This window comes from Watersipora subatra, chromosome 11 (genome assembly GCF_963576615.1).
Source record: "Watersipora subatra chromosome 11, tzWatSuba1.1, whole genome shotgun sequence".
In the NCBI taxonomy this organism is placed as follows: Eukaryota; Metazoa; Bryozoa; class Gymnolaemata; order Cheilostomatida; family Watersiporidae; genus Watersipora; species Watersipora subatra.
The window spans coordinates 6,658,039-6,874,735 of record NC_088718.1 but is presented as its reverse complement, the minus strand read 5'-3'; the positions used below and the strand labels follow the sequence as shown (position 1 = coordinate 6,874,735).

The window sequence follows — 216,697 nt, the reverse complement described above, 5'->3', positions numbered from 1 at the left end:
CTTTTTTACCAACTTCCAAGCGTGGCTATGAGCAGAGAGACGCATCCCTTATTATGGTGAAGATAAACGGACAGACAGACAGTAATATCACACTGCCTACTCATATAATCCTGGAGTCATAACAAGCAAAAACCTCTTTGTCTTTTTGTCGAGAGCAATTGAGCCAAGTGTATGAGCTATCGCAAACAAAGTTTTCGATAGCTTTTTCGATAGCTCATACACTCAAAAACAACTGTCAAAAACATGGTTGAGCTGACCAGAAAGTCATTCACTTATGCCATCAGCTAGCCTCAATAATTCAACTCTGAAGTGTGAGAGGAAATAGTGACTAACCGAACACCAAAGATGGGAAAGATGTTTGAGAGTTTTTAAACTGAAGTCAAATGTTAGGAAGGGGGGTTCACAAATATGATCAGTCGCAATAGATTTAAGGCAATAATGAAATGTAATCACATGCATTCCACAAAATCAACAGTTTTTATAAAGACTATAAAAATACTCAGATTGCACCATTCACCATAAGTATTGCAATATTACACAAGCACCTGCCTACTTGATGAGCAAACCATGATAAGAACGAAACAAGATTGGAGTTCTTAAAATGTAGAATGAAAATAGTTTGATGTATGGAAATGATCCGACTAGATTATTGTTTCGTACACCAAAAGAAGAGAATATCAATATAAAAATACACATCTTACGCATAATAAACAAGCTATGAATAATTAGACCTTATGAGATATAATTATTGAAATATCTGAAACAGATACCCGTTTGAGCTGTTTGGCAAGAATGGTCGGTAGAAAAAAAGCTACTTGGTAAAAGCATATGATAACATGTGGATAACTTAACAATAACAAACAGTTGTTTAACCAGTTAAATATCGGTCAGCAACTTGTTGAATGTATGAAACACCAAACTGTAAAAGTTAAGTATTTTTATAAATTGAAATTGTTATATTCAGGATAGAGAACAGCCACATAGCTAAACAAATAGATAAACAGCCCCATAACTGATGTTCGTTTCATGCATGTTTAGATCTCTCAGGCTATGATATTGAACAAGAGACCCTTAAAATGAGGAGCCAACTGATTCGTGAAATCAATCGTCAGATTTGCGAAGATTTGTGAAATCAATGGTCATGTCGAGAGGGCTCTCTATCGTGTAGTGACGGAGAAACAACTTGGCAGCGCCAGCCATAATGGGTGATACCCATACAATATTACCACTGCTGTTCATAGAAATGGGAGCTCCTTCCTTGTTATCCTTATCTTTTGGAAGTATCGGATCCACTAAGTTCACCTACAATCAAGGTCGTAACTCGATGTACAAGGAGCTAATACTTGAGACAGAACAGGAGAGTATGCAGCAGTTCATGTGATGGCAAAAGTAGATAAAACATGAGCACTCTCCGGAGGAAAATGGTGACCATAAAAAAAACCTTTAAAATGACTTTAAAAGAATCATCGTGTACGTAAAAAAATGAATTCCTTCATTATTCAAGTGGTCAGAAAAAAATGCAATGAGACACCGTTAATATTTGATGGCACGAACCGAGGCTGAACCAGAGATAAAGTTAAAACGATAGTACAGTAAATCCTCCTACTTCTCGACTTAACCTTTGCAGTTTTAATACTTCGCAGTAAAAAATGTTCGAAAAAAACAAAAAATTAATCACTGTTACTCTTGAAACCCTAAAAAATAGAATATATAAATATCTCTCATACTCTAACCCAGTAAACTTCCTGTGTAAGCATTAATGTGAAGCGGTCGCTGCAGTTTGCTATTTTCATGCTGTGCTACATTTTTACAGCGAACCCAGTTAATCACAAGTACGAATAATCAGACCAGATGAAGTCCAAACTACTATGTACGATGCCTGTACTATGTAAGTGCGTTCTTTAGTTTAAAATTCTGAAGCTGAAGTTGAAATACAAACTAAAAGTTGATCAAGATAACTTCAATTCATCTACTTATTAAATAGGAAAATAAATATAATATGTTTAGAATGCAGCTTAGGTGTTCTGGTGTTTTTTGGCTCATACATTTATTTTCAAAAATTGGTTCCTATTTGACAGATTTTCGCTTGTTGTTAGGACGCCCATTCCCAATAACCTCGAAAAATGAGGGATTGCACTGAATGTAGAACACAGTCTAAATAAAAACAATATCGATTTTCATTACCACAACCATAAAGTCAATAATACATATGTTTGTACACGAAAATCTCTATCATTGAAGTTGAATTTTGTGCCCATTCAACTTGAGTGTGATGAGCTCTCCGAGCCTATTCAGTGTGATAAGCTCTCCGAGCCTATTCAGTGTGATAAGCTCTCCGAGCCTATTCAGTGTGATAAGCTCTCCGAGCCTATTCAGTGTTTAAGGTGCAAAAGATTATTAACATTAAATAAAGTAATTAAAAATACATCTGCTATAATTTGGAGAACGGATTGCGTACCTTGATCTTCTGATTTGTGCTGCGAGGAAGCTGTTCCTCCAAGTGTAATGTCACATCATGCTGGTGGGTGTTTTTCACTTCAATCACCTGCTTGTATTCGTTAATCCTAGACTTGCTCAGCATCCCTGATATCAGCAGATGCAATATCAGCAAGTGTAACATTAAAAAGAGACATTGCAAAAATTAAATTTTTATAAACTTGTACAGATGATGTAATTAAAAGGCTAGAGTTATTTGATTGAAATATTCATCAATAACTGGTACCCATTGTGTTTAGAACAACTATATTAAAATCAAAGCACAATCATGGGCAGACAACTCTGTTATTTTAGGCATATTATAATAATCCTTCAACCAGCTGCTTGTGTCTGTTAACCCTAAACTTGTTTGGCATCCCTGATGTTAGAGGAGGCAATATCGGCAGATGTAACCTCAAAAATGAGATATTAAATATATTATTAACTAGAAATTCCCTTGTCATACAGCCTTCGATCAAAGTGATAATGGAAAAAGAAAGGGTACTGCTGGTTGAGAAATGCAATATTAGCAGTCAAATGGCAGTGCAGTGCAATAGTAGAACTGCAATGGTGGTTGCAATGGTAGCTGTAATGTACTGGGTGTTATTATGTACAACAAACAGCAATAATGAAAGGAAAAGATGTGTTTATATCTCTCCCTGCAATAGGAATAGGAAAAATGCAATATTAAAAGTAAAATGGCAAGCTGCTGTGTAATATATAATTTGAAAGTTGATTGTTGGTTAAAATAAATATTAATTCAAGCTGTAGACCTAAACTACTGTACATAATTTAACTAACAACAGCAATAATGAAATATGTTTATTATATCACTGAAATGCAATATTAAAAGTAAAATGTATTGTAATATACAGTTTGAAAGTTAGTTGTGTTGAATGCAGAATGGTTTTGACAACCATATGTAACGATATATAACAACATATAATATACATGTATGTAACAAATATGTTTATTATAGGTATCTCTGAAATGCAATATTAAAAGTTAAACGGCAAGCTGATGTGTAATATACAGTTTGAAAGTTGGTTGTGTTGTGAATGTAGAATGGTTTTGACAGCCATATGTAACAGAAAGCAAGCGCTGGCATTTACACGTCTGGAAGTTTTATACAAACTGCAGTGAAATAGAGAAATATTCTTGTCATAAAAGGGCGTTGTAGTAACGCCCTGCCTTGTAGATAAGATGTAAAGAAATCTGGCTGATGTTCTAGATAATTTGAAAAACCTTCGGTAATTGGACAAAGCGTAGGCTGATAAACTGTGTACCACATTTTTGTACCTGTAAATCGGTCTACGTCTCAAACAGTCTTAAACAGTATACAGACCTTCTTGGCAATTAATCAATGCCATAGACTGGTGAAATGAGCACGTTTGTCTCATGCTGAATTGCACACTGCTAAATAGTTCTACTATCTGTCACACGGCTTTATTGGCGTTTCGTAGGTCGGTCAAAACTGGTAATAAACCAAGCTGTTCAAGCGTTTTGTGGCGATTTTTTGGCAGAATTAATCTGTCTATTTATGTATAATCCGATCAGATGGGTTAGTTTTAGCAATTTGCGATAACCTTTCAAAGGCTTGGTAACATATTTAAATAGGTTTATATGCGTTTTGTATCATTATTATACTTAAACGGCTTCACTGAAAAATGGTTAAATTTGTTGATAGGATTTCGTAACAAGGGTTTGGTGACGGCCGTTAACGGATAATTTTTTGGGAGTTGTGTGCACATGTGCATTTATCATAAATCTCCCAATCAATCGCTTCGCTTTTGTTTGGTCGTGGGAAAAGCCATCGGGTGTAAAGGATAACTATTGTGTTTATTTGTTTTCCTTAATATTTTATTATTGTGTGAACAAGTATGACCACTACCCAAAGATATGGAGGCAGACAACTTCTGTTGATAAATTTTACTATCGTGCACCAAATATGACCGCTATTCAAAACTACTAATCCCTGAACAACTTCCATTAATGTTTTATTATTGTGCGAAAAGGCCAATGACCGCTATCTGGAACTGCCAATCCATGAAGGCAGAAATATTTTAATTTTTTAAAAGTTAACAACTATTTCCTAAAGAGAAATAACCTGGCTGTATGCTTTTAAAAAAGTTTAATGGAAGTCCTGCCTTGAAACTGCGCTATAAAAATTGAGATGGTCGTGTTGGGTGAGAAAGAAATTATATTTTCTGGATAAAATAAAACTAATATGTACAACTGTTACAGTCCAAGTAATTTTATACTTTGACACAAAATTACATCATCAGACGAGTTTTTCCATCGCCACGACCGTCAGCAGACAAATAATCCTGCGACTCTTTTGACGTGCACGACTGATCCCGATATTTTTGAGGAGTTATCATCTTGGCATATTCAAGGGTGTCATCTCCAGTCACGTCACTAAAAGGTAGGAAAGGGGACCTGCTTAGATGCAGTAGAAAACAAGAGCTAGTCTAGTCAATGTTTAAACTAATCATAAGTGAAGAGATGCTGGTGAATGCTGAAACTAATAAAGAAGATCAGATGCACTATGAGTAATTGAACTAAAGTTCCACCATCAGATGTCTAGAGATGAATTATTGGTAGATTCTGAACAGTCAAGGTTGATTCCTTTAAACAAGTAGCAGGTTAACTGGTTAACTGGTTAACAATGTTAACTAGCCATTTGAGCAAGCAGTAGCACACGGTACTTACATTACATATTCACGAAGGTCTTTCAGAATCTCTGCAATGCAAAATGATCAGTTTGGGTTACAGTAGTTTTAGTAATACCGGTGTACATCGTTAGTTAAATCGGTGAATTGTTTCAACAATTCTTGCAAAATTTCTCCGAAACCTTGATCGGTTAATTATGAGAATTTCATGAGAAGGGAAGAACGAAACAGGTGATATGGAGTCAAAAAGAAGGGGAAAGGATACAAGGAGGTGAAAAGAAGGTGAGGAGTTTAATAGGGAGGAAGGGAGCTGAAGGTGAGAAGACAACTTCAAAATGAGAGGCAGATGACCGAAAAAATAAAAAGGAAAGAGGAGATCATGGTTGCATAATAAGTACGGCCGACTTTGTAATTTTGAGGACTTTTAATTATTATTATAAATATATGAGTTATAAAAACATTTCTGAACATATTGTAGATTACAATGTTTACAATTGTTACAGCCTACCTTCAGAGGTCATCGCAACAGCTTCATTCCGTTTTTGTTCTTGTGTTGGTGGAGGCATGTGCGGGCACGCTGATGAATGTTTTGTAGCTCCCGTGACCGTGCATTTAGAAAGAGCGTGATGCTTCTCAGCCCATTTTGCATTTTTCATGGCTGAAATTTATTATTATAAATATATGAGTAATAATAACTTTTCTGAACACAAATTACAATGTCTAGAACAGTTACAGTCTACCTTCAGAGGTCATCGCAACAGCTTCGTTAAGTTGTTGTTGTTGTACTGTTGGAGGCATGAACGCGTACATAGAAGATGGTTTTAAAACAGCTTTGTTCCTTTTCGGCTGCTGTTTTGGTGGAAGCATGTGTGGGCACATTGATGGTGGTTTTGAAGCTCCTGTAACCTGCATGGTTTCTTCAGCACCGCGAACTGGGCACTTTATGGCTACTTGGCTGGGCATGTCTTGACTTGTGGCTGGAACCTGAATGGATGCATCTTTTCTTGCAGTTTGTGTCGGAGATGTTCCGATCGAACGTCGGGAGGTAGTTGCTATAGGCTCCTGTGCCTTTGGAGGAGCAGACATCTGGCAGCCATCCACTGATGACCCAATGTCAGGCGAATTTTTTGTCTCCATATAAGATCTCCTGAAAATAATTAGTAACCTTACGTTTATGCGTTTATATTTCAGTGTTGATTTCCTGTCAGTGTCCATAAAAGTTGACTACGCATTTAGTTGTATAACAACCTGATAGTTATTATAGTTTATGGTACCTTTTGTAACAATACTATCAAAGAGTCTATTTCACACTCTAATGTAAGTAATAATATATGCATGGAGAGGTTACTGATCATTACTAGTATACTTACAAAAAATAACCAAGAACTGGTCTCAGGTTTTTGGTTTGGTGCAGGAACAGCATACCTGCACCTGCAAGTGTGAGACTAGTGAACACAAAAGACCTCACTTGATCCATATTTCTACAATAATAATCATACAGTAGATTACTGTAAATTAATAAGGTTTACCACTTTTATGTAAAACATATCAAATTTCTTCCTTTCTCAGTATATGACTCTAAACTTCTGGGCTGGTTCTGTTAGCTAGGTATTAAATATTGGAGAATGCAAACCACACTATTAAACGAACTTACAAACTGAGGATTAACTTGTTTTGTAAAACAATTTAATAATAATATAATATAATCAATAAATGCTTCGAGAAGCTCCATAAAAAGTTATTATCAAGTTCAAGTGACCTCGATTGTAAAACCTTTCATATAATTATGTAAAGTTGCAGGTATTCTACTTCCCATTTTATGAATGTAGTTATTCTATCAGTTCGACCAGTTTTAAAAACCTCAAATCTACCGCAATTGCAATAAATTAGACACGAAACTAACGTCGAGTGGAAAAAATGTGTTACAGTTTACAATCAATTCACACAATTATTCTAGTTGTCTTACCGAAGAGATCTATCACGGTTTACACAGAATGAATAGCGAATAGCGAATGGTGTCACAAAGTGAACTGTTACTTGCTGTGGTTACTGCAAGAGTGAGAAAGAAACCAACAATCACTCATGGCTTCATAAATCAAATACTTCGCATAAGTTAAAAATGCCTTAGCGTACTGGAATGGCTTCAGAAATTTAACAATGTATTTTGTGTGTTACTGTGTATTTGCATATCACATGGCAAAAAAACGTAATAAAAATTGCAACAAACTTTAAAGAATTCGTAAATTGATATGCTCAGTAATGCTTGGAACCTAAAACAGAATGTCAAGCACTGCGCGGTAATATCAGGGGCAACCACGAAAAAGCTCATAAGCACTGCATGGTATTATCAGATTCTACAGAGTGGACTACTTCAAGGACTGCATGGTAGCATTTGATGCTAAACAGTGGAGTACACTCAATACTCCATGGTAACAACACAGGCTACACAAAAGATGAACTCTCTCATGATGAAGTTATCATGGAAAGGATCTAAAGAATTTCCATCATCATCACGGTAAGCAGAGCTAGAGATCTAAGACAGCTTTCAAAATAATGAAACAAAAATAATAGCTATCGGCTAGTATGTGCTTCGCTTTTACCAACTACAATAAATATTTTGAAACAGGTTGTTTTTGAATAGTTTAAATATCACACTTTATTACGAAAAACGTTACGAGAAAATAAAGAAATTGTGGTTTCATCAAAAGTAAAAATATACTCGGACACAGATTATAACCATCTACAAGTACTGAAGTCTTACCTTTGTAGGTCATTGCTCTAATTTAAATTATCGTTAGCTTTCTTTTGTCACAGGTGCTTGTAAGTTCTTCAATTATGTTTAGTCATGTGGTGGAACTTTTGGGTTGAGTTTGCTTTCGAAGTTTGCTATGTTATATAAGTATATATTATATGTACATGTATTATGTAATCGTTATGTATGTTACAGGAAACCCTTTCAGTTGCCAATCAATGAAGATGAGTTTGGAGAAAGGATGCAGGAAGGTGGCAAATGAAAGGAAAGAGAAGAGATTACGAAGGAATAATAAATGCAGGAAATGTCGCAGTGTTTTAACGTTAAAGATTATATGCGCATAAAAATATGTGAATGATGAATTGCGAATTAACAGCACCGTGAACTGGACATTCTACGACAGTTTCGTTGGACTTCCCTTTGTAGCCTCAACATACACGTCTCTCGTTGCTGCTGTTCGGGTTAGCGATGTGCCAATAGTACGTTGGGCTGTAACTGCTGACGATTTTTTATAAGCTTTTTGAGAAGATATCAAAAGGAAACTATCAACTGATGAGCCGATGTCATGAGATTACCTTATTTCTAAACAAAACATCTGGAAATACTTAGTAGCCTTACTAGTAACTTCTGATGACCTCTTGTGAGTTTTTCGAGGAGCAGACATGGGACAACCATCAACCGATGAGCCAATGTCGGTTGAATGCTTCGCCTCCACATAAGATGACCTGGAAATACTTAGTAGCCTCAGTAGTATTTTCTGATGACCTCTTGTGAGGTTTTTGAGGAGCAGACATGGGACAACCATCAACCGATGAGCCAATGTTGGTTGAATGCTTCGCCTCCATATAAGATCTCCTGGAAATACTTAGTAGCCTTATGTTTATGTGTTTATATTTCAGTGTTGATTTTTTGTTGGTGTCTATACAGGTTGACTACACATATAGGCATATAACAACCTGATAGTTATTATAGTTTATAGTATCTTCTGTAACAATACTGTCAAAGAGTCTATTTCACACTGCAATGTAAGTAATAATATTTGCATGGAGAGAGTACTGATCATTACTAGTATACTTACACAAAATAACCAAGAACTGGTCTTAGGTTTTTGGTTTGATGCAGGAACAACATACCTGCATCTGCAAGTGTGAAACTAGTAAACACGATAGACCTCAATTGATCCATAGTTCTACAATAATAATCACACAGTAGAATACTGCCGTAGTTTGGGTTCTCTTTCCAAAACGGCTCAAATGTGATGTAGCTGTGAGAGATGGTTTCTGTTTACAATTTCATGCAACCTTATTCATCAAAAAATTTTCACATATATATTTCCCGCATTCAATAAAACCATGTCTATTGTTCTTACCATTTTACCAGTCTATTTTATCATCATTGTAATGCTGTCACTTTTAGCAGTGATATCTCATAACTTACCGTAAAAATTCGTTTAATTCTTCAGCTTTTGCTTGAAGGAGTACATATCATTGTCTGATAATCATGACAAGCCTGTTGGTCACTTGTGATAATCGAAAAGTCCTACAGAAATTATTTGCGAAGTATTGGGTCACATGATCAGATTACGACTTGCCGATTAGACCAAACCTAAACAAAACTGTAAAGTAGCGAGCATCTATATTTGATACGGGCCTTCGGTAAAACCCGAAGTGCTTGTCATAAACGATAGCTACAATAAAGCTTTATATTGAGCTTTTTATTGGCCTTTCAATTCACGTGAGAACATCACGTGACAAGACAATACATAAATTTCATGGCTACGTCAGAGAAATAAAGAGATTCCAATCTACCATGGCTTTTTAGTTTTTGAGCTTTAAAGAGCTTGTAATCACATTTCCACATATTTGGCACCTACAACGCAACAGAGTAAGACATGGTGAATCTTTTGATACCAAATAACTGTAATGTGAATTTTGTTGCAAGTCAAGCTTTAAGTATAGTTAATAGGTCCATGGGTACACGATTGACATCACACTTACTCTGTTGACTATACAAATATGAGTGGGAAAATCATAGGTATATAAACCTAGATTTTGCCAATAGGGAAAAAGCCTGTCAGACTTAAATAGCATGACATTACGTCCTTGTATTGTACCTAATGCTTGACTGCACTGTTGTTTACAATGGAGCTAATGAGGAGAAGGTGACAAAATCACATTTATGTTCACATAAAAACCTTCTTGGATACATAATCCAGTGAACCAAAGTGATTCTGTGATAATATCTGATAACTACCATAGATTAAAACTATAAAAGTTATGAAGTGTTGCACACAAATCATGAGCCATCATGCTTTATTTTCCACCCCCTCTCCTATCCCCTTTATCTCTTTTTTCCTTCCCCTAAAAAAAAGGAGTAACGGGAAAAGAAAGAAGGGGGAAAGGAGAGGGGTGGCAAATAGCCCACCCACCCAAAGAGCCAGAACCTGGCTAGGTAAAAGACTAATAACATGCTGAACTAAACATGACTAAATATGATGAGCCTATTAAGTTTTGATCTGATCTGGGAAGCTGAATCAGTGGCTTTCTTAGCTAGAGCTGGAATGAGACCAAGGAATGCAGGGTCGGGTATCATAAAGCCAGGAATTGTAAGTTAATAATGTTATATTGTATGAACTGTAATGAACTGTATGCATAGGATGTGTGTAAGCAACTGGCAAACATAGCTAGCCCAAACATAGCTAGCATAACTAATCTTATAATAATAGGATAAGCTGACTCGGCTACTGTAGGGCTGGTAGAGTCATTAGCATTCAGTGTGAGCACACACTGTGACATCTTCCTCTTTTAGTTGTTACAATTCAAACTGCTCTAAAATATCACAAGTAAGACACTTACAGAAAAATAACATATCTGCATAACGGATTTAAAATAATAGAAGTTGATTGCAAAACACAATTGTACAAAATCTGATTATTGGTAGAAATTGACTCTTAGTCCAAAACCACACCAAAAACAAAACATGATTTATTTTTAACTAAAAAGACACAAAAATCTGGTGGATGTAGCTTACAATAATTGTCCTAATCAAGAGAAACCTAAACGAGTGGGTGGTTTGGACACTCTTCCCGACCTAGTGACAACTGAGGAAAAGCTTGAACTCATTTGATTAGGATTGGTTGCACCTGTCGATGCAGGAGTGGCGGTGCCACTCTGGTCAACAGAATTGGGAACAACAGCTAACTGACTTTGCTGAGCAGGCTGGACCGGAACCAAAGTTTTATCAGAATTAGTACTTTCAACCAGTTTCTGTTGTTTATCAAGGTTATCATTAATCAAGGTTCTATCAGAATTAGTACTTTCAACGAGCCTCTGTTGTTTATCAATGTGATCATTAATCGAGGTTTTATTATAGGCATGAGAAGATCGGTTAGGTCTCAGAGATTTTATGTTGCGCCTGAAAACTTTGCCATCCGATAATTTGATGTAGTAACTTCGAGGCGTTTCCGCATGTTTAACAATAACACCTTCTGCCCACTTTCTATGGCCTAGTTTACACCAAACTTTCATTCCTACGCAATACTCAGTGGGAAGGGTAGCTGTGTTGTTCTGAAATATAGCTTGTGATTGTCTTTTAACAAAGCGACTGTATATTTCCCCTAGATGTAGTCCTTGGGGCTTGAGTTGGTGGGGTAGGCAATGTAATTGTCCTCTTAAATTTCGAGCCTGTAGCAAAACTGCTGGAGATGGGAGTTCGTCACCCAATGGAGTTGACCGTAATGTGGCCAAAACATCACACAATGTCTGACCAGATATCAACGCCTTTCTGAGGCTGTTTTTGATGGTTTGATTCATGCGTTCGGCCAACCCGTTAGAGCGTGAATGATAGGGAGAGGAAGTTATGTGTTTAACGTCATTATCCTCAATGAAGCATTTAAATTCATAAGATGTGAAATATGACGCATTGTCACTGACCAAGGTTTCAGGCCGACCAAAGTCGATGAACTGCCTTTTTAATAAATCTATGACTTCTAAAGACCGAGAAGTTTTTAATTGATAGCAGGCTGGCCACTTTGAGTATCGATCTACTGTTACCAAATAATCGTTGCCATCGAGGTGGAAAATGTCCATACTAACCGATTGCATAGGGTATTCTGGGATATCATATGGTTCAAGGCTATACTGACTGTTTGATCTCATGTATTCTTGACAAACAGAACACGATTCTATCAAATCTCTAATCTGACCTAAATAGCCTGGCCAATAAACTGCACCTTTGGCTCGCTCAGTACATTTACTAACTCCCATGTGACCAGCATGTATTTGGTCCAACACCGTTTTCCTCATTACTATAGGAATAACAATCTGGGCCCGGCACAGTAACAGGTCATTATGCATTGTGAGATCAGATTTTACCTTCCAGTAAGGTTTTAGTGGTTCAAGGCAAGCATGTTTAGTCATTGGCCAACCATGCTTTATGTATGACGCTAGTATCTGCATTGTGGGATCTAGTTTCGTTGCCTGACTCAACTTTTCCTTGAACAGAGGCTGTGTGATAATGCCTGTGGTTATTGAATCAATCTGATCATGATCTAGTGCTTCAAGTTGATTAGCCTCAGCACCGTAGCTAGGAAGAAATGCACGTGACAATGTATCAGCTAAAATTAGGTCTCTACCTGGTTTATGAATTAAAGTGTAATCGTATCCTTGATTGCGTAGTCTCATGCGCATCAATCTAGGGCTAAGCTCATTTAAACCCTTTTTCATTATTCCAATTAGTGGAAGATGGTCTGTTTCTATCATGACATGCTGCCCGTATATGTACTGATGAAACCGCCTCAGACCATATTGAATCGCGAGGTACTCCTTCTCAATTTGCGCATATTTTCTCTGTGTTTCCGTAAGGGAGCAACTGGCATATTCTGTTGGTTGGCCTGCATGCATTATTACTGCTCCTATGCCAAACTGACTGGCATCAACTGATAGGGTAACTGGCAATTCTGGATCAAACATTTTTAGCGTTGGGCTAGATGATACAAGGAATTTTAGTTTCTCAAACGCCTGCTCAGCTGCTTCGCTCCAGGACCATTCTACACCTTTTTTAGTTAGCTCGCGCAGTGGGGTGGTAACTTCCGGCAGATTCGGACAGAACTTAGCTAGATATGTGGCCATTCCTAAAAGCCTACTGACGTCATCTTTACACTCTGGTTTTGGCATTTTTGTAATTGCCTCCACCTTACGGACATCGGCCCTGATAGTACCATCGCCTGTAACGTGACCTAGATATTTCAACTCAGACTGCCTAAAATTGCATTTCGACTCTTTCAATTTCAGATTACAATCCCTGCATCTCTGCAATACCAACTCTAAGATTTTATCGTGCTCGGTTTCAGTCGCTGCATGAATCAACAAATCATCTACGTAGCATTCCACTCCTTCAATGTCTTCAAATAATTCCGACACAGTCCGACAAAATATCTCAGGACTAGAGGATATTCCATAAGGCAATCTAAGAAATCGATATCTACCGAATGGAGTGGCAAAAGTCGTCAACAAACTGCTAGCCTCATCTAATTCAATCTGCAAAAATCCTGAGGTTGCATCTAACGTAGTGAATACTCGAGACTTCGAAAGTTTAGCAAATATTTCACTAGCTGTTGGTAATGCGAAATGTTCGCGTTTTAGATTTTTATTTAACTGTGTAGGGTCTAGACAAATCCTGAGTGACCCGTCAGGTTTCAGTATGTTTACTATAGGGTGCACCCAGTCAGTTGCTTGTCTTACTTTAGCTATTGTGCCCTCACTTTCCATAGATTGTAACGTGAACTTTAGTTTATCCCTTAGTCTAAATGGGACCCTCCTAGCACTTTGTATAACAGGCTGCGCGTTTTCTTTGAGTTGCAAAGCATGCTTACATGGCAACCTGCCAAGACCATTAAACACATCAGTGAATTTTTTAGCTACCTTATCTGTGACGGAATCAGCCCTATCAACCGAACCAAGCTCAATGCAACTGGGCAGCCCCAATAAAGTTGCCATGTTTGTATCAGTTTTTACGACTATAAACTCCACTGTATGATACTTATTGCTAACATCCACCAGTAACATAACCTTGCCTAATACATCAAGTGCATGTTCACTAAAAGACACTAATGATCTAGCATGCTTGACAACTGTCACCTGACTATTTACGCTGGCTAGTACAGTCTGTGAAATTACATTACATGGTGCTCCCGTATCCACTTTTAATCGTAATGGCTTACCATTGCACTTAGCATTGATTGTCCATTCTCTTCCGTCATTGATGGCAAATGCAATGTCTCCGGTATTAACGTTGTCAGGTTCCGATACCTCATTGGCAGTGTTGTTGCTGTTATCTCGTGAAGATAAGCATGCAGTGGAAAAGTGATTTTTACGGGAACATTTCCTGCACACCTTTCCGTAAGCTGGGCACCTCCCTCGTTGATGTTCCATAGCACAGTATTTACAGTTCTTTATCGTTTGTAACGGTCCAGTTCTATATTTTCTATCCGATTGTAGGTTTGGGCTCTTGCTCTCTGACATGGATACTTTCTGTTGTGGGGGTACGACACTTCGTATGGCATTAACACCATCTGTCGTGTGGTTCATTTCTCTGAGGTATTGCGTGGTAGCCTCTTTACGTTGGCATACTGAGATAACCTCCTGTAATGTAGGATTGCCTGGCAAGTTAAATATATCCTCACGAACCAACTTGGGCGATATACCTGCTACAATTCGGTCCACTAGCGCTTTGTCTTTCTCATCAGCATGGAATTCACAAGTTGTGATGAGGTCTTGAAGTGCTGTCACAAAGCTTTCGAATGGCTCGCCTTGCTTCTGAACTCTGCTGTGAAATTTGAATCGCTCAAAGACTGTCTTTACCTAAGGGTTGAAGTGTTCAGTGAACGCTTTCTTTACTTCTGCAATGTCTTTTCGATCTGCTATGTTCAGTGTTCGAAATATTTCTTGGCCTTGTGCGCCAAGCAGTGTCAATAAAGTCGCTACTTGTATTTCTCCATCCTTTTTAGTCTTTTCTGTTGCTATCATGTAAAAATCATATTGCTCGAGCCATGCTTTCCAACTTCTACTAGTCTCGCTGGGATTGTCTGTAGAATTTACAAAACTTGCCGGCGGCTTGAGCCCTCCTTCTGCCATGTTTTCTTTTCGTTCTCCTCAAAAATCCCGTCCTGACACCATATCATAAAGCCAGGAATTGTAAGTTAATAATGTTATATTGTATGAACTGTAATGAACTGTATGCATAAGATGTGTGTAAGCAACTGGCAAACATAGCTAGCCCAAACATAGCTAGCATAACTAATCTTATAATAATAGGATAAGCTGACTCGGCTACTGTAGGGCTGGTAGAGTCATTAGCATTCAGTGTGAGCACACACTGTGACATCGGGTCAGACTCAGGGTCAGCAATGAGGGCCAAGATCGAGTCAGACGGGGTCCGCATGCGCAAATTTTTTATTCATTTAAGGTTAAGAGATAGTTCTATTACAGCCTAATGTTGTGACATCAATAACTTAAGATAAAAGAACCCATTATCACACCAATCATTATATTTTGTGGCTTGGTTTATAGATGCAATTTACAATTTATTGCTAGACATTGGTGAATCAATGCTATTCAATGGGTGATAGATTAATGGCATGATTTGGCTAGTGTTTTTATTACAGATTTGATTTTCAACTTCTTTTATAATCAACAAGAAGAGATTAGTTAAAAAATACTTTGAAAATATAGAAATTGATAACCCAGCATAGTGGAAAGCAAAAATCCATCACTTCCCTAAAACTTCTGGTATTTCTGAAAAGAAACTAAAAATAAAATAAATTTTCAGGATTGAAGGTTCTTAGACACACTTTTAAGTTCTTCAGGATGCCTTCGTTGTAAATTCCTCAATAGTATTGAGGTGGACCCTTCTTTATAACCTAACTTGCTTTCGCATTTTGTACAAATAACTTGGTATTTTCCTTTCTTGACCGGCTTCTTCATGAACTCCCAGACCACCGACATGTTGATTATTTCTTGCCGAAAAACCTATAGTTCAAAGACTATTTTCGCAGACGTAAAAATATAGTCTGAACGCACCTTGTTTTATTTCGCCTGGTCCTTTCGCGTTAGGACTATACGCGACTCTATTTCAATCGCACTTCAAAAACGATATACAATCGCTCTCATTTAGCCATAAACCTACCCGTGTCTTTGTATAAAACGACCCTAGTGTCGGGTGGCCTGACCAGGGCACCTCCGACCCGGTGGGTCAAGACCAGACGAGCTACCCGTGCCAGCTCTATTCTTAGCTTCATAATGTGCCCCAATCGAAATATATCTCTTTGCTAACTCACGAGCTAGGCTACTAGCATGAAGATTACACTTGAACAATAGCATGATGTTGAACCTCAGCAACCTCTCCATGGTGGCAATTAGTGCTAGCCTGGGAAAGTTTGTCACCAACCCAGCACTACTAAGGAACACTTTCATCGCTTTCTCACTGTGGTTGCAAACCTCAATCACCGCAGGCGAAGACAAAGTCAAGCCACCACGATTCTTAACCGTGATTAGGGAATTTGTTGCTTGGTTGACATCATAGTTGGTAACATCTAGTGATACAATCATTACACTTTAGCTTTAGTGATTGAGATACATAGCCAGTTGTAAAATAATCATTCTGTCTCCTTTTTGACTTAATACATAGCCTACTTGCATACTCATCATATTTAGTCATGTTTAGTTCAGCATGATATTAGTCTATTTACCTAGACAGGGTCTGGCTCTTCGGGTGGGTTGGCTATTTGCCCCGCCTCCCCTCTCTTTTCCCTCTTATCTCTTTTCCCCTTCCCACTTTTTCTTGGGAAAAGAGGGAAGGGGAAAAGAGAGAAGGGGGATATGAGAGCGGGGTAAATAAAGCCCTGATGGTTCATGATTTGTGTGCAACATTTCATAACTTTTATAGTTTTAATCTATGGTGGTTATCAGATATTATTACAGAATCGCTTTGGCTTACTGGATTATGTATCCAAGGTTTTTATGTGAAAATAAATGTGATTTTGTCACTTTCTCCTCATTAGTTCCATTGTAAACAAAAGTGCAGCCAAGCATTAGGTACAATAAAATGACGTAACGTCATGCTTTCTAAGTCTGACAAGGCAACCAATGGGAATAGCTATTATTGGCCAATCTAGGCTTACATGTATATATCTATGGGGAAAATCTAGTACAACCATTTTAGCAATCAATAAGCATGTTAGCATGTAAGCAATAAGCATGTCTATTATACAGAAAGTTCTCAGGTATCATAGTCGATAAACACCAGTTATTAGCAATGACTCAGGCCTACCGTTATTAATGAAGAAATGTGAAGCATGTTTACCTTTTGTGCCGATTCCGTTATGCTTACTATAGTGGACGTCTATCATTGCAAAAACTACTGGGAAGCACGATTGGCACTTGAAGAACAGCCGTGTAACCCCATCATGAAAGGAGTTGCATTTCATGTAAAAGTCACATAACGGGTGTCTGTCTTATTTGTCTTACATCGAAGGACGCTATGTAGGACAGGCCTTCGGAACTTGGGAAACTCGAAATTGTGAACTGTAGAGGACTGAACCACCCAGGTATACTGGTAGCCTGTGCTGTATACACTGAATAAAAAGTTTGGGCATTGTATCAGTCACCCTTCAAGCATTCATTATTCATAAATTTTGACAAAAATGATTAATGAAACAGTCAAATTGCTTGCGGCTTGAAGTTCTAGGATATTAACAAGCTTACCTTCAATAAATATTTAATAGGAAATAGTCTTGAATTTCTTCATCAAGATTTCTTCATGGTATGCTGTTCGGCTATCATCTTTGAAATTTCCTTGTGAAACGGCGGACAAGCAAAACAAGAGTGTACAACTCCTGCTGCATAAGTATACTACATGTAAAATTCTGGTAAAGTTGACTCGCATTTATTTTAATAGGCTTTACAATATAACTCTGTTTTACATTAAATGTGCTGTAGTTGCTGGGATGAGGTAACGTTGATTGTGAGAACGTAGCTCCATTTTGTTTAGAAACCTGTCTGCTTGCATCAAAAACAAAAAGCAATATAATTGGAGCAATGTGTATAAAAATAGCATTAGGCGCCTACAGCAATGCAATAGCATTAGGTGCCAATACGCGAATCCAAAACTTGATGTAAATAAAACTCGTACCAAAACTCACCCCTTTGATCCTTCAAAATGGAAAAAGTAAACTTTTTAATTTAATGACTACAATAGCTGTGATATTATTGGTTTGTATCGACTATTTTTCACTTTTTTTATCACTTTCATTTAGTTTAGAGTGTAGGGTCCATTATTACAGTAATTTTATGTTAAGTCCAAGGAGCACACCTTCAATGTCAATTTAAATCAAGTTTTCCACTTTTTGGACAGCATGGTCCATGCTGCAAAGAAAATAAAATGTATTTTATATTTCCAAAATAAAATAAAACAAAATACATCCTTAGTCTAATAAGAGTGGTATATGTCTGTCTATCCGTTGGAAGCCAGGGTCAAAGGTTAGGATAAAACATTGCTTTCAATGAAACTCAACTCTTGACATTCAGCTCGCACTTAAAAGTGCACTTTGTACTTTTACACGTTACAAGAGATATATATGTTTTTTTTTGTTTTTTTTTTGTTTTTATATTTTTAATGAATATATTTTTTCCATGAATTATAGAAGCCGCGAAAGCTGAACTGCAGAGCAGCAAAGGATTGCTGTACCGCCATTGTTATTTCTCTTTAGAAATACTGTAATGAAATATATTGAGGATTTTGAGTGAAGGGAGTTCATGCAGGTCGACCTTCTTATTTCATGTTCTTCAACACTGTGTTACAAATTGTTCACGAGTTATCAAAAACGCATTGATGGGTTTATAGGGAAAATGAGCAAACATCTTCAGATCAGGCATATATAAAATCTTATATAAATCACTGAACAAACACATGAATTTCCGTACATCTGTATCTGTACCTTTCGTGCAAGCAAATATGCGACACAAAAAAAATTGAACTTGCAAATGGACTAAGGATACTCTACACAGGTCTACATTTGCTGCCATATATAAATAGCTAAATTAAAATGCATAAACAAGGTGTACTCTCTCACCAAGATTGAACGTCTGATGCTGAGCGTACGGAAGAACTCTTTATTTATTTTAAAATCATCTGGATCGTCTTAACCTAGGGACTGTGTAAAACGCTTGGTCATCGTGATCTTCCTCATGTGTTTTCTGTTATAAACTGACCTCTGCGTAGAACGTTGAGGTGTTTCTCTAGTTGAGTTTGCTTTGAGGTCATCTGATTTATAACTGCGTATACAAAAAAGTACACACACATAAAAATACAGTAGACCAGTGTTGATCTAGCATTAAGATCTAATGACTTTGACTCTAGTGACCAATAATGTGGTTACTAGAGTCAAACCTAGAGTCAAACTTAGAGTCAAACGAGAGTTAATCTTGAACCACGGATGCCATCCGTGGTTCAAGATTAACTTGAACCACGGATGGCATCAGGTAAAAAGGTTTTGGAGCACACCTGGAATATGCTGGACATAAGACTTATACCTGAAGAAGAGTACTACTAAAAGCCCTTTCGGAGTGAGTGTAGAAAAATGGTGTGCTCCTTTGATCAGTAGTTGGAAAGGCAGTTTTGTTATTGACAATTTTGCCAATTTGTTTGTAATCACAAAAGACAAACTTCCGATAATATATATATAGTACTTTATTGGCAATAATTTCATTTCACAAATAGAAATGTTTTTCAAATTAGGCCATACAACAATAGTAAAACAAAAAAAAAGGGAAAAAAGCAACAGTTAGCCATTAAAATTGAATAAATAGTCTGACAAATAGTGTTTAAAATGCCTTTCTCTGCTAAGAGAACGGATATTTGGTGGAAGATTGTTAAAGCAGCTGGCAATGACATTTTCAAAATGGTTGTTAGTGATTGTATGCAATTTGTTCATATCACGTAAGTTGAAATGAGTTAAGAACCTGTAATTGTCATGTAAAAAAACGAGGACACAAACCATGAAAAATCTTGAAACATTGAATTGAAGTAAAATAAATATTTAGCATTAGTACAGTTGGTAGAGGGGGTCTGCGTGCACCCCCGGAAATCAATTTCTAATTGGTGTCTTCCTATAAGGAAAAATGTGTAGAAAACGGTTTGCTACGTTAAAAATTTGAAATATTGTCCCACGTGCCTTTTTTATGCAAATTAAGCCGCCATTACATGAAAATACTAAAATCGCTATAACTCCGCCAATACAACAGATAACTGCAAAAATAAGGTGTCTAGACCCAGGTTTTGAGGGTCTAGCATCAATATAAGACCAGTCTCATAGTGACCCCATGTGTTCCTGACATGTAAGATATGCAAATTAGTGCCGCCATTACTGAAAAACCTATTTTTACCATATCTTTGCAAATGTTATAGCAATCGTGAAGAACGTGTTGCTTGTACTCGTATTTTAAGGGTGAAAGAACATCATAAGACCAGTCGTTTTTTCATCACAAGTGTCATTTGCACATTAAGAAGAAAAAAAAATTAAGATATAGATGCTTCTGGAAATCATCTAAATGTTCCCTGTCATCACAAGCTTCAATCGTCATCGCTTTCATCGCTGTCGAAGTCAAATGAATCTGTTTCTTCGTCTTCGCAATTATCTTCTGCTTCCTCCTGATCATCAATAGTTTCAAGGAGATCAACTAGTGAGGTAGGTAGTACTGGACCACATGACCACAATGGTTCCAGCATGCCTTCTTCTGTCTTTATCCATCCCTGGCCCTCGTCGTAGGGGTTTGACTTTTCACAAATGGGTTCGTTAGCTTGTTTGTACAAACAAACCCGGTGGTTCACACGCTGGACATGGGGCTTCAATGCTGAAAGACATGGAGGGAGGCGAGCAAAGTCCACCTTAGATTTCAATGTTAATTTTTCATTTTCTCCTACCATCTTTCGAAGCATCTTAGATCGGACGGCATCCACAGACAAATCACGACTTTGGCTGTACATCAAGCAAGTGAATTGTTCTAACTGGTTCAACATTAGGCCATTTATGCTCCAGTCATTCCCAAGTTCTCTGAACACCTTGTGGAATCTCGGGTTCTTCTCAAGCTTTTTTAGTGGACCGACCTTCCCTTTTCCTTTGAAAGCACTGGTACAATCCTCCCCAGTGAAGACATAGAAGCCAAGAAGGGTAGCACAGTAGTCCTCCCCTAATGATTGTGCAAGCTCAGATACATTGATGAGCTGACGTTGCTTTCCTGATCCTGTATCAAGGTACACAGTCAGTTTGATAGCATGGGCATGGTAGAGTAGAATCACGAAGATATCCGTGTCAGGGGTTCTAACCACAGCATTCTTGTAACCAAGAGCAGCAGCATGATGTAGGTACAACACCACTCTCGTATCTGTCTCTTCCTGGTTACTGTATATAGCGGGCATCTCAAGCACCTCGACCTGAAACAAAAAAGGTCATTGAGCATATTTTGGATTAACATGTAAATGAATGTAGTCATCCTAAAAATAAAGGTGCAATTTCACATACCTTGCCTTCTTTGGAAACGAACTGATGAGCTCTCCCCTCGACAATCAGTACTGCCATCTCGGTTCTCTCCAGTCTAGATGCCGCCTGTTGGCCACTCCATACCTGCAGCATGAGTTGACAGAGCTGCTTCTTGTTGTCGTCATTTGCAAAGAACACCTTGAAGTCGTATGGCTTTCTTGTTGCTGGTCCGGCAAGAATGATCCTCTCTGAGCTGCCATGTCGAAGTCTTTCCTGAGCTTTGATGGATCCCGGAAAATAGCTGTCAGTTGAGAACAAGAAATGTTTTTTGGCAATCATCTGGTCAAGTATCTGAAGGCAGATCTCCCCACAGGTCGGGGGCAAGTTAGAAAGGACATGGAGAAGTGCCATTCCATCCTGGATGAATAGGGCATCCTTTGAATAAGGCAGCTCATCTTGGTTGAACTCTTCCATCAGGTAGTGCAGAATGGTGGCTTTGTTGGTCTTCGCAAAAAATCCATCTGATGTTCCAATACTTGGAGGCACTGGCATCAGGCTGTACTTCATGAGTTCATCCAAGTCAATTGGTTCATCTAGGCACTGTGACTTCACAAGGAGAAGGAATGCAACATTGCTTTGCTCCTGATACTGTATGACCTGAAATAACAATATATATTATAATTTTATATTGTAATACAGATTGTACAAAAGTCCCTTAACAATACATAACTTGCTCAATGAAATATAAACTTACCTTTCCTTGCGATGATGTGAGCTTGATCTTCTTGTTGCATGCCTCCATGGTCTTGAGTTTCTTCCTTTTGATTGGGTCGAAGAAGCTTCCTTGGTGGCCGCTCTGCAAATGTGTAATAAAGTCAGCCTTTGCAGCTTTTCCTACAGCGTCAGCTTCCAGCACATCCCTCTCAACATTCTTGGATGTAGGAGAACCAGAGGCTAAGGAGTAGAGCCTGTCCTTATCTGGGATTGTGAATGGATTCGTGAAGTTTCTGACAGCAGTGATGACTCTTTGAACAGCTTTCTCACTCTTCTTTATCTCTGCCTTCTCAAGCTCGCGATGCCTCCCAGCCCTTGGGCAGTCAGGATCGTCAAGAAGGCCAGCCATTTCAAGGGTCTCTTCATGAAACTGGGCCCGCAGGGAAGTTGTGCGACACCACCTCTGGTATGCCCCAAATTGACTGTACAGTCCAGCAAAGCCACCTGAAAAGTATAAAACCAAGTTTTTATCTGTGTACATGTATCAATATGATAATTGTCTATGCCATTCAATGAACCAGGTACTATACCTGATGATTTGGCGAACCGCATGAATGTTTCCTCCATAGTTTTGTCAACTGCACTGAGTGCCCCAGGTATCATCGATCTTGCCACCGCGAGTCCACCCTTGGTTAGTAGGTCTTTTGCCCCTGGGTGTATCTTCTCCATGTTTGTTAGATAGACTTCCAACCAAACAAGGTACCTGTAAAATAGGGAGACAGAGACTTGTGGGAACATGTTTGTGTTTGTGTTTATGCTGACACTGTATTTGGTTGTATAAGTCAACTTGTATACTTCGGCATTCTATAGTTATCAAAGAAACAAGGAGATGAAATACATGTTCAACAAACCTTGAATAGTTCTGCCCATCAAATGCAAAGAAGAGTGGTGCCATCTCTCCATTACAGAAGTGGAACAGCTGAAGGTTGTTGGTTTTAACGGAGTAAAGCAGCATGAAGACGAGATGACATTGATCAACAAAGGACATCCAGAAAGTAGCAGTCTTTCCCAAGTGGCCCTGGCGTACTTTGTCCTCGTAGGCTTGATACTTTCTGATAAGGTTCATGGTGGAGTCATCTTTTGAGTGCGTCCTCAAGGTTCTCCTGGTTGCATGACTCGATAATCTCCAGTAGTGTGGAAGGATTGTCAATCATCAATGTGTTCTCTTCCTCAGCAAACTGTTCAATCAACAGCCTTTCCATTGCTTCGCAAACAGTTTTAATGCAAAACAGGGACTTGGCATATGCTTTTCCACTAAGAACACCTTTTATGGATCCACTTGTCACAAGCTGTGCCTCTAAGAGAATCTCAGTGTATCCTGAACCCTTCATTTTGTGGCCTGTGAGCATGCCGATGAAGTTCATGGATGGGTGAAAGGGGCCAATCATTACAACATGTTTGGCAAACTCTTCTGGCCAACGCCAAATAATGGGGAGTGCCTTCATACAAACGCCAAGGTCAAATGTATTGAGGACCCATTTCTGACCCACCTTGGCTGTGGCTGCCTCAGACCGCTTCAGTAGCTCACGAACGACTGTGTTGTCAGTTATTGGTTGATGAATAGGTGTAAAGTAGTCAACAGTTGATTTCCTTGGTGGCGGAGTTCCAGTTGCACAGATGAACCCCCCTAGTCCAGGCACAAGCTGTTCACCACTGCTTCCAATATACCTGCTGAAGAGCCAGACGTAGTACTCTTCTTTCTTGGTAGTATAAACTGTTTCATTTTTAACAGGTGGTGTGAATGAAGAGCCATCTGGAAACACTGGTCCAATACGAGTGAAGTGCAGGGGTGGGAGGGTTTCTGGTGTATCAACTTTCAAGCTACGCTGTTTGGATTTATCCATCATTGGAAGCATTCGGACATTTGAATTTTGGATCCCGGGCTTGACCTCCTGTACCATGATTCCCCCAGCACTGTTGACAATATTGCTGCCATGAACATTTGTTGTAGTTTTGTTGAGGCTGTCCCACTCACAATGAAATACCATGTTGCCCTCTCCTGTCACAATCTGGGGTGTGAGATAGGTTGATACCTCATCCAGGACCTTGGCCAGTGCAGTTTCCATCTCTAAACCAAAATCATATGTCTCGGAGTGACCAAGTCGGTGCAATATCTTGGTGAGCTGCTTGCTACGAAACAAGTGTCGAACAGTCACACACAGTAGCATGTGCTTTGGTAATTTCCATTTTCCATCTGACACTGCACGGCAAATGTCTTGCCCAATGGAGAATACCAGTCGCTTCATCTTTTCACTTGTATCTATGTCTTCTTTTCCTGACATCACCATGCTTAGAAAACGAATGAGATCAGATGGTAGTAGATCATCACAGCTGAGGTCCATATCATCTAATGTTGGCGGCCATGGGAGGACTTTGGAGTCTTTGTAAGACTGTAGAATATTACTGCGAAGAAGCAGAGCAGCGTTTTGGTATTTGTCTTTGCTACCAAGCGTGTAAGCTTGTGCTAAAGCATCGTTAACCGAAATATTGGAATTGTACACAAGCCAAAATGAAATTGCATCAAGTTTGTCATGATCAACCTTCAGAAAGGACACATGCTCCTTGATTGAATCATTTTGTAGACGTTTCAGGAGTTTCTCTGAGCAGTAGTTTTCATTCTCCTGCCCATTGCGTTTCAGTTCTTCAATATAGAGCAAGCGCAATGATGTTAGACGCAGGACTTCATTCCGTTGAATGACATGAGTTCGAATGTGCTCCCGTACAAAATTCAGTGCCTTCTCATAAGCGGCCGAAATCTTCGCGTGTTCAGTACGCTTTGGGTCATTTGCTCTGTTAACCCCGCGTTCAAAGTTAGCAAATGTGGTGTGGAATGATCTCAAACATGATGGGTGATGTTTTGCTTCTACAGCAAAGAGGTCTACATTTTTCACACGTCTATGAAGCCGAAACATGCCCATTTTTTCAGCTCTCGATTCAATTTGTTCCCATGCATTTTCCTTGTTTCTCCAAGATGAAAAATGGACAGGTCGTACAGTTTTTCGATCAGCACCTTTGATCTCTACTTTCTCACAAAAAATGCACTCCTCTGAAAAGACAGGTCCAGTTGAATGTCTACGAGGTGAATGCAATAGCAAGGTGGATGCCTGTGGTTCCTCAGTTGTCTTATTTTCTATAAGATGCAGATTGCCAGAGAACCGCTGATAACACTGACGGTGATACCCATTATTTTCAAGGTCCTCGGGGACAGTCTCAGGAATCTGGTCGCATACAGACTGCATACGATAGGGAGATGCATGTGGCTGACAGAGCCGCAGGTCCCGGATTTCATGAAGGTGCTTTAGTTTATCAAATGCGGTTCCTTTGATTCTACTGAGTGGGGTAAAAGGCCCATGATCAGAGATGGATAACACATGAAGCATGCATACAGGTGCAGGTGAAGCAGGCTTTCTGCTCAGGCTGGTGCGTTCAGTGCTGGCAGATTCAGCATTCCTTCGCTTTGGCATGATGGCGAACTTATACCAAAACTATTACTCTGAAATGAGAAGTATAGGCCTATAACCAACATGATGAAGTGTTTTGAAATATTACTACCAATGACACTAAGTCATGCAAGTAATTGCATTAATTGTCTTATCAAATAGAGCTTGAGAGATTATATAAACACCTTTTACCTATCTGACTATAAGCAGAATAAATTATGATAAGCCTAGAAAAGATAAACCTAGAATGATTCATAAATTGCTGAAAAACACACTGCTTCATCCAATATAAATGACACGGATTCAATGAATCACATCCTCTCCTATTCAGTAAAGTGTTGCCACCTATGATGAAATGATAAAAAATATTTCACTGCTTAATAAACACTAATTGGTAAGTACCCTCAGAATCTCTCATTACCTGACTATATCTCATTATAATAAAACAAATAAGCAAAAGGCACATTCAAATATAGTCTAATAATGAACATCAACCCATAAAACAAGGGTACAGACAACACGTTCTTCACGATTGCTATAACATTTGCAAAGATATGGTAAAAATAGGTTTTTCAGTAATGGCGGCACTAATTTGCATATCTTACATGTCAGGAACACATGTGGTCACTATGAGACTGGTCTTATATTGATGCTAGACCCTCAAAACCTGGGTCTAGACACCTTATTTTTGCAGTTATCTGTTGCATTGGTGGAGTTATAGCGATTTTAGTATTTTCATGTAATGGCGGCTTAATTTGCATAAAATAGGCACGTGGGACAATATTTCAAATTTTTAACATAGCAAACTGTTTTCTACACATTTTTCCCCATAGGAAGACATCAATTAGAAATTGATTTCCGGGCGTGCACACAGACCCCCTCTACCAACTAGACTACATAGGCAGAGTAAGAAGACGCAGAGATTTGGAAAGATCATTTGTTGGAATAATATATGCAGGCATATGATGTAAATTTGCAATGAGTCGAAATGCTCTTTTTTGCAACAAAAATAAATCCTCAGTGACATATCTTGGAGCTAGATTATAATAAATATGGATACCATAAATAATATGGCAAAATATAAACTGATAATAAAATGCAATAGCAGATTTTGAGTTCATGTATGGCCTGCAAAACTGGAGCAGAGTCAATGACTTCGTGACCTTACTACAAACAGTGTCGACATGATTATTCCAAGAGAGTCGATCTGTCAAAACAAATCCTAACAATTTTGTTTCATGTCTACAAGTTATGGATTGCCTATTAAACTTAAGAGTAAAGCTGTTTCGAAGGTTTTCATCAGTATTATAAAGAAGAAAGTGTGATTTTTGTAAATTGATTGTCATATGATTTGCTGTACACCAGTTGCTGATAATTTTTATGATGAGATTGCAGTTCATCTCAAGAAGTTGCACATCTTTGTGATAACTAACAAAAACAGTATCATCGGCGTAGGCAAAGCCTTTTGGAATAAGTCTAAGAAGATCATTTATATATATTAAAAATAATACTGGCGCAATAAGTGACCCCTGTGGAACACCAACATTTATATCTAGTGTCAATGATTCCTTGTCATTCATGACGACCTTTTGGCGCCTTTTGTGAAAATAGGATTGAAGTATTTGCAACGATTTATTTTTAAAACCAGCAAGTTCTAGTTTATGATATAATATTTTGTGATTGACACAGTCAAAAGCTTTGCTGAAATCCAAAAACATCAAGCAAATCTTCTCACCTCTGGTTTTCAAATCCAAACAATCTGAGATTAGTTTATGAACAGCATCAGTGCATGAATGACTTTTTCTGAAACCACACTGATAAGGATGTAAAATATTATTTTTGGACAAATGAGAGTAGATGTGAATATTTAAGTGCTTTTCAAAAACTTTAGATAAAATAGGGAGTACTGAAATAGGGCGGAAATTTGATGGGTTGCTATTATCTCCTCCTTTAAACAATGGAGTAACTCGTGCATGTTTCCATGCTGAAGGAAAATAGCCATCAATCAAAATTCTGTTAAACATATCAGTGATAATAGGTACAATGAATGAAAGAGTTGCTTTTATCATTTTTACAGAAATATTGTCTATGCCTGAGGCTTTGGAATTAGGAATGTTGCTGATGTATTTTACAATATCATGAGGAGTAAATTTGAGAAACTCATTAAATGTGGTCTTCAACTCGGTGTTTTGACAAGACAAATAAGGATTGGATGACGGTAAAATTGAATTTGAAAGTTTACTTGCAATAGACACAAAATGTGAGTTAAGTTCTGAAGCTGACAAACAAGTGTCACAGCTTTGAGGTTTCTTATTTTTCACGTTCAAAGCTTGCCAAAGCTTACGCGTATCACCAATCTTTGACTGTTTAACAAGTTCGTCAATACATTTTGTTTTTTTTCTTTTAATGAGATTTGTGACAAAATTGCGCTGCTTTTTGTAAGCAGTCCAATCTTTGGAGTTTTTCAGTTTTTCTCTCAACTTTATATTTTGCTGTACCTCTTTGTCAAGCCAGATAGGTAAAAATTCTGACTTGACTTTTCTAGTTTTAAGAGGGGCCAACTCATTGACAGCCGTAGAAAACTTTTGATTAAATAAGTTAATCGTGTCATTAGTGTTCTGTTTAATCAAAATATCATTCCAACTGATGAAGGAAAACTTATTTGAAATATTATTAGGAACAAATCTGGAGTAATCTCTATAAGTGATTTTTCGAGGAAAAGATTTATGTGCAACACCAATTTTTCTCACAATAAACACTAAATTATGATCACTCATAGACAATTTAAGTACTCCAGAAAACTTGGCGTGATGAGAGAAATTTGTATACACATGATCAATTAATGTCGAGGAGTTTACAGTTACTCTTGTGGGTTCGCCAATCAGCTGTTTTAAAGACAGCGGATTACATATTTTCCTTTTCCAATTGGAACTTTCTTTTGTGTTCAACAAATTGATATTGAAATCACCTAGTATCAAAATTTCTTCAGTGTTGCTGTAACACTCGTTCACAAAGTCTGAAAATTTTGTTATCCAATCTACTGTAGAATTTGGAGGTCTATAAACAAAAGACACTATGTAAGGTCTCGAAATAACTGGAATGATTTTAATGGAAAGACTATCAGCAGCAATTTTGTTAATAGCAAAATCCAAACTTGAAATTAATGGAGTTGTGAATATAGCATAATAAGCCACCGCCCTGGTTATAGTTCCTATCATTTCTTATCATATTATAATCAGAAATTTTAAAGTAATCATCACCATGTTTAGCTCCAAGAAATGTCTCAGAAAAACAAATAACTTTAAATTTATACTTAAAAATCAAATACTTAACTTCATCCATTTTGGAAGATAAACCTCTTATATTTAAATGAGCAATGGAAAATCCTTTAGAGAGATCCATCATTTAAGAGGTTCAGCGTGACATAAACAATGAGTTGATGGTATACTTATTCCATGTGAGATGGCATTTTGGTAGAATAGGGAAGAGGAGAATTTAATCTTCAAGGACCTCAATCTTTTACCATCTTTGAACAATCTTTCTATGAAGGCATCAGGGTCAGTATCTTTGATATCTTGATGTATTTTATTGTCATCTGCATCGAGTGGGACACCTTTAACAATAACTACATTCTCTTTAAGAGAATCTGGATCAATGGACAGTCTGCAGGATGATCCACCAAACAGATCAGATTTCCAGCTATCTGTAACTCTTTTAGCGATGTCCCGGGATCGGAGTTGAATCATAATTCTAGGATTGTTTGATTTGAAGTTGTAGCGAGTAACGAGTTCAATGATGGTTGGCCCGTACTGACTGTTTATAGCTTTCCGTACCGTGTCTTGATTAAATGATTTATGGAGAGAAGAGTTTGGTCGAATTGAAACTACAATGTTGTTGTTTCCAACAAAAGCAGTCTTCTGTTGTTTAGATTGAGCTGGTTGCTTGACAGCTGTTGCTGGAATACGCTGATCAACATCCATTAGGGTAAGATTAGAAGTTGACGGCGTATTTTGTTTGTTGCACGATTTACTTTTTGGGTTTGTACACACTGTTGCATTAGCTGAATGTTTCCTTAGTGGTTGATCTTGAAGATAAAGATTTCGCTTTGTTGTCTCGGCATAAGAACTTTGTTGTTCCTTGAGCTCATCAAATAATGATTTTTGCATAGTTAAAAGTTTGTTATCAAACTGATTTGATGACCATGATGAATACCTGATGAATTCACCCTTAAGATTTTCTGAAGAAATAGATGTTGATAGTAACCTGTCAATTTTTGTTTCCAAATCCGCAACTCTGGTGATTAAGAATTCTACTGTAGTACTCAATTTTGAGCAGTTTTTACATGTTACTGTAGCTTTTTCGGAAGTAGTGTATGAAGCACTTGTTGAGGCTTCATGATTGATTGTAGACAGACACAAAGGTACTGATTGAATATATGATGGAGAATTAGATGAAGACAGCGCTGAAAGCTCATCAATGCACTTGCTTTTTATTTGCACATTAAGAGCCTTCTCTTGATCTTCTGTGAAGCTGGTTAATATCTGTTCATAGTGGGAAAAGAAGATGTCAAGATTTGTAAGCTTGTTCACAAGTATTCTACTCGTAGTGTTGTAAAAATTTACAGTATACAAGGCTGAAACACTCGAGTGCACTACTAGACCAGAATGGTCTATATTCTCCTTGATCGACTCCACTTTATAGTTAGATGAAAGGTGAACCACGAAACTACGTTTGAAAACCTCATAACCGGCAGCAGTACAATTTATTACTATCTGTGGGTTTTCAGGCTTACCCAGAATGTCGTAGGTAGTTTTAGTCCTTTCGGCATGATCTATTTTCTTGTGAAGAGATTTAGATAAGTAAGATAAATAAGAAATAGATAAGTTTAGATAAGAAAGAAATAGTAAACATAAGGAGGCTACATAATATAATTATGATTGAAAACCAACTAAAAATGCTCAACTTACTGTAAGAATAGCTGTCATTCATGCAATTTTTTCAAATATGAATAGAAGATGTCCATTCTTATGACACGGATATGCCTGATGCCAGAACAGTTGTTCTTAGAGAGTATAAATCTAGAGCTCATTTGCTAACTTATTTAGAGCTTCTACAGATACCCCAGGGTATATCTCTGGATATCTCAGAGTAGATCTACGCAGCAGTAAATATAGCCACTGGCTCAAGTGGCATTGTTTGTAAGTTGAGTTTACAAGTGTGGCATTGCTATCACTGGTTATCAGCTGATTTTTAATACCCGTGCAATGCCGGGATTCCGCTGGTCTATCCATAAATATAAAACCAAGTGGCTGTCTGTCCTCTTTGTATGTTCACTTATAGCAATAAATTTATAGGAATGAAAACCCGCTATGTACTAAAATTGAACTCAAAAACACCCATGTTGCAAACAGGCGGGCTAACCACTACACCACGCATACACACAGCCATATTATGGAATAATTGCTTAGTTGCTACTAATACACTTGAAGATCATAAGTGGGTGAGAGATCATGGTGCAAGAACAATTATAAGTACAATAATTCAAAAATGTGAGAGCCTAGCTGCATAGCTTAGGGGTAGCATGCTTAGCTTTACATCCCTGCACCTGCCAGGTGTACAGGTTTGACTCCTGTGAGGTGCAACCTCTTTTCGTACAGCTCAAACCAGACACGTACAGCTCTTATTATAGTAAACATTTAAACTAGCTGATGTTACACAAAATTATTGGGCAAAGAAACTTAGCCCTGGGCAACTGCATTACCTGCTACGGTTTACAAGCTCTTTTAAATTTAAACAAACGTGTAGCATAAGAAGGAAGAATTGTTTTTCAACAATCCGTTTTAGCCAAGCCTCGAATACACACAGAAATAAACAAACACCTTCATTTGATAGTTAGAATGGTAAATTATGCATATGTTAAATAACTAGAAATTCCCCTGCCATACAGCCCACGACCAAAGTGATATTAGAAAAAAGAAAAAATACGGATGGTTGAGAAATGCAATATTAGCAGTCAAATGGCACTGCAGTGCAATAGGAGAACTGCAATGGTAGCTGCAATGGTAGCTGTAATGTACTGGGTGTTACTATGTACAACAAACAGCAATAATAAAAGGAAAAGATTATATGTTTATATCTCTCCCCTGCAATAGGAAAAATGCAATATTAGAAGTAAAATGCACTGATATTATTAGAATAACCAATATTAATACTATAGTAATACAGTAATAATAAAAAAACAATGCACACTTTTGTTTACATTTCAAAATGTCATAGCTAACAATATCAAGAAGTTGTGATATTCATATAGATTTTTAGAAAATCTATTTAACAAAACAATTTAGAAAAAATAATAGCAGTAACATACTGCCCAACATCGGTCACCATATACTTCGATCTTGTAAATTCGAATGCTTATTCTTAGAATTAAATCTTATAAAATCGAATAATTATTTATATAATTAAATCTTATAAAATCGAAATATTGTAATAATCTCATAAGAAACGTTAAAAAAAATATCGTCATTTCCTTTACTTTCACTGCTTTGGACATCAGTTAGAATACCAAAGTACTCATAAGTGTCTAAAATGTTAGTTACTTTGAAATCCGCAAAAAAGAAACGATTACGTTTCAGTACTTCTACGTTAATTACAGAAACCTTCGGCAATTGGACAATGCTATAAACTGGTGAAATGTGCACGTTTTTTGTGTGAAATGCACACGACTTGATGGTTCTATTCCCTGTCGCTCGGCCTTTCGTTTGCCGGTCTTAATTTTGATAAAAATAAGGCTTGTCAACTCTTAGTAACGATATTAGGCCAAATTAATCTGTCTATTTATGTATAATCCGATCAGATGGGTAAGGTTTAGGAGATTTTCTACAAATGATAAAGATTTGGTAACATATTTAAATAGGTTTATATGTGTTTTGTATCGTTATTATACTTAAACGACTCCATTGAAAAAAGACTAAATGTGTTGATGAGATTTTGGTACAAGGGTTTGCGACAGCCATTGATGAATAATTTCCTGAGTTGCGTGCACATATGCATTTATCATAAATCTCCCAAACAATCACTTCGCTCGTGTTTGGTCATGGGAAAATAAATTTTCTGTTTAGAGACTTTTTTATTACACAAGCATTCATCTAGTCTATATATAAATCTAAGGTTTAGTTGGTATGTCTGCCGTTCTAATTAATCTAGAATGTGACCAGCTGAAGCAAATTCTGCTCGACAAGGATAGACAACTCCCAACTCAAGAGCGAGTTCACGGAAACTCGATGAGTTGATAAACAGACTCGTGGGCGAGCTGATAAACAGACTCGGGGGCGAGCCGATAAACAGACTCGTGGGTGAGCCGATAAACAGACTCGATGGTGAGCCGATAACCAGGCTCGATGGTGTGCCGATAAACAGACTTGTGGATGAGCCGATAAACCGACTCATGGGTGAGCCGATAAACGGACTCGGGAGTGAGCTGATAAACAGACTCGATGGTGAGCCGATAAACAGACTCGATGGTGAGCCGATAAATAGACTTGATGGTGAGCCAATAAACAGACTCGATGGTGAGCCGATAACCAGACTCGATGGTGTGCCGATAAATAGACTTGTGGATGAGCCGATAAACCAACTCATGGGTGAGCCGATAAACGGACTCGCGGGCGAGCCGATAAAAAGACTCGAGAGTGAGTCGATACACAGACTTGAGAGTGAGCCGATAAACAGACTCGATGGTGAGCCGATAAACAGACTCGTGGGTGAGCCGATAAACAGACTCGGGAGTGAGCTGATAAACAGACTCGATGGTGAGCCGATAAACAGACTCGATGGTGAGCCGATAAACAGACTCGATGGTGAGCCGATAAACAGACTCGATGGTGAGCCGATAACCAGACTCGATGGTGAGCCGATAAACAGACTCGATGGTGACTTTTCTCCTCTATTACACCCTAGCAAGCGAAGCGCAATAATTTTTGACGTTCGGTCAATAGCACTTATAGTGAAAGCAGCTATGATACGCTGGCTAATATCATAATGCTAAAGTCAGAAATGGTGGCAAGAATTTTATACCCTATTTGCTTTTGAAAATCAAGCAGAGCTTATTGTAAAGAACGCAGTATCTTTATTGGTGTTACATCTCTCAGTACCAAGCAGTAACACACCAGCAATGATAAAACTGATAGGTTATATAGCAATCCCAGAAAAAAATCTACAATTGATTGGCTGCACAGTAATTAGGTCAACCAATTCCACAATAACCTATTTCGAATACAAAAACGATAACATTTGTCAGTAACTAATCACGCAATTTAAGTATTAATAATTTTTAGTAGAGCTGCACCACGATTATTTATTTGAAGATTAATTTGCTCAACTCAGTTAATCGTTTATTTGTATTGACCACGTTAATCGTTTAATTAACGCGATCATTGTGCAGCTCTAATTTTTAGTGTTTTTATAATAACATACAAATCTTAGAACAATATGGTAATAAATGAATAACATAAAAAAATTGCTAGTATAACCCATACATATGACTACATTGGACAAGTGTTTAAGCGTGCGCCTTATAAATGACTATTCAATTTTGTCTGAATTGCGACGAACGTAATATAGAACCATTGAGTCAGCAATTTGAAGCTGCTGAATTATAGGCTTAGAAAAGACGTCATCAACTCTCTTATGCATGCTGACTGTCTATAAGTACGGGTACATACTGATTCACAGTTCATTCGCTTTCACAAGCATGAAGCACTCGTGTACTTTTTGCGATTTTTCTTGCAACAAGGAGCATGACCTACAGAGGCACACTCGTGTACACAGACACCGCTGCTCCTCCTGTGATGAGGTGCTCACCACTCAGCCTCTCTTGCATGCATACATCTCTGCTGAGCACCGAAAAACACAGTCTACCCAGACTGAACCCCAGAGACCGAGGGCGTGTTCACCCCGTCGCCAACACCATCACCGAGGGCAACGCTACACAATGCCACGGCAGGACCGACGGCCGTACTGAAAGCCAGCCCGTGATGCTTGCCCTACTCCACGGCATGAAGTGGAGTCCAAGATCGTTCGCCCGTCGATAGACTCCATCAAGGACGATAGTGACCCTCTCGGGCTACTGGACTCACCAGTCAAAATCGATTTCTGAGTGCCAGTAGTCCCACCAACCACCTCGGCCCTTCTCAGGGTCACCACTTCCATTTTAAGGGTTTTGTTCTGCGACAACAATGGCGGAAACTCAGTGTCGTACTTATCATCCACTTTTTTTATTACACTGTCCCCTCCTAAGACAGAGTTCTGTCCCAGAATTGGTCTATTTGGTGGCGAAACACGCTTCATCCTATTTAGCCAATAATCAGAGAGATGTGCAGGCTGTTTGACATTCCGGCCAGAACGACATGCGGCCTAAGTTGCCCTCTCTTCTACCGTTACTGGAGGATTATTCTCCTCTGGGAGAGGATCCTGGTTGTCTTGCACTGATCCAGACACTGGCTCATTCAAGTTTCCTCGATAAAGCTTAATCCTGCCCTCATGTTGAACTGTCAGTTTGCATCTTTGCTCCATCTGGTAGGACTGGAATGGGAGTACCTTAGGTATGGAATATGGCTCGACATATTTAGGCTGTAACTTAGCTCCTCAACCCTTTCCTTTAAAGTATGACTTGAGCCAGACTCTATCGCCAATCACAAACAGACTCTTCCTCACTGTCATCAGTTTTAGGGGCACAGAATTGTTGCTGTCGTAGTCTCTCATGCACTGTCTGTAGATCATTCTGCAGACGAACTGCGTACTCATTTTCAGAGCAGTCTACACCAGTCTAATAGTTGAGGAGTAGATCATGGGGCAGGCATGTCTCTCTACCAAGCATGAGGTAGTTTCGAGTCTCACCAGTACTCGAATGGGGGGTGGCGCGTACTGCACCCATAACCTGGGGAACCAGTTGATCCCATTCCAAGTGTTCTGATTCAGCAAGCATAGCTCTCAGAGAGTTTCCCATTGTTCGGATCAACCTCTCGACCACAGAGTTTCCTTGAGAGTGATATGGAGCTGACTGCGTTTTGTCACAATTCTACAGCTTACAACATTCAGCAAGCAACTCCGATTAAAATTGTGACCCCTGGTCTGTGTGGATGATTTCTGGTATGCCGAAATAGCTAAAGATCCGCTCATCCAACACACGAGTCACTGTGCTGGCCTGGCCATCGGGAATGGGGATGGCATCATACCATCTCGTAAAGTGATCAGCCAGCACCAAAATTTCTGTATTCCCTCGTGTAGTCTCCGGTAATGGACCACACAGGTCTACACCGATAATCTGCCAGGGTCTTCCTGCCCAGAGTTTGTTCCTGGTATTGTGGCTCTTATTAGAGGCAGGCTTGGATTTCTGACATGCTAGGCAGGCTTGGATCCACTGCCTCACTTGACTTGTCATGCCTGGCCAATATCACCTTTGACGCACTACCGCCAATGTTTTGTTGTAACCTAGATGAGCTTCTGCATCTATAACTTCAGCCCTCATGCTCATAGGGCAGACTGTCCTTCACGTCCGCGTGCTCCTCTGATGCAGATTTACCTGTAGCACACTCTCTTCAGTTAACCTCAAATGTTCCTAAAGTCTGAGCAGCTTTTGTGCATGCCAACCAAGCGGAAATGGTAGCCTGTTCCAGCACAGCCTGATAAACCTCTTTGATTTGCTCATCTATCTTCTGCGCCTGAGCATTATCAACAGCATCAATCCTCCCCTGAGTAGCACACGCAGCTGTGGAACAATCCAAAGGTTGTCTGTCAACCTTTAGTTGTTCCATCATTGGTTTCTGATCAGGGAACATTCTTTGGCACTGCTGGCAATCATGGTAGACCTGCCGGCTGAGTCCATTGGCATTGCAGTGTTTCAAACCTTTACGGTGCAGCAGTTGGAAGTTATGCTTCATCAATATCTCTAGCTACCGTGCTAACTGACCTGCAGGCTTGGGCATACGAAGAAGCCTGGGCAGTGAGGCATGGCCGGTACGAATGATGAATTTCCTTCCAAACAAAAGAGGACGGAAATGCTTCACAGCATTAACGATGGCCAGAAGCTCCTGATGAGTGACACAGTAGTTCCTTTGCTCTTTAGTATACAGTTTAGAAAAGTAGGCAATGACTCGCTTGTGGTCATCCTGAATTTGCGACAGTACTGCTCCGGTGCCAACCCCACTGGCATCTGTGTCCAAGAGGAAGGGCAGTGAATGGTTCGGGTAGGCAAGGATGGGTGCGGAGGTGAGTCTCTCCTTAAGCTCTTGGAACGCCAGCTTACATTTCTCTGTCCATTCAAACCTTGCATGCTTTGAACTGAGCTTGCTCAATGGTTGGCTGATGTCAGAGTAATTGTGGATAAACCTCCGATAGTATCCGCAAGTGCCCAAAAAGGCCCTCACATCTTTTTTGTGACGAGGTACTGGCCATTCCTTTACAGCAGTAACCTTGCTCTCTTCAGTCTCCACCCCGCTAGCACTTACTACATGCCCTAGGTAGTGGACTCTATCAGCAAACAATCTGCACTTTGCTGGCTTTAGCTTCAGCTCAGCTTCTTGTAGCCTTACAAACACCTCTTTTAGATGCTCCAAATGGCTATCTAAATCCTTGGAGAACACAATAATGTCATCAAGGTAGATTAATAGTGTCTTCCAATGCAATCCTCTTAACACAATCTCCATCGGCCTTTCAAAGGTAGACGGAGCTGAGGTCAAACCCAACGGGAGGACTTGCCACTCCCATAATCCTGATCATGTGGCGAAGGCAGCCTTTTCCTTTGCATCTTCCATTTCGATTTGCCAGTAGCCGCTAGTGAGGTCCAGGGTGCTGAAAAGACAGTTGCCCCCAAAGCATCAAGGGTGTCATCTATTCGGGGTAGCGGGTAGGCATCCTTGTGAGTGACCTCATTAAGCTTACGGTAGTCAACGCAAAATTGCCAGCTACCGTCCTTTTTTTGCACTAACACCACTGGGGAGCTCCAGGCACCATGTCCTTCTCGGATCAGGCCCTGCCCTTGCAATTCCTTGACTTGCTTTTCTATCTCGGCTTCCTGAGCCGTCCCATGTTGATAAAGTCGCTGTTTTAAGGGTTTTGCTCCTGGAACTAGCGGAATACCATGTTTAATCACATTAGTCTTGCCTAAGTCATATTGGGAGCTACTGAACGCACTCTGATGCTCTGTTATCAGCGCCTGAACTTTCTGCTTCTCCTCGGGGCTAAATCCTTGACAATTCTCTTTTGCTAGCGTCGTGAGGTGTTCAGGCAGCTGGCCACGGCTAGCTGATTCCGTAGGGGCCGGTCTAGTTAGATTAGACGCCATACACGTAGCAGCTATTTTCCACGCTGGAATTCGTATTTCTCGATCTTTGTAGTTCATCAGTCTCAGGTGAACTTGTTGCTTATCAGGATCTTGAACAGTGGTGGCGACAAGCACCCCTGGCACCCTATCAGCTGATTCAATGCAAGCAGTCTCTTGAACCCACTTAGTGCTAAGCCATGCCATGCTAAACTTCTCTGTGCGGGGAGGCAACACTGTGTCCTGGCGGACCTGAACATTCACTTTCAATAGGTTTCCCTGGCTGTCACAGCACCTGACCGCTGAATCTTTGATCTTCAACTGAGCATTATGAAAATCTAAAAGGCACTGATGGTTTTTGAAGAAGTCCAATCCAAGCAGAATAGCATTGTCAATATCCGCTATGACAAACTGGTGACTTATCTTTTTAGTTCCCAACTGAAACTGTATATAGCTTAAGCCCTGCAGTTGAATCTCGGTACCATCTGCCAAAATACCTTGCCCGAGTACTGGCTGGAGTTTGGTGCAGCTCTGAGCCAAAAGTTTCTGGAACTCTTCAAGTGAAAAGGCGGACTGGGTGCACCCACTGTCCAACAGCATAACGTTCTTTCCCTGATCTATAGTGACAGGCACATAATAAGCAGTTGTCATATGGTCTCCATGTAATTGGCATTTGCCCAGGTTTAAAGGTATCTGTCCAGAGGGCCCTGGGCCTATGACCCCTGAACCTTGAAACTTCCCTCCATTGAAGCCTTGTTGGAGCCTTTAGTAGGACAATTTCGAGCAATATGACCAATCTGCTGCCAAGTGTAGCACTTCCTATTATCAGGCTCTGAACGGTTATTAGGGGCCCACGCCGCTACCTTTGTTGTACCAACATTTCCAGCATCTGCTTTTGCCCTTCAGCAATTTGCTTCAGTCTTTCTGCAAGTTGCTGCACTAGGCTTTGCATGCTGGCTTGTGTGCCCTGCATCATGGCCATCATTTTGTCAGAAAGGTTTGACGATGACTCAGTCGCATCCAGTTGATTCATCGTTCGCTCAACGCTTGGATTAGCTTCATGAATCCTACGGACAGCCTCTTCCAAACTATGAGGTGGTTTTGCTTTAAACAGCCAAGCTGCTTGAGAGCTTGGAGATAGCATAGCAATTAACTTCCTCATGGCATGTCGGCCCACCGACTCACGTTCCATTTCAGGGAATGCCTTACTTACGAGTTTACAAAGTTTTAAAAGTTTAAAAGCCACCTTCTACTTGATTGCCACCTCCATTTGGCCATCTTTGTTCTTTATGGACCCATAATATCCAGTGATCAGCAGAAAAGTTTTCACAAAATCGTATTAATGATTAATCATTTACATTAATAACAACAAATTCTTCCATTGTCCAACTCCAAAGCTTTTCGCTATTATTTCATTAAAACTTTGAAAACAACACCATAGAAACAATCAATAATGGTCTCAGATTAATAGTAGTTCCTTGTTTAACACGGTCTTAATACTTCAACGAACATGCGTATAAAAACGGTTTACGAATTTTGGGCCAAAGGTTACATTTAGCGAGCAAACTTTTATGAGTTATATTTGTGCCAAATACAGCGCGTGAAAGTGTTGCTTTACCAAAAAATAGGTTGAACGCTAATATTGACAAGTTCAGCAGTGCAAAAGAAAAGTTGAGACCGAAAGATATTGTGGAAGGTATTGGACAACTAGAAGATGTTTGTTCCATTGAAAGCAACAATCAAAACGCAGCTATCCGAGCAAACGATAGAAATATTTTTGTTTTAAAAACGTTAATTACTGTTTCTGCATGTAATATAAGTACGGTTCATTTCTGTCACGTGTTCATGAATATATATTTGTATTACTAAATAGATTAAATAAGTCACCGATAACTAACTGATAGATTATATAACTTATATAAATATGCAGATTTATAGCATGTTATTTAATAGCATCCATGCGGCTATCTCAACACGGTTCACAATGAATCGAGGCTCATAACTCACTCCACTTCTATTGCACATAAACGGCTAGTTGTTGTTGCAAACTTTAGCAAACATATCAATGATAACAATGAGTTCTTAATTAATGAGTGGGATGAGTTTTTATGCAACATTGCTAAATATAAATATAAAATAAAAATATGTCTTCCAATTTAGAATGATATGAAAATTTAAAATGCCAACAAATTGCAAAGACGGAAAAAGGGTATAATATCATTGCAGGTCATTTGCTAGCAATATATATTAACTGGTAAGGATATTTCTCGGTTTGGCAGTGCTTATTTATTGAGAGATCTTTGCAAAGTCGGAGGTAATTTAGCAGATTTATTGCATCCAAAAGGTTTAATATCGTTCCAAGGGAAAAAGACAGCAAAATAAGGGCGGCATTCGCTTTGCCAGTAATAAGGCTAAATTTATTTTCTGAAGATTCTGACGAGCGATTTGAAGCAATCACCGAGCATGCACAAATTCTGATGAGCATACACTGCTAGCCTCTATTTAAACGCCGTCTCTAATTGACCGCCACTATAGAGGAATAGTTGAAAAATAGAGCACCATGGCATTCAATTAGAGGTTTTACAGTAAATATGATGGAAAACAAACCAAAAATGCTTAAGTTATTGTAAGTATAGCCGTCACTCATGTGACTTTTTCAAAAATGAATAGAATATGTTCGAATTAGCAGCCAAGCAAGAGATATGCTAATTGGTGTGACCCTGAACACTTCTTATGACACAGATATGCCCGATGCTAGAACAGTTGTTCCTAAAGAGTATAAACCTACAGCTCAATTGCTGATTTATTTAGACCTTCTACTGATACCCCAGAGTATATCTCTGAGTATCTCTGGATATCTCAGAGTAGATCTATGCAGCAGTAAATATAGCCACTGGTTCAACAATAGATTAAACTCTGCCAAAATGCAAAATAAACACGAATGAACAACTTACCTTTTTCTTGCTGATTACTCATTTCAGTTTGTTGCTCCAGTTTCTTATTTATTACGCGCAGCTCTACAAACAATTTAAGAAACGTTAGCAGTAAACAAAGTCTTGCAGGTTTATTGAGTGTTTTATTAATATGTATACCAAAGCTTTAAAGGGATGATAAGCTGGTTAACAAACTAGCTGTTTATACTCCTAATATTTTACAAATGTCTTTAACATTAACTATTAAGGTGATTACAGCAAAAGACCAACTACTTCTTTATACTATAAGCTGACTAAAGAAACAGATAGCAACTATGGTAGCTATATACAAAAGATTTATGTTATCAAAGTCATTCATTCAAACAAAAAACATACATTTGTAAAGGATAATGCCATGTTTCTTTAATTGCTCCACATGAATCAAAAGCTTTGAGTGCAAGGCAAAAAGATAAATATATATTTCACCTATTTATAAACCCATTGTTTTTCTTTTTGTCTCATTATTAAACCTATGTTAATAGCTGAGCTATGTTGACAGATTTGTTAGAAAATAGAGTAGTGTTTGCAGCGCGTTATTGGGAGAGTACTTGCTCGATGTAAGATACAGAAGCAAATGGTTCCTACTCACTAAGCTACCAAGATTGCGACACCTTTTCAGCCTCTGTACCCCGACACAAGGGTTGCTCAAGATTGGCTGCCATTGTCAATAACCACGCTTACTTTCCATACCAGCATGCTTGCCAAGTGATCCGAGCAGGCTGAGGGTTGTGCGGAATGGTCCTAGGCTATGGACTCACGGGCCAGACCGGCTCTCTACTCAAGGGTTGAACTTGCTCTCCTCAACATCACATTCTTTGTTCTTTTACCTGCTCTAGAGTTCCTTTAACCGGGTAGTTTCAGCCCTGTGTTTTGCCAGTTCCAACTCAACCCTGAACTTGACTTAAATTTCCTCCTTTCAGGACCTAGGCCCGCTTCATATTTGGGCTTCGACAAGGTTCAATGATGGCTGGCACTTTTCTTAGTTCCTCCAGGTAGGCAGGTTTCTACTTTGAACATAAGATGGTCCTTGACACTCTATAACCTAAGTGTGGTTTGGCCAGGCTTTAATGACCTGGTACCAACAAACAAATTTTGCCGAAAGCTTTGGGTTGTCTCTTCGCTTTGCCTTTCATTCAAGAGCCAAACCAAGTCTCCTGAGGCGTGGAGTGGGGCTTCTCTCAGTCTTCCTGGCAGATGGCCACTGCTCTTCCCTGAGGGTTGCATGCACCTCCCCCTGCCTTTTTAGCGCCTCTGCTACGTACTCCAGTATGGCTTGGGTCTCCATGGGTGGTGAACTGAATTCCAGCTGGTCTGGCAAGCATAATTCTCAGCCAAGCATCAACTGATTGGCGATTTCCCTAGTCGCCATGTCAGGTGTGCCCCGGTACTCTCTCGTCAGCTGAGGGAAAAACCTGTCCCACTCTTTCTGACTTCGGATCAGTGTCGTGGTACATGGTGGCCACCAGATCTCTGCTAGCAGCTTGCATTCAGACCAGCTTCTTGCGGATGTCACTTCGAATCATCACGTGAGCCGTGTCACAAAGTCCTAGGATGGCCTCAGTCAGTCTTGAGCTAGCCTCCTCCCTCCCCTCCTCTTCCGGCTGCCGTGTTGGCAGCAGACAGGCTCATATGACTAATCATCTCGCACGCGATCTTGGGAACCACTGACAAAGCTGTTGGGCTTCCCTCAAGTCTTCCCAACAAGCTAGTATTGTATATTATTATATTCATAGCGATGATAAGATGTTCCTGTGTAGAAGCTACAAGCATTTTGCATAAAAATGGTTGATTTGATCATTTTGGTGGGTTAATCAGAAGTTTTTGGCATCCCCTTGAAGTTGCCTTTTCTTAGGTGAGTTCTTTTGTGCAAAAAACAATGGAAATCAATAATTTCGAATACCACTGCTGTAGTTTATGAAATAAAGTATTTTCTTTGACTCTGTCATCATGAGTACAGCGAGTTAACTCCATAAACTAGAGAAGTCTTGTCACATTGGCAGCTTTGATCCAAGTGCAGTAATGCTGACAGACATAACGAGAGCCTTTTCTTAGCTTCTGTATGCTCCATTCTCTGGTTGCTGGAATGATTTGCTGCCTTATAACTTCATATAAATTTGGAGGAAAAATAAAGCAAACTGTAGGAATTTACACGTACATGAATGGGATTAACTTTCCTGCTTGAAAAGCTCCCGTCAGGGACTAATCATATTTTGGGCCACTAGTAAAACTTTGCCTAGAAATACGAAAAGCACATCAGTCATGTTAGGAATATTCTTACTTTGCCTACATTCTTATTCTATTTAATCTCAGCATTTTTCTTGCAGTTGTTTTCAGCTAAAGAAATTCAAACTTTTCATTAACTAAAGCCGCAGGAACCACAGGCTACAGGTCGACCAAAATTACTTATAGGTTAATTCTCCTCAGCCTTTGTATTTTCAGTTCACTTGAATTTAGCCTCAGTTTCACTATAGCCAAGCTAAATATTTCCTGTAACTTGATTTAACATTTGCTGCAGCCATAGCAACCTTACACTTTACTTAAATTCAAGTTAATATAGTTTGAAGACCACTCTTGGGTAGAAATGAAAGCTATCAGTAATCAGCTATTTCAGCTAATCAGCTATCAGTAATCTATTTCAAAATACACTTATAAGTGTATAAATGTATCACTACTTTTGATAAATCACAAGTAGTTTTGTCTAGTTGAAGTAATATTCATAAACTTTTAGTTGATAATCATATTTCGAAATGCGCATATTACGAGTAGTCTTTAGTACAAAACTGCTAAAATAATAGTTACGGTTTGTGGAGACAGCTATCGGCTGACCATAATGACTCGATTGTGGCTGACTCGAATGCTCATCATTAAAATATATTTGATAAAATCGTTTAATTCAATAAAAAGCATAGTCATACTCTCGATGTCTGCTGTAACCATATCAACATTATAACTAACCACAGCCTCAACTATATTTCCATTTGCTGTAACCACAGCAACATCAAAACTAACTGCAGCCAAACTTGGTTTCAGTCATACTCACTTTTGGAAGTGGCTGTAACCATAGCAATAACAACAAACTGCAGCCAAACTCGGCTTTAGTCGTACTCACATATAGTGTTTGGTGTAACCATAGCAACAACACAACAAACCGCAGCCAAACTCGGCTTCAGTCGTATTCACATTTGGTGTTTGGTGTAACCATAGAACATCACAAACCATCAGCAACATTGGCAGCCTTGCTTACCTTATAAGCCCAACCGAACAAAACCAATTTTCACTACAATAAGAGCTGTTCCAGCCATGTTTTGAGGATGGAAAGAGTACTACATCATACAGGATTTGAACTTATGACTGTTGCCTTACCAGCCTGATAATCTTACACTCAGTCTAACTGTTAACCTTCCATTCCGTCAGAATAGATGTGAGTCATCTTATTCTATGTGCAACATCAGCACACCTGACCTCTCACGTCACGTGAAACTGCCAGGGTACTAGCTTTCATATAACTTAAAATAACTATTTTTTTAAGTACGAAGAACTAGATACTTCTTATAAAATATATTGATTTTGGATCAAACCCACTCAAAGTATGTTACATCCGGTACACACAATCAGTAAGAAATAATTAATGAAAATGTTTAAAAACATATGTTTGTACACAGAAGATCATTTCTACAGCAATTGAGAAAAGGTTTGCATATACTTCAGTTAGCATATTCTGGTGCATAAGTTTACAATGCATATACTTTAGCAGCTTTACAAAATGGCGGAAAAAACCTAGAAAATAATTTGAACAACAAATTGAGCAAGAAACCTAACAAGTCATCTACAAGAATGTGAGCCAACTCTTTGCGGTGTATCTCCATCCTATGACCTCCATGACTCCAGCCGCCCTACTCAAACCCATTAACCATTGAAAAGGCATGTTTCCAATTCCGCCTGTTGTCTGATTTCAGCCAATCACAAAGTATTAAGTCTTCTTTTTAGGAGGAGCTTTGGAACCACTTCTCGGAGGGGTCTTTGGGCTTGATTTGGGCGACTGCTTGCGAGATGATCCAGCTGATTTCTTTCCTTTTTTGGGTTCGGGTGTTGGTTCGGGCTCTGGTGGGGCTCTCGGATCTCTCTTCACGGTCTGCTGACCTGAAAGACCAATGAATCTAATAGTCCATATGTAAACAGTTCATAGACCAACAGTTTATTGATCAATAGTTTATAGGTCAATAGTTCATAGGCCAATAGTTCGTAGGTCAATAGTTTATAGGTCAATAGTTTATAGGTCAATAGTTCATAGGCATTTTGACTATCATAGAGTGTTTCTAGTGACAAGCAGAGGTTTGAGTAGTAATAGCGAGTCACTTACTACTACTTATGGGAGATCTCACCGTGCCATAGTTTAGATGAAATAGTGTTCCCACACCCGGTAACAATTATTCGATCTCAAATTTTGTATAACCAATGTTTACTATAATATGAGTAATATACTATTTTTCATGTTCGTCTGTCTGTCTGTCTGAAGCCAAGCTAAGAGTGTTAAGAAAAAGATTGCCAATCAAACTTGGGGCCTCAGATTCAAAGTCAAGCATATTATCACTACAACACTCGGCTATCATACCACTTCAATTGATAATCGTACTGTTTACTCATGACAATCTCTCACAGTGCACGAGACTGGCAAGCGCACGAGTACACATAAACTGGTCAACTGCCATGCTAGATTGTTTCAAGTCTTTGCTTTGGGTTTTAAATTAAAATATGCTTTTTGTAAAAGAACAAAATAGATTTATTTTATTCATTTGTGTATACAGTCCAACGGTGCCATACAAAGTTAGTCTGCTTTGAAATGTTATTTGGCAAGTCAAAACCATTGTATGTTGGAGCACATCTCATAACTTAACTGTAAATACAACATTATAGCAAGTGTTTTATATGAAATTATTGATAAGCAAAACAACAATCAATAAAAAGACTTGTTAATTGATAACTTATTGAAGTCTAAACTAACTTGGCTGGTATATTGTTATTATTGTTATTGTTGTTATACTTTTCAAAGGTTTAATTTTATATATTACAAAACTGTAGAAATAGATGTCTCAGATAGCTACTCAAATTCTATGCCTTAATTTTAGCCTGACAGGGAAGTTTTTGCATTTGCAATAAGATAGCCTGTAGGTGGGTGTTTAAGGGGCTGGTTCTCAGGAACCAGAAGGCTTTTGAAACCAAATATTTTCAGCAACCTGGTGAAGACACGAAGCACATGCGAGTGAATTTTGGATGAAATCAGCAAAAATATGTGGAAACAGTGTTTAGAAGACTAACAGACAGACACAATGTCAAAGTAGGATTTATTAATAAGGTACATGTCAAAAAATCGATATGTCAAGGAGATCATAAGCCAAGGTTTTCTGTGCAAGTATTATGCGACTCCTAACATGATACTTGTAACATTTAGAGAATTCGTAATTTGATGAATAAAACAAAGATAATTAAAATACATTGATTGCAAGTCGGATGCTGAAGTGACCAAAATGAACAACAGCTGAGCCTCAATTACCTTGAGTCTTCTAGCAGCTTCTGATTATACAAAGAGACGGAACCATAGACATAGGCAGAACAAAATAGATATAGACAAAACCATATACAGAACCATAGACATAGACAGAACCATAGACAGAACTATAGGAATAGAAAGAACTATAGACATAACCAGAACCATATACCGTATGTATAGATAGAACCATTGACAGAAACACTAAACCATAGACTAAATGATAAACATAGAAGTAATTATAGACATAGACGGAACCATCAGCATCGACAGAACCATAAACAAAACCACACACAGAACCATAGACATCTACAAAATCATAGACACAGACAGAACCATAGACATACACAAAACCCTAGACAGAACCATAAACCTTACCATCTGTATTCACTGATGCTTTCTTCTGAAGTTTGTCAAGCTTTTTGGGCCATGAAAATATCTTGTTATCTGATGCATTTACATCTTCAATAGCAGGCAGCTTGAAAATCTGCTCTGGCAAGCCTAAAATTATACATACAGCGCCTATATGTATATGCAGAATGGCGCAGAATTATATAAAGACAAACACATTAATACATTAAACACAACTTTTAGTAGAGATGTGCCAATTTTGAATACAAAAGCAGATCTGATCTTTACAAAAAAACTGACCCAAACCAGACACTGATGCAAATTTTTTTGTGTTTTATGACTTGTTTCTTTTATCAAAAAAAATATAAACTGATTGTTACCTATTTTTACATCGGTATTTACAAAAAATAAATACATGAATTCAATTCAATGCACAGGTTTACTAAATATGAGTAGTACACCTCACTACTAGTTAGTGATTGATTGCAATGATTTACATTATTTTATGGCAATTACAGCGTGTATTATTCAAATCTTGACTAAAACAACAAAAATTGCAAAATTTATTAGTCAAATTGCTCAAATATGCACTAAAGTTATTTGCCAGCATCGCAGTTTTGATGACAAAAATTTGCAATTTATTCCACTTGTTAGTGTGATAGGCTAAAATGCCGTTACCAATAACAGACCTGTACAAGTACCTGAAATTTGGGATTCATTAAAGATCAAATCGAATCCAAACACTTAATCCCTTCCTTGGTGTCTATACTGATAGAATATTTTTAATTTGTGTCTCAAAGCATGTATGATTTTTCTTGGCATAACCATAGACATAGACAGAACCATAGACAGACTGATAGACATAGAAGTAACCATAGACATAGATGGAACCATCGGCATCGAAAGAACCATAGACAAAACCATACACAGAACCATAGACAAAACCATAGACACATACGGAATCATAGATTTACTATTGGCAACAGCTGCAAACCTTGCACTACTCTAACACCGGATATTTTTTCTAACATAAAAATTAGTGGTTGATCTTTCAGAATTTCCAAATCGTTAGTATGGATGCACGACAAAAAATTAAAGACAACGCTTATTGTGAACACCTGTTCATACCTGTCATCAGATTGTCGCTGACGTCTATTTTGTGAAGGCCAGACATCTTCCATATGTCCTTCGGAAGTTCAACAAGATCATTGCCCTTAGCATCTAAATTTTCAATTCTGTAAGAAGGTGGAAATATGTTATAAATGGAGTAGCACTTTGGCTGTCCTAAAAAACTTGTGTAATCATAAACTCACCTTTCAAGATCCGACTAACATTCGTTATATTTCTTATAATAATTTTTTTTCAAATCTTACATTAAAGATGAACTTGTACAAAATATTTAGTCAAGTTTAACAAAAAGTATCATTATTTTTCTATCATTTGCGATGAGGTGATCTTACTGCTACTTTTCAAGATTAAAATCGAGAGACAAAGATTAAAATTAAGACCCTCAGATGAACAATACGTGTGAAATGGCGTCAATAGTTGTTATCATTGCTATAGTTGAAATCGGATATTGTTTTGAAGTTGCAGTGTTACACATCGCTATTCTCTTTGCAACTATAAATATCATAATCACACTTTTGCTTGAGCTGAGGGTTTTAATCGATATCAAATTTAGTCGATTTTAATCTTGAAACATCCTGGCAATCAGATCTCCTCAAAACATAAAAAACGATCACAAATGATCAACACAGGACTCATTAATTTAGAATGCAAAACTTTAGCCTCAGTACTAGTCAATATAATTAAATACGGGCCGTCGGCAGAAAGAAAGCATTAGTCCTTAGTATTATCTGTGTTCATTTATAAATTGTTCTAAACATCAGCAAAGAGAATGAAAAGAGGATAACACTCAAAAGTAGGATGTAATTTCTCACTAACCTAGCACAGTTGAACTAAGGGTGATTATAACAAATAGAGCCAGTAGAATTCACGATAAGCTGAGAGTAATAATATTGCATAACTACATCTATATACATGTATATATTTCTCAAAGTATGTGGATCTGTGTGTCATTCTGGCTATAGCTATTAAAATCTTGGAATAAAGAAACCGCACCAAAGAAGATTTGATCTCTGACCCTACCATTCACCAGTCCAACACCCTATTGGATAGGGTGTTGGACCCTATTGGATAGGGTCCAACACCCTATCCAATAGGGTGTTGGACCTTATTGGATAGGGTGCAACACCCTATCCAATAGGTCACAGAGAATGAGTTGTTAGCATGCCGATATAAGTTCCTATATGAGAGCACATACCTGCGACTTTGCATACCATGGACAGTGATTGCATAAGTAAGTGATTATCATTGGTTAGCTTACTAAAATTTTCCATTGGCATTCTGCCTGGCGAATAGCAAGTGGCAAGCAACTCTCATTAATTCTCATTGTTTATAAGCTGATTTTTAATACTCAGGCAACGCAGGGTAGCACGGCTATCTATATATAAATGTCAAAGTCCATCATTCAGTCTGTCCAGCTACAGCTATTAAAATTTAGGAATGAAAGATCTGCTTTGAGCTGGATTTGATCTCAAAACCTTTTTATCACCAGGTGATAACCTAACCAATTAAGCTACGCAAGTTACGATGGATTCATTAGGTGATACGAGTCATTGTCTCAGTTAAAATACACATAGCGCTCTGCGTTACGCAACGTCACTAAATTTTGCTATCATGGCTCTGATGAGTAAGTTTAGCAGACGGATAGTAGCTTACTCAAATGATTCATTGACAATGTGCCGGGCTAATGACAAGTGGCAGGCAACTACAGTACCTGCAACTGTTTATAAGCTGTTTTTAATACCCGTGCAATGCCGGGCATTTGGCTAGCAGAATATAAAAGTGAAATTTGTAGAAAGTAATTGAAGAGTACATGTAAGTAAACTAATTCTCAAAAACACCTAGCGTAGATCTACTCACAAAGCAAGGAACGTTCAGTACAAATGTTCACCTGTAAAGAACTGTTATGTCATCAGGCAGCTTCATCATGACATTGTCAGCGATGTACAGGTTTCTGACAGAGGCAAGTGTGTCTATTTGGTCATTTGGCAAAGCAGTGATGTTATTGCTCATGACGTCGAGTGTAACAAGTTTGTTGCACCTTCCAAAGTTAGCTGGGAGACCTTGTAACTGGTTGTTGGAGATGAGCAACTCCTCGAGGTCTTTGCATGTGAACAGACTCTGCAGACATGAGAAGATAAATCTCAAATATTGAATTTACCTATCTCTATATAAGTGGCACCGGAGTAACCCAGGATAAAGCTTGTGTATATGTATTCAATAGAATAGCAGTTAGGGTAATAGCTCAGTTTTTCATCATTCGCAAACAGCAAGCTTCCGCATGGCGGCTTTGGTATAAACAACGTGTGAGATATTGATAGTGACTGGGTAAGATTGATTTTCCTTACAGAATTTTAATAAAGATGAACTTGCACAAAATTGTAGAAGATTTTATCAGAAAGTATTGGTATTTTTCTATCATTTGTGATCGTTTTTGAGGTTTGAGGTGATCTGACTGCCAGGAAGTCAACAAAACTTGATCATGGTTAAAACGCTCCGATCAAGCGAAAATTCGATTATGATGTCTACAGTTGCAAAGTGACCAACAGAATAGCGACCAATAACTCTGCAACTTGAATGCAATAATTGATTATCAACTATCAACTATTATCAAGATATAAACTATAGCAATGATAGCGACTAGTAACATCATTTCACACGTATGTTTCCTCTGAGCATCTTTAACCTAGTTGCTATCGTTGTTAACATTAACATCGATTATTGTGTTAACATTAATGACTTGCTTAATGACGGCTCGCAGTTACGATGACGTGTTAAAAATTGTGAAAATTGTCAAGAATATGCATAAGGCAGTTAATTAAAAAACATGCAGTAGACGCTCCTATATCAGCATATCTCCTATAACTTAAATTCTAAATAACATGAAGTTTTTGCTTTGTACTACGTAAAGAATTCTATATAACGTAAAGTGTTCGAGTCAGTCTCAAATTCGATTTGATTAAGGAGAATCTCTTAGTTAGCCTGAAAAAATATCACTTTCTCTTGTTACACTTTGAAGAGAAAAAATGTCATATAAGGCTCTCTATCGTATATACAAGCACCCTTGCAATATAGTTCATCGCTAGAGAATATCAGGTGTGTCGACAAAGCACAGAAAAAAAGTAGCTGCGCAATAGTTATAAAATACTTCCACAGATCAATCTATTGGTGCAGACGTTGGAGTATCGATATACCAAACTCATTGTCACATGTTCTAGTGTAGCTGAAGGTACTTTTGTATCCTTGAACCCTGGCACTGGATAGACTGCCAGTCAGACAGGCAGCGCTCCTAATACGTATCGTAAAGTTACGGTATATTTTTGTTTTGCTTTATTTTGGACATATAAAATATTTTGCGAAATCTTTTTTTGCAGAATAAAATTACTGTCTAAAAAAAATAAAAGGAACTGATGTTGATTGAATGTGTATTCTCCCCTCAACTTATTATAAAAACACTGTATTCGTGAACCATAAGCCGAGTTAAATTAATAAAAAGTAAAAAGAAACCTGTCGATACAAACCATTAATACTGCAGTTACTGTACAGTCCTCCAATTAAAATAAGGGGACCAAGTTTTTCCTTTTTTGTGGCTAAAGGAGTAAGTTTGAGAAGATCTTAGATTGGATTAGGCGATTTACATGTATTTTATTGTTCGTATAACGTAAAGTTACTTTAATGTAAACGTTCTCGGATTGTATTATTTACGCTGTATGAGCGTCTTACTGCATGTTTAAACTATCGTAGGTAAAAATTTGATTTTAGCTTTTCTCTCTAGTAAAGAGAAAAGCAGCATTCACCTCTGGCAGCACAAGCAGACTGTTGTGAGAGACGTTGAGATACTGAAGATTCCGGAAGTCTCCAATGTCATCTGGTAGTTCACTCAGTTGATTCTCTGAAACATTCAGCCTCCTCATGGCACGTAGCTTCGTCAAGCCGGGAGGAAGTGATGTCAGTTGGTTGCGAGAAAGATCTAGGTCGTGTAGCAACTTTAGTTTGAGCATGGTTCCAGGCAGCTGTAATGATATGCATTCAGAAATTTGTAAGTTAAATCGTCAAAATTACTATCAGAGTTAATACAATAAATAAAGTTTAGTAAAAGATACTCAAATTTTAGATTTGATAAGCACATTTTACATAAATAAGAAAAAATGAGTTGAAATAAAAAAATATTTGTTAAAAATATTATTGAGTTGAAGCTATTTCAAAAACCTTATTTAAATAACACAAGAACACAATCTAAAATGTATAGCTTTAAAATGCCTGAAATAAACTACGGTAAAGAGAATTATTTTCTCACATATAGAAGACAACTCCAAGATAATTAATGGTATCTCACCTCAGTCAGTTGCATAGCTGACATGTTTAGCACCTCCATCCTGAATAGATCTTCTGTTATCACTTTATGTAGCTTGTAGAACTGATTGCCTGCCACATCAAGTTCCCGTACTTGTTTTGGCACTGTGAGGTCACTGACTGGGTTTCCAGATAATCGAAAGATCTGCATAAGGACATTTAGAAATCATCTCACCAAATAAGACGCGTGGGCTGCACTCCGTGACCAAAAAATTAATTTTTTTTATAAATATGCGTTGGTTTGAAAATATTTGTTAACTAAACAAACCAGTTTGTGTCAGTAGAAGAGTTGGACACAGAAACAGCCTCATATATGTGAATAATAGATAAACTCCCAAGTATATGAATAAATGCCCTATTATTCATCTTTAAAATATGTTTGTAATATAAAACTATTATTTAATGTTATTAGGTTGTAATGGTTGCTAACATTGCTTTTGGTGTTTTTTGTTACGCAGTGTAAATATATGCTAGTTTGTTAGCTTATAAAATCTCTAGAACACTCATAAATAGATTAAGCACAGTGAGACAACTCCTGCGTGAGTGGTTGGTGCATTTACTAGAAAGATTGACATAAAATAAATCTGAAGGAACACAATTGATAAAAATACTTTTGCATGTGACAGTTACTGCACCTCCTCTGAGTATTGAATGTGACAGTTACTGCAATTAATTTAGATGTTGGAATCTTGTGCATCCACACCATTCAATGTTGGTATAAAACTCATGTTTGTTTTCTAAAAGTATCAGTTTTTATAAAAGCACAATGTCAATAAGCTTTCTGAAAGGAATCTGTTTTATAGATGTAGCAAAAATTTTTACGCATTTTTGTATGTAAAAATTACAGCATAAGAAATTGTGAACTTTTCAAGGCTATCTATGTAGGCATAAAAGCATGATCACTTATAATGACACAGTAGTAAAACTTCACGCAATGTTTGTCTACCTATCAGCATTCAGCTCAGCAAGCTAGAACCCCTATCAAACTGTGTCACTCATTAGGAGTTGTGTTACCATGATGACACATTCATGTACAGCTTTGTCAGCAATTGTGTCAAGTAGCACGCCCACAAGCAGTTCAAGCAATCTCAAATAAAGTTGCACATGTCAGCATCTGAAGATGTGTCAGCACTCTAGCAATCTAAAGCTAGCTAGTTAGCATAACTACCACACCACCATACAAACTTGTAGGCACGTCAGCAGACCTACCTGCAGTTGTGTCAATACGGTAGCGAAGACTTTGGCTATCATTCCTATCTGATTGTGAGAAATGTCAATGTGCTCAACTGTCCTGAATTTGCGCAGATCAGTTGGTAACTCCGTGAGCTTGTTGTGGCCAATGATGAAGTGAGTGAGGAGTTGTCCTATTCCGATGTTATCTGGTATTGTGACTAGTTGGTTGTGAGAGAGGTCTATATGCTTCAGTGTAGCCAGCTCACCTGTCATGTTAGACATGAATGCTTATGAATAACATTGAACTGATGCATTCTGTAAGATCTCCATTTTATGTAAAAGTTAAAATTAGTTCACATAAATTTTTATTATTTATAATTAATTGTTTATAATTAATAAGTAATTATATTATTGTTTATTATTATTATTATTATTATTGTTATAAGCAATCTCAGTGAAACTGCACGGATACACGTGCTTCATGAAGTTCCATCAATTAAGTACTAGAACTCTGTCATTTCGATGCACTGTGAGAGATCATCAGGTGTAATAACTAACTGCACAAGTATTCTGGAATGTGGCCAGGCTGTCAATTGGCACAGGTGGTAGAGAGCTGGTCTACCAAGCCAAAAGTTGTGAGTTTGTACCCAGTTAAAAACAATCTTTTTTTATCCTCTAAGCATGGTTTCAGACAAATGGAACACGGCTCTGATTATAGTAAATATTTTGTAATCGTCTACTAATTCTTTCGTAATATTGCAAATGAAATTTTATTTAGTAAAATTTAGATTAGGCTTTGCAAATTAAAATGCTTCAACAAGGGAGCTGAATGTCTAAATGAAACCTGTATCTGATGTGAAACCAACCAAAGACACAGACTAAATTTTAATTTTCAAAGTGACTCGTCCTGTCTAGATGCATATGATTAAGTAAATGTTAAAATACAAAAAAATATTATGGTTATTTCTTTTCATGTTTTTTTTTTTTAAATTAATATTACGTTTTTTTTTCATTTTGATGTATTATCTCATTATAACGCCGTCAACTCGCACGCACAACTCACACGCTCACTTGCATGCACACACGCCTACACAGATTATGTAGCAAAATAGTAATTCATAATTTTTATTTAGCATTATATGAGTAACTGGTCTTATAGTAGGAATGTATTATGTGAACACAACTAGTATAGTACTCTTTATTACTAATATATCATACCTAACAACACAACTAGTGTAGTACACCATATTATTGATATATCATACCTAACAACACAACTAGTGTAGTACACCATATTATTGATATATCATACCTAACAACACAACTAGTGTAGTACCCCATATTATTGATATATCATACCTAACAACACAACTAGTGTAGTACACCATATTATTGATATATCATACCTAACAACACAACTAGTGTAGTACACCATATTATTGATATATCATACCTAACAACACAACTAGTGTAGTACCCCATATTATTCATATATCATACCAAACAACACAACTAGTGTAGTACACCATATTATTGATATATCATACCTAACAACACAACTAGTGTAGTACCCCATATTATTGATATATCATACCTAACAACACAACTAGTGTAGTACTCTATATAATTAATATATCATACCAAACAACACAACTAGTGTAGTACACCATATTATTGATATATCATACCTAACAACACAACTAGTGTAGTACCCCATATTATTGATATATCATACCTAACAACACAACTAGTGTAGTACTCTATATTATTAATATATCATACCAAACAACACAACTAGTGTAGTACACCATATTATTCATATATCATACCTAACAAGGGTGGGATGAGCTCAATCTCATTGTTGCCAGCTTTTAGCGTCCTAAGAGAGACCATTCTGTGAATATCATCAGGTAGAACTGTTAGATGATTGGATGAAATATCTAGGTACTCGCACCTTTTCAATGACTCTACGCCTGAAAAATTATAACTGCACATAAACTCTTAAATCTGACACATTAGAGCACCAACTTCATTTCAATATACGTATTAAAATGTTAAGCTGCTTTCGTTGGCAAAAACAACAGATATTTTTGAAAAACACTGAAATTTTATGACAACTACAAGAAAAAATCAGAAACTAGAAAGATTGTAGGTAGTTTCGAGCTCAAATGTACAAATAGACTAACTTGAATCATTACTATTAGCTGAGCTTCAGATAAAAAACAGGCTGACAGAAACTATCTTTTATTACTATTATCGTAAATCTTATTAACCTTGTATAGAGGTCAGCTGATTGCTGCCTAGCTTAAGAGTTTCTAAAGACTTCATGTCATTGAAGTTTGGAGGAAGGGAACACAGTCTATTTTCAGACAAGTTTAGGATCTTCAACAGTCGGAGAGTAGAAAACTTCTCTGGCAATTCTTCTACATTGTTCTGCTCAGCGTGAAATTCCACGAGACACCTACCTAGAATAGAGAACAGGATTTATTTGCAACATACATTAAACTTTACATCGATGTGAAAGAGAATTCACAACATAGAAAGAGATGAGGAAAAAGGCTATGTTAAACAAAAAGTACTGTAAAATGATTACAATAAGAAATGGAAATATAGATGAGCTGGAACAAATTAAAAACAAAATATGCAAAATGGCTATGATATAAGAACAATGGTGAAAATGCCTAACGTTATGATGTAAGGAGCTTTTTATTTAAGCCAATTTATTATGTATAATAACACAGCTATTATATTTCAAGCAACTACTAATCTTCTGATTTAGTAGAATCAGTTGATCTGATCTGGGAAATTCAAGAGCTGATTATCACGTATTCAATTCAAAAAGTAAAAAGTTACTTTGAAGGTCAAATCGAAGCTTTACAAATACAGTGGAACCTTGGTTTTTGAACGACTCGCAGTTAGAACAAATCGGAGTCCAAACAAAAAATTCGAGAAATTCTTGCTTCGTAGTTCGAACAAAAATCGGAGTTCGAACGCCGGTACGACGCGTGAGTGCGTACGTGAGGGTGGGATGCTGAGCGGCGTACGGGTGTAGATCGCTCTCTCCGTGACCAACTGTTGTAGCATTGTCCGAGATTAAACAAATGTGTAGCAAATGGGCCGAGTTACAGAATTTCCTCAAACTCCACCACCCCGATAAAGCTGCAGCCACCAGAGTCATCAATGACTTTAACGACACTATCATGAACCACTTCCGAAAAGTGCTAAAAAGAAGGCAGAAGCAAGTGTCATTGGATAGATATTTTAAGAGAAAAGAACATCCTGTAGCCGAGTAAAAAATCCTATTCATAATTCTTTTCTTTATCCTTTTTTTATTTTTACACGTTCATGTTAGCGTAATCTTTCGTATGGAAGATTACGACAACGCGAATGTACGATTAGCCTGGGTTACATTTATGTTATTTGTGTCTTTGCCATTTTGCTTAACATTTTCTGAGATATACATTGCTTTTTATGTGTTGGTCAGCATTGTAATGTGCAATTTCATGCATAAAATAATGTATAAAATACTAAAAAGGTAAACATTCAGGGTGTTGGAACGGATTAAAACGTATATTTATTAATTCTAATGGGAAAACCTGTTTCGGATCTCAAACAACTCGGTTTTCGACCAACCTTCTGGAACGGATTGTGTTCGAGAACCGAGGTTCCACTGTAGCTCATAATATTCCTACAGTAAGACAAAACCATTTGTGTAACAAAGCTATGAAAATAATCTGTAAGTTATCTATATACCATAAAGTAGCTGTCAAAGATTGTTATCTGAAATCAAGAAAAAATCAAGCTAGATGGTGAAACAGCTGCAGTTCATGATAAAAAATAACAGATTTTCCATATTGGCTGCATCAACTTATTTTAATGAAAACAAGACAAAAAAAGCAGCATTTTATGAAAAATAAATACAAACCACTTGCTAAATTGACAAAATTCTCATCTAACAAATGATTTAAAACTGCATGCTAAGTTAATCCTATCTTTTCCTTCAGTAGGCAGACTGCACATTTTCTCTTGATAATTGGCTACAATATTAGCCATAATGTATTTTATCCCATTTTCTGACATGTTCTGCCAGACTTTTTTAGATGGTTAACATTAGACTCTGTTGAACAAGAGCCAAGTAAGGGCTCTAACCCTGACTAAATAACAAACAGGAAGAACGACTCACTCAGTTTACAAAAGTCCTCAGGGATTATTCCAATGTCGTTATGTGATATGTTGACGTACTCGAGAAAGTTCAGATCGCCTATTGATACAGGCAATTCTTGAAACTGATTGTGTGCAATGTCAAGGTGAGTTAAACACTGAAGATTCCCAAATCCTTCCGGAAGTGTCTGCAGCTGATTTCTAGCCAGCCAAAGTTTGTTCAAATGCACCTCCTTGACCTGTAAACATGCAAACATCAGGCATAACGATGTAGCTTGGTGAAATAAGCTATGGCTTATTTTAACAAACATCAAAATAATAGTTTTAAATTTTTTGTATCAGCATGTGTATATTTCATTTTTTCAAGGTATAAATTTTTGTTTAAAATGAAATTTCACAAAATTTTATTAGATTTTATCACAAAAATATCGGTATATATTTATCATTTGCAATTATTTAGCAATCAATAGCTTTTAATGTTTGAATCTTTTAATATCTCCCTCTTGGAGAAGAGATTGAAAAATGCTGGGATGTAAGAACAACTGTAATCCCAGTAGTCATTGGAGCACTGGGCACAATAACACCGGCGCATAAAATGTGGCTTGCTCAAATACCAACAGCAATCAACTCAGGTGAGTTGCAGAAAAGTGCGCTACTGGGAACAGCTAAGATCTTGAGGCGAGTGCTCAAACTCCCAGGTCTCTGGTAGGAGACCCGAGTTAGAGCAGAAACTACCACTCATGCGGGTTAACCGGGGTGAGGAAACAATTTTATATATACATATATATATATGTATACAATTGTATATATATAGTACTTTGCAGATGTATATATCTGACTGCTAAAATGTTTCAAGATTAAAATCGACAAAACGTGATCATGGGTAAAATGCTCAGATCAAGAAAAAATGCGATTATGACACCTGTAGTTGCGAAGAAGCCGACCGAATCAAGAACGTGCTCTTGATTCGGTATTACGATTCAAGAATTCTCGAGTCAAGATACATTCAATTCTCGAACGTATTCTCAACTTTCGACTACAATCAATAGCCTTACGCTAATTATTGCATAATGCTGAAACTCAACGTGATAATTAGCTGTAAGTGCAACAGGAAATCGATATTAGTCCTCAGTAATAAAAAAGTGCTGAGTCATTAATTACCTGGAGTCAACCTTCAGTACCTGACGGTTGATTCCGGGTGAGATTCAGTTACTGACAGATTTTATCATAAGAAAGCATTTCTTTTACCTGCATAATCATAGACTAGAGCCCCAAATACTGCTACAATACAAGAGATGATTACTTCTAATCTGGCTCTTCACAACATTCAGCTAAACAGAGAAACTCATTAGCAAAATCGCAGAAAAATACAGGGATATACTATCTAGAAATGAAGTTTTGAGTTGAAAGCAGGTTTTGACAACTCTAAAAACTTGAAACTGCATGCGAATTAATAATTAAAATGCTGACATCTATGCATTCACTCCTGTTTATTAATACTAGAGCAATATTGACTTGCATTCAAGTTGTTATTGCAGAAGGTAAACACCCAAAGTTCGGAATTATTACTTATATGGGTTGTATTAAATAAAACAAGAGTTAATAACTAACCTTTTTGGTGAGAGCCACCTTTGGCAGCTCTTTGATGGCATTATCACTTGCATCTACTTCAACAGGTATTTTATAAATAGTCTTTGGGAGTGTCTTAAGCAAGTTATTCTGCACATAGACATATCGGAGTGTCTTTGACTCTCCGATCTTGGGTGGCAACTTGCGAACTTTATTCCCAGATGCTTTGAAAGTTTTAAGGGCTGCAGCCTTGTGTACAGTTTTTGGTAAAGCCTGTTGGTGTGAGAAAAAAATGTTCATGGCAGCAAATCGACCAATAGAATTAAAATGTAGTTTTTCTCTGTTGGCTAAGGCTTATAAGGAGTTGTCTCATCATACAAATTATTATAACAAGACCAGACAACTCTTTGTAAAGTTACCAATGTGAGTTGCACTAAATGCAGCACATCATGTAGCCATGGTTACTGCTAGCTGAACTAATAGAAAAAAGCAAAATACAAATGCTACGCATGGTGAAAGCAACTCCTAGCAAAACATGGAAATAGCCTTTGTTACTATATACGTATATGTCATTAGATATGGTGCAAATGACTAGTTCAAAGTAATAAGTAGGCCAAGCACCTATAGTCACTGGTTCTCAATCTATTGTCACATAATCAGACTTATTTCTTCAGTAGGCTGATAAATAAATTGAAAATAAGCTTTTGATAATCTGAAGGCCAAATTTGCAATATTTTTTAGTCAGCTACAAACTGCAAACCTATGCTATGCCTATTTCATGCAAAAAGTCAAAAAGCATAGTTAACCGTAGTAACTAAGACAGACTTACTAGTGCGGGTCCGAATAGTTGGTTGAAATGATAAGAGAAGACTAAAGAGCAGATAACTCCAAAGACATCATTCCACATGTGTTTGAATCCCACCAACTACAGGCTTAGGTTAACATTTTACCAACTTATATATTCATACAACAGAAAACGCCGCAAAGACCGTCTATAATTAAGAAGACTAACATCGATCAATCGCTGCCAGCAGCAATATTAAGTCTCATACAGCAAGACACGACCAGCAGGTGCCCTCTATTGTATATATTGATCAGAGTCTGCAATCAGCAGGTTTAGCGGACTAAGTGACTAGCGCAATAACAAAAGACACCGACAGATTATGAATTGGTGCATTGACCAGACTAAATAAATATAAACTCACTCGCATTAAATATTATGATTAGAGAGACTGAAGAATATCCCGTGTGGTTTACTGAGAGACGCAATACTACGGCTGAAATTAATTTTATTTTACTTCTCTCTAAACTCTGTGCAGTGCTTAGCTTGCAGACATAGATAATTTTTCTCATTTAATAATAGAAACTGCATGGATGAAAAAGACGATCAAGGCATTCAAAAATTTTATACTTTCTTTGATAAAAGTTAATCAAAAGTACAATATTTTATATCAAAAACTATATTTCAAAGAATTTAGGATCAGTCTCACTCTTAAAGAAGTGGTGACCATTAGATTAGTTTCACTACCAGATAGCCTGTCAACTAGTTTTTGCGCAGCAAAATATCAACAACTTAGAAAAAAGATAACCACGCAGAGCTTTTGATGCTATTGGAGTGTCTTATTTCAATCCATCAAATAAGGGTTCATCAGTAAATTAGGTAGAAGGTACGAGGTGTTGCTAACGTGTGGTCAGGTTGCAGCACAAATCAAAAACATTGGCCAAATGACTTACTATTTAGTATAGAGAATATACATAAAGGTAAGTCAGACACTTGACTTACACCTACATTGACCTTATTTAAATGAATTTTCCATTTTGTAAAAGTTTACCTACTTGCATTAACTATTCTGAATTTTAAGTTTTAATAAAAAGTTGACAGTTGAAACTCAATTAAAATCACTTATACCTTCAATAAAGCTACTTTAATGGGCTTTCATTTATTTAGGAATAATTTTATGGCAACTAATATGTTAATTTCTATTGATTTAGAAATATTTCTGTACCCTTAGTTTATGGAAATACTGATGAACACCAGCCAAGTTTTGGTTCAATTAGTGCAGACTACAAAAGGAATTTAAGCTTGTTTGCAAAACCGAATAGTGCTTGTAGTACAATTCATATACTAGCTGTCTTAATCACCGCATGTGCAGATGAAACTAAAAATCTATCATATATATATCACTACTAGCCGAATGCCGTATTTGCATGAGTATCAAAAAACAGCTTATAAAAGTGGCGGGTAATGCGGTTGCCATTGGCAAGCTAGTTTGAGTAAGCTAGTATCGGTGTTGCTAAATTTACTAATAAGAGCGGTGAGAGCAAGCTTTAGTGACATTGCGCGTAATGCAGAGCCGTTATGCGTATTTTAGCCTAGATAGTGACTCATACTGCCCAAGAATTTGTTGCATCCCATGTAACCGAATGGGTTAGCTTCTTGACTTGTGAATGAGAGGTTCCAAGATTAAATCTTGTGTGATACAGTTTTTTTGCTAGAAATCAATCGCTATAGCTGGACAGACAACAACAAACTTTGGGATATATATATAGATTGAGGTATTCCAAGTGCCAGTTACCAACTTTTCAAATTTAAAAGCAGAGCATATCTTGAGTTCAGATACAAGTATATGTTACCAAAAGAACTTCTTTTGCCGCCTGTATCTGTATTGTTCATGTTTAGTTTAGCTGATTAATAACTGACATATAAACAATAACTTCTCTAGTTTAAGACTATACTACAGTCGACCCCCTGCTTCTTTGGTTTCACTTCTCCAGATGTTCAATTATACGGATGATTGTCTGATGCGGCGTGTCAGTCCTGCCAGCTTCCCGCCAGAGTATTGTACCGCAATTTTCGTTTGTTATCAAAACTGTTATTAATAATATACTGTACCCTATTGTAGGTATAACCATATTTTACTCCCTCATGTATACTGTATATGTATATTGTACCATATTTCATGTGTTATTATTACTGTTATTAATATTATACTGTGTCCTATTGTAGGTATAACCATATTTTACTCTCTCATGTATACTGTATATGTATATTGTACCATATTTCATTTGTTATTATTACTGTTATTAATATTATATTGTACCCTATTGCAGATATAAACATATTTCACTCTCTAATATATACTGTATCTTTAATCTACTGTGCAGTACTCAATTCTCAAGATCAAACATTTTCAATATCCAGAAATAGTGTAGCCTGTCTTAATCTGAACAAGCAAGGATTGTCTATAGCATATTTTTATTGTATCTTACTTTAATGTATTTCCCATAATTCCTTTACTCTGGGTACCGAGCGCATACTAACTGTACAGCTGTCCTATTCCGCAGTGCTACGAAAGTCTCGCCAATCTCATTTTTAGAAACAAACCTTCGCTTTCTAGTTCTTCCTCTTACCGATAGCTTTTTTACTTAAAAACACTTTGCCAGTCCATCTGTAAGGCACATACCTTGAGCTGGTTCTCCGATATGTCAAGGTCCTCTAAGAACTTCAGCTTGCAGACGCCAGGTGGTACTTTCTTGAGAAGGTTTCCACTCACATTTATTCTGACCATTTGTTCACACCCAGATATTTCTGGTGGAATCTTCTTGATGAAATTGTTGTCGCAGATCAGCTCTACAATTTTGTCTCTCAATTCCTCATTCTTCACAACATGCTCTGGAATAACCTAAAATATAACAGGAATAATTTGAGGGCAACTGTGGTTCAGAGGTTACTGCACTGGTATACAACTAGCAGGTCAGTAGTTCAAGTCACAGAAGGACCATTGGTGGTGTTAGGAAGGCCATCCAGCCACAATTGCTCCTGTGCCAACTCTCATTAACAAATAGTCACAATATATTCTGTATCACAGTATACCATTTTCAGTTGCAACCCCTAAATGACCTCCAAAGGGTAAAAGCTGAAAGAAGAAGATAATTTATGCCGCAAGTTAACCTAATTTCAGTTTTTCTGTTCAACACCTAGTATATGTATACAATATTTTTTATTTTCATCATCGACCTTGCTGTCCAAAAAAAGTGAAAAAAAATCGACGTAAATTGACATTGAAGGTGTGCGCTACCCTTAACATAACATAAAAGTACCCTTACCGTACACCATAAACCACGTATAAGTAACAGAAACAAAAGGAGATAAGCTGTCGATACAAACAGATAATACTACAGTTAGTGTAAAATCTTTAAATTGAGCAGTTAAGTTTAGTTTTTCCTATTTGAAGGGCCAAAGGGGTGAGTTTTTGATGATCTTGGAACGGATGAGGCAATTTACGTTTATTTTACGTTTCGTATAACATAAACCCTGTAGATAACGTAAACATACTCGTAACAGACTATTGACAATGTAGGAGCTTCTACAGTACCTAACAGCAGGTAGAACAAAATTTTAAAAATTAAAATATTACATATTTAAGTTTAGTGGTGAATTTAGAAAATATGTCATACTATCAATTTATTATACCTGAAACTATATAACTTAGACGCTACTGTCATGTAAAGTTGCAAACTATCCTAAACATGAGAGCTTCTTCACGCTATTTGATGATATACAGAATTTAAAAGCATTTGCTACAGTAATTTCTCCAATAGCAGAAATATGAACAATTACAAAATGAATAACTTGCAGTTGATCATTTGAATCAAACTCGTCTAGGAACTCGACTACTTGTCCTTTTAGTGACTGTTTTCTTTAGATTAGGTTGATGAATAGAACCAGTCACGCCACACACTTTAATTAAAAATACAAGGTTTCTAGACTTCATTTACAACTTCATTGCAATTTGATATTTTGTTTAAAAGACGTGACCCAGCACTGAGGACGCTAAATAGATTTGCCCTGTATACTGAAAGAGCACGCAACAAAGAACAGAACACTCTCAGCAGCTCTAATACTACAGAAAGACCATATAATACTGTCTTTTACTATATAGAGCAGCACAAGGCAAACAGCTTTCACTACAACAATCTGATGCCATAGGTAACAGATGTAAAATCACCCGTTTATTGAGCCTGCGAGTTTGTTTATGTTAATGAAATTGGTGAGTAACTTTGAAATTTCAACTCGCCTATTATGAATATTGTGTGCAAACACAATGAATATTGTGAAGTAGTGAAGTAATTGGTTGAATTATTTTAATTCGTTTGAAGTAATTTATGGCTACTCTTCAGTGACAACACAGTTTTAATTTATTATTTATTTTAATTTATTACTGTACCTCTATTTCCTTAGGCTAATAAATGAAGTCAAATTCAAAGAAAGTCAAACGTTCATTATTGCTACAAGTAGCCTAGTTGTTTAGTGTGGTTTGTGAAATTGTAAGGAAAGCAGGTAAATCAAAGAGCCAAGTGGTGTCAATTGGCCAATTGGTGAAGGTGTTAAAGGGTCAGATTAGTAAGCCAAATGTCATGAAATCGTATCCTACACAAAGCAACCCTTAGACCAATCTGTGACTTTTGACAAACTTTACTATAATAAGGGTCATTTGTTGGTCATTTTATAATAAGGGTCTTTTATTGGCAACTATTAATGGTAAACAAATCATAGGTTATAAATTAATGGATTGCCCATAAACTCCGAAGGCATTTCTCTCAAGAGGTTTAATATCACAAAGCACATGGTAATAGCACCTAATGTAAATTCACAGTAACTAGGTTGAAAAAAATCTCTGGGAAAAACAATTTAGAAAGCTGTGTAAACTTGCTTTCTCTTCATGGTTTATTCTCACTTTAGCAAAAGAGGTTTTTAGCGAGTTGGTAGTAAAAAAATTAACACTAAATTGCCTATAAGTGTCAGTAATCTATTCACGCTTTTAAGCCAAGTTGAAGCTAGTATTAGTACAGTCAACCTAAGTGTTGAAAATATATGAAATTAGTCCTGAAGTTGTAACTCACATCTCACGAAACGTGATAAAAATTTGTACTTCCCAGAGTTTCATAGATTTTTATTAGAAAACCGCAAGAATTTGCCTTGCATTATGGGTAACAGTGTGTTTGCAGTAACGATAGAAGACCCGCTGTCTATTTCCAGCTCTGCCACCACCTGTTGAGTCATGCCAACATGGTATACAAAAATGCCAAAGATATCAATACAATTGGGGCACACACTCAAACTGTATGTAAATTTCATGAGTTATTGAAGGAAAGTAAAAACAACATTAGGTGTCCTGACCAGCTGTTTGCTTTGACATTTTGATACTAATAGAAGATTTAAAACCGTGCAGACTCTGACCTTGAATGAGGCAGTGGTGAAATTGAAAACCAACTTTTTTCCTTCAATTTTTTTCAATTCAGGATCAAGTCGAACTCCATTGAAGAAAACAAACTTCTTCATGAACTTAGGAAGAGAGACCAGACGACTGCCGGGGCCCATAGGAGGAGGCGGGTCCTCCTTCTTGCCTCTTGCAGACGGCATACTGGTTGTGCTTTTTCTTCCTTTTTCTACAGGCAAAAATGTGACGTCTAACTTTTTGGAGTTATACTACCACAATATTATCTTAGGATTTTAAGTATTCTTGGTAGATTGACCAAGGATTTATAATGAGTTGATTGAAGACGTTTAACACAAACTAAGGGGAGACGAACCCGTGTTACTGCAATGGAGCACTAACTATCTAAAGGACACACTAATTTCACATGAATGATGACACAACCTACTACAACCTAATCAAATAGCTTGACAAATCAAGCCACACTAACTACCACTTACCAGCCTATTAGCAGCTACTTTCTAAAAAAACTGCATGACCACAGGCTATCACAGAAGAGCTTATGCTTGAAAGTTACTTTAAACTTAATACCTTCAAAATAGGCTTCGTTGATATAACAAACTCCAGAGCATACAAACTTACTATAACTAGAAATAGCATATATACTCACCAGCCGAGTCTGTCACAGCTGATGCGCTACCCACAGAGGGCGCTCTTGAAACTGTCATGGTGATGCACCTCAAAAGGAACTAAATGCACTCGACACCAATTTCTTACAGAACAAGTTCTAAGTCAAGCCAATAACTACCACTACACCGCAAATCCACTTCGCTGGGTATATTGCCACCTCCGTTTACCTACCCAAGCCAAGTGAATGGCCCATGACCTGGACGATTCAGAATGTTTGTTGGTGCACATGGCAACCACTTTTTAGTACAACCTTCTATTATCTACTTAAGGGGAGACACATTCAATGGCAGCCACTATCAAATATTGATGAGCTCATTATATGGAACGCCAATCGAATAAACAACGACTGATTGAGAGGAGCACGTTTGTTGCTAGGCTTGCCTATTGACAGTTTCAGCGTGTCATTGTTGCCTCTACCAGGTATTGTAATAACACTTCATTTCTTTACAGCTTAATATTGACATCTGTAAAAACAATGTTATTCCATCCTAGTTAGGATCTTGTAAGAATACCTAAACATATCGCTCTTACCTCTGACACTACCTACATAGTATTAGCAACCTTTAAAAGACTGTCAGTTGAGCCTAACATTTTCACAAAGGGATAGCTGTTTGAAGTATAATAGAAGTAACTTACGGTGATATGCGGTCTGCAAACTACATTGATGCAATGAAAATTAACTGCACTTCATTTACACTCCACCAAACTGCACATTACTAAATACTGACCATCGGCATAAGGTTAGTTTGAGTGTTGCTAGGCAACAAGCCATGTGCTTGCTGTTTGCTCACAAAGTAAACAAAGGGCCTCTATATTGCGAGCGGCTATCTTTTCATTACGTCCACAAGCTTTACTTTAAGCATTACGAATGCTTCCAAGCGCACATTTTAGAAGCTATTCACTATCGATTACGATTTTCTATAAGATGGCAAAACAGATCTTAGCTTACATAGTAGGGACCTAGACTTTGGTCTTTCACCATTTTATGTACCTATAATTTGAGGCTAATTACCTGTTTTAACTTTATTTTAGTTCGACTTTTACCTGTTTTAGTAATAGGCCTATTTGAGTGTTGCATAAAAGTAGCGCAACATCTTGCGTATTGAAGCCTGTATGTAAACAAAATAAAATGTAAATTTTTTCAATCATTTCTTTGAAAACATTGAAGACTGCAAAAATATCGCATGCAAATTGGCAATATTTGTTGGCTGCACTGAGACAGCATAGGAGCTGCGTTAAGGGGGCAGCATAGACAGGCAGCATAGGAGCTGCGTTAAGGGGTCAACATAGACAGGCAGCATAGGAGACAGCATAAAAGCTGCATTAAGGAGGCATCTATAAAGAACTGCACATTTGATCCCATAATCTGATCAATAGGAATAGACAAATAAAGATGACAAATTCTTTGCATAGAATGTTGCAGTTGCTGATAATTGTGTTCTGCTTGATTCATACTGCTACCAGGCATATGTTTAACAGCTGCTGTTAAAGATTTCAATAATTATATTTTACCATAAGATTTCTTTCAAGCTCCTTCTGTCTATGGATTGCAAACTAACAAGACGAGCAAATCGTCTGCGAGGCCGAAGCCATACACATAACATACACACTCATTAGAATGTGCAGTACCAATAGGTACGTCTTTCAAAACCCAGCTGGTATTAGTATAACACTATCATAACATACCACAGCAGTCAGCCAATGTCTGACAGTGTTATTGTATTTTATGTATTGTGAAAATGTTATTTTATAACTACACTTCTACAGCACCATGAAGTATTTCACATTCTCACATTGTGCAGGCTTTTGCAATTTCTATGAACACATTGTAAGCAAGGAACTGACAGCTATTATATAACAATTAGGCAACCAGCTGTGACACAAAAAAGAAAGTATTGTAGCTATTTAAATAGCTTTCCTTGTGCGTATATCTAGCGGGGAAGAAATGAGGGTTGATAACAATGTGTACACAACTCCATATCATGTTGACTTCCTGAAATTGCTTTTTTATCCTTCTAATCCTATATAACTTGTAAAACCCTACCAATGCTTTGTAACAGCTTATGCAAGGGTTAACAATTTTCATTATACCTGTAAGGGGTGGATAGCTTTATGTGAAATCTGACAGCATTTATTCTATCAACGCTCCTAAAGGTGAGAAGAACAAGATGGCTGAAGATAAGACATCTGAAGATGAGTTTGCTAATTAATAAATGTTCATGTTAACATAAGTGGGGGAGAGCTGATAGCATCCAATAACCAACCTGACAGCAGAAGCTCTGAACTGATGCATAGAAATATTCGATCGAGATTGCAACATGATTTTCACCAAACCATTCTTTATTTTAGTTTAAAATGCTAGATAGCTAAAAATCACTTAACAGAAAAAGGTAAATCTACACAAACTGGACCAACCTCTTTAAAACAAAAACAGTTTTCCATTCATCAGAGCTTCAAACTAATCGTTTGCGTCTTTCAAATCATTTTTCTCTCATATACGCAGTAAATCTAGACAGTTGTGGCGCTAAACTTCATCAAATTAGACCTACTAAAATATGACATAGTGTACCTACAGCAGGCATTGAAAGCGTATTGGTAAGCTGTAGAATTAGAGCTTCATAATCCAGTGCCAGATGGCAGCCGAAGAAAAGCTTTCGATGTCAGAAGTGTGGTTCATACGGGCACTACCAAAAATCGCGTCTGATTGAACAACTTATTAGCCAATGCAATAGTTATTTGTTTTTTCACAAACAATTGGGTCATGGCGATTAAAGACACAACAAATGGAATCATTTGATAAAAAATCACCGTCATTTCAGCTGTTTTCTATGTTCGGTAATGTTCGGTATGTTTATAACGACAGAAGCACACAGTTGACCCTTGACTTAGATTTGCGATGTAGGGAAGTTGATGCCCGCTCTGACCCAGGGACTCAATTGACTTAGTTATTGCAAAGCTCATTTATGAATATCAATGACACTGGCACTATAGACGGTATCATTGATACCCATAAATCAGCTTTAGAAAAACTAGACAACACCACGACTAGCCAAAAAAGGCTTATAAAGCCTTAGATAATCCTGTTAGACATTCTAAAATATATAGAAATATCTATATAAATCCTTCTTATATATACCTATATTTGATTATTTGTTAATAGAGCATATCAGATTATATGTTTAGAGTATATTCATTTGGCCGTTGGCACTAATGCAGTTCGGCTAAAGCCTTTCAACACAAAATCGTATAAACGCCACTTAGCAAATAGCAGCGTATAGCAAAATATGGAGCCTCGATTGAAGAGCCTATCAGAGCTACATCCCATAATCATAGCCTGAGCACCAATTAAGTTAAAGAAGGTGTCATAGCTACAATTCTGAGCATTTTGCGAAACTCATTGAGTTGTCTTCTCATTAGTGTGAAGACAACTTTGTTTTAATGAGTAATTTTTTCACAGGGCAGCTTATAATGCAGTAACAGCGAAGGTCAAAAACAAAGGCGGAATGTTGTCGGTATAATTACATAGCCAACTATCTGTTTATCATGAAAACTGACTCTACTACAAAAATTCGTATCTTTGTTATCAAACCTAAATTTTTGTATCGTATTGCTAAGGAATTGAGGTCCATTGTCTGTAGCAGTCTATCGACATCAGCAATATTATATTCTCAGTGCGACAGCTTGAATGTCAGCAATATTACTCGAACAAATGCTTCTTATTAAACTTGTTTAAATATTACAACAACAGTTCAAGCAAAAGTTTTGATTTATAGCTGCTCCGAAATATTGGAAAAATCCATTTTTTAATAGTTTGTGTTAATAGCTATATGTGACTATGAACGTATTGTATAGGCAGCAGCGAAAATGGTTAGTTGGCAGCATTTGAACACACTATAGTTCAAAGGGCAAACTGAAGGAAGCAAATCCAAGTGGTTTTAACAAATCCAAAGATGAAAAATTTATTACTGGATATTTGTAAAAATCTCATACCAAACCTTTTTTAAAACCAAAGAAATAGAGCTTACGTTAAAATACATATTTCCTGTAGCTGATCAAAATATTGTCTATGCTACTTAAACAAACATTGGCAATTATAATGGAAAACTCTTCTTGGTGTTGTACCAGGAGGCAGCGCTTTCTGCCACTAACTAAAAATTTCATTCCAAGACTACCTCGAATCAAGCCCCATAGCACCTTTACACCTACACAAATCTATGAGATTGTTAAGCAGTTTTTTGCACTTTTGTGACTACCAATTCAACCAAGACTCTTAACAATGGCATAATTATGACATTGTTAGGTGACGATTGACAGATTTTCATTACAGCTTGAGGTACGCCAACCAAAATATCACGACGAATTAATATTTATAAATCCTCTAAAAAATAGTAAGGGCAAATTTGTATATTACCATTGCAACTATACAACTATTAATATTTGTGTATGTACATGTAATAAGTACATAAAAATGTATGTGATGTCATCATATCTGTACAGATTGTTATCCTCAACCATTACAAAAAGGAAATGTTCAGGATTTAGCTTACATAATCATTGAAAAACCTAATTTTACATCCGTTTGGTTTATGTATGTGAAATCAGGGTAAAATGAGGATTAATTTAATATATAGTTTATGACTATTGACTAAATTCACAATGAGTAACAATATTGTCATCCACTAGAGGGGTTCAGTTTATTCTGCACACTACTGCAACAGAGACAGATGTCATAGTTAAATCTGTAAACTAAGGAACCTTTGACCGAGAGAAGGCAATAATAGATGGCAAGAGATATCGCACAAAGTCAATAGTTTGTACATAATCGTTATATCCCTTCTATATATAGATGTGATTTGTTGGTCCATACTTGCTAGCTCAGCCTCCTGTAACAGAAACAAAATCAGTAAAAGGGATGATGATATGGCGCTGAGGTTTGGCATGAAGCAAAACCAGCCACTTACATACAAAACTTATCATTACGATGATAATATCGCAGATTGAAAAGTTTTTTTATTACAGGCCACCAAAAATTTAGTTTTCAGTTTTTTAAGCTGTCAAAAGTTTTATTTTAGACACCAAAGGTGAACGGAATGGAGTCACACAGAACTTGCTATCTATTATCAATGTCGCTGTTGAAAGGTTATAATAGTTGTTAACATGAATAACATATCTGCTAGCATTTTGCTGTAATAATTATGTAATGGTGAATTTAACATAAAACTGTTAGTATAATAAAGAGAAGATAATCCTGAATAAAGCCAGCATGCCAATATTCATGAGCAGATAACTCTCTATTACCGCAAATTACAAAACATCAATATCTTTCTGGGTGAAAAATGTGCAAAATTCACCAGCAAAATGATCATGTGGGAAAACTGGTTATTAATAGCCTTCTTCAAACGTTCAATATCTGTATTACTTTATGACTCAGTGTTATTTGCACAGCTAATGGTCCTTATTTATCTAATTTTATTCTATTGGAAAGAGAATTGTCTATAAAATTGTCTAAACCACTGAAGAGTTAATCACTACACAGTTATACTGATGATCTAAAGTCTAAACAATATGTCTAATTTCCTAAAGTCGATCATACCATGGTAAAGTACTCGCAATACAGTGGAAATGACAATTCACTGATATTTGAGGAACCTGTCACTTGGATAGACCAGACAACCAGACCATATCCTATGCATCCATAAAATTCTTCTCAATCAAAAACAAAGCAAAACGGCATGTTATAAAATATAAGTAACGAACAAAACAAAATGACCCATGCAATCCATGGCATGTTAGCATGTTCAAAAGCTAATGACTAAACATTTTGTCAGTTGTCTGCACAATGTTTATATAAGCAAATACAGTGAGCAAATGTGTGGTAGTAAATAATCCAGTCTGAGAATGTTTATGCTATACTAATGGGGTTTTAAGTTATACAAGCAGTAAAAGACATGTAAATTGCCTAATCCGCTCTAAGAACTTTCAAAAGTCACCTCTTTGCCCTTTAAAAATGGAAAAAATTGACTCAGTTCTTTAATTTAATGATGGTACAGTAACTGTAATATCTGATTTGTATTAACTACATTTTTCTGTTTTTATCACTTCTACATAACTTAGAGCTCATGATTACGCTTTCAATGAGACTCCAACATATATAAGTTGTAGGAGCGCAGTAAAAATGAAAAAAAAAATCTAAATGGTTTTATTAATTTTAGGCAAAATAAAATGAAACATTTGTCTATGTTTACCGCATTTAAGTAGATTTGACAAAAATAACTGAGTGGTAGTAAAATTTGATAAAAGACAAAATAGTCAATTATGAGAGACATGCTGTTGAGGATAGACTAGCATCCTTAAGGATGCTTATCAAATTTAGGGTTGATAATAACTCACTGACAATTCTATCAGTAGTAGTACGTTTCTTGATCACCATTTAACTATTTTAGACAAATTTCTACAAATATCTCAGATACAAACAAGTGTGGGCGAATAATACATAGTCCACCTAAAAGCTGCCTCTGTCGTTCAATGAAATCATCTACAGCTCGCTTGCTGAGCTTGTCTTTTGTCAACCGTTCAAGCTCCTGGATGGTGAAGGTAGACGTAGCCCCAGTTAAACTACAACAATGGGTAGTTGTGATTTACCTGCATGAAGGAGGATGAATAGCGCAAACAACAGACCAATATGCACTGTTTCCCTATAGTTAGTACATGTTACAGTAAAGTAGTCTGTGTATGATAGCCAAACTTTCACGATAAACTGTAAAGGGATGTTTATGTATCGAGATGTGATTGCGAGATCACTAGTTATAATTTCCACTGTGTCATTGTGTGTGGTGTGCAGTGAGCGTGTGGTGTCTTCGTTAGTTTACATGGACACTAAGTGTTTCCACATTTTTTGGCTGATTTCATCAAAACTTTACACGCATACGTTTTGTGCCTTCCGCCAGGTCGCTAAAATATTGGGTTTCATAACCGTGTCTAATTTGTGAGAACCAGCCTCTTAAACACTTACCTGATTAGACACTCAAGAATGCATTAAGAACAACTACCCTCATTTAATGGGCTCATGGTTTGTTGCGGTGAAAGAAGTGTAGGAATTTGCGCTAGTAATCTACACACGTGCTGTGGACTATCTGATAAGAAAATTAAAAAAATCTTGGGTAATGCCAGCTTAATGATTTGCGTGTATAAAAGCTTTGGTGAAAGTTCAAGGCTTCATAGCCCAGAGTCAAATCCAGAGCTAGAAAAGGTTCACAATTATCATATACTCGACCTTATACTTGCAAGACGGCTTTTAACAAGCAAAACTACAAAAATTTTTTAGTGCAGCTGCAAATGCATAAAATTATTTTCGATCTAGTATGGTAAAAATGAAATCCGTTTCACTTCAAAATCTGTTTATCCATCTGTGCACATAGTGCAGATGTACCATTATTTCCAGACTATAGGCGCTACGGGGTACAAATCACACCAGCCATAGTAATGAATAATATAGTAATGAAAAAAAACAAGTCATAATAGAGTAAGTTTTTTTTGCAAATTTATTTGATAAAATCCGACACCAAAAACAGATACGTTATTTAAAATTTGAATGACGAACAATTTAGAAATATAATAAAAGCAACAACAAGCTGAGAGATATGCTTAAGCTACATGACACAACTAAGAACGTAACATTTTATGTTAACATAACATTTTATGTTAGCATGTTATGTTAGCATGTTATGTTAACATAACATGTTAAGAATTATTCAGAAAAATATAGCATAAATAACACGCTAAGAAATTCACCAAAACCATCTGCGTCAGTGCAAATACGCGGTAGCTAAAATCCACTGAAAACTTCATCCACGCTGTTACTTTTCAATTGCACTAACACAGGAGTTGAAAGAATCAGCCATCTAGCCTTTAGCACGCGATTGACGTTTTTGTTTTCTATATTTCAATGAGAGTAGCCTACAACTAAATACCATTGCAAAGGGCAATGGTTAGAATACAGTAAGAGTCAGGAGAAGGGCTCAGTATCCCTCTGATATGGTAGCATTCCGGATCTTTTTAAGTTTTGGAACTAAGTTGCCAAAATTTTATAAGGTTTGGAGTTATTATCTCAAAAATCTTTATCTCTGTTTAAAAATTGATATATTCTTTGTATCTTATATATTTTATATTGATTGTTTGTGTTGTTAAAAATGTCTCAACTTTTTAAACAACGCAAACAAAAACTTTAGCAAAGAGGAGAAGACAATTACCAGATGCTCAGCACCAGAGCATAGAGACTCCACTGTAGGGGTTTTGCTGATATGTTGTCTCTTGTTAACCTGAAGACAAACCACAATCACTTAAGGTTCTAGTACTAGGTGCTAGCATGCAGGTTTGTATGAGATCAAATGGATATAAAATTGCGAGCAGATTAACAAGCCACAGAAACTCATGACACCAATACGTTGATCGAAACACTTGTCAAACATTATTTTTATTGTCAACAATATTTTTATTGATTACACATGACTAGGGACAGACTACAAGCAAGAGCATGCATTGCAGGTAGCTGTAAACTTACAAGCTTTTGCTTCTAACTGACAGATTACAAGCAAAAGCTTGTAATCTGTCAGTTAGAATAACCTAGTAGTTTATAAACCTACAGGTTATGAAATAGAAAGGGAACAGAAAGAGTGCAGTACACCTGAACACCGACCTGAAGGTTTTGACGAGTTCCCCCAGTCTATCCCTGACATCATTCTGCTCAGGCACAGCGGCAGTCAGTCTCTCAAAGCTGCAATAGACAATACAGGAAATGATAAATAAAACTGTGATAGATAATATATAATCTAACAGGTTAGTCAGAAATAGATAACATATTTCAAAAGATAATATTGCCATAGATAATAGACAATCTAATCGATAATTTACAGGATGAAGTTTCCCAGAAACATTTATTTATTCAAGTGCCAGTCTGCAAACATTCGGGTTGGAGGGAAAACATAAATATTTTACGAAAAAACTTCATGACAATGTACCATGGATAACTTCAGCGTGATTAGGTATTAGATAGAGGAAGCAACTCCCGTCAGGTACTCAGTGTTTATATAATTCAAGTGTGGCAACATTGCACCGACCTCTTCAATAATCTTTGATATACTATAGACCTCTGGCGACTCTGCACAGATTCTACATTCGGTTGAGTCACCTCTACTTCCCCACTTGTCTTGGCATCAGCACTCCCTTGCTACAATGAAATGCTACAGAATAGAGACAACAAAGCAAAACAGATAAAACCAGTTTCCAAAAGTATGGATGCTTCTTCAATGATGTTTTATATTTTAACTAGTTGAACGCTTGGCATTGCATGGCCAATTAAAAAGTTTTTGATAGATAGTTTATTCTTAATTGGCTAAGTTTTTTTACCTAATGAATTTGAGTAAATTGAGCTAGTCTAAACCTTTACTATATAGGAGCCGTTATTTTAACTTGAGCCAGCGTTAGGAAAAAGATGGCATCATGATCTCTCATGCAATCATGATCTTCAAGCATGCCAGCTAAAGCATACATTAAAGATTGGCAGTTGTAGTAAGTACTTGAACAATTAAACTATACTATGGCAAGGATAGCTTAGCGCATTGGATAGAACGCCTGTCTGCAGAACGGTTGTTTCCAACTTCCTATGTAAAGCAGGTTTTTCGTTCCTAGAATTTGATCATTTAACTAAATGCCCGAATAAAAACAAACACTGAGATTTATATATAGATGAGACAACTTTACACTAAGAAAAATATACAATTTTTAAAAACCATAAAAAAAGCTCTTTCCAGAATGGCCATTTATAACCAACTAGTACCATGGCAGTCTAGTGTGCTGTGAGAATAACTATCGGAACATTTACTCTACAATGGCAGGAGGTTGATTGGTGGAAGAGTTAGAGTGTCGGTCTACCAAGCTGAATGTCAAGAGTTCGAATCCTGCTATTAGCAATCTTTTATCTCGACATCTAACCGTGGCTTTAGACAGACAAACACGCGAAGCAACCATTTTTGATAATAACACGTTTTGACAGCACTAACAGTACATTATTGGTTGGTCATACATGTGATAGCTCGTTTGTCTACACTAATCACACAACTTTACATGCAATAAAAGAATAGCTAGTACAGTTGAAAAACATTTACCGTTATCAATGAAAATAGAACAACAATAATCGTTATCAAATCTCTTTTGCAACCGTGCAGAAGTGGTGCGTATAGTTCTTACTGTAGTGAAGATTTTGCAACAAAAGAAGTTACAAAATGAACAGCTCATTTCTCCAAATAACTCTGCATCTAACTTGGAAATTGCTCGTGTTAAGAACTGCGTGAAATCTGATCTGATGTAATTTCTGTAGGTGTGTTTCAGTCAACACATGCATCAAATAATGAGCGCGAACGAATGTATGTTTCTTCAATAGAACAAAAAACAAGCTCACAGATGATTGATACAAATAGAAGTGAGACTAAAAATGACGAGCTTCAATCGCGCTACAGCGTAAAATCTCATAGCAACAACTTTATGATTATAGAAGGTATAAGCGGATAAACCATAGCAGACGAGACTTGATAAACAACTGATGCCACTGTTCATGAAACCAACTATTTTATCACTAACAACATGATAAAAATGTGACAGCTGAGTGGGTCTAGGAATGATATTTATGACTTCCAGCTGCTGGTTAACATGTACAAAAAGCCTAAGATGACGGGGCCATGTGCAAAAGATGGATTATGAGCGACTACCAAGACAATTATTCACAACTCTATGAAGAAAAGAGGAATCAGGGCAGACCCAGACTGAGATACAAATCTGTAGCTAAGTGTAACATGAAGTTGTGGGAACTAGACGCAAGCAGAAGGTGGAAAACAGAGGATGGAGGTCAGTAATATAAGTAATATAAAACTGCATGGAGGTCAGTAATAAAGTCTAAACCGTAAATGATCCGAGAAAGAGAGGGGAGGGAGGGGAGAGAGAGAGGGGGAGGGAGAGGGGGGGGGGAAGAGAGGGGAGGGAAGAGTGTGAGAGAGGGAGAAAGAGAGGGAAAGAGAGAGAGACATACGCTGGTGTTAGACTGGCGCTAGAGGCTAGGAGCAAAACTCTTGCTTACAGCAATTTATATTTTAAACCATTATCATAAAACTATCAAAATTAACACGGTAAAAGGATTGTTAATAACTTGTCTGGAAGAACAAAATCCGTGAAGGTTACATGAGTACCTTAGATGTGGAGGCAGCTGAAGATGATTCTGAAAGAATACCTCTGGTGAAAAGAATTTGTCGCGTCTCATCACTAAACCACTCCGTCAGCCTTTCCAAACACACCTAGGTATACATGAGATCAAATATAAAAATGATGAACAAGTATTTGATGATTGAAATATGGTATCACTCACAAAAGGAGAAGCCATGAAAAACCCAGTGCACACAAGTGTTAAGGAAATATGGAGCTACTCACAAGCACTTTGTATATAGGGGTATATTTCAATAAGTCCAGAATATAAATAACTAGCTGTACAACCCGGAGTTGTTCGGGTAATAAAAAAGTCTTTGCACAGAAAGTTTTTTGTATTTAACATATAACAACGTTTGCCATTCTAACTTTCAAACTACATATCATGAGAAAAGTGTTTTGTGTAATTGAAATAAATTAGGAGAGAAAATAAAAGCAACTGTAAAGGTTTCCAAACTTTGTCAAAGAACTTTTAAACTTTATATCATGAGGAAAATGTTTCGTGCAGGTCAAATAAATTAAAAAAAATAAAACGACTATAAAAAGGTTTAGAGGTAAATGTGAAATATTTAGCAAATAATAGCTAAATTACGCCGGTTTTGCTACGATTACAATAAAAGATGATTCGGCATTGATACAATTAATACAAACTGAGAAAACAAAATAAAAATCCTGAATATGTTGAATTAATAATAACAATTCTTGCATAGAAGTGTGCGGGTATAAAAAAGGTTACTGTTCCACCAGAAGCTATCCATCAAAACATTGAATATGATGATACTGGTACCTCTCGATATCAGTAAAAATGAGATATCGTACTGTTTTTGTCTGACCGAACGGAAAGATAATGTCGAGACTTTTCCTACGGAGACAATATAATTGTCGGCGTAAGAAGAATTGGCCTTGACCCCAGATACAGTAATAGGACCTTACGAAAAATATTTCTTAACAGGGGCGTCGTAACACGTGGCCGCATTGATAAAATAATCAGCGTGCGCTATAGCCGGAGAGACACACGTACACACCAACTTTGAGAAATATATATATAGATTGTAATGATCATTTGTTTTTATAGAAGGAAAGAAAAAAAATCACGTTCTATGATGATAAAACATTTTCATTGTTTTAAAAACAATATTGCAGTTTCAAACCAAAATCTTCAAAAAATAGTTGCCATTTTTAAAGACATTTATCATTGAGTAACTTTCAGAAACCAAAAACACACAAATTAAACTTTTTCAGCTACCTTTACTAAAGTGGGACCTTGACAATCATTTTCTTACAAAAAAGAAACCATTCAGTGTGTAAGTTATCAATAAAAGTATTTTGCAATGCAAAACAAATAATTAAATGCGGTGTAGCAGCTTTAAACAAATAGAGAAACATACCAGGAGATCAGCTGGAGTTTTAGCCTCTTCACGAAATGTTGTTTCCATCTTTGGTGCGGGCATTGTGCAGTCTAAGAGAACAGTCCGTGGTGCAGAGGTTTTAGCTGAGCGAGCAGTCCCAGTTCTATGTACTACATCAGAGGAGACCTTTCTTTGGACAGACGTGCCAGACACAGGTTTACCAGTAGCTGACGTATGATCTAAGTTCATTTCACTGGACGATTTACTACCAGACACTGTCAAGCCATCACCAGTCTTGCTGCTATGGGATACAGTTTTGTTTAGAAGTTTATTTGAATCGCTACTGCTGTCTTCAAGTTGATCGTGATTCACTCTATTTAGCATTGAACCTTGCCATCGTTCATCAACATCTCCCAAGGCAGATGTTGGATTGGAGAGATCGGTATGTAGCCTCTGATCTTTGCGTCTGGTCAGAAGTGATTGAATAGATTCATTAACATCTTCATCCGATGAACCTCCATCACTAGGTTTCTCATCAGCAGACTCTAAACAAATGAAAACTGTTTGAAAAATGACATGTTAGTTAGAAAAAAAATTATTGAAATGTAATATTAGAAGATTGAACAGCCTATGAGAGTAGAGTTTAACGAAGGGAGTTGCCTTCACCATAAACTATGAATGGTAATACCAACTGACTAGCAGCCTCAAGGACTAGCTTGTGGATTACTCTGACCATGTGACAACCTTTCTGAATCGGCCTAACATTAGGCCCGACAAGTGCCATGGGTGTGTAGGACAGCTGAAGCTAGAGCATATTTTTAAACAGCATGTACTCACATAGACGTGGAGTGCAAAATATATAATGGTTTTGGTGAGAAATGATATACTAGTTGGCTACAGGTAGTTCTATTAATTCGGGTGCAAACAAGTATTTCAAATCTCTCAAAATAGAATTTAATCAACGCTCATAATGAAGTACATGTAGGTATCTCCTCAAACCATTGACTCACAACAGATACAGGATGATCATTCTTATAAGACAGTTACCACCAAAGCCCTAGCGCTTTCCACACAATTGTTAAATTTCAAGCCAATGAAGTCCAGTAAGTAAAAAATTCAAGTTTTCTGAAGGAAATCATCCAACCTATCCACCCAGGAAATTTGTCTGAGTTTATAGCATGTGATCTAACCTTTTTCTAATTCTTCTTCCTCTAGACTAAGTTTCTGTAGAAGTTCACTTGCTAATATCTCTGTTGGATCGCTGGTCTCTACAAACATAAATAGCCATGTAAAAATTAAAGGTAACAGAGTTTCCTTTGTTAATGCTAGAGTCTTACAGTTTTAATGATTCCCCTGCTATGAACTCACAACAATACTACACCCTTCCTTTACTTGTTAGCTTAGTAACCTCATCGAAATTGTGCATTGAGGCATCACGCCAAATCACAGTAAAACAGTTTTTATTCGGAAAGGCTATGCATGTTTTGTTGAGAGTGATGTTGCATCATACATTGGTTTGACTGGATATGATAACCTCGATGACTGGAGACACACCCAGTTGCAGGGAGCCATTTAAGGTTGGATGTCATTCCTGTCACCACCGGCAGCCCTTTTGGAAATTGGACCCCAACCTGCTGTTTACACTACCATTGTTGTTAGACTACTGGGCCATGAGTGCTGCTTTATTCTGCGAGCCCTTAGTGTATGTCAAACCATGAATTAGAAGGGGTATTAAGGGTGGTGTTAAATCAAGCAGAATTGCCCAACCAATAAATTTACATAACCTTGTAGCTGCAAAACAAAAAGTTCTCCCAGAATATTCAAATATGTACTGTAATACTTGACTGTTGTTTCTCTAACAGATCTATGTTTGCCTATAATTCTCCAATAGAGCCATGATAGCCTATCTAACTCATAAAAGTGAGCTATGGATGCCTAATAATGCTGCAGTAAGAATGCATTGCCCATAGCTTTAAGATACTTTTTAATGACTAGTCTACAGTCAGCTGTACAACTACTATGGTAGTAACTCAAGTTTCTCATCAACCTATGTTACCACTCATATACGAGCATGACAAACGATTATATATTGTTCCATGGGAAGATAACCTCTTAATAAAATATACATGTGCCTTATAATGGGTTTCACAAAATATTTTCTTTCGTTAAGTTAACCTATGGTTTTATATTTAATATATTTAAGTTAGCATACAACTCAAAACTTATGTACAACTCCAACTTATGTACAACTACAACTTATGTACAACTCCAACTTATGTACAACTCCAAACTTATGTACAACTCCAGCTTATGTACAACTCCAACTTATGTACAACTCCAAACTTATGCACAACTCCAGCTTATGTACAACTCCAGCTTATGTACAACTCCAACTTATGTACAACTCCAACTTATGTAAAACTCCAACTTATGTACAACTCCAGCTTATGTACAACTCCAGCTTATGTACAACTCCAACTTATGTACAACTCCAAACTTATGTACAACTCCAGCTTATGTACAACTCCAGCTTATGTACAACTCCATCTTATGTATAACTCCAACTTATGTACAACTCCAAACTTATGTACAACTCCAGCTTATGTACAACTCCAACTTAGGTACAACTCCAGCTTATGTACAACTCCAACTTATGTACAACTCCAAACTTATGTACAACTCCATCTTATGTACAACTCCAACTTATGTACAACTCCAACTTATGTACAACTCCAACTTATGTACAACTCCAACTTATGTACAACTCCAGCTTATGTACAGCTCCAGCTTATGTACAACTCCAAACTTATGTACAACTCCAACTTATGTACAATTCCATCTTATGTACAACTCCAGCTTATGTACAACTCCATCTTATGTACAATTCCATCTTATGTACAACTCCAACTTATGTACAACTCCAACTTATGTACAACTCCATCTTATGTACAACTCCATCTTATGTACAACTCCATCTTATGTACAACTCCAACTTATGTACAACTCCAACTTATGTACAACTCCATCTTATGTACAACTCCATCTTATGTACAACTCCAACTTATGTACAACTCCAACTTATGTACAATTCCATCTTATGTACAACTCCATCTTATGTACAACTCCATCTTATGTACAATTCCATCTTATGTACAACTCCAACTTATGTACAACTCCAACTTATGTACAACTCCATCTTATGTACAACTCCAACTTATGTACAACTCCAGCTTATGTACAACTCCAGCTTATGTACAACTCCAACTTATGTACAACTCCAGCTTATGTACAACTTCAAACTTATGTACAACTCCAACTTATGTACAACTCCAAACTTATGTACAACTCCATCTTATGTACAACTCCATCTTATGTAACACTCCAGCTTATGTACAACTCCAGCTTATGTACAACTCAACTTATGTACAACTCCATCTTATGTACAACTCCAGCTTATGTACAATTCCAATCTATGTAAAACTCACACATTCAACTAGAAGAAACAGAAAGAAGAGTTTACATACCTGTAAAAGATGTAGTTTTGTCTATTATAACAGACTCGTCACTAACTGCTACCGCATGCTGCTTCTTGCTTTCTGTTAGCAGCTCAATTTTGATAGTTGAATCAAATCTACGTCCCCACAACGGTTCATCACTTACTTGTGACTGCAGATATTTGGAGGCCTGGAGCATGAAACAGAAGAGATATGAGGAAAGAGACCAAAGCTGACAGCAGCCAGCTATAATAATTAAACTGCATACATAACTGTGGATGCAGCCTTGTTATGCACAGCGAGATATCTTGTTTATTAAAAATGACAACAAAATGTGTGACTGGACTCAAACACAAATCAGAGCAAGAGTTCAAAGTATGCAGGCTTTATGGCATTTCAGATCACTTCTCATGATGATATAATGCTTTCTGTCATATCATACCACTAACAGCATGCAGCTTAAAAATAGGATAGTTATAGTGAAGGTGAGGTACGTAAATGAAGTCAATTTATGAAAGGAAATCTATGATATTTAATTTTGTTATCAAATTTAAATTCATTAAAATTTATTCCCTCTCTGCTGCATGTCTGGCACTTTAGTCCGAACCACATTTATCCTGAAACAAAATAAACTGCGACCACCTACTCAAGGGATTTGGTACAGCAGCAATTGTAGTTGGATGTACTTCCTAACACCGCTGAGGGTCCTTCCGTGATTCGAACCACTGACCTACTGATTCTATTCCAGTGCAGTAACCGCTGAGCCATTGCTGCCAATACCCTGTTGCTTTCCATGATGTAACTTTAAAGCTGGTAGTCTTCCATAAATTACAAACACTGAAGCGGATATAGAAGTTTTCAGCAGTTTTTAAAGCTATATCAAGATCTCCAAAAGCTTACCTTATAGCAAGATGCGGAACAGAAATATCTTCTCTCAGAAACATCAAACACCTTGTTCGTTCGAGCTGAGATGTGGTATTTTTGCTTGTGGTTCAACTGTCATAAAAGTATTAAATTTTTTTTAAGAACAGACAACTCCCTCGATTGACACAAAACTCCCTAAATGTCCATGTATGACACCCCAACTACATTTGAAGATTATTTAGTTATCACTATTGATTTCTTCGATTCACTGGATCTCAAACTAAAAGCAAATGATGCCAGCAACCAATAGCTAAATAGAAAGATTATTATTTATGAGTCTTTGAACATACTGTAAGACCCCTATTTGAACGCCACCTCTATTTGAACGCCACCTCTATTTGAACGCCACCTCTATTTGAACGCCACCTCTATTTGAACGCCACCTCTATTTGAATGCCACCTCTAGTTGAACGCCACCTCTATTTGAATACCGCCTCTACTAGAATGCCATTATAAGAGAAGGGTTGCGTAATACAGCGCCATTCTTTAATTGAACACCACCTCAATTTGACCACCACTTTGACATTCTTTGATCTTTACAAACCCATAATATAAAATGATCAGAAAAGTGTCCATAAAATGGTACTAATAACGATTTGGTTATATCAATAATAATTAATTCTTTCGTAGTCAGTGGTAGCCATGGTTTTAGTGATGGTGTACCTGAGAAGATCAATCATTACAATCATCTGGACTACACTCTGATTCAAAGTCACCAAGCTCTTAATCCAATTCATCCATAATGTGGTTCACAATCTGAACCAAAGATTTTAAAGGTTGATTTGCAACAAAATTTACATGACAGTTATTTGGTATCAAAAGGTTCACCATGTCTTACTCTGCTGTGTTGTAGGTTCAAAATATGGGAAACGTGTTTAAAAGCTTTTGAAAGCTCAAAAACGAACAGTTAATTGAAGCTATCACAAAAATCCCTCTCAAAACAGCCCAAATGTGACGTAATTGAACACGATGTGCTTGTTTACACTTTCATGTAACCTCAATCGTCGAAATATTTTCACAAATATGCTTCAAGCATTCAATAAAACTATGTCTATTGTCCTTACATGTCTATTTCATCATAATTGTAAAGCTGTCATTTGAGCAATGATATCTCAAAACTTACCGTAAAAATTCGTCTAATTTTTTAACCTTAGCTCGAAGAAGTGCATATCATCCTCTGATGAACATGAGGAGCCTGTTAGTCACCTGCGATAGCTGAAAAATGATGCAGAAACTGTTCGCGCGATGTAGCAGAAAGTATGGGTCACATGATCAGATTACGACTATATGATTAGACCAGGCTGAAACGATACTGTGAAGTAGCGAGCATCTATATTTGATACGGGCTTTCCGGTAGAACCCGGAGTATTTGTCATAAAACTAGCGCTATGAGAAGTGTTATATTGAGCATTTTACTTCACGTGATAACATCTCGTGTCAAAACAATAACCACAATGTTTGAGTACGTCATCAAGATAAAGGGATTCCAACCTACGGCCGCTTTCTATAACTGTTCGTTTTTGAGCTTTTAAGAGCTTGAAATCACATTTCCACATATTTTGCATCTACAACACAGCAGAGTAAGAAATGGTGAACCTTTCGATACCAAATAACTGTAGCGTAAATTTTGTTGCAAGTCAACCTTTCATGGGTTTTGATGACTGATGAGAATACTTTTCAGGGACGCTGTATGAGGTAAAAGCAGCCATTGTTATGGCGTATCGAAGTCCATTTTTTAATGCAAAAGCTTTACAGTTTTTCCTTGAAAACTTTGAAATGCCGACGGCATTAATGTCGCTCCATCCGAAGGAGAGTGCAAAATATACTAGGTGAAACTAGCACCGATTCGCCCGTAAACAGGTTAAATTTATCTTCCCGAAATTCTGATGAGCTAGTAGGAAAATACAGCGCCACCCTTTATTTGAATGTCACTTCTAATAAAACGTCACTATTGGGGAAGCATTGAAAAAGTAGAAGTTGAAAAATAGAGCGCCATGACGTTCAAATAGAGGTTTTATGGTATCTCCTACTTTTACTCAAAAACATGAAGAGATAGTTAACGTAGGGAAAAAAACAACTTACAGACGTTAGCTTGTTGGAACAGATAGGATAGCCACAGAGCATAGCAAGTCCTCTTTCTTCAGTGACATCACCATAGAGAGCCGGAGTCAGCCTGCTTGCCTATAAAACGTAAAAAAGCTTATACAAGGAGACAGTCAGTATAATTAAAAAAGCAAAAGAAATATCACACTGGCGTCAGCAACATCGCATGAATACATCCATACATGCCGATACAATATACAAGCATATTCTAACAATTAAAGGAGAAACTAGTAAATAAAAATAACACTACAGGGTATAAAGAATCACCAAGGCATGTCGTAATTAGCCAATCGGTTAAAAAGTTAATCTTCTAAATAACCACCCTACCCTTCTGGATTAGCAAATCGTGAAAAGAAAAGCTCTGTCCACCACCATAGTCTTGTGTATGTGTGTACTCAACAATATGTTATGAGAAATGAACTATGACACTTACTTATTTATAAAAGTATGTACTAATAATAAACTCAACGATGCTTGAGATTCCTCTATTTTCAATCAGACAGCTAGCTAGCAGTTGGGTGTTTGATTGGATAATTTTCAGGGACTAGATGGAGTTTGAAACTGAATATTTTTAGCGGCCTTATGAGAAGCATGGGGCAAATGTGTGTGAAGTTTGGATAAAATTGACCAAAAAATCTGGAAACGCATAGTGTTTACACAGACTAACAGACAGACACAATGACAAACAGGGATTTATTGCTATAGATGACTTGAAATCTTAAAGAGCTGACTTTACTTTCAAGTTCTTCGTATCGTTGATCCCATAGAATGTGATCCATCATTGCCATTCCATAAACCACAGCTAAGCCTTGAGAAAACGCAACAGCTGAAAGCAAAAAGAGTGAATGCCTTTCACAAACCGCTTCGATAAGTTGTTCCTCACTGACGTCAGCCTCGAGCAAAGATATAACTACAGAAAGAGCGTCCTTCCCAACGGACTGCCTGTGCAAAAGATCTGATTTGAGTTTCTCCCGAACTTGCTCATAACTGTAACATAGCAATAGATAGTATCAGTCTCGCTGGATTGAAACAGGATATCCAGCAAGCCATAAACTACTTGACAGGCAAAGGGCAAATCAGGCGCCAGATGAAATCTATTTTAAACCAAGGACAAACTATATTTTGGGAGTACACCCCAGTTTTACCTTCAATGTCCTTTTTCGGTACATCTGACGATCTCTCACAGAACGCTAGAGTGCCGAGGTACTAGTATCTATATATATATATTTCTTAAAGTATGTGTGTGTGTATGTGTGTCCCTTCAGTAGTAGCTATTATTACAATAGCTGTAGCTGGGTAACGCTGACGCAATGTCATGGCGGACCGTCATTAGAAGCCTAGCGCTTTTTAACTAGCTTTCTGGAATTTTCCATTGGCAATGTGCCAGGCTAATAGCAAGTGGTAGGCAACTCTCATCACTTCTCATTGTTTATAAGCTGATTTTTAATACCATTTTCCATTGGCAATGTGCCAGCCTAATAGCAAGTGGTAGGCAACTCTCATCACTTCTCATTGTTTATAAGCTGATTTTTAATACGGGGCAACGTTGGGAGGCACAGCTAGTCCATGTATTTAATAAAGATATCCCTATGCATCATCTTCTCTCGCAAGTGGGCAAAAGAAAAAATGATATTTGTAAGGCTAACTATTGGACTCTCGCTATTCAAATCGAATTTGAGAATTTGCACTGACTTGGCAGTTTACCTAACATGGAATTTCTAACATCAAAAACTTTGTGAATTATTGACGTTAAGTAGAATTTAGATCATAAGAAGTTTACATTATGGAGTAACGTCTATTGTATCGACATGTAAATGCTGTTATATATATACACAAATTTTGAACAAAATAAAAGGCTAAATATTACAAATTTGGAGATTAATAGCAGTGAATGAGTAATGTAAAAATATGAAAGGTTGTGGACGAAGTGAAGCAACCAAACAAGCTTGACTAAAATATACCTTCAGTTATCCATAGAAATGTTGATTTGGGCTAACGTAATACTAACTTGCTAGATGCTGACATTTTTCACGAGAGTCCACCTTCAAGGATGATGACTAGCGCCCCTCTACAACAAAATTACATAGAAATAATTTCTAGCAAAAAAGGGTCAGCATGCTCCCACAGATAGTCAAGTAATACATTAATAACAAAGTCTGACATCACAAATCCCATTTATTAAACTTTCATGGATAATTCTACATTCATCAACTGTTAAAATATTTTCCGTCTTTTTATTCTAATAGGATTTGTTGTCTCACAGATAAAAATCTAGTAATGCAAAGGAGATAACTCTAATGTAGGCTGCTTGGAAATGCGTCTCACACTTGTAAACATTTATAATTTAATATATCAAAGCATCAAGAAGAAATGTTGATATATAGAATATATCAAGATATGTAGTCGCACAATGTGATGTCTTTGATTTCAAATCAATTTTTCCTTCCATTAGTCAAAGGATCAAACATTAGCTGTTTTTTGAAACCTCTGTATGTTCTATAGCTTTCCCTTGTTTCAACTTTGCAATTAGGAATAGATTTTTATTTGCTTTTGGTGATTACATTAAAATTTAATGTAATGATTCGACAGATTTCAATCAATTACAATAAAATGAACATATACAGAATGCGAATTTATAGATATCCTCTGAAGTTCAATAGCTATGTTTAATATAACAGTCAATAAAAATGCTGATATATTGTTTTGGGCCACACCATTTAATTATTAAATTCCATATACCTTCTACCATTACTAATTTATTTCTTCAACGGCAAAATATTTTATGTTAATGGTAAAAGAGAGGTAATGTTTATTTTCTAGATGCTGACAGCTATTGGCACTCTGGCCTGCCTATTATTTCTAGTATCATGGTGAGTTACTAAAATCCCTACATGTTATCTGATATGAAATAGACTAACATGAGATGGTATGCTTGTGTGTGCTCAAGACTAATTCAGAGATAAATAAATCTATAATTACATGTAAACTAACAATGTATTAACCATAGAGCAAAGAAACATGTAAACAAGTGTCTTTAATAAATAACATGCCTAATAGCGATGGCATGTTTTAACCACCGAGCTGATTCAGATAACAGGTCAACATAAATGGATGGAAAGAGATGTATTGGGGAAACAGTACTATTTTGGCTAAAGCGATATTACAAATAGACCAAAAGTTCGAACTACTTTGCAGGTATAATATTATGTACATATATACACTACGAATCTAACATACGTCAACCAAACCAACACTTCAAACGTCTAATATTTCTGGCAAACCGAATGAAGTTTGCAACGGGAATCCACACTAGTCTAAAAATTAACTTTGTTCTTGGCATTTTTAGCCCTGAGGTTAAGTTTTGAATCATGATTTAATCGACTGTATTTGGAAGCATGAATAAAATATTGCAGGCATAAATAATAAGTTGACCAATCAAATGGAAGTTTTGGTTGCACCTGGCCAAACACAATTATACAATGAAGAAGCTATCAAGCTTCAGTTATCTAACCCATTTGTCCTAATTAGACCTTCCACATTGGAAACTTTATTTTGATTGCCATGTGACCACCCTTCACACGGCCTCTACGTTTTTCACTAAATAATCTTAATCCAAAAATAGCATTCTCATACAAATCTCCAATGCAATCTCCAATGTAATAATGGATAAAAACTGTGCCATCGAAAAGCTATTCTCCACAGTTCCACTGAAATACTTGAACTCTAGAGCCAAAAAATTAACTCCATGAACAAGCTAATGACAAGCGATAGCCAAACTAGTGGTATGAGAATTTATTACTTAATTTAAATTTATTTAATGACATTATATTGGTTTATGAGAAAGTATCTACATGTAGTCTTGGAATTGTTGGATTCAGGATGTACTTATGCAACAGCGTAGTAATGTTAGGCGAACATCTCTATCACAATAGTTTGAGGCAGAAAAGTATGCTTGCTTCAAAGGCGTTAAGCTTGTCATCAGAAGCTACTGTAAACCTCATGAGACCTCACTATTCGTGTTCTTCTGTGTTTTCCTATCACATACTTAGTTCAGCAAGAGCAGATTCACGACTCTCATCTTGGAAAACGTTAGAAAAAATTTAAAATGGCAACCGAAATAAGCTTATCTCCAAAATGTCACAAGCTATTGTGATGTTGTCCTGTGATCTTTTGAGGGTTTCAATGCAGCTTATAGCCATATTTTAGATTATCTCCATTGTGCATCATACTCTTTATTTGATGATTTTATATCACACTAGCATATGTTAACTGTTTTCATTTTGCAGACTCATGTAAAAAACAGCGTGGCTTTTTGAGGCATTCAATAAATGAGATACTCTATGCAACCAAATATTCTGCTAAACCAGACAAATCTTTGACAGTAGTCTTCTGTTAGTTTTGTCATTTAGTTGAAATATTCAAATTGAACTGTCTAATTATAGGCTCAGCTTAGCTTCTATCAATCTTCTGTGAAGCTATGACAAACATTTTCATTTAAAATACTTCTAGAACTTATTTATAAATTTAACTACTAACTAAGCTGATTGTGATCAGTCAAATTCAGCAATTATTACTAGCTATAGTAGGGTCTATAAAACATAGCCAAGGTCAATCTCTACTTGTGTGATAGTTGTAGTATGCATTTGAGCAAAACCCAATCCAAAATCACCGTGAATCGTCATATTATACATGTTCATAAAAAACGGTGTATGGAGATATAAGCAAAACTAAATATCAAAAGAGAGTAACACTTCAACCACAAGAAATATATGTGGAGTTGACAAAACACCTAATACACCAAATGATCATTAATGTTTGTGGCAAACAATAATGAGAAAAGCATCAACAAGAAGATTAGAAACTTCCAAGTGAAAGAGATCTATCAAAAAAGATGTGTCAACCAACAGGCCTAAAAACCGCCTAAGAAACACGATCAACATATACCGGTAGTCATTATTTCCAATCGGTACATTCCCATAATATACTCAAGACAAAACCCGAGCAACTAATCATTCTCTGAAAGGTGAACAGAAACATCTCTAAAATAAAAAGTAGCATTATTGTAATGTTATAGTGTTGAAATAGTATAGTTTACCATTTACTCGTTTTGTGTGTACTGTGGTTCATGGCACAACGAGTTCTCTTCCGTTTTGTAACATGGCTTAATAAACATTACAGTTCAATTCATCTGCTCATTTAAATACGTACACATCTTGTAAAGAATACATCACTATAATAATCCTACATGGTGGCAGCAAAGTAAAAAAACCATAATAATGGGGGATGAGGAGGAAGAAGCAGCAGACGCTTCCCAACAGTTAATACAGCGATTCTCTGCACCCAGACTGAATCCTCCAGACCGGTTTGATTTCTCTGATCCTGGCCAGTGGTCTAGATAGAAATCAAGATGGTCAAGGTACAGGGAAGCCAGTAAGAAACCAGCCTGAGAGAGAACAGTTAAACACACTGATCTAAACATTGGGGAAGCAGGCTGAGGACATTATCCTTTCCAGAAGTATTACAGAGGACACACATGACAATGTCTTACAACCCTTTGATGAATACTTTGGAATACGCACTAACACTATAATAGAAATAGCTAAGTTTAATAAACTGTTTCAAAAGTCGGACAATGTAGATGTACATGTATTTATCAACCGATTATACCGCAAGGCTGAATACTGCACCTACAGAGCATTGCGAAAAGAGCTAATTCGAGACAGGTTGGTTGCAGGAGTAACTGTCAATGGGCTATCTGAAAAAATGCAATCCGAAGCAAACCTCACACTAGACGAAGCAGTAGGCGTATGAAGAAGTGCCGCCGCCACACAACAAGCACAAAACATTGCAAGAGCAACGACTGTTAGTCCGGTAGATATGGTAAAAAAAAGGAATAATCAACATAATTCCAGAAGCGATAAAAACCAGACACAAACCAAAATTGACTTCAAGTCAAATAACGACAAATTTTCAAAGTGTCATTGGTGTGGTTGTGACAAACACAAAGCAAGACTGTCCAGCCCTAAAATCCAAATGTGATCACTGTTCCAAGATTAGCTACTGGAAAACGTATGTAGATCTGCCCCAACCGTATCAGAAGTTTCACAAGCGGATAAACAATCTGACAAACAGGCATTTCTCAGTGAAGTAACAGGGGCCAAACAAACCAAACTATGAACTGCCCTAATCAACGTAACATATAGTGGTAATAATGAACAGCCATGCAAGTTTAAACTAGACCCCGGCACTGACGTCACTATATGTGGTAACAATAACAATGTGTTTAATAAACGGTGTGACAAAACCCTCATAGGATCAGCAGAAACTCCATTACCAGTAATAGGATTTGCATATATGCTAAACTAAGGGTTGATACTGACAGTATTTTTGAACAAATTTACATTGTTCGTAACTACGATTGTACTTAAATTAGTAAACGAGCTTGTGTGGCTTAAAGCATAAGTATTGTACATAAGTACTTATGTATGTAAGTACATAAGTTCTGTTTCAGCTTATTCAGGTTTTTCAAAATCTTGGCTTTTAAATGAGCCATTTTTTGACATGATGAGACAGACATTGGTTGGTGTTTATAGGATTCCCCAGAGCTTTATCGCAGAAATGTTCAATGGTACTGTATAAGCGTGGATGTGGATGATCGGTGTTGTGTGTTCTTACCGCTCATTTTTATCTCTTACCGCTTATATTTATCAACTACGATAATGACGCTAGTGGCAGGCGAAGGTAGGACAACTCCAGAGAACCAATGAAGATGACAAAGGAATCAGTGTCATTAGCTCTCTATGTGCAAATTATTTTCATGATAAATAACTTAGATTCCAAGCACCATACTATATTTTCCCGATATTATGCACTAGCCCTCTCTTTTTATTGTGATGTTGAGGGGCACGACTGAGGCTAATTAATTTCAAGCATTGCTTGATCTCGCAAGTGTACAATCTGCGTATAGTCCTAGGGCCACGCCACAGCAGGTCACAATTTAATCGATGTAATTTCATTACCTTTTCCATCATGGGTGGTTAACAACCAGGTATGTTGTTAGTAGTCAATTCTGTTTTTGTTTAATTTTGTTGTAGAAGTCAATTGAATTAAATCAATCGTTGGGGTTGACTTACTGCACTTCGGGATTGCTCAAAATAGAGAAACCTACTGTAAATAACTTAATCTGCCTATAAGCTAGTAACATACACAAAGTGATTAATTTAACTGTCCAATACACCTGTTTTCTATTTTCCATATAATTCATTCGAATATAATATAAATATTTTAATTTTTTAGTTAATTAGTTAGTAAACTAATTAGTTCTTAATCAAATTATTAATCATTTCTGTATGGGACAGACAATGCCATCATATAAAATGATGTGATGATAATTACTATGAATGTTTAAAATGAACGAAAGGATGAAAAAAGCAAACTCTAACAATCACCCGAAATCTATTAACCAAGAACATGTGTTTGCATTGGTTGGGCGTTAGCACGATTCCCAAGCATTGTTGATTATCTAGAATGTTAGTTTATTATTAGCGCTCTCTGGGTTTAAGAGCACCGATTGTAACAAGAAAGCGCAGCCTCAATGGCAGCAAAAGGGATCGACGGCCTAAGGCTAAATGATAATTATGACATCAAATTGTGGGAACCACAACCAAGTGTTTTTTATTGCAGGACATACTTTTGACACCAGGTTTTTCATAGTTCTATTATTCTTTGTGTATTGAATATGGACTTATTCGAAGCCAAGACTCTGATGTACTGAAATATATGATAAAAGTACTTATGTAATTGATGTGCTTTAAGGTCTAATCACATGTAATACCAAATACGTAGATAATGTTTCTGTCTGCATTTCTGATTCTGACAATTCTGTTTGTAGCACACCCAACTGTAACTTCAAACTTGAATATCCTAGTGTTTTTCAAGGGCTTGGTAGACTATCCGAATCTTACAATATAAATCTAAATCACGAGGTACGCTCGGTTGCTTTACACCTCCCCTACGAAGTATCTCAACCACGTCTCAAAGTAATAAAACTTCAGCTAGACGACATGGAATCGAAAGGTGTCATATCCAAACTAACTATAGCCACTCATTGGTGGTCAGGGATGGTGCAAATTTCAAAAGAGGATCCCAACTAAATTGGCATATGCGCTGACTTGACAAATCGAAATCGTGCCGTTAGAAGATACACTCACCCCAGTGCGTCCATAAATGCAACACTCGCCAAGATTGCAAGAGCTAAAGTTATGACTAAATTTGACGCTGACTCTGGATATTATCAAATACTGTTCTCACAAGAATCTAAACTGTTAACATTTATCACTCCATTCAGACGTTATTGTTACAACAGAGTACCCTTTGGCCTAGTGAGCGCAAGAGATATATTCCAACGCTACATGCGAGACATCTTGGAAAGACTAGACGGAGTTGTTTGCCATATGGACGATCTGCTTATTTATAGTACCGCCAGCAAAGAGAAGCACACCACCCACGTTCACAATGTACTAGACAGGATCAAATCGGCAAGTATGACTCTGAACCATGTCAAATATAAATTCTCAGTACAATCCGTCATTATCCTCGGACATCACATCAGCAGCAAAGGCATATCACTTGATCCTGATAGAGATATTCAGGAGTTGTCTGATCCTGGAGATAAAACTCAACTACAAAGTTTGCTAGGTTCAGTCAACCAACTAGGCAAGTTTTCACCTACAATTACCGAACTAGCCCTACCACTACATGAGCTGTTAAAGAAAAACACCCCTTGCTTGTGGAATATTACGCAGAAACAAGCCCTTCTGAACCTGAAACAAGAACTCTGTAAGGCACCGTGCCTAGCTTGGTACAACATAGAACTACCGATCATAATCATGTGCGACGAACCAAATGCCGGACTCGGAGCAACACTATTTCAAATTCAAAAGGATGGCAATAGACGCTTAATAGCATCCTAATCTAGGTCTCTAACTGATACAGGGCAACCCTGACCGCCTATGGAAAAAGCTTTTGGTACCACCTGGGCTTGTAGCAAATTCGAAATGTACATTTTGGGCCATCATGACGTTACAATCGAAACAGACCATAAACCCCTGGTTCCGATATTACACTACAAAGCCGTCAATGATCTGACCATCTGTATACAACATCAACGCCTACGTACTATGAAATACGCGTTCACCACTGTCCACATCCCTGAGAAAACGGATTACGTAGCAGACTTATTATCTCGACAACCAGTAGGAGTACCAACCGATGAAGATGTTAAAGGTTGACTTGCAACAAAATTCACATTACAGTTATTTGGTATCAAAATATTCACCATGTCTTACTCTGTTGTGCTGTAGGTGCCAAATACGTGGAAATGTGATTACAAGCTCTTAAAAGGTCAAAAACGAAAGCCGCCGTAGATTGGAATCTGTTTATTTCTCTGACGTAGTCATTACAGTTTGGTTATCATCTTGTCACGTGATGTTCTCATGTGAAGTGAAAGGCCAATAAAAAGCTCAATATAAACTTCTCGTAGCACTAGTTTATGACAAACACTTCAGGTTTCACCGAAGACCCCGTATCAAATATAAATGCTCGCTACTCTACAGTTTTGTTTCGGCATTATTCAATCGCCAAGGCGTAATCTGATCACGTGACCCAATACTTCGCAAATAATTTTTGCAGCACTTTTCGATTATCACAGGTTACCAACAGGCTTGTCATGATTATCAGACAATGATATGTACTCCTTCGAGCCAAGGTTAAAAAGTTTAACGATTTTTTACGGTAAGTTATAAGATATCAGTGCTAAAAGTGACAGCATTACAATGACGATAAAACAGACACGTAAGAACAATAGACATGTTTTTATTGAATGCGTGAAGTATATTTGTGAAAATATTTCGACGAATGAAGTTGCATGAAAGTGTAAACAGAAACCATCCTGCAACAACTACGTCCCATTTGAGCCGTTTTGGAAAGCGAATCCAAACTACGGCGGTCTCGTGTGGCTGCGATTAACTGTTTGTTTTTTTAGCTTTTAAGAGCTTGTAATCACATTCCCACATATTTTGCACTTACAACACAACAGACTAAGACATGGTGAATCTTATGATACCAAATAACCGTAATGTGAATTTTGTTGCAAGTCAACCTTTAAGTTGTCACAAGGGATCAAAGCCGCATGATAACTGACATTACTCAACTACCTATCACAGAAAATCACTTACAACTAAAAATCCAACAATCGAACGACACCCTCTGTCGCCAGGTCATCGATTTTCTCAGGAATAAATGGTCGACGTATTTATCAGATAATGATACCGCCCTTGAACCCTACTGGAATGCTCAAAGTGACCTATATCTCGCTGACGGTTTAGTATTTAGAGATAACCGACTCTTAATACCCATTTTTGAACAGGACATGATGAGACGACTCCACAATGGTGACCTCGGTATTGAGAAATGTCGAGAAAAAGCACGACCATCAGTTTGGTAGCCAGGACTGTCTATAGAAATAGCTGAAATGATCAAATCATGTAACATTTGCCAAAAACACCTACCTAAAACAACAGAGCCACTATCACCAACCGCCTACCCTGATTGAATCTAGCAGCGAGTAGAGATCGTCAAACTCGACAGATTCGCGAATGACTATAACTCATTTGAAGTTCATCTTCACTCACTAAGGATACCCAAAATTCTTGTACATGTATCTGACAATGGCCCACAATACAGTAGCCAGACATTCAACGAATTCCCCTAACTCTATGACTTTATATATGTAAAAAGCTGTCCACATCATCCCCAAGTGAACGGCAAGGCCGAGAGCCTTTCAGACTATTGAAAACATTCTGAAAAAAGCTTAAGATCCGTATCTAGGTTTATTGGCATACCGTAACACCCCAATAAGAAATGGGAAATCCCCAGCGGAACTGCTCATGAGTGAGCAATTACGAACAGACTTACCTGTTCACCCCTCGACACTACAATCGAAGCTCGATGATCATGCTGACATAGCTTTCCACGGACTCATTTATAAGGCAAATATGAAGTGGAATCATGAAGCTTATCACAACGCCAGAACGAAACCCAGTCTTAATGTCGACGAACCAGTCTACATACCAGACCTCGACCGAACCAAAACCGTTACCCTACGATTACCTGGATGCTCATACCACATTAAATCTGAAAACAAAATAGTACGTCGCAATTACAGTGACCTCACCCCGGTTACCACCGGCCACCTCAAAGACTTGATTTGTAACGTGAGTTAGGAAAGTTTTGCCCGCTTGTGACAATCATAAATAGTCTGTTGTTCATTCATGTTAAAATATTTGCCTACCCGAATGTAAAGGGAGATTATCGTAGCATTATCGCAATCCCACGACCAAACACGAGCAAAGCGATTGTTTGGGAGCTTTATAATAAATGCATATGTGCACACAACTCACGAAAATTATTCATCAACACCGTCGCAAACCCTTGTACCGAAATCTCATCAACAAATTTAACCATTTTTCAATAGAGTCGCTTAAGTATAATAACGATACAAAACACATATAAACCTATTTAAATATGTTACCAAGTCTTTGAAATTTGTAGACAGTATCCTAAACTTTACCCATCTGATAGGATTATACATAAATAGACAGATTAATTTGACCTAAAATCGCAATAAAAACTTGACGAGCCTTTTTTAATCAAAATTAAGACCAGCCAACGAAACGCCTAAAAGGCCGTGCGACAGAGAGTAAAACCATTCAGTCATGCGCATTTCACGAGAAAAACGTGACTATTTCACCAGTCTATGGCATTGTTCGATTGTCGAAGGTTTCTGTAATTAACGTAGAAGTACTGAAAAGTAATCGTTTCTTTTTTACCGATTTTAAAGTAGTTAACTGATATTTTGGACACTTATAATGAGTACTTTGGTATTCCAACTGACGTCCAGGACAGTGAAAGTAAAGAAAATGACGATGATATTTTTCTAACGATTTTTATAAGATTATTACAATATTAAATTATAAGAATAATTATTCGATTTTATAAGATTATTATAAGATTTAATTATAAGAACAATCATTCGAATTTACAAGATCGAAGTATATAGTGACCGATGTTGGGTAATATGTTACTGTTATTATTTTTCTAAAGATTTTGTTGGAGATATGTACTACGACTGTGCCCAATATCGCGGTACATGCACTGCCAAGCCGTTTTTAATATCTGCAAAATTAAGTTATATGCCTACACTTTCTTATAGATATACAGCTATTTCTATGACAACCAACTAAAATCTGTTTAGATTTTTAAATTCAGCATAATTTTTTAGATATAAATACAAAAATGTAGATAAATATCACAACTTCTTGATATTGGTTGCTATGACGTTTTGAGATGTAAACAAAATTGTGCATTGGTTTTCGTTTCTCAAACTTTAACACCAGTTTTCTCAAAACTATGTTTTCGCACTAATGGTAATCATGCATTCAGTTTATTGACCATAAAATCTGCTGTAATTAAGCTAGAATCAAATTTTCTTTTGCAAAATAACTGAGAATTTTCTCCTTCTGCTAGTGTAGATAACTCTAAATCTCACACACCCGACTTAACCATGGTTTCAGTGATCATGATCCATTTTTTCACTTTGATTACAGATCACTGTCTAAACCATTCTGCATTCAAAACAACCAACTTTCAGACTGTATATTACACAGCAGCTTGCCATTTTACTTTTAATATATTGCATTTTTCCTATTGCAGGGGAGAGATATAAAGATATAATCTTTTCCTTTCATTCTTGCTGTTTGTTTTACATAATAACACCCAGTACATTACAGCTACCATTGCAGTTAACCTATTGCACTGCAGTGCCATTTGACTGCTAATATTGCATTTCTCAACCAGCAGTACCCTTTCTTTATTCCAATATCACTTTGGTCGTGGGCTGTATGACAGAGAAATTTCTAGTGTTATAATGCTAGAGTAGTGTAGTTGACTATTTGCTCGTTTTGTGTGTACTGTGGTTCATGTTACAACGAGCTCTCTTCCGTTTTGTAACATGGCTTAATAAACATTACAGTTCAATTCATCTGCTAATTTAAATCCGTATACATCTTGTAAAGAACACTTCACTATAATAATCTTACAGAAAACAGCTATAATGGCTCTGCTTCTTTGTTCTTCGTCAGCTGAGCGTCTATTTCTTTTGTCAGCTGAGGCTCTTGCAGTTGCTAAGGCTTTTTTCCTTTTCAACTGTTGAGCCTCTCTATCTTGGGATTGTGGTAGCTAATTAATTGTGCCTAACAGACTCTCTTCCAAACTACGCATATCATTTCTGGTGAAAATGCCGAATACCTAAATTTTCACACAAGAATCTTCGCAATTGCATGTCATTAATATCGGGACAACACTTTTAAATTAACTATATTTATGTATCAAGACAACAGTTTCCTACTCATAATACTTTAAGCAAATACATGTAGTGAAAACATAGAGCAAAATGAAACTTATTAACATCCTTAAACGTTATGGACGGATAAGGGACATACCTGGCCATAAGTTTTTATAAAGATTTTCATAAGCATACATATTTTGGAATATACATTGTTAGACAGCTATTCACGTAGTTATGTGATATTTAATAAGCCCATACGTCGATATTGCATTGGTAATAATGTCACTAAGGGGAAGGTCTTTTTGCGCAAGAAAACACATACTTTACCTAATAACTAGGGCGATGCTACTTATCGCTGTTCCAGAACTGCGCTGCAACAGCCAGAAGGATTTTAGCGCGAGAGTATAGAAAACGTCATTATTCATTACTAGAATTTATACACAATCGCATTATTGATACAATCCAAAGTAAATCTATGCATATTCGAATAACTGTTAATAACACTAAGGCTAAAGTATACGTATTTCTATTATGTCAAGTTCGTTTTTGTCACGCCGCTTAAAAGTACAAAGGAGTTGTTGTGTGCAAGCAAATCAACAAACACTGAATTTATTTTGTTAATGAGGTAGCTACGCATTATTTCAACTGAGTGCAATAAAATAAATGGTTTTATGCAATTTTTTGTAAATGTTTCTCCGGAAGTTCTTTGTGTAAAATTCAACTGAGTACACCAGTAAACAGAACGACGCCTGCATCTCAAACGAGGTAGAACTTCTGAGCAACTTCTTTCCAAGTTTTAAAAAATATTTTAATAAGTTAGAGTTGTTTTATTAGAAATAGTGCATGTTTCATAACCCATTCCTGTTTTAGAGTTTTTTCATGTAGGCCTACTGACAGACCTGCCAACCCAGGTGTGGGGGAAAGGAGTCAGAGTCTATTTTGGGGGCAATGAAAACGCGAGGATTTGATGAGTGGGGTAAATTTTCATAGCGTATAAAACACCACAGCGAAAGATAATACCGATAACTCCATATGGAAACCACATGTCGTGGAGGTTATTGATAGTTGAGAATGCCACAAATAGGTTTATACACATAGTTGTTTATCAGTAGTAAATATATGATTACTACTTGAAGATTGGGGCAAAAAAGGTTTGCTTGGGTAAAAGGGGCAATTGCGTGACACAGACGTGAGATGCGTGAGGCATGGGGCAATTGCGTGAGTCTCACGCCCAATGCATGAGAGTTGGCAGGTATGCCTACTGATTCGCGTTCTTCACATATTACGGCTTGTACGGTGCAGGAAGCTTTGGTGACAGATATCGTTGTGAGGTAAATGTAGGTTTAATCGAAAATATACTGGTCAAAACCGTTGTTGCCGACAGGCTATTAGTCGAATTCGTAGACTATTAGTCTAAAGAGAAGACTATTGAAAAAACTTGTATTGCAACACTATCATTTTGCTACAATTCTTAAAAAGTACGCATAGCCATTACATCAAAATTATGCCATCTCAAAAGATTTCACTTATATAGCCTGTAAACCGAATGAACATGCATGTCTGTAAGGTTGTGGTAAGTTTCAAAAAAACCAAATTTTGCATAGCAACTTAGATCTTGAATAAAAGAAACACACAATATGCTACAGGTTCATGTAAATATATTATTAAAACCATATGTTGCAGAATTTTATATAAAAAAAACAACTCGCATGCATAAAATAAAATTGTATGTGAAGTATTTAAATTATGGTACAGCAATTATAACATAGCATATGTTTAGCTGTTAAAGCTAGTACAAAATTATAAAGCTAAGCCTACATTAGGTGAAATATAAATTTGGCTAACAGGTAAAAACTTGCTATTAATACTATAATCAATGTTTTTGTACACTAGAAATTTCCCTGTCATACAGCCCACAACCAAAGTGGTAATAGAAAAAAAAAGGGTACTGCCGGTTGAGAAATGCAATATTAGCAGTCAAATGGCACTGCAGTGCAATAGGAGAACTGCAATGGTAGCTGCAATGGTAGCTGTAATGTACTGGGTGTTATTATATACAACAAACAGCAATAATGATAGGAAAAGATTCTATGTTTGTATCACGCCCCTGCAATAGGAGAAATGCAATATTAGAAGTAAAATGGCAAGCTGCTCTGTAATATACACAGGCTGGGGGGCTGTATATCATTGGTCATAGCAACCAATATCAACAAGTTGAGATATTTATCTAGATTTCTGTATTTATATCTAAAAAAAATTATGCTAAGTTTAAAAATCTAAACAGACTTTAGCTGGTTGTCATAGAAATAAATGTAAATCTACAAGAAAATGCAGGCCTATTGCATAATTTTGCAGATATTAAAAACGGCTTGGCAGTACCGCGATATTGGGCACAGCCGCAGTATCATCAACAAAATTTTTATACAAATAATTACAATAACATATTGCACACCATCGGTCACTATATACTTCGATCTTGTAAATTCGAATGATTATTCTAATAACTAAATCTCATAATAATCTTATAAAATTGAATCATTATTCTTACAATTAAATATTGTAATAATCTTATAAGAATCGTTAGAAAAATATCATCGTCATTTCCTTTACTTTCACTGCTTTGGACATCAGTTGGAATACCAAAGTACTCATTATTAGAGTGTGCAAAATGTCAGAGTCTATGGTGCCGTACAGTGCCTCGCGTTCCGTGTTCTCAACTCGAGTTGTGTAACTCGAGTTGTATTTATAAACTTGAGTTTGTAAAAGTAAGGTGCAATATATTGGTATTACGGTAGCATAACCGTAGATCTGGTTATATTAACAATGGTACATCAATAGGCACCCGTTAGCTAATAGAAATTAAACTATGTATGTACTGTAAAACTAGAGCTAATGGCGAGTTAGAGTGTCCCGAGTTTGCAACTCGAGTTGTACAACTCGAGTTACATGTATATTTACAAACTCGAGTTTGTAAATATAACTCAAGTTGTACAACGAGTTCAACAACTCGGCTTGAGAACATGGAACGCGAAGAACTGTAAGGCGCCATACTAAACAACTCATCAGTTCGTTTTCTCTAGCTATATTTTTATATGGAATTTTTTTGGTGCATCATTAAACGTCGTTGACATAATTTCTATGTTTGTTCATTTTCGGTGTTCATTCAGTTTCTTGTCAGGTTCTAGAAAGATAACTCTTTTTTCATTTGAAAAAGAAGTGGCCCGGTCCCCACATAGATTGTTTTTTAGTTTGCTTTTTACATTCTACAATTGTTTTTGTTTCTTTATATTTATATAAATAAATGTGCGCAAATATCGTCAATATATATAGTTTAGATATGTATATACAGTGGAACCTCGGTTCTCGAACACAATCCATTCCAGAAGGTTGGTCAAAAACCGAGTTGTTTGAGATCCGAAACAGGTTTCCCCATTAGAATTAATATATATAAGTTTTAATCCGTTCCAACACCCTGAATGTTTACCTTTTTAGTATTTTATACATTATTTTATGCATGAAATTGCACATTAAAATGCTGACCAACACATAAAAAGCAATGTATATCTCAGAGAATGTTAAGCAAAAGGGCAAAGACACAAATAACATAAACATAAATGTAACCCAGGCTAATCGTACGTTCGCGTTATCGTAATCTTCCATACGAAAGATTACGCTAACATGAAAGTGTAAAAATAAAATAAAAGGATAAAGAAAAGAATTATGAATAGAATTTTTTAGGATACAGGATGTTCTTTTCTCTTAAAATATCTATCCAATGACACTTGTTTCTGCCTTCTTTTTAGCCTTTTTCGGATGTGGTTCATGATAGTGTCGTTAAAGTCATTGATGACTCTGGTGGCTGCAGCTTTATCGGGGTGGTGGAGTTCGAGGAAATTCTGTAACTCGGCCCATTTGCTACACATTTGTTTAATCTCGGACAATGCGACAACAGTTGGTCACGGAGAGAGCGATCTACACCCGTACGCCGCTCAGCATCCCACCCTCACGTACGCACGCACGCGTCGTACCGGCGTTCGAATTCCGATTTTTGTTCGAACTACGAAGCAAGAATTTCTCGAATTTTTTGTTCGGACTCCGATTTGTTCGAACTGCGAGTCGTTCGAAAACTGAGGTTCCACTGTATATATATTTCAATTATTATTATTAATCAATTATTAAATTGTATATAATATGCACAAATGCAGTTCTGTAAATGAGACATCCCAATTACTCACTTTGCTTTTTTTTACAAACGCCGGTTAGTTTTGCGTAACACAACTCAAGTTCGTCAAAAGCCCAGGCCGAGTTCTTTGAACAGCAACTCGAGTTCAACAACTCGAGTTGAGAACACAGAATGCGAGGCACTGTAAGGCGCCATACAGAGTCCGGTAGAATCGGCAAAAAAGAAACGATTACTTTCCAGTACTTCTACGTTAATTACAGAAACCTTCGGCAATTAGACAATGCCATAGACTGGTGAAATGTGCACGTTTTTTTCGTGAAATGCGCACGACTTAATGGTTCTACTCTCTGTCGCACGGCCTTATCGGCGTTTCGTTGGCCGGTGTTAATTTTGATTAAAAAAAGCTTGTCAAGTTCTTATTGCGATTTTAGGCCAAATTAGTCTGTCTATTTATGTATAATCCGATCAGATGGGTTAGTTTTAGGATATTGCGTCAACTTTTCAAAGACTTGGTAACATATTTAAATATGTTTATATGTGTTTTGTATCATTATTATACTTAAACGACTCTACACGAAAATGGTTAAATCTTTTGATGGGATTTCGGTACAAGGGTTTGGTCACGGCCGTTGACGGATAATTTTTCGGGATTTGTGTGCACATATGCATTTATCATAAAGCTGCCAAACAATTGCTTCGCTCGTGTTTGGTCGTGAGAATATTTTTATTTTCGATTAAATAGTAGGCCTATGAGTCTGACTAATGGCTGAAATATTGGACCAAAACTACACTTTTCAATGAAAGACTTCAATCGCGACAAATGGCTTTTTGGCAAATGTTTTTTTGGCATATAGAATTTCGGAAGATTCACTATAAACCATTTGTGGTCAGAGCACATTTCAACATATCTGATTTTATTTTCGTAAATTAAAAGAGTAGTGACTGCTAGTTCAATCGATGCTTAACTAAAACATAAAAACATAAAAAAGTAACTAATAAGTACTAGTTTGTGACAAGAAAAAAATCATCAATATGAATAAAAAGTTAGAAAACCAACGTTGTAAACATGCTAGCATCATTTCTTAAATTGCTTAGTAAGCTGAAAAACTACAAATGAACAGACCATCATCAGTTGTACGAGCTGCTGACCAAATTTGTCCATGACAACAAATGTTTGTATTTTTACATTTTTGCACATCTTGTTTGTGATTTATTGGGGAACATTTCTATTTCTACAATAATAATTATATTGGGGCAATTGGCAGTTTCTTTTAAAAACATTCCTGATTTTTTTACGTAATTTTAGTTTTAATAAGGGTCAATTTTTGATACAAATCTGCGGAGTTTTAGTAAAACATTTAAGTAAAACATTTTAGTAAAACATATGAGCATTTCCACCGACCTAAGACCATTATTACATTGTCTTTAAAATAGTCACATATATGAAGCTGAATTGATCACTGGTATGTTCACCCATTAATACAGTCTCAGCCCAAGATAAATTCACACACTATGGTTCTTTCTATCTAGCTTAATAATCCACTCAAAATTGTACCCACAGCAAGTATTTTCTAACAGCAAACAGAAACCATCTTGTAACAACTATGTCACATTTGAGCCGTTTTGGAAAGAGATTCTAATCTACGGCGGTCTCGAGTGGCTGCGATTAACTGTTCGTTTTTGAGCTTTTAAGAGCTTGTAATCAAATTTCTACATATTTGGCACCTACAGCACAACAGAGTAAGACATGGTGAATCTTTTGATACCAAATAACCGTAATGTGAATTTTGTTGCAAGTCCAGCTTTAACCAATTCTCTATATATAGTTCTGTTTATTACCGGTTTTCCCCAATTTTTCCCGCTTATTCTAAGGCTTTCCCTCTGTCACTGAAAAAGTGTTTTTCCCATCCACAATGCCAACCCTGGTTTTTGACACATTAAGCCTGCTGTACTTTCCTTAGTTTTATAACTTTAGGCTTTGTAATAAGAAATAGATAATTTTTTCCTGGTGATTACACAAAAATTTACTGGAATGATTCATATGTTGGCGGCCAGTTGGTAAGAAACAAATGCCAACGCAGAATGCAAACATCCTTTGCCATTCAACGGCCATTTGGACTATAATCTATATATACATAAATCTCAAAGTCTGATCTTCGTTTGTTAGGATGTCTGTCTGTCCGTCCAGCTATAGCTATGAAAATCTTGTAACTAAAATCTCGCATCCTGCTGGATTTGAACTCACGAAGAATGCGACCGCTGGTTGCATTCTTCGGAAGTTTTGTATTGTATTCTTCAGGCCTTAGTATTGTAAACTGTGCAGGCCTTAGTATTTGAACTTAGTTATCATATGCTGTATACCATATGCACACACATACGGTGCAAAAGTGCACAGCAAATGTGCATTTTTGATTAATAAGTAATACTACCTTTTGCATTTGTTATTTTTTTAAATTGTTTAAAAACTTATTCTTTTGCTACTATCACCTATTTTTTTATTTGTAATTTTTCAATGCGCCATTTCAATTTAAAATGTGTGTTACACTTCTATTTTCGGTTTTTCGTAAAGTCCAATAGCTAAATCAATGACTGCTAATACTTTTCATGCGAACAATTGTATTATCTCGAGTAGGAATAACCTCTACATTTTCTCTCCGTTCGATCAGACCCAGTACCAGACAAAGACTGTCCGATATCCCATTTTCACATTTGTACCAGTATCGGGAGGTACCAGTATCGTCGTATTCAAAGTTTTGATGGATAACTTCTGTTGGGACAGGAGCCGTTTTTATACTCACACACTTCTATGCAAGAATTATTATTAATAATTCAACATATTCAGGATTTTAATTTTGTTTTCTCAGTTCATATTTTTGTGTCATTGCCGAATCATCTTTTATTGTAATCGTAGCAAAACACCTTTGATTTAGCTATTACTTGCTAATGATTCCACATTTAAACACTTTTATAGTTGTTTTATTTTGTTTCTTAATTTATTTGACCTGCACAAAACATTTTTCTCGTGATATACAGTTTGAGATTTACAGTTGTTTGACAAAGTTTGAAAACTTTTACAGTTGTTTTATTTTTACTCCTAATTTAGTTAAACTGTACAAAACACTTTACTCATGATAGGAAGTTTGAAAGTATAAATGTTGTTATATGTGAAATAAAACTAAATTTTTTGTGCAAAGACTTTGATTATACGGGCAACACGGGGCATTCAGTAGTTGTCAATAAAGATTACCCTTATATTTTTTTTGGTTGTCTAGTTAATTCTTAAATTCCAAATATTGTTCACCATTATTAGTATATTGGTCCAATAAATCCTATTACATTAGTGATCGGAAATTATATATTATTTATCTTCTAGACCCTGGCAGTTCTTGGCACTTTGGCCTGACTATAATATCTAGTATCATGGTGAGTTCTTAAAATTTCTACCTGTTATCTGACTAGTAGTGCATCCTTCTCAACATAACAAGCAAAGATAGGAAGGTTAGAGAGTGTCAGCAAATCATTTCCTTATTCGTTCTTATTAAAGCAAAGTTATAGATGAACTTTTTTTTAGTTTTAGCAAAATTTTAGTTAATTTTATTAGAAAGTATCAATATTTTTCTATCATTTGATATTTTTTTGATGTTTGAGGTGATCTGATTGCCAGAATGAATCAAGATTAAAATTGATAAAACTTGATCGCAGTTCAAACGCTCATTCAAGCGAAAGTGTAATTATGACATCTATAGTTGCTGTGTAATGCTGCCACTTGAATGCAACAGCCAATATCAACTATGGCAATGATAACAGCTAGCGGTGTCATATCGCACGTATTTTTCTTCTGAGCGTAATAATCAAAATAGCGTTATGTCAATTTTAATCTTGAAACATCTTGGCCATCAGATCATCTCAAACATCAAAACAACCTCAACTGATAAAAAATATCGATACTTTCTGATAAAATTTACAATTTTGTAAGTTCATATTTAATGATTTTTGTCATCACTGTTAATAAAACATTAGTGCAATGGTTGAAATTAGTTTTAAATTAAAATTGAAAACTGATCAAATCCTGCGAGCAGTACATCCAAATAAACTAGTGACTGAAAACAGTTCTTCCTGTCATTGTCCATCTGGGTTTTTGGAATTATTTTGCTATCAATTGGTTTTATTATGAAAGATTTGAGTAGTCTAACAAGTAGAATCTTCAAAGTTACAATTGTTATTATCACTATACGTCTCTCAAGAGCTTTGAGTTGACTAACAAACCTATTGCAGTTTTAGATAAACCTATTCCTTTCCGTCATTGAAGGAGTACAAAAGCTAGCAAGACTAGTTAGTGAAATAACAACCTTATGTTGTGTCATCGTTGATTTAGCCGATGCTGGAGTCAAATCAGATTGCTGCGCTGTTAGAATCAGTAAAAAGAAAGCCACCACTTTACAATTTTGACCCACTCAGACGTGCTCGAGAAAGTCATCTCCGAGTGCAGTTATGGGAGGAAGTTGGCCATGAGTTGAACGCCTCAGGTAAACCACCATTATTGCTTATAATAATCGCAGACAGATAGGTAGACAGACAGATAGGTAGACAGACCGATAGGTAGACAGACAGATAAGTAAATACACAGATAGGTAGACAGACAGATAAGTGAACAGACAGATAGGTAGACCGACAGATAGGTAGACAGACAGATAAGTAAGTAGACCGACAGATAGGTAGACAGACAGATAAGTAAACGTACAGATATGTATACAGACAGATAGGTAGACAGACAAATAAGTGAACAGACAGACAGTTAGGTAGACAGACAGATAAGTAAACAGACAGACAGATATGTAGACAGACAGATATGTAGACAGACAGATAGGTAGACAGATAGGTAGGTAGACAGACAGATAAGTAAACAGACAGACAGATATGTAGACAGACAGATAGGTAGACAGACAGATAGGTAGACAGACAGATAAGTGATCAGACAGATAAGTGATCAGACAGACAGATATGTAGACAGACAGATAAGTAAACAGACACCGATATGTAGACAGACAAGTAAACAGACTGCCAGATAGTTAGACAGGTAAGCATCATGTTATAGTGGAGCTATAGTTATTTGCATCCAGCTCTAGAGGACTGCTCAAAAAAGTTTGATTTGAAACAGTAGACGCTCTTATAACTTGTACCTCCAGTAATGTAAATTACAGATAACGTAAAAAGTTATTTGAAGTTTTTGCGTCGTACTACGTAAAAAAATTTCATAGAGCGTAAAGTGCCAAGTCGGGTGAATGCTCAAATTCGATTTGAATAGTCACCTGTCTCGCCGCACTTGCGAAAAAAAAGATGGCGTGCATATAGCGTTATACCTATTATATATACATCTTTTGCAACAATCTAGTTTGATATAATAGATCGGCAGATGTGTAGACAAAACAGAGAATCAGTATCTGCGCATTCATAGTTCATAAATACTTAAAGGCGATTGATTGGTGCAGGTTTTACAGCGTTGGTCCACCAATCAGAACGTCACAAGTTGGAGTATCGTCGAAAGTTCTCTTTTATCCTAACCTTGACTCCTGGATACTAATCGACGATGAACAGATAGTACCGTTTTTTGTAAAATACTTTGTTGTTCTGTTTTGTTGTAAACATATAAAATTTTTGTTATTAGTTTTACTTTGCATAGTATCACTTGCTGTTTAAAAAATTGGCAGGGCATTGTAAATGAACGTCGAAGATGTGTGCTCCCCATCAAGTTATTGTAGAATTACCGCAGTAATGGTCTATAAAACCAGTGAGATCGATCAAACAAAGGAGATGAGGTGTCGATGCAAACTGATAATACTGCAGTTATGGTACAACCCACAAATTTGAAAAGTAAAGTCAAGTTTTTTCCTTTTGTATAGCCAAAGGAGTGAGTTTGGAAAGATCTTGGAAAGGATTTGGCAATATAGCTTACTGTAAAACCTATTTGAACGCCGCCTCCAATTGACCGCCACTATAGAGGAGAGGTTGAAAAATAGAGCACCATGGCGTTCAATTAGAGGTTTTACGGTACACATATTTTAGTGTTTGTATAATGTAAAATCTTTATAATAGCGTAAACATTCCCGGAAAGGAGATTGTTTACATTGTAGAAGCATCTACCATATAATAAAAGATACACCATGAAAAGTTTCTTTAGTGTAGTATTAGCAGACAGTTCTGAATGTTATGTTCCCAGGTAACTGGCCATGTTGCTGTGGTTTCAAGTATACTCTCATTATTAGTAAGTTGACTGCCTTTTTGTGTCTAGCGGAGCTCTGCAAGGAAACATGGCAAACACTGCGAACCAAATTTCGCCTGCAGATGGCAAGGAAGGAGCAGGTAGGCGCGTCGTCATGGAGATGGTTTGAAGATATGGAGTTCTTTGTTCCACACCTGGCTTCTTTCCCCTCTACTAAGCACAAGTAAGTCTTCTCACAAATGCTGCCTCGTGTCTATTTTGTCTGATGCCTATATATATATATATATATATTTCTCAAAGTTTGTTCGTATGTTTGAATATCTGTCTGTCTGTCCAGCAATAGCTATTAAAATCGTTGATATTATAATGTCGCATTCTAATAGACTCGAACTTACGAAGATTGCATCCATGGGTAAGCACTCCAAACCTCTATCCACGAGACCACAGAGCTTCTTAAGATTCATAGCTCTTACTATATAGTTTATACACCCTTTTATCTCTTGCTGCGCTAAATGACGTAATAATTGTAACTCTATGAAACACGATATAATTTCATAGAGTTATTAATTTAAACTCTGTTTTAATGGATATTTTCTGCTAGAACAGTAATCTTTTTCATATACACAGTTCTGTGCAACGAATTGTTATTATTAATTCTACATATTCAGGATTTTTATTTTGTTCTCTCAGTTTGTATTAATTGTATCATTACCAAATCATCTTTTACCGTAATCGTAACAAAACAGACATAATTTAGCTACTACTTGCTAATTATTTCATATTTACATTTAAACACTTGTATAGTTGTTTTATTTTGTTTCTTAATTTATTTGACCTGCACAAAACATTTTCTTCATTATAGGAAGTTTGAAAATTACAGTTGTTTGATAAAGTTTGAAAACCATTACAGTTGTTTTATTTTTCTCTTGATTTATTTAAACTGCACAAAACACTTTTCTCATTATATGTAGCTTGAAAGTTAGAATGGTAACTTCTGTTATATGTTAAATACAAATAAGTGTTCTGTGCAAAGACTTTTATTATCCGGGCAACGTTAGGCATTCACCTAGTAATGTCATATGATTACATGCTCCTTCAATCTCTTGCGTCTTGGAGTGAATTCTTCTCATCTTCTGTTTTTGTCCAGCGAATGTTATCGCTAAGTAGAATCTCAGGATATTGCATTAATCTGGTTCATGGTTCAAATCGTAAGGTGAAGTCACCACATGGTTGGGCCTTTTAACATCTATGCTTTTTGACGATTCTATTTTGGAGAAATACTTATGTCAAAAAGCCTGTTTCTGACTACTGCTCAAAATATTTCTGAAAGGACCTATTCACTGTTCATAAGATGACTCTTGCAAAATTTTTTTGGTTATTTTTGTTCAACAAATCTGGCACGGTTGTGAAACCAACCGATAGCCTTCCTTATTTCTGCTGATGACGTTCGTTGGCTCTCCTTTAAACTGCTTTATTATTTCCATCTTCATTCCCACAGTAATAATCTTTGCTTCTCCCCATCACTAGGAACTATCGCTAGGAACTTTGGGACCCATGGCTAATGAATCAAAGTTTCATGTAAGCACTAAAGGTGCAATGTAAATATGATATCGTAACCCGTCACATGAGCTAAACACGATGCAACCTTCCACTGATTCTTCACATAGCCGGAAACAACGGATAGTGTCTCAGATCTCTGTCAGGCATCGTCGGAAAATTTCGGCCAATAGCATATTGTTATCTAAGTAATTTTTTTAGGCCACCGTATTCCGTGGTTCTACTATATATTATAAATTGAAGGCGATTGGCTGCGGCCATTATACATTACATACAGACTAAGAGTGAACTGCTGTTGTCAGTGTGCAATAAATATGGCTCAGAGGTGACCTACTGTCATTTCATATCAAATATAGGTCAAAGATTAAGCATTACATATAGGTCAAAGGTGAAACACTGTAAATTGTTACTTCATATTATATATACTGTAAGTCAAAGGTGAAATATTGTAGATAACCACTTCATATTACATATAGGTCAAAGATGAAATACTGTTAATTGTTACTTCATATTATATTGCTGTTGGTCAAAGGTGAAATATTGTAGATTATTACTTCATAGTGCTTATAAGTCAATATTTACTACTAATTTCGTTATTCCTTTAAATATAAGTCACTCGGTTTGCTTCTGTCTTTCTATCTTCTGTCATTATGTCAAAGGTCAATTATATAGGTCAAAGGTTATCTGCTGTCGCCGGTACATTTGTTACATAGACAGAGTATTGTCCTAGTTGTTCTATCTGTCACAAGTATGCAATCGTTTGCTGAAAATCACGCATCTTTTTATAACTCACATCTCAGTTCTACTATTGTAGGATGAAGAAGACCCCAGGAGTTGCCAAGAAACACTGGAGACACTCTCTTACAGAAGGCTTAAAGAAATACAAACAAAACTCCATCTCTAAGCCACTAGGTGCGACCCCTGACCTTATATTCATTACGTGTTTGTTAGTATGCTTTATTCAATGCTAAGAGTTGAACACATTGCCAACAAACAGACTTGTTTGAAAAAAACAGCTGAAATAACCTAAGTGTAAAGACTAGAACTGAAGATCTAAACAATTCCTCTAAGACCGAGTAGGATGTCTGCGAGTGCAAGCAGTGGCTGTGCTGCAGGTGTGTTTTAAAGCGCCGTGTTGCACAAGCAATGTCTCTATGATCTTGGCTAGACATGTTCGAGTCCAGTATCAAGGGAAGCTCAAGGACTGGAGGCATACCCAGTTGCAGAGAACAATATAAGGTTGGATGTCATTCCTGTCACCAACAGCACCCCTTTTTTGGGACTTGAACCCTAACCTGTTGTTTACAGGTCAAGCATTTTACACCACTAATCCCTGACTGCTCTCAAACTCAAAAAAATAAATACAGAAAATGTTTGTGTTAAAAATGTCCCATAGTTTGTAACAACAGGCTAACTCTGCAAGTACCCGCTTTACTCTGCAAGTACCTACTTAAATCTGCAAGTACCTGTGAGAGCTGTCTCTGTAATATCCCTGCTTGAGGTGTCTAACCAAACCAACTATCATATATGTAGTAGTTTTTGGGTTGAATATTTGAAACTTCTCTCCAGTCAGCTCTAGCCATTGGAGTTGGTCATTGTAGTCAAGTTGGACTCGATTGATCATATTAGCATGTATGATCTGCTGTTTGCAGAGAAAAGACGTTCTATGCCAGCATATGCTGCCAAGAGCACCTCACAAGTACCGAGCTGGGTGACATCACCACCCGTGCTGCCCAACCCCAAGAGCTCTCCTGGTCTTATAGAAAAGCACAGCAGCTATAGTCCTCCCGTCTTCGCATTTAGGTTTGTTGCGCAGCAGCAGTGTTGACCTTTTGTTTACCTGCGGTCTGTTTAGAGCTTACATGACCTAATTTACATTAAGGCTTAAACGGAACATCAAAAAGCCTTGTTATAAAGTGGATAGTTTGATGTCAGTTTTTTGCATGCTGTTTTGAGGGAACAGGATTTGAGAGACAAAAATACGTCAGGGGAAGCCCTTAATCCCGCAAACATGAAAAATTTTATCTGAATTGCAATACTGTATCTCCTTGCTGGCATATTACCAAAAATTTAATGAAAACTATGCTGCATAATAAAGAATTTTACAAAATATAATTTCTACATTTTGTTGAACTTTAATAATGATTATAGTTAACAAGATACACAAGATATTGTAATGAGCTTAAACCGAATTAGCCAATACACCCTTTATGTGCATCTAAAATGAGAGAAAAATGGTTTGTGTATCATAATATACCTGATCTGCTACCTAATAACCTCACAAGGTAAACACCTGCTACAGATAGTAGATATTTATAGCTATTTTTAACAGTACCGATTTAAACAGACACAATGATCTTTGCTATTATTTCAACTGAGGTTAAAGAGACTAATACTAGTGACTTTCTTTAAATGAGTAAAATGACTCGCTTTTTTGGATGTTTTTACTAGAAAAATCTTGTTTACTTGTTTACTGTCTTGATACTGCCTTTACACATGACCTGGTGACCTTTACTCGTGACCTGGTGACTTTTACTCATAAACTGGTGATAACAGATTGAAAACATATTAAGGGAGCAGTATCTGTAGTGAGTAAAGGTTTGTGAGAATGTGTCACAGATTGAACTTAATTATGACATGCTAATGCTCGGCAGGAAAACTATGATCCACAGTGATACAATTATACAATACAAATACAATTAACATTAATTAAAATTAATTAACATTTTCACAAAGTATTCTTGGTAATGCACTTTAGAGCTGATTCATTTATGATGTTTTCATAGCCTTGCGTATTCTTTTAAAATGCAACTTCCATAGACTTTCTCTCGAGTTGCACTCTTGGAGCAAAAAGTTTCAAAGAGAAAACATAAAAATATTCCTTCCCATGCAGCGTAGTTTTATTTTTTTGGGGTTTAACACACTTATCAAGCATCGATAAACAATAAAACCAGAGAACAGCCAAACTATCATTTGATGAATATTAGTATATCTGATTATATCAGCATATATCTGATTATATCAGCATATATCTGATTATATCAGCATATATCTGACTACATCAGCATATATCTGACTATATCAGCATATATCTGACTACATCAGCATATATCTGACTATATCAGCGTATATCTGACTATATCAGCGTATATCTGACTATATCAGCATATATCTGACTATATCAGCATATATCTGACTATATCAGCATATATCTGACTATATCAGCATATATGTGACTATATCAGCATATATCTGACTATATCAGCATATATCTGACTATATCAGCATATATCTGACTATATCAGCATATATTTGACTATATCAGCATATATCTGACTACATCAGCATATATCTGACTATATCAGCATATATCTGACTATATCAGGCAATCGCTTGACAGTAAAAATGAGTTGTATTATTTCTACAACAATTGTTGATCCTTATGTAATGATAGATTACTATTTATTTTAAAAATTAGTCATTTTTATTTCTAGTAATAAATTATTTTTTCTTTATATGTGTTTATGACATTCTTTTATTATTATGGTTTGAGGAAAATCAACAAATAACTGAGCTTCATATTTTGATTCCTCAGCTACTCGGTTGACATGAGATGCAAAGAGGGAGTCGTTTGCTCGTTGTAACTCCTGGTCTTTGTCCAATTGTTTTATTAAATTTGATGTACAGTGAAACTCGGATAAATCGCCCTCGGATATATCAAACACATGGTTAACTTGAATGGATTTGCTTGGTCCGTTCCCACGCAATGATAAATGGCTTTAGATAACTCGACCGAAACTCCGTTAAGTCGAACAGTTTTTTGTCAAATGACTACCGAGACAGTTGTTACTATCGCTTTAGAATATCACTTTATTCCAAGCCATAGAGATGAACATCGACTTTTAGTAGTTCTTAGGCCTCGTTATTACCAACATCGGCAAATATTTTCATTAACGACTTTTCTAAAGGTTTGCAAAAATCAAATTTTACCAAACATCCGCTTAGCGATAAGCCCTCCGAATGCAAGAAAAGCGAGGTAAAATTTGGATAACTTTAAAGTAATATCGGCAAAATTGATAATGGGTTTTTAATAGTAAAGCAGTTTTGTAATAACTGACTTACTGCAAAATTGATCTTGGTTAAAACGCTCGGTAAAAAAATACGTTTGTATTTTTTCTGAGCGTTTTAATCGCGATCAAATTTTGCCAATTTTAATCTGAGAACGTCCTGGCAGTCACATCACCTAAAGCAACAAACAAATCTCAAGTGATAAAAAAATATCTATACTTTCTGATTAAAAATATTTAAAACTTCACACGAGAGACCCTTTAACTTGCAACAAGCAATCTATGCTTTTGATTGATATATAGTTTGTATATGTACCTGTATCTACTGATAAATACGTGCACTTATGACTGTCCTGATAACTTGAACGCTCTAATAACTCGAACACTTTTGCTCGGTCCCTTGAAGTTTGAGTTATCCGTGTTTCACTGTATTTTATACGACGTTGTTTTGTAGCAGTTTGTGTTAATTGTCGCAGATTATCTTGGTAATCAGGTTGATCTTTTGTCAGGACTCCGGCGCAGCAGAACGACAGCTCACAGTTTAAAGAACCTCTTGCCTTAACTTCGCTGGATGAGGATAACTCGATCAGTGTCAAATCTTCAGAGAAAAAGACTTTGGAAGACTACAAAGAGTATCATTTTGTCTGCTGCGTCATGGAAATGCTCGAAGAAGTTCCACTTGTCAAAAGGAATATGGTAAAAGCCAAGATTATGGCTGAGATCGCATCGGCTTATCAGTAGGAAAACTGATTTGTCTTCTCATTATCCTAAAAAGCACTCACATTGTTTAGGATATTTTCATATATAACCATATATGGTCGGGAAGGTCACGCGTGAGTACCATGACGACACAGGGTTATTGTGTTTGGACATGCATATTTTTATCTAGTTGAAGATGTTTTGCTGGTTAAACTTGTTAGTTAGACTTAGAGTGGCCTTGACCTTAAGTCGACCTTTGGCAAGTTGATAAAAAGTTTTCAAGTCATCAGATGTGTGCTGGGCTGCTATAACTATTTCTTTAAGCTTATCAAAATAATGCAATTTTATTGATATATTATGGATATCCTCGTGAGATGAATTTTAAAGTAGGCATAGAATTGCGTTTGGAACAAGTATTAGCAGATCTCTTTTATCCACAAATCAATGTCCCTCTGGTGGCAGCTTTTTTTCACTCAGTAACAAACTCCGAACAATCTGCGCTTCAAACCGGTTGGAAATGGAGCTTTATTTTATTTTAAATCTGAAGTCAAGTGTCATTTGGCAAAGTTGCTTAGCTTGTCTCTTATATGAGTAACCCTGCATGCTTATTGTATTCATTTTATTTCATTAAAAATAAATTTGAATGTTGCTGGCCTCTTCTGGTGGAAACAGCTGACTCACGAATCAAGTATAAAATATGCTGATTGCTTTTGTTATTCCAGATTACTAATATTATTTTATAAGTACAGTCATGCCTCGACCTATGAGCCTAATGCGCTCTGGGACTGAGCTTATATGTTAATTATCTTGTATCTCAAAGCACTATTTCCTATATAAAATAATTGAATACAAACTAATCCGTGAACGGTAATACTATAAAAAAACACATAAAACAGAATATTGCGGTGGAAACACATGTTTTTAATTGTTGTAATTTAGTACCTACTAAAGCGAAGTAACAAATACCTATTTAGTTGTTAAAATATGCAATAAAATGTAAGACTTTTATTTACACTACTGTAAGTTTTTACCTTTGAGACAGACGTAGTGGCTAATGGCGGCTTGAGAGAGACTTGACAGCAACGTATTCGGTACACTAAACCTTTTTAACACTATGTAATAAAAACTTTGAATTTAATAAATGAATTTAGCTGACTAAACACGCACTTAACTCCAAGTTTTAATCTTTTACTAAACTTACTTTTATTTTGTCATCTTAATTTTTTATTATTTTCTGGTTTGGCACTCTGTACCTCACATTTACTATAACTTGCAGCCAACCTTTTAAAAACTTTTTTGCAACTGATTCGAGGAAAAGGTTCGAGCAATGCTGTTCTCACGAGCAGCCTATCGCATACCTGGCCATATGATGGCCATCAAGAACCGGCTCATATGCTTGTACCTAAAGGGTTACTCGTATCTGAAGCAAAGCAAATTGCTTGAATCTCAATTTTCTCGTATGTTGGAGCACTCGTATGTCGTGAGAAAACCACTCATTGATTCATTCAGCTCAATTTTATGTCATAACTCATACAGCTGACTAACAGTAAGCCTAGTGATGCCGAGACATTGTTTATATTCAATTAGATGGCCTGCAGGTGGGTGTTTTAAGGCTGGTTCACACTATAATACTGTTTGTCAGCGTTTTTCTTTCGGTGTTCATGGTCAATTATCTGAAGCATCAATCGATGGCATCGACGAAGCAACGCGAACATGTCGGGGAAGTTTGCAGCCATCAAACTTTCCAGATATTTCGCCGAGCATCGACGATCACCTTTCAAATGTGAACCATTTCGGCAATGGTAATTCGGGGTTGCAGACAGCATGATTTATTCATATCCCTTATTTATATCCTTTATGCTAGTCGCTGCGGGACTAGTATTTAATTCCAGCAATTCGAAAACAAAGAGGTTTCTTCGCGAAAATTTAAAAAGAAAAATGGGAAAACTACGTGACGGAGTGCTTCCTGATGCAAACGGGATAGGTTTGTGATAGTGTGAACATCGTTATCAACATCGACGATCATTGAAGTATTGTGGCATCAACACCAAGATACGGCGATATAGTGTGAACCAGCCATAAGAAGCAGGTTTTGCGGGAACCAGATTGAGTTTTGTAGCCCAATATTTTTGGCAACCTGCCAGAAGCCGTGGATCATATCATAGAGTTATCTCCCCCTAGAGTGATAACTACCCTAGCGTTTCCGGTGCCATCAAGGAGCGTTTAGGCCACGCCCCTTTTTTGTGCTAGTCACTCGTAGTGATTGACAGAACAATAACATCAGCCATGAGAATGATCATTAATTAGCACAGTTAAGATAGTAATTATTGCTCATATTAACGAGATGATGATTATAGCTTATTACTCTAATATATGCTTATTATTTAAAGCAATTCAATACTTACATGACTTGCAAAGACACTGAATAGACAGTGTTAAGTAAGTGAGTTAATGCAATCAGTTACTCATAGATAAGATAGATGGTCATACTGGGGTTGTATTACATTAGTGTGATGGAAAGCTAATTGACTGCTATCAACCATGAGCTGTACTACCCGGCGTTGCCCGAGTAATAAAGAAGTCTTTGGACAGAAAATTTTATTTTTACATATTATAACATACTGTATACAACATTTACCATTCTAACTATTAAACTGTATTCCCTGGTTGCAAAGTGGAACTGTAAATGTTAGCCAACTCGTTATGAACACCTGGGGGGTGGCAGCCCCCAACGGGGTTCGGGGCAGCACCCGAAGCTCTAGACCTTTTAAGCATCAACAATCCTCAAAGTATGCATAAAAGCAATCAATTGTAAGCATCAAAATCTATATAAATATATTGTTTATGGTTCATAGTAGGCAAAACGTTTTCTTTATTCAACGACCAATATAAAACTCATGACACTACAGATTTCTGTAAGGGACATTGACAGAACAAGAGCTATTACTTATTTATTGCAATAGCTCTAGTTCTGTCAATGTGTCGATGACACAAATATTTCATAACTGATTCTGTATCTCTTTCAACATCTTTATATATGTGAAATATTAGAAGATTATTTAGCCGAGCCTGCTCCATGGTGCTCCTCGTCGATGTTTTGATTCACTTCAATGCAGAAAAGGATCTCTCACTCACTACATTACTGGCAGTCAAAACCAATACTAGATTAGTGAGCCTGGAAATTAGTGAAAATGCAAGTTTGGGGTCTTCACACCCCTTCTCCCAATTAAAAGCAATAAAGTTTAGTTTATAAGTCTTAACAAAGTCTTACAAGATCACTCATTTGGCGAAATCACCACAGAGACATTAGTAGTAGAATGCTAGTAGCTAATAGATTAGTTATTGGAATTTCCAACCGGTCTTGGAATTTCCAACTTGGAAATTCCTTCACAGCCAGTAACAACCATTCTGCAGCGGTGTGAGCAGGTCATTCTCACATTCCTGGACCCTATGTTTTTGACTCAAAAGTGTGTAGTCGCTAAGCTAGAAGCATTGGTGTTCAAAAGCCTGATGGAGGATCAACCAGCCAGGCTTTTTACACACCAATGTGAGCTGGTTGAGATGGAGTTGGAACATAGGCTCCAGCTTGTGAGAATGGTAGCCAGCAAATATCTTGACATCAGGATAAAGCACTACATCACAAAGCACAACAGGCTGATTGTAGAGGGAGGGAAGGGGAAGGAAAGATCAGTTCTCTCACGACTGATAATTTATAAACACCAGTAATATATATATATATATATGTATTGGGATGCAGTATCTGAGTATCTACCTACTGATTGCATTAACTCACTTACTTAATACTGTCTATTCAGTGTCTTTGCAAGTCATGTAAGTATTGAATTGCTTTAAATAATAAGCATGTATTAGAGTAATAAACTATAATCATCATCTTTTTAGTATGAGCAATAATTACTATCTTAACTGTGCAAATTCATGATCATTCTCATGGCTGATGTTATTGTTCTGTCAATCACTACGAGTGACCAGCACAAAAAAGGGGCGTGGCCTAAACGCTCCTTGTTGGCACCGGAAACGCTCGTGTTGTGGAATGCAGTTATCACTCTAGGGGGAGATAACTCTATGGATCATATGCATATAAAGTTTGGATGAAATCAGTCAGAAAAATTTGGATATGCACAGTGTTTATGCACTCATCCAGTCTAACGGACGCAGACACGATGCCAACACAGGCTTTATTAACATAGGTTAGTTATAAGGTTATATTAACATAGGTTAGTTATTAGGTTATATTAACATAGGTTAGTTATAAGGTTATACTAACATAGGTTAGTTATAAGGTTATATTAATATAGGTTAGTTATAAGGTTATATTAACATAGCTTAGTTATAAGGTTATATTAACATACGTTAGTTATAAAGTTATATTAACATACGTTAGTTATAAGGCATTTTAATTAGTTTTAGCATTGATTCTTCATCGGCAAGTTGATTCATTGTATTATATTATTTAATAATAAAATAGTAGTAATAAGCTAATAACGAAGGCAAAACACATTAATAAAATATTAACTCGTTTTGCTTTTGGGAAAAATATGACAAGCTTTTTCAAGCTGATTCATCTCCTTTGATAAAACTAAATTCGACTAAGACAAGACAACTCCAAAATATAGTTTCATCGTAATTTTATTAAGTTGTTTTTATCATGACACTTTACCTGTCAAGTACATCTATGGAGATGCAAAATTTTCATGTAGCTCTCCCAAATCATCAAGGACAATTTGTAGTTATGATATCTGATTATGATCATTAGTTTTTTTTTTTTTTGTTGGCAGGACAATCATGATCAATTGCTGACGCTTATTTTTATTTTCCTCTGTTATTATTATTTTCTAGTACGCTTGCCAGTCTCGAGCACTGTGAGAGATCATCATGAGTAATCAGTATATCGAGAATTATCCAGCAAGTGGTTAGTTCCTGTGGTGGTGTAGTGGTATTGTGTCTCCGTTTGAATCGGAGGCCTCTAGTTCAATTCCTGTGCGAGGCAATCTTTTTTAACACTCTTCTCTAATTCGATAAAACTTACTACTTTTCAGTGGCGCGTATAAATCGTCATAATTCGGGTCTGGATTAATTGGTCATATTTTTTAAACCACACAGTATATCAAACCTGTTTTAATACCAAATTAATCATAAAATTTTACATTAGCTGATGCCATGAAAACTACCACAAATGCGTTGTAGAATGAGAACGATCACATTTTCGGCTATTTTTGAAAAGACTGTGAGCATGTCCGATTCAAACTATTTATCAATATTATTACAGTGTACATTATTATATTATTATTACATTGTACAACATTATTGTAACTGATAAAATATGAATACTAACTTTCAGTAGTACTATGGTTTAATAAAAATCACCTAAAGTCCACAGATCTAAAATTAGTAAAAATTCGTAGCTGTAATGCGTCTAGCACGACTGGTTATTGCTAACAATAAGCAAAACGAAACTACGCTCAGGATGGGTTGTTAACATATTTTTTATTGGCTCAAAGCCAGCTATTGGTTTCCTTTCGTTTAGCTACAGATATGATGGATTAGTTAACTGGTGTAGTGGTTGGAGTGTTAGTCTTTAAATCGGAGTACCTGAGTTCAATTCTCATGTGGAGCAATTTTATTTCTAACATTCTTAGCTGGCTCTTGGCAGAGGGACACTGCTCTTATAACAGTAGTATAGATTATATGTTATAATTATTATTATAACACAATATAATAATTATAATAGTATCATAATTATTAATGCTCTGTTGTTGTATGTTTATTTATAGTAAATATATTTTACATATGCTTATTATAAATAAAGGTACATTTATGTATATCACATATCTTTATTTATAAGCTGCTTACCGCTATAAAAACTTGAATAAAAACTTGAAAGTCCAAATTCCCTGTGAGAAAGTCATCTCGTGGCTTTTTTGAGCTGTCTGTACAAACTTTGGGCTGATTTAGAGCAGAAACAATCGTGGTTGGATGCACTTCCAAACACCACAAATGAGTGTTGAGTGACTCAAACCACTGACCTATTGATCATTATTAGGTGCCCTAACTACTGGTCCAAGAAGGCTCTCACAAAACACGTTGTATATTGCTTTTGAGCTGTCTAATCATAGATATATATACCTATCATATCATAGGTATCATATCATAGGTATATATATCTATGTGTCTAATGCAATGATAATGTCTGCAAAAAGGTTCACTAAAACTAATATATTTTAAAACAACTGCTACTTTTAAAAAAATTTCAAAATTGAAGTCGCTTAATTTGTGGAACTCACAATTGACAAAAAGTACATAGATTAAAAAAAATTTCCTCTCAATTTAGTATGCGGAAGGTAATGTCAAAGGTAATGAAATGGGTGCTAGTTACATATGTTCTTGGACTACTGGTCCTTGACTTGGTTAGCTAATTGTACAATGGATTCTCCCCTTAAGGTTCTTATAGTTGATGAGCATCATGAGGGTGAAGCTGATATTCTTATTGCCTTGATTTATTTCAGGCATTTTGGTTCATCTATCTAATATCGTTTATATTTTAGCGTTCATTATGTAAGGGTGATTAAGTACTGCTCAGACAGTTAGCCAATCACTGTAGGCGAATCCGTACATTAGATATTCTATATGTTTTTTGTATCTCACCTTTAGCGCTAAAATAATACAGCGTTTGCTCAAAATGTTTTTCTTTTTAGCATTTTTATTAGTATTTTTTCAACTGGTTGAGTTACTTTAAAAATATAAAATTGTTAGATCATCGATGTAGAATTAAATATGAATGGAAAAATTTGGCTTTGAATCATGTTTATCGTTTTAGAAAGCTCGATCCAAAGCAGCGATTTTATTTTCACCAGAACCTTTCTTCTCGGTAATTTATGTCGCATTTTTTGCACAGACAGCTAGAGCTTTGTCTTGTGTTTCCATTAAATTAACATTTATGGATATTATTATCAGACAAGGCCTTTTAGTTGAAAGTGAAATTAAAGTAATGACTTAGCAATGAACTTAAAACATTTATTAAATTTTAGTGGCAAGTATTGGTAAATTTTTTCATTTGCTAATTGCTATTGTTTGAGATATTTTAGATGATCTGACTACCAGGATGTTTAAGATTAAAGTTGATAAAACTTGATCGCGGTTAAAACGCACAGGTCAAGTGGAAGTGCGTAGTTGCAAAGAGACTGACAAAATAGAGACGCTCAACGCTTTAACTTCAACGCAATAGCCGATATCAACAAAAGCAACTAGTGATATTTTTCTTTTGAGCATTTTAACTGCCAGTAAGTTTTGTCTATTTTAATCTTAAAATTACCTTTTCCTGATGGTCAAATCACGGCAAATTATCACAATTGCAAATGATAGTAAAATACTGACACTTTTTGATAAAATTTACTAAAATCTTGTGTAAGTTCATCTTCAAAAACTGGCCAATCAGCTGCGAAGAAACTCCTTCCCAATTCATCGGCGAAGTGCATTAAGTTTGAATAAGGTTACGTTTTCCTCTCGCTGGTCTTCAGCCCTATTCGCACTGGAGCGCAAATTTCTCTATATTCTCGGCTAGGCCTGGTCAAAAGTTCACCAGGCAGCTATTGATGGTATCGAGGACTTGTCAAGGCTGTCATAAAGCATTTTCACACCGTTGGCATGTAACATTGAATAACCGAGTCATATTCGTGCATAATAGAGAAGCTGTGCCAGTGCCCTGCGCTGGATTCTACTGAAATCAATCAATACACGAAGAGCAAGCACTCACCGCTAATATATTCCATATCGTTATAATAAGCCCTGCAACGTATGCCGACCGCTTGCTTTTCTTAGTCTCTACTGTTCCCGTCTGCGTAGTCACTAGCTCCGCCTCGGTAGTTTGTCACTCGAAAATTTATGCTTTCTCAACAAATTTTGCTTGCTGCGTATTGAGTAGATTTGCATGCCATTGTCAACAACTGAACATCCATGAAAACTATTCTTACATGCTGTCACATGTCGCTCCTTATTGGATAGTCTGCTCTATCACTTCTGTTGCTGAGGAACTGGAGCAGGTGCTATGCTAGGTAAGGTTTCGAGTTTGACTTACTGAAATAGTTGATAAATTTTCTGCGCATTGCTTGAAGAACCTTGAACTTTCATATATTAATCATTTCAGTGTTGTTCTAATGAAAAGAGATTTAGTGGATGTCAGTCATCAGGCGGGCAGGAAATTAAGTAATTTTCGTTTGATATTTCAATTGCTTTCAAATTGTGTCTATCGTAGGGAACCGAACTTTGTCCCCCAGTCTTGATTAGTTAGTTTAGTTTATTTGTTTTATCGGGTTTCAGCTCAATTGTAAATAATGGTGTAACAAATGTTTGTAAAAAATAGTGAAAAAAATATTTGGAGTAACCGAGTGTCCTATAAGCCCGGTAGATAACTTACAGGGTAGAAAAAGCAGAGACAGAACAGCTAAGTGCGGTCAATATGTACCAAGAGCAAGATTGAGAGACAAAGTTCGGTTTACTATACGTTAGGTACCTTCAGAAAGAGGTTGAGATATCAAATAAAAATTACTGAATTTCCCGCCTGATGACAACATCTACAAAATTTCCTTTCGATAGGAAAATTGATCATTTTGACCTTTGGTGTGCATTAAGCAATGGCGTTTGCTGTTGAGTTATCTTTCTCTACTCCTTTGATTCCTGCACATATTTAACACTTGCGAGGTTCCAATATAGCTATAGCTGCATTTAAATTTCAGTTTTAAAGGGTCTTTCTCTTCGCGAAGTTCTGACGAGTCTCATTACGTTGTGCTGATCAGCTGCTGAAGTGCTGGATTGATTCTATCTCTTGATGTTCATTGAAAACACACTGAAAGGTTAACACTTGTGGAAAAATGCTCAAATTTTAAACCTATTAGAGCAAGTAATAGTTATCGGCATAAATTCTTCCCTGCCTCATCGTCAGTTACTGCTGGAAAGCTCGGATTAATTGTATCACTTGATATTCATCAATGTTGGAAGGGCAGAAACAGCACTTCATACCGAAAAGGTTCATGAATTGGGAAAAATTATCATATATACAATTTGTTGGAGCCAGGAATAGTTAGTAAAACAAATACGGTAGACACACCTGTGACGTATACCTCTTATAACGTAGATTTTAATTATTAAAATTATTTACGTAGTAGTAGCGTCTACTGTACTTCACTACCTTATCGTCCAGCCCACATTCTATAGATTTTTGTATGAACAGGTATTACCGGTAGGCATTTAACTTGTTCATATCATCTCAACTAAAAACTATTTGCAGACTTAAATGTTTCTTTTTGCTGTATACAACTTCCATACTCAGCAGACTTTTCATTCGTTACGATTGGCCTGCCTACTGCCCTTAACTTCATAGCTAATTTGGAAAAAGCATTTTCAGTAATGAACCCCTAATAGCGTTTCGATAGGATTCACACCTTGGATTTTGTTGCAAAAGAATATCACTAAAAAATTCAATGAGTGATTAACTGATGAGTTATTTTCTATGCGTTAATGATTGGTTGATCAAAAACCCTTTTGATGCATGGAAACGTGCAACATTTTGGAAACATTACCATTCTATGGAGACTTCATACAATGTTTATTCGTGAAAAAGTCGATCTAGCTTAGGTTCCTTCTATGAATAGGAGCTAAGATTTCTATTGTTATGAGCTTCAGTTTGCTATAATACGGATTAATTTCAGGTAATTTTTTAATTTAAATTTAAAAAATGGTTACTGATATATTTTTATGAATCAATATCCTTAAAAAATATGTTAACACGTAAAATTCTTTCAGCAGTATATTAGTTTGTGGTAGTAGTTAATCTTTGTACTAAATTCAACTAGAATTCATTAATTTTTGTTACATGTGTTCTTCTCTTGCTATATGGACAGCCAGCTGCAATTACGTTTTTGAAGAAGCAATGTTTTTATGAAATATACATTTGAAGTACAACTGAGGTTACAAGATGGATTCATACCTCTTCCTACTGTTTTATAGTTGGCTTATGAGTATAAACCTTTTGAATACTCAACAGATTCTGAAGGTCAAACAGCCTGTGCCACAGCTACTGTTAAAGTCAGAAGTTTCTTTTTCTTTTGCATCTTGGTAGTTTATTAGTACTTCCTGAACTGCCACACAATTTCTTTTACTTCTGATGGAATTAGATAACTTCATGCAAATACTTGAGAGGAGAGACTAGGTGGGAGGGTAAAAAATATACACTTAGTAATAATTCGTGTTGCTGTGCTAATAATCTCATCCTCTCATCTCTTCAATGCGGCTTCAGCATCTTTGAACGTCAGGTGTTTACAGCCGGCTTCAATCACGAAACTTTGATTAAAATAATTTTTAATGTAAATAAGGCTTCTCCGATTTGTGTGTCTATCTCCCTTGGCAACCAACATGGCTCTTATACACTCGCTCACGATAAAAAGCAGCTGTCTTCGCGTATGAACAGGTAATTGACTTCCACTTATACATTGTCCGCTCTATTATGTTCTCCTCCTTTTGTTCTAAGCACTCAAAGGTTCATTGTAGAGTTGATACACTTGTATGGCTGGCTAGTCTCGCTGGAGTAAATTTACCACCATGACTCCATTGACCGCTACACTCTTCCTCCTCTTCCTGCAGCTTTTCTCAACAGGTAATATTAAGTTCTCATTTTGTTTTGGAAATCTGCTAGTGAATTAAGAACTATATGAAACATTACATACTGCTAAAAATGATAATACAAAAATCTTATACCGTGTAGGCCTATGGCCATACTTGTCAAGTCTCCCGGTTTGGCCGGGACCCTCCAGTTTTTTAAGTCAGTCTGCCTTTTGCACAAAATCTCCCGTTTGCCTCCAGCTTTTTTAATAAAAGTAGTGGTTTAATTTTTTTACTTGTCGTTTTTCCTTTGTTTACTAGTTGTGAGCCCTCATCATCATACAAAGTTAGCAACAATGAAACAGATCGCTATTAAACCGTATGTTTGCAATAAAACCTGGGCTATTTATATTTAGCAACATTGATGTCTAACAATTTGCTCTACAGTTTTTCATCAATAAACAAAGACTATACATGGAGCTGTGACATATCGTTGGCAAACGACCATGACCTCACATTAATAGTAGAGTACCTGAACATTGAATAAAATTGCGGAAGGGCCTCTTATGTAGGTACCAATGAAAAAAAAAACTTTCCAAAGAAATCTAGGCTTCAGATTCAAATACTACATTTACGGTCAATCTCACGCTTTTTTTCTCAACTACTTGGCAAGTATGCCTATGGCTTTAAATTTAGGCAGAAGTATATTTTGCATTTATCTCCCCTAATGTGGCTTTTTAAAGAATGTCCTGTTTTTTTCAATATTTGCGTTACAAAGCGCTTCTTCACCCTGATGACAAACAGAATCGAAAACTATTTAACAGTTATCAATCAAGTTCTAATAAGACAGCTATATGAAAATCAGAAGTGGCTACCAATAACAGTTTTTCGAAAGTTGTTTGTTTGCTGTTGTCATACCATCTTGCTATGTTCAGCATAACAGCCGGGCAGCAGTTTGTTTATAGACACGAGCAAAGCAAGCAGGCGGCTAATCAATCAAGGTTGCATGTAGGCTTCATACATAATCAGCTTTTGTCATTTCTTATCGACCACTTGTGGGAGGTCCCTGTCCCTTGGTTTTGTGAGTTCCTGGGTGCTTTCATGGTGTTCGCTGAGATAGATGGGCAGAGAGAGATAGTAGAGCGATAGGAAAATGAAGAATGGTAGTCAATACCACAGAGAGAAATATCGGATACACTTTGACATGTTGTTGGATGGTAGACTGTATGAGGTCATCTATAGGTGAACAGGTGGTAGATACAGTATGTTAATTAGGAGTTACTTTCTCACAAAAAGTTTATTTCATCATTTTGGTTAAGCTAGATTGTTAAAAGCGGACCAGTCATAAGCCGGTTTGAGACGCCAAATTTATTCAATTTTAAAAGATGATTGTTCAGCTAGTATTTAGCAATTATAAAAAACTGATTTTCATGGAAACATAGATGCAAATTAAAGTCAATGTTTGATTGGTGACATAAATGCTGACTGATTTATGTCCTTTAATTATGAATTGTGGCAGCAGAATTTCAAGAATTTATAGTTGGTTTTAGAAGTGATTATTTGCTGCTGTCATGCCTCCTGTACTAGGTAAATGCTTGGTAATAAAATAATTACTCAATGAATTTGTGTATCTTAAGCTAGTAACTTATGCTTGTCTAAATCGTTATTATAATAAGAATCGTGTTCGAACCAGCTTTATGATCATTACGTTACACGTAATGGTCTCTCGCTGCAATCATGATCGTGCATGCTAGTATTTTCCCAAGCGCTTCAAGCCTATTTTAACCGATGTAATGAGTATCCATTGTATAGCAACGTAGCCGCTTGGCCTACTGCGTTAGCTCGCTTGTCTGCAGACCTGGAGATTCCGAGTTGAAATCCAGTGCGAACCTACTTTTTCATTCCTAAAGCGTTATCGCTACCACTGGACACATGAATGACAGACAAACACTGAGATTTATATCATTTACTTGCAAAATTGTATTTTAAGTAATTTGTATATTTATTTTGTACTTTTTTTACTTACTTTCAACTATGCAGTCACTGAATACTAGTGATGTTGTTAGGAAAACATGACATAAAAACAGTGACTCTGTAAGTCTATTGGGAAAAGTTGCTTTTGTAGATGTAACTAACTGTAAGGGAAGAATATTGATTAAACTTCATAGAAAAGCTTTTCCTCAAGCAGAAGGAAGAGTTTCGGTGTTAAGGCACTCCATTTTACTTAGCCTATTTGAAATCCTCTTCGTGCTTTGATCAAAAAATTGTAAAGAGCTTTTACAGCTTGTGATTCTAAGCCGATTTTCTGTAAACAATCTTGTATAATTTGAGTTGTTCATTTGTACGAATATGGCAGATAAATGTAGATCATTAAGGCATTAAAATTAGTGCATTACATCAACTCAAAGTTTGGTGTAAGTTGTTACCAATGATACCTGTTAAGTGTGATATATATTTATTAAATAGAAAGCATTAACATATCTTTATTATATACATGTACTAGCTGCATTACCCGCCTACAGTAACAGATTCACGTGCAGCATAAGGTTTATTGAGAGTTGGCTTTCATACTGTAAAACAACTCCAAATATGCAGTTACATCTCCCTCTCTCCATCTCTCCCTCTTTCCCCTCTCTCCGTCTCTCTCCCCTCTCTCTCTCCCTCCCTCTTCTCCCTCTTTCTCTCTCTCCCTCTCTCCCCCCTCTCCTCCTCGCTCTCTCTCTCCCTCTTTCCCCTCTCTCCGTCTCTCCCCTCTCTCTCCCTCCCTCTTCCCCCTCTCTCTCTCTCCCTCTCTCTCTCCCCCCCCCCCCCTCTCCTCGCTCTCTCTCTTCTCTCCCTCCCTCTTCCCCCTCTCTCTCCCTCTCTCTCTCCCTCTTTCTCTCCCTCTCTTTCTCCCCCCCCCTCTCCTCCTCGCTCTCCCTCTCTCTCCCCTTCTCTCTCTCCCTCTCTCCCCCGCTCCTCCTCGCTCTCCCTCTCTCTCCCTTTCTCTCTCTCTCCCTTAGTTCAACGCAACACTTGCGGATAGACAACATTTTTGGTTTTTCTGTCGGGCGTATGAAGAAACAGTTTTCGGCGTGTGCCTACTTTTGAGCAGGCGACGTATAGCTGGTCATGGCTGGTAACTCGGCTGCTGAAGGAAATGAACATGACCCACTATCGCGAACAGCGGCAAATCCAATGTTATTAAGTAGTGGAGATGTGGCAATTCATAGACAATACAACATCGTATAAGAAACACTTACCTTTTTGATGTGGAAATTTAGTAGGTGAGAAATGCGTTTTTCCAGTGGCTCCAAGAAACAAACGTTTACATGACCTTCTCGGTACACGTTGGCAGTAAATATTAATTGCATGTAAATAACTACTCGTTAATTTATTTTATTTAATGAATAGTACATTTGTATAGCTGTATAGACACCTTTGTATAGGCCGCAGAACTCAGGAAAGGTGCTATTTAACACGGCAGAACATTTGCCGTTTAAAAAGCGTGCTAACCGGGGATTTCGGTTAATGCGCCCGAGCTGTGAAAGAAAAACAACAGAATCGCCACACCTTTATATAAACCGTTTGGCTCAAATCGTCAGAGAAAAGTAGCGGCTAATAGTCCATATTACGAAATTACGATATTACGAAATTACGATAATTAGTACTCATATTAATTCGGTTGGCTTCGTTCGACCGAATGGAAAAAGAAAGACCGCTCTATAATTTATTTACCGTTACTACACATATTAATTCAGTTCGCTTCGTACGACCGAAATTCGTACGACGATAAAAGGAAAGACTGCTCTATAAGGCGGACAATCAATCAGACAGACAACGATTGCTATTTATATAGTAGATTTGTGGTTAATAGGGACCGACGACTCCCACGAAAAGTGAAAGTCTATGAAATAGAAATTTATGAACTTATGTAATAAAGTCACTTTTTCATTGATCGTAAGATTTCTCCTCTTTTTATTTAGTTCATTAGACAGTTTGGCGGGTCAAGGTCATTTAGGAGGTATGGTGAAGGGCGCCAGAGATTCTTTGCACTTTTACGTTTCGCAAAACATAATAAGAAAACAGCAAATCACGATGACTGCTACCACAATGATGCTCACAGAGTAATCTCATTGGGGCAGAATATGAGACATGCTTATATATTTTGGTTTCACTTTTGTCATGTTCATTCATTTTCTTTAATTTTTAATGAATATTATTGTACCACGGGCAGTACTGCAGGCGTGAAAGTTGAACCCGGAAGTACCGAGGGGATACTGTAATATCTTATAGTATCTTATCTATAGGATTTGATGAGAGGTTTATGCTCACAGTGTCCTCTTATTGGTTGTTTATAGGTGTATGTACATACTTCAGAGCTACAGTAAAAGATAGGTTGTGTACCCATTTAGTTAATTTCTCTATGAAAATATTACTTTTTGTAAATTGTTCTTTTTGAATAACAAATAAATCTAGTCTTTTAGATGAGGCCCCCTTTCTCTAGTACTTGTCTGCATGGTTTTTTCTCTAAACATTTTATGGTAGCAACAAATATGACAGCAGTTCAAATACAGTAGACTCCCCTTTGTAAATGTAAACCTCCTTTAACATACGTGTAGATTCTACTGAATGTAAAGAATTCACGTTTTTTTGTATAATGTAAGAAATTCCATATAATTTATAGCGTCGTCAATGCAAGTTCTCAACTTCAATTTGAATAATGAGAGTCTCAGTTATCGTAAAAAATATTGTTTTCTCTCTTGCTACGTTTGGGGTCTATCTATTATCTATTTGGTATCTATTATATTTATTTTACTTTATTGCTGGCATACACAATATTTTTTTATTTCTTTCCACCATAGACTTTGCTGTGGAGAAAAAAGTGAAAAAACGATTTAAGTTGACATCGAAGGTATGTGGTCCCTTAACATGAAATTAATGTAATCATGGACCCTAAACCAAGTGTAAGTGATACGGAAAAATGGAAAAAGGTGTCGATGCAAACCAATACTAACACAATTACTGTACAGTCATTACATTAAAAAGTGAAGTTTAGGTTTTTTTCATTTTGAAAGTCTAAAGGGGTGAGTTTGGGAAAATCTTGGAACGGATCAGGCAGTTTACATGTATTCTATTGTTTTTATAACGTAAAATCCCTATAAAGTAAACATTTCTGAAATGGATTATTTATATTTTAGGAGCACCTATTGTATAAGTTTATGGTCAATTTAGTAACATTTAACAGAGTCAAACCAGAGTATGATTATCAGGTCAGACCAAGGGATGCTTCTGTTATGTTAGGTACAGATCTACAAAATTGGCTATTATGGATAAATGTTTTACGCCTTGTATAAAGTAAAACCCTTACATATAACGTAAACATTCTCGAAATAGATTATTTACATTGCAGGGGCATCTACTGTACTAAAAACAGGTGTGCGTCGTTCGTGTATGTCAGGGGTGTCTACTGTTTACGGTTTTTCTCACTCATAGGCTGGTGTGTGTAAAAAGGTTGAGGAACTGAGCAACTTGTCACTGTTGTTAAAGTAGCCATCGCTAAGGTTAATTAATGATTTTTACATGGCACAAGTTTTCATCTATTGATTTATGTAGTAAGTAATATTTCATATGGTGACTGGATGCTGACTACGAGTGCTAGTATAGCCTAAGTAATGGTTCATATGGTGAGAACTCAGGCTATAGTCATGTTTCTATGACAATCCATCTGATGATTACTATTAGGGGTTCATATACTTACTAGCAGGAAGCCGAACTGGGATTCATTTTCTTTTCAATCAGATAGCCTGTAAGTGGGAGTTTGAGTGGCTGGTTCTCAGAAACCAGGTGGAGTTTTAAAACCAAATATTTAGTGACCTGGTGAAAGGCACAGAGGGAATGTTTGTGAAGTTTGGACTAAATTGGGCGAAAATGTGGAAGCTCAGTGTTCACATGGACTAACAGACAGACACACAATGACAACATGGGGTTTATTAATATAGATTATTTAGTAAATATCCACACAGTTGTATAAAGGCCCGCGTGCTGATTTAGTCATTTTATTTATTAGATTACAGTACTTCAAATAACTCGCTAACTCAAATTCATTTTTGGCAAATTCCTTTATGACTATGCTTTTTTCTCACTTTGGCATGTACCGTAGAACCTTTATTTGAGTGGCATCTTCATTTGAACTCTATTCCTTATAGAATGCCACTATTAATAGGGGAAGGGTTATGAAATACAGTGCCACCCTTTAATTGAACACCACCTCTATTTGACCACCACCTCTATTTGACCACCACTTTGTCATTCTTTGATCTTTACAAACTCATAATAGAAAATGATCGGTAGAATAGTGTCTACAAATGGTAATAATAATGATTCAGTTATATCAATAACAATTAATTCTTTCATTGTTGTCACTTGTAGTGGCTGCCATGGTTTTAGTGACGGTGTACCTGAGAAGATCGTCGCAATCATCAGAACTCTTTGATTCTAAGTCAGTAAGGTCTAATTCCGATCCACTGTCTATACGTAGATTCGTCCATAAGGTGGTTTACAATCTGACCTGAAGACTTCAAAGTGTTTTGACGAACGATAAGAACACTCATCAGGAACACCGTACGACGTAATAAGCAGCCATTGTGATGGCGTATTAAAGTCTGTTTTCTAACTCCAAAGCTTCGCGACCTTTTCATTAAAACTTTGAATGCAACACAACACCATCGAAATGAGTAATAACCGTATCCATCTAATATTTTTTACTCAAAGAAGTTCCTTATTTGACTTATTTAACTCAGTCTGATACTTCAATAAATGTGAAAAATTGTTTAGCACAATGCCAAAGCCAGCAGCATTAATGTCACTCCGCCCGAAGAGGGAGAGGGCAAAATATAGGTGACATTAGCATCGCTTCACCCGTGAAAAGGTTAAATTTATTTTCCCAAAATTCCGACTATGTAGTCACTAAAATAAAGTGCCATCCTCTATTTGACCATCACCTCGAATAAAACGCCACTATAAGGGAAGGGTTGAAAAATACAGCGCCATGGCATTCAAATAGAACTGTTGCGGTACTTGCTGTCTGCTTTAGTTACTAGGTACTAACCACCTAACTATGATGCCTAGCGCTCCGTTAAGGGGAGTTGAATGAACTTGTTAATAACCGTTTGTATTCTTATTGCGTTTTACTCTTCTCAAAGGCTGTGAGAAAAAGAAGCTGCTGATTGGTGGGATGTTTCCGATGTCTGGTGGTTGGGCCGGTGGAATTGGCTGTCTGCCAGCTACACAGCTTGCCCTGCATGATGTAAACAAGAACGAGTCTCTTCTGCAAGACTATGAACTAGAACTGGTTCAGGTGGATAGTAAGGTATGTCAAATGACCTTGACCTTTGACTTTAAATTTGTGATGTTTGCGGCGCATCTTTTTTCCAAAAGTTGCAGCGATATATTCTCTGTTCTGAGTAACTGTCTATCAATGTAATTTGACATTGCAGTGATCATAGAATTGTGCCGCAGTATCGCAACTCCAAAACTTACCAAGAATCAGACCCCAGTCATCTCTACAGCTCAGTGCAGCATTATGAAACATTTATTTTCTATTCTTCACGGGTCCCTAGATTTGATAGCTTTGGTTTTTATTTGGAATTATTGAACAAAAGGGAAGTGAACATTAGAAACAATTTCAGTGCAGTTATGTTAGAATTTCCTGCCGTAACTCCCACTAGTGCAGGCGTAACTTATAACAAGCACACAAGTACCAAAGTACGTAATTGGCATGCTAAGTCTTTCCAGTAATCTCCAATCAGACTCTTTCAGACACTCTCATTGATTATATGGCTGATCATGATGTGTCAAACCTATTCATCACACGCAATGCATTTGTTGATGACTGTCTGGGTTGTTCAGCTCCCAGGACGGGCTCCCACACATAATAGAGATTTGAAGTGCTGAGTGTCAAGCACTCGTTCCGAGGCCCAGTATATATATTCATGGCAAATTAGCAAAATAGTGTTCATTGAGTTTTGATGTGTTTCCGGCAGCATGTGTTTTTATTGATGCCCTTATCCTCTGCTTTGAGTCGTCCAGTTCCACCTACACTCATTTCCTCACGTTCCTCACGTCCCTATGCCAGATATTTAAGTTTTGTAATGCTAATAAATTCCTATCACCAATCTGATGTCAGCCTGCGGAACGCAACAAAAAGTATAGCGCATTGCAATTATATGTAGTACATATCCGTAGAGCATATATGCTGAATACATCGCAAAAATACAAATAAATTGTACATGAAGTTTTTTCATTTTGAGCAGTATTGAGGGCGCTTATGAATGTTAGAGTTATCTTATCTTAGCACTTAAGTATTCTAAGCTTTATGACCGTGCTAAAATTGATTTTGGTATGTAATTCGTAGAGCTTATCCGGAATCCTTTGCTTGAGTTGGAGTTATCATCTACTCACCTGCGTAGAATCAGTTCTTTCTTTATAATGGTGATACGGAGAATGTTACTTTTCACCGTCGATGGTTGTAAACATTAACTAACAAAGTTTTTCGAGTTTTTTAGTGACCTTCGACCAGAGGACATAAGTCGGCAGCTGAGTTTTATATGATGCATTGCTGCTGATTTCATTGCTGCTGATTTATTCATGCTATTTTTTTCTTTTCATTATTTTTTCTTTCAGCCTTTTATGAATTTGTCTCAGTGTTGCTCGCATCATAAAAGCTATTAATTTAAAATACTCTGTAAGACACACAATTTAGTAATTCTAATAATTTAGAATGACTAATTTGGGAATTGTCTGACTCAATCACATTTAGTCACACAATTCTGTCTTTTAGTAAAATAGTCACATCTGCTTAAGGGCAGACAAATCCAATTTTTAGTTAGGCTACCATATCTTCAACCTATTTGTACAAACTGTTTCATATTTCAGTGTATGCCTGGCCTTAGTCTGAAAAAGATGTATGATTTGCTGTATGACAACGAGACAAAACTTATCTTGCTGACTGGCTGCAGCAGCGTGTCGACCTTTGTCGCTCAAGCTGCCCACATGTGGAATCTCACAGTGGTTAGTATCTAACCTCCTCTCAGCTCTTAGTGTTGAAATGATTCTGGCTTGGTGCTTCATGGATATAGAAAAAGTGATTAGATAGAATTGAACATAGACATGGACATAGACAGAGTGATCAGATAGAATTGAAGGCCTGAGGCTCATTGGTTGGGAATGGCTGAACATTGAGCATTTGAATTGGTAGACGACCTGTTTAAGAGCACTTTCAGATTTTCTGCGAGTAGGCTAAATATTGTGTAAGTATAAATATATAACTGTATATTTATATTTACATGTATATATTTATAAATATATTATATATAAATATTATATATAATATATATTATATAAATATAATATATGGTATATAATAATTATATATATTATATGAATATAATATATGTAATATATTTTATATAATATATATATTATATTTATGTATTTTATAAATATAATAAATATACACAATTATAAATTTATATAAATGTATAATTGTGTGAATGTAAATAAAATATTGTATCTGTTATTTAGGAATTGCTAATAAACGCATAGCTCTTATAAAAAGTGTCTTGTTTTGTTATTTAGATTCTGAATACACAAGACTTAATGCTGCCCAGTTGCATGTGTCATGTTCCAATGATCAATAAAATTGAATCCAATGAATTCCAATGAATCAATAAAAACATTTGCAATGCTGTTTAATAGAGACTACCCACCTCCAATTCCTGAGTGAGTTTTCTGTATATGTATATATTATTGTTTTCTTGTCGTGGACATTGCTGACTTGTTTGATATTTCAGCTTTCTTATGGTTCGAGTTCGCCAGCTCTTTCAGATAGACAAAGATTTCCTACGTTCTTCCGAACACACCCTTCCGCTACCCTCAACAATCCAACTCGTCTCATGCTCTTCAAGAAATACGGATGGCAAAGAATCGCGACATTGCAACAGACGGAGGAAGTGTTCACTTCAGTGAGCTCATAAAATATTATTTATAGCAAATAATGGAATACGAAAGGCTCTATAGCAATGCTCAATAGTTAAAACTTGTTTGCCATCATGATGGTGCTGCCAGCTCTCCGTATTCGAGCAAACCCCAATCGGGTACAGCGTATGGCTTACAGCAGTCGTACTCACAAGGTAGCTCTCGATCTGCTAAACGATGCTGGTTGTATCGCTTTTGTTAATGTTTGTGGTCTAACTATTCTTCTAGGATTACTTGAAATTTTATGATATATGGAATTTTTTACGTAGTACGAAGCAAAAACTTCACATAAATTCTTTACGTTATCTGGAATTTATAGGAGATATACATAGTAGGAGCGTCTACTGTATTATTATTACTAGCTCTATTAATAGATGTATGTTATGTATACTGCTGCTAGCTGTGTATTATTTCAGTATTTTTTTCTCTATTTTCATGACATGATACTACAGGTAGTGTTTGCTTCATCTTTTGTGTTTATGTTATGGTAGGTTTTGGGTATGTTTACGTAGCAAAAGTATACAAGTTATTTCGTTATACTAAAACAACTTCTGAGTACTTCTATTGAATGTTCTCTGTTTAGCTTCCTGTTTTTATTTATAGAAATTAGTTTAATACAGACCAAGGCATCTTTTGCACCGTGATACCCATGATGATTCAAAATGGCTATAGATATTTAACAGCAGAAGACAGCCCAAAATTTCATCTATTTAGACCTCAGATTAAAACGAAAAACTCTCTTCAAATTGTCCATGGCTGATGTGTAGCCTGTGTTACACAGACAATAAAGAACTTGGAAGAGGTGATCAAGGCTGGCTCAAGTGTAGATGCTCCCATAGAGATTACTGTGAGGCAGAGTTTCCAAACGGATCCGAGCAATGCCGTGAAGAGTCTAAAGATGCAGGATGCCAGGATCATAGTAGGAGTATTTTATGAGGACATGGCGCGCAAGGTCTTCTGCGAGGTTGGTCATGTATGTTCACTTCTCTCAGGTTAGTCATGTATGTTGACTTCTATGAGGTTAGTCATGTATGTTCTCTTCTGTGAGGTTAGTCATGTATGTTCACTTCTCTCAGGTTAGTCATGTATGTTCACTTCTATAATGTTAGTCATGTATGTTCTCTTCTAGGAGGTTAGTCATGTATGTTCACTACTTCGAGGTTAGTCATGTATATTCTCTTCTACGAGGTGGGCCGTGGAAACTATGTTGTCTTCTGCAAGGTTGGTCGTGTAAACTTGTTGCCTTCTCCGAGGTGGGTCGTATAAACTATGTTGTCCTCTACGAGGTGGGTCGTGGAAACTATATTGTCTTCTGTAAGGTTGGTTGTGTAAACTATGTTGCCTTCTGCGAGAGGGATCGTGTAAACTACATGTATGTTGTCCTCTGTAAGGTTGGTTGTGTAAACTATGTTGCCTTCTGCGAGGCGGATCGTGTAAACTATGTTGTCCTCTGCGAGGTGGGTCGTGGAAACTATGTTGCCTTCTGCGAGGTGGGTCGTATAAACTATGTTGTCCTCTGTGAGGTGGGTCGTGGAAACTATGTTGTTTTCTGCGAGGGGGTCGTATAAACTATGTTGTCCTCTACGAGGTGGGTCGTGGAAACTAAGTTGTCTTATGTAAGGTTGGTTGTGTAAACTATGTTGCCTTCTGCGAGGTAGATCATGTAAATTATGTTGTCCTCTGCGGGATGGGTCGTGGAAACTATGTTGCCTTCTGCGAGGTGGATCGTGTAAACTATGTTGTCCTCAGCGAGGTGAATCGTGTAAACTATGTTGTCTTCAGCGAGGTGGGTCGTGGAAACTATGTTGTCTTTTGCGAGGTGGGTCGTGTAAACTATGTTGTCTTCTGCGTGTAAACTTTGTTCGTAAAAGTAAAAGTCAATCACCACTGATGCTTTTTGGCGCTCCCTCTTCTGCATGTAGAGCTTTATGTTTTTCAGTGTACAAATTATTTTAATTTAGTGCATCAGTTACGAGTCTCTGTTTCCACCAAAGTACAAGAATTGCTTTCAAATCTCCCATTTGTGTTTGCCAAGAAAAATGTGTAATTGGTTTTCTAGGCCTATCGTGAGAAGCTGTACGGTAAGAAATATGTCTGGCTCATTATTGGTTGGTATCCTGATCTCTGGTACATGAAGCCTGACCCTGATGTAGACTGTACTCCTGAACAACTCAAGATCGCTTTGGAGGGGCACCTTACTACCGAGGTCGTACAGTATAACCTTAATGGAGCTAAGGTGACTGACACTGGCATCGTGAGTATATAACTACTATTATATGAGTGTTGACCATTGTTTGGTTTATTTTAGGATTTACTTGTGCTTGTTTATGCCTATTACCACCTGACGGGTAGAGAGAGGGGGTGATAGAGGGAGAGGGTGGGAAGAAGGAGAGAGGGAGAGAGAGAGAGAGAGAAAGATAGAGAGAGAGGGAGGAAGAGAGAAAGAGAGGGAGGGAAATTGAGTAAGAGTGGGAGATAGAGTGAGAGGGTGGGAAGAAGGAGAGAGGGAGGGAGAGAGAGAAAGATAGAGAGAGAGGGAGGGAGAGAGAGAGGGAGGGAGGGAGAGAGAAAGAGAGGGAGGGAAATCGAGTAAGAGTGGGAGATAGAGTGAGAGGGTGGGAAGAAGGAGAGAGGGAGGGAGAGAGAGAGAGAAAGATAGAGAGAGAGGGAGGGAGAGAGAGAGAGAGAGAGAGAGAGAGAGAGAGAGGGAGGGAAATCGAGTAAGAGTGGGAGATAGAGTGAGAGGGTGGGAAGAAGGAGAGAGGGAGAGAGAGAGAGAGAGAGAGAGAGAGAGAAAGATAGAGAGAGAGGGAGGAAGAGAGAAAGAGAGGGAGGGAAATTGAGTAAGAGTGGGAGATAGAGTGAGAGGGTGGGAAGAAGGAGAGAGGGAGGGAGAGAGAAAAAGAGAGAGAGAGGGAGGGAGGGAGATCGAGTAAGAGTGGGAGATAGAGTGAGAGGGTGGGAAGAAGGAAGGAGAGAGGGAGAGGGAGAGGGAGAGGGAGAGGGAGAGGGAGAGGGAGAGGGAGAGGGAGAGGGAGAGGGAGAGGGAGAGAGAGAGAGGAGGGAGGGAAATCGAGTAAAAGTGGGAGATAGAGTGAGAGGGTGGGAAGAAGGAAGGAGGGAGGGAGAGAAAATGAGAGAAAGAAAGAGAAGGAACCTTTATTTACTATTGTTACATGGCCCACTCAGCATGAACTGAACCGCTGGGCATATAATGGCAAGAAAGTTATTTTGAAATACTCTTGGATCGCACCAGCATCTGGCTCCAAAAAGTGGGGTTCACTGCTGCTCTCTAGTTTGTACAGTTTTTTATGGCCACAGGCTATTTTCATTCAGAAGCTTAAGCAGCTAAAAGAAAGAGTGATGCTATATCAATAAATCTCAATGTTTGTCAGTCCAGTTATATCGATAAAGTTTCAGCTTTGAAAAATTGCCTTAGTTCTTAGTTGTGGATTCGGACTCGAGACATTCAAATCGCAAGTCTACTAACAAGTGCACGTGACCACAAGGCTACGCCGTTTCTATCACATCCATCGCTCTTACTAGTTACTATACTGTATATCATTTTCGCGATTACACTAGTATTATTGTTAATTATTATTATTAATTACATCATTATTATTAATAATGTTATTAGTAATGTAACCTTTTGCAATTATTATTTTTTTAAAGCTACTTTTTTACCCTTGCCTATTTTCTATTTTGTAATTTTTAAATCAGCCGTTTTAATTTCAAATGTGCTGTTTTACTCATATTTCCGGTTTCAGCAAATCTGTAAAAGCTAAATGCATGTCATGTGGACAATTGTACTATCTGGAGTAGGAATCGCTTCTACATTCTCTCTCCATTCGGTCAGACAAAGTATTAGACAAAAAAGTCTTATATCTCATTTGTAGGTTTGTACTAGTAGCGAGAAGGACCAGTATTGTCCATCAAAACTCTGAATACAAGCTGCTGGAACAGTAACCTTTTTATATACACACTTTTATGTATTCATTGTTTATTTGCTCTTTAATTTATTTAAACTGCACAAAAACACTTTTTAATGATATAAAGTTTAAAAGTTAGAATTGTAACTGCTTATACGTTAAATAAAAATAAATTTTCTGTGAAAAGACTTTTTTATTATGTGAGCCTCGCCGGTCATTCATCATTTATAATAGAGAATAGGCTTAAAATTTACTAGCGGCTCCTGTTCTGTGTGTTGTTACCCGTTTGTGTCTTGGCCAGGAATCTTCTAGTTTTGGCAACCCAGAGGTTGCCTTGTAACAAAGACAATAGTAGCCCACTTTCTGTCATGTCATTTGGTCCTACGCATTCTTTCAAAACATAGAGCTTGTATAGTGCAGGTATTTTTTGTAGCTGTTGAGTGATATAATAACACGATGATAATATTTTGTTAAAGATTAACTTCCACTAAATTTTAGTAGATTTTATCAGAAACTATCGATATTTTTCTATCATTTGTGATTGTTTTTGATGTTTGAAGTGATCTGACTTCCAGGATGTTTCAATATGAAACTAGACAAAACTTGGTCGCGGTTAAACACTGAGACGAAAAACTACGTGCAAAATGGCGTCACTAGTTGCTATCGTTGCTATAGTTGATATCGGCTATTATGTTCAAGTTGCAACGTTATGCGTTCCTATACTGCCAGTTTCTTAACAACTATAACCGTCATAATCGCGCTTTCGCTTGATTTGAGCGTTTTAATTGCGATCAAGTTTTGTCGATTTTAATCGTGAAACATCCAGGCAGTCAGCTCACCTCAAACATCGGTAAACCATCGATACTTTCTGATAAAATCTTCTAAAATGTTGTGTAAGGCCATCATTAAATACAAACCATTTGCTTTTCTATTGCATGTGTGATCACAGAAAGTTGGCAGTACACGAGAGAGTAACTTGTATAGTATATACATGCCATAACGTATAAGGTTTCCATTGTAATTGAGACAGTAGTTGGGTTTATTACAATTAAAAGATTGTCTTTATTCCAAATTATTTTTTAGACAACAAATTCATTTCTAGAGCGACTAGAGACAGTTCTGCAAAAGCTTAATGGCTCTGATGATTCAGCTAGTTTGTCCAGTGTAAGTATGGCTACTTGTGAGCTCAATGCTGGGTCTGGTTGCGTCTATAAAATGTTCTGTCTATATACTTTCATTATGATATATATATATATACATGTACAGTAGACGATCCTACAATATAAATATATATATATATCTTACCTCACTTGTGAGAGAGAAAAAAATGATGTACGTATAGCGTTACAAGTATATATATTACACACTTATGTATACAACTACCGTGACACTTTAGTTTGTCTTGATAGATAATCAGATATGTCGACAAAACAGAGAATAGGTTACTGCGCAATTGTTATTAAATACTTGGTGAAGGCGATCAGTTGGTGCAGGTGTTACAGCATCAGATTACCAATCTGAATGTCACGAGTTGGGAGTATTGCCGCAAGTTATTTTTGATCGTAACCTTGACCCCTGGATATAGATAGATGACAAACCGGTAGACAGTAGACGGTAGACAAACCGGTAGAGTCCGGTAGACCGGACTCTTTTTACAGTAAAAATATTTTTGTTTTGCTTTATTGTAGACGCATAAAATATTTGTTATTAGATTTACTTCGCAGAATAGACTTTGCTGTCTAAAAAAATAAATAAGTCGTCGTAAATGAACGTCAAATATGTGTGTTCCCATCAACTTATTGTAGAATTACCACAATCATAGTCTATAAAACCAGTGAGATTAATCAGAGAAAGGAGAAAAGTTGTCGATGCAAACTAATAATATTACAGTTACGATACAAATTAAAAATTCAAGCCTAGTTTTTTCCTTTTTGCATGCCCAAAGGGGTGATTCTGGAAAGAATTTGGAATGATTTAGGTAATTTACCGTACTTTTCGGACTGTAAACCGCACCCCTATATGAGCCGCATCTGCTTTATTTTCCTGAAAACGATAATAAAATAATACATAGACCGCATCTTTGTATAGGCCTCAGAACTCAAGACGCCGCTTTTTAACACGGCAGCAACTTTGCTGTTTAAAACGGAACAGTGCCTAACGGCACTGTTTCGTATTAACCGACGCTTTTTAACCTAGTTCCTAACGGAACAGTATTGTTAGGCATTGTTTCGTTGCTTTTTTCACCGCTAGAGGCGCACTAACTGGAGATTCTGGTTAAGGCGCCCTAGCGGGAAAAAAAAAGCCACAGATTAGCAGCACCCTTATATAAGCCGCATGGCTCAAATTATCAGAAAAAAGTAGTGGCTAATAGTCCGAAAAGTACGGTACATGTATTTTACTTTTCGTATAAATCCGTTCGTATTAATCCGTTCGTGAATCCTTACAACGTATACATTCCTGGAACGGATTATTTACGTTGTAGGAGCACCTACTGTATACATATATATGATATACATGTTTATACATGTATATGTATGATATACATTTATATATATACTTGTATTTACATATTCATGTAATTGACATATTTTACAAAAGTTATATATTTACATAGTTTAATCTAGAAAATTTGAAAATTCATGAAGGCTGCTGCACATTTTATTTCTTAGATTTACCTAGATGCATATGTGGTTTTTTATCTTTGGTTTGCAACAATGTATGCCCTCTGTACTGTAAAACCATGTTTTCTCCATGGTTGGTTTCGCGTCTCCTGTGTTACCTGCATTTTTGGTACCTCTAAATAGATGTTACTTTTATATTTTGCAACTGCATTTTTCTTCTATGATTTACACTGACGAATTCTATCAGATTTATTAGGTTCAGATTTTCGTGTTACCCATTATGTCTATTTGCTTATAGTGTATGTTTTGGTGCTTTTGCATCAGTTTACATTTATCATTTATACACATTTATTTTATGCGACTGTCACTGTAACATCTGTTTTGCAATTGTCACAGTACACATCTATGTTCTGCCTCTGGTATACAGTTTAATTCAGGTGAATTTTTAGGCCCTTCCCTCGTTGCCACTTTTTGCTGTTAAGGACCTATAAAAAATATTTATGTCTTTAGTTGGCAGGTTTTGTGGAGGCACCCCTGGCATATGATGCAATCTGGGCATTGAGTTTTGCCCTTAATAAGACCATAGGAGATTTGAAAATTAAAGGCCTGTCTTTGGAGGATTTCACCTACCAAGACTCTGTTACCAAGGACACCATCCTGGACAACCTTAACAAAACTGACTTTGAAGGTGTCTCGGTAAGTATGCAGGACCACCAGCTATTTACTTGAGACATTTGTAGCTAGTTGGTCCGTTGTCATTACAGTGGACCCCCGGATTGTGGCGTCCCTGTTTTACGGTTTTTTCGCCTTACGATGTGTAACACAGTTTTTCCAGCCCCTTGTTACAGCATTTTCCTCGCCATGCGATGTCAACAAAAATATCTCTTGAAATTCAAATTTGGCGGCCATTCCGCTGCATACGTCGGAGTCAACAAGATGCCGATATGCTATTTGTCAAAATCCCTCCCACAACGCCTGGAAGAGATACGATGTTTTCTCTCTCAGCTCAGCGTTCTTCATGTTTCGTGTATTTAATTCATTTTAATGTTTACTATAATATTTATTATAAACTTTGGGTTACTAAGGCTAATATATTTTGTTACTAATTTTTAATGTGTGCAGTACATATATAAAATTTGGATGTTTTGTTACCGGGGTGTTTGCATTACATAGTTACTATGGGTTCCTATGACCCTCTATACGACATTTTCGCCTTGCAATCTCAACACCAGAACAAACTATGGCGGGGGTCCACTGTATATGATTGGTCGCATTTATCCCACGACCAAACACGGGCGAAGTGATTGTTAGGGAGATTTATGATAAATGCATATGTGCACACAACTCACAAAGTTATTCATCAACACCGTCGCAAACCCTTGTACCGAAATCTCATCAACAAATTTAACCATTTTTGAATGGAGTCGTTTAAGTATAATAATGATACAAAATACATATAAACCTTTTTTAAATATGTTACCAAGTCGTTATTATTTGTAGACAATATCCTAAACTTTACCCATCTGATCGGATTATACACAAGTAGACAGATTAATTCGGCCTAAAACAATAAAAAACTTGACAAGCTTTTTTAATCAAATTTAAGACGGTCTTAATTTTGCCGAGTTTTCTTGAAGTTTATGCGAAAGTTACCTCACTTTTCCTTGCTTCCGAAGGGCCATCGCTAAGCGGATGTTTGGTAAAAATCAAATTTCACTAAACCTTTAGAAAAGTCGTTGACAAAAATATTTTGCCGATGATGGTAATAACGACACCTATGAACTACTAAAAGTTGAGGTTTATGTTTATGGCTTGGAATAAAGTGATTTTCTAAAGAGATAACAACCGTTTCAGTAGCCGTTGGGCAAAAAACTGTTCGAGTTAACAAAGTTAAGGTCGATTTATCTAAAGCAATTTATCATTACGTTATCAATTACATTATCAATCTCTCGCATACTCTGACCCAGTCAGATCCCTCCATGAGCACTGCAATAGCTTCCCTTCATTGCAATAGCAGTCGTCACGTCTCTCCGTACGCTGTTTTACTGTTACGTTTTGTGAAGTGTACAAGTACAAAGTGCTTGTAACACTCTTCATCTTGTCTCCTTAATGTCTTTGACCCTCAAAATCGTCTAATGAAACTAAGAAAAAAAGGAAATTGATTACGATTAATAAAAGAGTGATTTTATTAGATATGATAAAGACAGGCAATCCATCGTATTTTTTGACGTCATCAAGTCGTTTGCACATGCGCTCATTCACGAAAAAGCCGCCATATTTGTAGAAAACGATTGGTTTTCTTTTATTTACTAGTACTTTTAAGTGTTGTTTTGATACCATAATTAAAAAATTGCAAACAAAAACATCGCTTTCAAATTATCACTGCAAAAGCTTCGTGTTTTTAACGATAACTTTGTCTATAAAGATGGCTGACCACGATAAAATGACGTCACGAAAATACGAAGGATAGCTTTGTGTCTGTGACAAGAAAATATGGGCTAAATGAATCTACCCTGTCGTTCGCTACATGAAGAAGGATGAGGCGAATGTCAGTAAAACTGCTTCGATATACTGCTAAATGGATTGTGACCTCATGGAATAAAGCAACAGAATTTGGCGGATGTTCACTTATCACGGGATGGTTCTGGTCACACTTAACCGCTATAAACTAAGGAATGCTGTCTTGCTGTTATTATTGCTGGCTATTATTTTTACAAAATACAATCGATGATATGTTCATCTTATCGTATATGTTATTCCTGTCACTCTCCTAGTGGAGGTACTGTCTGCAAATTGTCGATCTGTATACAGAAGGGTATGGCCCTATTTTTAGTTTTATGCGTTTTCTGATCAACAATTTGACGAGCAGTTAGTTGTCTCCAAGGTGTCACTTACCTTTCCTGTTTTGCCAAAAGGTTCTGTCAGTTTTTCGTATAAGGAGTGCTGTTCTAGCGTATGTCAGGCTATATGTTAGATAAGAGAAGGTATGTTAATTAAGAATTATAGGAGTTGTGTTATCATTTTAGTGAGAAGACAACTGTCATTCTTGTTTTTTAGTTGAAAGTCAACACGTGCAGCTTCACTTGAAAGGTGCTATCTAGATGCCTGATTGCCTATTTGTAGGCATTTACCAGCAAAATTATGATGAATTTTAAAGTTGAGTTTAAAATCAAGTTTTTTATTATATTTTTAATTAAATCTAACGATCTGCAAAGATTTAAGTTGTTTGTATTGATACCAGTCATAATTTTAATGAAAAAGAAAAGAATTCAACATTTTGCCATGGTGTTATTATACAGGGTCGGGTATCCTTCACTTCCACCGGCGACAGGATAGCTAAAATTCAGATCGAGCAGATGCAGAATGGGATCTACAGGAAGATAGGGGTGTACGACTATATGAGTGATGATCTCACTTGGCAAGATAACGACGATTGGGAAGGTGAGTCGAAACCTGCAGCTCACAAGTACTATGAAGGTGTCAGCAATCTCAAGTGCTGGAGTGATTAGCAGAAGGAAATACTTTCAAGTCTTGAAACCTGGACTAGACTCGCATCTGTGGTGCTTGCTGATGCTTCACATATTTTTGACTAGCTAGCACCCACTTTTCGCATAATACTACAATAATTTGGAAGTCATATGCCAAAGTATAGGACCGCCTACAATAGCCTAGTATTTCGGAAACATACATAACCAGTTGTAACTACAGTGCGACCTCGGGTTACGATGACCCTAATATACGATTTTTTTCGCCCTACGATGTAGAACACCATGATTTTTTGCTTCTCCGTACGAAATATTTTTCGCCATACGATATCAGCAAAAACATTTCTCGAAATTCAAATTTGGCAGTTGTTGTGCTAATTACGTCGGAATAACAATTATGCCGTTATACTATTCGCTGAAATCCCTCTAACAACAAATGAAAGAGATACGATGGTTGATCTCGCTCAGTTTGGCGTTATTAGTTATTGTGAAAACGAAACTTGAGCTTCGCCATACAATTCTAATTTGTTCCAGTCTTGGCATCGTAAGGCGAAAATGGCGTATAGAGGGATATAGAAACCCATAGTAATTATCTAAAGCAAACACCCCCTGCTAAAAAATCATCAAAATTTTACATAAGTACTCACACATATTAAAAATTAGTATACAAAATAATATGTTAACCTTAGTAACTATAGTTACCTACAGTAACTTTAACGTAGTTAGTGGTTGTGATCTGCAATAAAATGTAACATTACAATGTAGGCTATTATGTGCAGTACGTACCGTTGGGAGTTCTTACCTTGAAGACAGGCGTATAACATGAACGCTGAATCTAACTAAAATAAATTTAGCTTACTAAACACACACATACAGCTAAGTTTTAGTATGTATTTTGCTAAACTAATTTTCAACTTTGTCATTGGCTAAAATTTTATCACCTATCTGTTTCCAGTTTCGTTTTCGCTATAACCTACCATAAATAACGCTGAACTGAGAGAGCAAGCATCTTGTCTCTATCAGGCGTTTTGAGAGGGATTTCGGGTAATAACATATCAGCATCTTCGTTATTTCGATGTATTCAGTACGCTAACAGCCAAATTTTAATTTCGAGAGAAATCTCTGTTGATATCGCATGGCGAAAAAAATTTCGTATTGCGAGGACGAAAAAACATCGTGTGACAACGTAAGACAAAAAAATCATATAACAGGGTCATCGTAACTCAAGGGCACACTGTACTTGTAAGCTACTTGGTGGCCTGTTCAGTATTTTCATAATCACATACAAGCTGTAAGTACTTTAAATTGTCTCACTTTTTGTGTCTTCATTGTCATAGCGACAATATAACGATATAAATGAAGGCGTATTGCCAGGTTCTGGCTCTACCAACTCTGTCTCAGCAGTCATGAGCATTTCTCTCTCATTCTCTTTTTTTCTTGCAGATGATCACCCTCCTGCTGATAGAACCCTCATCATTGACAAACTCCGTAAAATATCTAAGCTGTTGCTTTACATTATGGTTGTTCTCTCATCTGTTGGAGTTATCTTCTCTGTTTCTGCTATCTTATTTAATATTTGCTCCCTCCGCTACAGGTGGGTGAACAGAACAAACACAGCTCAATTTATTATTTGTGTTACAAGTTATGCCTGACTTGTAAACGGTTTCAGGTGATGAGTTGTTTTTTCAACTTGCATCTTGTAGTGACTACTGAAGTTAGTTAAAAAATTTACCAATACCCTAGGACACTTATATTTCGCTAGTATTTAGTTTTGTGAGTAGCATACAGAGTAAAATTTTGTTGCAACTTAATTTCGCAGCTCTGATGAGTGCGAAAATATAATGATGTGAAAATAAATGCAGTGGAACAAACATAATTAGATTCCTCAGGTTCAGTTCTCCGATAAGAAAAAAATTTCAATTTGGGACTAGTTTGTAATTGAGAATCACAAGTAGAATGGTGTGGGTGAGATCGATAATGCTATTTGAATGCTTGCTGCCATTTCTTTCCTGGACTATCAATGAGCAGAGCTATTTAATTTCGCATTTTCGCTCGTTCGTTATTATAGTTTAGTTTCGCACAGGAAATTTTCGCGAGAGGATGACTCCGCGAAAACGCGAAAGTTAGATGACACGAATACATAAGTGTCCTAGGGTAGTTTCAAGCTTGTTTCTTTACTTAAACTTTATCGTATCTTAAACTATTTAAAACCCGAAATCTGAAAATTCTTTTAAATTAACTGAAATGAACTGAGTGTAAGTCTAAGCTAGCCTTAGGTCTAATGTTTAGTGAATGATCCACTTGAAGCCATATAAAAGCTAGTAGCTCTACATATATACCTGCCCAAAATGTATACTGTAAAACCTCTAATTGAATGCCACCTTTATTTGAGCTCCACCATATGAGAAGGGTTGAAAAATGGAGCGCCATGGCGGTCAACTAGAGTAGTCTGAGAACTGCTGCTTACGGTATATCCCTGCCAATAATGGTTAGCTCAGGCACTGCACTATAAGGAGTAGCCATATGTAGCCTCAAAGATTAGATGTAAACGGTTAATGTACAATATCTGATTGTTTTTCAGTACAAACTTTGGATAAGCTGTAGCATTTTAATATCTTATCATGCACTATTTAAAGCTACCATACATCCAGTTTGATAGGTGGGCCATTCATATCAAAGCTGTGACAGTGATAATCTTCTAAAGGTTTTCGCTACTAAGTGTACCATGATATGCATTTGCAAATCTTTTAGCATTGTGCGGAATTCTCTGCCATGTATGAACACCTTGATAGCCTGTGGCTGCATCATATGCTTAGCCTGTGTACCACTATTTGGTATAGATGGCGAGTGGGCCAGCGTTGAAAAGTACCCCACCTTTTGTCAGGTAAATCAATATATGCTGACATAAAATTTATTGAATGTACAAATTTTTTTTTAATTTTATTTCCGATGTTTAAAGCGTCATGGTGCTAAAGAAATCTTAAGGTAAGGAATAATTAGCCATACGATGTTAAATAAGAATTTAAATTTTAAGAAGTAACCCAATTGCGATGTGAAGTTCCAGAATGCCATTCCTTTTTTAACATTGTAAGATAAACGCTCATTTAGTATGATTCATTGTTCATAGCCAAAAGATTGCTTTAGCAGCATGGAACTTCAGGTAGCAAAGATAAAATGTTTTGAAAAATTTGTTCGTACATTGAATTTTAGTATAGCTCGACTGCGTGTATAGAGCACTTCTTTTAGCAGTAAGCGTTCTATATACAATCTAAATAAATCTCAAACACTGTCATTCAGTCTGTCCAGCTATAGCTATTAAAGTCTAGGAATGAAAGATCCGCTTTGTGCTGGATTTGATCTCAAAACCTTTCGTTGACCAGGCGATAACCTAACCAATTAAGCTACGCAATATGCAATGAATTTATTAGGCAATATGAGTCACTATGTCGGTTAAAATACGCATAGCACTTTGCAACATTACTGAAGCTTGCTCTTGAGACGGCTCCCAAGTTTAGCCATACAGATGGTAGCTTACTCAAATTAGCCATCGACAATGTGCCAGGATAATGGCAAGTTGCAGGCAACTATATTACCTACCACTGTTTATAAGCTGTTTTTAATACTCGTGCAGCGCCGGGAATTCTGCTATTATAACTATATATTTATCCTATATCTATATTTTAAATTTTTATATCAGCATTCTACGGTGATATAAAACTTTTTAGTAGCTTGTTGAATAAAGTTTTATTCTGTTTGTAAAAAAAATGTTGTTTGTTTCCTACCATTTTTTATGCATAATAAACATCTCTAATGTACCGCCTCTGTTGCTTCGTACAACAGCTATCATCTAGTTAAGTTATATTTTATAATCTTTTCTCTAATGGCATTGTACTAGTACCCTGGCAGTCCGGTATGCTGTAAGAGATCGTCATGTGTGCCGATAAAGCAGAGAATAGCTATCCGCACAATTATTCATCAACATTAGAAGGCATTCGAATGGCACGGGTGTTGCATGTCAGTCTACTAAGCTGGGTGTTGTGAGTTCGAATCCCGTATGAAGCAATCTTTTTTGCCCAATCTCTAACCGTAGCTTCAGATAGATGGACACGGCTTTTATTATAGTAAAGATAATTATGCAACTACTAGAGGTACTTTATATAATTCACACAAGTGCTTCTGAGTTTTACCTCCTTATTAAACAGGTGCGAACTTGGATGATAATGATAGGATTTACTCTCTCCTACGGTACCATGTTTGTGAAAGTCGTCTACAGCTGGCAAATATCAAAGATATCTAAAGAATCAAAAGCTTTCAAGAACGCTGCCGTGCAGCCTGACAGCGTAGAGCTGGTAAGTTAACTAATTACTAGGTTATTAGTATTAGTGTGGTTACGCATCACTAAGGTATGCAGGTCATGGTAATGACCTTTCAATGTGTATACTAGATGCTTCATCACAGCAGACTTCAGCGCGCACAAAGGCATATAGCCTGCCTGCCTAGTCTCATTTTCATATGCTACGATATATTGCCTAATTTTTACAAGCCGAGGAAACCATCTACTGTATTTTCAGGACTGTGAGTCACAACCACCATAAAATGCTTAGTAATGGAAAAGAAATCTTATGTAAGTCGCACTGGAGTATAAGTTACATATTTTGAAAATTTATTTTAAAATTCTAACACCAAGAACAGACAGTCATTTAAATTTTAAATGATAAACAATTTAAAAATATAATAGAAGCAACAACAGGCTGAATGGCTGCTTACGCTATCTAAAGCGGTTTAGTTTTACCACGACAATAACATGTAAAATGGTAGTAATGTGCCAATAATTTCAAAAATATTTTGCTTCAGATGTTAAGGCACACCTTCAGTCAAACTATAAAAAAACTGATTTATAGTATGGAAAATACAGTAATGAAATATATTTAATGGATCTCACCATGCCTTAAAGGTTGACTTGCAACAAAATTCACATTACAGTTATTTGGTATCAAAAGATTCACCATGTCTTACTCTGTTGTGTTGTAGGTGCCAAATATGTGGAAATGTGATTACAAGCTCTTAAAAACTCAAAAACGAAAAGCCGCCATAGATTGGAATCAGTTTATTTCTCTGACGTTGTCATTACATTTTGTTATTGTTTTGTCATGTGATGTTCTCACATGAATTGAAAGGCCAATAAAAGGCTCAATATAAAACTTCTCGTAGCACTAGTTTATGACCAACACTTCGGGTTATACCGAAGACCCCATATCAAATATAGATGTTCACTACTTTACAGCTTTGTTTCGGCTTGGTCTAATCGTCTAGTCGTAATCTGATCATGTGACCTATACTTCGCAAATAATTTCTGCAGCATTTTTTGATTATCACAGCTTCACAGGTAACCAACAGGCTCGTCATGTTTATCAGACAATGATATGTACTCCTTCGAGCTAAGGTTGAAAATTTAAACGATATTTTACGGTAGGTTATAGGATATCAGTGCTGAAAATGACAGCATTACAATGACAATAAAATAGACGCGTAAGAACAATAGACATGGATTTATTGAATGCGTGAAGTATATTTGTGAAAATATTTCGACGAATGAGGTTGCGTGAAAATGTAAACAGAAGCCATCTTGTACAACTATGACCCATTTGAGCCGTTTTGGCTGCGGTTAACTGTTCGTTTTTGAGCTTTTAAGAGCTTGTCTAATTTCTACATATTTTGCACCTATAACACAACAGAGTAAGACATGTTGAATCTTTTGATACCAAATAACTGTAATGTGAATTTTGTTGCAAGTAAACCTTTAACATTACTTTCATAGTGATGCTATTAAGACATTTCCTGGTCAAATTCAGTAACTTGCTTTATATTATATTTGCAGTTGATCCCTAAATGGAAGCCATACAGTTTGCTAGCTTCTCTCTTAGCCCTGGATCTTATAATACTAATTGTCTGGCAGAAGCTCGATCCACTCAAGCGCATAGTTGACAGCTTCCCTACAGAGTTGCCAGACGCATCTGTGCAAAGCGATATAAAATTTCAGCCTCTATTAGAGCGGTGTTCCTCTAAACACATGACAGCCTGGATTGGTAGGTCATTTACCTACTTTGCATCGATTGGCAGACTTTTATGGACAAGGTTTAAAAGCAAAATTAGATTGTAGCTGTTCAAAAGCAAAATTAGATTGTAGCTGTTCAAAAGCAAAATTAGATTGTAGCTGTTCAAAAGCAAAATTAGATTGTAGCTGTTCAAAAGCAAAATTAGATTGTAGCTGTTCAAAAGCAAAATTAGATTGTAGCTGATCAAAGGCAAAACTCACATCGTTGCAGTCTAGTTTTGGCTCGCCCTCTTGCCCTATGCATCTCTTGATAGCTTAGACTTATTACCTAATAAGTTCATTCCTGGCTATACACAAACCTATCTTGTAGGCCCTACATAATGATGATATTAATACAAATAAATTCATATAGGTAACTTGATAAACTGCAGTTTTCATTACTTATTTTCCCTAAATACAGCCAACAGCAAGGTTTTTTATGTACAACAGGTATGCAAATTGTTATTGATGACATCACATCGTTTTCAGTGATTAAACACATCTTTTGGTTTGTCCACTTTTTCCATACATTTTTTCAGATTGTAGAATAAAGCTAGATGAGGTCAAAGGTGATGGTCATGGTACATTGTAAAAATCTAGTAATTCATTTAACTTGAGGAGAAAGAATTAACTAGTAAAAGATTTTTGCTAGTCGATGATATGGAACCATCTCTCCCCTTCTTATTGCATGCATCTGATAATGTCTCCCGTTGCAGGCATAACATATGGCTATAAGGGCTTTCTTCTCATCGTCGGTCTTTTCTTAGCCTATGAGACACGAAATGTTAAGATTCGGGCTATCAATGACCTCAGGCTGTTAGCCATGGCAGTCTACAACATTGTGGTGAGTATCTCCTTTACAAAACTAAATATCAAGGACGATGAGTAAACACCAAACTTCACCTGAAAGTGCTCTTAGTGAATGTTGATGTAAAAACAGCTGATTGTTTACACTCTTGGAAGATTTTGATTCTTTAAATATCTTCGATATTTGCCAGCTGTAGACGACTTTTACAAAACATGGTGCCGTAGGAGAGAGTGAATCCGATCATTATTATCCCAGTTCGCAACAATTCAATAATAAAGTGACACTCAGACAGAAGAACTTACATGAATACGTTAACACTTTCAGCAAACTAAACTCAAAAATAGTTTGGATTACAATTCAAATGTTTCATATGTCGGCTTTGATAATAGAGATGCCTTAATTTTTGCCCAAAATTTGATGTCAATGTGATTTTTTGCAATCCATTTTTTATGTTTCTTACTACATGTAAAGATTTTATAGATTTTTATGCTAAATATTGTGAAATTCTTAAAAACTTCAGTTAAAAGTACATATGAACTGACTTTTGGATTTAAAAATTTATTTGGGTTGTTTGTAACTTGTTATTGAAAGTATAGCAGTCACTGAATATACACCTCAGTTGTAAAACTGATGCATTATGGGGGGTTAGTCTTTGGGAACAAGTGGAAGCGTTTTCCTTATCATCACACAGCATTCCTTGTTTAATTGACTCAGTGAGTCACAATTAGTGCTTTAGGCGTTCCTCGTATGCAGATCAGCATATGCAGTAGATCAGTATGTAGGTTGTATAAACATGAACACGCTGTTGTGAAATGTTTACTAAAAAACTAGAGAAGAGTAGAAAAGATACAGATGAACAAAGCTGAACAATATTTATCGTGGAAACATTTTGCAGTGCCCTCATTGTCTCAGTGCCCTCCTTGTCTCAGCGCCCTCCTTGTCTCAGTGATGTTTGTCTGCTTGTTTCCTAGCAACTGTAGAGTCAGTTTGGTATCTTCTGGTGGCTGGAAAATTGTAAACTGATGCCAATTTACAGTGAATCAGTCAAAAGCTTATGATGGCAAACGGAGTTGAGCTGATAATTAAAAGCATTAAGTAGATAGATATTAACATTATGTTAATTGGTTAATAAACCTGTTTAGAGCAAATTAGACCGTGAGACAAAAACATAGTTAAGTAAATTGTAAAGTAAAGTGTATTGAAAGACAAAGCTATTTTTGCATAACTCTGTTTTATAATGTAAATTGGCAAGGTGTTGGTTTCTGGTATAAGGTGTAGTGGATTTTTTATGGAAATAGAAATGTAACGGATGGTTAGGCAGATTGGAGAATCTTCTGTAGGTATCTTCCGGAAGGTACCATAAGTAGGAATCTTCTGGAAGGTATCATAAGTAAGAATCTTCCGGAAGGTACCATTAGTAGGAATCTTCTGGAAGGTATCATAAGTAAGAATCTTTCGGAAGGTATCATAAGTAAGAATCTTCCGGAAGGTACCATAAGTAGGAATCTTCCAGAAGGTACCATAAGTAGGAATCTTCCGGAAGGTATCATAAGTAGGAATCTTTCGGAAGGTACGATATGTAGGATACTTTCAGAAGGTACGATAAGTAGGAATCTTCCATAAAGTACCATACGTAGGAATCTTTTGGAAGGTACGATATGTAGGAATCTTCCAGAAGGTACCATAAGTAAGAATCTTCCGGAAGGTACCATAAGTAGAAATCTTTCAGATGGTACGATATGTAGGATTCTTCAGGAATGTACGATTGTTTCCTTTTGCTGCTTCAGGTACTGTGTTTGATAGCCGTTCCAGTTACACTCATCATTCCTAACCAGCACAACGCCAGGTTCGCTTTTGTCAGTGTGGCAACCATCATTAGTTGTGTTCTCACAGTTGCACTCTTATTCATTCCAAAGGTTAGTAAAAGATCTCCACAACTTCTTGTTTTGTCTTTCTGCTTAGAAAATTATCTATTCTTGCCCATTTTTTAAAGGTTAAAGATGGAGGTTTCATTTTTGATTTCCAAGCATCGTTATATGGCTGTTCATTGTAGCTACAGTCAGACATCTCTGTACGGTGATTCTAATATTTTCATAATATATACTGTTATTTGTTTTATTGGTTTTTTCATCAGAAATATATTTATATTACTTTCTGGATCACAGGCAAATCGTCACATATGAAATTAATATTCTGATATTTATTTTGTGTATTGAAATCATCTTATGTTGGAGCAAATATTCTTATGAAAACACAGGGTATCCTGTTCAATTTGTTACAGAGCCCCCAAAAAAAATACTGCAAGTATGTTGCATATAGCATTAAAAGTAATTTATATCAAACTATCTAAAAACCTGTATTGTGTGTAAAAAACCTGGAGTAAAAAGATTGTATACTTGTTAGTTCGTTTCAAAGACCTTCAGGGTCGGCTTGGTGATGAGTTGGTGCAGAGGTAGATAGGCATGAGTTTTGATTTCACAGGTCAACGCCGCTCAAAGCAAATTAGACGAAATAACGAATAGTAAAATTATGATTAGTGGAGATACACATAATGATAATAATAATGCGAAACTTCAATTTTATAAACTAACTTAGCATATATAATTCTATTATCTAACATTTTTTTGCATTAAAATTTTCACTAGTCTCATAAAGCTGTCAATGGTGTCGCAACTTTTAAAGCTAATTCAATGATTAGGGATGAGCTTACATAAGATTTTTAGTAGATTTTATCAGAAAGTATCAGTATTTTTCTATCATTAGCAACTGTTTTTGATGTTTAAAAAGATTTGATCACCAGATGTTTCTAGAATAAATGGAACAAACTCTATCACGATTAAAACACTTGAAAGAAAAATACATGCCAAATGATGTCATTAGTTGTTATCGTTGCTATAGTTGATATTGCGTACAAGTTGAAGCGTTACACGTCTCCATTCTCTCGGTCTCTTAATTCTTCGTTGTTTTGTGACGTCATTTTATCGTTGTCGGCCATCTTTATAGACAATTTTATCTTTAAAAACATAGCTTTTGCAATAAATGTTTGAAGATGATGCTTTTGTTTGCAATTTTTTTATAATAGTATCAAAGCAACACCAAAAAGTACTATTAAATGAAAGAAAAACGATCGTTTTCTACAAATATGGTGGCTTTTTCGTGAACGAGTGCATGTGCAAACATCAATAAAATGATGTTGTTAATTACATGCCAAAACAACAAAAAAGAAAACACTGATATTATTGAGCGAGTTGAACAAAGCATTTTAAAAGTTGGTAATCTAATAGTATTGCGGAGGTGTCAGGATAGTGAATTGAAGGTTGTACTAACAGAAAGTTCATAAAGCTCTGTAGCCTGAGAGTCACGAATTCTAGTTTAAATATTCTGACTCTGTTGTTATAAGTACTATACCAAGTACAGTGAAACTCGGATAAATCGCCCTCGGATATATCGAACACATGGTTAACTCAAATGGATTTGCTTGGTCCGTTCCCACGCAATGATAAATGGCTTTAGATAACTCGACCGAAACTCCATTAACTCGAACAGTTTTTTGCCAAACGGCTACCGAGACGGTTGTTACTATCGCTTTAGAATATCACTTTATTCCAAGCCATAGAGATAAACATCGACTTTTAGTAGTTCTTATGCCTCGTTATTACCAACATCAGCAAATATTTTCATTAACGACTTTTCTAAAGGTTTGCAAAAATCAAATTTTACCAAACATCCGCTCAGCGATAAGCCCTCCGAAAGCAAGAAAAGCGAGGTAAAATTTGGATAACTTTAAAGTAATATCGGCAAAATTGATAATGGGTTTTTAATAGTAGAGCAGTTTTGTAATAACTGACTTACTGCAAAATTGATCTTGGTTAAAACGCTCGGTAGAAAAATACGTATGTATTTTTTTTTAGTGTTTTAACCGCGATCAAGTTTTGCCAATTTTAATTTGAGAACGTTTTGGCAGTCACATCACCTAAAGCAACAAACAAATCTCAAGTGATAGAAAAATATCTATACTTTCTGATTAAAAATATTTAAAACTTCACACGAGAGACCCTTTAACTTGCAACAAGCAATCTATGCTTTTGATTTATATATAGTTTGTATATGTACATGTATCTACTGATAAATACGTGCACTTATGACTGTCCTGATACTTGAACGCTCTAATAACTCAAACACTTTTGCTCGGTCCCTTGAAGTTTGAGTTATCCGTGTTTCACTGTATATAGTATAATAATAATGATTCCAACACTAAATGGAAACATGAAATGTTTCCATTTAGTGTTGCAACGAAATGTTATGAAATGGAACATCATTTCATAACATTCCATTTCAAAATTTCTATCAACATCAATAGAAACGTAAAATTTTTCCACGATGTTGAAGTTTTCGTCATCTAGATCTGGTACCATCTCCAAGAATCGCATAAAAGCTTAAAAAGATTAATTGGTAATCAATTGTTTTCAAACAGTTTTTTAGTATTAATGTTTTAACGTTTTTTATGACTTGTCAAATAGAAAAAGGTTTTTATTGTCTAAGAATAAAGTAAGCCAATGTTTTTGAAACATGGGTTGTCTTCATAACAGATCGTGGGGCGATATGCCCATGCTCCAAGTTTTAACTTTACAGGCCCACCTCAAAATACACCAGCTCGTGTTCTGAGTCATCATAGCCACTATCTGTTGCCTGCTGGGCAGTTAGCCAACCCTCTTGTGTTGTTGATCACCATTGGATCACCAATAAGTAGAGCACCAATCACTAAGCGCCTATCATTTGTCTAGATGCTTCCTATACTCAGCAATCGGCTTGATATGGACGAAGAGGAAACGCAGAAAAGCCTTTTAAATCATGAGAATGAAAAGAGATATGATGAGTTGAAAAAGAAGAACGAACGGATAAAACAAGAAATTTCACAGGTATGCAAGAGATTCTAGAAGTCATCTGTTCTATGCCAGTTGCTTTTTCTAGTTGGCCGATGATGGTGCAAATCTACTGCTTGCCCGCCGAGGTTCCAATTATAATTTTTACTATAATAAGAGCCATGTCCGTCGTCATGCTAAGAGCGTTAGGAAATAAGATTGCCTCAACCAGAAATTGAATTCAGATATTCCATTTTGCATCCAAGCACACTTCCAACGGCATCACTTAACCCAACCACCTTGCAGCATCAAGGAATAATTGTGCGGACACTTATTACACCTGATGATCTCTCACGACGCGTGGGACTGCCAGCGTACTAGTTGTAATAAAAGTTCTATCAGTTTAATATTTTTAATGTTTGCCACTTGAACACAGACATTTTTAATTATAAATAGAGTTTATGCATCGCGATAGAAATCTTTTGGTTTCACGTTATTGGTTGAAAAATACAATACATGACTCTACATTGTATTTTATTTGAGGTCTAGTATTTCTAAGGGAAAGCGTTCTTTTAGCTTCTCAACTTTTATTGCTTGCTCTGTTTGAATCTTGACTGCAAATTTTTATCCGGCATGAAAAAGATTCACACCGCTTTTGTGAATATTGTGATAGTAGTCTGTAGTTTTCCGCAGTTACCTCCTCTTGAAATAGCTGTGCGAAAACAAAGTTACTAATAAAGTCATGGTGATTTCAGAATACCTAGTTATCATATACCATAGATGAAAGCTTTTATATCCCTTGATGGTAAATATTGTTGCAGTGGTATTAGGTGGCCATCAAGTACCACAGTGCAAATACATACAGGGAAAGGTTTACACCCATCAAATGGATTTAATATTGCTTAAATAAATGTCTCTTTGCTGGTGAATTTACAAACAGCAATTCTGGCCGTTTGATTAGTTTTACTATAAATTCATCAGTTTTATGAGGGTTTGTGGCAAGTAGGCCTATATTTTTCTCTGATATAGATGACTGATTTTACAGAAAGAGAACCAGATTCAGAAGCTGCACGCGGCTCTTCAAAGGAAGTACACAACTCAGTTAAGCAGTGAGGATCAGGGTACTTCTGACAGCGCTTTTTGTGAGGTACTAACTACATATCTGCTGACCAATCAGCTAATTGTCATGGCACCATCCCCAGGGAATGTCTTTACAATAGCAAATTCTCTTGTTAGCATCTTGAGCTTAGTCTGCTTTGATGCTGTTAGACTCCCTATGGAGTCTCGGTGCTAATCACATTGCTTGAGAGAACTAGAGAGGGGAGTGTAGTATCCTTTGTTATTAACAAATCAATATCATGGGCCTTGCGTGGTACACTAGCCATATGCTGCTTGTTCTCAATTCACTTTAGCAATCTGCAATTAGAAACGTCAATTCCTGTCAGGATTTATTTTGCTCTTTGCAAATGTTCAAGTGTTAAATAGCTTCTTGATGGTGTAGGGCAAGTATCTTCCAGTCGCCACATGTGTTATTCTGCGTCCTATGTACATTGCAGGACAACTCTAAGGAGCAGGAACCTTTGTAGCATGATGTCGTTTAAAAACACAGAACTGTTCCTGCAACTGTGAGATAGTTGGAGGGCGCAACTCATACAATTACCGAAAATTGTAACATTACCAACATTCCTGCTGTAATAAAGTTGGTTATGAATTCCACTGAATTCATTCAAGAATTCTGATTATCCAATTCGGAGATACTCTATTGTATGACACAAATTGCAAGCTTCTTTTATCATATTATTCCTTAGTCAATTGAATGGTTTTGCATTTTTATCTGTAGCTTAAAGTCATTTGTGTGGTATCATTTACGTATGTATTTTTATGGCAAAACTGTTTGTTGCATATTGTAAATAATTTTTTAGCCACATTTCAGTTTTCTGCACAACTATTCAAGGAATATCCTAGTATTACTGTGAGAGACAAGTTCCAATTCGTGCCATGATTGCTGCAACAGACACCCTAGAGCTATTCGGTGTACCAGCAGCCTTCATTTAGACATGCTTTGTTTGTGAGAAAAATAGGTATTGATTTGTATAATAGTCACTTTGTTTATTTAGTCGGTTGCAAAATATAATATCAACTGATGACATTACTGAAAATATAATACACAAGCAATATCAACAATCACAATTATGATTGAAACCAACTAAATTTCAGTTACTTAACTTCTAAACTTCAGACTAAAACAATCCAGGTGGAATCAATCTATGCAATATTTGAGCATTATAGGGTGTGACGGTGGTATGGTCTTCAAGCAGACAGAGCTTAGGCCTCCTCTTCTCCCTCTTCCTCCTCAAACTCTCCCTCCTCTTCAGCTGTGGCATCCTGGTACTGCTGGTACTCAGATACCAAGTCATTCATGTTGGACTCAGCCTCTGTGAACTCCATCTCATCCATACCCTCACCAGTGTACCAGTGGAGGAAGGCCTTTCGCCTGAACATGGCAGTGAACTGCTCACTAACACGCTTGAACAGCTCCTGGATGGCGGTGGAGTTACCAATGAAGGTGGCGCTCATCTTGAGACCTCTTGGTGGGATGTCACAGACGGCGGTCTTCACGTTGTTGGGGATCCACTCAACAAAGTAGCTGCTGTTCTTGTTCTGCACGTTCAACATCTGCTCATCAACCTCCTTCATGGACATGCGTCCTCGGAACATGGCAGCGACGGTCAGATATCGGCCGTGTCGTGGATCACAGGCAGCCATCATGTTCTTGGCATCGAACATTTGCTGGGTGAGCTCTGGAACAGTGAGGGCACGGTACTGCTGGCTACCTCTGCTGGTGAGTGGGGCGAAACCAGGCATGAAGAAGTGGAGTCGAGGGAATGGAACCATGTTGACAGCAAGTTTCCTCAAGTCAGCATTGAGCTGACCAGGGAACCGCAGACATGTGGTCACACCGGACATGGTAGCAGAGACAAGATGGTTGAGATCACCATAGGTTGGAGTGGTGAGTTTGAGGGTTCTGAAGCAGATGTCATATAGAGCTTCATTGTCAATACAGTAGGTCTCATCTGTGTTCTCAACAAGTTGATGGACGGAGAGGGTTGCGTTGTATGGTTCAACTACTGTGTCAGATACCTGAAATCAGTAGAGATATGTTTAATGATGGGAGGCAAGAGTAAGCATGAGTCATTTTTAGTTGCCAAGAAATCACTAGACTGATATTGAATATCGGAATTTAATCATCATTCAGAACTAGGAGGCCGTACAAAGTCCTTTCATAAAATGCTATGTCAACAACAAAGACGCCATTGTGCGTCATTTCAATAGCCAGCTTGGCAACCGCCAATGCGTTAACAAAACAATGTTACCTAGAGACAGCGAATCCAATAACTGGCAACCTTTAAAATGACAAGCAGATTGTTTTGAAACTACAGAGAACCACTAGTATAAAGTTCTTGTTACATAGATCTTACTTTTGGGGAAGGTACAACGGAGAATGTGTTCATGATTCTGTCTGGGTACTCCTCTCTGATCTTGGAGATGAGGAGTGTGCCCATACCGGAACCAGTACCTCCACCAAGGGAGTGTGTCAGTTGGAATCCTTGCAGACAATCACATGATTCAGCTTCTTTTCGGACAACATCTAGGACGGAATCTACCAACTCAGCACCCTCTGTGTAGTGGCCCTAAAATGTTAAGTCATTAGTTATATTATGAACAGCAACAATTAGGGGTAAAGGTACAAAACATGCAATGAATAGATAAAGCAAACTGAAACTAAATAATTACCTTGGCCCAGTTGTTTCCAGCACCGCTCTGTCCAAAGACGAAGTTGTCTGGTCTGAAGATCTGCCCAAATGGACCTGATCGGACAGAGTCCATAGTTCCAGGCTCCAAGTCGACAAGGACAGCACGGGGGACATACTTGCCACCTATGAATGGGTAAACAATCTATATAGTTTGATGCAGAGCTTACTTAGCAATGAACAATCCAAAAAATAATGGCACCAAGGGCGAGTACACGGTAGCACATTTTGTCATTTACAGATATGCTTACCAGTGGCTTCATTGTAGTAGACATTGATTCTCTCCAATTGGAGGTCGCTGTCGCCATGGTATGTACCAGTTGGGTCGATACCGTGCTCATCAGAGATAACTTCCCAGAACTGTACACGAGAAAAAGATAATTTATTTAAATCACACAAACAAAAGTGTTTGTTTAACGAATAATCTACCAATTATCTCGAACTTAACAGCTATTTAAAAAAGCTGATCCGAAATAAAATCATATATTGATAATAAGCAACAATATCGTCAAAACAGACGTTCATATGAAATGATTCATTTAGATAACATACCTTGGCACCAATTTGGTTACCGCACTGACCGGCTTGCAAATGAACGATTTCCCTCATTTTGATGTGTAAAAAGTTTTGCTACAAGTTTGATTTCGAATTACTCTTCTCTGCGTACCCACAACTCAATGACTCAAGCTGAGATAAAGCGCGGTTTATAACCTCCTTTTTTCCTGTTACCGCGCAACCGTCGGCATTGGAAACTTTCAAATCCCGCCTTAATACCCATATACGGTAACTTGCAGTGCCATATTTGAGCATCTCATGAATATTCAAATGATTGCAATAGCTGATTGGCTTAATTATCGGCCGTTGCCAACGAGGGTATCAACTGAATTCTCGACGCAAATATCTACAAAGTAAAACAACTCCAAAGCTATTTATCTGTTTTCTTTTTCAGTTGATATGTGGGTGTAATAACTTATGCTGAATGCTGACAGCCCGCGTTTAGGAACCATTTAAGCTTTTGACAGTTTCTCTTCCAATGCATTAGCTGTTTTAGTTGAACTTTAAAAATTAAAATGCCTCGTATAAAAAAAACCTGTGAAACTAGGTAGGTCCACAGCCTTAATGAGCAAGCAAGTGTGTAATGCAGTTGCCAAAATTAACTAGGCTAATGGCTAGCGGCATATGGGAAAATAATTTACTACCAAGAAGTGGTCTATTTCACTCTTTTCATTTCACTGCATGCTTGTAGGACAATGGCATGCACCTGAACTTTCATTTTCATGCTCACTCCCTTTAGCTATCTTCTTGGTATACACGCTGCACCATAAATCAATATGTTTAAAACTTTGCTTATATTGGTTATCAGTTTTTATCCAAGCAATGCAATAGATCAGATGTTTAGACATCAAGATTACTAATAAACATAGGAAAACAAAGTTAATTCTCACTGGGGGAATGAAATACCAATGGTATCAATACAATTAGTCAGGTGCGCAGAATAAGCTCGGTAAAAGCCAACCGAAGAGTCTAAATTGTGTTCAATCAATTTGCTGCGCTCCTGTGTTTTTGTTGCCAGATTTAAGACAGTATAACCTGTCTTGGGCTACATACTTTAGTGCAAAGGAATAAAACCAGACAAGCCCTCAGTAGCATAGCCACAGCACACATAAGGGTTTAAACCACAGTCTATTTTAGTAACAGAAGTTGTATTCTGTATTTCTTACTTTGCTGTCTGGCCTGATCACGCTAGCCATGATGCGTTCATTTTGAATTTGAAGTGCTAATCTATGCTTACTGAACTTGACGGGACTTTGATTTCACCAATTGTTTGGGGTTAAACGTAAGCCTATGTAGCTTAGCAACGCGTAAACAGTATGACATGTACGCATTTTAACTAAACAAAGCCTTTGAATGCAAACATAAACGAATGACGCTGACAGCGTTTGCTTAAAATTGTTCCGGCGATGTATTTCTAAGGTTACTAAACACATTCAAAATGGTTGGCTTTGACTTATGCAAAGTGAATTGCTAATTGCTTAGGTGGCTCGCTCTCGCTGGGCGGTCTTTATACAGTTTGCTGAATGAAGTCTGTACTCTAATATAGTAACACTAGCTGTGCTGTCCAGTGTTGCCTTAGTATTAAAAATCAGCTTATAAACAATGAGAGGTAATGAGAGTTGCCTGCCACTTGCTATTAGCCTGGCACATTGCCAATGGATAATTTGTGTAGGCTTACTAATAAGAGCTGCTTCTAATGACGTTTACGCATCTGCTCTTATTTGCTCCCATATTAATAGCGACATATATCGCATTATGAATACATCAAGCTCGTGTAGCTTAGTTGCTAAGACAATCGGACTAACCAAACGGAAAGTCTGAGATCAAATCTTCTGCGATACGGACTCTTATTCCAAGACTTTAATAGCTATAGCTGGACAAACACAAAATCACATACTTTAATAAATTTATATATAGATTATACTGTGTATTGGTATTTATAAATAGTTTACAGCCAAGTCTTTGGAAAGGCATTTGAAGAGGAGATAAGGGACATCATATCCCAGCCATACTGGCCTCTTCTATAAGATCGATGGAGATGTGCTGTTGCAAACATTTTAGCTGCCAACAAACTAATTGATGGAAGGGTGAAAATTGAGGATGCAATATTAACTACACATTTGAAAACATCACATAATACACAATTTGGTACTAAAAAGGGACATGTAACAGATGTTAATTAAAATGAACCCTCTCCTTTATTGCACCCCAAGCAACATTAGGTAATCTTGGCCAATGTGTTCTCTTTTTACGATATATTTTCATTGGTAAAGCTTGGTAGAATTCTTGCACATCACTATAACCCATCTTAGATGGAATTGTGATCATGATTATTTAGCATAGATAAGGAGGCAGCAAATGGAATAACTACTAACCACTGTCCATGCTCTAAGTTACCCAAGATTGGGAATGCTGAAGGCTTGTTGCAATTTGTGGGCTTTATGAAGGCCCAGGTGATGCTGGTATTTCATATGGTAGACTTTTTTATACCTGTCACACATTGCCCTAGCTATTTTTGAGAAATCTATTTATAGATTTCTCAAAGTTTGTGCGTAGTTCTAGCTATAGCTATTATAATCTTAGAATAAAGAATCCGTATCGCAGATTTGATCTCAGACCCTCCAGTCCAACACTACCAATTCTGTCACAACAGCTTGATTTCATTGGGCGATATGTCATCTTACAGGAGCAAATACTCCAATGCTCTCCACAAATCAGCCCTTAATACTAAGATTACTATAATTATCCAATGGCAGGCTAATAGTAAATGGCCAGCAGCTCTCATTGTTTACAATTGGATTTTGAAACCCTGGCAGCACAGCTGGAACCTAAATGTGCCACAGGCACGCTGAAAGCATAGAGCAGACAAATCCCATGCTCCCCCAAAATTTTTCATTTATGCACTTCAGATTGAAGATTCAGTCATGAAGAAGTTATGCTCACTTGTAGTATTACAACAAATTTCATGAGGCAGGGTATGACTACTCCTTGGAAATATTAAATAAATTCATGCATCCGATGTGTCACCGATAAAAATCTGCTGGATGGTGAGCGGAATCTGACCGCCTAATCGGCAGGGAACCAAGGTTGTATCTTGTCAATAGTTGAATGAACTTTGCATACATGCAAAGATAACTTGGATCTGCCTTAGTACACCTGGCAACGTTTTAATTCAATAACCCAACTTGGGATTGCCCACAGGGTAATTCTTAGAGATCCACTATGAATCATTAGAATTAGACAATTTACAACTGTGTACTGGGATTGTCATAATTGAGCCTAGTGACATTATTTTTCACCTTAGCACTACACCATTCTAATGTACTGAGTGTGCATTCCTTGAACAGTAACAGAGTGAGACCAATACCAAAATATATTGGCCACCTATGTAACCAGTTATATTAGAATCTGTCAAGTAACAGAATTGGAATACATACTAGACCACAATAATATATTTACATTAGTGTTTTTTTTTTAGAAAATACAAGCGTAATCAAGAGACAACATCCAGCTACGTTAGATTGCATCAAACATTTGTCAACTGCTGCCACATGAACTTGCACCATACACCTAATACGAACTAAAACACCACTAACACAACTTGAAGAGTATCCAGAAGTTCTGAATGAATTGCCAGGTACATTTATTATCAAGATCTCAACAGAATGTACATACAACAACATGAAGTCATTCTGGCCTCCACAGCATTTGTCATCGCCTACAACAATACAAAGCAGCTACAAAGAATCCATTTATCAAAATCAAAAAAGAAAACAAGCATAGATGCAAAGATCAGAACGAAGTATTTTCGACAGCTATGGCTCCCTACTGTATGATTAGAACCTTCCAACGCTGATAATAGGTAATCACTTCTTTGGCACAGATGACACCCATGAATCACTGTTAACTCACCCAGACTGGACTTCAGTCATCACCCTCTTCCTCCTCGTCATCATCGTGGATCTGGAAGTAGCGCAGCTCATATGTTTCCTTTGTGGTAGCAACAACTCTAAGATAATCTCTCAAATTGTTTTTCTTGAGGTATTTCTTGGTAAGATACTTGAGATACCTACAATGAATGCGAACAATGGTCATGCGAACAGAATAATATTCACATAAAATGATATAATTACAAGTACATTGTGTACTACAAGACTACACTAACCATGAACCATGTTTAATCTGACCGCAAAAAAACTGATAAGCGCTGTACATAAAATTGAATGAAACACGATTTCTTTGGGAAAAGGACACAAAATAAACTTTCTAAAAATCTGACTGTTCACAAATAACTATCATGTAAAAACTCTTTAAATATGAATTAACGAGCGCGATGGAAAAAATGCCTACAGAAGAACATTTAAAGTTGTGACTACGCATTCAAATCAAAACAGGATTAATGCAACTCGAACGCCTTGTTACTTTGTTTAATAAATGACATCAAGCAATTGCAACCAGATCAAGCGGTTACATAAAACAGTTAATGATCAAGAGTTAGTTAAAACCAGCAAGATAGTATTCAGATTTTACAAGACTACCGGCATTAATTGAACACTTGATTGGAAACGCTGCCAAAACATTTTAGTACATATTCGCGCCTTCAATACTACTTTTGTATAAAAACTGCTATTGGCCCTACTCATATTAACCCACCATGTAGTTTGTACTTGATAATTTCACAACTTGAGAAAATGGCATTTGAATAGCAAGGGGGATACTCGAGACCATATTGTTTAAATTTTATGAAAAAGGGCACTTTTGCAACTTGATGAATTATGTATGAACTTACCTTTTGGAAAAAGGGATTTCTGAGTTCACTGTTAACTTGCTTTTGGATCGCGTTATAGTTACTTTCTTCTCCATATTGTTAGTTTTGCCTTCTACTTTGATCCTTGCATTAAGGAACTTTTCCTGAAATTATGACAAACGCCACGGTCTCAGGGAAGGGTACCCTGACACCAGACTAGGGAAGATAGCCCTAATCAATTGGCTTTTAAAACCAATTCTACAGTTGAAACATGAAATCAATTAGCAGAGCGAAATAATGCAACCGACGTATTTTAATACTCACGAAATCGGCTACATCAAGAATATTGTCTTCGACAGGATGGGTGCAGTCAATAACAAACTTGAGACCCAATTTTTTCTTGCCACTTTGTCTACCCTTCTTAGGTGCAGTTTTACCCTTTGTGACCTACAATTCATCAACGTATTAACACGTACAACAGCTAACTGCATAAGACGATATACTAATTGCAGCATCATTTACAACGTTGTGAACATCAAACAAAATCTTTACCATCTATACGTAGTGCTCGGTACGCAAAGTCCAAAGGCATAATTTGTTATTAGATATATTTGTTAACCGTAAATTTTATACTTACTCCCGGCATGGTGGCTGTTTCAGAAAGGAAGTTGGCAACGAGATAGCTTTATTTATATGATATCAACTGTCACGAGAAACGCGAGAGCAGTAGTAATCTGTATTTCTTTTTATATTTTTTAAAACTTTGTTTCACAAGTAATATAACAAAAATGTAAAATATTAAAAAATTTTAAATAAAAAAAAAATTGTTACAAATTTCACTAAAAACTGTGCTTATTGTCTTAGGAAGTGTCTGCATACGAACGTCAAACTTCATTTCCTGTTCTGGGAGGTTTTGCCGATTTTCTTTCAAGTCTAATTTATGTGTTGGTAATATATAAATGTAGATGTAGGATGCGATCTTTAGTGATTGCGTATGACTGATTTTAAGCATGCTACGTTTTGTTTGCAACAGCATTGCTACAGAGAATTAACAAGAAATACTTTTTTGTAAATAAGTTTTGATTAGTAGCTGGTGCAAGAGGCTGAGCTTGTGTCGCGTAAATCACGAATAAGCTATGTAGGGTTCTCACAATATCCAAACTTTCAATGTTTTTGTCATGCTTTTAATTGATTCTAAAAGTTTTTATAGTTGATACTAGTTTGATTTTCAATTCCACCAAAATCCGGCTTTTTGACGCTGATACTCTTCCAGGTAACAAAGTGGAAGGCTATAAAACAACACAACGACTTTCTGGTTTGGAGAACATGATTTAGGCGATCAAACCATTTTTTCATTAGAAAATATTAAATAATTGGTTTAATAATACTTGTAAGGGTTGGGGTATCGGACCAGAAAGTGATAAAAACTGGCGTATTATCATCCTTGCAGTTAACTGAACTTAACATGTCATTGAACGTTTTAAAATTTTGAACAGTCGATATAAGAGTGAGCATGCTTTGTTTTGTGCTTCTTGAAAAATGAATGAACCGTCTATCTACCTATTGGTCAACATATCTGGCTTATCTGAGGCAAACCTGTATTTTGTACTTATCTGTCAGAATATATATATTAGTAGTATCTATTTGCAGCCTAAAATAAAAGAGATGGATTAAATAGTGAAAGAAAAGCAAAAACACTACCGAATGATATTTTGTGAAGCACATTTGTTAAATACAGTAGGCCTATTTAAACTACTTAACAGTCCAAAAATTTTGTTCATCACATCAGCATGACACCTGGTTTGTTTATTCGGCATTCCGTTTAAACATTTTAAACGGCATTCCGTTTAAACATTTGCAGTGACCAAAATTGGGCACTGTAAAACTTTCAACCCATTGTTTATAAGTAGTAGTAGAAATCGTAATGAGTATTCACTATGTACATAATTAATCCATGTTGTGGCAAGTTGGCCGAGTGGTGTAGTGGTTAGTGCGCCGGTCTGTAAATCGGAGTATCTTAGTTTGGTTCCGTTGTCAAACAATCTTTTTTCTAATGCTCTCAGTGTGGCTAGGGGTGGACATTGCTTTGATTATAGTAAAGATTATATCACTCATTTTGAATCAGTTTGCAGTAGTTAACATTTGCAACCTAAAAACCTTGCTGTATTGCTATTTAAGTTTAATAATAATTTTATTATCGTTAGGTTATGTTCAAACTACTTGTTATTTAACTTTGAGTTTTAGAACACTGAAACTTATTAAACTTTTTGTTTTGTGAAACTTATGTTATCGATGAGCTGAAAAGTAATAGGAAATAGCTGGTGATGTTACAGATAAAATGTTCAATAAGACTAGGCTTATTGATTATTAGGCTTGTCTGATTATTAATTCCCCTTCAAAACAATGTGTCAACACAGTTTCTCATATATTTAGGGTTGGACAATACTTAGGAGGCAAAACTATCTTGTTGTGTTGACTAGGATATGCTGTTACCTTTGAAGGCATGCGCAACATTTAGCACTTGGAAGAAGAGAGGGTGAGAAAAGATGATTGGTGGGTTATTTATATATAACCACAAAGGAGAGGTGTTAATATCAAGAGTTTATCGAGATGACATCGGGTAAGTGGCTTTGTAAATATATCCTTAGCGAAATTGATAAACTTTAGCATTAAGAGTTGGTTTAGAAATATACATGTTTGTAGCAGTATGGCACACACAGAGCTCTATTACAGAATAGCCCTTGTTAAGTAGTCAGTTTGTGCAAGTAAGGGTTTTGGCGTCACTCCTTGACCTCAGTAATAATAGGGAAGATATTCAGCTATAGTTTTACCTGTGCTCATATATGGAATATATGATTGCCATTCACAATATCACAGTTGCCTTACCTGCCATCATCTGTAAAGCTACAAATAAACTATAAATGAGCTCCCGGAGCTGTATTCAATTTTTGTAGTGCTGCAATTATTCAGTTTATTGTTTAATAAGACACAAATTGATGCATTCATGTGGTTTATGAATCGTCGCGTAATAAAGCTAGGAAGGATGTCATTTCTGGGTGTTCATTTTATATATTGAATTTTCTGTTTCTCACTTTTTATGTCACCATAAGCTGTATCTGAGAAATTGAGTAAACACACTGTAGAATGACATCTTTTGTCAGCTTATTGGGATAAATTACGATTAAATAATATACTGGTGATCTACTATAATGTTAAATTGATGACTACTATTTACATGAAGACGAAATGCTGTGGACGCATTTCGAGTTAAAATCATCCACTCTCGACAACCAATCCGATCGCCTGTTACTAACATGGCACGCACCAGCTTCTTTCATATAAAGAGGAATAATGTTTGGTTGGCTGCAGTCTCTAAGCAGAATGTTAATGCAGGTAAGTAGTTCTGCTGTTCTCTTTTTCATTGTACTATCTGTAATTATGCTTTGTAACAGAAAGGTCATTTATAATGCGAACATCTTAGGTGTAGGGGTGAAGTTGCACGTGAAAACATATTTGCTTCCCACTGTTGAAATCGAAGTTGAATTATAAAATTTATATGTGTCATTAGATTTTAGATAGTACGAAGGTTCAGAGTAGGATTAGTGATATCATATCAAGGTTTTCATCAGAGGTTAGATTGGATTTTCTTTGTAGTTGCATTGTTTCCTTAGCAGTCATGTCTTCTCCTTTTCAGCCATGGTGTTTGAATTCCTCAACAAGATGGTTCTTGTTATGAACTCCTACTTTGGTAAGATCACTGAGGAGAACATCAAGAACAATTTTGTTCTTATCTATGAGCTGCTTGATGGTGAGTTTTTAATTGTTTACTTTAAAGTAAGGCTCACATCATTCTTGTATACTTCATCTAAAGGTGTTTGGTTGAGAGTGTGGTCGTTGTTTGATCTGTAGTCTAGTTTGCATACAGTATATTATTTAGCTAGTCACAAAAATACTGATGCTTCAAGTGACCTGAAATTTGGCGATTCGATATAGTAGAATCAACTTCACAACATGGGGTTGACAGGTAGTTTTATATGAATGTAGCCGAACAAGACCTTTAAGATATATAATACTTATTATAAATTATATATACCGTAAAACCTCTATTTGAATGTCACCTCTAATTGAGCGCCACAAGACAACAAGGGTTGTAAAATACAACGTCACCCTTTAATTAAACGCCACCTCTATTTAACCACCACTTTGATCTTTATGCACCCATTATAGAACGCGGTCAGTAGGAAAGTGTCCACAAAATAATGATACTAATGACTCGGTTACTCAATAACAATCAATTTTTTCACTGTTTTGGTTGCCATGTTTTTAGTGATGGTGAGAAAATTGATCGTCACAGTCATCAGAACTTGATTCGAAATCATTAAGGTCTAAATCATATCCATGGTTTTCAGATACGTTCATAATGTGGTTAAAGCATTTTTATCAACGATAAGAATACTCTTCAGAAACGCCGTATGGCGTAATAGCAGCCATTGTTATGGTGTATTTCAACAATAAAAATTAAAAATGTAATGTCTGTTTTTTAATTACAAAGTTTTATGGCTTTTCCTATAAAACTTTCAAAATGACACTATCAAACTTATAACAGCACCACACTAGTATTTTATAATCAAACTACAAAATATTTAATAATCAAACTAGTTACTTGTTTGACTCGGTCTTATACTTCGACGTATATGAAAGACAGGTTAGCAAAAAATCTGGTACCAATTGCATTAATGTCGATCCACCCGAAGGAGACTCTAATATAAGCGACATTGGCATCGCTTCACTCGGAAAAAGTGTAAATTTATCTTCCTGAAATTCTGACGATCTAGTTGAAAAATACAGCGCCACCCTTTATTTGAACGCCACATCTAATTAAACGCTACTGTTGGGGAAAGGTTGAAAAATAAAATGCCATGGCACTCAAATAGATCTCGAATAGCTGTAAAACCAGAGTAATAAATTTACAAGTAGCATCACCTATTGTCTATGAATTTCCACAAATGTTTCGCAACTGTTAAAGCAGGTTTATTTCCCAGTCATTGACAAGTTTTCAGCAGTTGTTTACTGGACTTGCAAGATCCCTCTTTTTACATACCATTAAATGAATGTTTGAGACCATAGTTGTTTTTTAAGCCGTAGTCAAATGTCTATGTATATCTTAGCCAGTTGCAAGCCAATTTCCTTAAATTTGGTGATCTTTACTGGAAGAGTCGTGTCTGTCTGTCTGTCTGTCTGAAGCCATGGCTGGAGGTTGACAAAAAATATTACATCATACGGGATTTGAACTCAGGACTTTCAGCATAATAGACCAACTGTCTAGCAACTGCACCAATTGACCTTGTTCCTCCTGCATTTCAGAATAATTGTACAGATATATATTCTCCGCCTTTTATAGGCACGTCTGATGATCTCTCACGGCGTGTTAGACTACCAGGGTACTAGTTTACTTTAGAAAACTATGTGGTATTAACAGATTGTTTAGCCAAGACCTTGAAGAGTTTCGTGTAGATAACTGATCGAACAGGCTAGACTGGTGCATGCATCTTACATGCAGTCCATAGCGTGGTATAAACCGCCTCTCTTTGGATTGTTCATCAATGTGTTTGTGTTGCAGAGCTGCTTGACTTTGGCTACCCTCAAAACACTGACACAGGCATAATGAAGACTTACATAACACAGGCTAGCGTGAAGAGTCAGAGTAAGGAGGAGACTGCGCAGATCACTAGTCAGGTTTGTGTGTATTTAGTGAGTCCGTGTGCTCAACACATACTCAACATGCTTAGTAGTTTAGTAGCTAGTGACGGTCAGGGGTTCCCGACCCTTTTCATTCAATTCCCCCTTTTGTCTTTTCATAAATTTGATTCCCTCGCACTTTTAACTCACATGCTTTAAAACAACCAATACAAATTGTACTCCTATTTTATTGTACATATTTAAACATATAACAGCATATTATTAATTTTTATACAACACGCATACAATTCACAACAAAACATGACCTTTGGCATGGCGGTGAATTGGTTTATGACTAGCTTAATTTACTATCCAATCAAAATCTGGATTGATGTGTTCACATATATCTGGGTTCTGACTAGTAGCTCGTTATTAGCAACTAATGTTATAGTTAAAAACCAAAATGTTAAATGATGAAACTCACACAGCACTGCAAGGCATAAATTAAAAATTTGTCAAATCAGACACCTCCCTGTTCCCCCTTGTACATGTATATTCAAAATTCCTCCCTAGGGGGGAATTTTGAATATAATATCCTTCCTGGTTGGGAACCTCTGAGCTAGTTGAACACTTGGTAACATTTATGTTCTGAAAGTGTTCAACTGTTGGTACTACTAGGGAGACATACAACCTACAGCAGATGTTTCAAAACACTTTTGAGGTCGCCATTTATGATACATTTTATACATTCTTCATTAGATTGTCAAATTGTTTTCTCGTGAAAAAGTTTTCAGGGTTTTAATGTCTTGTCAGTTTGGCAGTATTAATTGTCAGAATGTTGCTAAAGTATTTTGAAGGGAATTTTTTGATTTGATGAATAGGCGGATAGCTGTGAGTAGATTTGCTTTCTATTTAAATGTTATATCGGTAAACATATTAGACTCACAATAGTTTTTCAAGGTAAGTTTTTAGCAAAGTGTATGCTATTGTAAATAGCGTGAAACAATTATTATTTATTGTTCAATGTAATAGTTCATTGAAAAGAGAATATTTTGGCTGAACTTTAATAGAAACTCGCACAAAATGGTGTTTGGTATAAGGCTAAAGTTGTGAAAAATAACCGGTTTGGCTGGTTTTTAATAAGGTCAACCATCAGTAGCATGGGAATGACTAAGTTGTGAAAGAATGAAAGCGCTAAAAGAAAATTCACTCATCAACTGTCTCGACCGTGCATGTATATGTTGGAAGCCTGTGACACGTTTGACCTAATTTCAAATATTAACAAAAAGCGGACCCTTCAGCCATTACTAGCTAAATGCCATTATGTGAAGAAGTACAGCGAAATACTCCTTATGATCGGAAGACTTCTTATGATTGGTTGTCACATGTAGGTCACAGGGCAGATAGGCTGGAGGAGGGAAGGGATCAAATACCGTAGGAATGAACTTTTCCTTGATGTCCTTGAGAATGTCAATCTTCTCATGTCCCCTCAGGGTATGCTTTACGTATTATCTTTCTTCTCGTCATACACTCGGTTTTGTCCGTCTTTTTCCACTACTACAGTATTCTAGTGAATTTCATCCATAACTTGCCTTTTTAAGATCTGGTCATAATTACCTCTCTATTTTATTCCCACACATCATTATTTTTCAATATATCCAGGTCAGTCTCTAACATTATATGGAATACTGCTGATCTCTTGACTTCATCCCTCTCTTTACAACCGATATGACATACCACTGTAAAGCGAATTCAAGCTATTTGTGTTATTGTTGACTGTCATGTTATCGTTAATAACATGTATTGATCTGGTCAGCCAAGTTTTTGTAAGTAGCTTCTTATCTTGATGACGTACAATTTGCTAAACCAAATTTATATTTCCACCCAGCTTTTACAGTCTCAGTAGTTTCAGACTAATCCCGAGTAGCCTACCATAAGATCACAGTCTGCCCCTAGCTATAGCGGATGTCTTATCGTCACAAATCAATAATGTGTAAATGCTCATTATTAGATTCCTTTGCAAGTCATGACACACAGCATCTTGGAATGGCCCTTGCAGTGGAGCATTTGGCTTACGTTGTTCTTTGCTATTGCTCGCTATTTTTATACTTGCTGATTCTGTGTACAAGTCCTGCGTCTGCAGGTTCTTCTGCAGGTTTTAGACAGCACAGATTGTATGGCTTGAGAAATGAGCTCTGAAGGATTGAGAAATGCATTTTTTATAGCTGTTGATATGAGCTACCTCGTTTGTGCAAGTGGTCATCAATTCGATTGAGCTAGCAAATCGCTCAAAGTTTTTCAAGGATTTAATTCACATGGATGCGGTCAACGCGGCTCTGACAATATTTCTCCCTAAACTAGTTTTCGCCGTATTAGCTTCCCGATTATTTGTGTTCCCATTTGTGGTCCACAGTCTTTTAGAGCTGTGTACATCTAATCAGCTTTTTCTATAATGAGTTGAAGATTCTGCGATTGTGTGCTTAGTTATAATTCAGTTGGACTGGTCTTTCAAACATGGGTGAATCCATCTATACATTTACTTATGTAGGTCAAGTGCTGTCAGCGCACGTAGCAGGCAGGATTGTGATGAAGTCCTACCTAAGTGGCATGCCTGAGTGTAAGTTTGGGATAAATGATAAAGTCATCATGGACTCCCGGGGCAAGACAGGAATCGACGAAACTCCTAAACCGTAAGCTTACTGTTAATCAATGGGATGCGAGGGCACATAACTCCTTTTTGTTAATTTTTGAGATACTAAAGCCTGGTTTCCATGTGACAGCGCCATGATCGTGCGCGGCCCAGTGATCGTCTGCAATGCATTTCTTGGGCCGCGATGCAGTGTTTCCATATCGCACGTAGGCGCCATGCTTGCATTGAACAGGATGGATAATTTCCTTACTTTTTCGTAGGAGAGACATATTTCTTCGGAAAAACAGCCCTCCGTTGCGAAATTGCGCTGTCATATGAAAACCAGTCTTACTCTTTTGTACGGGAGACCAATTTTTTCAGAACACAGCCCTCCGTTCGAATTGTGAGATAGGTTGAAAAGGTCTAGCGGTGTATTGTGGGATACATCATCGCCCGCACCCATCGCAAGGATCCATTCTGTTGTATCCTTGCGATCATCGTACGCACGTCGCGCGATCGTCGTGCGTTGACGTTTCCATATCACAGCTGGCCTACGCACGACGTCGTGTGCCTTGTTGTGCGCCTTGCGCTGTCATATGGAAACCAGGCTTTAATGACCTGCTGCTGTGGCATAGTTTACACATAGAAAGAAAATGTTATAGGGTGGACGACTTGTTTTAATGAAGAGTAATTTTCATGTGAAATATTGAGCAGTCATTTGGCCTGCTTGTGTACCAGCACTGCGCTGGTCAATGATAAATACGAATCGTTGTCACTGGCATGCTGGCAGTCCTGTGTGCTGTGAGAGATTATCGTGTGTAATAACTATGTGCACAATTATTCCAAGGAATGGGAAGGTGGCCAAGTGGTGCAGTTAGCACACTAGTCCACTAAGACAAAGATTCGAGTTCCATTCTTGTGTGATGCATTTTTTTCCTAACGCTTCAAGTGTGGCTTCAGACGAACACGGCTTGTCTTGTAGTAAAGATTTCAGTCATACAACCAGTTTATCAACTGGACTAAAAACATTTGTAGTCAAGTTTAAGGCGTTGTCAACATTGTGTAAGATGTCCTAATATTGGTCACGAAAAGGAATCCTGCCACCAATATAATTCTTTGTGTATTGTTATCACATCTAATGTTTTGGGTGAGCCGTTTATCATTTTGAGCAATGTCGTATCCCTATTGCAATAATTTTAAAAATCGATAAAGTGTATTGCTGCCTACGTTTTAGTTTAGTTGTTAATCAAGTTTTTCAAATATTACAAAATTGCAGAACTCTTCTCAGTTTTAGCTTTTCTGGAAATATAAACACTGTTTTTTCAACTTGTCTGAAGTATGGCGTTAACAACAGTAAAAACCCTGTAGTCAACAGAACTCGAGCTCATCTTTAAGCAAATGACAGACAGAGGGAGGCAAATCCACATTTATTTTTGGCATAAATTAGAACACAAAAAAGTTGTTACTGTGGAAAGTTTTCAAAATTCTCATTTCACATCTGCTTTAAGGGGAGAAAGAGAGATGTTCATACGTGTCACAATGCTAGCTATATCTTTGTCATTAGCTTATAGAAGTATGTGTAGGTATGGTGTAGGTATGGTGTAGGTATGGTGTAGGCATCAGTGGGTTGTGGTAAGTCAGCACAGCCCTTACTGGTCCTTAATGCTTGTCTGTTATATTCATTCACCATCTGTTTCAACATGAAACATCAAGCATGATGGGCATTTTCTGACACTTGATTGACAAAGAATGATAAAGATTGTCTCTTTTACATTCATAATAAAATGCTTCCTGTTTATTACTGTTTTTGTCATTCGCTGCATTCAGTGAGAGCCAGCAACTTCGCACATTGAACGGTTGTAGTTATATTTTATTACATATAGATTAACCTCACTAACGTGATAACAGTAATAACGTGATAACAGTAATAATGTGATAACAGTAATAACGTGATAACAGTAATAATGTGATAACAGTAATAACGTAATAACGTGATAACAGTAATAACGTGATAGCAGTAATAACGTGATAACAGTAATAACGTGATAACAGTAATAACATGATAACAGTAATAACATGATAACTGTAATAACATGATAACTGTAATAACATGATAACTGTAATAACATGATAACAGTAATAACATGATAACAGTAATAAAATGATAACAGTAATAACTTGATAACTGTAATAACTTGATAACAGTAATAACATGATAACAGTAATAACTCAGCTGCTCATCATTATATGTGTGATCATCTAAAGAGCAATTACTTTAATATCTGTTATTCTATGGTTACGATATGCGCTCATACGCTGTGTGCAGCCATAGAATGTGATCATGGACATAAAGGTTTCTTGTTGTTGCAGGGCGGCTGGAGGTAAGATGTCTATTGCTATAGATGACTGCCAGTTCCATCAGTGCGTTAAGTTAAACAAGTTTGAGACGGAACATTCCATTAGCTTTATTCCTCCTGATGGAGAATATGAACTGATGAAGTGAGTGCATTATATATCTTTCTCTTTAACACGCTGCAAGGAGATCAGACATGTTGCTGGCTGTTCATGAGTGACAGCAGTGATTATAATAAAAGCTTGGGTTAACAATTGCTTAAGTTAACTTTGTTTATGGAATGGTTCTCTATTCCTGTTGTCTGTTCTGTCATGCAGTGAACCCTATTTGTGACTAGGTATCGAACAACCAAGGATATAAGTCTGCCATTCCGAGTAATTCCTTTGGTGCGGGAGGTAGGAAAGAGCAAGATGGAAGTTAAAGTCGTTGTGAAGAGTAGTTTCAAATCAAATCTTCTTGCTCAGAAAGTGGAGGTATGAAAGTAGTGTTGTGGATTTATCAGCTTTTAACTTTAAGCATGACCTACCGGAAGAATCATAAACATTCCTTCCAGTAGGTCATCTGCATTGCTAAGCAGATCTCTTTCTGGTCAGCTTAGTTTAAAGGTGAACTTGCACAAGTTTGTAATAGTTTTCATCAGAAAGTATCGTTATGTTTCTATCATTTGTGATTGATTTTCATGTTTGCAGTAATCTAACTGGCAGGATATTTTAGGATTAACATCGAAAAAACTTGTGGTTAAACTGCTCAGATCAAGCAAAAGCGCGACTATGACATCTATAGTTGTAAAGAGTCCAACAGAATAGAGACACATAATGCTGCAACTTGTACACAATAGCAAATATCGAGCATCGATAGCAACTAGTGACATTATGTCGGCACATATCGTTCTTGTGAGCGTTTTAATCGTGATCAGGTTTTGTAAATTTTAATTTTAAAACATTTTGGCAGTCTGATCACCGCAAACAAAAAACAATCGCAAATGATAGAAAAATGCTGATACTTTCTGATAAAATCTAGAGTTTTATGTAAGTTCATTAAAGACATATTTGTGTTATTAGTTTTCTGTGTACCACAGTTAACAGTAGTACTAGCAATGAAAATTGTTTTGAAAGAGTAAATTTTACTATTGAAGCGGGCTTACAATGATAGTGATACAGCCGAAGTCATCTCCCAATTGTGTTTTGTTTACCGGTTGTACTGAAATTTACACAGGAAATTCTTATTATTTGGTTGTATTGAAATTCTGAAGTCTCCAACCTCTCGATTTTATCGTGACTGTAAAGACTTGCATTACTTGACATCATTAAACATTTGCTATAGCCACTTATATTCAGATGATATTGTCAAATCCTGTGTTTATTTTGTGCATACCTTTCGCAATCTTATCGGTTGCTGTCTGTCTTTTAATCCTCTCATTGCAAGTTTCTTCTCTACTAAAATAGAGCTATGCCAATACCTCAATGCAGGTTATTTTACTAATTGATTTTCATTTACCGTCTCCATTTTTGACATACTCCTTGCAAAGGCAGTAAACGAAATATTGCAAATGGCGGAGCAAACCACTCAAGATGGTCAGAATTGTAATATATAATTGATGGGAAAAGGCTGTCTTTGGAGGGTGGCGGAGGCTGAAGCAAAAAGTCTTTCAGCAAAACTTGGCGCTTGCATTGAACTGGATCGTAGGCTAACGATAGATCGGTGTAAACCTGCCTTGACACAGCATTCTGGGATATAAAAGATGGATGTGTAGTTGTCGTTGAGTTTTATTAGTGAGGATTGTCCTTTCAGAATGTGTTAGTTTCTTTGGGTAACTGCAATTGATATTATATCCACTCATTGTGAAGGACATGAGCCCAAGTTTTTGCTTTTATTCACAAATTGGATTAGGAAAATCTCTGTTTAGGTAATAATAAAGTTTGTAGTGTCTTCATGCAAATTGCAGGTGAGGGTGCCCACCCCTTTGAACACAAGCGGTGTACAGGTACTCTGCATGAAAGGTAAAGCAAAGTATAAATCCAGCGAGAATGCTATTGTATGGAAGTAAGTTATGCTTTTTCTATCTCCATTCAATCTGTATATTGAAATTGTCAGATCGCATCGTGGGTCATTTATATATCCCCTGCATTGTTTGACCTCCTACCATAGCATCTGTCTTGTTTATTCTTGTCTCTGGCGTGAATGCAACTCTAGCTGCATCGTGTTAGTTTTGAATTAAATAAAATGGACCAGATAAAAAGTTACTAAAGGGTTGCTCTATGTTACATCGTCTCATGTATAAACAACTCCGCTTGTTAGAATGTTCGTAGCCATTACTACTGCAATATTTCGACCTGCTTTAACTTGTCCTTGAGTATGTACGCACCTGTTTTTATCTCAGAATAAAGAGAATGGGAGGACTCAAGGAATGTCAACTGAGCGCTGAGATTGAGCTGCTAAATACCTCAGATAGAAAAAAATGGACAAGGCCACCAATTTCCATGAACTTTGAGGTAATTCTTATAGCTTTTAAGATAAATTTACATAAATTGTAATTGATTTGATCAGAAAGTATTGGTATTTTTCTATCATTTGCCATTATTTTTGATATTTGAGGTGATCTGACTGCCAGGATGTTTCAAGATTTCAATGCACCAAACTTGGTCGCAGTTGAAAAGCTCATATCAAATGAAAGTGCAATTATGATGTCTATAGTTGCAAATAGTCTGACAGAATAGAGACAGTGAATAGAGAACGAATGAACAGAGAATGAACAGAGAATAGAGAATAGCGTAGTCATAGAGTTTACCAATGCAAGCAATGAGCGTAGTCATAGAGTTTACCAATGCAAGCAATGAGCGTAGTCATAGAGTTTACCAATGCAAGCAATGAGCGTAGTCATAGAGTTTACCAATGCAAGCAATGAGCGTAGTCATAGAGTTTACCAATGCTGATGAGCGTAGTCATAGAGTTTACCAATGCTGATGAGCCGAGTCATAGAGTTTACCAAGGCTGATGAGCCTAGTCATAGAGTTTTACCCATGCTGATGAGCCTAGTCATAGAGTTTACCAATGCTGATGTGCCTAGTCATAGAGTTTACCAATGCTGATGAGCTTCTCAATAAATTAGATGAGTATCCAAGTGACTTTGTGGTGTTAGGGCATACAACGTTTATATTCATTCATCTGGTAGGGTTGGCTTGTGATCTTATGGTCCATCGCTTGTAGTTTAACTAACTCTCTTCTAATTAGTTATTTCACTACGGAATTTTTGCTCAAGTGTTTTCCATTTATGTAGACTCAGTAATTTTGCCGTAAAAGCTAGAGTTTTGCCCAAGAGTTTTAATCTAAAGCTCTTTGAAATCAGCAAAAGATTTGCACAAGAATCAATACATGAAGTGCAAAGACCATGATAAATATTTGTCTAGCTTAGTAAAACTGGTTGCAAAAGAAAAATGGTATCATTTTTGAAGTTTGACCAAAAGGCAGACCCCAATCTCTAATACAGAAATATAGTTATCAAAATTATCTGTTGAAGAACTTTACAAGCGTGTACTACGGAAATATGTTTGGGTCGGTGTTCACAATTTTTTTCTCATCCATCTTAAACCAAAAATTAAAAAATTTGTAGACTGCAATATTACGCTGTAAATTTTAAGTAAAAAGTAAACTAACTGTTTTGCATTATTTTGGCAAAATGATACATCTTACATTTATTGTGACAAAATTTCGAGTGGATCTGTCTATTATATTGTTTGCTATGTTTGTTAGTTTATTTTTATCATAAAAACAGATGCACACAGAGATAAACTAAATAAATATCCATATATGAATGAGCAATCACGACACAATAGGGAGTGATGAAGGCCCACGTGCACAGTAGCAGGGCTAATCAAGATGCAGGGCCCGAGTTGACAATTTTCTTAATGTAAAAATGTTCACATATTAAGACCCAGAGCCATCCCGATGAGTCAAGCAGATGCCTCTTTAAAGCAATCCTAAAACTATTTGAATTTTCAATGTACCTGATCAATATTGGTAAGTCATTCCAAATACTGGACAACTGGTAAGTTACCTGTCGATGTCCAGCTGTAGATGTAGACTTAGGGTAAGGTAATGCATAAGAAGAATAACGAGTAGCATTAAGAGTGTTGTGGAACATGAGTCTGTGATATGAGTTATATGATCTCTGATAAATTTTTATGTATAGATACTATGGTGAACCATTATTACAACTTTCCGTCAGAATGAAGAATATAGGCGAGTCATTTGAACAACTTTCCGTAGTATAAGGATTAATACCCTAGGACGCTTATGTATTCACCTCATCTAACTTTCGCGTTTTCATGGAATCATCCTCTCGCGAAAATTTCATGGGCGAAACTAAACTGTCATAACGGACGAGCGAAAACGCTGAATTAAATATCTTTGTTTATTGATAGTCCAAGAAACAAATGGCAGCAAGCGATCAAATTGCATTATCGATCTCGGCTACACAATTCTACCTGCGGTTTACAATTACAAACTAGTCCCAAATTGAAAAAAAAAATTTACCGGTGAACCGAACCTGAGGAATCTAATTATGTTTGTTCCACTGCATTCATTTTCACATCACTATATTTTCGCACTCATCAGAGCTGCGAAATTAAGTTGCAGCAAAAGTTTACTCGGTATGCTACTCACGAAACTAGATACTAGCGAAATATAAGTGTCCTAGGGTAGTTGACTCCTGTACATAAATCTGTCATATGATTGTGTGGCGCAGAAATTTTGGGGACTGTGTTTTTACCAGGTTTTTCTATGTAATTGTCATTAAGTCTCAACTCTAACTATTAGATAATTTTTAAAAAATTTGGAATTTGCTTGACTGTCCAGCGATAAAATACAACTGTGTTATACATAGAGTTGTCTGTTGCTCACCCATCACTGAACTTCAGGAGGAAACAATTCTCAATTCTGTTGTGAGTATATGCTTGCGATATACTTGCAACCCAGCTACTGATTTGTTGAACAGGTTTTTGGTGAATAGTTTACAAATTTTCTTAATGTCGTTTTCACCTAACTAGATGGCATAAAGGAAGTTAGTTGCAAAGGTTATCACTTCAAACTGAGAGTTTAGTCCAAACAAACTTTTGTTTAGGGATGCATCCTGATATAGTAGGTGATATCTTTTTAATAAAATAGCTAGAGGCTGTCTTTAACACTGAATACAGTTAAAAGGTGAAGACTTTAAAGATGAATTTGCACGTTTTGGTAGATTTTATCAGAAAGTATTAGTATTTTTGTATCAATTGCGATTGCTTTTTATGTTTGAGGTGATCCGACTGCCAAGATGTTTCATGATTAATATCGACAAAACTGGATCACAGTTAAAACGCTCAGTTTAAGTGAAAACGCGATTATGACGTCTATAGTTGCAAAGAGGCCAACAGAATAGACAGCAGTAACACTGCAACTTGTATGCTATAGCTGATATCAACTATATCAAAGATAGCAACTAGGAACGTCATTTCGCATATTTTCTTGTGTGCGTTTTTAATCTTGAAACATCCTGTCAGTCAGGTCACCTCAAACATAAAAACAATCACAAATGATAGAAAAATACTGATACTTTTTGATAAAATCTACTAAATATTTTGTTTAAGTTCATTTTTAATATTTACAAGGTTAAGAGTCTTACCAACATCCTGGTCATGCTGGTTTCTCTTCCAATAAAGTTTGTAACTACAATCTAGTTTAGTTTTACCAGTGGCAATGTATTTGATGGCCAGTTTACTGTGCACAGGATATATTCCGCTGCTATCTTTTGCCTGTGCCTGTACCATAAAACTCCTTGTTCTCTTCTCAGGTTCCCTTTGCACCTTCTGGCTTCAAAGTTCGCTACTTAAAAGTTTTCGAGTCTAAGCTTAACTACTCCGATCACGATGTTATCAAGTGGGTGCGCTACATCGGAAGGAGTGGTCTGTATGAGACAAGGTGCTGAGGCTATACTGATTCACAAACTATACAAGACCTGTAAATGCCAACAGGAATATTTCAGTGGCTGCTAAGCTCGGTGTTACGTTGAATCGGATTTGTTAGAAGGAGACAATTCTTTGTTTAATTGTACTCGTAGGTTGGATAGGAAAAGTGAATTTATATTGTTTCTATGATTTATGCATTGATGTTGTATTATGATGATATTGGAGATTAGTTTACGTCTCAAGATGTTTTACATCTATGGAATCTTAAGTGGATAGTAAGTAGATGAATATATATATATTGTATCATGATAAACAAACCGTCAGTTGTGGAACAGCATTTGTAATCGATGCTTTTTGTCTTCAGTTAGGTGGCTGAGTGCTGCCAATGAAATTTACACACCAACAAAAAACAGCCTGCCTTCCTTGCCAAGTGACAATAGCAAACCACCTGCTTAGCTATGTTTGATCTTGCCTCGCAAGTCTAAAATTCTATAATTTAATTATTTTTTATTGCTAGAAATAATTATTTGTTTAAAAAAAGTTGTTTGTCCAAGCTTGTATGAGAATGCATTGCGTTGATATCAAAAAAGTGTCGAATACCGCTAGCTGACTACTGTTGCTAACCCGAATGTGTCATGAATAAAATAACATATTCAACTTCTCAAGTTCCTAAACCAGAGACCTGTATAGGAAAGTGGTAAGCATACCATGATAGTATAAGTCATGTTTTGTCTGACAAAGCAACTCAAAATGCTAACTAGGTTAATAGTGACCCCATTCCTGGTGTGACCTACATGTGTGGAAAAGTCGAAGCAAGTTCCCTACATCCATAGCCTTTCATTTAACATTTAAATATTCTCTTGCGGAAAAGTTAACTCAAAAAGCTGCATTTTGTTCATTTTTATCGATTGCTTGACAATCCACGCCCAAGTATGTGTGACTAAAATATGTTAGCAAAACTTTTATAGCACTATAAAAGTTCTTTCTATACTCCAAAATCTATAGGAGTATGTCGATCAGGAGGATGTGGTCATTCCTCCCTTTAGGTGACCAGGCTACTCCGCCAAGGTCACCTATTAAACTGTTCTGGTACAGAACTAGTCTGAAAGTATACATTCTTATCTGCTAAATAAACAAATATGAAGAAAGTTGTTTTAAACCGTAATAAATATTAGATGGAAAAAAATGGAACCAACTCATATAATAATAAAACAAACCAGCACAGGTTATACCAAAATAAAAATGGGCATTGTAGCACCAATGCAATGCTTGACAACCATGAATGAAAGCGAATTAATTGCCCATTCTGGCAATTCTGCTATGAATATGGTGATGAGGCATATATTATTCTAATAGATTTTAATAAAGTTGAACAGGGTGTTTGTAGTAAAAGAGCCATTCAGAGATGTGATGGCGAGATGCATTTTGATCACTTGTTCCTGACCAACAAAAACTCTACGCTATATTAGTTTATTTTCACTTTTGGACAAGTGCTCCGTGATGTCTTCATTTGAACAATTTAAAGGAGCCCGTTTCAATATACATGTATGTTGTATATATATTCTCCTTTTATATATATATATAAGGGGATTATATATACAATGTATAATCTCCGTATATACACATATATATAATATGCATATATAAGGAGATTATACACGCGTATATTTATATAATCTTTTTATATAGATATATATATGAGGAGATTATATCTCCTCATATATACAGTAGTTATGAGGAGATAGGATGACACTTTCTTAATTGCTTCTAGAAGTAAATTTCAGAAAAACAACTTACATAACACAACATCAATCTGGGGTTCTGGAAGGGTACAAACTAAACCTTAGCTAAGAGCCACACACAGAGAACATGCCCTTAATTTTAGCTGGGGGAATGTAACCCCATGTGGCATTTTGCTCCCAATCAATCCCCCAAGGAGATAAATCAATACAAAGCATTTGTTCTTCCATTGCGCCTGGGCAGATAAGCGTCGCTCAAAGTTAATACCTTATCACATGGATTATTAGTTAGGCCATGCAAGTGCAGTTGATGGCATCTCCAATCTTCAGTTTATTACACTTTGGTAGAGCAAGCGTCGTTCTCTTTACTGTGTCATTATTTCCACTGCACTCTATTGATTTAGATAAGAGAAAGTCCTTACTTTTTTATCATCACTATTAACATTATCATTTGTCTTACATCTACTCAACAATTTTAATATTTTCAAACAAACAATTCATCACATCATAACATTTTGTTTTAGCTGGTTTTTACTTTTTTCTCTCAAGATTTGCAATTCGTGGCAATAACACTACAAGCCGCTTGCATTGCTTAGGGTCAGATAACTCCTAGTGATCATTATTGCCTTTTAACAAGACCATGATAGTAGAGTAAAAAAGGAACTGGATGACCTTCTGCGATCGATACAAATTGAACAGGTGGATGGATAACCCGCTTACGATTTTTCTTGCTAAATCGGGCAGTTGAAGACGCTACTTCCAGCTGATTTACAGAATATCAGTCCTTCTTCAACAAGTTCTAAAGAGCACTTTAAAAAAGTATTGACTAATTTAACAGAGTATCTATGACTCACATCAAGTAAAAATGTTTAGAGCTTACTTCCCATAGTTCTTTAGTAGAACCTCAATTAAAAAATTAGCGCATACATAACTTATCATGGATATGAAGCCCAGGATCACAGACTACAATAGTTCAGCCATATTTAATGCCAGTGTGACATCATCGCTAAGGCATACCATTCAATGCTCTATTTTCCTATCAAAAATTAACCGTGAACATTACTAAAAACAAGCACTTGTTTGAGCCTGACAGAGTGAGTAATCGTTACGCTGAATAGCAGTTTAGTTTAATTAAATCAACGACATTATTCCTTTGAAAATAATCGTGTGTTTGCTAATAGGAATATGCTTGGGCTAACCTGACTCCTGTTTACACGAGGGCATTCTGTATTATTGCTACCATTCCGTTCTCCATTGAAAGAGCAGATTGTGAAGTCCGCACGTGTTGTATCATACTCGTGCATAGGTCTCTTGTGACTGGACACTCTGTCAGCACAACTGTCGGTGAAGAGATGCCTGTCTGGCAAATATAGGTCATATGTGAACGAGACATTGGACTGCACACTTTCTAGAGTAAGTTGGTATGTGTATTATATATCTTGACCGATGTATACTTTCTTTGTTGCGTCAGTTTTTAAATTTTAAAGCTTTGAAGGGTTTTGTGTTTTTTTGTGTGTTTTTTTGTGGACTGGATAACAGGTCTTCAGTGGAACGATGCTAAATTAGGTCTTTATTGATGAAGATTGTTTTGGCAACTTCATGATAATTATAACATCCAATGGTCAGAGTTGAGTTTAATTTCAGACAACATCATAGCCTTCTGCTTTTCTAGTTCAGATAATTAACATTTAGTTTTATAAAACTTAAAGGTGATGAAAAAGTTTTGTCAAATTATTTCATCAAAATAATTTTCTTAACTCATGGCAATAGCGTGCAGATCTACAAATAGATTCAAGACTCGCAGCTACAATCTTGTATGTTTAATTTTAGCTGAGGCTGGTCCATTCGCAGAGGTGAACTTTACTAACACTACCATAAGCAATATTCCTAAGATCTATTAAATAACATAGAGTTCATCATTGCATAACTTCTATTATCTGTCTATTCTGTCATTGTCAGAATAATGTTTAATGTCTTTATGATTCTTACAGACTTGTTAACATAACAGAGATTTGACAACTCCAGCTTTCAGAATGTTCGGAACAAAGAGAGCCCAACCAGTTCATAAGGCAGGGGCGTTGAGTTTGCCCGCATCCAAAGGCGATGATATGCGCAGATTCCAAGCAGTGCACGATAGCAAGTAAAATATATAGTTATTTTTTCGCTTTTACTATTTCGGAAGATGAAACTGTCACTTCTATAATATCTAAGCTTTTGGTGATTTTTGATGCCTGTTTCTTTGGAGAAAACATTTTATGGAAAATAAAAAAAAGGAATTTCTATGTTAGCTTACTGTTTCCAGACAAATCTGCAATTAGGGTGGCAGTTGTTTTTTGAAACAGTATATGGTCAAACCATACTTTTTGAAGTTGCTGGTTGATGACATTGGTGGAGTATATAGCAACAAAGAGTAAATATACTATACAGTTACTTGACCTCCTGGTGACAGGGTTAACAAGAGTTTCCTGCCCTCTATCAACAAACTCAACAACTCTACAATGTAATTTAACTTTGTGTAGATTATGATAAACAAACTTCATTTCTATAAGAATGTATCAGATGATCAATTTACTTAGCATGCATTTCAAGACAATGAGTAACCTGGTTCCGAGGCTCTGTTTTCATTCGAAGTAGATTCCAGGTGTCGTTGTACTGCATCACTCGTAATTTTGATTATTTGTTCTTCTCACGATTTGTTGAGCAATCGCTGCTCAATACTTGGAGTTCATTATCAATCACTCAATAGGAAATAACATGTTATTGTTTGATCAATGATAAGAACTTGTGAGTGTAACGAGATCGTACCAGTTCATACAGCGACGTGATCGAAAGACAACGCAAGAAAATGTCGACTTCTGTAGATGGCAAATCGTTAGCGGTGTTAAAATTCACTTGCAGGTCTGAGTTTAGCAAGAACATCAAATCCTACAACACAGCGATCAACGCGTCTATGAATAGACATTTAGCGCAAGCCTTGAGAGATGCTCATGCCACTATAGAGACGCTGAATCGTTCACAGCAGAGCACTTACAAGACAATGTGTAAGGTAAGGACATGAAAGTCTTGTTACTGTCTGGTTTTATTTCTGAGAATTAGATTTAATTAAACTTTATTTATTTGTCTCTCGCTTGAGGATAATTCCTGCAACCAATTTAGGCCTGAGGAAATAAAACGTTATTGGGAGATGTGGTGAGTTGACATTAAGCAATTCGAATTACGATGTACTTAAAGTGGGATTTAAATTTGATGGTTCGATTGAAAAACCAATGCTTCATGGAGTTTGTAGTAATGGTATTTAATATTAGACCCTCTTGTGTTGTATGATATATTGGAGATTAGAAATTATTATAGTCAACTTTGAGTTCCTCAGAAAAGACCTTGTTTAGGATAGAGATGTCCTTATGGTCTCTTTTCTGTCTGTCAATAAATTTATTGCCAGAGGTTTATACTTCAACCTGAGAACAATTTGTGGGCCGTAGAGTTAACATGCTCAAAACAGAACTGAAAACACTGAGCTAACAAAACTGGGCTAAATAAAACAAAACAAAAATAAAACTGACTTAAAAACAGCTCAGTTTGCTACATTTGACGATAAAAAAGTCTTAATCATGTATTTATCATTTGGCTCATTGTCGTTCATGTACAGTATTAGTAGCATTCCTTCATTGGAGCCTCTGTACCATGAATTTGTCAATATATTACGGGGTCCTGTAATTTACTGACCGCTCGCCAACAGGGAAAGCAGAAGTTGTGCTCTTTTAGACATGATTCTTTCATAAGTGTTGTTATAGTAGCAAGAATGTGCATGAAAATAGAGTGCATAGATACGGTAAGTTTATATAGTCTCAGAAAGAGGATTGCTGCTTTTCATAGTCTGAGAAAGTAAAATCGTTCACTGAGAGATCTGCCAGCAGAACAGCAAAAATAATCTAATCTGTGTCTTATTGTTATTACTATTACTATTATTGCAGTTTATATTTTTTCAGAAAAACTGGTGTTATTCAAGAGTCTGCAACATTTTTGAGGTCTTACGATCACCAGAACATTTTTGTCTTTTAACATATTCATTATCTGAAACTTTTCTAATATCTGCACACCTCCAATCTGACCTCTGGGTTACATCAAATGAACGATCTGCTTTCAGTAGAGCAAAAAAGCATCATCGTGTTAATGATAGTTTCAAGGTCACTGATAAAAATTGCCGCTACTGATTTCATTAAGTTTTTCAATAATGGAACTTCTCTGGTCTTGATATTTCTCCATCTTTCATTTTTTTACTTTAGTTATAGGCATTGGTTAGAACAACTATATCAACAAGAATGCATTCTCTTTTTTACCTTTTTACCAAGATGATATAGGTATCTCATATCTATGATTTCGCCTACATAGATATTAAATCCTTCAGAGTTTTAGCACACTTCACAACTCTTGTCTGATGTCTATGCTAGGTGCTGGAATGAGAGATCCAATCGTTTTATGAGGCTCCATTCTAGTTGCAGTAACACAGTCGTGCTTGTTCTTATACTTTTTTCTGAACTAACTGGATGCACTCACTGGTTATATATTAAACCGAAATGTATTTCATTATTATTGTTGTTATTCTGATGTGATATAGCTGACTAAGGCCTTTATTCATAATGCACCATTAAAATTTGATGACATTTTCTAATTTTTTTAGAGCGCTATCGCAATGTTTGATAGCGCTCATCACTATATTCCGACTCACTGCTAGCACAATTATCTGCGTCTCTCCATGTCATCTGCACTAACTTCTCATCAGCATCAAGTACCATCTTATTTGTTTCTTTACCGTGAATGCTCCTCCACCGATGCTTCCTATAACCACTCACATGATATCTACTCTCTAGCCTTCATTTACAAATTGTATAAGCCAGTTGGGTTGAAATTTTTCCCGCTTCACCTTGATCTTGTCATTAGAGTGAGCCGTGTCTGCATCTAGTCTGCGATGTCGCTTCCTTTCTCATCAGATCCAGTCACAACACGATTTTACATCTTCATTTTTCAACACTGCTTTTTTAATTTTATCTTATACCAACATCAACCTTGACTCGAAAGAATTTACCCTTCGGTGCAGACAGTCACACACGCATTCTCTGCAAGTAGCTGACAATTCCTCACTCCTAAAAATTTTCTACCAGTCTACACAGTTTTGATTCGATTTGAAAACCTCTGTTCTTTTTTCATGCTCGGGCCTCAAGCATCTGCCCCTGCATGTTGGCTATACAGTTGAAATTATTACTATTGTTACTACTATCTTTATTGCTATAGTTCATACTCTCAGCAATGGTGATGGTTGCCTGAGATGTAAACTTCTGTGAGGTTCAAGATTTTTAAAACGTTTTTTCTATTATTCCTAATTTTTTTCTGTTACTATCACTACTGCTGATACTGTTACTACTGCTGATACTGTTACTACTGCTGATGCTGTTACCGCCTGTATATTTAGATTGTTCAGATACAGCGACAGAAGGTGAAAGACACTTACCAGCTCTATCAACAGAATCTAAGGGATAACACGACAGCATCACATCATAGCCTTAAGGTACCTGCGGCTTAAGGGTCTTTATATTTTTACGATAGCAGGATATATAGCCCTGAGATAGATCCAACTTTAACTTAGGTATTGTAATTTTCAGGTAAGTGTAACCTGTAGGTAGGTGCAACCTTGCGAGAAGTGAAACCTTAACATAGGTGTGACCCTATAGAAAGTGTAACTTTAATGCAAATGTGTAAATTTAAGTTAACTATATTTTAAAGATGCAATTTTAAAGTAGGTCCCACATTAAGGCAAGTATAACTTCAAGCTGAGTATAGTATCAAGGCAGGTTCGATCTTGCGATAGGTGTCAACCTCAGGTAGGTGCTACCCTCAGGTAGGTGAAACCCTCGGATAGGTGCTATCTCAAGACTATTTGGTCAGACTTATTTAATTAAATGCATGATATATTAATCTAATCAAATTTTTCAATTGTTACAAAGCAAACACACCGCTGACAGCCAATTGTAAAGCAAACAGTCAGCACTTTTCAAACAAAAAGAAATGTCATATCTCTCCAAGTTAATGGAATATTTATCAGGACTGGTAGAGTTCACAGCTTGAAGATCAATACATTGGTTATTAAAGTTGTCTGTAGGAGAGGATCAGAAACTTATTACACTGCGATTATTTCCTTTTTACTAATAGATTATGTTGAAAAACAGGATTTGATGTCATGAAGTTGAATGAAAAGAAAAATATTAAGAATAGAAAAAGAGAATAGATCGGTGAGAAAGATGTGAAGTAGAGAGCGGCGATTGGAAGGATAAATATTAGCTATCAATTACAATAGAAACGCAAATAATTAAATCCCTTAAACCGCTCTTAATAGAAAACTGGACCTATTTTTGGCTATTATACAATACAAGGGGAGCAGTCAAGAGTTTCCAAGAACCTGCAAGCACTTGCTAATTACTCAAATATCGAAATGTCAATAAATATCAGCCGTCGATAAAGTCTCCGTATAAATTCCCAGGCAGTTAAACTGTAAAATAGCTAACATTGATACGCATTGTCAGCACTTGAATATGATTGCACAGCAATCTAATCCTATATGATATTTAAAACACACAATGAACATCTATTGTTTATGATTATTGATTATAAATGCCTTCAAGTAAAACAGGTCTTAATGACTATTAGAAAGTCTATAGAGTTGAGAAAGTTGGAAACCATCATGAGTGGAAGACTGTTAAGTAAAAAGGTTTGCGTGAAATTGTTTCTCCGCAGGAAATTAAAGGTTTTATGGTAATACCTTTCCATCAATCATTAGACTTGCATAGGTTATACTAGTTGCACACCAGCTGCACCATAAACCCTTTTATATCAATTTTATAAAAATTAGAGTCAGAAACTTGGACTGCTGTCACCATGATGACTACCTAAAAACCAGCTATTTAAAGTTTGTTAAAGCTTGTTAAAACCAGCTTGTTAAAGTCTTTCAGCTTAAACACAAATAGCCAAACATACAAACTATATTGCCTGACAATTCAGATACTTGCAATACCTTTGTTTTGTCTGAAAACCTTTACCATACAGCATTGAGCATGTTTTCAATGTTTAACAACTTTTGTTCTGCAGCAGCTTGTGATCTGTATGGCAATTGCATATGTTAAAGCTGTTCTTTGTGACTGAAAGATACATAAATACAACTATGACCAATATTGAATACAGTTTGACACACAAATATGTGTGTTTTTCTTTTGGTCACCATTCATGCCGATGTAGCATAATTATAAATGAAAATTTTACTTCCTTTCAATCTTAAGCCTAGATTTAGCTGTTCTGCATTAGCAGTAGGTTTAAGAAAGAAATAAGTTTTTAGGAGGATATTAATATTTATGTTTGTTATTATTTATATATTAATATTTATTTACGTTCTTCATCAACATCTGTTGGTGAAGAAAAAGACTGACCAGAAGTAGCATTTTATAAACATTACTTATTGCATTGCGTTATCACATTACATCCACCCTTATGTGTTTCAGTTTATAAACTTTCTGTTACTGACACCTACAATTCACTATCCTGACTCTCCCGCAATACTATTAGATTATCAACTTTTAAAATATGTCTGTTCAACTCTCTCAGTAATTCCTGATTTCTGCCTTTTCATTTCTTTTTTCTTTGTCATGGTATGTAATGAAAAACATCATATTTTTCTTTTTGAGAATTATCATTGCTAATGAAATTATACACGCATTGCATACTCAACAGTATATGATTACAGATAAAACGACGAGATATTCAAGGTACAAAACTCTCTCCAATAGAAAAGATTCAAGTTGCAAATTCACCACCGGAAGATAGAAAAGCATTAGAGACTAGTACAGTTACTGAGGAAGCTATGCATGAGACAGGGACAAAAGAGCCATCTGCTTCAACAATGGATGGAGAGTCTGCAATGTCTGTGTCTAATTCAGGTGCTGATACTTTGACACCGGCAGCAGCTCAGACAGAATCCCAGTTTTCATCCACTTCAGCACATCAGCAGTTAGATGATGGACAGAATAATACTTCTATCCCTGATACAGACACTTTTGCTAAGGTTGAGGGCGACGCTCCAATTCCGTCGACGAGACCATTCGGAGATTTTCCTAGTCGAACTACTACACAAAAAGCGTTTTTTACAGCTAGTCTACGACCAACTCTTCCCCCGATTAATGAGTCTGCTGCCAATGGGTCAAACCAAGTATCAAATACTATGAAGTCTAGAGAAAGTCTAACAGGAAAAGATGACGAGTTTCCTGTCACGTCGTTCAAAACAACAAAATCCACTTATGCAGGTATGAGAGTTTCTAAGTCAGGATCCCTAATAAAGTTCAGTCATATGAAGTAGTTTTGTGGTAGCTCTTGTATCAAAATGTATCTTTATTGAATTGTCCATCGGATTGTCGAATACCAATTTCTCGGAGAGTTGGTCCAAAGATGATTGGTCCAAAGTTAATTCATCTAATTCATTTTTTGTGAGCAAAATCTTTCCTGAATATACATTTGATCCAATAAACTTTCTGCCATTTTAACTTACGTACTAAATACAACACTCTAATTTAAGTTTTCGTATTTCCATCCTTGTTTTTCCGTCAATTTTGGACAAATTATTGTTAGACTAAATGGTATTTTGGTGCCAGACTAAATGTTTTTGAACAAATTGGTCTATTAGACCAATTGGGTTTGAACCATCAGTATTATATCAACCGTACCATATCCATGTTTATGGTATTCTTCATAAGTCATTCATGAGTGTTACACGCTCTAGTTATACATGCATGCTTGTTTTCTCTGAGTGACAAGTGATTTCTTCTCAAGACATTTGGCGGGCTACTTTTGGTTATCAATATTGCAACATTAATAATATCCCCTGATCATGAGATACCCTATTCAGCTTTTGCTACTTTCTATGCTTAATGTGAAAGTATTCATGCATTAATTGTGTAAGACTTCTCTATGCAAACATCTGTTCAAGTATAGATTTTTATAGCAAACTTCATTTACTGCACGTGTTTCTCTTGCACGGTTTATAGAAGAAAATAGGAAACAACAGATGTGGCCTAGTGGTCTAGAACTCTTGACCTGCAACCAACAGTTTGGGGTTTAATTCCCGAAACAACTACTGTTGATGACAGGAATGATATCTAATGTTAAATTGCTCTCTGCTACTAGGCATGTCCCAAGTTGTCAAGGCTCCCTTGCCACTGGAAGCAGACATGCTCAGCCAAGATCACAGAACCATTGTTTGTTAAAATGCTCTCAAAAACATACACTGCCTCTGCTTGTAGTAAGCTCAGCAGACATCATAATCAATCTTCGAGGAATACGCTCACACATATAAGAGAAAAACGTATACTATGCAGCTATGAATAGATTAGCGTTGACAGAACCATATCTACAGAACCATATCATATAGCAAGCACTCAATGTTATTATCTATCATGAGTGGCTTGTTTTTTTCCTCATAAATACTTCAATTTTTGTAACAATATGATGTAAATGTGTTTGTAAACACACAAATATTGAGCTTCACAAGTTGTCAACTGGCTTCACAGCTAATTGTAAATTATAATTACAATCTTTACAATTACATTCGGCAACTACTTTACAAAACTTTACAAAGGTTGACAACATTTACTACTGCTGTCTAATACTGCTTACTACCGCTGTCAAAGTTACTAATTGTTGATGTGATAATCAAAATGTGTCTGTTTCTTTTTATTACCCTAGGTTCCAGCAAAGGAGGATATAGCAGTATGGGGAGGAGAAGCAACAGCCCAGATAGTCACACCGTTGAGTCAGCACAAAAAGCCATGTCACTCAGGTCTCGCATAGTTGAGATTGAAAAGCAGCATATGAAAGACTTTCTCAAGAAACAAAATCTGACGAGAGAGCTCAAACCGTATGAGATCAAAGATTTTGGTGAGTATTCAAGAACAGAGAGAAGTAGTCACATAGTTGAGCTAAAGGTTTACACACCGAAATCGTCGACGAAACGCCTTTAATCGGCTAAATAAATTATCATTGAGCACGATTTTAGCGGCTTTCGCAATTGGTATGGTCCAAGACACGTATTACAACACACAATAAAAGTACTAATGCAATTGAACATGGTACATGCGATGCAACTGCTTAGATTGCGCTATTATTGGTTTTTTCTCGTTCGGACACTATGGCTACCAATCGTTACCATGGCTACCAATCGTTTCTTTTTTAATAATAACAATTTTTATTTAGCAGCAAAAGTTCCGTTGTAGAAAAAGTTGTCATCTTTAGCTCAACCAAGTCAATTGCATCGTATTTACTTTGGCATTTTTTTTGCGTGTCGCGTTATGTGCCTCGGACTATATAAATTGCACAAGCTGCTAGAATCGTGCTCGCTAATAATTTGTTTTGCCAAGTAAAAGCGTTTCGTTGACGATTTCGGTGTGCATGCACAGCTCTGACAATTCTGTGAATTTCAGCCGAATAATTCAGTATTTTTCGTGTTTTCGGTCAAAACCAACGAAAAAAATTGGCTCGAGTGGCCGTACCTTAAGCTTGTCTATGATTGTGGCTTGTGTTTGATAGCAGATCACAATCAGCTTGATCACAAGCACCCGTCTGCCACGGGTTTGTATAGATCTGCCTCCATTTCAAGTTTCTCTTAGCTTCATTTTTATCATGCAATCTATGCCTTTTTTCATTTCGTTTACATGGTTGCGAGGATAATAATTGATTTGAGAGCGGTCTCGGTTTCATTATGTGTAATAAGACGTGCATGTAATAAATGTGATGGATCACTTCATTAACATGTCAGTAACACGCACAACCATAACTTCGCATTTGAAATTGTTAAAAAATGACGTTGGCGAAGTGCCAAAAGTACGCAACTGCTTCTTTTGCTGGAGGAATTGTGAGTTTAAGCTATCTTCATCCCGCGTCACATTATAATAGCCATTATGTGAATGTTTGTTGTGAAAAGGTTACTGAGCGAACAACGCACTCGGATAAACATCACTCTGAATCCTCCTTTCATCGCAATCATCCTATTAAATACTTCAGCCTATTCCATCACGAAGGAAATAGCTCTCGCGTATCAACCTTTAATTAATCGAGTTACGGTAACTAGTACTTTGGACTATAATTCAACAATGAATTATAGTTCAAGGATGTATTCGGTTGAATAAAAGGAGATTATAGAAATCTGGCAGTTCTTCGGATATTATGCAGGAAATGAAGAGTTAGAGCCGCAAGAACAAGCACCAGAAAAATCAAAAGTGAACAAGTCGATTGCGGCGGAAAGGAGAAAGTTAGCCAAGTTGAGAGACGAACATCGCAAAGCTGTGCTCAATTCAGAGAACTGCTATCACTATACGCAGCTGAGCAACGGAGCCTTCTTACAAGGTTAGCAACAGTAAACACAGTTCATAATGCTATTAAAAATTTGAAACTTTTTTTATCGTTTCTAAACTTAAAAGCCTTTTTACCTATTCATCAATCTACATTTTTTCATTAGTTATATTAACTCATACTACCAACGTTGATGTTTTAAAAACGTAAAAGCACACTGTCGTAGCATAGAGCGACTAAATTCAACTTCAACTGACGTGAAATATACATTCAAATGTTTAAGCAAAAAGTATACCCCATAAGAGTTATCTGCTTATGAAATTGCTACTAATCGATCAGTTTGTTATTCAGGCTGCACTTTAAGCCATCAATATGTTCTTGCAGAGTCGTCTACTTTCAGCGAGGAATCCTTGTTTTTGAGGCTGTGGTAAAACAACTTCCTATAAGGTTTGCACAAATAATCTAGATGGGTTGGCTTGTGATTCTCGATTGTAGGAGCTACTGCTTACAGGAGAAAGCATTTCTTGCCTCCTTCTAACCGAGCCAAGCAAGAGAGAGATAAGATATTAAAATTGGAAGCATCACGAGTTGAACAAAATGATGAAAAAATTGGGGAGTTCTTTACTAAAATTGACTTACCAGCTCCTTCCGAAATTACAAAGGTAAAACTAAACTAAGAGTTGTTTCACCTTTTTGTATAGAAAAAAAGGTGAGACAACTTCAAGAAAACCACAGAAAAGTCAATTACTGTAAACGTTCATATGTTATGTGCTGTACATTACAGAGAAAGAAGCAGATAAAATAACTGCTGACAACAAAAAGGTATAGCAAGTAGTCTGTGGCAAACATATAGCTAGGTTCAGAGAAAGGCTGGAAATATTAATATGTTTTACAAATCATGAATCAGTGATGTGGTGGTACATACGTACAGCATGGCCAAGCATCTGCTTATACTGGCTACAACAAATATAATTTGGCACTTATGCATGAATAGGTTCACTCACTGTTGGATTTCTATTCAGAATTATTCAACAAGTACTGATTTTTGTCTAACTTTTGTGACCCAGAAATGAATTGAATATTGATTATAGTGTATAATTATGCTCTGGGCTACCTTGACATTTCACCAAATGTACCACGGTGTCACTGATGTAGAGAAATGTTTTTGCTCACTGCCAAGGTGAAATCTGCATAGCGTGTTTACTGAGAGAGTTCCAACATCAACATCGGTGCTTCTGTAATACGCTAATAAGTATGTTTCCAAGACGCGGTTGGTTCTCAAGATGGAAAAGACAAAATTTCCCAAGTCAAACGAGTTTTGTTACTTCCAATTTTTTACAAAATGTGTCATGCTTGCGAAAAGTGAAAACGGCATTTGCTGATGATGCGTAAGTAAATGCCACTTAAACTATTCCATTTTAACTATTTTCCACACTTCATTCGTTCTTATTTTGAATTGAGCCGCTCTGAATGTGACACTACTGCTTCTGGCGTAAAATTCTATGTTTTTTGCAAAACACCTGCGTTAATCTGCAACATTCATATGTTCATTGAGACGCTTATTGGACGGTTACTCAGTGTGTGCACAATTCCAAATTTGCATCATGGAAACATAGTGAATAAGGGTGTGTGTAGTGTTTAATGCTAGATTTACCTTGGTATAAGCTCTTCATAGTTTAGACTGGTCCTACCCCTAATACAGGCTGATAAAAAACTCTCAGCCAGCATTTGTAATTTGGAACACACTGCAAGAAACATGAATGTCTTAGGCATGTGCTCCAGGTGTCACAACCTGCCAGAGGGTGTCACCAACCCTAATTGCTAGCCGACTATACACAATCAGCTTACATCAAGTGTACTTTAAATATTATATTACAACTGTTTATGTTTGACTATGGCTATGAGACAAACTTATATAAAACGAATTAGAACAAGGTGTTGAAGGCCAGTGACAATTCTACCTTGGCAGTGGCGTAGGCCCAGTTTAGTCACAGTTTGAAGTGTGGATGCTAGGAATGCATAGACGGCTACAACTAAATTATACTGCTTGTTGTGTTCTGCTAGCTGATTTGCTGCCATAGAACTCTGTGGGTTATTTAAGACAATTTTTTTATCGTGTTTACAAAACTCAAACTTTACCGAGATTATAGTTGGCCTTGACCCTTGGTTATGTCATAGACTGTACATGAGCAACAATCTGCTAGGTGTGTCTATGTGAAGTCAATCACGCTCTTTCCATTCACGCTCATTCATGCTCTATGCCAGTGTAGAGTATTTCTACAACTATTTAACTAATTAATACATTATCTTTACACATAACTTTAGCATTGCACAGTGCCAGCCAGAAAAATCAAACGTTTATTTACTATTGCCTTAACATCATTGTTTTTAACATATAAATTAAAAGCATCACAGCTTAATAAGAGAATGGAAGAAAATTTTTGTGAAAATTAAAAATAACATGTGAGAAATATGAAAATAATAAAAATCTAAGATTATTTTTGCTATAGTAAATTTTCTCCTCCTGTATTTCTCTCTGATCCCATTGAGCCTACGCATTGGTAAGCTATGTTTATAAAGTGCATAACACTTTTTATTAACTATTACTTTATTAAATTAGCTTTATATCAACTTAAAACTTTTGTTAATTAGTTTTATATAATGTAGACCTATTTTTTGTAATTACCCTTGATATTTATTAGGGAATTATCCCAGGTTTTTGGGCTTGCGAACAAATTGAACCAATCAAAGAGTTTTCTGTCAAGAATGTCTGCTTCTTCACACAATGGTTTTAACTTACAAAGTGCATCTCGTGAAGGATTAAATTTGTATAAAAATGACTGCCCTTCATTGCTATGGCCATATTGAACCAAACTACATTTTAGGGAAGCTTTACCAAAGCATAGATAATATTAGAAAACATCAATTACTTCAATCATTTGCATATTAAAAACTGAAAATTTTAAAAACCAAAATGCGATTTATTTAAAAACTTACTCTTTAGGGATTTGTAGTTCTAAAATTTATATGGAACAATTTAAATTGCACACATTATCATTAACTTTTATTTTGGTGTTGTAGAAAGTTTTACAAAAGAGTGAGAGCAAGAATGTTCTAGAACTATCTGATATCCAACCAATAGTTATAGTTGAGCCTATCGAAAGGGAGAAGTCAATGCAGCCACTGACTGAAGTAGCAAAGGACATTAACTATATTCGACAATATATTCGACCCGTAGACAGGACTGATGGGGGCATAAAAAATTCTAGCTGGGATCAGAAATACTGAATCAATTTGGTCCCTGATCTAAATTTTAGCTATCCGTTCATTGGCTGTTGTAACTTGTTACTTTGTTGTCTATCACAGAAATATAATAGCTGTAGCTACCATTATGGTCTAAACATTTGGCTAAGTTTGCTTTAGAAAGGTATGTAAATTTAGAAAGGTGTTGTAACGCAGGTATCGTTACTCCAAATGTTGACCTGCTGCTCCAAGCTTTAGTCTGAGAAACTAAAGAAATAGCTCAGTACATACATGTTATGTCACAGTTCAAACTGCAACAAAAATTGTTTTAAAACTTCCCTCTTCAACACATGTACAACGTGTACGTAGCAATTTGGTATTTGTGATGCTTCTATTCATGAACTTAGTTGTTGCAAGTGAATTTTCAGCATTTCATACATACAGAATGAACGTAATGCATGAGAATATTTTGGTGATTGCATGATGTAGTTGGAAGACCTAGCCTCCACTAAAGAGATGTAGCTAAGAGTAATTTAAAATGGAGGTAGATCGATACAAACTCATGGCAGACAACTGCTTGGAGATCAAACTGACTGGAGATTTGCTATCATATATAAGCCACAACCATAGACGGTCTTAATCACCTCTACTGACTTCAAGAGAGCATTATATAGTCCTATTAATACCCTTCAATAGGTATATAGACTAACAGAAAAAGCAAATAACCACCTGATATACCACATATCTATATATAAACCTCAGTGTTAGTCATATGGTGTGTCCAGTTATAGCGAGTTTTAATAACGAAAAATGCGTTTCGACCAGGATTTGAACTCGGAACCTACAGGTTAGAAGTCTAACGTGCTAAACCAGTAGGCCATGAGACTAATTTGTTCTATAATGGAATAATTGTGCATACTTATTACACCTGCCAACTTTTAATGCCGATTGGATAAAATACTTACACTTCAGCTGGCACACTTATAGGCTGACTTGCAACAAAATTCACAATACAGTTATTTGATATTAAAAGATTCACCATGTCTTACTCTGCTGTCTTGTAGGTGCAATATATGTGGAAATGTGATTACAAGCTATTAAAAGCTCACAAACGTCGTAGATTGGAATCCATTTCCAAAACGGCTCGAATGGGACGTAGTTGTACACGAAGGTTTCTGTTTACACTTTCGTGCAACCTCATTCGCCGAAATATTTTCACAAACATACTTCACGCATTCAATAAAACCATGTCCATTGTCCTTACTCGTCTAATTCATCATAATTGTAAAGCTGTCATTTGAGCACTGAAACGTTAAAACTTAATATAAAAATTGGTTTAATTTTTTAACCTTAGCTTGAAGAAGTGCATACCATCCTTTGATGAACATGAGAAGCCTGTTGGTCACCTGCGATAGTCGAAAAATGGTGCGGAAACTGTTCGCGCGATTATGGGTCACAGGATTGGATTACGACTATATGATGAGACCAGGCCGAAACGATACTGTGAAGTAGCGAGCATCTATATTTGATACGGGCTTTCCGGTAGAACCCGAAGTATTTTCATAAACTAGTACGCGTTTATATATCAAGCCTTTTATTGGTCTTTAATTTCATGTAATAACATCACATGTCAAAACAATAACCAAACTGTTGGAGTACGTACGTCAGCCAAATAAAGAGATTTCAAACAACAGCGTTTTTGTGATGGCTGCGATCAATGATATACAGCCCCCCTGTATATCTGTATATCATTGCTGGGATTAACTGTCCGTTTTTGAGCTTTTAAGAACTTGTAATCACATTTCCACAATTTGCACCTACAAAACAACAGAGTAGGACACGGTGAACCTTTTGATACCAAATACCTGTAATGTGAATTTTGTTGCAAGTAAACCTTTAAAGAGCATGATGAAATCTTTTTCCTAACGCTGGGTTAAGCTATAATGATGGCTCTTATTATAGTAAGATTAACTAGCTTGAGTTACTCAAAATCGTTGAAGAAAGAAACTTAGCTACAATTAAAAATAAATTGTCTATGCAAAAACTTTTTTATTACCCGTGCAATGTCGGTGTAGAGCTAGTACATGCGTACATTACTATACATGTACTGCATACATATACAAATACTTACATAGAACAAGGTATAAAGTTTCTATACCTTGTTCTATTCTAGCTCCTTTCTTAAGTTGAGCGCTTAAACGTGAAGTCATCCCAATCTCACTAATACATACATACGCATGCATGTATAGGTACATAGTTGCATATACATGTATATGCAACTGTTTGGACATCGGGAGGCAAGCTTGTAGACTAACAACAGTTTCAGAGCTGAACCATTTTTATTTTAATACAAAGCTAAATGAGCAATGTAACTTACTTCAAAAAACAACTCACAAACACCTTAATATAGTATCAAATATACAACATCCGTAGCATCTCTCAATGCTACAGGATATGACATCAATTTCCTCAGCCTATCAGAACTTGGAAAAGAAACACTGCACTAATATATAATAGGTAAATGTTTATACGGCTGTTCCAGACTTTGACAGGGCCTTCAAGTTAGATATGCAGCTGGCAATAGCATCTTTTTCCTACAAGCAATAGCAATATATGAACAATAATCTTATTATGAGAAGACAACTTCCATATAGACATTATTACGAACTAAGCAATGTGTACTAGGAAATGACGCAGCAGAGAACAAAACAATGCATAACTTTGCTTTTGCTAATGAAATAGTCAATTTAAAAAAGTATTTTCGTCCTGGGCAATCTGACAGGTTCATTAACAAAAAGACGGATGACAGTACCTGTTTAGGTGTGATGCCCTGCACAACGCTGTTAACAATCCAATCGACCATGTGCTGCTGTTCAAACCTCTTCCTAGTGTTCACCAATTCAACCTGGTAGTCAAGTCGCCTCTTCACGGCACTGTAAACCTGTGCCACCCTTTCTCTGTACCTGTAAAAAGATGACAAAATAGCTAGTCACTAGATATATGTTTAGGCTAGGCTATGTCATGATGGAGGACGTTTTAGACATCTTTCTTTCAAAGAAAGATTGAAAGACTTGTCTTTCAATAAAATAATGGCTACCTTTCATTAGTTTTCGGTAAAATTAAACTTTTAAACCAAAAACCACAAAACAAGCAAATGATAAACGTTTCATTTGATTAAAATAGGAAAATTAAGATGGAACTGAGAAGTAAGTCCACCTCGAGCTGGAAATCAAAGTGTTCCAAAACAAATAAGAAAATTATGGAGATGCTACAAAAAGCCCACCTTGCCTCCAACTGCAAGTCAACGTTTTCCTGTTGAACATCATAGACATAAGAGTGACGCGCCTCTTCATCAATCTTTGTGTCAATCTTACCCACAGCAGCAGTAAATGCACTACGCGTGTTCCTCATGGGAATACCAAACTTCGTGTCGTTGTAGAGCTGCAACGAGAAAATATCCACTTGTAGGTTTGTACCTGCGGGACTCATCCAATCGTAATGTCGATGAAATTTGTTTTTGTGTCAAAACCTTGTGATGATTCAAATTTTGGTATTTCAAAACTACTAACTGTGTTGCGCTTAGAAAACAGCATTTTAGACTGAAAGAAGATGAGAGAAGGTGCAATAAAACACTTCAAGCAACAAAATTAGCCAATCAAGAATAATAGAAATAATACAAATAGAAAATTTTTCAAAGATTAAAAATGTTTACATGGGACATTACCAAAATATGTTTTATTCATTCTTAAACCAATGCTTTTACAAAAAATTTAAATGACCACGAATTATGTGAATTGGTTCAAGTGGGAAGATCACACAAAAAAGTAGCAGTTAAATGAAGTTGGTTTTCAAAGAAAAATGGAATAACCAGTGAAAATTACACTAGATGAATTTTTTTCGAGTTCAGTTCAAAGAGCCTCCTAAGCTGCCTGTTGAGTGATGGCTAAGTGCTAGCATTATGACCAGAACTGTGACAAAAATGGCGACCATGGTGCAGCAACATACCTTCAAACGAGTGTTAACGTCGATCCAATATGATTTCAAGAACATAATATGAATGGTATAATGATTTCAACTGAGGAAACAAGAACTTGAGCTGTTATTAATGGAAATTCTGTTTTTAAATCAATATATATATTTCTCAATGTTGGTCGACCATGGTTGTAAATGAACATCTACAGCTATTAAAATCTTGGTATAAAGAATCTGTAAAGCAGAAGATTTGATCTCAGTACCTCCTGTTCACCAGTCCAACACCTTACTAACTAAACCACACGAGCTTGATAGGAAAACTAGGCAATATATGTCGCTATATGGGAGCAAATAGGCTACCGCTTCCAGTCATGACACAAAGTTAAGGCGTAACGTGATGAGAAGCGGTAGCTCTTATTAGTAAGCTTACTCATATTTTCCATCGGCAATGTGCCAGGCTAATAGCAAATGGCAGGCAATTCTCATTACCTCTCATTGTTTATAAGCTGATTTTTAATACCCGGGCAACGACGGGTAACACAGATAGTAAAAGTTTATTCTTTAAACACTTCAGCTAAGCAGCAACAATGAATGGCATTGATAAATAAAATTGATCGCTAACAATGCAATGGACAATAACTTACCCTTATAACAACAGAAAAATCCACTTATTAAATCTAGCTACTAATATAACATTTTAAATCTACAAAACTCATAATAGCTCATTGAATTGGCTGTATGTCATTATGCTAGTATCCATAGAAACAAATGGTTCATTTGCCTCCCCTTTGCTAATCGCTATTCAAAGTGACTACACCAAAACTTGCTCCTTATGTGACATTGGCTGATCAGAGGCTGTATGAAGCTTTTCCTAATGCCGAGGAGCAGTGACTCGGGTACAGTATAGATTTTTACAATGGATAAAAACAACCAAAATCTTACGCTACAAATCCTGCATCCAAAATCAGCTAAATGAAAATATCGCTAACGATTTTTTGCAGTTTATATCATATTTGAAACCTGGACACATGGTACTCGAACTAGAACCTACCAATCTGACAACTGTGCCCCTATTGCACCCCTGATAACATGCACATTAACCTCTGATAACATGCACATTAACCCCTGATAACATGCACATTAACTCACAGAGGGGCGACACAAGAATAATACCAACTTTGTAGAGTAACAACCTTTTCATACTAAACGTACGAAAAGGTTGTTTAAATCGAACATCGTTTTGTTAAAAGCAATGTTGGATTTGCCTTTCTCAGTTTGTCTTCAAAGTGATAAGCCTATGTTTGATGCGGATTAAAATAGGATGGTTTTGTATTTAGACTGCAATTAAAAATTCGAAATTTTGCTTGTGCCTTTTTTAAACGAGTTTAATGAAAAACAAAACAAGAATTCAAGTAACATTTAGCTTTGCTGACTATCAAACTACCACATTAGCATATCAAGTTGTTAGTAGGCCCACTGATAAAAACTGGTACAGGGTGATCTTAATTCTTGGCAAAGAGTATGTGAAATGCGATAAAATGTACCGATAACTACATCCATTATAAGAATTACTTTTGTACGAAAAATTAGGCCGTCTAATAACTTTTTATAAAATCCTAGGAAAAAACCAAACCAAGACAACGTCTAGCCCGAAACAGTATTTCTGTTAGCGGACGCAAAAGTATGAAGCCGTCCAATAATCTTCATATACTTGAATAATGGGACTCAATGAGCCCAATATAGTCAACTAAAATAAAATTATATATCATTTTAATCTTAACAATGTACAATTTTCTGTGATGTTTTTGCATTTGCGAGTTGAAATTTATTGCTCCTAATCACATAAAATTATTGCGTGATGAGATCTGCTCTGTATTAAAAAAACATTAGATAAAGATAATAGGTGGTAATACTTTCTTTTAAGCCATTGCGTTAAATTCTTTGGTTATCTCAAATGCTTGGCATTTCTACTTTCCTACCAGTATATATTCAGTCATTTTTGAAATTTTAAGCATTCATTTCTCAAAATAGCATTGAGTAAAATTTTTTTACATATAACACTGTTCAGCAACGTAACAGCCAAAGTATCGTTCTTAGCGAATAAAAAAACAGATAGAGGAGATTCTGAGTATTAAAATGATACCAAGTTTTTTGTGTTCTTGTCTTTTTTAAGACAAATTACAACTAATTTTGTATATTTCAGAAATACTATATTATTGTAGGCGGGGTCCTATACTTTTGTACATGACTGTATGACAATAACAATTCGTGTGTGTCAAAGGTATGTGGCTACTGCGCAAGGCTAGCGACTATAAATAGTCGCAAGAGGAAATTACTCTTAATTACGAAGAATGTGTCTCTCATGTAATGAATTTTACAGAAAGTGTGTATACTCTGTCACTTTAGCAACTTGGTAACATTTAGCCAAATAGTTTTGTTCAGAAGTAAAAAAGAAATCATGTCAACTATGATAAGACCAGCATATGATGTCAAACAGACAGTGAAGTATTGGAGTTTGCTCTCGGTGTCGGACAATCATTGACTAACATTCAGCACAATGATGGCCATTTTTCCATTAGATATGTCACAAAAGAAAACCAGACGTGCCTACCTCAGCAATTGAAGTGGTAGTCTTCTCTACAGAGTTGCCAAATTTTCTAATGATGTAGATAATCCCAGCATAAAACGCGAGGAACTCAAAGAAGCTGTGATCCACAACCCATATCTCTTTAGACATGACAAAGGTGAGTAGGCCAGCCAAGGTGAAGTATGGACCTACAGCCACAAGTCTAATCGAGCATGAAGAAACACTACTTAAACATGAACATTGCGAGCTGTAATGATTGATAAACAAAGAGTAGATGCAACATGACGGATGGTAAAGGTTGACTTGCAACAAAATTCACATTAGAGTTATTTGATATGAAAAGATTCACCATGTCTTACTCTGTTGTGTTGTAGATGCAAAATATGTGGAAAGGTGATTACAAGCTCTTAATAGTTCAAAAACGAACAGAAAATCGCAGCCACACGAGACCGCCGTAGTTTAGATTCTCTTTCCAAAACAACTCAAATGTGACGTAGCTGTGGTAGATGGTTTGTTTACACTCATGCAACCTTATTCGTCGAAATATTTTCACAAATATACTTCAAGCATTCAATAAAACCATGTCTTAGGCGTCTATTTTAATGTCATCGTAATGCTGTCACTTTTAGCAGTGATACCTATAACTTACCATAAAAATTTGTTTAATTTTTTAGCCTTAGCTTGAAGGAGTACATATCATTGTCTGATAATCATGACGAGCCTGTTGGTCACTTGTGATAATCGAAAAGTGCTGCAAAAATTATTTGCGAAGTATTGGGTCACATGATCATATTACGACTAGACGATTAGACCAAACCGAAACTGTAAAGTAGCGAGCATCTATATTTGATACGGGGTCTTCAGTAAAACCCGAAGTGTTTGTCATAAACTAGTGCTACGATAAGTTTTATATTGAGCTTTTTATTAGCCTTTCAATTCACGTGAGAACATCACGTGACAAGACAATAACCAAATTTCATGGCTATGTCATCGAAATAAAGAGATTCCGATCTTCGGCGGCTTTTCGTTTTTGAGCTTTTAAGAGCTTGTAATCACATTCCCACATATTTTGCACCTACAACACAGCAGAGTAAAACATGGTGAATCTTTTGATACCAAATAACTGTAATGTGAATTTTGTTGCAAGTCAACCTTTAAATATGAACTTGGGCAAAACTTATTTATTTGACCATTTCATTATTATTTTTCATGCTTGAGATGATCTTACTGCCCGAATGTTTCAAGAATCGACAAAACTCAATGGCAGTTAAAACAATCAGATCAAGCAAAAGTGACATCATTTCGCGGGCATTTTTCTTCTGGGCGTTTTAACCGCGATCAAGCTTTTTAAAATTTAATCTTGAAATATCCTGGCAATCAGATCACTTCATTTTGAGAAAAGATTGCAAATGATAGAAAATCACTGATACTTTTTGATTGAATTCACTAAAATTTTGTGTAAGCCCATCTTTAAATATGCCATCTGCAATCAATTAAGGCAACAAAAGAATGATAAACCATGCTGTCTCCAGAAGACCCGGCCATAAATGATCATTATCTAGGCAACATATCTAAGTGATCACAACGAAGTGACTGAGTAAAATGTTTGCTTGCAATTGATTGAGCATCACTAGTAACTAATACAGAGTATTGCTAATACTTCACAAGGAAAATTGTGAGTACTTCACATGAAATGTTGATGATACTTTACACAAAGTATTGTAAGTACCTTACATGAAAAATCGAGAGCACAGTCAAGACCCAGTTATGATCACCATGTGAGGTGAAAGTTGAGCAAACAAATAATTGTGAATATATTACATTTAACGAAACAGTTTTGCAAGTAGAGTGACTTATATATTAATTTACATATAGAGGCTTTCAGATTTAATTTTTATGGTCTGATGTAATTTATTTGTTTAAATCCTATACGGTATTAGCTTGTATTATTATTACTTTTTAGCTTTAAAATTATTTGAACAACATGCATGTATGATGGTTTTAATATCCAAAACATATATTGGAACAGATTAACTTTGTACATTGAGGTTCAAGTGTGCATAAAACATTGCTAAAACCCCATATGAAGCAATGCTGGGCACCACTATTATTTATTTTTGGTAAAGCGTTGCAGTTCACAATAGTTGACATTCATGGATCTGATTTCCAATACCAATTAGGTGATGACCAGTACACCGACTCTAACATTAAATGACTCGAAACAAGAACTAGGAAAATGTCTGAAAACAAACTAAGGTTGACTTGATTGTAAATTATAATGCGAACAACAAATTAGTTTTAACAATTAGGTCAAGGTATCTAACACAAACAAGTAAAGCAACATAACCTTGGTTCGACCTACAGATGTAATTTGACCTTTGACCTATAGATGTAATTGCAAGGACAGATGATATATGGCTAGTTTAATGAACAGATTGATAAACCCACCGGACACGCCAGTCTTCTCATAGAGAGCATCTACCCATGACCTGGGTATAAAATATAAAGTTGTAGGTGGTGCACTGTCACCCATAACTGGGTGGGGATGATTGACAAGGTCTCTATGTGGCCCAAAGTACTTTTGGTTGCACTCATCCCATCTTTCTGTTCAAGAAAAGAAAGCAATAAGTTTGATGATCAAACTTCTACATAACGATGTTTGGTCTGTTAAATACACAAAACTTACTAATGAGTTCCTCTGTCTTCTTAGTATCTTTAGTATCTGTGTGAAACTTTGCAGCAACCAATGGCTGTACTTGCCCACTTCTCAGTGTAGCTGACAGTTGCAGGCCTGATAATAACAGAAAGTAAGCACGATTCAAACAGATTCTACATATGCTTATAGACAAAAACTACACAACAAAAACCGCAAAAAAATCAATTATGGGAAGAACAGATATCTCCAGTTTGATAATCTAAAAGCGTACCAAGTTGACGCCAATAAAAGAGTGTAGCAAATTGTGTTACCTTCCACAAAAACAGCAACAATATACTAGACAACATAATTATGACTATATCAGATAATGAGTTGCCAGCTAATGAATTGTTTAGCGGATCTTCTGTAATACAGAACCTGACAATTTACGCTTAGCAGTACATTAAAAAATTTAAACCAGATTTTGCAAGCTTTTCAGCACAAAAATAGTAAAAATGTAATAATTACTAACTATGTCCTATCAAATAAATAAATGTTATTGACACAGCAACTCTATCGATACATCGAGAAGTTCGTCTCCAGGGAACATAAGTTTTCATAAGATAATAAGAACAAAATTATGCGAGCAACGGAAAGATGTGTAAAACCAAATTTTGAAAAATAAAATTCTAAAAAGATACAATTGTTTTACTAAGCAAACACAAAGTTAAAGTGGTCTATCGACGTACCATTGCGAAAGGCTAGTCGAGAAAACATAGCCGGCATTATACACAGTTCAAGCCCAGCGAGTAGCGACTGATATCCGGCAGTGTGCAACTTGCTCGTAGCGTAGTAAAGGTTCGACAATTGTTCGAACGCTAATTGCAGTGGACATTAACCACTTTAGGTGCAGTTCGAGATCCTAACAAATGTGACTACTAATCGATTTCACTGTACGCGCGCTACAATGTTACAAATAAAGGCTTGTTAGGTGAGAAACGTGAAGCTAATCAGATTCGCTGCCATAAGATTGGTGCGGACGGCAAAATTCGCCGGTACGATAAATGCACATTTAATCATCACCAATATAAATTGGTGATGACTACATGTAATACATATAAGACACCTAAAACAAATTTTATTTAGCTACATGATAAATGTATTAAATCAAATTTGTTGGACATTTTTTCATTCGACTGCCTTGCAAATTGGTAGAACGTCAAATAGCGGATCAATTTAGCCGCTTGAAGTTCATGAATTGGTATACAATTAATCGTGTGATACATTCACGTGTGTTTGCGTGTGTATCAGTCGGCCACACTTGCAATCACTTTTTGAGTGACATTTAAGTAAAATTTTGTTACGAACTTTCAAGAAAAATGGAAAAGCTAAATCATAGCAAACGCTCTTCGCCTTTCACACGTAAGAATCGTCGTCCGCTGTGCGTGATAAATACTTTCGAAACTCAGATGCAGTCTTAGCATCATTATTTATAACGTAAGAGATTATTTTTAGCTTTGTAATGGTTGTAAATTGAGTTGGCTTACAGTTATATGTTGTTGTATGGAGATACTGCGAGAACCTCATACCAATAGGGAATACAGCCAGACCACAGGAAAAACGTATAATATGTACAAAGAGCAAGACTCTCAAAGACATCAAAAGATCCAATAATTAGAAAATGTCAAAAGCCAATTAGAAACTTCAAAATTGGCGGAATCAATCATTGAAGTTGCGTCAACACTAGATGGAAAACATGCCAAAGGGAAGTTGAAGCAATTAAACCTACCAACTGTGGTGTTTACAAAAGCTCTTGTAAATTAGAACAATAATAAGTTATACCTTTGACAAGTCGTAGAGTCCTCATCACTCTCCAAGATCCCAACGTAGAATGCCCCGTTTCAATCCTCCCGCTTCATTCTTCCAGTTGTCCCCCGTCTCTCCTGTCTTATTTTTATTGGTTCGAATTCCAACTGAAGGTTGTTATTTCCTGTGAACGTATTGTTCACATTAATTCGTTTTTTGTCACTTCTGTTGTTTATTTTATAACTTCACAATTTTTTGTTGTAAAGTTCTTTATAGTCAGCAGTTAAGTTGCAAAGTCAATAACAGTTAGTAACACTCAATAATAGTTAGTAACAAAACTTTTTTTTCTTTCTTTTTGTTATCTTATCCTTCCGCTCTCCTTAGTTCTTCTGGTAGCGGTAATCTCTACACCTGACCCGAAGAGATTTAGATCGTTCCCTTTCACGCGAGCCTGCATTATTGGGGTTACTAGCCACAGGCCTCCTATTCGCCATGGGTGGTGTTAGATTCAACAAGTTTCTACCCATGTTTTGTTCTGGTATTCTTGCATGTAATCGAATCCTTGCATAATTTTCTTCTCTCCTCCTACCTTCTCTTCTTATCGCCTCCAATTCCATGTCCTCTTCCCTTTCTAACTTCAACCATCTTCTTCTAAACTCGTCTCTTACTCGGACCTCTCTTCTAGCAAGTTCTTCTATATCCATTCCTCTCCTAACGTTACCCTGTATGACAAGTCTAAGATCCGTTCGCGGAGGTCTTTCACCCCTACTATGGTCCAGTCGCTTTTCTCTACGCTGTTCTTGATGTAGTATATTAGTCCGTTCTGTTCTGTTAACTAATACAGGTTTATCTGAAGGTTGGGGGGTGGAGGTTTATTTGCATTTCTTGACCTCTCATTTATGTAAGATAATAAAACTTCTCCTGCCTTTCTAACTTCTTCATCATTCGGGTGGCACTCATCCCCCAGTCTGATGGTATCTAAGGTGAAGACATTGGTGCCCTCCCATCTGATTACCCTACAGGATGAAAATATTTGATGGCTATAAAAATTCGTGATTTCGCAAACAGCCAATTCCGCGAATTATTAAATTCCGCAAATGATTAGTTTTATTTTTAACCACAAGGGAGATTAACTACTGACTCAAATTAAAAACTAGCCGCTAGGCATAAATGCTGAACGTAGTTGAATTCCAAAACCTTTTTGAAATCATTGCTTGGGTTTTGAGCTAACACCATTGCCAATGCATCACATTTTCTTACAAAATTATTCAAGGTTGTCACAAGATATGCAGAATGGCGTCATCGCGAAAATAGCCGCTAAACGTAGCCGAATATTAAACGTACTCGGCTACGTTTAGCTAAACGTACTCGGCTAAATGTAGCCAAGTTCCAAAACTTCTTTAAAATCATTGTTGGGGCTTCGAGTTTTATTGCTATTGCATCAAACTTCTTTACAAAATTATTCAAGGTTTTCACAAGTTATTAGGCATGACTTCGTCATCGCAAAAATCTCTTCTACAGTCTTTTTACATTGAAATCAACTCTATCAATCTCTAATACCAAAGTTGAGGACGATGATGATTCTGATCTGGACATTATGGTATGTATTTGATTTGCAGTGCAGGTACGTTTTTCCATAATTAACTGCGTTAGTTAATTCTTTTGTTTAAAAACATCGCTTTCATTAAATACTTCAGCTATTGTTTTTGTACTTCCTTAATGTTCATTAATATTTTTCCTTTTTTGTGTTTATTGCAGATTGAGAATGAAACAACCTATTCCGATTACGAAAACTAGAGGCAAGTAGTAATATTCATCAAGGCAGGAATATTTGCAGAGAAGCAACCAGTCAACCTAGACCCCTTCATCGACAACAACTCCTTGATATCGCTGCAGCAAACATGATTATATTATATATTTTATTTCATGTATAGATATATTATAATTTATTACAAACTTGAGTGTACAAATAAAATATTTCAAATACAAATAAAATTTTACAAACGATGAATGGAGTAAATATAAACAGTTTAGTCCATATGCGGTTGTCTAGCAATAAAATTAAACTGGTACTTTTGATAAGTGAATACTAGCGTGTGATGGTGCTCTCTGACTAGTTATTTTGGTAATAGCAGCTCTATATCGCTGTCACTGTCTTGGGTAAATGTTAAAGGCGATTCTCTCGCTACTACATGGCTGGTGAGAAAGTTATTATCAGAACTCTCCTAGTGGCTTACTATTGCAAAGTTTTGCCGGTTGGCCAAAAATTTGTGCTCGTAAAGGCGATTTCGTTCCTTTTTTAAACAGATATATTCTCCTTGTTAACAGCTGCGGTCACTTCTACCTCAATTTCAAGACTTCCCTGAATGATTGGTGATCTTCTATAAATGACATCTACCACCCTTGCAATCATTGTGCCTCCGTGTATGATGAAAAATCTCTCTCTCACGCTTAAACAAATAACGAAGCGGTAGGAATGGAAAAATAAATATTGTGTTTCACCTAAGAAAAATTCAACTAATTTAGTAAATGATTTAAAAAAAACTCATTACTTATCACAAGTTCTTGGTTCATCAAAGGCCTCCAAATCGATGAATATTCGTGAAAACCTCTGAACGCAGCAAAAAATTTATAGCTTAGCATGATCGACTCGTAGTTGTAAGCTAAATAGAAACCGAAACACGCAGTGTGCGCATGCGTAATATTAACTCTATTGTTAGCCGCAATAGAGTTAACTCTTCATAGTGAGTGACAACGTTCAACCGCGAATAAATTAATCCGCGAATATGCATGAAAAAGACAGTTTGCGCGAAACTCAACTGCGCGAATAAATTCATCCTGTAGGGTAATAAATCAGAACAAGTTTCAGAGGTCCTTTCTCCGTAAGCGCTATTCATCCCTTTTATGAAGTTATTACAAGCGTGTATGAAGGAGTAATCAGTTAGTGACAGAGTAGTTGGAGGATATATTGGACATATCACTATGTTTTTTACATCCCCTGCTGTAGATAATACTCTTTCAAGCTCTCTTCTAGCAGTAATATGTGTATTCTTTATTCCCGAAATCGGTAATTCCTGCTATAATTATTTTCAGAGTAGATCCCTTTTGTAATCTGGCAGCATCCCAGAGGTCATTGAGTTGTGCTCCTGACCTAAAGATAGCACTTGCCTCCTTTACGTTCAATCTTGCTCTCAGACTGTTTGAAATAATAACAGTTTCCATCTCAAAAACCCAGAACTTATTAGCCTATCCCTCTGTTGGTAGTAAAATAGCAAATAGTTATTGGTAAGTCAGCATAATTGGTGCATTCCACACTTGGTAATAAAGATTTGGTATCACCCACTAATCTTAGTTATAATAAATACAATCTTTGTGCAAATGTCCTTTCTTGACAGTCCTACCACTGTGTGTTCTTTTTTTAGATCTTCTCGGACTATTATTTTCATGGCTCACCGCGTCTGTATCCTCTTCAAGTACTTTTTCCTGGGTTTCCTGTTGCTGTCCCAAGAGATCTTCCTCAGCTTCCACATAACTGCCGTCCTCAGCTTCGGAGTTGTTGTCATCTTCTTGAGATCCTGGTCCCCCTTGATGACTGGATTTAGGTGTTCGATAAAAAAGAAGTTTTTCCCTCGTACCAAAGTCATTGTCTGTATCAATTTCCTTTTCTGTCTCTTTTGACTCCACATTCTCTGGTCTCTTTTTTAAATGTTTATTGTTTCTTCTAATAGTTCTGTCACTTCTTTTTACTGAGTAAGAGTCTGGTTCATTTGTTTTCTTACTAACTACTTCACTTTGTGGCTTTTCCGTGTTAGATGTTCGAATCCATACTTTGTCACCTGGTTTTAATTCCGTTAGTGATTTTGTCTTTTTCCTGATATCAAACCATTTTTTGTACATTTTTCAGCAGTTTGTCATTTTGTTGAAACTCCTGTATGTTCCCTGTATCTATGACAGGTAAATTTGACCTAATCTTGCGGTTGTAGAACAACTCGGCTGGACTAGGTCCACTTTCTAATGTAGTCGTTCTGTACATCAAAAGAGCTGTATTGTAATCCTTTTCTTTTCTCCACCAACTCTTTACAGATTGAATCATCCTTTCCGCTAGACCATTACTTTCTGGGTAAAGTGGACTGCTTGTATGTTTAATTTGATGTTGCCCACAGTATGTCCTAAATTCTTCCGCTGCATAACATGGTCCGTTGTCTGTTCCAAGTTCATACGGATACCTGTCCTAGAGAAAATCCTATGCTTATGTTTCACTATTTCTCGTGACGTTTCTCCTTTCAGTAATGCTATCTCCACCCATCTACTGTAATAGTCAACTAAGACAAAATCTTTTTCAACAAAAGTCATCAAGTCGGATGCAACGATTCGCCATGGTCCTTGTGGAAGTTCAGTGTTCATTAACGGTTGATGCGCTAGTTTGTTATATTTGATACATAGATCACAATTCTTCACCATGCCTGTTATGTCATTACTCAACCTCGGCCACCACACTGACGCTTTTGCTCTCCTCAAACATCTGTTTACTCCTTGATGGCCTACGTGTATTTGTCCTAGAATGTCTTTCCTTTGTGATTTCAAGACCACCACTCTCCTTTGAAACAGCAAATCTTCACATAAACTAAGATCCATTTTCACTGAATACAATAACTGTAATTCTGGGTTTAGATCTTTTCTATCCTTTGGCCATCCCTCAACCACATATGTCTTCACTAGCTGGTACTCTTGGTCAGTCTTTGCAGCCTGAACAAATGTATTCAACAGAATATCCTTAAATCCTTTCTAACTAGCCTCAGTAACTAGCCTTACATGTTTATTTACTTCTTTTGCTTGTGAATCGTCCTATTGAATCATTTGGACCCCACTCCTGCTGGTCGTGACAGTAAATCGGCAAGTATCATATCCTTTCCCAAGGTGTGGAATATCCGGTAATTATATCTCATCAATCTCATCCTAAATTCCTGGCGCGTTAATGACATACTGGCTATATCAGATTCTCCCAACAACTTCACTCATGGTTTGCGGTCAGTTTCAATTTCAAAATGAGTGCCTACTAAAAAGAAATCAAACTTTTCACACGCCCAAGTGATAGCAAGCGCTTCCTTCTCTATCTGGGCAAATCTTCTCTCAGCATCTGTTAATGATCTTGAAGTGTAAGCTACTGGTTGCCACTCTCCTTTGTTATTCTTCTGTAGTATTGCTGCTCCTGACGTATGATAACAAGCATTTGAGGTTTTTCTATGTGGAGCTGTTAAACTATCAATTGCCAATACAGGAGCTGAAGCGATTTCTTTCTTCACTTTTTTGAAGCTCTTCATTTGATGTGGCCCCCAACTCCATTCTGATGTTTTCTTTTTTTAGAAATCTAGGTGGCTTCTCTAGCTTGGCAGTTTTCCCACTAAATTTTCCTAGATAACTGCACATCCCTAAAAAGCTTTTGAGCTACTTTTTGTTTGAATACCTTTTCGACTCACTACATGCCCTAAGAATTTTACTTGATTCATCCTAAATTCACATTTCTCTTTGTTTAATGTCAATCTAGCTTGCCTAAACTTTTCAAAAACAGCATTGGGTCGCTTGTCATGTTCTATTTCATTCTTTCCAAATACTAGGATGTTGTCCATCATACACAGTACTCCTTCAAGACCTTCAATAATCCTTCCCATCTGTCTCTGGAAAAACTCCGGCGCTGCTGAAATTCCAAAAGGCATCTTCTTGAACTGGAATCTTCCAAAAGGTGTAATGAAAGTTGTTAGCTTCCTAGATTCCGGATATAAATTGATCTGCCAAAAGCCAGAATTAGCATCTATCTTAG

General features: G+C 36.7%; 9 protein-coding genes across 18 annotated transcripts; 4 read left to right on the top strand and 5 right to left on the bottom strand.

Moving 5' to 3' along the window:
• Positions 1-44,596: 44,596 nt before the first annotated feature.
• LOC137408330 (leucine-rich repeat protein lrrA-like) lies at positions 44,597-66,850 on the bottom strand. Its single transcript, XM_068094821.1, has 14 exons — positions 66,760-66,850; positions 65,457-65,665; positions 62,680-62,898; positions 59,258-59,488; positions 57,669-57,885; positions 55,759-55,950; positions 55,315-55,458; positions 53,522-53,751; positions 52,296-52,457; positions 51,757-51,972; positions 49,851-50,080; positions 47,963-48,069; positions 46,862-46,984; positions 44,597-45,078 (listed from the first exon to the last, which is right to left on the bottom strand). The coding sequence occupies exons 2-14, from the start codon at positions 65,637-65,639 to the stop codon at positions 44,909-44,911; spliced, it is 2,424 nt and encodes an 807-aa protein (XP_067950922.1). The 5' UTR covers positions 65,640-65,665; positions 66,760-66,850; the 3' UTR covers positions 44,597-44,908.
• A 3,892-nt stretch (positions 66,851-70,742) lies between these two features.
• LOC137408486 (putative RNA polymerase II subunit B1 CTD phosphatase RPAP2) lies at positions 70,743-99,020 on the bottom strand. 3 transcript variants are annotated; one of them, XM_068095030.1, is made up of 14 exons: positions 98,976-99,020; positions 87,252-87,311; positions 86,104-86,230; positions 85,223-85,321; positions 83,117-83,212; positions 82,247-82,406; positions 79,913-79,990; positions 78,762-79,282; positions 77,361-77,465; positions 75,240-75,349; positions 74,819-74,896; positions 74,373-74,441; positions 72,626-72,738; positions 70,743-71,006 (listed from the first exon to the last, which is right to left on the bottom strand). In XM_068095030.1, exons 2-14 carry the CDS (start codon positions 87,266-87,268, stop codon positions 70,999-71,001), a joined length of 1,581 nt encoding a protein of 526 aa, XP_067951131.1. In that variant the 5' UTR covers positions 87,269-87,311; positions 98,976-99,020; the 3' UTR covers positions 70,743-70,998. The 3 variants fall into 3 exon arrangements, with proteins under 3 accessions (XP_067951131.1, XP_067951132.1, XP_067951133.1); XM_068095031.1 differs by having other exon boundaries at positions 78,762-79,267; XM_068095032.1 differs by lacking the exon at positions 83,117-83,212.
• A 149-nt stretch (positions 99,021-99,169) lies between these two features.
• Positions 99,170-116,058, top strand: LOC137408526 (uncharacterized). 4 transcript variants are annotated; one of them, XM_068095082.1, is made up of 7 exons: positions 99,170-99,273; positions 106,205-106,254; positions 107,207-107,357; positions 109,121-109,274; positions 111,423-111,520; positions 112,261-112,411; positions 115,185-116,058. In XM_068095082.1, exons 2-7 carry the CDS (start codon positions 106,252-106,254, stop codon positions 115,414-115,416), a joined length of 789 nt encoding a protein of 262 aa, XP_067951183.1. In that variant the 5' UTR covers positions 99,170-99,273; positions 106,205-106,251; the 3' UTR covers positions 115,417-116,058. The 4 variants fall into 4 exon arrangements, with proteins under 4 accessions (XP_067951183.1, XP_067951185.1, XP_067951186.1 ...); XM_068095083.1 differs by lacking the exon at positions 99,170-99,273 and adding an exon at positions 99,317-99,413; XM_068095084.1 differs by lacking the exon at positions 106,205-106,254 and having other exon boundaries at positions 99,190-99,273.
• A 9,903-nt stretch (positions 116,059-125,961) lies between these two features.
• LOC137408901 (gamma-aminobutyric acid type B receptor subunit 1-like) lies at positions 125,962-160,708 on the top strand. The gene is made up of 18 exons (XM_068095523.1): positions 125,962-126,040; positions 133,170-133,336; positions 134,902-135,036; positions 135,819-135,989; positions 136,784-136,966; positions 138,062-138,256; positions 141,015-141,095; positions 143,063-143,248; positions 145,852-145,993; positions 147,481-147,631; positions 148,789-148,921; positions 150,240-150,386; positions 151,916-152,123; positions 152,848-152,975; positions 154,727-154,855; positions 157,724-157,858; positions 158,847-158,948; positions 159,358-160,708. Exons 1-18 carry the CDS (start codon positions 125,986-125,988, stop codon positions 159,385-159,387), a joined length of 2,478 nt encoding a protein of 825 aa, XP_067951624.1. The 5' UTR covers positions 125,962-125,985; the 3' UTR covers positions 159,388-160,708.
• Positions 159,890-162,326, bottom strand: LOC137408902 (tubulin beta-4B chain). The gene is made up of 5 exons (XM_068095524.1): positions 162,166-162,326; positions 161,865-161,973; positions 161,597-161,739; positions 161,281-161,493; positions 159,890-160,942 (listed from the first exon to the last, which is right to left on the bottom strand). Exons 1-5 carry the CDS (start codon positions 162,220-162,222, stop codon positions 160,127-160,129), a joined length of 1,338 nt encoding a protein of 445 aa, XP_067951625.1. The 5' UTR covers positions 162,223-162,326; the 3' UTR covers positions 159,890-160,126.
• A 3,223-nt stretch (positions 162,327-165,549) lies between these two features.
• On the bottom strand, positions 165,550-167,583 carry LOC137408315 (large ribosomal subunit protein eL22-like). The gene is made up of 4 exons (XM_068094800.1): positions 167,553-167,583; positions 167,240-167,362; positions 166,958-167,079; positions 165,550-166,237 (listed from the first exon to the last, which is right to left on the bottom strand). Exons 1-4 carry the CDS (start codon positions 167,559-167,561, stop codon positions 166,093-166,095), a joined length of 399 nt encoding a protein of 132 aa, XP_067950901.1. The 5' UTR covers positions 167,562-167,583; the 3' UTR covers positions 165,550-166,092.
• Positions 167,584-167,818: 235 nt separating this feature from the next.
• Positions 167,819-183,835, top strand: LOC137408833 (AP-2 complex subunit mu). 3 transcript variants are annotated; one of them, XM_068095412.1, is made up of 12 exons: positions 167,819-167,863; positions 169,417-169,535; positions 170,157-170,308; positions 170,610-170,723; positions 172,536-172,651; positions 173,986-174,088; positions 175,143-175,284; positions 177,594-177,722; positions 177,914-178,049; positions 179,522-179,619; positions 179,957-180,068; positions 183,404-183,835. In XM_068095412.1, the coding sequence occupies exons 2-12, from the start codon at positions 169,462-169,464 to the stop codon at positions 183,536-183,538; spliced, it is 1,311 nt and encodes a 436-aa protein (XP_067951513.1). In that variant the 5' UTR covers positions 167,819-167,863; positions 169,417-169,461; the 3' UTR covers positions 183,539-183,835. The 3 variants fall into 3 exon arrangements, with proteins under 3 accessions (XP_067951513.1, XP_067951514.1, XP_067951512.1); XM_068095413.1 differs by having other exon boundaries at positions 167,841-167,859; XM_068095411.1 differs by lacking the exon at positions 167,819-167,863 and having other exon boundaries at positions 169,393-169,535.
• Positions 183,836-186,565: 2,730 nt separating this feature from the next.
• On the top strand, positions 186,566-200,084 carry LOC137408504 (serine-rich adhesin for platelets-like). 3 transcript variants are annotated; one of them, XM_068095055.1, is made up of 10 exons: positions 186,566-186,670; positions 187,249-187,397; positions 188,156-188,303; positions 190,725-190,820; positions 193,044-193,599; positions 195,035-195,226; positions 196,517-196,690; positions 197,132-197,298; positions 197,421-197,458; positions 199,718-199,841. In XM_068095055.1, the coding sequence occupies exons 2-9, from the start codon at positions 187,291-187,293 to the stop codon at positions 197,439-197,441; spliced, it is 1,461 nt and encodes a 486-aa protein (XP_067951156.1). In that variant the 5' UTR covers positions 186,566-186,670; positions 187,249-187,290; the 3' UTR covers positions 197,442-197,458; positions 199,718-199,841. The 3 variants fall into 3 exon arrangements, with proteins under 3 accessions (XP_067951156.1, XP_067951155.1, XP_067951154.1); XM_068095054.1 differs by lacking the exon at positions 197,421-197,458 and having other exon boundaries at positions 190,740-190,820; positions 195,035-195,253; positions 199,718-200,084; XM_068095053.1 differs by lacking the exon at positions 197,421-197,458 and having other exon boundaries at positions 199,718-200,082.
• Positions 200,085-202,196: 2,112 nt separating this feature from the next.
• LOC137408414 (ATP synthase F(0) complex subunit B1, mitochondrial-like) lies at positions 202,197-209,920 on the bottom strand. The gene is made up of 7 exons (XM_068094937.1): positions 209,823-209,920; positions 209,125-209,229; positions 208,887-209,042; positions 206,463-206,626; positions 203,163-203,320; positions 202,692-202,842; positions 202,197-202,473 (listed from the first exon to the last, which is right to left on the bottom strand). The coding sequence occupies exons 1-7, from the start codon at positions 209,857-209,859 to the stop codon at positions 202,405-202,407; spliced, it is 840 nt and encodes a 279-aa protein (XP_067951038.1). The 5' UTR covers positions 209,860-209,920; the 3' UTR covers positions 202,197-202,404.
• Between the last annotated feature and the right edge of the window lie 6,777 nt (positions 209,921-216,697).

Bases quoted from the DNA above. Each gene is read 5' to 3' on its own strand.
- LOC137408330 (XM_068094821.1), bottom strand. From the start codon at position 65,639: ATGCCGTCTGCAAGAGGCAAGAAGGAGGACCCGCCTCCTCCTATGGGC. The intron at 62,899-65,456 runs GTCAGAGTCTGC...GTTATATTTTAG, and splicing joins TCACCACTGCCTCATTCAAG to GTTATTCCAGAGCATGTTGT. The intron at 57,886-59,257 runs GTTAGTTATTAA...GCATGTTTACAG, and splicing joins AGGTGGCTCTCACCAAAAAG to GTCAAGGAGGTGCATTTGAA.
- LOC137408486 (XM_068095030.1), bottom strand. The intron at 75,350-77,360 runs GTACTCATGTAA...ATTTCATTGTAG, and splicing joins CAGCTGCCTCCACATCTAAG to CAAGGGAGTGCTGATGCCAA. The intron at 74,897-75,239 runs GTCGGTGCAATG...TGTCTATTGCAG, and splicing joins TATCAAAGATTATTGAAGAG to CTTTGAGAGACTGACTGCCG.
- LOC137408526 (XM_068095082.1), top strand. The intron at 109,275-111,422 runs GTAAGTCTTCTC...CTACTATTGTAG, and splicing joins TTCCCCTCTACTAAGCACAA to GATGAAGAAGACCCCAGGAG. The intron at 111,521-112,260 runs GTGCGACCCCTG...TGCTGTTTGCAG, and splicing joins CTCCATCTCTAAGCCACTAG to AGAAAAGACGTTCTATGCCA.
- LOC137408901 (XM_068095523.1), top strand. From the start codon at position 125,986: ATGACTCCATTGACCGCTACACTCTTCCTCCTCTTCCTGCAGCTTTTC. The intron at 145,994-147,480 runs GTGAGTCGAAAC...TTTTTCTTGCAG, and splicing joins AGATAACGACGATTGGGAAG to ATGATCACCCTCCTGCTGAT. The intron at 154,856-157,723 runs GTTAGTAAAAGA...TCATTTGTCTAG, and splicing joins CACTCTTATTCATTCCAAAG to ATGCTTCCTATACTCAGCAA.
- LOC137408902 (XM_068095524.1), bottom strand. From the start codon at position 162,222: ATGAGGGAAATCGTTCATTTGCAAGCCGGTCAGTGCGGTAACCAAATT. The intron at 161,974-162,165 runs GTATGTTATCTA...TCTCGTGTACAG, and splicing joins GTAACCAAATTGGTGCCAAG to TTCTGGGAAGTTATCTCTGA. The intron at 160,943-161,280 runs GTAAGATCTATG...TACTGATTTCAG, and splicing joins CCGTTGTACCTTCCCCAAAA to GTATCTGACACAGTAGTTGA.
- LOC137408315 (XM_068094800.1), bottom strand. The intron at 167,080-167,239 runs GTGAGTATTAAA...TCATAATTTCAG, and splicing joins TTCTTGATGTAGCCGATTTC to GAAAAGTTCCTTAATGCAAG. The intron at 166,238-166,957 runs GTAAGTTCATAC...CATTCATTGTAG, and splicing joins GAAATCCCTTTTTCCAAAAG to GTATCTCAAGTATCTTACCA.
- LOC137408833 (XM_068095412.1), top strand. From the start codon at position 169,462: ATGATTGGTGGGTTATTTATATATAACCACAAAGGAGAGGTGTTAATA. The intron at 175,285-177,593 runs GTAAGCTTACTG...TTGTTGTTGCAG, and splicing joins ATCGACGAAACTCCTAAACC to GGCGGCTGGAGGTAAGATGT. The intron at 178,050-179,521 runs GTATGAAAGTAG...TGCAAATTGCAG, and splicing joins TTCTTGCTCAGAAAGTGGAG to GTGAGGGTGCCCACCCCTTT.
- LOC137408504 (XM_068095054.1), top strand. From the start codon at position 187,291: ATGTTCGGAACAAAGAGAGCCCAACCAGTTCATAAGGCAGGGGCGTTG. The intron at 187,398-188,155 runs GTAAAATATATA...ATTCACTTGCAG, and splicing joins CAAGCAGTGCACGATAGCAA to GTCTGAGTTTAGCAAGAACA. The intron at 193,600-195,034 runs GTATGAGAGTTT...TTATTACCCTAG, and splicing joins AACAAAATCCACTTATGCAG to GTTCCAGCAAAGGAGGATAT.
- LOC137408414 (XM_068094937.1), bottom strand. From the start codon at position 209,859: ATGCCGGCTATGTTTTCTCGACTAGCCTTTCGCAATG. The intron at 209,230-209,822 runs GTACGTCGATAG...TGTTATTATCAG, and splicing joins TCGACTAGCCTTTCGCAATG to GCCTGCAACTGTCAGCTACA. The intron at 202,474-202,691 runs GTACTGTCATCC...TATTGCTTGTAG, and splicing joins AGGGCATCACACCTAAACAG to GAAAAAGATGCTATTGCCAG.